General features: G+C 43.6%; 9 protein-coding genes, 1 non-coding gene and 1 pseudogene across 19 annotated transcripts in view; 4 read left to right on the top strand and 7 right to left on the bottom strand.

Moving 5' to 3' along the window:
* Nucleotides 1–22,021: 22,021 nt before the first annotated feature.
* DLG3 (discs large MAGUK scaffold protein 3) lies at nt 22,022–81,498 on the bottom strand. Of its 5 annotated transcripts, none has more exons than XM_034950562.3 (20): nt 80,774–81,369; nt 77,369–77,419; nt 76,849–76,973; nt 76,473–76,642; nt 76,027–76,163; nt 75,549–75,693; nt 74,310–74,469; nt 72,543–72,699; nt 72,020–72,122; nt 47,107–47,221; nt 34,089–34,265; nt 33,776–33,851; nt 32,897–32,996; nt 29,153–29,194; nt 27,804–27,854; nt 27,097–27,198; nt 26,325–26,497; nt 25,794–25,903; nt 25,385–25,476; nt 22,022–24,223 (listed from the first exon to the last, which is right to left on the bottom strand). In XM_034950562.3, exons 1-20 carry the CDS (start codon nt 81,128–81,130, stop codon nt 24,117–24,119), a joined length of 2,550 nt encoding a protein of 849 aa, XP_034806453.1. In that variant the 5' UTR covers nt 81,131–81,369; the 3' UTR covers nt 22,022–24,116. The 5 variants fall into 5 exon arrangements, with proteins under 5 accessions (XP_034806453.1, XP_008971814.2, XP_034806452.1 ...); XM_008973566.4 differs by lacking the exon at nt 32,897–32,996 and adding an exon at nt 30,923–30,968 and having other exon boundaries at nt 80,774–81,246; XM_034950561.3 differs by lacking the exons at nt 29,153–29,194; nt 32,897–32,996 and adding an exon at nt 30,923–30,968 and having other exon boundaries at nt 80,774–81,498.
* LOC112438658 (U4 spliceosomal RNA) lies at nt 75,310–75,453 on the bottom strand. The gene has a single exon (XR_003027042.1). It is a non-coding gene; the product is annotated as a U4 spliceosomal RNA (small nuclear RNA).
* Nucleotides 81,499–84,617: 3,119 nt separating the features above from the next.
* Nucleotides 84,618–98,931, top strand: LOC117977628 (uncharacterized). The gene is made up of 3 exons (XM_034949947.2): nt 84,618–91,703; nt 92,134–92,527; nt 98,477–98,931. The coding sequence occupies exons 1-3, from the start codon at nt 91,504–91,506 to the stop codon at nt 98,480–98,482; spliced, it is 600 nt and encodes a 199-aa protein (XP_034805838.2). The 5' UTR covers nt 84,618–91,503; the 3' UTR covers nt 98,483–98,931.
* On the bottom strand, nt 92,672–104,285 carry GDPD2 (glycerophosphodiester phosphodiesterase domain containing 2). 4 transcript variants are annotated; one of them, XM_055106913.2, is made up of 17 exons: nt 103,008–104,285; nt 101,301–101,414; nt 100,933–101,036; nt 100,532–100,625; nt 100,277–100,336; nt 99,919–100,017; nt 99,647–99,740; nt 99,377–99,522; nt 99,169–99,251; nt 98,925–99,075; nt 96,677–96,898; nt 96,328–96,476; nt 95,265–95,417; nt 93,928–94,075; nt 93,721–93,803; nt 93,442–93,470; nt 92,672–93,348 (listed from the first exon to the last, which is right to left on the bottom strand). In XM_055106913.2, exons 2-17 carry the CDS (start codon nt 101,403–101,405, stop codon nt 93,296–93,298), a joined length of 1,773 nt encoding a protein of 590 aa, XP_054962888.1. In that variant the 5' UTR covers nt 101,406–101,414; nt 103,008–104,285; the 3' UTR covers nt 92,672–93,295. The 4 variants fall into 4 exon arrangements, with proteins under 4 accessions (XP_054962888.1, XP_003820204.1, XP_054962889.1 ...); XM_003820156.4 differs by lacking the exon at nt 95,265–95,417 and having other exon boundaries at nt 103,008–104,280; XM_055106914.2 differs by lacking the exons at nt 100,933–101,036; nt 101,301–101,414 and having other exon boundaries at nt 103,008–104,284.
* Nucleotides 104,286–105,558: 1,273 nt separating this feature from the next.
* KIF4A (kinesin family member 4A) lies at nt 105,559–235,788 on the bottom strand. 2 transcript variants are annotated; one of them, XM_003820154.4, is made up of 31 exons: nt 235,652–235,788; nt 235,224–235,364; nt 234,997–235,111; nt 228,623–228,813; nt 226,607–226,696; nt 223,742–223,908; nt 223,410–223,504; nt 196,156–196,272; nt 195,345–195,520; nt 191,982–192,043; nt 183,741–183,873; nt 181,912–181,970; nt 181,691–181,796; nt 173,471–173,527; nt 172,320–172,505; nt 151,553–151,656; nt 150,459–150,603; nt 149,597–149,707; nt 139,093–139,176; nt 138,498–138,611; nt 129,996–130,151; nt 129,773–129,873; nt 123,563–123,692; nt 122,221–122,391; nt 121,434–121,541; nt 120,347–120,424; nt 119,898–119,993; nt 119,177–119,359; nt 108,391–108,507; nt 106,603–106,725; nt 105,559–106,324 (listed from the first exon to the last, which is right to left on the bottom strand). In XM_003820154.4, exons 2-31 carry the CDS (start codon nt 235,341–235,343, stop codon nt 106,121–106,123), a joined length of 3,699 nt encoding a protein of 1,232 aa, XP_003820202.1. In that variant the 5' UTR covers nt 235,344–235,364; nt 235,652–235,788; the 3' UTR covers nt 105,559–106,120. The 2 variants fall into 2 exon arrangements, with proteins under 2 accessions (XP_003820202.1, XP_054962196.1); XM_055106221.1 differs by lacking the exon at nt 235,652–235,788 and adding an exon at nt 235,467–235,637.
* On the top strand, nt 163,650–164,684 carry LOC100971136 (trafficking protein particle complex subunit 2-like protein; annotated as a pseudogene).
* Nucleotides 235,789–235,802: 14 nt separating the features above from the next.
* Nucleotides 235,803–239,211, top strand: PDZD11 (PDZ domain containing 11). 2 transcript variants are annotated; one of them, XM_014343479.4, is made up of 8 exons: nt 235,856–235,942; nt 236,212–236,283; nt 236,451–236,550; nt 237,293–237,376; nt 237,633–237,689; nt 237,976–238,074; nt 238,470–238,530; nt 238,690–239,211. In XM_014343479.4, exons 3-8 carry the CDS (start codon nt 236,464–236,466, stop codon nt 238,722–238,724), a joined length of 423 nt encoding a protein of 140 aa, XP_014198965.1. In that variant the 5' UTR covers nt 235,856–235,942; nt 236,212–236,283; nt 236,451–236,463; the 3' UTR covers nt 238,725–239,211. The 2 variants fall into 2 exon arrangements, with proteins under 2 accessions (XP_003820208.1, XP_014198965.1); XM_003820160.4 differs by lacking the exon at nt 236,212–236,283 and having other exon boundaries at nt 235,803–235,942.
* A 1,951-nt stretch (nt 239,212–241,162) lies between these two features.
* RAB41 (RAB41, member RAS oncogene family) lies at nt 241,163–243,723 on the bottom strand. Its single transcript, XM_063601812.1, is given in 8 exon segments — nt 241,163–241,218; nt 241,477–241,540; nt 241,767–241,860; nt 242,186–242,297; nt 242,437–242,542; nt 242,955–243,008; nt 243,219–243,277; nt 243,469–243,723. Coding segments are annotated over 8 exon segments (669 nt in total). The 5' UTR covers nt 243,593–243,723.
* Nucleotides 243,724–243,969: 246 nt separating this feature from the next.
* ARR3 (arrestin 3) lies at nt 243,970–257,446 on the bottom strand. Its single transcript, XM_003820164.5, has 17 exons — nt 257,408–257,446; nt 256,399–256,436; nt 256,100–256,130; nt 255,889–255,949; nt 255,648–255,692; nt 249,525–249,724; nt 249,314–249,373; nt 249,070–249,137; nt 248,277–248,412; nt 248,006–248,090; nt 247,668–247,740; nt 247,165–247,302; nt 245,527–245,610; nt 245,228–245,251; nt 244,992–245,044; nt 244,702–244,711; nt 243,970–244,134 (listed from the first exon to the last, which is right to left on the bottom strand). Exons 2-17 carry the CDS (start codon nt 256,404–256,406, stop codon nt 244,044–244,046), a joined length of 1,167 nt encoding a protein of 388 aa, XP_003820212.1. The 5' UTR covers nt 256,407–256,436; nt 257,408–257,446; the 3' UTR covers nt 243,970–244,043.
* An 8,145-nt stretch (nt 257,447–265,591) lies between these two features.
* On the top strand, nt 265,592–267,631 carry P2RY4 (pyrimidinergic receptor P2Y4). Its single transcript, XM_003820165.4, has one exon. The coding sequence runs from the start codon at nt 266,172–266,174 to the stop codon at nt 267,267–267,269; it is 1,098 nt and encodes a 365-aa protein (XP_003820213.1). The 5' UTR covers nt 265,592–266,171; the 3' UTR covers nt 267,270–267,631.
* Nucleotides 267,632–285,131: 17,500 nt separating this feature from the next.
* Nucleotides 285,132–288,358, bottom strand: part of AWAT1 (acyl-CoA wax alcohol acyltransferase 1) — a 6,296-nt gene continuing 3,069 nt past the window's right edge. Inside the window, exons 5-7 of the mRNA XM_003820166.5 lie at nt 287,571–287,742; nt 285,883–286,082; nt 285,132–285,681 (exon numbers count right to left, since the gene is read on the bottom strand). Coding sequence (XP_003820214.3) covers nt 285,527–285,681; nt 285,883–286,082; nt 287,571–287,742 — 527 coding nt within the window. The 3' untranslated portion in view covers nt 285,132–285,526. The remainder of the gene's footprint in view (nt 285,682–285,882; nt 286,083–287,570; nt 287,743–288,358) is intronic.

The raw sequence follows: 288,358 nt of genomic DNA, 5'->3' as shown, positions 1-288,358 counted from the left end.
TTCGCCATGTTGGCCAGGCTAGTCTCGAACTCCTGACCTCAGGAGATCCACCCACCTCGGCCTCCCAAAATGCTGGGATTATAAGCGTGAGCCACCGCACCTGGCTGATGATAGCTCCATTTTCAATCCAACACCAGTGGATTTATTCTAGCTTTCTCCCCTTTCCCTATTTGTAACTCTTTCAACATTAGAAGCCTGGCTGATTAACCTCCGATATTCACTTATTGGCTCATTCTCTCTGTATGATCCCAATCTCCTACTCATTTTGGTTGTCTCCCCAGCCCTAACCTCACCAACCTGACCAAGAGGCTGCCCCTTTGGCCCAAGCCCCAGTGAACACTCTGGCCAACTTATCAAGGGAGCCGCCAGTCTAGAGAGCAAGCAAGCTGAGTCTCTAGCTGAACCTGCCACCAGGCCCTGACCCTGACCCCCGCCGCGCCGAGGAGAAGGGAAAGAAACCACATGGCATCGAAGCAGGCCCTTCATGTTGTTGACTCACCAGGCTCACTGTTTGCTCTTCCCTGCCTTCACCTTAGTTTGCTCCTACTTATCTTTGAGAAGTCGGCTCATGTGTCAGTTCCTCGGAAAAGCTTTCCCTAACTAGGTCAGGTTCTCTTATTCTATGCTCTCAGCATTGTTTTATTCTTCACAGCTTAAAATAAATACATTTGTTTGTGGAATAATTTGATTAATGTCCATTTCCCTCAATAGTCTTTAAGCTCCATGAGAGAAGATGTTGTGTTTTCCTCACCATTGTATAATCCCAGGGTCTAGCACAGTGCCTGGCATGCTTTTTTTTTTTTGAGATAGGGTCCTGCTCTGTTGCCCAGGCTGGAGGGCAGTGGTGCAATCTCAGCTCACTGCAACCTCCGCCTCCTGGGCTCAAATGATCCTCCCATCTCAGTCTTCCAAGTAGCTGGGACTACAGAGGAGTGCCACCACACTCGGCTAATTTTTCTATTTTTTGTAGAGATGGGATTTCACCATGTTGCCCAGGCTGCTCTTGAACTCCTGAGCTCAAATGATCTGCCCGCCTCTGCCTCCCAGTGTGCTGGGATTACAGGTGTGAGCCACTGTACCTGGCCTGCCTGGTACTTCCAATAAATATTTGTTGAAAGAAGAATGAAAACTTCTAAGTCTTTTTTTCTACACATACGGCCATTAATTAATGTCTCTGCTTGTACTTCCAGGTTTTTGTGTTTGTTTTTGAAACAGCATTTTGCTCTGTCACCCAGGCCACAGTGCAGTGGCTCAATCATAGCTCACTGCAGCTTCAAACTCCCAGGCTCAAGCGATCCTCCTGCCTCAGCCTCCCGAGTAGTGGGGACCACAGGCATGCACCACCATGATTAGCTAATTTTTTTTATTATTATTTTTAGTAGAGACGAGGTCTCACTATGTTGTCCAGACTGGTCTCAAACTCCTGAGCTCAAGTGATCTTCCTGCTTCAGCTTCCCAAAATGTTAGGATTGCAGGCATGAGCCGCCATGTCCGGCCTACTTCCAGTTTTTAAAACATCTTAATTGGCTGGGTGTGGTGGCTCATGCCTGTAATTCCAGCTCTTTGGGAGGCCGAGGCAGGTGGATCCCCTGAGGTTGGAGTTTGAGACCAGCCTGACCAACATGGAGAAACCCCGTCTCTACTAAAAATACAAAAATTAGCCGGACGTGGTGGCGCATGCCTATAATCCCAGCTACTCGGGAGGCTGAGGCAGGAGAATCGCTTGAACCTGGGAGGTGGAGGTTGCAGTGAGCCGAGATCGTGCCATTGCACTCAAGTCTGGGCAACGAGCGAAACTCCATCTCAAAAAAACAAACAACAACAACAACAACAACAAAAAACCATCTAATTGATTGTATCACTATTAAATTGCTCTTGCCAGCTAATCTTTTTGGATGCGGAGACTGTCTTTAAGTATGTTACTTATCCCTCTCCGGTTGACATCATCTGCACATTTGATCAGCATGCCAGCTAGTGGCTTTAACCAAGTATATGATAAAACACTGAACAGGAGAGGGCTGAGACAGAGCTTGGTGAAGTGCTTTGCAGTCTTACTTCTGGGTTATTTCATTCACACAACAAATATTTCCTGAACACTTCCTGCTAATGGACTGGACACTTCATGGTACAAGAGATAAAGTGGTGAACAAAATAGAGGACCAAGTCTCTCCTTCAAAGAGCTTACATTCTAGTGGGGGCAATAGGTAATAAACTAGTATATAAATAGCTTAAACATTGATCCGTTAATAGCAGACTTTGGGATGATCATTTGCCTGCTCAATAATTGTACTATCTACACTTTTCCAGCCTTTTCACAAGAATGTCATGAGTGATTTTTGTCAATGCCTTGCTGGAACCCAGCTACAGTTTACCTATTTTCGAAGCTTTACCCATTTATGTTGATTTACTAAGCTCATTTCAGAAAAGAAAATGAGCTTACTCTGTCTTAAGCTATTCTTAGGTAAAGGGTTTATAAACTCTTTGTGATCACTAGCTCCCCTCTAAAGACTCTCGTGCAAACCATTCCTTCCAATAACGTATTCCAGAAACTTGCTTGGGATTAAGATGAAACCTTCTTGTCTAAAGCTTGTGAAATCTATCTTCTTCCAAAAAAAAAAAAAAGAGGGGGGCCGGGTGCAGTGGCTCACCCCTGTAATCCCAGCACTTTGGGAGGCCGAGGCGGGCAGATCACGAGGTCAGGAGATCAAGACCATCCTGGCTAATACGGTGAAACCCCGTCTCTACTAAAAATACAAAAAAATTAGCCGAGTGTGGTGGCGGGTGCCTGTAGTCCCAGCTACTCGGGAGGCTGAGGCAGGAGAATGGTGTGAACCCGGGAGGCGGAGCTTGCAGTGAGCCGAGATCGCGCCACTGCACTCCAGCCTGGGTGACAGAGCAAGACTTCATCTCAAAAAAAGAAAAGCATAATCCTTCTCTAGGCTTTGGGGCATCTCTCATTCCCCATGATTCCCCAAAGGTTACAAACACCAGTTTAGCGATCTCACTACAGGTTCTCTCAACATCCTGACATACAATTTGTCCAGGTCAAGAGACTTATTTAAAGCACCTTGGTGCTTTCTTACTTACCATGATCCCCAGTTGCCTCTTGCCAATGTCTACTTGACCCTTTCCAATCTAATGTTCAGAGTTTGGATGGCAGAGAAGACCAAAGCAAAGTAGGAATTACAGGGTCATATTTATCTTTGTTGTCTGGTAAGCATTGCACCATTTTATTTTTCATTTTATACCCTGTGGTACTATTGGAATTTTTTTTACATGTGCTTATATTACTTTTATAATTTAAAAAACTAATCATAACTAAAACATACTATGTGCCCCAAATGGACTTGAAGGCTTCCTTGATTTGTTTTTTGATGCAAACTAAGCTGTAAATGGCCTCTGTTTTTTTAACTCCTAGCATTAGCTCATTTTGGGCCAGGCCTTCCTGACATGACTCAGGCAGTTCCATCTTACCATCTTATATTCTTCCTTGGTCAGATGCTCTTCTTTCTACATTTTTAATGTCTCACCATCAAAGAACCCTCTGTCGGCCAGGCATGGTGGCTCATGCCTGTAATCCCAGCACTTGGGGAGGCCAAGGTGGGCAGATCACCTGAGGTCGGGAGTTCAAGACCAGCCTGACCAACATGGAGAAACCCTGTCTCTACTAAAAAAAAAAAAAAAATACAAAATTGGCCAGGCATGGTGGCACATGCCTGTAATCCCAGCTACTCAGGAGGCTGAAGCAGGAGAATTGCTTGAACCCAGGAGGCAAAGGTTGTGGTGGGCTGAGATTGCGCCATTGCACTCCAGCCTGGGCAACAGGAGCAAAACTCCATCTCAAAACAAAGAACTCTCTGTGTATTTGCATCATTTTCTTTAAATACCCCTCCTTTTACGTGTTCCTTAAAATAATTCACACATATATGGTCAGAATTTAGTTTTTAAGAGCCTTTCAACCCTTTTGGGAAGGCAGCCAGGTAGAAAGTGCAGGAAAACTAACAATTAATGCATACCCACTAAGAGCTAAGCACTTACACATGTGCTATCTCATTTAATTAGATAACAACCCTGTGAAGTAGGTGATTCCATTTCATTCCCTCCTTCTTTCACTCTCTCTCTTCCCTTTCTCCTTAGTGATTCCTGTGAGAAAGTGAAGCTCAGAGAGTTTAAGTAACTTAACCAAGGTAACACAGCTGGTAAATGGCATAGCCATGATTTAAAGTCACATCTGGCCAGGCACAATGGTTCATACCTATTATCCCAGCATTTTAGGAGGCTGAGGCAGGTGAATTGCTTGAGCCCAGGAGTTCAAGACCAGCCTGGGCAACATGGTGAAACCCAGTCTCTACAACAAAATACAAAACTTAGCCAGGTGTTGTGATGAGTGTCTGTAGTACCAGCTACTCAAAAGGCTGAGGTGGGAAGATCACTTGACCTTGGGAGGCAGAGGTTGCCTCCCAAGCTGAGATTATACCACTGCACTCCAGCCTGGGTGACAGAGTGAGACTCTGTCTCAAAAAAAAAATTTTTTTAAGTCATATGTATCAGACCTGTCCTCACTCTTTTCCCTCATGCTACCTTTCTTTTCTCTGAACTTTGAAGTCTGCCCTCTTAAATTCTTAGGCAAAATACCTTACTATGTCTAGCCTTATGCTCTCACAAACTGACATCATATGGTTCCACAAGTTTCCACTTCACCCATCAGTTCTTCATTAATTGGTCAGAATTCGGTAATAAACAGCAAACAGTCCCTCTTGTTGATTTCTTTACATTCTGAGGGGTAATATCGTCAGCAAGACAAGTAAAGAATTTCTAGGCCAGGCGAGGTGGCTCACACCTGTAATCCCAACACTTTGAGAGGCCAGGGAGGGCAGATCGCCTGAGGTCAGGAGTTCGAGATGAGCCTGGCCAACATAGTGAAACCCCATCTCTACTAAAAATACAAAAATTAGCCGGGCATGGTAGAGGGCGCCTGTAATATCAGCTATGGGAGGCTGAGGCAGGAGAATCGTGTGAACGTGGGATACGGAAGTTGCAATGAACTGAGATCATGCCACTGCACTCCAGCCTGTGAGACAGAGTGAGACTTTGTTTCAAAAAGAGAAAAAAAAAAGGCCCATTCCAAGATGGCCAAATAGGAACAGCTCTGGTCTACAGCTCCCAGCATGATCAACTCAGAAGACTGGTGATTTCTGCATTTCCAACTGAAGTACCTGGTTCATCTCATTGAGACTGGTTGGACAGTGGGTGCAGCCCACCGAGGGTGAGCTGCTGAAGCAGGGCGGGACATCACCTCACCCAGGAAGCACAAGGGGTCAGGGGATTTCCCTTTCCTAGCCAAGGGAAGCCGTGACAGACTGTACTGGAAAATCGGGACACTCCCAACCAAATACTGCACTTTTCCAATGGTCTTAGCAAACGGCACACCAGGAGATTATATCCCGTGCCTGGCTCAGCAGGTCCCATGCCCGCGGAGCTTTGCTCACTGCTAGCACAGCAGTCCGAGATCAAACTGCAAGGTGGCAGCCTGGCTGGGGGAGGGTCATCCACCATTGCAGAGGCTTCAGTAGGTAAACAAAGCGGCCAGGAAGCTTGAACTCGGTGGAGCCCACCACAGCTCAATGAGGCCTGCCTGCCTCTGTAGACTCCACCTCTGGGGGCAGGGCATAGCTGAACAAAAGGCAGAAGAAACTTCTGCAGACTTAAACTGTCTGACATCTCTGAAGAGAGCAGTGGTTCTCCAAGCACAGTGTTTGAGCTCTGAGAACAGACAGACTGCCTCCTCAAGTGGGTCCCTGAGCCCCATGTAGCCTAACTGGGAGACATCTCCCAGTGGGGGCCAATTGACACATCATACAGCAGAGTGCCCCTCTGAGACGAAGCTTCCAGAGGAAGAATCAGGCAGCAATATTTGCTGTTCTGCAATATTTGCTGTTCTGCAGCCTCCACGGCTGTTACCCAGGCAAACAGGGTCTGGAGTGGACCTCCAGCAAACTCCAACAGACCTGCAGCTGAGGGACCTGACTGGTAGAAGGAAAACTAACTAACAGAAAGAAATAGCATCAACATCAACAAAAAGGACATCCACACCAAAACCCCATCTGTAGGTCACCATCATCAAAGACCAAAGATAGATAAAACCACAAAGATGGGGAGAAACCAGAGCAGAAAAGCTGAAAATTCTAAAAACCAGAGAACCTCTTCTCCTCCAAAGGATCACAGCTCCTCACCAGCAACGGAACAAAGCTGGAGAGAGAATGACTTTGATGAGTTCACAGAACTAGGCTTCAGAAGGTCGGTAACAACAAACTTCTTCAAGCTAAAGGAGGATGTTCGAACCCATCGCAAGGAAGCTAAAAACCTTGAAACAAGATTAGACAAATGGCTAACTAGAATAAACAGTGTAGAGAAGACCTTAAATGACCTGATGGAGCTTAAAACCATGGCATGAGAACTACGTGACGCATGCACAAGCTTCAATAGCCAATTTGATCAAGTGGAAGAAAGGGTATCAGTGATTGAAGATCAAATTAATGAAATGCAGCAAGAAGAGAAGTTTAGAGAAAAAAGAGTAAAAAGAAACAGACAAATCCTCCAAGAAATATGGGACTATGTGAAAAAACCAAATCTACGTTTGATTGGTGTACCTGAAAGTGATGGGGAGAATGGAACCAAGATGGAAAACACTCTGCAGGATATTATCCAGGAAAACTTCCCAAACCTAATAAGGCAGGCCAGAATTCAAATTCAGGGGAAATTCCGAGAACACCACTAAGATACTCCTCTAGAAGAGCAACCCCAAGACATATAATTGTCAGATTCACCAAGGTTGAAATGAAGGAAACAATGTTAAGGGCAGCCAGAGAGAAAGGTCGGGTTACCCACAAAGGGAAGCCCATTGGACTAACAGCTGATCTCTCAGCAGAAACTCTACAAGCCAGAAGAGAGTGGGGGCCAATATTCAACATTCTTGAAGAAAAGAATTTTCAACCCAGAATTTCATATCCAGCCAAACTAAGCTTCATAAGTGAAAGAGAAATGAAATCCTTTACAGACAAACAAATGCTGAGAGATTTTGTCACCAGCAGGCCTCCCTTACAAGAGCTCCTGAAGGAAGCACTAAACATGGAAAGGAACAACCCATACCAGCCACTGCAAAAACATGCCAAATTGTAAAGACCATCGATGCTAGGAAGAAACTGCATCAATTAATGGGCAAAATAACCAGCTAATATCATAATGATGGGATCAAATTCACACATAACAATATTAACTTTAAATGTAAATGGGCTAAATGCCCCAATTAAAAGACACAGACTAGCAAATTGGATAAAGACTCGAGACCCATCAGTGTGCTGTATTCAGGAGACCCATCTCACACGCAGAGACACACATAGGCACAAAATAAAAGGATGGAGGAAGATCTACCAAGCAAATGGAAAACAAAAAAGAGCAGGGGTTATAATCCTAGTCTCTGATAAAACAGACTTTAAACCAACAAAGATCAAAAGAGACAAGGCCATTACATAATGGTAAAGGGATCAGTTCAACAAGAAGAGCTAACTATCTTAAATATATATGCACCCAATACAGGAGCACCCAGATTCATAAAGCAAGTCCTTAGAGATCTACAAAGAGACTTAGACTCCCACACAATAATAGTGGGAGAGTTTAACACCCCACTGTAAATATTAGACAGATCAATGAGACAGGTTAACAAGGATATCCAGGACTTGAACTCAGCTCTGCACCAAGCAGACCTAATAGACATCTACAGAACTCTCCACCCCAAATCAACAGAATATACATTCTTATCAGCACCACATCTCACTTATTCCAAAATTGACCACATAGTTGGAAGTAAAGCACTCCTCAGCAAATGTAAAAGAACAGAAATTATAACAAACTGTCTCTCAGACCACAGTGCAATCAAATTAGAACGCAGGATTAAGAAACTCACTCAAAACTACACAACTACATGGAAACTGAACAACCTGCTCCTGAATGACTACTGGGCACATAATGAAATGAAGGCAGAAATAAAGATGTTCCTTGAAACCAGTGAGAACAAAGACACAACATACCAGAATCTCTGGGACACATTTAAAGCAGTGTGTAGAGGCAAATTTGTAGCACTAATTGCCCACAAGAGAAAGCAGGAAAGATCTAAAATCGACACCCTAACATCATAATTAAAAGAACTAGAAAAGCAAGAGCAAACACATTCAAAAGCTAGCAGAAGGCAAGAAATAACTAAGATCAGAGCAAAACTGAAGGAGATAGAGACACAAAAACCCTTCAAAAAATCAATAAGTCCAGCAGCTGTGTTTTTTTTAAAGATCAACAAAATTGATAGACCACTACCAAGACTAATAAAGAAGAAAAGAGAGAAGAATCAAATAGATGCAATAAAAAATGATAAAGGGGATATCACCACCGATCCCACAGAAATACAAACTACCATCAGAGAATACTATAAACACCTCTATGCAAATAAACTAGAAAATCTAGAAGAAATGGACAAATTCCTGGACACATACACCTTCCCAAGACTACACCAGGAAGAAGTTGAATCTCTGAATAGACCAATAACAGGCTCTGAAATTGAGGCAATTATTAATAGCCTACCAACCAAAAATGTACAAGACCAGAAGGATTCACAGCCGAATTCTATGAGAGGTACAAAAAGGAGCTGGTGCCATTCTTTCTGAAACTATTCCAATCAATAGAAAAAGAGGGAATCCTCCCTAACTCATTTTATGAGTACAGCATCATCCTGATACCAAAGCCTGGCAGAGACACAACAAAAAAAGAGAATTTTAGACCAATATCCCTGATGAACATTGATGCAAAAATCCTCAATAAAATACTGGCAAACCAAATCCAGCAGCACATCAAAAAGCTTATCCACCAAGATCAAGTTGGCTTCAACCCTGGGATACAAGGCTGGTTCAACATACACAAATCAATAAATGTAATCCATCACATAAATGGAAGCAAAGGCAAAAACTACATGATTATCTCAATAGATACAGAAAAGGCCATTGACAAAATTCAACAGCCTTTCATGCTAAAAACTCTCAATAAACTAGGTATTGATGGAACGTATCTCAAAATAATAAGAGCTATTTATGACAAACCCATAGCCAATATCATACTGAACGGGCAAACACTGGAAGCATTCCCTTTGAAAACCTGCACCAGACAAAGATGCCCTCTCTCACCAGTCCTATTCAACATAGGGTTGGAAGTTCTGGCCAGGGCAATCAGGGAAGAGAAAGAAATAAAGGGTATTCAATTAGGAAAAGAGGAAGCCAAATTGTCCCTGTTTGCAGATGACGTGATTGTATATTTAGAAAACCCCATCATCTTAGCCCCAAATCTCCTTAAGCTGATAAGCAACTTCAGCAAAGTCTCAGGATACAAAATCAATGTGCAAAAATCACAAGCATTCCTATACACCAATAACAGACAAACAGAGAGCCAAATCGTGAGTGAACTCCCATTCACAATTACTACAAAGAGAATAAAATACCTAGGAATCCAACTTACAAGGGATGTGAAGGAACTCTTCAAGGAGAAGTACAAACCACTGCTCAATGAAATAAAAGAGGATACAAACAAATGGAAGAACATTCCATGCTCATGGGTAGGAAGAATCAATATCATGAAAATGGCCATACTGCCCAAGGTAATTTATAGATTCAATGCCATCCCCATCAAGCTACCAATGACTTTCTTCACAGAATTGGAAAAAACTACTTTAAAGTTCATATGGAACCAAAAAAGAGCCCGCATTGCTAAGACAATCCTAAGCAAAAAGAACAAAGCTTGAGGCATCAAGCTACCTGACTTCAAACTATACTACAAGGCTACGGTAACCAAAACAGCATGGTACTGGTACCAAAACAGAGTTATAGACCAATGGAATAGAACAGAGACCTCAGAAATAACACCACACATCTACAACCATCTGATCTTTCACAAACCTGACAAAAACAAGAAATGGGGAAAGGATTCTCTATTTAATAAATGGTGCTGGGAAAACTGGCTAGCCATATGTAGAAAGCTGAAACTGGATCCCTTCCTTACACCTTATATAAAATTAATTCAAGATGGATTAAAGACTTAAATGTTAGACCTAAAACCATAAAAACCCTAGAAGAAAACCTAGGCAATACCATTCAGGACATAGGCATGGGCAAAGACTTCATGACCAAAACACCAAAAACAATGGCAACAAAAGGCCAAAATTGACAAATGGGATCTAATTAAACTAAAGAGCTTCTGCACAGCAAAAGAAACTACCATCAGAGTGAAGAGGCAATCTACAAACTGGGAGAAAATTTTCGCAACCTACTCTTCTGACAAAGGGCTAATATCCAGAATCTACAATGAACTCAAACAAATTTATAAGAAAAAAACAAACAACTCCATCAACAAGTGGGCAAAGGATATGAACAAACACTTCTCAAAGGAAGACATTTATGCAGCCAACAGACACATGAAAAAATGCTCATCATCACTGGTCATCAAAGAAATGCAAATGAAAACCACAATGAGATACTATCTCACTCCAGTTAGAATGGCAATCATTAAAAGTCATGAAACAACAGGTGCTGGAGAGGATGTGGAGAAATAGGAACACTTTTACACTGCTGGTGGGACTGTAAACTAGTTCAACCATTGTGGAAGTCAGTGTGGCGATTCCTCAAGGATCTAGAACTAGAAATACCATTTGAACCAGCAATCCCATTACTGGGTATATACCCAAAGGATTATAAATCATGCTACTATAAAGATGCATGCACACATATGTTTACTGCAGCACTATTCACAATAGGAAAGACTTGGAACCAACCCAAATGTCCATCAATGATAGACTGGATTAAGAAAATGTGGCACATATACACCATGGAATACTATGCAGCCATAAAAAAGGATGAGTTCATGTCCTTTGTAGGGACATGGATGAAGCTAGAAACCATCATTCTCAGCAAACTATCGCAAGGACAGAAAACGAAACACCGCATGTTCTCACTCATAGGTGGGAACTGAACAATGAGAACACTCGGACACAGTGTGGGGAACATCACACACCGGGGCCTGTTGTGGGGTGGGGGGGGTGGAGGAGGGATAGCATTAGGAGAAATACCTAATGTAAATGACGAGTTAATGGGTGTAGCACACCAACATGGCACATGTATACATATGTAACAAACCTGCACATTGTGCACATGTACCCTAAAACTTAAAGTATAATTTTTAAAAAAAGAAGAATTTCTAAATGTCCTTCTTTGTGTGTGTATGTGTGTGTGTGTGTGTGTGTGTGACCGAGTTTCACTCTTGTTGCCCAGGCTGGAGTGCAATGGCACTATCTCAGCTCACTGCAACCTCTGCTTCCCAGGTTCAAGTGATTCTCCTGCCTCAGACTCCCGAGTAGCTGGGATTACAGGCGCGTCCCACCACGCCCAGCTAATATTTGTATTTTTAGTAGTGATGGGGTTTCACTGTGTTGGCCAAGCTAGTCTCGAACTCCTGACCTCAGGTGATCCAACTGCCTCAGCCTCCCAAAGTGCTGGGATTACAGGTGTGAGCCACCGTGCCTGGCCAAATGTCCTGCTTTTAAGCAAAGGAAACTTAACAGCAACTCTGAGCAAAGTCCCTCATTGCTGCTGTATCTTGCCCTGTGCCATTTTTGTGATGTGCATCAGGAGTATGTCACCCATTTCCTCCATTTTGCAGGGCAGTGGTATGTTACACTATATAACTCCCCTCTTTCTTTCTCCATTTTTTTTTTTTTTTAGATGGAGTCTCGACTCTGACACCAGGCTGGAGTGTAGTGGCATGATCTCAGCTCACTGCAACCTCCACTGGGTTCAAGCCATTCTCCTGCCTCAGCCTCCCAAGTAGCTGGGACTACAGGCACCCGCCACCACGCCTGGCTAATTTTTGTATTTTTAGTAGAGACGGGGTTTCACCATGTTGGCCAAGATGGTCTTGATCTCTTGACCTCGTGATCCGCCTGCCTCAGCCTCCCAAAGTGCTGGGATTACAGGCATGAGCCACCGCACCCGGCCCTTTCTCCTTTTAACTTCACCAAAACTCTGTAGAGGGCTATATCCCCACCTTTGTGGATTTCTATGCATATAGCACAACGTCATCTCCCATTCTAAAGGACGTCTTCTTAGGCTTCTTCAAATGCCAAATTCCAGTTGTAAGTTTCATTCCCCCAAATCTTAGTGATACCTCTTAGCTAGTATTTATCACCATGAGCAAGTTCACTCTATAATATTAAGTTGAACCATATGAGGTCACCATTTTTGTAGTCAAAAACAGTTGGATAATGGCAATTTCATATGGTTCAAACTAATGCATGTGCTGTGTATTTATACCAAGACAGCTGAAGCTGTAAGTTCTATTTATGACTCTTTTCCAAGATATATTCTTCTGTGCCTTAATGGGCACCTCCCCCAGTAGTGTTCTTGCTGTCATATCTGATATCATTCCAGAGCAATTGATTTTATAATATTATCAGGACACTTTTTTCCTTCCCCTTCCGTTTTCAATTTAAAGTTCTCTTTATCAGATCAACACGGCTCTCGGTAAACACGTTTTTCCCAGTTATCATAGAGAACTCTGTCCTTAGCCAAGAGCCCAGCAATCCAGTATTTTAAACCATGATCCAGACAAAACAAATCCTATTCTAAAATTCCATCTCTAGGGGATCACCCCACTGTGCCCATATCCCAGCTACTCCAGAGGCTGAGGTGGGAGGATTGCTTGAGGCCAGGAGTTTGAGGCTGCAGTGAACTATGATCCTGCCTGTGAATAGCCACTGCACTCCAGCTGGGGCAACATAGGACAATCCCATCTCAAAAATAAATAAATAAATAAATGTTTAAAATTCCATCTCAAAAGGCAGCCATTTCATTATATATATATTTCATTATTATATATATATTTCATTTCATTATTATATATAATATACATTACATATGTTATGTATTATATATATATCCTTTTTTTTTTTGAGATGGAGTTTCACTCTTGTTGCCCAGGCTGGAGTGCAATGGCACAATCTCTGCTCATTGCAACCTCCGCCTCCCAGGTTCAAGCAATTCTCCTGCATCAGCCTCCTGAGTAGCTGGGATTACAGGCACCCCCCACCACGCCTGGCTAATTCTGTATTTTTAGTAGAGACGGGGTTTCTCCATGTTGGCCAGGCTGGTCTTGAACTCCCGACCTCAGGTGATCCACCCATCTTGGCCTCCAAAAGTGCTGGGATTACAGGCGTGAGCCACCATGCCCAGCCTATATATTCTTTTTTATTGCAAAGTACCAATTTTCTTGTGTAAGAGGAAAACAAAACCACCTGGTCCCCCAAGTCCTTGAATTTTCTGCCCACAACTTTATAGTCCTTGAAGATGATTTCCATGTCCCCTTTGGTGTAGCCACTCATCCCTACAAGAGGGACAACTGCTAGAATAAGAGGTGGAGGAAAGTGGAGATGGGCAGCATTTATTTGACTTGATGGGTTTCCCACAGCTCTTTGTTAAATGGCAATGAAAATACATGATCAAAGGCAATAGTCATGTTATGTCTGCATATTTACAGCCCCCTCCATATCATCAATCAGGAAGTCACCAACTTCATTCATTCATTCATTCATTCATCTGTCCATTCATCCAGTGAATAACTGTGGTTTAGATCCTCAATGAGCTTATAGTCTGATAGGGGAAGGGGTTAGGCTTCCATTTATTGTATTAGAATGATTACAATATTAAAGATAGAGGGTGGGTGCTATGAAAGTGGGGGGAAAGTACTGAGATTCCAAAGGAGGGAATAAGGAAATGCTTTGCAGGCAGGGCACCCAGTCACTGCTCATGCCTGTAATCCCAGCACTTTGGGAGGCTGAGGCAGGAGGACCACTTGAGGCCAGGAGTTCAAGACCAGCCTGGCCATCATGGTGAAACCCCGTCGCTACTAAAAATACAAAAATTAGCCGGGTGTGGTGGTGTGCACCCGCAATCCCAGCTATTCGGGAGGCTGAGGCATCAGAATCGCTTGAACTCAGGAGGTGGAGTTTGCAGTGAGCCAAGATCGCGACACTGCACTCCAGCCACTCCATCTCTAAATAATAATAATAATAAGAAGAAAATGCTTTGTGGATAAGGTTGAACTGGGCTTTAAAGATGTATACGATTTGGACATAAGGAAGGAAAGGAGAGGTATTCCAGGCAAAAGGAAAAGCATGGCAAAGGTGCATAGCTTTGTGTGAGGGGCAGTGGGTTCAGTGTATTTGCAGCATGGAGTCCTTAAAGGGGAATAGTGGGAAGAGGTTAAAAAGGCAGGTTGGAAGCAGACTATGGAGGGTCTGGAATATCTACCTAAGGAGTTTAGACTTTTATTGTGTAAACCACTGAAGGAGTTTGAGCTTGGGAGTGGCAGGGTCAGAAATGGACCCCAGGAGTATTAACCTGGGCAACACTGGGTAAATTGGATTGGAGAAGGGAGAAGGTAGAGGAAGGAAGACTAACTTGGAGGCCACTATAATCTCCCTATGTTGCCCTTTTTTCTTTTCTTTTCTTTCTTCTTTTCTTTTCTTTTCTTTTTTTTTTTTTGAGATGGAGTCTCAGTCTGTCACCCAGGTTGGAGTGCAATGGTGCGGTCTCGGCTCACTGCAACCTCTGCCTCCCAGGTTCAGGTGATTCTCCTGCCTCAGCCTCCCGAGTAGCTGGGACTACAGGCATTTGCCACCACACCTGGCTAATTTTTGTATTTTTAGTAGAGATGGGGTTTCACTATGTTGGCCAATTTGGTCTCGAACTTCTGACCTTGTGATCCACCCGCCTTGGCCTCCCAAAGTGCTGGGATTACAGGCATAAGCCACTGTGCCCGGCCCTATGTCACCCTTTTATAAAGGTCCACAATTTTCATTAACAGCACTTATCAGTTTGTGTGATTATTTATTTAATATCAGACTAGCTCCAAGACAGTAAACTCTGTAAGGGCAGAGGCCATATCTGTTTTGCTCACTGTTGTATCCACAGGGTCTGACACATGGAGAGAATAATTGACAGTGCCAAATATAACAGAAAGGCTGAATTGTGTGTTGGTTGAATGAATGGAAATAATGAAGAATTGAATTGCGGCAACTGCAGTGAAACCCTGTCTCTACCAAAAGTACAAAAGTTAGCCCAGCATGGTAGGTATGAAGTCTGTGAAGGCATAAGATCTGGTGACTTGGGACTGGGCGCAGTGCTTCACACCTGTAATCCCAACACTTTGGGAGGCTGAGGCAGGTGGATCACCTGAGGTCAGGAGTTCGAGACCAGCCTGGCCAACATAGTGGCAGGCGCCTGTAATCCCAGCTACTCGGGAGGCTGAGGCGGGAGAATCGCTTGAACCCAGGAGGTGGAGGTTGCAGTGAACCAAGATCGTGCCACTGCACTCCAGCCTGGGTTATGGAGTGAGAAACTGTCTCAAAAAAAAAAAAAAAAAGATCTGGTGACTTGGAAGTCGTATTGACTTTTAGGCACAATTTCAGTGGGGTAGTGAGAGAGCAGAAGCTAGACAACAAAGAAGTACAAGGTGGAAAGTAGCAGCAGAACTAGGCAAGTCAGCAGAGTACAGGCACCCACACTGGAACCAAATTGTCTGGGTTCAAACCCTTGCTCTCCCACTTGGGAGTTATATGACCTTGGGCAAGTTATTAAATGTCTGCAGACCTCAGTTTCCTCATCTATAAGATGTCCACAACTACCCTCACAGACTTGTAAAGAGAAAGTGAGTAAATACACACAAAGCTCTTCGAGTAATACCTGACACAGAACAGGCGCTTTCTAATGTTTACTGTCATTATTCTGCTCTTGCTGTCTGGCAGGGTCACCTGCAACCACTAAATCTTGACATTTCTGTCTTCATTCTCTCATTCTCCAGATCTCTATTTACTGCCTCCTGGAAAGGCTTCCGGCCTATTATTATAGGGCAGCTCTAGTCATGCAGGGGTTTTCTCTCTCTCTTTTTTTTTTTTTTTTGTCTTCTACTCATATTCTTGACTCTGGTTTTTATTCCCCTTTACCTCCTCTATTGCTTCTTATTATTTCTTCTGTAGAATGACCCAATTCACCCCTTAGTGACGTGAACTCTAGTAGACCCTGAAGCATGTGTCTGTCATTTCCTCCTTTGACATTCCTCTACTTAACAGCAGGATCTGTTTACTTTTACCTCCTTATTTTTTTATCCTTTTTTTTGCATTTCTCCCAACCTCTCTGATAAGCCAGAAGAGAGTGGCAGTTTGCAAACCTAGTTTGCGAGCCTTTTTATTTCCTCAAGAAAAGATGAAAGTTGAAAAGCTTCCACTGATTCTAACAGCCACAAAGCCAGCAATTGCTCCAACTAAAAGACAAACCTGGTTACTCCACTCTGCAGCGCACAGGGGCAGTTTCCACACCTCCTAGTTATGTCTCCCACCTATGACTATGCTCCCATGTGCCCAGCCCCCACACCACCCTCCCACCCATCTCAAATGCCTCTCAGCAGGAGCCACTGGGGGCACCTCAACTCTACTTAGGAGGGGTTCCATCTTGTGGTACTTTTGGCACCTCCATTCCCATATTTCCCTAGCACCATTTCTTTGCCCGACTGAAAGAAGTGATTCTATCACAAAGTTGTCTATTTTGTCCTGCTGTCCTGGAATGAGACCCTTCTGCCCAGCTAGGAAAAAGCCATTTCCCCTGGTCCCAGTCCATGCATGTCCCAGGTGTTCTTTGCTTCTTCACAGCAGGCACCAAGCCTGTCCGTCTGTAGTGTCTGATTGTGTATAAACCGAATGTGCTCAAGCGCCATGTTCTTTGACAGCTCTGTTTAAGCCTTTTATGTCATCTGTGTCACCATTTGGTTTTTTTAACTGCAAATTCACAAAAAGTGTGAACTGGCTTTTTGTGAGGGATTCGGCATAGCACATGCCCTTTAGAATTCTACTACTTTATCGTGATCATTAAGTGTGGGAGCTGGGAGAGGCTTTGGAGATTCTTTGTCTAACTTCCTCATGTTTTAGAGTAAGATAGTGAGGCTCAGAAAGGGGAAGTTCATTCACAAATCATTTATCGAGTATCAGTCATGTTCAAGGCATGTGCTGTGAGGGATAGAAAGATACACTAGATACAACCCCAGCCTTCTAGAAGCTTTTTGACTGGTTGGAGAGTGTATTATTGACACATTGCTACCATGCAAGAACAGAGTGTGTTCAGTACCAACTGCTAGAGCAGTTCAAAAGGAGGGAAGGGGAAGCTCCTCTGCCATGATCAGTGACATGATCATGGAAGGTGACATTTGAGCTGGAGCTTGAAGGGTTTCATTAAATAAGAGATGGGGACTGAAAACACTCCAGACAGAGGTCTTGCTCATGGGTAAAAACTCAGAGTCTAGATTGGTTTGTAGAGAAGTATCAGGAGATAATGCTGGACAAGCAGATTAGGGCCAGTGGAGTGTGAAATACTTCCCTCCTGAACACCCACGTCCCCTCCCCTACCAGACTGGTCCTGCTTATCTCACAGGTTTCAACGTGAATTTCATCTCCTCAGAGAAGTTGTCCCTGGGCACCTTTTCTAAGTATTAGCCTCTATCATTGTATCCTATGTACTTCCTTCATGGCATTCACTCAAATGTGTACTTATGTATTTAGTCATTTCCTGCTTTGCTGTCCCCCGCCCCCAACTAGATGATGGGCCCCTTGAAAACAGGCTTTATTTGCCATTGTCTTTCCAGCACCACGCACAATGCTTATCAGCAGGTGCTCACCAAGAAGTAGCTCTTGTCACTACAAGGGTAGGGGCAGTGATAATGACAACAAAGGACTGGATTGAAAAGACATTGCAAATAATCCACACATTTTGGTAGGAGATCGGATGTGATGACCAGAGTGGGGAGATCAGGGCTTAAACCTGGGTGACTAGAGCAATGGCAGCACTTAGGGGTGGGGGAAGAGAGCAAAGGGATCAGAGCTGTAGGTGGGAGGAGCCCATGGAAGGGGTGGGGCAGGATGGGAGAGAAGTGAAGTCATCGGGGAGTGCAAGGCATTTTCCCGTCTAGGGTCTTGGAATTTCATGCTTGGAAGGTAATGGCTGGTCTTTGAGGGCTTCTAGATGCTTGATCAACTTGTGTTGCATAAACGAGTGATGGTAGTAAAGGAGAGCAGGGCGGGTAAAAGGTTCAGCCCTGGGTGAGAAGACAGTAGAGTGAAAAGAAGGGGAAGGAGCAATAAAGGATCAGAAATGGATGAAGAAGATGAAAAAGAGGAGTCATAATGATGGAGTGAAATCCCAGAGGAAGCGGCAGTGGCTTCAGAAAAGAAGCTCTCCATAAAACAAACCAAAATAATTCACACTCGCCACAGGTTTGGACCTGGTCAAATCACTTCCCTCCAAGCTTGAGCCAAAGACCAGTGCAGCTCTTTTCTTTTACCAAGCATCTACTATGTGCCAGATACTGTACTAAGTGCGGGGGGTATAAAGGTGAACAGGACATAGTCTCTGCTCTCAACGAGGAGTCTAGGAGAGGAAGACAGATGCAAAGAGATGGGGCAAGAAAATGTTCTAAGCAGAGCAAAGTGAGATGCAGCCTGGGCCTGGTGTGCTGAAGAGCACAGCTGCTACAGCCAGACAGCCTGTTTTGGGCTCATAGCTCTGCTACTTATCAGCTGTGTGCCTTGGTTTCCCCATCTGGAAAACAGGGATAATAAGAGTAACTGGGCCAGGCGTGGTGGCTCACACCTGTAATCCCAGCACTTTGGGAGGCCGAGGTGGGTGGATCACTTGAGCCCAGGAGTTCAAGACCAGCCTGGCCAACATGGCGAGACTCCATCTCTACTAAAAATACAAAAATTAGCTGGGCATGGTGGCACACACCTGTAATCCCAGCTACTTAGGAGGCTGAGTCAGAAGAATCGCTGGGACCCGGGAGGCGGATGTTGCAGCGAACTGAGATAGTGCCACTGTAGTCCAGACTGAGCAACAGAGACTCCATCTCAAAAAAAAAAAAAAAGAAAAGAAAAGAAAAAAAAGAGTAAAGAGTACCTGCCTTCTAGGGCTGTTTTGAGCAACAGGTGAATTAGTATGTGTACAGCACATAGTAAGCAGGAAATAAATATGAGCTGCTATAGTGATGACCAAAGTCCTTACAGGGTATAAGACAGCACTCAGGGTGGGAAGGTCAATTCTACCTACAGGGTGAAAGGGAAGAAGAGGTGGTGGTTCAGGAAAGTGAGCACTGAGAGGGGAATTCTTGAATTGAGTCTCGAGATATTAAGAGGAGGCCAGGTGCAGTGGCTCACGCCTGTAATGCCAGCACTTTGGGAGGGCGAGACAGTAGGGGGATTGCTTGCGCCCAGGAGTTGGAGACGAGCCTGGGCAACATGGTGAAACTCCGTTTCTACAGAAAATGCAAAAATTAGCTGGGCCTGGTGGCACACGCCTGGGGTCCCAGCTACTCGTGAGGCTGAGATGGGAGAATCACTTGAGCCTGGGAGGTAGAGAGGCTGCAGTGAGCTATGATCACACCACTGCACTCCAGCCTGGGTGACAGATGAGACCCTGTCTCTCTGTCTCTCTCCCCTACCCTCGGTCTCTCAGTCTTCCAGGTTAAGCAAGATGGGGCAGCAGCAAGGGCATTTATGGGCATACAGAAAAAGGATGAGCCAAGACCCAGGGCTGTGGTGCATTCAGGGAACTCAAATGCGTAGAACAGAAGGGGGCACAGCAGAAGAGACAGGAGAGAAAGCCTGGGGCCTGATGGTGGAAGGGCTATGCTAAGGAGCTGGGACTTCAACTTCTCCCTGTGGGTGGCAGGACCCATGGGAAGGGTAGGGCATGTGAGGCAGATGATTCTGTCAGCCTGGGCAGGACTGGCCATAGGCAGACAGGAAGGCCAGACAACAGAGTATCCTCTCATACATGCTCTTCACTGGGAGAACGCAAGTCTGAAGCCCATTCTCAAACCACCCGCTTTCCAGTTCTTCAAAGTGTTAGGTACGTGTGCTTAGACTACCAGTGGTGGTGGAGGGAAGGCCACACGGGTAGTTCAGTCGGTCTAACATGGAAGAAGCCAGTGGGCATCACATTGTGCACAATGGGAACAGCTCTGCAGATAAAATCTAGCTGGGGCTTGTTAAAGAAGCTTTGCTATTTTCTGGCAAAGCAATGAGGTATCGACACCCTGTTCACTGGGGAGGAACCGAGGTATGCAGGAGCCAATACTATTTCTTGGAAGTGACAGGGGAAGAACCTTTTGAGGAAACAAATCTGAGCTTCAGAATGTTATTTGCAATGATGATAAAATGTCCTAGAGGTGCCAAGGAAATGGCTGGAGATGGATAAAAGGACTAGTGGAATCAAGGCCATGAAATCTTAGGTGGGAACAGGGATGAAATACAAAACTCGGGAATGCTGAGACTGAATGAACACTTCCAAGGCCCAGGTTGAGGTTGTCGGGCATCCAGGATCGCTTTTGACTTCAGTGCTAATTCGTCAGCTTGCCTTGAGAAAATTACCAGCTCTCTCAACACTTTCTCACCTAATTGCAGTGGTTGGTATTAAGCAAGGATTATCCCTGAAGAAAGGGCTCCACTGGCCCTTAGTGCTGGCTTTTCTGCTTGAGCTGGCACCCCTTCTCAGTCCCACTTTTTTGCTTGGCCTTGGCCTGCTTAGGATACTTCCCCTCCCCTCTAGGCTCCTCCCAAACCTGCGGCTCAACTCCCACTTGCTTCTGCATCTTTCTTAGCTCCGCCCTTGAGCTACTCAACTTCCACACTTGCTGCAGGTAAGGATTTTGTTTTCATTAGCTGATTTCTAGAAGCACTTTCGACTTAAGACAAAGCTGGTCATTTGTGATTGAACAAATATTTTATTTATTCATGGGTAGACCATAAGGTTTGATAATACAGTTCTTCCTCTGTTAGAGATGAAGGAGTCAAGGCATGATCAGCTGCAATGTCAGCAACAAAACCAGGAGGAGATAGGGCTCTCTCCTCCTTCAGGACACGGCACAGCACAGCACGGCACAGTGTTAAGGGTGTGTCTCCCTTTGGGGTTTCCAAGTTGCTCTGTATCTTCTCGTGCTGGGGCTGAATGTTCTTCAGCTGTACCTCCACTAGGAGAACATCAGCTGTGAAGACAGAGCCTCAACAGTGTGACCACAGGACAGATCTTTGTTCTCTTTGTCCTCAGGAGATGAATTTTCTTAAGCTCTCATGGAGCTCTTTGGGGACTCCCTTTTGTTAGGCTGCCTTCAAGCAAATGAGAGAATGTGGGAAAGCAAGCAACCTGCACACCATAAAGCACCACAAGCAAGAGGACTCACCCTTCCTGTGGCTCAGCCCACACACATTTCAGGTGGCTCATTCATCCAGATGTTGCTCTTGACCTTATGAATTATGACAGCACTTCCTAAGACTCCTCCGCACAAGTTGCAATGGCACCTGCCACGTCAGAACTGCCAGAACTGCCAGAACTGCCTGCTCTAAGCATCCCTCCCCTCCTCAGAGGGCTATGGGGATGACTGCTGTCCTGCTCTGCAAATGGGCCCATCCCACCCTCATTTTCGGAAACACTGGTAGCTGGCAGGTCACTTTCTCTGGCCATTTTTCTCACCCAGTTCTCTGCTACTAAATCAGGCCCCTGCTTTCTCTAACACACACCTCTGCTACAGCAGGCCTCTCCCACCTTGTGTACCTCTTGGGAAAATGTCAGCATTTTGCCACCACAGATGTGGACTCCCATCTGGTTGGTGCTATTTGAAGCAGTGTCTGGGGCTGGGGTGGAAGACCAAGCACACAACTTTCACAAAGGGCCTGTCACCACCCCAGGGAGCTGTACCGATCCCCAGGACGGCCCAGCTCGGCTAGCTGATCATCACTAAGGAGAGAGCCCTCTGGCCCCCAAAAGTTTGGGATGTTCTTCCCACTGCTTTGCCCACGCCCTCCCTTCTCAACTACTTCAAGAAGGTCTCTGAGCCACAGTTCATTGCAACTATCGTTTATTAAAAAATATATGTCTCCTTGGAAGAAACACTGGTAAACCAACTAGTATCATGCTTACTTTGAATCTTTGTTTCTCTTCCCTGGGAGGGGGAGGGCTGAGCATGGTTGAGACTTTGCCACTTAGTTAACATCAGAGAATCAACCTCCCTGCTCACCCCTCCTCACCAGAGTCACAGTCGGCTGTCACTTTATCCCTTTTTGCCTTCAAGCCATTGTACTGCCCAGGGAAAGCCGCTGTCCTTTCCTTATCCTCATCCTGGGTCCCATGCTTTATACAGTTAGCCTCATTCTGCTGGTTGGACAACTGTTAACAGAGTTCCCGGATTCGGCTGGTAGTGCTTAAAGCATCCTCAACATTGCCTCGCTTGCACCAGCCCTAACCCAGCAGGCTAGGAAACAAGTGCCTCAATCCTAGGGCCAAGCACTTCTCTGTTCTCCCCTGCGTCGTCCCTCCAGTATGGAGGCGAGGGAGGCACGTTGGCTTCAAAGGAGCACAGTGGGGTGGGGGGGGGACCTGAACCACACCTGCTGCCTGCACTTGTGGCGGTGAAGATTCCCTTGACCACAGTCACTGCCATCAGACTCTGGGAAAAAGCAACAAGATTTCACAGCTCACCAGTAAGCGAATCTTAGCTCTATAGCTCAAATGTACAGCATAAAGTCTACTTTCCTCTTGAAGAAACCATAAGCTACCAGCTGTTGGGGAGGGGCTGGAGCAGAGCATATGAAGCAGCTGCAAAAAAAAAAAACCAAATCAAACTCATGACGCAGCTGGCCAAGCAAGCCAAGTGCTGTCCCGCCATCCCAGCACAGAACTGGAAGGCAAGTGACTCCCTGTCCCTGTTGGTGGAACCCAGGAAGGAACCTCAGCAGAGCCCTCCGTGTCCTCCTCTCAGCCCAGCCCCTGCTTTCCCTTCTGCTGACAGGACAACCAGGCCTGTGTCACCTACTCCATCACAAGGCCTGGCTCCTTCAGGACCTCATAAGCCTTTAGAACCTTGGCAAATTGGATTCTATGCATTCACTTAAATAGTAAAAGTAAAATTTGCAATAATGAAAAGGCTGACACAGTAGCACAACATGGTTTTGGTTTAACAGCAGCTTAAAAAGGAACAAAAAGGAAACCTCTCATGCAGACACATCAGGTGGCATAAAACAATAGGCAATTCCACGCGGAGCATCATTAGCCATTCTCTCTGTCCGCACACAGGACTCTGGCTGCACCTCAGGGGCAGCAGCTGCTTTCAGGTCAAGTCTCTCACCCTCTCACCCCAGGCAAAAGCCCTTCCTCTCCGGCCTCAGGCTGACCCCTCCTAGCTCTCAAGAGAATGACCAAATGCGAGTGCCCTTAGTGCAGCACTTGCTACCATCTTCAATCCCTTCCCAACCAGCTGGGATAGAAGATGCCATCTGATTGGAATATGAAAATTAAAGCATTTCTCTAATAACATAGTACCATTGATGAAGTCTCCATAGATTTTCTAACCCAAATGTGTGTGAATATATATATATTATATGAGAGTGTATAATATATATATATAATAATTTCTATATATTTTATATAAATTACATATATATATCTATATATAAATAAGATACTTTCTGTCGCCATTACGTTGCACCGTTCAGAGCTGCAAGACAGCAGTACAGATAGGGAGAAATGCCCAGGAGCATCTCATCATGTGGTGCATTTAGCTCACTTCACAAGCCGTGCAGCTGTCCAGAGTCTGTCTTTCCATCAGTCCTCCTCTTTTCTCTTCACTTCTGCTTGGTTTTTATGAAAACAATGGCTCTGATGGATTTTGCACCTGTGCTAGCGCTTGGGAAAGGTCCATGCAGGAATGGGCACAGTCACATGATGAATGAGATGGCATCATCCCAAAAAATAAACTGAAACAAACAAAAACTTAAAAAAAAAAGAACAGGACTAGAAAACTTAATTTTTTTTGACATATCTAAAAAAGGGGACAAGAACAGTAGCATTTGTTCTCCCCATGGGGACAGGAATGAAGAGGGAGGAGGGAAGAGGGACTTGATTTCTTCTGTTCACAAGAGAATGGTTGGAGGGGATTCTTCAGAGTTTTTCAGGGGATGGGACCCAAATGTAGTGCCCAGACTGGTCCTCAATGATTTGTTTGATTTTGTTATAAATCTCTTCCAGTGAGTCACCCTGTACAATGGCTAAAGTGAAGAGGAAAACAAAATTATTACTGTGGTCCATAGCACATCCCCCAAACCCAGCAATCCTGCCTCTCCCAACAATCCTACAAGTCCCCCCTCCACCCCCTCACCCCTCACATGAAGGACATGTTCCCAGGAGTATGGGTTTGGGCTTGGGTTCACTGGCTGGCTGCCTGTGTGTTCAGGGCCGTAAGGGCAACCAACGAGGTACCCCAAGTCCAGGGCTTGAAGTCAACTCACTGAGACAGTGAGACTAAGTAGTAATGACCAGAAAAATGTGTTTATTCAAAAGATGTTTATTGAGCACCCACTATGTGCCAGACCTTGCAGTTCATGTTGTTCTTGGGTGCCATAAGGCCAGCAGCTTGTTATTCTAAAGCAGCCTTACTAAAAGATTTGGAAAATCGCAGTTCTCCACAGAAAGAACTGAAAGCCACAATTTCTGGCAAGAGGCAGCGCTCCTGGGCCCATCACATCTGCTGTATGTCAGAGGTCAGCCCAGCAAACAAGGACATGGATGCTGATGGTAAAGGGAGCTCTGAAGACCCAAGGTGTGTGAGGACATTTATGAATTCTTTACACAGTTAACCTACTGTCACCACCAGCTAGAATGGATTCGGCACTGCCTTGCATATATTTATGTATATATATGTCACTGTACTTCAAAAGGTGAAGAACGTATTACATAGAAACCTTCCCAATGTTTCAGGAACTGACCTTACACACACACACACACACACAGACAGACAGACACCCCAACAGACAACTTGAACACCACACCGAGGAATCATCATCATCAACAAACGTTTATTCAGCACCTAAACATGCAAAGCAAAGTACTGGGGGAGGGGGAGTGGAGCTGAAACGGAGGGAGACAGAGTAATACAGGGAGCCTACAATCTAGTAAGGACAAGACAAAATGAACAAACCAACAATTCAAGGAAGCATTTGGTGAGTGGTTTATGCTATAAACTGGCTGAACTGCTATGGCTGGACACGGGGAACTTGGGTGCTTTGGAAAGGTTTGTGCTCAAAAACTTAAAAGCAACTGGAAACTCCGTGCAAGGTTTCTACATTCTGTCTACACCTCTTTGAGACACTTACAGAAACAGGTACCTGGCTAGTCCCCCAGAACCCCCCGCAGGGCAGCAGGAGTCTTACCCGTAAAGTACTCTCCAAATTCCTGCTCCAGTTTCATGGCTTTGTCATAGATCTTATTTGCTTGTTCATATGTCTGCCTTCGGTTCATTTCCCTGCCAAAGACAGAAGAAAAATAGTTCTGAACCAGATCTTATGTTCTGATTAACCATAAAGGATTATTCCAGGATCCCTAAAAATCTGCTAAGCTGCCCTCTCAGAGCAGCAGTGGCCCGTGGCTAACTCCTCAAACCTGCGTTCAAAAGTCCAACCATGAACATATGCACAAGCCCTCAAAACAGGAGCACCCAGTGACCAGAGCTGGGGTACAGAGTTTCTTTCAAGTTTCTGCCCAGCAAATCACTTTCTTCTCCATTTCCCTTCCAGACCCGATCTTAGCTTGGTGTGTCTGAGTTCTCAGTTAAACACTTACATAAGGGCTTCAATGGACTTGGGCTTGATGAAAATGGCAATGGGGTAAAGTTGTGCTTGCTGCAGTCTCTTGATAGCATTGCCGGAAACATCTAAGATGCAGTGCTTGCCCTGAAAAAGCAGAGATTGTATCAGCCCAGCCACTCCCTATTCACCAAGCCCCAAGCAGAAATCCAGTGACATTCTAAACATCCACCTTGGCCGGGGGTGGGGGTGAGGGGAGGGGTACGAGGGCCACCCAAAGTGGCCTAAGAAATTCGATCTCTGAAGTAGACAGGCCCTACTTTTTGCTCCTATTACCCAGAAAAGGCCATATCTGTCCAGGGTCCCCTATTCCCTGTTGGGTAATGCTCTGGGGTGAGTTGTATGAAGGAGACAGATAGCTTCGTCAAGGCGCTGGGAGTATGCAGAGGTGCTATGGCTTTGGTCAGCAGCACTGTTGGGCAGCTCCTGTGTTGGAAGGATAAGGATCCAAGTGGAACCTTGGCATAAGCATTGGCCTGCCCTTTGAGGCCATCTCCTGTACACTTACCCTCTCTGCAACTGCCCGCACTGACTGGATGCTGGTTCCATAGAGGTTATCATTAAATTGGCCCGCCTCGATGAACTTGTTGTCCTGAATATCTTTCTCCATTTGTTCTCGGGACACCACAAAGTGGTAGTCTTGTCCATCCACCTCATTATCACGTCGAGGCCGGGTAGTATCTGAAGGAAGAAAGGAAATGCTTTGTGGCCCAGGGGCAGTGATCCGCCCCAAACCAAAAAATACTGACTGGTCCATTCTCATCTGGGTGGGTCACTGGGCCACTCCATTTTTTTTTTCAAGTAAGTGGGAGAAAACAAGCAGTTGGGAAGCAGTTTGTCTGGCCTACTTCTCTTCCAATCTCCAGGTCTCACACAGGGGGCTATTTGCTTTAGCTTAAACTGGACTAGAAAGGTGGGGTTTCCTGAGCTAAAGCATGGCAGAGGGTGCCAAACTTGGTAGAGGAGACAGTGAACCTAACAAACTGTTAATGGAGTCACATCAACACCACTTTGGCTGGGCCTCCGTATTTGTCCAATCATTCTCAACCATCACCACTGAAACTTCCCCTCAAGAGTGAGCAGCCAAGCCTGATGGCTTAATCTCTCCAACCCCATCAGCTTTTGGGGAATATATTGCCACCTACTCTTTTCCAGGGTGTCAAATGTACCCTGTCCCCAAATAGCCCTAGAATCTGATCCCAGACCTTTTCCATAAAACATTAGAGCAACAATTCCCAGGGCACCAAGCCTCACTCCTCTGGGCCTTCCTGGACTCTTACGTGGCACACAGGATCCAAATTTATGTGGAAATTCGGAGATCAGGTCATCATTGACTCGGTCCTTCATTGGGCCCAGGATGATCACAGGCCTTGCATAGTGAACTAGAGAGGGAGAGCATCGAGACAGTGAACAGAGGCCCCCACCAGACAGCCTGTCCTACCCCTGAGTCTGGCTAGAACACAGAGGCTCTGGAGCAGAGACTCAGACAGGGTAAAGCATCCTCAGCCATTGTCTGGCTTTTAAACAGAAAGACATCAAAGAGCCTTTAATTTGAGAATATCTAAGTTCAAGGCAAGTCTGAAACCGGAAGCTGCTCCCCTTCTAACAGAGTCAGAAAAAATCTCTGCACTGACACCAGTAACTGAGCAAGGTTTTTGCAGAGCAGCCACTGAAGGGAAGAACCTGGACCTCTCTTTTAGCAGTGGCTACATCTACTGAAATAGACCTTCCTTGTAAATTTGCCCCCTCCTTTGGAAGATGTCCTGGCAGCAGGCAAAGGCACAGAGAGAAGTGCACACTGGATGCACCCCCTTCCCTATGACACTAGGAAGAAGCATAGAGAAGAAGGAGCCCATGGGCTGGATGTGCCATGAGTCAAGCCTTCCTCCTCCTCCAGGTCCCTCCCTCTGCTGCCACAGCCACCCACTGTATTGAGCCCCACGACCAGGAGACCAGCACGAAGACAAGGCTCTCAGAGGAGGCTTACTTTCTTGCCGTGTCACTGGCTCATATGACAAAATAGCATCCTCTTGTCCTTCTGCAACAAAAAAGAGAGATAGGTTAGCACCATATGATCTGCCTCCTTCTGTACAACACTCCCCGTACCCCTCCCCTGCCAGGACACAGCCTTATCAGGTGGTCCTTGCCACCACCTGTGATCCTTTCTGTTTTCTGCTGGTGAGAAAGCACATGAAACCCTTCACTGGCTCTGAGACAGGAGTCAGCAGTTCTCTTGTTCAGTGAAATATCACTGGGCAAAGGGCCAAGGCCCAGAAGCCATGAAGCCTCCACCCCAAACCACCCCAATTTGTGGGGAACTCTTCTTGTAGGTAACAAGTCAGCTGTGTGCAGTAGCCCCCTTGCTCTGGTAAGAATGACAGGGACACTTTGACTGGTTGAGATGCTTGCCCGAGTCCCCTTCATCAACATGCAGGGGAGTCAGGGCACACACCCAGGTCCCCAAGCAGCCTAACTTTGCCCTTTTAAAGGTCTACCAACCCACCTCCTGCATTGGAAGCAGCATCCAGAAAAGTGGCACATGGCTCTGCTAAGGTCCCCAGTGCCCTTTAAGAGCAATGCTGAACCTGCTGTCTCTTCCTGGTGGAGCCCCATGTCGAGCCTAGCAATGTTGAGGTTTTCCTAAAACAGTCGTCAAGCCACTCGGTGCTGGGTGCCTGGAGGTCCCAAAGTGGCTGATGGCAGTCCCAGGGAAAACAGTGATATTTGCATCAAGGCACACAATGCTTGCTAAAAGGTTTCTTCTGAGCCTAATACTCCTGGGCAGATTTTACAAGGCTTCTAGCCACCATAGCTCCTGAAAAACCAGTGCTCCCAAAGTTCATGAGGTTTGAATTACAGTTTCTCTGGTCTGGTCACAGGATCTCCCAAGGAGAACTTGGCAATTACCTCATCCTTTAACTGGCCCCAAAGGCAAAGAGGTCCTAATGACCTGGAAAGGCAGATTTAGGGCAGTGTCCTAGAGGAGCCATTTTTCTTTTGGTCTCTGAGCAAATCTATAAACCTGGCAGCACCTATGGCCCACAGTACCCATGGCAGGGATTTACTCTTTGGCAGTTTACCCTTCCCAGTGCCAGGGATGCTTTTAAGTCAGGTCCCGGCCAGCACTATAGGGCTTATACTCTCCTTTAATCCATGGGGTGAACCCCAACCCATAAGGAGAATGAACTGGCCACAGCATTTCTAGGATCTCAAAGTGTACATGGCTAAAAGAAGCACCAGCCTCTGAGCAGCAATGGCAGCTGTGCAACACTGGAATGAGGATGGCTGGGATACACGGTGGAGCTACACGACATGGAAGGAATGACACACACTTACTGGAACTGCTTTCGCTGTCACTGGTGTTGGATGTCACTCCCTCTGCAAGCCAACAAGAAAGAGACTCCAATTCAGAACACACCACTGAGAGGTCACATGCAGCACAAAACTCAAATGCTCCAGGAGCGAGACACTGAGCTGCCAACTGAGTCAGGCCACCAGAGGCCTGCCACATCCAGGCTACCAACTGGGAGGCACAGCTCCAATCCTGAGCCCCTGGCCCTCTCGTACTTGTCCCCAGAGCCCTCTTGGTCTGCCAAGTCCCTCCCTATGTACTACAAGCCATACTTCCTTCAGCAGCATCCTCTTCATCTGAATCAAATTGACCTGGATGGTTTCCAAATCGTATTTCAAAATGCATCTCCCAAGGCTAACAACAGGAAAGAAAAGACAGTGACAGGAGCAAAGAGAAGTCCAGGGACCAGTCTGCTCATGGGTGTCCCCCGCCCAACAGAGCCCCCGAAGTACAGAACCATGTGGCACTCCACAACTAAGAGGCCAAACGCTGGATGGGTTAAGCAGACACCAGGGAGCGCTGCTCTGACCATTCGGTGGGCTCCCCAGCCTTCCTGCCACCACTCCAAAGCAGGAGAGCCTGGCTTCAGTGGTGAGAGGGGAAGCATCTCCATCCACCACCAGACACATATGTCAAAACACAGACAACAAAACCAACAAAAACACCTTGAGGACAAGGCAGCCCTCCTGTCTCACACAGCTGGGATCTGCCCATCTCTTAGTGGTGAGGGAAAAGAAAGCTCAGGCGGAGGAGCAGCGCTTGTAGGAGGCACAAACAAAGCCCGCCCATCCAAGATGACACGTGAATGAAGATGAGACATGGACACAGCAAACTATGGAGAGAGATGCTGCTCATTTCAGCCAAGACCACACTGTTCCAGACCATGATATGCTGTGGCCCCCCCACCCAGAAAGGACTGGCTGAGTTGCCACACATGGCTAGTTCCTGAACAATCCCCATGGGCAACTCCTTTGCCTTTGGTCTGTATTATTTATTGAAGGAGAGTATATGCTGATAGAACCCATTTGGTGTCTGTGCACCCTTGCACGCAGCAGGATGGCCACTAAGGCCTCATCATCTAGGTCTTTTTCATTTTCCACTCCAGGATTCTTTTCCAGAAAGGAAAATGAGGTTGGAGTTTTCCTGAGATAAAGCACTAAGTATATATGGTCCATAAATGATGCTGAGGCCCCTAGCAGACCAGCTCAACCCCTTACAGGTGCTCTGTGGGAAGCCAAACAGTGGCTGTTTGCTGAGGCCCGGGATCTGCTGGGACATCCCAGATGCAGGTTGGGAAAAAGGGGTCACAGTACCCTTGCCCCTAGTTAGAGGACTGTTAACAGCTGCAATTCCTACACCCAATTCTTTAGCGTGGTATCACTGGGAGAAGAATCCAACCAGCAGGCACCCCTCCCTTCGACAATAGGCTAGAGATTAGCTGAGTGGTTACCTTGGAGAAACATTTCAAGCCTACTTCACTTCTAAGGTGGGACGCCATGCTTACGCCCTCCCACTTTGAGTAGCAAAAGGTAAACAAAGGCATGAATGATATGGACTTATTTGGGTACTAGGGATCCATAGCAAACATGTAACATATGGAGCCACACATGCACTTCTTCCTGCTGTGATGTCAGAGTGCTCACAAACACTGCCCTCCCCTCACCCTTCACCCTCACCCATGTCCCCAATAGCCCCACCCCCACTATCTCCATTCATGCCACAAGTACAGTGAACGGTGTGTAAGTTGGACTTACTCAGGTTCTTTGCTCCATAATAATCGTCACTTAACCCCGGGAAGTCCTGATTTCACAGACAGCAAGGGCGGAGAGAGGACGACGGGGAGAAGAGGGGGGAAGGGGAAGGGATGGGAGGGAATGGAAGAGAGGGAGAGATTTGGGGAGAAGAGAAAAAATAGAGAAAAAGACAAGGGGGGAGGAAGAATACAGAGGTAGGTGAGCACTAGTGACAGAATTATGAAACACCATGAAGACCTAGCACTATAGTGAGGCCAGGAACTTTGCCACAGAAAGAACATCCCAGGGCAGATAAGACATCAAGACTTCATGCTGCCCAATTCATTGCCAGAGGGCCTTGGAGTAGACTAGCTTTCTGAGGTGTCTACAGCTGTAGGCTAATGGGACAGGACAGGTGACACTCCAAGGCTTAGAGCACCTGCTTTGACTAAATTTTGGTTGTGGAGCCTAGGTCTCTGTTTGCCCCTGAAATCACCATTTCCCTCTGCAGTGCGTGAAAGAGCAAATGTCCGCGTGTGCCAGGTAGGCAGATAGAATTGCCATCACCTCAAGAAGCTTTTGCCCAATACTGATTCACTCTGTTCAAACCCTTCAGGAAAAGTTTTGCATGGTGTAGAGTGTGGCCTCCAAAGCTGCCCTGAGCTGGACAGATCTTGGGGGATGAGCTCAGCTTCTGGAGAAGCACTAGGCACTTTCAACTCTGTCATCCAGTAGATACCCCCTCGCCCACCAGGCAGGACCACTGAGCAATGAACACCTCCCCAGGCTGGGCTTGGCATGGAGGGACTCTGGGACCCATCTGATGAAACTATGGTGACATCACCTCAGGCCTCTGACTCAGACTGTCTCCTAACTGCTCATGAGCAGAGCCACCTCGTCTATGGCTTCTCATTGAACTACTCCAGGATGATGAGCCGTGGCTGCCATCTAGATGAGGGCACCCTTCTGTCCACCAGGTACCACCCCAGATAGCAATGACTTACACATACCATGACCGTGGACCAAGCTGGCCTGACAGAAGGACATTTCCTATCAGAACCAGTCTCCTGCCAGCCCCAATAGACCAAGACCCCAAGATCCCTCCATGTAAGACAGAGGAGTCACTGGTAAATGAGAGATGTTTACTGTTCATGATGAGACAAGTGAGAAGACATTTTTCAAGCCAGACCTGGTGTTTAAGGTTAAGGTTGGAGCAGTTAATTGCTGAGGCACATGGTAGAGCAAGAAGATTTATCAGGATTAAATTTCTTCTTCCGTTGAATTTAGCTCAGTGTGACTGCTCTTCCTACCGAACCAACTTTGTGTTTCTCAATAGATCTTTATTTGAACAATGTGGAGCAACACTCCTTCCATGTCAATTCATTTAAGCAGGAAGGATTCTCCTGGGAAAACTGGCTCTGTAGGCACTCTAGGATGACAGCGAGTCTGCTGAGAGTTGTGTGGATATCCTGTATGCTTATGCACGTGCATGGGATTCCAGAAGTAGCCCCAACTCCAGGGATCCTGGGAAGAAAAGGCTCTTCTCTTGACATACATGAGTGAAGTTAAGGGAAAGAAAACACAAGAGGAAGAAACCAGGAGAGCAACACTGAGTCCCTAGACCTTGTTCTCTTGAAAAACCATTTTCCTGACCCTGACAGTCTAGCTGAAAAACCGTTCCTCACCACCACAGCAGAGCTCTGTCTGGCACTTCCATTGCTAGTGCCAGGCACTTCCTGGAGGCTGACCCTGGGACCAGTCCCACCTCAGTGCCTCCAACATTCATTCTAACTGAGGAGCAGGACAAATAAAACCCAACATCTCCTTAGGCAGAGCAATTTCTGCCCTGACTCTGTAGATAAGCAGGTGCACACGCACACAGGCAGGCACGAGGCCACACGTGGCCCTGCCCAGGCTTCTCTCGAGGGAAGGGCAACTGAGGATGAGAGGATGGGGCTGCAGATGGCCTGCTCTCTGGACTCTGCTGCTACTTACGTTCCTGTATGCTGCTCTCCTGGGCCATGTTTTCTTTGCTCTTGTAAAATGGAAACTTTCGAGAGAGGCGGAAACTCTTTTTACGTTTCGTTTTGATCGACTGTGAAAGAACATGAAGATGGAGGGGAAGGACAGAAGAAAAAAAAAAACAGAACAATGGATTTTAAAGCATGCAAGAAAAACTAAAATGGAGACAACGGTGAGCTAAATAAAAGACCATCTCTCACAAATGGAGTCTATGAGATTAAATGAAAGTTGATGTAAGAGGAAAATTATGTTTACGAGAAAATGTTGTAGGGATGTTAGAAGTTTCTACCTAATCCAGACACTCATAACACTCACTGGTACTTCCTAAAGAACAAAGGCCACTGTAGCCTCCTGGACACATGCCCTAAGGTACCACTGATATACACATCTACTCCACGTCTCTCTTCCCTCTACTGCTCCGGAAGTTCTTTGGCCTGTGAAGCTCATAGAAAAAAAGGGGTGAATGGAGAACCCTCCTGCCTCAGGTGGTCTGAAGGGAGGTGGGAGCTCTGGAGCTGGGCTTCTTGGCCGGATGCTCTGACAGGATCTATAGCCAGGGAGACACCCACGAGTGGTTTCATTTTCCCCAAGCAAGTCAGCCTTCCAGACAGTCCAACTCTAACACATCTTCAAGAGCCGGTACCCAGGGGAAAGGAGCACAGACTGGCTGTGAACTTTAAGAGCTCCCTCTCTGCTTTCTGAAAAGCAGTCAATGTTCTGATAGGACAGAGCCAGCCCCCTGAAAAAGAGATTTTCTTTTGTGTTCCCCAGTTCTCCTACACATCAGACTAAACTCCAGGCTTCTCAACCCTCTTTACCTACTGGCTGATTTCCTTGGGGATCCCCACTTACCCTGTTAGACTCAATCATCCCCGTCCTGGCATGGAACTTCACAGTTTTCAATCGAGCTCTTTCTTTCTTTTCCACCCTGTTTTGGAATCAGAAAGAAGTCCTGTTACTGCCAGTAAATGGTCTCAGCAGTGGGTTGCAGCAGGCAGAGCAGCCATTTTTTTGGCTCACTGAGTAAAAACCATGTTGAGTACCGACTCTACCAAAAAGGAATCAAGGCACAAACGTTGCTCTCAAGCAACTTCTAATAGGAAAACAAGAAAGAAATACCAGCAAGAGGGCAGGAAAGGCCTTGCTCATGATCATGACGACTCACCTCTTCTTACTGGGGATCACACCGATCTGCTCACTTTCTCCGTGTGGGGTCACCAGCCTTGCCTGCCACCACTCATCATCAGAGGCATTAATGACATGCAGAATGTCACCATAAGAGAAGCTGAGCCCCTGGCTTGGCAGGCAGCTGTCCCGAGTCCGATCATAATCAAACAGGGCCCTGAAAGGCACAGTGAAAGATGAAGTGATCATCCAACCCTAAATGCCAAGACACTGGCACCTTGAAAAGATGGAAGGCCAACCCAAACAGTACAGACATAGCAGCCTCACAGTATACTAGAAGGATGTCTCCAGGAGACCACATCCTTCTTTCTGAGCCAAAGTGGTAAATATGCACCCGCTTTCAAAGAAACATCTCATTCTCCCAATAAGAAGCATAAGAGAAAATATTTTACAAACCCCATCTCCTCTTGGCTTCTGGATGCAAGATAAAAGTCCAAAGTAGAACTCGCTCAATAGCCCTCTCCCTCACCCACATCCTAGGAAACTAGCTCTAGCAGGGCGCTTTCTCAGTTCACAAACATATCTTCAAAAAGTAGCTAAAGAGAGGACAAAAAATGTTAACTACAATCCCAAACAATGACTGGTAAACACTCCTGAAGCACTAAAGAAAGGGCCCTATGTCCTCGGGCAGCCAAAGAAAAAGCACAGAATGGTAGGGTTGAAAAGACCAATGGGACCATAGAAGTCACCTAGTGCGGTCTCTTTCTCTTACATATGGGGAAACAGAGGTTCAGGGAGGAAAAAATAGTTTGACCTAGGTCATACATCTAACCAACCTGGGACAAAACCCAGGTCTTCTGACAAGACATGCTGTTGTGACATGCTATAAATGATGCAGAGTAAAGAAATAAAAGGGAAGGTGGGAGAAGGTGGGGAGGGAGCTATACAATCCAGGCTTATGGAAAAGGACACCAGCTTGGCTGCTGCTAGAAGTCCTAGGAAATGGTATTGGAAATAAAGGTCTGAAGCAAATTTTGGAAGCCCTTGAATAGACATGATCTAGTGGCCCCTGGAAATCTGAGAGGAGTGACACATCAAAAGAGCCTTAGGAGGTCGGGCGCAGAGGCTTACGCCTGTAATCCCAGCACTTTGGGAGGCTGAGGCGGGTGGATCACCTGAGGTCAGGAGTTCAAGAGCAGCCTGGCCAATATGGTGAAACCCCATCTCTACTAAAACTACAAAAATTAGCCGGGTGTGATGTCGCATGCCTGCAGTCCCAGCTACTCGGGAGGCTGAGGCAGGAGAATCACTTGAACCTGAGAGGTGGAGGTTGCAGTGAGCCAAGATTACGACACTGCACCCCAGCCTAAGCGACAGAGCAAGACTCTGTCTCAAAAAAAAAAGCCAAAAAAAAAGTTTCTACTTTTCACATCCAGTGGAACCTGTCTTCATATGGAGTCACCACAAATGGGTGATTTCAGTGAGAAGTTTGTATTTTTCTACCTGCAATCTAGGCTGTCTTCTTCATATTCTCTGTTAATAGAGGTGTTTTCACACCTTTGCACACACAGCCCAAAATCTAGTTCCAAGACTTTGACTTCTACCTGCAATACTGTGGCCTTTGGCTCAGTTGGAAGCTGCAAGTAAAACACACTATCTTACCATATGCAAGCCCAAATGAGATAGGATGTAGTAAAACCATGAAGAGTGAAATACCCACCTACTGCTTACAGCTCTTGAAACAGAGTTCTTAAAAATCAGCGTCAGATGATTTGAAAATGAAAATACCCAAACTCTAACAAAAAGCCCTTTTTTCCCCTCAATTTACACACTCAAAGCAGTAAGGAGAATGGCAGAGGCAGCAGACAAGGAGGTGCTGTCCGAGAGGTGCATTCCAGGCTATGTGTGACAGAATCAAAACTGAATGCATTCTCACTGCCTGAGTCCTGCATTTCCTAAAGCAAGGAAGACATTCTGTCAGCCACTCCTACTAAGAAGAGCATCATGAAGCAACCTCATTCTCAGTGACAATGAGAAACACTGGATGTCATTATGGGTTTCAAAGATTAGAACAAATATAGTAAGGAAAAGAACAGAACTTGAATTAGGCACAAATTAGTTTGGTGAGAGAAGGAAGGAAGATGTTAAAATGAATTTAGGAGGCCGGGCGCGGTGGCTCACGTCTGTAATCCTAACAATTTGGGAGGCTGAGGCAGGCAGATCACTTGAGGTCAGGAGTTCGAGACCAGCCTGGCCAACATGGCAAAACCCCGTCTCTGCTAAAAATACAAAAATTGGCCGGGCGTGGTGGCGGGCACCTGTAATTTCAGCTACTCGGGAGGCTGAGGCAGGAGAATTGCTTCAACCTGGGAGGCAGAGGTTGCAGTGAGCCGAGATTGCGCCACTGCACTCCAGCCTGGGTGACAGAGCGAGACTCTGTCTAAAAAATAAATAATAAATAAATAAAATAAAATGAATTAGGGGAGTTAGGATGAATTTGTAGAAGATTAGAGGGCAGAGTTTACTGGTTGTAAGTTTAAAACACAAGATACATTTTAGCACTTCCCAGAACCATGCTTGACCTTTGGCAACAGCAGTAACAAGCTGAAGTGTATAAAGTAGAGTTGACGTAAACATGTTTTCTAGATGCCGGGAATCCAATTGTTTGTAATTTTTTAAATATCTGAGCTTCACATAAAATTGATGTTAACAGTTTACTTCCGGCTGGGTGGGGTGGCTCACACCTGTAATCCCAGCACTTTGGGAGGCCGAGGCGGGCAGATCATTTGAGGTCAGGAGTTCGAGACCTGCCTGGCCAACATAGCAAAACCCCGTCTCTACTAAAAATATAAAAATTATCTGGGCGGGGTGGTGGGCGCCTGTAATCCCAGCCACTTGGGAGGCTGAGGCAGGAGAATCGCTTGAGCCCAGGCGGCAGAGGTTGCAATGAGCCAAGATTGTGCCATTGTACTCCAGCCTGGGTGACAGACTGAGACTCCATCTCGAAAACAAAACAAAACAAAATAAAACAACAAAAAAAAAATTAAAACACATACAGCACAAGCTAAGTAAAAACAATATAAACACAGATCAAAGTCAAAAAGATTTTGCCAGTAGTTAACTCTGCACATTGGGAATTGTACTATTCGGGCTTATGTTTTTAACCACAGCATGTGTTCCTTTCACAATTTTCAAAAAACATTAAGTCAATTAAAAAAAAAGTGGGGAAGCAGATATATCAAGCACTGGTTTGAGTCATTTACTTCAGATGAGGAACACGTTTGGTTCTAAGTTCCCTGGCAAACAAGGCAAAAAAGGAAGTTGTCTAAGTCTAATTTCCCAATAAAAAATGGTACCCAAGTCTATCTGGATTTTGTTTGATGAATTTATGAATACTGAATGGACAAGAAATATGAACAGGATGGACAATGCTTTTTTAAGCTATGGTTTTGTAAAAGACATAGAAATGTAGTATCTGAGGTTTGAGATTCTGAACTAGACTATTATTCACAGTTGAGAATGCAAAAAAATTGAACAAGAATTTCCTTTTCTATCAATCAGAACTGCAAATAGAAAAAGAATTTTGCAGACCGCTAAAGCCTCAGAGGTCATTTTGTCCAACTTTCTATCTGATAAAGGAAATCCCTTAGATACTCTCTAAGTTTCTTTCCAGCTCTAGTATTTAATGAGTCTGAGTCTTTCCTAGATCTTCTCTACCAGGCTAAACATTCCCAATTCCCTCAACAATCCCTTCCTTTGTCATAACTTTTATTTGTTTTCCAAACCCATGATGTGGATTTTCTCTAAATCTACTTTGCCTCTTTTTCCTGCTTAAATTTTGTTTGACTAAGCTAGAAAATTTCCTCAAAGACAATGAAAGCCAGGCCCAGATATGCACACAGCCTCATCTAGAACTGCACACTGGGTGACTCTCAGACCAGGGCTCTTCTATCTCAGAAAATTTCATAAGGCCTAAGTCACAGTCACATGTGCTTTTTTCAAAAAAAGCTAATTATCGGCCGGGTGCAGTGGCTCACATCTGTAATCCCAGCACTTTGGGAGGCTGAGGCGGGCGGATCACAAGGTCAGGAGATGGAGACCATCCTGGTCAACATGGTGAAACCCCATCTCTATTACAAATACAAAAATTAGCTGGGCGTGGTGGTGCATGCCTGTAGTCCCAGTTACTCGGGAGGCTGAGGCAGGAGAATTGCTTGAACCCAGGAGGCAGAGGTTGCAGTGAGCCGAGATCACACCACTGCACTCCAGCCTGGTGACAGAGCGAGACTCCATCTCAGAAAAAGAAAAAAAAGCTAATTCTTCACTCAGCTACATGGGGAAAAATACCATTCTTCCACTATTTAATAACTTAGTCTGGTTGGGTGCGGTGGTTCACACCTGTAATCTTAGCACTTTGGGAGGCTGAGGCGGGCGGATCACCTGAGGTTGGGAGTTCGAGACCAGCCTGATCAACATGGAGAAACCCTGTCTCTACTAAAAAATACAAATTAGCTGGGTATGGTGGTGCATGCCTGTAATCCCAGCTACTCGGGAGGCTGAGGCAGGAGAATCGCTTGAACCCAGGAGGCAGAGGTTGCGGTGAACCGAGGTTGCGCCATTGCACTCCAGCCTGGGCGACAAGAGCAAAACTCTGTCTCAAAGAAAAACTACTTAGTCTTCTTTACACGGAGTATGTGTTAGATACATGGGAGATACAAGAGCAAAGTTTATTGTCTTGTGGAGCTTACTAGGTGACAGAGGGTATAGTATACTAAGGATGTTGTAGCAAGAAGCCCAAAAGGAGGACAAACCAAGGCCTAGAAGGATTCACAGGGAGTACAGATCACATCTAGTTTGGGGAAGCTACAAGGAGATACTGCTTTTTGAATTGGTTCTCAATGAAGATTTAGGATTTCAAAAGGTAGAGCTGGGGAGAGGTCCTTCCAGCTAAAGAGAACAGTGTAAGCAAAGGTCTGGAGGCAAGAAGCACAGGGTTATTTTCAGGGATCAGCCGTGCATCGAAGTCTGGCTGGGCCTCAGAGAATGGCAGGTTGGGGCCTGACTGTGGACAGCCTGCACTGTCCAGCTAAGGAGTTTGACATTCATTTAGTAGGCTTTATGGGACCAACTTCATTACCTCAGCTTTCTTATCCCATTATCAGGCTAAACTTTCATGTGGAAATAAAACCAGTAAAAGAGAGTAGGCCAGCGTACTAAAGTCAAACAACTTCTCCCATGAGATATATTTCGTGTAACCAAAAAAGTATGTAAATTAGACCTTAATAATTTTTTAAAAAATATTGACTGCTTTCCTAAGATCTTTAAGAAGCAGCTAAACTGTGGCCATCTAGCAGTGACAGTCTGTCTTAGGAACACCCTGGAATCCTAATGAAGTGACAGGGACTGGCACCTCTCACAAATAAATGGCTCATGGTAGGTTTGATGAGAGGAAGAAGGAATACCTTTTTCCACAACACTGATATATCCTCCTCTTCCTCCTTTTATCCTTAGGGCAGGCACTAGAGAAAGTCAAGGCAGATACTCCCCTTTCAAATCAGGCTGAACCACTGTCCCAGGACGGAAGTCCTACACATGCAAGGCCCACATGACATAGCAACCAACCATTTCAACCTGACTCAAAATTAGAGTGAGCATGAAAAAAAAAAAAAAAAAAAAGCAAAAGGTATTTGTCTCTTAATACCTAAAGAAAGGCCGCAATTAACCAACTGCCACCCTGGTCTCACTATGTGTGTGCTTGTGTGTGTGCACATGCGCACATGCATGCATATCTGTGTGTGTTTCAGCTTATCTGACAAGATAATGTGTTGGGAGAGTAGAAGGAAGTCTCAAAAACTCATATTCCTTCTGTACTTAAGATAAAAATAATTTCATTGAGGCCTCCAAGTTAGGGACTGGTTACATCAGAGGGAAACACTGTGCCATGAGAGAATAAAATTCATGGAAATATATTACCATCCCCAGCCTGAAGTCACAGTGCTTGATGTACAAGAAAGATGATCTGCCCCTGAATATGTTACTTCTTAGTTATGGCCACATATCTCTATGAAGCCAGGGAGAGCCAGAGCCTGGGTATTCCTGCAACTTTTCAAACATCAACGCCGGGCCAGAAAAATATTACATTATTTAAGAGCAAGGGAAAGAGTGTAGCCCAGGGAAAATGTGACATGTAAAAACAAAGTGATGGTAGGCTACAAAACAGCTTTCCAGAGCTGTCATACCACCATGAAGAGCAGATGCAACTTCCAGGGGATGTGCAGGTTTGAGTTCTTGAGCTCATCTTCAGCACTCTAGCTCTCAAGGCTGCTGCTTGTCTCCCTAAGGAGAAAGTGTTTCCAAAGGTCTTGAAAGACAATGTTGTTTAAGAGGTGACCTTTAAAAATATCCTCGAAGGGATGCATGCACCCACCCACAGGGATAATGTACGTGCTCTAGAGGACTTTGTCCAGTCTTCCTTTCAGCTGGGTCCTCTCTGCTGGATGGAAAAGCAAGAATATAACCAGCTCAAAGTAAACAGATTATCAGGCAAAAGTCCTTGCAGTTGAGATCCTAAATTGTGAGATTTGGGTTGGAAAGATCCAGAGAAATTATAAGCACTTGGCACAGCCACCGTGATGTCTTAATGAACCGGAACGCAAAGCAAATGGTAACTAAGAAGGAAACTGGTCAAGCAGGTTTCTCGATGCAAAGCAAATGAGCATTTTAGCGCTATAGCCTCAAAGGCAAGGGGTTGCTTCTGCTAAAATAACCTAGTATTGTGCCCACCTCTCTACCTGTGGCTCGAGCCATCTGTCTATAGCCTGAGATGCTCCGTCAGTCCCCTCACCCAGCTCAGCAACTCCTCTGAGGCCCAGCCTAAGTCTCTCCCAGCTTTGTGATCCTGCCCACTCCAAATTTCATTCTTCTAAATCCATACTGTATTTGCTACCACATTTGGCAGCAACCTTTCTTTATATTTTCTACTTATTGCTATTTAATTCTTGCAAGGTTTTTTTAATGTTTCATATTACACCGCCAAAGTGGAAGCCCTTTGAAAACTGAGACCATGTCTTATGCTTCATGTGGGATTCTGAATCCTTGTGAATGGTGGGTGAGACCTAGCTACAGGGGATGGAGTGTCCACAGAAGACCCTCCCAGTTACTCCCTAGTTTCTAACCCTGAGAGTGTTCCCTCCCATAGTAACTGGGGCCTAAGATATCACTTTATTCCTTTGGCCAGAAAGTACTGGATAAAGGGCACACATTATTTGACAACTAAGCAGCCCATCCCTTGCCCAGTCTGTATAAAGCATGCACAGAAAGTTATAAAGCAACAGTCACTCATCAGCCCTTGACCTTAGTAAGAATTAAATTTCCAGCAGCCTCTGAAGAGCAGCCTAACAGCACAAACCCGAGCACTCAGACAGGCACAGTGTGGGACAACACAAAAGGAGTGATCGGGCCTCCCTGGTGTATCTTGAAGAAAGGTGCATGGAGAGCAGGTTAAGAGCACCTTCCTCCTTTGTCTCTGTCTCAAAGTGTCAGGCCTTATGGCAATTATGATGTTGGAGAGGCATTCAAGGACCAATTAGCCCGCAATGAGCGACTGTTTGGGGCTCACAGCACTTGCAGATGATAGGATGAGCTGAGGGATTATGAGTGCAAGCCCAGGACTAGTGTTTGGGAATAGGCAGTTCTAGAAATCACTGATGCAGGAAGCTCTGCCCCACCCTCTGGTAGCCCTGAACACTTACATACATTATTGTTGCTTTTTAAAATGCATATTATCCCCACCCCCAAATTCTGTCAGATAGTGAAGCCTGCCAATATTTCCCCATTGGCATCTTAATCCACTATTGAAACTCATTAACAAGCAAGACCAAGTCAGGCTCCACCAAGCACCACCCTGGGCAAAGCAGAGCAGTTGCACAATTAATGTCTGCTTGTTGACAGGAATGAGCATTCTCCAGCCTTCTTTAATGAACAAGCCAATATGTCTGACATTGTTTCTTGAATCAAGACTACAGATGCTCTAACATGATTTCCTTCCTAAGACGACTGAGATGGCAGATGGCCAGTCAGGAGGCCAGGACTCCCAAACTACCTGAATGCCGTCCTATGGCTGCAAAGAATGCAGCCAGGCTAGCCCGAATGGACTTTCAAAAGCTATTTCTACAACTGTACTCTTGAGCCTCTTGGCAACCTTTGGAGCACAAGGGTCTTTGCTTTACTCATTCAATAAATTAAATTAAATTAAATTAAATACAAGTATAGAACAAGGTCATCCCTGGAACTCTAACTTACTCAGTGTCTTTGTACTGCCTTCACATCAGAATGGTCTGAGTTAAACACCTACCCATCCCAACCCTAAGCAAGAAGTTCAAGAGAGGTTTATTTCTGTGGACTCTTCCAGTGGGCAAGGCAAATCCTCCAGCAGAGCAAAAGCCCTAGGCTGGGCAGACTGAGGTGCTGTGCTTATCCTGGTCATCTACTTAAGAGATAATTCTAGCATAGTGAAGTGTGAGGAAGGTCCTTCCAAATAAGTCACTGATGACTTTAAAATCAAATTTCATTCTCCAAATACTGCTCTCGTTCCTTCTTCCTCCTGCTCCCTGCTCTACAAACCCCACGTCCCCTGTGGTTAGTACAGCTGCAGCTCCCTAGGGTTTCACCTGTTAGAGCCTCTGTTGCAGCTCTAAGAGAGTGTTATTTACTTCAAAATAGCTTTGCAAACACATGTACACCAAAGGGAGATAGATACTCAGGGGAGGGGAAGGAAAGCAAAATAATTATGTCATAGGGAAAGCGACAGCAAAATAATCAGAGGTGACACCCAAACTGAAAAAGGGTTCCCTCACTTTAACCACCTGCCGCTTAAATCTTTTCTGGGTAGATGGCGAACTGCCAGAGGGCAGGGACCATACCCGCTGCTTCCTTGAATATACCCTGCAACTGTGCCCAAATTCTTAGCCTTGTGTTTTACTGCTTTCTACATAGTAGGAGCTAAAGTAAGTGTGATGTTTATTTTTTATAATTTTTTATAGAGACAAGGTCTTGCTCTGTTACCCAGGACGGAATACAGTGTCATGATCATAGCTTACTGAAGTCTCAACCTCCTGGGCTCAAGTGATCCTCCTGCCTTAGCCCCCTGAGTAGCTGGGACTACAGACACATGCCACCACACCTGGCTAATTAAAAACTTTTTACTTTTTAAGAGCGGGGCTCACTATGTTGTGCAGACTGGTCTCGAACTCCTGGGCTCAAGCAATCCTCCTATCTTGGCCTCCCAAAGTGCTGGGATTACTGGTGTGAGCTGCCACACCCAGCCTTGATTGCTTGTTAAAAACATATATTTTCCTGGGCAGGGCGCGGTGACTCATGCCTGTAATCCTAGCACTTTAGAAGGCTGAGGTGGGCGGATCACGAGGTCAGGAGATCAAGACCATCCTGGCTAACACGATGAAACCCTGTCTCTACTAAAAATACAAAACATCAGCCGGGTGTGGTGGCAGGCGCCTGTAGTCCCAGCTACTCGGGAGGCTGAGGCAGAATGGCGTGAACCCAGGAGGCGGAGCTTGTAGTGAGCCTAGATCGCGCCACTGCACTCCACTCCAGCCTGGGCAACAGAGCGAGACTCCGTCAAAAAAAAAAAAAAAAAAAAAACACCACACATGTATTTTCCCAAACCTGGTGAATCCAAAGCACTAGAAAAGGAGCCTGGGAATCTGTATTTTTACTAGCATTCCAGCTGATTCCTATGAGGAAGTTGGGGAAACACTGAAAGAACCACACTTTATAGTCAGAGCAACCAAGTTCAAGTTCCAGTTTTGGAACTTCTTAGCTATCTAACTGGAGTCTCAGTTTTCTCATCTGCAAAATGGGAATCATAATATCTACTCTGTAGGATTATTAAAGGGATATTAAAAGCCATTTAAAGAGAATAACAAAGGTCTTGATGAACAATGTGTTCCCTAAATGTTTGTTCCCCTTTATCTTGAAGACACTGAGGAACTAGTGAAAGCTTTTGAGCAGATCATGTTCAGATTATTGCTTCAGTTTCAACCCCCTCTGCAATACCCAGGCAAATGGTTGCCCAGCCTCTTCTGTAACACCTTGAGTGACTAAAGATCGAATTTACTATATCCGGAAGCAGTCCATTCCATTTTCAGACAGTTTTAATCATTAGCTCTTCCTTCCTTATGTTGAGCAGAGATCTGCCTTGGGTGACAGAACAAATCTAATCCCTTTTCCACATGATAGGGTGAGGCAATTAACTTAGATAAGGAAAGTACATGCCGCTTGTTTGAGGCGATGAGAGGGCAGTTTTATTTATGCACATGTCCAGCAAGTAGTAGATATGCAGGTCTGTAGTTCAGTAAAGAGATCAGGAATGTCATTTATACGGCAGGATTTGAAGCTGTGAAAATAAATGACATTGCCATTTAGGGGGGGCAGAGCTAATGAAAGGTATTAAGGAATGGTAAGCAGGGTAGAAAGAGAGCCTTTAAAGAAGAAAGCAGGTAATTCATGGAAACAAATGTGGTGAAGAGGTCAGAACAATGTCAGAGAACCAGTGAACCAGTCACTAAATTTGAAGACTAAGAAGTCACCCACTGATCCCTGACAGAGAGTCAGGTTTCTGCTCCCCTGGAGCTTTCCAGAGCTGCTCAGAGCCACACTACCACACTGAAAAGCAGATGCACGCTTCCTTTCGGGCTAGTGAAAGAGAAGTGATTTGAAGCAGCAGCAAGTACTCCAACATTTCCCAACCTGGATGTTGACATAGGTTTCTCAAATAAGGCTCCCATGCTCTATCTTTTGGGGAAACACTGCCTAGTACAGTCCTTCCTGGAGATTAATCACAGGAAAGAGCCCCATTTTCCTCTGTTTAAGCCTGCATTTGCCCAACTTACTAAACCACTGATTTTTCACACAATACTTACTAATATCTTGAGGAGCTAGTGTTTTCTGGCCAATAATTTGGCAAATGCAGTAAGCAAAGGGATACAAGACAATAGTTTAAGGGACTATTGGTATCAAGGGATATTTTCTTCTTTTTAAGAATGGAAGAAGCTTAAATATGTTTACATGCTGAAGAAAAGGAACCAAGTGTAGAGTGAAGGGCCAAAATCAGGAACAAAAGGGAAGAGAGCAAGCCAGGTTCTGATAAAGGGGTTAGCTTAGCAAAGGGCCTCAGCTCAATGCTTTAGCCATAAGACATTAAGTGCCCCTGATTAAATCTAGTGATCGCAAATGGTTACTATTTTCCTAACCACATCTACTTTCCTCAGAGGATACAGATAATTTATCTAGAGAAGGTTACGGGCAGATTATATAAACTGATTCACTAGACACAGTCATGGTCTCCACCCTCGCCCCAGAGTTAAGCTAAATGTATCCCTTTAATTCCCTTGCCTGAGCCAGGGAAGAGTGCTCCATATCGGGAGCCAATGCCCCACTCCCCCTGCCCAGGCAGAGAGAACTCTAACACAGGATAGGCGGAGAGGGGAAATCTAAAAATAAAGCTCTCCAAAGAAACTGTCTTGCCTAAAGAGCAGCTTCCCACGCACACTGGAGTGCCACATCTGCGGGGGCTGGAAGCACGAACGGAACAATCCTGACCAAGTCATATAACCGTTACCTATTTTGGGGGGTCGACAGTTCATTTCTGATTTCACCCATCAGCACCCCAGTATCCAGGCTGCAGACTGGGAGCAAGGGCTTTAGTGACAGAAAACAAAACTTTCTTTTCCAGGGAATTGGAAAAATGACCAGTGACTAGTCCTGCCTTCCTACCATTCTCCCTTCACAGCGGGAGGTAAGCATAGCACATGCTTTCAACACACAAGGGGTGGAGTTGAGGGTTCACATTAGAAAAGATTGTGAAGGGTTCTAGTGGGCTTCAGGCTCAGAGATGGGCTCCTTTAGCTCCACTCCCTGCGGTAGAGTCAGGGACCACCAACTGGGGAAAAAGAAAAGCAAGCACCATGAGAAAAACTGCAATTAGCGTTGACATCCCTTCACTATTGTCCTCTCACACCCCAAGGACAGAGCAGTTGTCACGTTGCCAAGCAACTAGCAAGTGCAACTTCCCAGCCAGGTATCAGAGGCCACTAGAAAAAGTTCAGCCCAAGAGTTTGATATGACCCCACACCTAAGCATTAAACACAATACTGTAGCAACTTCTGGCTCAGGAGAGTAATCCCCACCACCTTTCTCTAAGGGCTTTAACCTTGGAGGATACAACGTACTTGGCACCAGATTTTGGAGTTTTGCCAAGAAGCCAAAGCAGGAAGAAGGAAGCTATCCCTAATTCTATGAGGAGTCCACAGTATTCACTTGGCACTCCAACTCCCCAGGAGATTTGTACTTTGACCTGACAAAGTATTATGCTATGCCTCAAGGGTCAGAGAAGCTCAACCTTGGAAATATCTCCGAATAGCTTTCAGCAGCAATATACTCCATGCTACCTATCTGTTCCCTCCACCCCCTCCCTCTTCCTAGGGCACATACACTATACATCCCATGATTCATAGATACAGCAGACCAGTGCAGCGGGTGGTGAGGGGGGAATGGAATCACAATAAAACATCCAGAATGCAGCAACCTGTCAGTTCTTTGGTCTCTTAAAAGAGATCCTGTACCAGAACACTGCAATAGTTGCTATGCTCAGATACAAATCCTGATGTCTATTATGCATACATGGAAGGGGATGGGGGGGTGGCAAGTTTCCCCTCAAAGCACAGATTGCAAGCAAAGTACTTTGAACATCTGACTGATATTTGAATGCTGACTAGCAACAATCACCCAACAGTCTTTTACAATTAGAGCAAACTGAAATTTTCCCATACTGAGTCATTCATGAGCTAAAAGGAAGAAGCCAGCTCACAAAAGGGAGGAGACACTGACCATAAAATACACAACCTAAGCATACAGTGAGAAGCGTTATTTTAGAACTGGGAGTACATACTCCCTAGCCCACTAGTTAAATAAGAAGGGCTGGGTTGGCATGGAGCTCTCCTCGTCCAGCACAAGGGCTAGTGCTCTGAAGGGCAACTTACCTGACATACAAGGACCTCTTTTCACTTGTTCGGAGGGACCCAGACCCAGAGCTCATGCTGCTGTTCATCATTTGTTCTCGTAAGTCATGTATCTTCGATTCAAAGCGACTGTATTCTGTCACGGAAACAAGGGAAAAGATGGGAAAAGAATGAACTCAAGGAGCGCCTCTGAGCTTGCATGCCAGCAGCCAAAAAGCCAGAAGGCCCCTTGGCTTAAAAGCAGCCAGAGCCAGCCCACTCAGTCTTTGCTTTGATAAGCAAAGTCCCTCCTCCTAAGCACAGAAAGACAGACTTCCCTTCAACCCCAGACTAACAGAAGGAAAGAATGCACCTGAAAAGGGAGTAGCATTTGGGCAGGTCAAATGCACAAAGCTCTTATCTGCCTCAAAATATCACTGATCCTTTATAAAAATAACAACTGGAAAGAGGTTCCAGTGCAACCTTTATAAATCTTTAGAGCTGACACTAAGGCCCAAGGAGAGCAGATGGGAAAGGAGACTTTCCCAAAAAGCGGACTGCAGAGAACAGATGGCCCTGAGACGCAGAGCGGAGGGGCTGGAAAGGACCTGAGGTCAATTATATCATTGTTAGGCAAGAAGACAATTTTTTCAGGATGACTTTTTGGCTGGGGTGAAGGGGGGTGATATTGGAACCCAGTACAGAGGTAAAAACAAACAAACCTCACAACCGTAACAACCATATGAGGAGAATTAAAGCTCTCCTGAGTTATTTCCCTTTTAACCAATAGCCTCTTTGGCTTCAGTAGCATACATTAAAACATAAATTCTCCCAAACCGAGAAGTCGGCTGACACCTCTCACCTCCAAAATCATCCAGTCAGTGAGGTCATAAGTCCATCCCTAACCTTATAGCCCATTGAGACCATCACAACAGCTGGAAACAGCCTTATCACTCTGGAAATGTAATACAGGTTTATGCCGAATTTAAGAAAACCTGATATAAGAAAATTAACTCTAGCTGTACAATTATTATAAAAGGCTTTTTATAGGGCTGCTTTGCTGTGACATTCTCCTAGGACATTTAAAATACAATATTCACACTTACCAAACACACAATTACACATTTTCCAGGCCTATAATTGCCGCATAAAATGGGGTATATCTAAGGCCACAGGCTGTGGAAATGCTAGAAAACAGGCACACTTCACTATGACAAGCTGACTTTGCAGCGAGTCAAAATTTATACTAGGGGTTGAAGGTTGGGAAACTGCTTTAAAAAACAAACACACTTCCAGGGGAAAAAATTCCACAAAAGCAATTTCGTGCACCATAGAGGGCTGGCAAGAAGCATCCCCACCTAGTCCGTATGACTCTACAGGAGAAAACAAAACACCTGTTCCAGCACCTGACACTCCCCTTCCCTCTGCAAAGCAACCAGACTGACCTTCAACTGGGTGTAAGGGGAATTGCTAAAGCCTAAAGGGGAAGGAATGGAGTGAGGCAAATAACCTCCTCTCAACAAAGTTTCTTTTGTTCACTGTGATATCAGTTTAACCAACTGGTTAAATTTGTGTGCTCTTTCATTCATCACACGCCGGTGTTATGGTGATTTGTCCTCATTACCTACTCCTGTTCCTGAAATCCTGGAGGAAGCAGTTAAGTCACTGACTCACCCATTAAACGTTGCGGGGGGTGGGGTGGCGGAGGGTAGAGAGACAACAGCTGGACAATGTTCCTGTTCTGAGGGTTACACGGCAACCCATCAATATCAATGAGGTGCCCCAACCTAAGCCCTGGACTGTCCTAGAGCACAACAGCAGGCCAGTCTACCTCTGGAGACCGCCTGGGTGCTGGCCCCACCCCAGGGCTTGGCCCTCTACACTGGGTGGGGATTGTTTCTCATTTGTTCCTTTCTGGCCCTCCTCTGAGCTCACCGGCTATGGGCAGAACCGTGTGAGACAAAGATTTCTGACCAGGCAGCCCTTTCTTAGGGGAAGATAAGTCAGAGAGAGAAAGAACTATGCATTGAACTGTGAACAAAAAAAGTACACCCAAACTATCTTTAAGCCATGTTTTCCCCTTCTTGAAACTTGTTTATATATTCCCTTCTTTGGAATCGACTTGCCCGCTGAACTCCAACTTAGCAGCAGGTCATGGCAGTTGCTTAGTAACTACATTTCTTTAAAAATCCTTTAAAAAACAACCACCAAACCACCATTTCCTCAAAGCTCCTAATCCAAGGCTGATAATTCTGGGCCAGAGGGCCCACTTAAAATAGACTACAGAAAGAGAACAAAGCTATTGCTCTAAGGCATACGCTTTTTGTTTTTACATGTGCTGCTAAAATTTCAAGTTTATTAAATTGTGTTTTATTCACTTTTTTTTCCATTTGGATGATCCCCTTAGAGTTCCAGCTGCCCATCAGTCTCTGGCTTTTATTTGTAGATTTATCTAAAGTCTACTAGGCAGAGCAGCCTTTGAATAAATGATTGTTGGGTAAATGAGGAGCAAATTAGAAAACTGTGTCCAAGTTGACACTTCCATTCTTAAACTAATAAACTTAATGGTTTATTTAACTGATGGCTGCCAGCTTCACTGAGGGCTTAGAAAGGTAGTTAAGAAGCATTCACATTTACTTTTGTTCCCAAGGTTAATTGTTGGGAGCAATTGGGGTTTATTATTTTTAAACACCCTTTTGAGATGTTAACAACCCACAATAGGCGGCTGATTAACAACTTTTTACAACAAAGAAAAATCATTCTAACAAAAAACTGTTTAAAATAGACTTAGATACTACCTCATCTTAAATATTAGAGGTATCATTTTCCCAGGACAAAAGCTTCCCTTAAAAAGCATCTCAATTCTAAGACTTCAGGACTCGCCAAGCTCCCTCCTTCCCTCCGATTTGTCACTAACACAGCCATCGCAGCCAATGCTGGAGGACATCTCCTAGGCCAAAGTCACTGCCTAGGAAGCCCATCTGACCAGCCTCTAACCCAGAGGGCCCACTTCAAAGAAGCAACACTTAATAGTATACTAAAATCTCAAGTCTACTAAACTGCTTTGTTTTTTCCCATTCAGATGAACCCAACTGTTTGTGACCCACAAAGATATCCAGTCATCGCCCTCTTTCCTTTTTCCCAGTTGCTAATCACAGAGAAACAAGTGGGAGGGGGCACAATCAGAAGTCAGTACCGAAGAAGGGTTTTGCCCCAGTCACTGACAAGTTGGGGTGCCTCTAAAAGATCAGGATTTGGCACCCCATCCCAGATACACAGAATCAGAATCTACTGAGCAGGGGCCCAGGAATCTGCATTTTAACAAGCATCAGTGTGATTCTGATAAAGTTTGGAGCTGCTGGTCTTAACTTACAGAATTGGATCCTGCAGTGTCTCTGAAAAGAAAGGTGGGGCCAGAGAGTGGATAAGCTCTCAAAAATAAAACTTGGTAATACAATTGCAAATCCTTCAGGAAAGGAAAGCCCTAAAGATGCCACAGTCTTATGTGCCTGCAAAGAAAGCTGCTGAGTTTACACTTTTTAAAAATTCTGTATCACTTCTCCATCCCACTCCCCAGAAGATACCACTGTTGGTATTTTTAGTATGTGTCCTTCCAGACTTACTTCCATGCATATATGGCTTATATACATGTACTCACAATTCACACACAAGCTTTTTTCATTTTCTGATACATCATGAAAACTCATCCATGTTAGCCAGGCATGGTGACTCATCTGAGGTCAGGAGTTCAAGACCAGTGTGGCCAACATGGTGAAACCCCGTCTCTACAAAAATGCAAAAATCAGCCAGGTGTGGTGGCAACACGCCTGTAGTCCCAGCTACTAGTGAGGCTGAGGCAGGAGAATCGCTTGAACCTGGGAGGCGAGGGTTGCAGTGAGCCGAGATCGCGCCACTGCACTCCAGCCTGGGTGACAGAGCAAGACTCTGTCTCAAACAAACAAAGAAACAAAAAATCATCCATGTCAGTACACAGACTTCATTTTAATAGCTGCATAGGATTCCATACTATGGACAGACCATAATTTATTCAGTCATATTTCAATTGATACACATTTAAGTTGTTTACAATTCTTAATATTACAATCAATGCTGCATTGTGTATTTGTGGGTTTTTTTTTTGTTTTTTATATTTTATTTTTTGTAGAGATGGGGGGGTCTCACTATGTTGCCAGGCTGGTCTCGAACTTCTGACCTCAAGGAATCCACCTGCCTAATCCTCCCAAAGTGCTAGGATTACAGGCATGAGCCACCATGCCCAGCCTGCACTGTATATTTGTTTGAGCATTTCTGTTGCATAGATTCCTACAAGTGAAACTGCAGGGTCAAATTATATGCAAATTAAAATTTTTGATTAGCACTACCAAATTGAACCCCAACATTCTGAAACCTTTCTGACTAAGGATAAACTACTATTCCACTCTTCCAGCACTTTTTCTGTTTCTGAAGTGGAGGCAGAATTTACCTTTGAGGACAAATTGATCTTTTGTTTGGAGAAAAACAGTTTAATGAGCCTTTTGGTTATGCAAAAGTAAAGATTTTATTCTGGAATGGACACAGAGGAGCTAAAATGTTGTCTGCATTATAATAGAAAAGGTGTCCTCTTGGTGAGTGGAGTTGCTGGTTCTCCAGGTTAGGCCTTAGTCCACAGGTCTTTCTCTCCCTCTTTCCCTGGCCCTGTTTAACCATGAGTTAAGACGCTGTTCCACCTACATGACACTATATCTACCTCTATAAGTATCTACCTAATTTGACTACATTACATCTGCCCCCAACTTGAAAACCAAGCCTTTTTTTTCCTCATGCCAAACCCCCATTACTGTAAACGACACCCCCTTTTCCCTGCATACAACCAGTGTTTCCTCAAATTTTGCTGATGTTTCTTCCTAATTGCTTCCTCAATCTATTTCTTTATACTTTTAATTGTCATTGCCGTACTGTTGATTTCGTGTCTTAATTTTCCCTTGACTATTTTATTATCTCTTCTCTGGGCCACTGCTGTACCTCCCTAACTGGTCTTCTGCCCCAAGGCTTTACAAACTCAATCCAGATTAGATTCTTATTTGAAAAGCTTTCCTAAAGCTTGAATTTGTAGCCCCCCTGTCCAAGTATCTATAACGACTCAATGAGCACTAAAGAATTTTACTTTTACTATGTCAGCCAAACTTTCAAGGACTGCTACAACCATCCTCCCATCACAGCCAGCCTATCTATCCCACATCTGAATTACACAGGTCTTCTTTTGAGCTAGCCTGCCTGGACCCCTTGAATACAGCTTGTTCAGTTCTACCTGTTATTCCCTGCTCCTGAAACATTTCTCCCCTGCCTGACACTGAACAACCTTTACATCCTTCACCATCTTTCCTACCTCATTCCAAGAAGTTTTATTCATTCATTTATTTATTCAAATATTTTCTAAGTTTGGGCACAGTGACTCACACCTGTAATCCCAATGCTTTGGGAGGCTGAGGTAGAAGTATTGCTTGAAACCAGGAGTTCAAGACCAGCCTGGGCAATATAATGAGACCCCAATTCTACAAAAAATTCAAAAATTAACTGGGCATGGTGGTGCACACCTATAGTCCTAGCTACTCGAGAGGCTGAGGTAGAAGGATCACTTGAGGTCAGGAGTTTGAGGCTGCAGTGAGCTATGATCACACCTCTGGACTCCAGCCTAGGTGACAGAGTGAGATGCTGTCTCTAAAAATAAAAAATAAAAAAAAAAATTACTGAATGTCTACTGTGTATCAGGCATTGTGCTAGCTGCTGAGAATATAATGGTAATCAAAATGGTCCCTAGAAATTACAATTACAAAACAAACAATTATTTAATTACAATTGTGATAACTGTGATGAAGAAAATGCTAAGAGAGAGACTAATAGGGTGACTTAACCTACCTGTGGGAGGGGGGTGGAGTTCAACAAAGGTTTCCCTGAGGAAGTGACATTTAAGCTGAGTCCAGGGAAAGGACGCTGGTGAAGAAAGCATTCCAGACAGAAGGAACAGCATTATGTAAGGGTACAAAATGTATGGAACACAGGAAAGCAAGGGGATACTGGCAGGAGATCAGACTAAGAGGTAAGCAGGGGTCAGATCATACAAGGCCTTGTAAACTATGGTAAGGTTATTTGCTTTTTTTTTTTTTTTTTTTTTGAGACGGAGTTTCGCTCTTGTCACCCAGGCTGGAGTGCAATGGCATGATCTCAGCTCACTGCAACCTCCACCTCCTAGGTTCAAGCGATTCTCCTGCCTCAGCCTCCCGAGTAGCTGGGATTACAGGCGCCTGCCACCACTCCCAGCTAATATTTGTATTTTTAGTAGAGACAGGGTTTCACCATGTTGGCCAAGCTGGTCTTGAACTCTTGACTTCAGGTGATCTGCCCACCTCGGCCTCCCAAAGTGCTGGGATTACAGGTGTGAGCCACTGCGCCCGGACAGGTTATTTGCTTTTATCCTAAGATAAATTCTTTCTCAATGGAAAGAAGCCATTGAATGATTTTAAGGAAAGGAAGGACATGATCAGATATGTGTGTCACTTTGGCTACTGTGGAGAGAATAAGTGAAGTGTCTTATATCTACATTTAAGTTTCTTGACAGACGAAGCACATGCTTTCTATGTTTGTGTATTCTCCACAGCCCCTAGTATAAGAAGCCCCTGCTTTTACAGCATCCAAACCAGCTAGCCCTTCAGCCTCTGCTCAAACATGTCCAATACTGGGAAGCTCTCTAATTCTTTTTTTTTTTTCTTTTTCTTTTTTGAGACAGGAGTCTCGTTCTGTCACCCAGGCTGGAGTGCAGTGGTGCGATCTCGGCTCACTGCAAGCTCCGCCTCCCAGGTTCAAGGAATTCTTGTGCCTCAGCATCCGGAGTAGCTGGGATTACAGGTGTCCGCCACCACATCCAACTAATTTTTTTGTATTTTTAGTAGAGACGGGGTTTCACCATGTTGGCCAGGCTAGTCTCAAACTCCTGGCCTCAAGTGATCCACCCACCTCGGCCTCCCAAAGTGTTGGGATTATAGGCGTGAGCCACTGCACCCAGCCGAGAAAATTTTTTGGTTTAGTGCCATCCCTTCTGCCAGCTGGTCCTAATTTTCGTGTCTAAAACAGCATAAAACATGATGGGTTCTTTCCTTCAAAACAGTGTGAAGGAATAGTTTAAAGAAGGTCAAAGAGTTGGAAAAGACTGGAACAAGGCTACTGAATAAAATGGGAGTAGATGGCAGAGTGCAAACAGGGGAAGGGGAAGTAATGGTAGGTTGCAGGCCAGATTATAAGTGCTTGAGATAGCACTTTTCTTACTAGGCAATGGGAACTGCGTTTAAGTGTTTAAACAGGAAAGTAATACAATTAGAACTAGGTTTGAGGGAAAATTATTCTGGGAGTGTAAGACAGAATTGGAGGACAGAGAGAGAGAGGTAACAGAGACCGGGAAGCTGCTCTACTACTACAGACAATAATTATAAAGGCCTGACATAGTATAAGGGCAATGAAGACAGAAAGAAGAGACAGGAATCAAGAAATATGTTGGATCCTTCAAAAGTGGAGAAAGACAAAAAAGAAATATATTGGGGCTTGAAGGGAGAAAATTTGACATCTGATTGGATGTAGAGTGAGAAAGGATCAAAGGCAAAGAATCTGAGTTTTTTCCTTGGAGACATGGAAAAGGTGGGATAATATCAGCCATAATGAAGAATGATCTCAAGAATGTCCTCAAAAAGTTATGTCTTAGCCGAGATGGGCGGATCACGAGGTCAGGAGATCGAGATCATCCTGGCTAACACAGTGAAACCCCGTCTCTACTGAAAATACAAAAAATTAGCCGGGCGTGGTAGCGGGCGCCTGTAGTCCCAGCTTCTCAGGAGGCTGAGGCAGGAGAATGGTGTGAACCCAGGAGGCGGAGCTTGCAGTGAGCCGAGATCGCACCACTGCACTCCAGCCTGGGCAACAGAGGGAGACTCCGTCTCAAAAAAAAAAAAAAAAAGTTATGTCTTCTCCAGGCTAAATGTTGTTATTTCCTTAACCATTCTTCATCCAACATAGTTTCCTAACCCTCCACTACCTCACCCTTTTAAAATCTAGTGCTCAGAATTAGTGGTGATGTCATTTACTAAAATATAAGCTCCTTGATGTGGTTTTTGCTTCCTTCTCAAGGTTTAGTGTGGCGATCTGCACCCCTGTTGAGTCAACATTTATTGAATGTGCCAACTGGATATAGAGGTCTGACAGGACAAACCTGGACTCTGTGATTCTCAAATTTTGGCTCCTCAGGAACAAATGTAAAAAAAAAAGGAATACAAACTTTCTCCTTTCACCCACCCAAACATGCTAAAAACTGACCAACAAAACCACGAACCACTTCTGCAAAACACTAACATGTCAGAGGTTTCAAGATATAGTTAACAGCCCAATAAGGCATCAAAGGGGACTGAAACTACAAGTTCCCTATTGCGAACTGGACACACACCCAAGCTTCCAAGTCCGTCTCTCCTCTAAGCCTCTGCTTCCAAATCCATCTACCTCCCTAATGACAGGAAAATTGTCAAAAATTAAAGATGACATTTTTTATTAATTTGGAAAGCTGAGAGGTGCTCAGTTTCTCAACCTGTATTGTTTATTTGGTTCTATTTGATTATAGGCAGGAAAATATTGTAGAGACAGGAAACAAGTGGTAGCAACAGACGATATTTATTCTGCATATAGTATAGACTACCAATGACTTGAATGAAGATATAAAAGGGAAAAGCTACAAAATAACATCCTGCCTATCAAATTTAGAAATGACGCTGGGTGCAGTGGCTCACTCCTATAATTCCAGCAATTTGGGAGGCCGAGGTGGGTGGATCACTGGAGATGAGGAGTTTGAGACCAGCCTGGCCAACATGGTGAAACCCTGTCTCTACTAAAAATACAAAAATTAGCCAGGCGTGGTGGTGCACACCTATAATCTCTGCTACTCAGGAGGCTGAGGCACGAGAATCGCTTGAACCCAGGAGGCAGAGAGGTTGCAGTGAGCTGAGATCACACCACTGCACTCCAGCCTGGGCAACAGAGCAAGACTCCATCTCAAAAAAAAATTAGAAATGACGATGACACTGGGGAAGCAACTGGATGACAGACTTCAAACACACAGATTATGATAGGTAGAAAGAATCAGAAGATGCAAATAAAAATAAAGTGAAATAGAGAACTGTATCTTCTTGACCTTGAGTTCCCACACAAATATTGAGTAGGGAAGACATGGCTGAATAATGGCTCGTGTTTTAGTTGCCTATAACCTCAAAATAAATCAACTGCTGCCCAAAAAGTTCTTTCCATCTTATGGAAGTGCAGACATTCAAATCTCAAACTCATACAGCCCTCATTTGCCATTGCTGAGCTGCCCTGAGGCTCAAAGAAATAAGTCACCAATTGTGAAAAATAACAGAACTCTGGTGGAAGTGAAGTTACAGCCTCAGAAGAGAGTCACAGAATTTGAGGAGTATGAATTGTGGTTTAGGTTCCTATAGTTGCCTTTGGAGTACAAACCTTCACACTATGGTTCATATTTTAAAAAGAAATGGATGGGCTGGCGCGGTGGCTCACGCCTGTAATCCCAGCACTTTGGGAGGCTGAGCCAGGTGGATTGCTTGAGGTCAGGAGTTCGAGACCAGCCTGGCCAACATGGTGAAACCCCATCTCTACTAAAAAAAAATACAAAAAATTAGCCAGGCATAGTGGTGGGCTCCTGTAATGCCAGCTACTCAGGAGGCTGAGACATGAGAATCACTTGAACCTGGGAGGTGGAGGTTGCAGTGAGCCGAGACTGCACCACTGCACTCCATCCTGGGTGACAGAGTGAGACACCATCTTAAAAAAAAAAAAAGAAAGAAATGGATGGAGGTGAAAGTAAAATAAGCCCATCAAGAAGATACTTGTTAGTATGGAGTAAGTATATGAATTGCCAAATATCAGAACATTTCTAGGAATCACAAACTTGTCTTTATAAAATAGTTATGGGGCCAGATGCAGTGGCTCACACTTGTAATCATAACATTTTGGGAGGCCAAGGTGTGAGGATTGCTTGAGGCCAGGATTTTGAGGCCAACCTGCACAACATATTGAGACCCTGTCTTTGCAAAAAAAATAAGAGAATTAGTCAGGCGTGGTGGTGTACGCCTGTAGTCCCAACTACTCAGGAGGCTGAAGCAGGAGGATCGCTTGAGCCCAGGGGTTCAAGGCTACAGGGAGCTATGATCACACCACTGCACTCCAGCCTGGGTGTCAGAGTAAGACCTTGTCTGAAAATAATAATAATGAAGCCTATTACTTGGGTTAGTTTCTAATGATGGGTCCATTGTTTAGAGGTGTTGTCTAACACCTCTAAAACTAGATAATTTCTAAGATCCCTTCTAATTATGACATCATTATGATTTTATGACCAAATCAATGAGGTCCATACGGAATCAAAGTTAGAACTAGTCTGATTTAATTTTTAAATATAATTTAGAGAGGGAAATCTTCAAATCTGCAAATAATTCTAAACTCTTTGGGTAAAAACAATACCAAATCAATAAACATAAATTACCAAAAATATTTCTCAAGGCTATGTGAGAGGGCAGAAATATGGCAAATAGGCTTCAATGGGCAAATATTGCTTGAGGAAAAATAATTTCAGTTCTACTTTTAGAATAATGGTTTGGAACTATGACTAACCCAGAAAGCTGGGTGTCCTTATTCTGGTCCCTGCACTGTCACTGTGTATGCTTCCTCGGCCATACACACACATAGCCAGGGTTCTGGATACCATCCTGAAGGATACTGAGAAGAAAACAGAAAACAAAACATGCCGGATCAGCATGCCATAAAAATTTCCAGTTTATCCCTATTGACTGGATGTTTTTGTCCCCCAAAGAGCTTAGTGAGGATGCAAGAAGAGCTACTGAGTGAAAATGCTATACTAGGCCAGGTGCCGCGTGGCTCACTCCTGTAATCCCAGCACTTTGGGAGGCCAAAGCGGGCGGATCACCGGAGGTCAGGAGTTCGAGACCAGTCTGGCCAACATGGTGAAAACCCATCTCTACTAAAAATACAAAAATTAGTTGGGCATGGTGGCGGGCACCTGTAATCCCAGCTACTCAGGAGGCTGAAGCACAAGAATCGCTTGAACTCAGGAGGCAGAGGTTGCAGTGAGCCGAGATCGCGCCGCTGCACTCCAGCCTGGGCGACAGAGTGAGACTCCATCTCATAAACAAAAATGAAACAAACAAACAAAAAAAAATCTACCTGGTCTAAAATGACTGGAATGAAAAATGCCTTGATCTCACATCAAACTAAGAAAAAGTATTCACAGGATCTTGCCTTCTCACCTATTCCGGATCACCCGGCAGATCAGGGTAAAAGCCTCAATAGGGCCTTCTCTATATCTTAAAGCAATTTCATATAGCATATTCAAATGAAAGATTAACAGAGTCTTTGGCTCTTGCAACCCATAAGCCAAAGTATACATAAAGACCACCAAAACAAAATACCTCATCCAAAAAACATGAGAATAAAGACAGATTTGTACCTTTTCCCTGTTCTCCAGGTGGTGGGTACACTTGATAAGAAGAATCTTTTCCACTTAACAGAGATACTATAACACAGTAACTAAAACACACACATTTTATGATGAAGTTTGACAACTTGAGTTAATGTAACCAATTTCTATGTTTTACCAGGTCAATGGAGAGTCTCGATTCAAATGTTCTTCACAGTTGTCACACCCACAGGATCACAAACTCAACTGAATCTCCTTTAGGTCAAGTTTCTGTGGAAGAAACTCAGAAAATGGGACCTGGAGAAATACTCTTCTCATCTAAGTTGTCAAAACACCTATGGTCATTTTTCAGTAACTGATAATCCAAGAGTAAAATATTAAAGTCCAAATCGTGTGTGTGTGTGTGTATAAAAGAATTTTATTTATAATAAAGGTGGTACTTCAAAAATGCAGAGAAATGATGGATTATCTAACAAATGGTACTGAGGTAATTCATTAACATTTGGAAGAAATTAAGTTAGTACCCTACTTTACATCACAAATCAACTCCAGGCAAGTTAAGGTTTTAAACACAAAAACAGGCCAGGCACAGTGGCTCTTGGCTGTAATCCCAGTGCTTTGAGATGCCAAGGCAGGAAAATCACTTGAGGCCAGGAATTTGAGAGAGCAGCCTGGGCAACACAGTGAGACCCCATCTCTACAAAAAAACCACAAAAATTAGCCATGCTTGGTAGCATGCGCCTGTGGTCCTTAGCTACTTGGGAAGCTGAGGCAGGAGGATCACATGAGCCTAGGAGTTTAAGGTTGCAGTGATCTATGATCGTGCCACTGCACTCCAGCCTGGGTGACAAAGCCAGACCCTGTCTCTAAAAAAATAACAAATACAAAAACAAAAATATTAAATAACTAGAATAAAACTCGGATAGTATTTATTTGCCCTCGGGTAGGCAAGGCCCTTCTAAACCTCTGGGCACAGGCAAAATATACAAAACATTAATAGATTTGACCACATAAAAACATATTAAACATCTGTACATCAAGATAAAATTTAAAAAACAGGCTGGGCACAGTGCCTAACACCTGTAATCCCAGCACTTTGGGAGGCTGAAGTGGACAGATCACTTGAGGCCAGGAGTTCGAGGCCAGCCTGGCCAACATGGTGAAACCCCCTCTCTACTAAAAAATACAAAAATCAGCCGAGTGTGGTGGCGCACACCTGTAGTCCCAGCTACTCAGGAGGCTGAGGCAGGAGAATCGCTTGAACCTGGGAAGCGAAGGTTGCAGTGAGCTGAGATCGCACCACTGCACTCCAGCCTGGGCAACAGAGCAAGACTCAATCACAAAAAAAAAAAAAAAAGAAAGCAAACTATAAACTGGGAGTAGTCTTTGCAATATATATGACAAAGAATTAATATTCTAACCATATTAAGGCTTTTATATATCAATAAGAATTGATGAACCCACCCCAATAGGAAAATGGGGAAAGGGTATGAACAGGCAATCCACACACACACACACACACACACAAATGACCAAGAAACACTTGCACACAAATGTTCAACCCTATTATTAACAAAAGAAATACAAATTAAAATACAAATTAAAGAATAACATTTTTAACCTATCAAATTTGCAGAAATTGTCTTAAAAAATAATACTCCACATTAGTGAGGATCTTGAAATAGACATTCTTATACTGTCAGTGGAAATGGAAGCTAATTGGCCAAATACATCAAAAACCTTAAGCATGTTCATACCCTTTGATCCAATTAATTCCACCTTAAAAAAATCTATTCAGAACATAATCAGAGATTCACAAAAACCATATACAAGGGTATCAATCAGAATGTTTTGTGTAATATCAAAACATTGGAAATAATCTAAATGTTCACCAACAGGGGAATGGTTATACGAATTATGGCACACACATGATGAAATATTATTTAACTATTAAAAACCATTTTTTTCAAAAAATATATGGTGATCTAGGAAAATGTTCATGACATAAGTTAGTGGGAAGAACATAAAACTGCTTAAAGCCAATAATCTCCTTCTTAAAACAGATAGATACAAACATATTATATGATATATGTAATATAAATATATAAAAGTTTAGAGGGAAATACACAGAAATATACACATACAACAGTGGTTATCTCTGGATATAGTTTTACAGATGATTTGAATTTACTTTACTTTGTATTTTTCTGTATTTTCCAATTTTCCACAAATCTAAATGTAATATACTTTTAAATGCAGGAGAAAAATATAATTTGAAGAGAATGGGAAAGTAGACTGAACAGGATAGGCTCAAGGACAAAGCCAGGACACACATGCACTAGAAACTTCTCTCCACACTGCTCCTGGCTTCATTAATCATTTTCCTCTGGGACTATTCATTCAACCAGTTCCAGACAAGTCCAGTTAAACATATTATCACCATTATCACCCAGCCATCTTATCCAAAAGTAGACCAAAGAAGTTTTGTGAATGCCTTGCAGAAATCTAGATATAGTGCATCTACCGTATTTCCCTAATCTACAGCCCAGTAACCCTGTCCATCAAGAAAATTTGATCAGGCTGACAAGACTTTTTTGTCCTTGGTGAACCAATACCAGTTCCTAGTGCTCACCACTTCTTTTTCTGAATATTTACAAAACAACTCTTAATCTACCCTGGAATTTAACCCAAAATTTGCAAAATTCTCTCCTTTTTGAAAATCCAAAGGACGTCTACTTAGGCCCCTAATGTACATATTTATACAAAATATGTTAATTTTCTAGTCAAATTTTTTATCACTTAATTTCATCAAGTAGAAAAATCATAAAATCTCTAGGGCCTTTGCTTTTTTAGCACAGTGGTGCCATCTCAGCCCACTGCAACCTCCGCCTCCCAGATTCAAGAGATTCTCCTGCCTCAACCTCCTGAGTAGCTGAGATTACAGGGGTGTACCACCACGCCTGGCTAATTTTGTATTTTTAGTAGAGATGGGGTTTCACCATTTTGGCCAGGCTGGTCTCGAATTCCTGGGCTCAAGTGATTCACCCTTCTGGGCCTCCCAAAGTGCTGGAATTACAGGCATGAGCCACCACGCCCGGCCTGCTTTTTTAAAGATACCTAAATTCAGCAAAAAATAAACAAAAGTCCATTTCAAGAGGGGAAGACAAGACCCTCATAAGCAAGACTGTTACTAGCTCAAGACTCTGTGAGTCTTGGCCGGGGGTAGTGGCTCAAAGCCTGTAATCCCAGCACTGCTAGAGGCGGAGGCGAGGGAATCACTTGAGCTCAGGAGTTCAGGACCAGCCTGAGCAACATGGCAAAACCCAGTCTCTACAAAAAATACAAAAATTAGCAGAGTGTGGTAGCATGCACCTGTAGTCCCAGCTACTTGGCAGGCTGAGGTGGGAGGATCACTGGAGCTCAGGAAATTGAGGCTACAGTGAGCCATGATCACACCATTGCACTCCAGCCTGGGTGACAAAGTGAGACAAAAGAAAAGAGAAAGGAAAGAGAAAGGAAAGGAAAGGAAAGAGAAAGGAAAGGAAAGGAAAAAGAAAAAAGGAAGGAAGGAAATAAAAGTCTATGCTGGGTGCAGTACCTGTAACCTTAGCACTTTGGGAAGCTGAGGTGGAAGGACTCCTTGAGCCCAGGAGTTCAAGACCAGCCTGGGCAACATAGTAAGATCTTGTCTCTATACAAAAAAATAAAATTAAAATTAAAATTAAAAAAGGGGCTGAGTGCAGTGGCTCACTCCTGTAATCCCAGCACTTTGGGAGGCCAAGGTGGGTGGATCACTTGAGTCCAAGAGTTCAAGACCAGCCTGGGCAACATAGCAAGACCCCATCCCTAATTTAAACAATAAAAGAGTCCAGGTACAAATAGGAAATTGTAAATTGAATTCACAACTCATGACCACTTATCTGACACAGAATTTGAGGTACACACTAGTGACCATTTTGCACAGTCTCCTCATTTTATAGATCAAAAAATTGAGTCCCTAAGAGGAAGGTTGACTAGTCTAAGATCATTCAGCTACTCTAAGTCAGAACCCAGGGCCTTGGCTCCTCTGCCAAGATTTTATATATATATAGATTTCATACATATATACATTCTCACATAAAAGGAGCAAAACCGATATATTTTACAAAAAACAATTACCCTATTGTGCAATATAAGACTAAAGCTTTAAACAAAGGAACAGTGTCAATATAAGAGTCAAGATTTCAACAAGCAACATATTAAACCAAAAAGAAATCCTAAAAAGCTACAGTTAAGTAAGAAATAACTCATTCTCAGGCTTGGCACAGTGGCTCAAGCCTGTAATCCCAGCACTTTGGGAGGCCGAGGCGGGTGGATCACCTGAGGACAGGAGTTCGAGACCAGCCTGGCCAACATGATGAACCCTCATCTCTACTAGATATAAAAAATTTGCTGGGCATGGTGGCACATGCCTGTAATCCCAACTACTTGGAAGGCTGAGTCAGGACAATCACTTGAACCCAGGAGGCAGAGGTTGCAGTGAGCTGAGATTGCGCCACTGCACTCCAGACTGGGCAACAAGAGTGAAACTCCGTCTCAAAAAAATAAAATAAAATAAAATAAAAAGAAATAACTCATTCTCATTACTGTTATTCTAATCATTCTACCCTATCAGGAAAAACTGATGTTTTACAGACACCAAAGCTCCTAGGATTTTGCCTCAAACCATCTAACAAAGACGAGAAAGCACCTGACCAGCTAAATTCAGAGTGCTTTACTAAATCTAGCACCATGTCCTTGGGTTACATAGAATAAAGAAAAGCCCAAAACAAACACACACATATGAAGTTCAGCTCCAGGGGGCAAAATTGAAAAGAAAACTTAATCTTTTTTTCTTTTCTAAGTATATAGAACAGGGCTGGGCCTAAAAGGGTGTAGCTACTTTAAAAAAAAGCCAGACAGTTCCTCAAAAATGCTAAACACTAAGTTACCTATGACCTAGCAATTCTACTCCTAAGCATGTATCACCTAAGAGAACTGAAAACATGTTCATACAAAAACTTGTATATTAATGTTCATAGCAGCAGTATTCACAATAGTCAAAAGGTGGAAACAATCCAAATGTCCATCAACTCAAGAATGGATAGACAAAATGTGGCATAACCATAGGATGAAATATTGTTCAGCCATAAAAAGTAATCAAGTGGCCGGGTATGGTGGCTCGCGCCTGTAATCCTAGCACTTTGGGAGGCTGGGAGGCCGAGGTGGGTGGATCACCTGAGGTCAGGAGTTTGAGACCAGCCTGGCTAACATGGCGAAACCCCATTGCTACCAAAAATACAAAAAATAGCTGGGCATGGTGGTGCACATCTGTAGTCCCAGCTACTCAGGAGGCTGAGGCAGGAGAATCGCTTGAACCTGGGAGGCAGAAGTTGCAGTGAGCCGAGATCATGCCACTGCACTCCAGCCTGGGTAACAGAGTGAGGCTCTGTCTCAAAAAAAAAAAAAAAAAGAAAGAAAGAAAGAAAAAGGAATTAAGTACTGATACATGCTATAATACACATGAATCTTGAAAACATTACGCTAAGTGAAAAAAGCCAAACACAAAAGGCCACATACTGCATGATTTCATTTATATGAACTGGCCAGAAGAGGCAACTTTATGAAAACAGAAAGTAGACTGGTAGTTGCCTAGGGCTGGGGGGGCGGGGGGGGATGAGGAGTGATTGCTAATGGGGTCAGGGCTTCTTTTTGGGGTGATATGTTCTAAAATTGATTGTGATGATAGTTGCACAACTCTAAAAATTCTAAAAATTGTTGTACCCTTTAAATGAGTGCATTGTAGCATGTGAATTATATCTCAATCAGCAATTTTTTGTTAAAAAGGTAGGCCCCTGGCTGGGCATGGTGGCTCATGCCTATAATTCCAGCACTTTGGGAGGCCAAGGTGGGCGGATCACCTGAGGTCAGGAGTTCAAGACCAGCCTGGCCAACATGGTGAAACCTCGTCTCTACAAAAATACAAAAATTAGCCGGGCATGATGGTGGGTGACTGTAATCCCAGCTACTTGGGAGGAGAATCCCTTGAACCTGGGAGGCGGAGGTTGCAGTGAGCTGAGATTGTGCCATTGCACTCCAGCCTGGGTGACAGAGTGAGACTCTGTCTCAAAAAAAAAAAAAGGGGGGGGCCCTATCATTTTTATCAGATCAGCATTCCTAAGCTAAAATTATCTACGCCCAAAGCCTTAAACCCCCCCAAGCACACAAAGCAGTGAGAAGTAGTTATCTTCCTGGTTCTTTCTAGTTGCCTAATAACATAGTTGGCTTGCTCTGGTCTCAAGTCAATTTGGAAACAGAGAGAGAATCAAGAGAATCAAATCAGGGGACCAAGCAAAACAAAAGTGAATAGCAAACAATAAGCACATGAAAAATGTGCAACATTAGCCATGGGGGAAAATTCAAATCAAAACCGCAATTAGATACCACTTCACACCTACCAGGATGGCTAGAATCAAAAAGACTTACAATAATAAGTGTTGGGGATGATGTGGAGAAATTGGAACCCTTACATACTACTGGTGGGAATGTAAAATGTTGCAGCCTAAATGTGGAAAGCAGCCTGGCCATTCCACCAAAGGTCAGAGTTGTCATATGATCCAGCAGTTCCACTCACAGGTATGTATACTCAAGAGAAATATAAACACATCCATGCAAAAACTTGCACGCAGATGTTCACAGAGCATTATTCATAATAGCAAAAAAGTGAAAACAACCCAAATGTCCATCAACCGATAAATAATACGTGGTATATCCATATAATGATATATATTCAGCTATAAAAAGGAATGAAGTATTGATACATGTATGACACAGATGAACCTTGACAATATTATGCTAAGTGAGAGAAGCCAGTCACATATTATATGAATCTAGTTATATGCAATGTCCAGATTGGGCAAATCCATAGAGACAAAAAGTATAATAGATTAGTGGTTGCTTAGACATGAGGGGGATGGGGAGATGAAGGGTGACAGCTAAAGCGTACAGGGGTGATTAAAATTCTAAAATCAATTGTGGTGATGGTTGCACAACTCTGTGAACATTCTAAAAACCGCTTAAGTATACTCTTAAATGAATGAATCGTAAGGTCATAAAAAATGAATGACAAATACAACTCCATTTCACTTGAAGAATTAAAAAATGAATGCTTGCTTATTCCATTAATATCCTTAAGCCTGCACGCATTTACTATTAAGTCAGGCAAACCAACTCCCATCTTTTGGCTCCTCCTGGGGTTCCCCCAACAGTATCATTCCCTGGTAGTCTTCCTAAATCCACTTTCCTTCTGCCTGAGAAGGGATCTCCCTCAGGCTTCCCAGCAGGCCATCTACCCTCAAGTTACTTCTTCCTGTTTACGGTCATCAAGACTGAAAAGCTAAGATTTGGGAGTTTTTTTGTTTTTTTTTTTTTTGAGACAGAGTCTCAGCTCTGACACCAGGCTGGAGTGTAGTGGCACGATCTCAGCTCACTGCAACCTCCACCTCCCGCGTTCAAGCGATTCTCCTGCCTCAGCCTCCTGAGTAGCTGGGACTACAGGCGCATGCCACCACACCCAGCTAATTTTTGTATTTTTAGTAGAGATGGAATTTCACCAAGTTGGCCAGGATGGTCTCGATCTCTTGACCTCGTGATCCACCCACCTTGGCCTCCAAAAGTGTTGGGATTACAGGTGTGAGCCACCGCGCCCGGCCTGGGAGTTCATTTATACTGCATTTGTTGACAGCTTCTGGCACTCGAAGAGTCTCAGAGTGATATCTTCTGCTGTAGCCAGATGTCTCTGGGTAGGGAGATAGTTGTGGCCTAGTGACAAAAGCCCTGGACTCAAAGAAGTTCTCCAGAAATCTGTACTCAAACTTTTATTCTGTCCCTTACAGACTTGTGTGACCCTGAGCAAGTCACTCAACCACTCTGACCCTCACTTTCCTCATTTGTAAAATGGGGATAATGCCACCTAATCCACAGGGATATTCTGAAGATTAATGCTTATAAAAGTTACCTGAAACAGAGATAATAATTCAACAAACTATTTGCCAGGCTCCATACTAGACGCTGGGGACACAGAGATAAATGTAATACTAGCTGCCTTCAAATTGTTCACAGTGTACAAATGCTGCTGATAGGAAATCATTTTCTTTCTTCCTTACCTTGCCTTCTTTTAGGATGACAACGGGAATTTCAGAACTTTGACTCCCTGCCTTGGTATACTCTCACCTTTGTGCTTTCAATGCTGATAGGATAGCAGTTACATTTACATCCTTCATTCTCAAAAAGGGGGAGATAGAATGGTTACTTAAATGTTATGGGGAAAATATCCCTTTTATGCTTTCAAGTTATTATCACCACTGATTTCTAACTCTTCCAGGCCTTACCCAAAGGTGTTTCCATGGTAAAAGTATGCTTATTCAGCACCTTAAAATAACTTACAGAAATACTCTCATTCTCTCTCACTCCTTGTACCCCCAGCCTGCCTGGATTTACATTCCCGAAAAGACTGGTCATAAAGGATCATTTCCCAGTTAAGCTACCTTAATGACCAATTTCTGGCTCACCTCCTGTTTTTGAGATCAGTTTCTACTCTAAAAACAAAAGGGCTTTCAAGAAAAATACTAGATCAGTTTATAAACAGAGGCTGATATAAAGTCACTACGGGGAAAATGTAGGAGATCTCAAAATGTTCTAACACATAACCCATCCTTCCCTTGGTGGGACAATTCCACAAGTCACAGAAAAATATTTTTCATTTTAGAATAGATTTTAAGAGAGCCTTTGCCAAGAGCCAGTTGTTTAAATTTTCAATTGAATTTTAAGCAGTATTATACATGTCCAAGAACATCATGCTATTTTTAGCTAATAGGTAGGATTGCTGTGTCCATAACCGTTTAGAGCAATCAGGAGTGAAACCACTAAATATTATCTCTTACTGTGGTATCTTATCATTTAGCATTTCTATTTCTATTTTAATATTTTCCAAAGCCTCATCAGAAAAACACCTGTAAAGCACCCATGCTAGGCACAATACAAAGTTCAAATAGAAAGACACAGTTCCTATACTTCATTATGGGTTAAACCCACATTAAGCAAACCAGGTATTTGAAAGAATCTTGGCTGGGCATTATGGCTCACGCCTGTAATCCCAGTGCTTTGGGAGGTCGAGGTGGGAGGATCACTTGGGCCAGGAGTTCGAGGCCAGCCTGGGCAATATAGTGAGACCCTGTTTCTACAAATAAATTAACAAATAAAAAAAGAATCTCACAGTTAGAGCATTCTCAAGTTGCCACCAGCCTCTAAGTATCCAGAGGAGGAACATTAGGAAGCAATTGTCCTAAACCCATCATCTTTCTAATGTTTGCACACCTTTTATGTATTAAAAGAAGAGGGGTAAGGAAAATGTTCTAGGCCGGGAGCGGTGATCCCAGCACTTTGAGAGACCAAGGTGGGTGGACTGCTTGAGCTCAGGAGTTCAAGACCAGCCTAGGCAACATGGCAAACCCCCATCTCTACTAAAAATACAAAAATTAGGCTGGGCATGGTGGCTCACACCTGTAATCCCAGCACTTTGGGAGGCCAAGGCAGGAAGAATGCTTGAGCCCAGAAGTTCAAGACCAGCCTGGGCAACATGGTGAAACCCCATCTCTACAAAAAATACAAAAATTAGCCAGGTGTATTGGTGCACACCTATAGTCCCAGCTACTCAGGAGGCTGAGGTGGGAGGATGGCTTGAGCTTGAGGGGCAGAGGTTGCAGTGAGCCGAGATCGTGCTACTGCACTCCAGCCTGGGCAACAGAGCCTGACACTGTCTCACACACACACACAAAAAGTTTTAGGCCGGGCACAGTGGCTCACTCCTGTAATCCCAGCACTTTGGGAGGCCGAGGCGGGCGGATCACAAGGTCAGGAGATTGAGACAATCCTGGCTAACACGGTGAAACCCCGTCTCTACTAAAAATACAAAAAATTAGCCGGGCGTGGTGGCGAGCGCCTGTAGTCCCAGCTACTGGGGAGGCTGAGGCCGGAGAATCACTTGAACTTGGGAGGCAGAGCTTGCAGTGAGCCGAGATCGTGCCACTGCACTCCAGCCTGGGCGACAGAGCAAGACTCCGTCTCAAAAAAAAAAAAAAAAAGTTCTAAAACGTACTGTGGTGATGGAGGCACAACTGTACCTAAAGTCACTGAAATATATATCTAAATGAGGAAACTGTATGGTAAATGACTTACCTCTCAATAACACCATTTTAAAAAGGAGACAAATTGTCTTATTCTGATTGTTCTATTAGTCAAACCTATTTTTTAAATCTCTCATGCTAAAGGCTGCACTGGTTTGGCAAAGGTGCCTCAGAGGCCACCATGGAGATCACTCTAACCTTCCCCTCCACATCCATCTTTCTTTCCCTTACACTCTTCCTAGTCTCTCCTCTGTTAATTCCCCAGTCTCCTTCCTGTTGCTCCTCCACTTTTAACTAGGTGTTAGGTCCCTCAGGTGTTCACAAGCATGGTCTGTCCCAACTGGTAGACCTCAGGATTAAGCTGATTTGCTGACCCTCTGATGCTGACCTTCAGCAACTTTCCCTTCTTAGACAAGTTATATCTTGGCTCTCTTGTCATTGTTTCAGTATGCACAATGAAGAATTGGACCACTTGATCCTTTCCAGCTCTCACATTCACGTGAAGAAAAAAAAATTCAAGTAATGAACACTTACTTGGCCAATCACATGCAAAGTCTCTTGCCAACCAACATACATGTATTTGGATTATTAATTTTGTAAATACCCACCGTGATGTAATCCTCTGAAGAACCACACTTATTTATAAATTGATCAACATGGAGTCCTTATTTTTAAAAACTAGCACTTTACCAAAGAAAATTTAGAGCCCAACACAGAATGCTTGACAGTCCCTCTGGACCAGTCTCCAGGGATCTGTTTTCAAAAGGGGGAAAAAAAAAAAAGCTTTTGCATGTTGGGGACTTGCTGGATTTACCAAACCAAAGGAGGAAGTAAGATTGATTGGGGTGGCAGAGCCTTAACAACAGTGGTTCACCTAAATCCTAAGAGAAGAAAGGCCTTATTTGGCAAGTAGTAGAAAGAACTGGCATAAAACAGCACCTCAACCTACATTATAAACTCTCAGAAATATGCTCAGAGAGCAATAAACACTGCAGGAATCCCCTTACCCTGGACAACTTGCAGCTTTTTATGCAAGCCAGTTGCATTCCCCTAACAAGTCATAGAAATATGTAGTCACTAGTATCCAGCATACCCCCACCACACACAATTCACAGTATTGTTTCCATGTGCCCAACATCAGAGAGCAAAACCGAAAGAAACATCAATTTCTCCTACAACATACACACACAAATACGCAAGAAAAACCATTTCCTTTGCAGAACCTGTGTTGTCTAAGTTGTGGGCATGAAATGCACAAATATTAGTTGCTAATAAAAATCAGACGGTTAGCTCTGTACTGGAAAGCGAACAGCACACACATAAATCATAAAAAAACAATATCCCTAAGGTGCGTTCCTGATCAGTAAGCTGAAAACCAAACAAGGAGAGAAATGACTCAAAGTGTCCATTTGCATCCCTCTTTCTCATTACCTCAGACCAACAAGCTCTCTCTCCTGTGAGTTACCTCCCTGCACTTCTGTCCTCGATCAGAAGAGCCTCGTGGAAAAGGTCGCAGGCTCTCTCTTCTTTCCCTTCAGGATCTTGAGGCACTGAAGGAGCATGGGGGGAGGGGAACGGAAAGGACAAAGGTAGGCGCTTTCCATCCCTTTCGGCTTGGCGACGGGGCTCCCAGCCTCTCCCCCTCTCATCGCGGAAATAGAGCACCTGCCAGGGAGAGGTCGGTCCCTTCCACCTTAGTAACCGGCCCACAGGGCCTAGGTGTCCCAGGAGCCCAGGCGCTGCAGCCCTAGGGGACAAAGGGGAGGAGGAGGCGAAAGAAGTCGGGAATGGTACGAATCCCTTGCAAACAAAAGGGAGGGGGCAGAATACCAAGCCGGTCGCGGCTGTTCTCAGAGGTGGACAGGTTGGGTGGAGAAATGGGTGTCGGGGGAGGGGAAGATTTAGAAAATTCCTCTAGGGCAAGGGATTAGGGAGCTGCTTGGGGGCGCAGCAGCCAGCAGGAAGGGGGCTGAGACAGGACAGAGGCCCTGGGGCGAGAAGGGGGCACAGCTCGCTGTGGGGGAGAGGTGATGGCTAAGAGGTGAAGGCCAGACTGGGCCCAGTGTAGGGTGAGCGGGCGCTGAGCCCCGCGCGGCGCTCCGAGGGGCCCTGAGGAGGGTCTCAGAAGGAGCCTGGGGGCACGCAACGAAGGCATTCGGGGGAGAGGGCAGAATTGGGGCACGCAGTGTTGGAAAAGAGGCTGAGAACAGAGCCGTAGAGAGGTTAGGGGGGACTGCGAGGGGGCCTGACCCCCGTCCGCCCCACCTCACCTGGCGCCGGGTCGGAGTCCAGATCTAGTGCTGAGAAAGCGCCAGCTCCGGCCAGTCCCTCCGTCCCGCGCGGGAGACCACGGACACAAAGCGGGGCGCGCGGGAGGAGGGGAGGAGAGAGGAGGGGGAAGGAGGGAGGAGGAGGAGACGCCTGAGGCGCGCGATGGGGGGAAGGAGGGGCGCCTGCCGCCCTCCTCCTGGGTCAGGGGGCGGGGCATGCGGCTGGAGGCCGCCCTCAGCCGGCCAATGGCCACTCCACTGGCCCGCAGGCTAGGGCGCGCCTTCCCGCGGCTCACCTCTGCACCTGGGCCTCGGTTGGCCCCAGCCAATCAAACGCCTTTATTTGCATGACCAGCCCCGCCCATTCGCCCCAGCCAAGGACTGCTCACTGAGAATACAAAGAAGGCCCCCCGGAGGGGAGGGAGTCGACTCCAGTTGGCCTGTCCCAAGGGCATAGTATCACCTTTTCAGCGCGTTTATGGGTCTTTCACGGTCATCTTGATGAGGGGAGGGGAGTGGGGGTCACAGAGGTTTGGCCCAAGATCTCTTAAGAGGTCGGATCTCTTCTACCTGAGGTCCTTCTAACCAAGAGCTGCTCTCCTCTTCCAGGGCACACAGTTCCCAGTCTTCTCCTGTGGGCCCTCCGCCCCCTCCCCTTTTTCCAGTCGCCCTAATCTTTGGATGCTGCTTCCAGTAGGCTGCTGCCCACTACTGGCCTTCTCCTGAACTGCAGCCCACATCAGCAGGCTCTGAGCACAGCCTTAATTGATGCTTTCAAGCCGCCCAAACCAACCCCTACCCAGCAGGAAAAGGAGAGAGGAAGAGGTTACTGCTCTAGGTAGAAGGGACCTGGTCAAGTGGCTTTGTTACCTAGGATGGCAAAAAGCCAACACATAATATAAGTCTAACTCCCCCACATCATCTCTTCCCACCTTCCCTTCTCCTACCTTCAGGTCTGTACTGGGCTACAATGGTGACTGACTGGCCGGCCCGTTTCAGAGCAGCTGCAGCCTGCTCATGAGTTGCATTCCTCAGATTCACTCCATTCACCTGTCCAAAGAGAGAAGCTGTGAGCCACCCCAAAAGCAAGAAAGGGGGTCCTCTGCACTAGCAGTTAGGAGAGGGAGATGGGTACCCCACCCCTAAGCCTGTTTAGATGCCTTTCCCAATATTCCAACCTTGCCCCTAAAACAAGGCCTAAAGGATACGACATCTCTAGTGTAACAATTATCTTCATAAAGGTCAAATGCCAATCAGGGTTAAGATCCAATAGGCATTCATTTCCTCTTCAAAGATAAGTCTGGTCCCGGTCCCTGTCACTAAGGATGTCTATAAAAACAAGATAAGTTTTCTCCAGTCCTTAGCCCTCCCCTCATCTCAAGAAGCATTCCTCGGAGGAAGTAAGGTCTCTCGCTCTCCATTTTAGACTGGCACAGTTCCCATCCTCCCACCTCTCCTTTGTCTCCTCACCGATAAGATCCGGTCTCCCCTGCGCAGCTCCCCACTCAGGTCAGCTGGGCCTCCTGCCAGGATGAAGGAGACAAAAATGCCTTCTCCATCCTCTCCTCCTACGATGTTGAAGCCCAGGCCTGTGGAGCCTTTGTGCAGGATGATCTTGCGAGGCTCTCTGGTGGGAAAGGAGTGGAGGAGTCAGGACTAGGTAGATATGGACTGTTGTCCTTTGAGGGCCAGCCTGGAACAAGGTCCATACTTGCTGTAGGGAGTAAGGACGTGGTTCCCTATGTATGATACCCTGAGCCTCCCTTTGTCTCCTGAAACCTGCTTGGCTGCTGTTCTGTCAGGTGCCAAGTTTCAGTTCCTCTTCCCTCCCTTCTTCCCGAGGGCTTGCAGTCAGCTTCCCAGTGGACAGTCCCCTACTCTCTCGGGTGAACAAATCCCTACCCTGAACTCCAGAGACCAAATCTCAGGCCCACTCACTGGTCCTCTTCCTTCCCAGATTCTCCTATCCTACCAACCCGTGTGATGGACCCTGGACCACAAGAAGAGGAAGCAGTTAGGGGCAGTGGAGTCACCCTGGGGTTGACTGCACTCATCATCCACAGGATGTGCACACTTACTTCACAGACACTCTTCTGCAGTCTCAAAATCTCACCCATCAACTATGACCCCTCCTACCTGCTGCCCCAACAACATATTTAATCAGCAGCTAACACTATGTAGCCCCAGGGGGTTGCAGCGCCTGGGTTCTTAGGGGGATCCCAGGTCCCCAAAAGGAGTTTAGAATCCAAACTGAAGAGAGCAGACAAGCACATGAGAAATGCGAGTAAAACTAACCACATCTAAGGAAGCCCTCTGTAAAAGGTCACAGTGTCATCGGCCCAACTCCCAGGGCACGTTCCCGGCCCACCGCCTTCACTTGTTACAAGCATCTTTCCTCGGAGGAGCCCAAAGCCCCACGCAAGACTCTTCCTTTCTTGCTCCCAGTCTCAGGGGCGAGGCTCCCTCCCTGAGTCCCGGATGCTCTTGCTCCTAGCCCTCCACTCCTACCTGGCATCCCCTCCGGGCCGCAGGGAGCGGAGCGGCCAGGCCCACCTCTGCGAAGCCCTCCTCCAGGCCGAAGCGGAGGCGGAGCCCAAGCCCATGGCCAAGCCGGAGCCCGAGAACTTGCGGGCCCTCTCCATAGCTCCTCTCTCTCCCCCCTGGCCGCCTACCCTTCCGGCTCCACTGCTGCCTGCCCGCCAGCCTCTCGGGCCCCACCCTGCAAACCTGTCCCCCGGAACCCCAGCCGGCCCGACCAGTTCCAGGCCCCGCGCAGCCGCTGCCGCCGCCGCTGCCGCCAGCGGGGCGGGGCCGTTGCCGGCGAGGCCACCGGGCCGGTCAGAGTCCCGCCAGCCCCACCGGCTGAACTGCTTTCTTCTCTAATTTGAAATGGTTGCAGCACAGCGAGCTGCAACTATCTCAGGGCAGGACACTCCGCTGCCCTCACCTCCTCAGCCCCCTAAACGCTCCACCCCATCCTTTCTTTATCTGCACTTTTGGACCGGGGCCACTCACTCGGCACTCCCCCTGATGGTAGAGCTTGTCCCTGCAGCCACTTCTGTCCCTCTCTAGGTCCCCAAGGCCTGAGAGAGGGCCTCGGACCCCAAAGCCGGGAGTGATGAGGGCCTTATCCTCTTCTTTGCCATACTACAAGGAGCCTGTGGCCGGCCAGAAACGGATTCCTCCCCTCCCCAATTTCTGGGTAGATTGAATGGGATGTTGGGGGCGGGGTCTTACCTGGTGAAGTCCTCCTCAGCCAGCATGTGCCTGGGAATAGGAGAGTAGCGGGTGGGGGGAACCTGAGGAGGAGCAGGGTAGCTGACCTTGCTCTCCACAGCCCCGAGATAACCCAGGCTGGAATTATGGCTTATGTGGTTGTCAGCCAAGGCAGTAAAAGCTGGAATCAAGAAAGGGAGAGAAAAGTTCAGAGACTGGTCCAGGGAGGTACCCCAAACTCCTCAAGGACTTTCCCCCACACCCCACTTCAGATGCAAAAGAGACCAAGGGATGCTGATTCCTCAGGCCGCACCTCCCCACTCCATCCACCCGCCACCCAGGGTTCCTCCTCCGCAGTCCCTTTCTAAATCCTTGGCTCACTCCTGTGAGTCTTAGAAAGAGCTGAAGTCAAGGCAGTCTACAAAGAAAGGCATGACTAGAGGTGTGACTAATAATAATCCCTCACATCTCTATAGCCTAATACAGTTTTCCAAGGGCTTTCTCATCCATGATCTCATTTGATCCTTGCAGCAGTCCTATGAGGAAGGCAGCACATACATCATTAGCTCCCTTTTGCCAAAGAGGAAACAAAAAACAGGTGAAAGGGACTTGTCTAAGGGCACCCAGCTCTAAGGGACAGAGCTGGGGGCCGGGCGCGGTGGCTCAAGCCTGTAATCCCAGCACTTTGGGAGGCCGAGGTGGGTGGATCACGAGGTCAGGAGATCGAGACCATCCTTGCCAACATGGAGAAACCCCGTCTCTACTAAAAATACAAAAAATTAGCCAGGCATGGTGGCAGGCACCTGTAATCCCAGCTACTCGGGAGGCTGAGGCAGGAGAATTGCTTGAACCCAGGAGGTGGAGTTCGCAGTGAGCTGACATCGTGCCACTGCACTCCAGCCTGGCGACAGAGCAAGACTCCGTCTCAAACAAACAAAAAAACAAAGACAGAACTGGGATCTGGACTCAGTTCTGTGCACTATCCTCTGCGGCTTCTCTCTCTCCTCTTTTTAAAATTCACTCTCCATAGAAATTGTCAAAAATTGCCAATGCTGACTCTATGGCAAGTCTTCACGATGGGGTACTGAGCAAAGTTTTCAATTAGCAATAATGGCGCCTCAGATAAACCTTATTGGCTGCTACAGTGCCACCACTGAGCAAAGCTGCTTGCCCTCTCTTAACAAAGGGTATGAACTTCTTCCCCTCCAGAAACCAGGGGACAGAGCTTTAGACCAGGGACAGGGACTGATGAGTACGTACTGCTGGCGTAGTCAGGGGGAGCGTACATGTCGTTGAGGTGGAGGCTGCCTGGCTTGGCCACCTTCAAATACACCATATCAGATGTGTTCTTCAGTGAGGCCACAGCTTCCTCGTGCCTCACATCCTGCAGATTGGTGTTGTTCACCTAGAAGAGGAGAGGCCTCAGGCTGGGACTTGGAAGAAGGAGAGGCTTCTCCAGGGAACTCGAGGGATGCCTTTTCAGTGAAATTCAACAGCATGCTAACAGAGGCCCAAGTATAGTGCTGTGAGGAGCAGAGGCAGGAGGTAGGGGATAGGGCAAGACCCTGGCCACAGAAAGAATTAGGGCCTTTGTATCTGGGCAAACACAACACAGATGATAACTCTTGAAATTCCCCCATGATGCCTCATCCCTGAGTGAGGTTTAGGCGGAGTAAGGGGTACTGGAGCTCCTCCTCCCTACCCTACCATTTGGGCATCCCCATGAAGTCTGTCTCACCGCCAGCAGCCGGTCCCCAATCTGTAGGCGTCCATCCTTCTGAGCAGCACCCCCCTCAATGATCTTGGTGATGTAGATGCTGTTGTCTCCTGGGATGTGCTGGTTGCCAATACCCCCAGCAATGCTGAAACCCAGGCCTGAGCGGGAGCCAGCAGGAGGTGGGAGAGGGCCACAAGGAGAGGTTAAAGTGTTGTCGATCCCAAATCCAAACCCCCTCCCCCAGCCAACCCACTGGCCCCACAGGAGCTCCCCCCGGGGGATCCAAACGCTAAGCTGCCATCCTGAGATGAGTAAGGGTGAGGCCTGAGGTCAAAAAAGTAGGCTGTGAGTTGGAACAGGGGGAGTCAGGCAAGGAGTAAGGCCATTCCCTTCCAATTCCCTATGGGGCAAGATGGGATCTGGGGCCTAAGGCTCTGGCTGGAGCACAGGAACCTGGAGGGCCGCACCTTTGGGCCCTTTGAGCAGGTTGACCTCCATGATGGTCTCGGGTGGAGGCTGTCGCCTCCGCACCACCAATCGCACCACAGGGCCTGCCTCCTTCAGCGCCTCCACCGCCCGGCTGTGTACCACCTCCGACACGTCCACCTCATTCACCCGCAGCACACAGTCATTCACCCTGTGGGGGAAGCCCGAGAGGCATGACACTGTGCCCCCACCCCTCCACCCCCTCTCCTGCTTCCTCCCACTTCTCTGTCCTCCCCTCCTCTGCCCTCCCACCCCGCCCTCAGATCTAATGGAAGGGTCATCCTGCCAGGCAGGCTTTCCTCCCCTCATCTCGATCCTGTCCCTGCCACCCACAACCCTGCTTCCAGGCCATCTCACCCCAGCCTCCCATCCATGGCAGCTGCTCCACCAGGGATAATCTTGGTAATAAAGATGCCAGGGTCATCAGGGACATGGGGATTGTCGATGCCACCTGCGATACTGAAGCCCAGGCCAGAGTTGCCCTGCAGAAGTGGGTGGAAAGGCACAGTCTGTTCACTCTGAGGGCACAAAGGAGAGTTCTGGGTACCTCATCTCCCCTTATATCCCAGAGCTAGTTCTCCAGGCCTCAGAAGGGGCCATGGCAGGCTGGGCACATTTGTCAGACACCCAGCCTCTGCTGATCATTTTGGGAAACCCATCCCCTCCCCAATTCCCCAGGCCTCAGTGAGCAAGGTCAATTAATATTTGTTAGTGGGTTGATTGATTGATGCAGTGAAGCGGCCTCTGAGGGCCGCTGTTTCACCATCCTCTAAATGCAGGTCCCCCCATGGGTCTTGAAACCATGATTCAGGGGTCTCCCTTATCCTGGCTCCAACCCTCTCCTTCCCTTTCCACTTTTCCCCACTGGCAGACTCACCCTCTCAAGTACGATTTCCTCATATTTGAACATGCCATCACTGCCATTCACCTAGGGGGAGACACAGGCAGTTCCCTTAGTGCCCCCTGCCCTTCCAGCCATCTGCCCCTTAGTCAACCTGCCTCCTCCCCTACTCCCACAGAGTAGAAGAGCCCAAGTGCACCCCAGGTCACCTCTTGGCCACAGATGAGGACAGGCTGACCTGGAAGAGGCCGCTCCTCACTCACTCCGCCAACCCCTGCTTTGCTTCCAACCATATCAGCCCAAACCCAGCTGCTCATTTAGCCCAGATCAATTGTCTGAGACTGAGCCAGCCAGTGGTGCACTCACCGAGAGGCTGTGCTTCAGTGCCTCAGGGTTCACTAGGAGGGGTACAGGCCTGGCCTAAGGGGGATGGCAGAGATGGAGCATGGCAGGCAAACCATGCCACACCCAGTGTCCATAGGGGATACCCAGTGGCCTAGACAGATAACCCTTCCCCTTCTGAACCACAGTTCTCCCTGACTGGGGGATCATAGACTCCCACTGTGTCCGAACTGGAAGGACAGCAGACATCATCTTGTCCTATCCCCTTTATGTGACAGTAGGTGACACGGAGGCCCAGAGAAGACATGGGATGTGCCTAAGGGCACACTGGGAATTAGTGACAGAGCAATGGGATATCCAGGTGTTCTTTTGATTACAGTAAGCTCTTAAGGCCACTGATGTTTTGGTCACTCATCCCCGTACCCCAGCAGAGCTCATGGGAAAAAGGACAGTTGCCCCACTTTGGAGCACCTCGTGAGTCTTCACTCTATACCTCTTTCTTGGACTCCAGGAACCCAATTCCTCAAATAGGCAGAAGGAGTCAAAGTCCTAATCCATTTTCTACCAAAGGATTTTTGATTCTGAGCCCTTTGTGTTTCCCAGCAGAAAGGGCGAGGGTGGGATCTGGTCAGGAGTCAGAGACAAAGCCAAGGGTGGGACTGGAGCAGGGTAGACAAGATTCCCCATGAGGGAGAAGTTGGTGACCCACAGGTTGATTGGCAGCAGAGTCCGTGGTTTTCAATATGTAGTAGCCATGCAAGAAGAGGCAAGGGAAGGGGTCAGAAACACAGGGGTGATTTGGCCAACCCACAGAGATGGCCTCCCAGATAGGACATGTGTGTATCCATTTGTCAAGTGAAAATGTGATTCTGGACATACAAGCAGCACCTGCCTGCTGGCTCCCACTTTCACCTCCAAGAATGGAGAAGCCCTCTTGCCTGTCTCCCCAGGTACCCTGGCACCCCTCCCCCACCTTTCTCTGGCTATGTTGTCCCTTCCCTGACCTCTAGCCTCCTCCTCAGAAGCGGGGAGCTAGAAACCAGGGTGGGGGCTCCTCCACATGTCCTGCTGTGCTTCCCCCGTCCCACTTCCACCCCACACAGCTTTGGCTTCAAGAAGCAGAGAGGAGGAGAGGGAGAGAGGACTAGCTCATCATGCCTCCACCATTTCTGGGCTGGCTCTGCAGCTGTGGGAGTTGGTGGGAGGACTCCAGCTACAGCCTTACCCTGGTCTGTGACCCCAGGAAGAAGAACTGAAGGCTCCTTAGAGACCCGAAACCAACACAGCTGCCTTAAGTACCATGCAACAGACACATAAGCAAAGGGACACCCATGTGGCTCTTGTGTGCATTTGGTGTACCATGTGTGCCCACATGTGACAAGCCATGCCTCAAGCCCAGCCCGAGTGGTACCCAGAGGCTTTCCGTTCCCAGTGGTCCACGCTCTAGCCCCCACCCCTACTCAGGGACCTTGTTCTCAGGGCCAGGAGCCATCCAGGGATCAGCCCTGGCAAAGAAACCTTGGCCAACTGGCCCAGCCTGGGATTGCCACCTGTCTCCCAGGCGGGCAGGACAAGCATAAGAGGGTGTTTGCAAGAGAAAGGCCTCCAGGACAGAGAGGGGGCAAAGGAGAGAGAGGGACTCGCTGGAAAGGGCAAGAGGCCAAGGCAAGGGATGTGGGAAAGCAGTAAGTGTGGACAGACAGAAGGCCAGAACTGAGGGCTCTTCTCCCCAGGAAGTCCCCACCTTTGCCTCTGAGTGAGAGCACATCCTATCCCCAGAGGACAGAGGCAGCCAGAACGGTCACCAGCTTGGGGAAGTCATCACCTGCCGTCGACAGCAAAGCCTCCTCTTCCTCTCTCCCCACCCTAGGAGCTGCAGAGCCGGATAACCAGACAGGCCCTCCGCCTTGCGTGCCAGGGACCTGGCTCTGCCAGCCCAGCCTCCATTTTGCTGCTTCTCCCACAGATGCTCCTTCCATTTTCTAAGCTGGCAGTTTAGGCTGGGAGTGGAAGCCGGAGTTGTGCCCAGCACCCAGGGGCTCCCAAGCTGTGCCAAGTCAGGGCTGGGGGGCTAAGCCCTCTCACATCTGGAGGTACCCAAGGGGGACATGCCCCACTGGGGCCAGTCCCTGCACCAGGGCAGCTGCCCCTTGCCGGCTCCAGGCACCATGCCTGCTCTAGAGCGAGGAAGCTTGTTTCAGTTCCTTCAAATCTCCCCCCGCCCCCCGCCACCCCACCCCGGCACACACACTACAGAGCTGCTTGGACAAAAGAGTCCGTCCTTCTCAGCAGCCTCTCAGCCTTGCTTGGGACGTGTCTCTCGCCTCCTTCCTCTCCCCTCCCTTGCCTGTCAAGCGCCTCTCACCAGAGACAACACATACAAACACACACACACTCACACACACACACCAGGCACACGCGTGCACACTCTTGCAGCCACATGCTCACACACATATACATGTAGCCACACACACAAACACAGCCATCCCTGCAGCCTCCTCTACAGAGACCTCTCCACATTCAGAGTGACATCTCCACACATCCATGTGCACATTCACACACAAAGGGACTGGGACGGAGAGGGACTCATGGCATCGAGGGATGAAGCTCAGCGAGCCGGGCACATGGGCTCCTCCACACGGATTCACGGCAGCTCCATTGCCTTCCTCCACACACCCCAACATACATACACACACATATGTCCCCCCTACGCAGAGCACCATGCCCCCTCCTCCCCTCCGGTGGAGACACACCACACACAGCCCCCGCAGAACCTCCCGCCCCCTGCCAGACACAGAGACATTGCCAAACCCCCACACTGAGACAAACCCAATTCCCCCACACAGGAAAATGTGCCCCTCCGCCATGCCCTTACCCCCTGACACATGGCTCCTCCCAGTCTTCTAATGGAGACCCCCAAACAGACACACACAGGGAACCACACATTTCCCACCGCCTCTCTTTGCCCAGCTGCAATGCTAGGGCTCGGGGTCCACAGGCTTGGAGCCCCAGCGACCCCTACTGCATCCCAGGCCTCTAGGCCCCCACTCTCCAGCCCTTCTGGGTTGCCCCACCGCTCCCCCCTCCGCTGGTCCATACCTGCTCATACCAGTCCCGGTTGGTACAGGTGCACTCTGGCCACCAGCTGGGTCCGCTGCCGTTGAGTTTGGGGGTGCTCTTGCCCGGGACTGGCTTAGGAGGCACCGGCCCCACATCCCGGCCGGTGGGGATGAGCTTGGCCTTGGTGCGAGGGGTGGGGGTGGCCCCCGCCTGCGAGGGCAAGGTCTGCGAGCTGTAGCCCCCATAACCCGCGCTGGCGCCGTTGCCCCCACCTGGCCCGTAAGGGTCGGGGACTTGCCAGTCCCCGTAGCCCGGAGGCTCGAGGCGCCGCAGGGCGGCCAGGCGGGTCACCTCATAGCACTCAGGGCACTTACAGCAGTGCTGGTGCTTGTGCATGGCACTGCCCCCCGCGGCTCGGACCCCCCAGCCCACGCCGGATTCCACGCCGCCGCCACCGCCGCCACCGCCGCCGCCGCCGCCGCCGGGCTCCCGGGCACACTCACACTGCTCGGACCAAGAAGGGGGGGGCACCCGTGGGGGCGCCCGGGCTGAGCGGGGCCTGGGGCCGGGCGGGCGTCCCGGGGCCTCGGCCCCCACGCTGCCCCGCACCCACGGCTCCCCCTCCAGCACTGGCGGCTCCGTGTCGCCCGTCGTGGCTTCTGGGCCGAGGCCCAGCGGCAAAGAAGAAGCGGGAGCTCAAGCAGAGAATGGGTGCTGTGAGGACCGCTTCTGCTCTGGTCCCCAGGATGGATCTGAGTGGAGTCAAGAGCATCTCTCCCTGGCTCCCTTCTCAGTTGATTCCAGCCAATCAGCGCGCAGAGGCAGGCAGCGGCAGCGGCAGCGGCGGCGGCAGGAATGCTAAACAGCGGCTACTTAAAGGAACAGAGGCAGCGGCGCCCCCAGGCTCAGCCCCAGCTCCCCCAATCTCTAGGGAACTGTTGGCCCTAAGGGCGGGGGCAGAGGACGTGGGCCGCCAGAAAGCTCAGGCACCCGATCTTGTGCCCTTATATCGCCAGTTTTAGCCTGTCCTCTGCCCACTCCACCCCACCCCACTTCCAAGAGGGAGTTGCAGGGAGATGCTCAATGGGTCCCCAGGCTTGCTCTGAGCTGGGGCCACCAGAAGTAAAGACGAGGTAGCAGGATGGACAGAAAGGACGTTGGAGCAGGGTGAGGGAGGTGCTTTCTCTTACAGGGGACCAAAGAAGAAGGCAGCATATGAGGCCCGCTGTCCTGTCAATGCCTCCTACACAAGACTATTGTTCTCTCAGTCTCTAGGCCCTGAAATTACTGTGACCTCACACTTGACCTTCTACCATCACCAGTAAAGAACTCAACCCTAGAAAAGGGATTAACAGAAAGCTCTAAGTCCTTGTCCCTGGCCCACAAACCCCTATCTCCTCCACTCCACCCCTGCATGGTTATGATGGGGGAAGGAACTTCAGGATATCAAGATGAAAGTCCAGGACAGGTGAAAAGGTAAGAAGGGATTTGAAGAGAGAGAAACCCTTCTATGGGTCTGGAATAGAGCTTAGGAATACTTGTCCAAGGACATCTCCTTACCCTCTCCTGGCTCAGCTTGTCGGGGGAATGGAGGAAGGATGACATACAAGAAAGACTATCTTTTTTGCAGTTCTTGTTTTGTTTTTAGCTACCAATTATTGGGTCTTTACAAAGTCCTAATTGCATAACATGTAAACCCAAATCCTACCAAGCTGATGCTATTATTATCTTCATTTTACCAATGAGAAATTGAGGCTCAAAGATGTTAACACAGCTAGGTAACACAGCTGGAAGTGACAGAATCAGGATGCAAATCCTGATTATTTGACTCCAGAGTCCACGCTGTGAACCACTCTAGTACGACAGGTCTATTCTAAGTTCTCCTGCAGAATTTACATCTCAGTTCAATTCAGCAAATATTCATTGAGCACCTACTCTGTGCAAGACCTTGACCTAGGTATTAGGGATACAGAGGTTCTTTTTTTTTTTTTTTTTTTTTTTTGAGATGGAGTCTCATTCTGTCACCCAGGCTGGAGTGCAGTGGCGTGATCTCAGCTCACTGCAACCTCAGCTTCCCAGGTTCAAACGATTCTCCTGCCTCAGTCTCCCTAGTAGCTAGGACTACAGGCTCCTGCCACCACGCCCGGCTAATTTTTGTATTTTCTTAGTAGAGATGGGGTTTCATCACGTTGGCCAGGCTGGTCTCGAACTCCCGACGTCAAGTGATCCACCCACCTTGGCCTCCCAAAGTGCTGGGATTGCAGGTGTGATCCACTGTGCCCGGCCCTCAGAGATTCATTCTTAATTCAACAAATATGTGTGGAACACTTGCTGTGTGCCAGACACTGTTGTAGGATTTGGGGATATAGCAGGAAACAAAATAAAACAGAACAAACAGAACAAATCCCTGCCCTTGAGGAGCTTACCTCCTAGTGAGAGGACACAGACAAAAATAAACACAATAAATAAGTGAATTATGTAGTACAGTAGGTCCTCATTTAACATCATTGGTAGGTCCTTGGCAACTGGGACTAAGTGAAACAACGTATAACAAAACCAATTTTACCACAGGCTAATTAATATAAACAAGAGCTAAGTTCCTACAGCATATTTCTGGTCACAAAACATCACCCAGCTTCCAAATAAAGACCCAAAACCCTTCTGATATTGAACATTGAAATAAATATAAGCTATGCATACATATAGAAAGATTAATGAAAACAAGTAAATAATTACCTAACCTTTGGTGAACCAGTGAGTGACAGCAGTGGAAGTGGTGGTGGGTTGAATCAAGGAATAAATGTATGCAAAGTGAAAATTGTAAGGAGTACCTCCCTACCACCATGCAGTTCAAAAGCAAACAATCACGAATATGGTGAGCTCGATGAGCACTTTCTTACCTCATAGTTTATTGTGCATTTGTATGATTATCAACTACTTGACAAATTTTTATTTTACAATACTTTGTATCCATCCATCCATCCATCCATCCATCCATCCATCCATCCATTCATTCATTTTTCAATCTGCTTATTTCAGTTCAGGGTCAAGGGTGGCCACAGCCTATCACAGCAGCTCAGGGTACAGGGCAGGAACCAATCCTGGACAGGATGCCATTCCATCACAGGGTGCGCTCACATACACACCCACACTCACTCACACTGGGACAATTTAGACACGCCAATTCACCTAACGTGCACTGGGATGTGGGAGGAAGCGCAGTACCCTGGAATACCCGGAGAAAACCCACACATACATGGGGAGAGTGTGCAAACTCCACACAGACAGTGGCTCTGGCCAGGAATCGTTTTAGTTGTTTTTTTTTCCCCCTCATCAATGTTAAAACAAAATGATGTTGAAGAAAACAACATTATTCAGCATATACACCTGCTGTGTATATGGTGATAAGTGCCATGGAAAAAAATAAAAAGTAGAGCACAGTAAGATGGATTGGGAATGGTAGGGGAGGATACCAAGTTGTGATTTTTTTTTCAAGTTTTTTGCCCCCACAGTTTAATATGAAAGTTTTCAAACATACAGAAAAATTCAAAGAATTTTACAGTGAACACCCAATTACCCACTGCCTAGGATTCTCATTAACATTTTGCTATGCTTGCTTTATCATATATCTATCCTCCACATATCCTCTCCAACAGTTTTAAAAATGAAAATTTACAAACATACAAAAATATTGGAAGAATAGTACAATGGACACCACTGTATGTCTTCCTTATCAAGTCGACAATTTGACTTGTTTTGATTGTTATATTTGCTCTGTCTATGTATCTATGTATCTATCCATCTATCTATATTTTTTAAAGAGTAGGTCTTGCTCACTCACTCAGGTTAGAGTGCAGTGGCGTGATCATGGCTCACTGCAACCTCAAACTCCCGGGCTCAAGCAATCCTCCCACCTCAGCCTCACAAGTGGCTGGGACCACAGGTGTGTGCCACCATGCCCAGTTATTGCTCTATCTATCTATCTATCTATCTATCTATCTATCTATCTATCTATCTATCCCTTTTTCTGAACCATTTACATGTAAGTTTCATTACATGTAAATGGTTCCATTATTCATCTGTAAGTTTTGATAACTTCCTTTAGCCATTCTTTGTCTGCTGGCAACAAATTCTCTTAGCTTTCCTTTGTCTGAGAATGTCTTGATTTCCCCCTCATTCCTGAAGGATATTTTCACCAGATATAGCATGCTGGAGTGCAGTGGTGTGACCATAGTTCACTGCAGCCTTGAAACTCCTGGCCTCAAAGTGATCCTCCTGCCTCAGTCTCCCAAGCAGGCTCCTCAGTAGGTGGGACTATAGGCGCACACCACTCCTGGTTAATTTTTTTATTTTTAGTAGAGACGAGGTCTCATTATGTTGCCCAGGCTGGTCTCAAACTCCTGGCCTTGGGTTATCCTCCCATCTTGGCCTCCCAAAGTATTGGAATTACAGGTGTTAGCCACTGTACCTGGCCACATTTGAATTCCTTTTCCTATGTAGGTAAGGTGTTGTTTCTCTCTTGCTGCTTTCAAGTTTCCCATCTTCAGTTTTCAGAAGTTTGATTATGATGTGCCTTGGGGTGAATTTGAGTTTATCCTATTTGGGGTTTGTTCAACCTCTTGAACCTGTTCATTTATGTCTTTTGCCAAATTTTCAGCCATTATTTCTTGAGTAATTTTTTTTAGCCCCATGCTCTTTCTCTTCTTCCACATCTCCAATTATGTGAATGTTAAGTCCTTCGTTATAGTCCCAAGCATCCCTGAGGCTCTGTTCATTTTTTTTTTCTTTGAGACTGTGTTTCATTTTGTCACCCAAGCTAGAATGTAGTGGCACAATCACAGCTTACTGCAGCCCCGATCTCCCAAGCTCAGGTGATCCTCCCACCTCAGCCTCCTGAGTAGCCGGGACTACAGGTGTGCATCACCACATCCAGCTAATTTTTGTATTTTTAATAGAGACAGGGTTTCGCCATGTTGCCCAAGCTGGTCTTGAACTCCTGGGCTCAAGTGATCTGCCCACCTCAGCCTCCCAAAGTGCTGGGATTACAGGCGTGAGCCACTGTGCCCAGCTCTGTTCATTTATTTTTTAAGTCTATTATTTTCTCACTGTTGTTCAGATTGGGTAATTTCTAATGCTCTATCTTTATGTTCACTGATTCTTTCCTCTGTCCTCTCCATCCTCCTTTTGAGCTCATCTACTGAGTTTTCTAGTTTGGTTATTATAGTTTGTTCTAAAATTTTATTTGATTCTTCATTATATCTCTTATTTCTTTGCCAAGACTTGCTATTTTTTAAATTCATTTTAACCTTGTTTGTAATTGCTCATAGATTGCTCATAGAAGCATTTTTTTTAATGTTGGCCACTTTAGAATCTTTGTCAGGTAGTTGAAATCTTTCTCTTTCTCATTCAAATTGAGGGTCTCCTGGTTCTTGGTATAATGAGTGAATTTTTTTTTTTTTTTTTAAGACACAGGGTCGGCTGGGCGCAGTGGCTCACACCTGTAATCCCAGCACTTTGGGAGGCCGAGGCGGGTGGATCACAAGGTCAGGAGTTCGAGACTAGCCTAGTCAATATGGTGAAACCCTGTCTCTACTAAAAATACAAAAATTGCCTGGGCGTGGTGGCGGGTGCCTGTAGTCCCAGCTACTCAGCAGGCTGAGGCAGGAGAATCGCTTGAACCCGGGAGGCGGAGGTTGCGGTGAGCCAATATCGCGCCACTGACTCCAGCCTGGGCGACAGAGCAAGACTCCGTCTCAAAAAAAAAAAAAAAAAAAAAAAAGACACAGGGTCTCACTATGTTGCCCAAGCTGATCTTGAACTCCTGGGCTCAAGTGATTCTCCCAACTCAGCCTCCTGAATAACTGGGACTATAGGTGCTGGGCTTAGATATAGAGTGATTTTTATTGCATCCTGGGAATTTTTGGATATTATAGTATGAGACTCTGGATTTCATTTACATCTTTTGTTTCTGGTAGGCTTCTTCTGACACGATTTTCATCAGAGGAAAGGGCCACTGCCTGGTTACTGCCGGGTAGAGGTTCAAGTTCAATTTCCCTCCTTGGTCTTGGTTGGTATGTGTGGTGGAGGCTTCTCCTTTCTACTGTGCAGGGGTAAAAATTCCAGCTCCCTACTATGCCTCCACTGATGCCTCTCTAGCTGGAAGGGGCAGAAGTGCCTTTTTACTGTTCCCCAGGTGGGCTTCCACTAACACCACAGTCAGGAGGTGGAGAGATTTTGGGAGGGGAGGAGAGGGAGGCTAATGGCCTCATCAAATGATATGTTGTGGTCAAAGTCCTGACTCACCACCAGGCTTCTCTGACACTGACACCACCCAACAGGAAGGGGTTCTTGTTACCCCTCAGGGATGGAAGTTTAGGCTCTCTACTCAGCCTTCTCTGACACTACCCCAGAGAGTACGGGGGAGCCTGGCCAGAGTGAAAATCTGGGTTATCTACTTGGCCTTTGCTGGCTTGGGTGCAGCTGCAGTTTTTTTTTGTTTTTTTTTTTGTTTTTTTTTTTCCTGTGGTGTGTGGTTGCAGTGGTGGTTATTGTCTAAGAGTTTTCTGTCTGGCTAAACTCCATTTCCTGGTCTTATGGCTAGAGACAATAGGCCAGTTACTGGTGTTTGCATTTTTTTTTGTCTGTGCCCATTGGCATTTCCAGGCTGCTGGCTTCTCCAGTACCTGGTCTGGAATATTTGATACAATGAGAAAACCCAGGGAACTCATCACCTCGAGTTCAGGTCACTGGGGTTCCTAGTTAGTCTGCCCCCTTCCTCTTCTTTCATAGTCTTCTTATGTTTGTCTTATATATAATGTCCAGAGTTTTAGCTGTACTTAGTGTGAGGAATAGGGAGAAGTGTGTCTATTCTAACTGGGTCCATAACTGGAAGTCTTCCGTCTTTTTAAAAAAATTAACTACATCGAGTTTTTGAAGAGTGCCAGTCAATTGTTTTGGATTTGTCTTTTTCCTCATGGTGTCATTTATCTCGTTCCTTTATACAGTACTCTCCCTCTTATTCATGGTTTTAACTTGCCATAGTTTCAGTTACCCATGGTCAACTGCAGTCTGAAAATATTAAATGGAAAGTTCCGGAAATAAACAATTTATAAGTTTTAAATAGTATGCCGTTATGTAATGAAATCTTGTGCTGTCCTGCTCCATCCCGCCCGGGATGTGAATCATCCCTTTGTCCAGTGTATCCACACTGCATACACTACCCACCTATAAGTCACTTAGTAGCCATCTTGGTTATCACTTCAGAAAAATATAGTATATATAGGGTTTGGTACTATCTGCTGTTTCAGGCATCCACTGGGGGTCTTGGAACATATTCCCCATGGATAAAGGAGGACTATTGTACCCTGTATTTACTGTAAACTGGAAATTAAAATAGAGGGAATCTTAAATAGGTTGGTCAGGGTAGGCTTCACTGAGAACGTGGCATTTCAGCAAAGAATTGAGGGAGGTGAGGAAGTGAGCCATGCAGGGGGAAGCCAGTGCAAAGGTCCTGGTAAGGAGTGCAAAGGTCCTGGTAAGGAGTGCATCCGACTTGCTCAAGGAACAGCAAGGAGAATCAAGTGGCTTTAACAGAGTAAGGGAGGGGAGAATGCCAGGAGACGAGATCAGAGATTGAATAAGGGACTAGATTGTGTAGGACCTTGTAGACCACTGTAAAGATTTTGGCTTTCCTCTCAGAGAGATGGAGTGCCATTGGAGGGTTTCGTGCAGAGAACTGGCATGACGTGACTTGGGTTTAGCAGGATTGGTATAGCTTCTTTGCAGAGAATAGGCCACAGGGGCGAGGGTGGAAGCAGTGAGACTAGTCAGGCAGCTGCTGAAGTGATCCAGCTGAGAGGTGGCTGTGCCTTGGACCAGCGTGGTAGCACCAGAGATGATAAGTGGTTGGATTCTGGGTGTATTTTGAAGGGAGAGCTGACAGGATTTGCTGACAGATTGGATACAAGGTGTGGTTCCAAGAATTTTTTGCCAGGACAACTGGAAATGTGAAATTGCCATCAACTGAGATGAGGACAGTTTTAGGAGGGGTCATTTTTGGGGGAAAAGGTCAGCTGTTCAGAAACGAACATGTTGAGTTTGGGATGTTTGTTAGATGTCCAATTGGAGATGAACACAGGCCCTGCCACCAAGGTGCTCAAAGTGAAAGAAATGGAAATATGGAAGCAGATCATTACCACACCTGTGAAAAGTGGTATTTCAGGAGGGTGTACAGAAAAGCAAGTTATCAGTTCTGCTTGTTGCGGGGAAGGGGACTTAAGAAAAGTTTCACAAAGGAGATGATATTTTCAGTTTTGTCCCAAAGGGCGACTGGGCGTTCATTAGACAGAAAAAAGAAATGTATTGTTTTCTGTACTCCTAGACTTGGCACACAGTGATTGCTCAATCAGACCCAATCCAGTCACTATTTTTGTGAGTTTGGACATTACTTAACCTCTCTGAGACTTGGTATTGTAATCTGTGAAAAGGAAATAATCACAGTGTTCTTGTGAGGGTTAAATGTAGGACACTTAGCACACCACGTGGTACATAGTGGGTTAGTGTTAATTATGGTCATATGAATGAATGAATATCTTCCTTAATGACCAAATCTAGGCTAGGCTGGTAACCCAGGAGCCTAGTCTTTTATATGCTTAACAGTTTGTCAATAGAGATTGCTAGACTCCTTTCAACCTCTGAACTGCTCTGATTGAAAAATAAGCATTGATAAGCCTCGACTGAATGGAGAGGGTCAAACTACCCTCCTCAGGCCCCTTCCTTACCCCCTTTTTTGCCCTATCCCCTATAACAGGTTCCTTCCTCCCTTCCTCCCACCCTCTCTCTCTTCATTTTTTAATGATTGTGAGCAAAATCCCTTCAGACTCATAGTGGGCTTCTCCTCATTCCATAGGCTCCCTGCCGCTCAGACCGGACTGGGTTGACAAGGCTGGGAGGAGGTCAGCCACACTGAGACACTGTGACACTTAACTAGGGAACCTCCCTCCCAACTGCTAGGGCTCCAGCCTGAGACCCCAGGGAGACAGTCGCCCCCTACGGACCAAAAGCGCCCCACACCGCTGCAGGCAGCTCTGGTTGCTAGGCAACCAGGCGATGGAGGACTTCAGGAACGGATTTTCAAGCAGAGAGACCATTTCTCTCCCCTTCCACCGCCACTCCGGCTCCTTCAGCAAGTAGACGGGGTTGGGACCGCGCGGTCTGCTGCTGTCTGTCTGATAAGCTGGGCTCATTCTTGAAAATAGAGCTTCACTGAGTGACCTCCATATTGTGCGTGGTGAAACGATCACTCTTGCCCCAAATGTGGTTTCATCTGGGGGCTGGAGACTCGGGTCGATGAAGGTGGAAGTTTCTGATTTGCAAGGAGGGGAGGAGCATTGTTGTGGGTGTGCACCCTTAGTCAATGGGAATTCTAGCAAATTGAGCTTGCGTGGGAATAATTTTGATCAGTCCATCAAGATTTCCTCACGATTCCCAATGTATACATTAGGAAACTCTTACGTTAGCCCATTAAAATAAAAAGGTCAATGGGAATGACAATATATAAAGGATCATTCATACCTCATTGGGGACAAGTTTTCAGTGGCTTTCATGAATACGGTTTCTCTCCAGACAAGGGAGAGATCATGAGGTCTGTAAATCCCTGTGAGTTGGGACAGAGCTCAACAAAATGGAAAGAAATAAAAAGAATGGCGGGGTTGGGGGTGTGATAAGCACAGAATCTGGCAGCTTCTGAGCTCTGTGTCTGGTTTGGGGATCCCCAGCTCTGTGCCCCCTGTGTTAGGACCATGCTGAAGCACTCCATCCTTATGAAGGCTGTGGGGGACCAGAAATCCATAGCTTTTCCTTCTAGTAACCTAGCATTCTGGCCCAGGAGTGGGTCCAGGCAGGCCAAGGCCATGACCAAAACAATCTTTCCACTTGGGACGCATCTCTGCCTTCTCGGCTAGTACAACAGAAGCTTGATTGTGGCAGAGCCCCAAGCCACGGCGAGCTTAGGGGAGAGCTGTGCCCAGGAGTCTCCTCGTGGGGTTTCCCTCAAGAGTTCCAAGGTAGAGATACCAGGGTGAGGTAACTAGCATCCAGACAGCATCTGGCCCAGCCACTGCTCAGTCCACATCTCCACAGGGCATAGTGGCAGGGGACGCTTCTTGCTCTCTGTGTTTCCAAACTGAACTGGGTCGGGGCTGTGCTCCTGCTCTATTAATAGCCCCCTAGCCCAGCCTGCTAGCCCCAAACCCGGATGCCAGGAGCTGTGAGTCAGCAGCTAAAAATAACGAAGAGCAACTACATCCGAACCCCAATGAGCAGCTCCCCCGGGTCCTCCGCCCTTAAGTTTTTGTCAGTGTCAGTCTCCAGCCCAGGGCCCAGGGCCTATAGGTTAAACCGCTTTAGCTGTCCAGTTCTCCTGGGAAGAGAGTGAGGATTTCCGGTGGCAGGCTCAAGGCTGCGTACCCAAGGCTAGGGGCTAGGAGAAAGGGGTTAGAGGCTGGCGCTGGGTTGGGGGGCCAGACGCTGGGGTTAGAGGGCCGCAGCTGAGAGTGTGAGAGCTGAGAGGTTGGGGCTGCAGGGATGGAGTTGCTGGAGGTCTTCAGGGTGAGGTTGGGAGGTGAGGGGAGGAAGAGACTGGGCGATTGGGAAGGGACAGAAAAGTAGGGATGGGGGAGGAGGTACGTGCTGAGAGGTGACAGCCCGGCAGTACCAGGCAGACTGGGGGCCCTAGAGCTAAGGCTGGTAGCCAGCCTGAAAGAGAGGGGATGGATCGGGAACCAGGAAAAGTAAGGAAATGCTGCTCGAAAAGGCAGAGTGTAGGAGAGACCTGCCCGGTACACAGCGGCGTGGACTCCCAGGAAGACCAGGACCAGGACCGGATTGCGGCGTTCGCTCTCCGCGCGCCTCCAGCCTCCCCGTGCGTCGCATGCTGGCACCCCCGCCCACCGCGCCAGCTGCAGGTCAGGTACGTGGGCGCGGCCGGCCGCCGGAGCCGGAGTGTGCAGGGATGCGCACGGAGAGGGCGGGGCGGCCAGAAAGGAAAGGGGTGGGCCCGGGAGAAGGGGGCGGGAACACGGATTCAAACTCGCCTGCGTCCAGCCAGATACCGGAAATGGCCGGGGACTCACTGGGAATTGTAGTTCCCGCGGCTGCCCGGCAACCGAGGGTGGGGGGCGGGTCTTGTCCCGAGGATGCTAGTGCTGCCCCAGGTCCCAGTCTGGCGAGAGAGGAGGAACCGAGAACCCGACCTCCCTACCTGGCCGACTCCTTAGTTCTACTTCCCTCCGTGTGGAGATACGAACTAGGTCGAATGTGGGTGTGGCGGAAGACTGTGGGGTCACCACAGAGCCCCTCTTGTCCCCATTTTTGGCTTAGCCCCTCCCTTCTTCTACTAGACTCTTCATCCTCGGTCAGCTCCGCAGTGGCCACCTTAGCTGCGGAGCCCAGGGACTCCCGAGCCGCAAACACATTGGGGAACTTGCTCCTCCAAGGGAAGGCTGGGCCGGAAATTGGACCCTGCGCGCAGCCCAGAGGAGCGAAAACTTGTGGAAATCGGACCTTGCCCTCGGAGTCCTGAGTCAAGGACACGAGTCCCCAAGCGGCACGGAAAACAGGTGGCATTCAGCAAATACGTCACGGCGACGACGGATGCGGCCCTCCTCTTGGGGCGGCCACAAGGTGGAGCTACAGTGCAACCCTGCACCGCGCGCCCGGCCTCCGGACGCCCCCGAGGTGGCTGCTCTCCTGCGGGCCTCCCGCGAGCCTCCCGCGAGTCCTTCATTGCCACAGGTGATTCTCCTCCCACCTCCAACCCACCTCCTCCCATCTACCCATGATGGCCCCTCAAGGTCGTGTCCCATCCAACCGTAGATGGAAGGTGCCTCCTTTCCCCAGCCCCTGGGCCGAAAAGATTAGGCTGTGACCAAATGGAGATTACATTCGTTGAGTAACAGATTAAGACAAGATACAGGAACCAACCTGCCTTGAAGAAAAGGCTGCGCACAGCAAAAAGCCACCTGTAAGCACAGCATTACACGGCTAGACGGGCTCTTCAGCTCCTAGCCTCTAGGCAGGAAAACAGCTAAGCTGCAAGGGTCGAGGAAGACAGTACATCGTGGAGTGGCGATGGTGTCTCTATCATCTTACAGTTCTCCGGAAAAGACCATTTCGTTATCTCCTTCAGTCCCTCTTCCAAGCTATCCCACCCCGACACACCCTGTGCCTTCTATGCAAGAACACGTGCACACAAGTCTGAGACATTATCCGAGCAATCTCCCTTTTACTTCCTCTGTTCTAGTTTCATTTGGGGAGAAACTTCTCATTACTCACTGTCTTCCCAAACATCTCAGGTCAAAACCCCAAAGGGAGCAGATTCCATAGCAGCTTAGGGAATGCCCATCACCTGGGCAGAGGGCCCTCATGGTTCAAAACCTCCTGTTGGCAAAGCTCCCCCCACTTGCAACCCACCACCCCTGAAGCATTCCACTTAAGCCGCTCTCCAACCCTTGCTGTTTGGGCAATGTAGACTGGCTTGGGTGGGGAAGCAGGGCAGGGCATTCACTCCATCATGAAATTGTTGATCCTTGTCAGCAGCACTGCTGTTTCTAAGCCTGGGGAGGAGGGGGAGGGTGGGTCATCTAGGGAGTTAAGCAAGGGGAAAGCTACAGGAGGAGAAACATGAGGTGAGGGGAGAAAGTTCTTACCAGTTTTCCCTCTCTTCTTAACAAATCTCCTGTGGGGAGAAAAGCTTCCCATTATGAGTTCAGCTAGCTTCAAGCAGGCCCTTCCAGCCCCCACACCTGCTCCCCCCAACTGCCTTTCCTACATTCAAGCCAATTTGATAGTATAAGGAAGGGCCTAAGAATCTCAAAGGAGCTAAACAGACCCCAAGCCTTGGGCAGCATATGTGAGTCTGAAGCAGCCTCATCACCAGGGCCCTGGAGAAAGTAAGGACCCAGAAAGCTGAGGCACAAAGCACTCACCTTTGGAGGAGGAAGGTCCACAAAAGCAGCATGGTGGAAACACAATTGGTAATGACCCATATGATTAGGTAGGTTTGAGGGGTCTGTGAAAATAGGAAAAGGCCCCAAGGGTAGAATGTCAGGGGAAATAAGTAAGGAAGAGAGGGACAGGGTTAAGGAAAACCAGGGATGGGAGAAGAGGAGAGGTGACAGTCCCAGAGCCCTTACAATAAGCCAGATAGGGTAACGCATCTGCTGCAGCAGCTGGCAGTCGTTGGTGGTGACCGAATCCACCCCTGCACACCAAAGCAGAGAGAAGAGCCAGGGCTTGTTCACTACAAATAGGTTCACCGAGACATTATCCTTATGCAATGCCCTGTGAAGGTGGGAAAGAAAATAGGGAATGTCCAGAATCATGGTGCACAGGACATGGGAGGCAGCCCCCTGCCTGTGCTTGAATCTACAGTGCCACTGCCAAGGAGGTATCAGCTCTGCCTTTCCATAGCAGCCCCTGACCAACAATGATTTTCCTTTCATAGCTGAACTCTGTCTTCTGGTGGATTCCACCCATGGGTCCTAGCTTTGCTATCTGGGGCCACACAATGTGTCTCTCCCCTGGGTCCTGAGCAGAGGCCCTGTCTCCCTGAGCCTTCTCTTCTCTAGGCCCCACAGCCCCAGCTCCTTCAGCCATTACTCTTATTATTTCCTTCCCTGTACAAGCCTCTCTAATATGATATATTCCAATTTATCAATGTTCCTTTGAAAATATGGGGCCCGTCTCTGAAAATAATATCCCAGATGGGCTTGGACCAGCCTTTTTTTTTTGAGACAGGATCTTGCTCTGGAGTGCAGTGGCAGTCTTGGCTCACTGCAGCTTGACCTCCTAGGCTCAGCCTCCAGTGTAGCTGGGACTATAAGTGGGCACCACCATGTTCAGCTGGTTTTTATTTTATTTTATTTTATTTTATTTTATAGAGACGGGGTTTTGCTATGTTGCCCAGGCTAGTCTTGAACTCCTAGGCTCAAGTGATCCTCCTGCCTTGGCCTCCCAAAGTGCTGGGATTACAGGTGGGAGCCACCATGCCCAGCCAGCTTGGGTCACCTTTGAATAGAGCAAAACTATCTCCTCCTGTCCTCTGGGCACTATGCCTGTATTCAGGTAGCCCAGAGTCAGGTTAGCCTTCGGCAATGTTACATCCCACTGATGACTCACTATGTATACTGTTCAATGAAAGCCCTGGTCTTTTTCACACATGTTCCTGTTGATGCCAGTGTCTCCTCTCTGGTCTTTGTGCAACTGAAATTCTTTTGGGCCCCAAATAGAGGTCTTTCCATCTATCCCTGGTGCATTTCATCTTGCTAGATTTGGCCTATCTTTTTACAGCACCTAGACCTTTCAGGGCCTCGATTCCATCATCAGTGTATTCAATACCAATTCACATCTTTTGGAAACATGATCAGCAGTTGATTAGCAGCTGATATTGACCAGGACAAGACTAAGGTGAGAACCAAACCCTATGTCATGTCTTCCTCTTTGGTGATAACTCGGGGAAATAAATACTTACATAGCTAGGTGAGATAGCTCATGCTTATAACCGGGAGGCTGAGGGGGGCAGTGGCTCAGGCCTGTAATCCCAGCACTTTGGGAGGCCGAGGCAGGAAGATTGCTTGAGGCCAGTAGTTTGAGACCAGCCTGGGCAGGTAGTAGGAACCTGTCTCTAAAAAAAAGAAAAAAAAAATAGCCTTGCATAGTGGTGTGTGCCTATAGTCCTAGCTACTCAGGATCACTTGAGCCCAGGAGTTCAAAGCTGCAGTGAGCTCTGATCAGGCCACTGCACTACAGGCTTGGTGACAGAGTGAGACTCTATCTCTAAAAAAATTTTTTTTAATTAAAATTCAAATTAAAAAAAGAAATATGTATGATAACTGGGCTATCATTCAGTTCACATTTTTCTATCTGAACACAAGGACCTTATAAGAGGCTTTAGCAACCAGATGCTTTGAAGTCTGTCATGGTTCAGCTGGGTCAGCTTCTGGGGCTCAGCTCACATCTGGGACTCTCCCTGATTCACGCTCTCTTACCCTGATGTCTGTTGTGGAATAAAATCCTTCCCGTGGCCTACAAGGTCCTACCCAATTTGGCCCCTGCCTGCTTCTCTAGCTTCCCCTTCCCCTTGCTCATTAGACTGCTGTTCCTGTTCTGCAGCTCATAGTTAGCTCCTTGTGACCATTCAGGTCTCAGCTTAGATATCACCTCTTTAACCAGCCTTCCTAATGTGGGTGCACCCACCTCCCTGCCCCAGCCCATCACTCCCAAACCTAACCACTCTTCTACATCTCTCTGTTTTGTCTTCATAACACTTTTTCACTTTTCAATATGCATGTATTTTGTTAAGTGGTTTATTCTGTTTTCTTCAGTAGTACATGTATTCCACAAAAGCAGGAACCTTGTCTGTCTTATCTGTGTTGTTTCCCCAAAGCCTGCAATACTACCTGATACATGGCAAGTGTTCTGTAAATACTTTTTGTGTGAGTGAATGAATCAAGAGGCTTTGCTCTCCCTGAACTGGTTCTTCCCTGCCATTAAGCCTCATGTGATCCCCTTGGTTCCTTTCCTCTAGCACTCACTTGATATCCAATAGTGGCAGATCTTGATAGGGGAGGTTAAGAAACTGGGGCCTCTCCGTTCTGTTGCCTCCCTGACGTCCATATATCTGGCGCATTCCAGGTGCCCGTCGTTGGACATTAGCCCTATCTTCATCTGGTAGCCAAAAGACCTGTGGTTCAGGAAGGATGGGTGTGAAGCTGGGGAAGACCTAGGGATTCCAAGGGCAGGGACAGGGGCAAAGAGTTTTGACCACAGAATGGGGTATGTGAGCTGGGGCAGGGCCCTGGGGGTAGGGGCAGCCTCAAAATCATCCTCATCATCATGGCCTAGGGAAGGCAGGGTGGGGAGAGGGGGTCCTGGCAACATCACCATGGCTTGGGGCACCCTTGCATTCAGCACAGTCTCCAATGTCTGGATCACAAAAGTGTCATAGTATGTGTGGTTCTGTGGGGGTCGGCGCAAGTCGAACATGATGGAAAGGTTGAGGGCTGCAGCTTCCTCCAATAGCTCTTCTAATGCTGGTACCGTCTGACTCTCAGCCTCTTTCTGATCAGGGCCTGCCAGCGGTTTGGCCCCCCAGAAGGGTCGCCTCTATAAGAAAGAACAATTACTTCAAGACCAGAAGAGGCTTCCAGGCCTTGCCCCCATCCTCACTATCTTCACTCATATCTTCCACTTGGTGTCCAGCTTCTTTCCACCTCTGAGCCAGGGCCTTTTTCCAAACTGTGGCCTTCTTCCAGACCGTCTACCATCTTACTCTGTGACCTCAACCTCCTACCCTTCCAGTTTCCTAACTTTCTCTCTCCCACTACACCTTCTCTTTGGTCTCGAGGAGACCTCTGCATTCTTGACCCTTTGGTTTCTTCCCAGTTCATCAGCCCCTTTCTAGCCGCACCTACATCCCTTACCCATGGTCCATCCACAGCTTGAACTACTTTTCCATAGCACTCTCAGCTCCCTTTCTGTCCCACTTGCCCTACAACTCCCAGACTCTGATTCAATTCTACAATTGTCTGCCTCCTCCACCCCTAGAACTGGGGACTGAGCGCTGCCATGGGCAGAGTACACAATGTGGGCTGTTGGCACTGCAGTCCTTATTTTTCGCTCTCAGCGCTGCTTAACAATCCTTTTACTTGCTCTTGATTTGCTCCCTCTCCCATTCCCCCTAGTGTTATTCCAAGCCTCTGCTACTCTCCTCTCCTTATTCTCAATGAATGACCTCACTTCCTAATTGCTGACATGGATAAAGCTAGCTATCTAACACTTATTAAGTACTTACTATGTGCCAGGCAGCGTTCTAAGTACTTTATGTGCATTGACTGATTTAATCCTCCCAATAACCCTACAAGGTAGGTACTGTTATTATTCCCATTGTACAAATGAGAAAATTGAGGCACAGAGAGACTAAGAAATCCTGCCTCGGGTCACACAGCCAGTAAGTGGTATAGCCAGGGTTTAAACCCAGACATCCTTTGCTGTTAATCACTCTGATCTGATATGATGTAAAGAGTTAAATGGAAAAGAAGCAAATTGCAAAAGAGTCTGTGTAATGATTCTGTCTGTGCAAAATAGAGAGAGAGAGAGAGTTTGTGTATGCAGATGCACCTTGACTTATGATGGAGTTGTGTCTTGATAAACCCATTTTAAATTGAAAAGATTGAAAATCAAAAATGCATTTAATATACCTAACCTACTGAATATCCTAGCTTAACCTAGCCTGCCTTAAGTGTGCTCAGAACTTACATTAGCCTACAGTTAGGCAAAAATCATCTAACACAAAGCCTATTTTATAATGAAGTATTGAATATCTCATGTGATGTATTGAATATTGTACTGAAAATGAAAAACAATTGTTGTATGGGTACTCTTAAGTATAGTTTCTACTGAATGTATATCAATCTCAAATCATCATAAAGTAAAAAAATCCTTAAGTGGAACCTCATAAGTCGGGGACTGTGTGAGTGTGTGTGTGTGTGTGTGTGTGTGTGTATCCAACTGTTAACAGTGAATATTTCAGAGGGATTGGATTATGGGAGACTTTGATTTCTATGTTATTTCTTATTTCTCTGATGTTTTACTTTTTACAATGAACATGTATTACTTTTACAATCAGGGGAAGAGGAACTGAAAAAATTCAATATCCTTTTAAATATTTTGTACCACTTACAGGATTGAAGTTGACACTTCTGGGCCAGGCATTCGGAGCTCTTCAAGGCCAAGCCTCTGCTCCCTACCACTCCCATGAATTGTCTCTCTCAGTTACATTCAGCCACATTTTATTCCTGGAAACACCCTTTTTCAGACTTCTGGGCTTTACGTGTCCTCTTCCCTCTGAAGGAGTTCCTGTTCCCTGCTTTGTGCATCTTAGAAGAAGACTTTCATCCTCTCCTGTATGAATCCACTCCTGATTCTCTTCCAGGCAGGAAAATGTTTTTATTGCTCTGGGTTTCCTGAATCGTCTGCTGCCTAGGCTCTCTACTAGGTGGAAGTGACTTGAGAGCACAGACTATGTTCTTATTGCCTAGCACAGGACTGAGCAAATGCTTATCAACAGAATGAACTCTGCCCTTCTGAGTGTCCCTGCAGGTGGCTGCCTCTTTGGAGAGGCTGTCCTCACCTCTAGGAACCAGGATCCAGCATTGAGTCTCTTCAGTTCAGTCCAGGAGAAGTCACTGCTGTGGGCTGTTATTCGGGTTGGGAATACAGAGGCTACATTCGTGGTCCTGCTGAGGTGCTCATCATGCATGAGGAAGGGGACCCCGTCGGAGCTGAGGGCACAAGGGGTGTCAGAGGGCCAAGCTCTGGGGCTAGTCATCATGTCCTTCAGCCCCCCAGATCCCCTAAGCCCCAGCTTCCCTCACCTGACCATCACATCAGTCTCAAACACAGTAGCTCCGCATTCAGCTGTCTTCCGCAAGGACATCAGGGTGTTCTCGGGAGCCAGCTGGGAAAGGGAATAGGTGATGAGGTAGCAGGGAAGGGTGGGAGACTGGGAACCCACAGGCCTGGTCGCTATAGTGCAGACGAGCAGACCCTCCCCACCCTCCCAGCATTCTGTCCAACACTCACCATGGGGGCCCCTCGGTGTCCCACCAGCCCAGGCTTGGGTGGTAAATCTCTGGGTTCCATGATGCAGGGTGAGGAGATGCATAGGGGGGCCAAGTAGATGACCAGGACAACTCCAAAAAATAGGAGCAGTAGCAGAATCTTGGGACCTGTGGGGAGTGGGGGACAGGCTTTCAAGAATGGGCAAGGGGAGAGCTCTGGGGATGGAAGGCAGAGTGCAGGTGGCAGAGCATGAGCGGCCAGCAAGGGTGAGTGGGGCAGCAGTGTTGGCACCTCTTCGGTGGATACGGTAGAAGGTATCAGCCACAGGCCAGGCCAGGAGGGCAATTCCAGCGGCTGCTCCAATATGAAGGAATGGGGCTGTGGCCTGTGGACAAGAGCTGGTGAGGTGGGCTCTTCTCCAGTGCCCCTCCCCGCTTTCCTCTTAGGGCCTGACTGCTGGAGTTCAGAGCTACCTGCAGTCTTGGGGGAACGGGAGTGAGATATGTTCTAGGGTTGGCTGCAAGCCAAGGCTCCCGTCTAGACACTGGAGGTTGGCCACTCACCTGCAGTGACACACGCAAGCTATGCCACTCCTGCTGCCATTGGATGTCCAGTCCCACAAGGCCAGCGGCCACAAGCAGCATAATGAGGAGCAGCAGCACCTGGGGGGCCAGGGATGAATGAGGCCTCTTGGTCAATTTGGGCTCATGGTTGGTGAGCTGCTCCTTCACTCTATAGAGATGGGACCCGACCCTTCCCTTCCCCTGACACATCTGCTTTCCTCCTTTCACTCAACACTTACTGGGCTTCAGGTCCTGGGCTTGACCCCCCGGGGGTATAAAAGTGAGGTCCTCAGCAAATAGCCAGCCAAGTGCTGAGCCCAGTGGCCCCCTCTCCCATGCACTCCCATCCCTACTGTACCTTGTGGAGGCTGTGCAGATGCAGGGGCTGTCTACAAAGCCGCAGGAGCAGGGCCAGGACCTAGAGGAAGAGAGCGGTGGGACTTATGGGGTGCCAAGAGGGGAGCAAGGTTACTGAGGTGGGCTTCCCAGGCTGGTATTTCCCTCCTACCCAAGAATTAGCCCCCTCCCTCAGTGGCCAGGATGAGAATAGGGAGCTAAAACTAAGCAGGAAGGAAGGCTGAGGTGGGGTTAGGCCAGCGGCCTCCAGACCCACCAATAGCAAGGATGCATATGTGACCAGTAGAGAGATGACCAGCAGGAATGCCAGGGACCAGTCCATCCAGTGTCCCCAGCGGCGGAAGAGGAATCTGTGGGAGGGGAGAGGGAAGTGTCCAAGTGGGGGAAGGGGTGTCAATAGTGGCCTGAGGGGAGGTGGGGTGGGTGGATCCAGGAAGACTAGAAGGGAGTGAGGAGAAAGCCCCTCACGTGGCCAGGGGCTCCAAGGATTGAGGAGATTTTGTGGAGGGATTTTCTAAGGAGATTGGGTAGCAGCAGAGCTGGGTTTGAGCAGCTGGGCAGGGCTGGGGGATGACTGACAGTGGGGCACCCCGGGGTCCCAGGGTGGGGAGCAGGTTGACATGTATGCTGGGGAAGCAGGGGGAATCCATGACACACTCATTGAAGTTGTGCAGGTCATTGAGAAGGACGAGCCCGATGTACAGCCAGCTCAGGGAAAGGAGGAAGGTGAGGAAGAGCAGGCCAAACCAGATACAGTCGCACTGCAAAGGGGCAGGAGAGAAACTCACAACCAATACCTACTTCAAACTCAGAGTCCCCAACGGGTGGCAGCTAAAGGGAGCTGCCTGCCCCGTGTTGGGCTGCTCTGCTCGGGGGGCAGCTCTTTCCATATTTGAGGGAGATTTTCTTCCTGGGAGAGAGAGCCCCTTCCCCCAAGCTGTCTATGAGCACAATTGGCCTCCTTATCCCCTCCAGTGAGCCTCTGCCTTCTGACTTCCAGCCTCCCCCGTCCATCCCTACTCCACCTTGCTGGTTTGCATCCTCTCTCTGGGGCATTTCCTCCAGTGGCAGCTATACAGGCAGTGGAGGCAGCGGGCCCAGACGGAGCAGCAGCCGGGGGACTCGGCCATGGTGAAGGCCTGGGGGAAGGGACACTCGACCATCAGGGACCCTGGCAGAGGGCAGATCCCAGTCTCCCTCCTAGTGTATCTGAGGAGCCAGGGGGAGGGGCAGAGGCCTGGGCCGCTGCTCAGCAACGGAGGTCACGGGGCAGGCCCAGAGTGCCAGAGTGGATGAGGCGAGCAGCCCCAGCTGCAAGCCTGGCAATGGGAGACAGTCTCCAGAGCCTTCGTTTCCCTTTAATCTTGTTACCTGGAGAGTCAGTGGGACACCCAAGAGGTCCAGCCTCTTTTCGGGCAGGATTCATATCCACTCTCTCCAGCTCCTCCCCATTTAACAGCACACACCTCTGGGGATGGAGTGCTTGCCCTGGGGGTAAGAACTCAAGAGAAACTGCCCAGGGTGGGACAAACTCAGTTCAGCAAGTTAAAGCAGGTTTGGCCAAGCTGGAGGCAACCCCATGTTGAATTGCTTTCCAGCCCAGGAAGCAGGAGTAACCTGAAGCAAAGGTTCCAGTTCTGACCTGGGGCTAAGGAAGGCCCAGCTAGTTGGCCAGTTGCTATGGATATAGAGATTATTCAGATCACAAATCCCTGAAAGATTCTCTGTGTCCACCTCTCAGGGGACAAAGGGCACTGCCAAAAAGAGAAAGACTTGAGGTGAACGTGTTGCCTGGGTCACTCCCAGTCTTCTAAAGGAATCTTTGGATTTTCAACATACAGAGCCTCCCCTCAAGTCCTGCCCTTTCCTGCCCAGTCATCCCCCAACCCCAACCAGAAGCCCAGACTCGCCTTTAGGAGCCCCACCCTCTAAGTTAGCTTTGGTGAAAGTACAACAAACGCAGGGCAAAGGTGTGTATGCGGGGTGTGGTTGTCTTGGGGCAGGGGACCCCTGTACCTTATGCTTCTGGGTTTGGCTGACTGAGCTGATCCCCAGACTTGGCTGGGTACGTGACTGATTCTACGCGAGACGGTATGTGATTTGTGTCAGCATTTGCACGCGACAGCACAACTGGCTGTCGGTACAATATGATTTTAGGTGACTTTGAGTATGTAAAGGAGCCCCTGGATACACCCAAAGTGTGTGAGCATGTGTGCGTGCGGGCTGAGGGACAGGACCTCTTCTCCTCAGAGCTCTCCCGAGGCTATGGAGTCTTAGAGGGGTGCACAGTGGGTGGGTCTGGTAAGCAGGAAGGTGTGGCTGCTTCTGAACTGCCCTCTTTATGCTGCCTTGGGAAAGGAGGGTTAGGGTAGGGGTGAGGAGCTGGAGCTGGGGGAAGGAAACCCCTCCCCTCTACGAGACCCTTCCCGGTAAAAAGCCAACCCAAAGGGAAGCCCTTGCCTCTGCCCATCTTGGAGCTGGTTTGATAGCCTGCTCTAAGCTCTTGCCTCCCCTGGGGTCCTACCCCTGCACCCCAGACACTGCCTTCCAGAGTCCCCTCCCTTCAAGAGCTGTCTGTAGGATGGGATCAGGGTCTGAGCAGCCTGAAAACCCCAAGTAGGGGAGCTGACAGGGGTGCCATTCAATCCCCCGGCCCAATCCCAGTGGGATGGAGCTGGTCTCTGCTCCACAGCTCCCACCTGTAGCCCCCCAGCCTTCCCGAACCCTCACACCTTTGCTCAGCGGCAGCTCCGCTCCGCTCTCCTCTCTGCACTGCTTCCCAGCTCCTCTCCGAGTGGTCTGCCTCCTCCCTTTTTCAGTCCTCGGTTCAGCCCTATGAGTCAAACAGGTGGCACTGTTGCCACCTACAGGAGGCTGTGTGGGTCCTCTCCCAAGGCCTGCAGCTGCTCTGTGGCCTGGGCACAGCCCGGGTGGGAAGATGGGAGGGAGGAAGCGGGAGGGAGAGCAAATCTGCTTCTTTACTCGCTGGCGGTCAGGGGGCTTGGGGTGAGGAATTCCTTTGTGCAGGCTTTCCCATCCCTCTGTCCCTCCTCCTGTTCCCCTCCCAGTCACTGCCGGGGCTTTGTCCTGGCTCAGGGAGGCGAGGGCTGAGGGCACAGGCTGGCGGGAAGCTGGTGGGGGGGGGGGAGGTGACCACACAACTTTGCAACTTGGCAGTGAGGAGAAGAGGCCCAGCCAGCCCACTGGAAAGGCATGTGTGTGTGTGTGTGTGTGTGTAAGCCTAACATCAAGTCTCAAGCTCCCTGGGAATACAGCCTTGATTCATTAGGCTCCCTCCCCTATTGAGCTCCTACTTCTAATTCAGCAAGGTGCATGTATAAGAAGCTGCAGCCTGGCGCGGTGTCTTACACCTGTAACCCCAGCACTTTGGGAGGCCGAGGCGGGTGGATCACCTGAGGTCAGGAGTTCAAGACCAGCCTGGCCAACATGGTGAAACCCCGTCTCTACAAAAAATACAAAAATTAGCCAGGCATGATGGTGTGCACCTACCAAAGACTAGGTAGTTGCATGGGACATCTCACAAGGCCAGGTTTAAAGCAAAGACAAGCCTTGGTCATTTGTCCCAGCTACTTGGGAGGCTGATGTGGGAGGATTGCTTGAGCCCAGGATGTCGAGGCTGCAGTGAGTTGAGATTGTGCTACTGTGCTCCAGCCTGGGCAACAGAAGCTGCAAGCTACTTCCTGAACTCTGGATAGCAAGTTGCCGTTTCTGGACCAGAGGTCCCCGTGGGCCTTGTGGATCCTGGGTGACACTAGCAGTTCTCCCACCTTCCCTCATCACTCCAGACAGGAGATGCTCATTCAGGACTTGTGTCATTTCTGCTGCCTTGTCCCTAAGGCATATGAGTCTCTTTCCAAGAATCTTTTGAGGAGTGTAGAGTATATTGGGGTCACAGGCTTTTGGAAGATGAACACATAGAAAAGATGCTGTTACTATAGCATCAGCATCAGCAGGGAAGGGCTGGCTAGCACACTATAGTTTGCTTAGTGCTAAAGCACAGGGGTCTGGGTGGGATGGGGGCCAGGGGCTGGCTTGGTTGACCTCTCCCTCTACATTACGCCTGATGCGGTGACTCGAGGTCTGGGGGCTATTAGTGCAGTGTTGGTGGGAAAGGATGTTTTCTCTGGGGATAAGCCTGCTTACCCCTCCCCCAACACACACTGGATTTCAAACAGTGAGAAGGAAGACTGGCTCTCTTATGCCAAGAGCTGGCCCCCCTCCCACTCAGGCTTCCCATTGTATCCAGAGGCTCTAGCTGGCAATGGCAGAGGCTCCCTTGCTCCCTCGGCATTAAAATGCAAAGAGAAGCAGGGCTGCTTGCTGGCAGGAGGCCAGGGAGGACCAGCAGGTCACCTAGTCCATGGCAGGCTTCATTCTAGGCAGATTGTTGCTCAATTTCTTTTGCTTGGGCTCTGGTGGATTCTAGAGGAGTCTTGGCTTTTGAGTGTTTGGGGATGGTTTGGGAGCTTTTTTGGGGAGAAGGGTTTTGGGATTCAGAATGCATGGATATGAAGCGCAGGGCTTGTGAGCACCTACCTCAGAAGGCTACAAGGCCAGTCAGCAGCTTGAGTATGGCATTCCAGGGCTGGCCCCCTTTTAGCTTTAAGCAGAGATAGAGAACACTGATAGACTGTAAGGCGTAAGCATCTTTCAAAGGAGAATGCAAGGAGCCAGTGCTGTTCTGTCCTGGGACTGGACAGCAGTGTGGTGCAACGCCCCTCCTACACTAAGAAATCAGGCTGCAGGGCATTAGAAGTGGCTGCTGCTGGCACTCTAGAGAGTTGGCTAGAGTGAAGCTTGGATGGTAGCTCTGCATTCAGGTCCTAGCTCTATTGCTCACTAGCTTTGTGACTTTGGGTAAGTTACTTAACTTCTTTATACCCCAGTTTCCTCATCTGCAAAATAAGGACATCTATCTATGTTGACCTTTTTGTGTGTGTATGAAGAACAAATAAAACTGTGGCAAGAACATGGAGATGGTTAGTAAATGCGGTTTCTTCCTCCCAAATCTGGAAGCCAGGCAGGTTCTACAGTGGAGGTCAGGCCACTGGCCTTGCTAACGCGATTCTGATTTCCTAGGGTAGCACAGCAACATAAAGACACATCACACTCCACAATACCCTCTGGGAAAGAGGGCAGCTACAATAAGGCAGGGAGGCTCAGGTGCTTGTAATGAATCCCCTTAATAGCTTCCTCAGGGGCTGAGGAACACAGGTTGAAATTTTATTTCTCCCTCTAGCACAGAAGGATCTTCACAAACAGTAGACGGGCTAAGGTTTATTTACTTACTTAACATTTAAAAATAATTCATTTGCTTCAACAACATGGCAGACAATCAAGAGTACTATTGAAACATAATTCAGAGAGGGTCAGGACAGGAAAGATCACAACCTCATTCCTGAGGTGGAATGAAAGATCTAAGCCAGGCCTCCATCCTAGGCCAGGCTCCTCCGTTAAGCAGAGACAACCAAAAGATAAGAAAGCCTTGGCCTCATCCCCATCAGGAGATAGCCTGAACTGCTCACAAATAAGAAACAACTTGACCAGACTGAGGACTGGTTCCTGATGAGTCAATAGGAAAGTCAGTTGGTTCTCTCTTCAGTAGGTGACTTAGCACCCTTCTGGAGAACATAAGAGTAGTAGTCTGGACCTGGAGGCTAAGGCCCACATCCAACAAAGGTTACCTTCTTTTCAGTAACGCTTTGTTCCTTTTTTCAACAGCAAGAAACCTGAAATCCAGAGAAGTCATTTAAAAAACCCCTTCTGGCTGCAACCTGAAAGCATCTCCCAAGCCAGACTGGGGGTAGAGATGATGACTCCAACTTCAGTGGGCCTCTTCTTCGATAGGGGAGCAGCCAGAGAAGAAGCTGGTGTTGCTGGCCAGAGCCCGTTTCTTTTTCTTCCCTGGAGCCTTATTTTCTTGGTATTCTGTTGCTACATGTTTCAACTCTGGGAGGTCAAAAGGGGAGGGAGCTGGGGGAGTCTTCTTTGACAGCACCTGCTCCACATCGCACATCTCTTTCAGGATCTAGGAGGGACAGAGACAGGTATGAATAGACTTTAGAAAGGGGCAGAAGCTCAGCCCAGCCGAGCTGCTATAGATGCTCGACATACTCCCAGTAGTATGAAGTGTTCTTTAAGATCATTCTATGGAAAAAACCAGACTAGAGTCTATGCCCGATCCCTAGTTCCCAGCAAGCTGATTACACCTTTACTCCACCTGCCTCTCTCCTACTGGTCTATCATAGATAATGCAGAGAAGGACGCTAATCCAGTTTTCCAATGCCTGCCTTTTAGCCCACTTACCTTGCTATTGGGGGTGGCACAGACGGGATTAAAGAAGCTCAATCCTGGGGTCACCTCGGTAGGATCCTCCAGTTTGAAGGAGCCTTCGGAATCCTGGGTCCGTTCAACAGTGCCCAAGCTATCCTGAAAATCAAGCAGACAGGCATATTATAAATTTGGCTGCCAGGTTTACAAAATCAGTCTGCTCCCATTCAACCAAAGAGGTAACAGCTCTAAGTGCCTGATTAGTCAGCTGAAGCAAGTCTTAGGGAGGCCCTGCTTGGGGAGGTCATAGTGTTTGACACGCTCTGTCCCTGAAGGAATGGAGCAATGCCTGTAGGTGGCCTCTGAAGGCAAAGACTAGGTAGTTGCATGGGACATCTCACAAGGCCAGGTTTAAAGCAAAGACAAGCCTTGGTCATTTGTTTGACTAAACTCCCCCTCTCTACAATTTGCAATATCTCTTTTAGCATCCATACTGGGTGTTCCTTTCAGTTAAGGAAACTGAGTCCGAGAGAGAGACAGATAGAGATGGGAGGAGGGAGGAAGGGGCCATGCCCCTCTGCCTGGAGGCCCTTTCATGGAGCTACTACATGACTCTTGAACGCAAACTGAAAAACCACAGGAATAGAGGATCCTTAAGGTCTCTGCTACTTCTACAGTTCTTAGCCTGACTTCTAGCTTGCCTATCTATGTTAGAAGTCTTTTTTTTTTTTTTTTTTTTTTGAGATGGAGTCTCGCTCTGTCGCTGAGGCTGGAGTACAGTGGCACGATCTCAGCTCACTGCAAGCTCCGCCTCCCGGGTTCACGCCATTCTCCTGCCTCAGCCTCCTGAGTAGCTGGGACTATAGGCACCCACTACCACGCCTGGCTAATTTTTTTGTATTTTTAGTAGAGACGGGGTTTCACTGTGTTAGCCGGGATGGTCTTGATCTCCTGACCTCGTGATCTGCCCGCCTCGGCCTCCCAAAGTGCTAGGATTACAGGCGTGAGCCACCGTGCCCGGCCAGAGGTCTTTTTAATAGAAGATGCAGGTTGAAACTCTTCACATGTGGATGTTCAAGAAATGCATGATGAATCATCATTAGATTGTGCTTGCTAGAATTACTGTATATCACATATAGAGCTGTAGTAATGCATTTTTGCTATTGCACAGGTAGGTGTAAGGCAGGTATAGGGATCTGACCTGCTTGGTGCTGCTCTTCCCAGGGAACATTTGGTTTTCCTGAGTTTGCTATTCCTGGGAGCAATATTAAGAGGACATTTAGGTTAACTTGCTTTACAACAGTGACTATTAGAAAGGCCTGGTTCCTGTGGGTCTTTTTCTAGAGCCATGGAATAGCTAGCTGGTTGCCATGGAGAGAGTCTAGGTAACGAATGTCTCGAGATGTCAAAAGGATTAACTTCCTGGAAGCTGCTACCTCAGTACGTGGCTCTTACAGTTCCAGTTAAACCTCTGGACTAATTTGATCCTGCATGTCTATATGCCTGTGAATGCCTGCTTTCTTGTCTTTGTCATCTCAAAAACAGTACAGAAACTTTACAGCCAAGCCTGGGGTGGAGAGCTCTATACCTGGGAATCTCCTGGGAAGTGCTGTGGTTTCTGAAAGGGGTATGTGAACAGGCAAGCAGCAAGGAAAAAGGATTGAGAAGTGAACTGTCTGTCTCTTTTTCTGGGTGCAGAGGGAAGGAGAAGCGTTGGAAGAGCTATGCAGGAGACTCCAGGTTTCAGGATGGAAGGCAGAAAAAGAGGGTGGAAACTAGTGGAAGGTCTGAAGGGAAGGGGAGAGGAAACAGCACTGATCCTACCTTGCCTTGCTGGCGGTTCCGACACTTTGTGGGGTCACAGCAACAGTCCACACCACAGTCTGACTTTTGCTTCCTGCACCCACACTGCTTGTTTCCACACCAGCCCTTGCAGGAACACTGCAAAACAGGTTTGCAGAAAGACACATTACTGAAAGGGTTAGAAGACTAGTTTAAAATGACTTCCCTTCATTTGCAAGCTTTTCTAGAAAAAAAATGGAAAGTACTATTATCTACCAAGCTTCAATCTCCTTAGTCCTCTCTTCTTTGGTGAAACAATAATCACCAAGAACCGTCATAGGTTTAAAGAGAACAAGTCTTGCCAGACAAATCCATTTTCTTTTCTTTTCTTTTTTTCTTTGAGATGGAGTCTTATTATGTCACCCAGGCTGGAGTGCAGTGGCACGATCTCCGCTCACTGCAACCTCCGCCTCCCAGGTTCAAGTGATTCTCCTGCCTCAGCCTCCTGAGTAGCTGGGATTACAGGTGCCTGCCACCATGCCCGGCTACTTTTTGTATTTTCAGTAGAGACAGGGTTTCACCATGCTGGCCAGGCTGGTCTTGAACTCCCGACCTCAGGCGATCCACCTGCCTCGGCCTATCAAAGTGCTGGGATTACAGGTGTGAGCCACCGTGCCTGGCCACCTGGCTAATTTTTGTATTTTTAGTAGAGACGGGGGTTTCACCATGTTGCCCAGTCTGGTCTCGAACTCCTGACCTCAGGTGATCAGCCCGCCTTGGCCTCCCAAAGTGCTGGGATTACAGGCGTGAGCCACCGCGCCTGGCTGAAAAATCCATTTTCTTTTGGACAGAATACTTGAAGGACAGATCAGAGGGATAGCATAATAATGCATGGCAACTGACAAAGACTCTTATGACAACTTTATGGGTAAAGTGAAGCACTGTGAGCTGGATGGTAGTATAGTTAAGTACATTTAAAAACTAAGTGTAGTTGCTCAGTATTTTTAGAATTACCAAGCTGTACTTTCATCCAGCTCACATTTCTGCATTTTGTCCAGTGTTAGCCTGGGCTTTGTCCTTCACACATTTTGATAAATCACTGATGATATGAAATAAAATCATTTACATTTGATAGCACTTTACAGTTTTCAGAGTACTTTCATGTACATAAATACAAAATCTCATTTGAATCTCATAACTAGTCTACAAGGTAGGCATATTTATCAGCTCTAACAATGACAGAAAGCTGGAAGGATTAGTAATATGTAAGATAAAAGAATCACAATTCAAAAATATTTTGACAGGCTGGACTTAAGGGGTGAAAGTAGAAAGAAAGTAAGTTTGTAAGTTTGGTATTTAGGTTCCCCTCAACTCAGCCATATAAATACAACATGGGGAGTGATCTAGCTTAAAAGTAGACCGTGCGGTGGCTCATGCCAGTAATCCCAGCACCTTGGGAGGTCAAGGCGGGTGGATCGCTTGAGCTCAGGAGTTTGAGACTAGCCTGGGTAACATGCTGAAACCCTGTCTCCACCAAAAATACAAAAAATTAGCTGGACGTGGTGTCAACCTCAGGATGCTGAGGTGGGAGGATCACTTGAGCCTGGGAGGTGGAAGCTGCAGTGAGCTGAGATCGCGCCACTGCACTCCAGCCTGGGTGACAGAGTGAGACCTTGTCTCAAAAAAAAAAAAAAAAAAAAAAAAAAAAGACTGTGCAGAAAAGGGCCTAGGGATTTGAGGTGTAAGCAAGCTCTGTGAGTCAACAGCTTGAAATGGCTGTCCCAAAGCAAATGCAGTCAGGTAGAAATTTGGAGTTCAGAAAAGATGGGGAGTAATTATTTCATTGTACCCTGGCTCAATTGGATCCCATTTGAAATAATGCATCCTGGCTGGGCGCAGTGGCTCACGCCTGTAATCCCAACACTTTGGGAGGCCGAGGCGGGCAGATCATCTGAGGTCAGAAGTTCAAGACCAGCCTGACCAACATGGTGAAACCCCGTCTCCACTAAAAATACAAAATTAGCCAGGCATCATAGCGCATGCCTGTAATCCCAGCTACTCAGGAGGCTGAGGCAGGAGAATCGCTTGAACCCAGGAGGCTGAGGTTGCAGTGAGCCAAGATCATGCCATTGCACTCCAGCCTGGGCGACAGAGTGAAACTCCGTCTCAAAAAAAAAAAAAAAAAAAAGAAATAATGCATCCTATTTTAGGGCACCATAATTTTGTTCATGTGTACAAAAGCATAGACAATAGCAATAAAAAACCTCACTCATGCCCCCACTAACCCCCCTTAATAGTAAAATGCAGATATAACCAAGGTCTCCTATGCACTCCTTCCTGATCCTATTTGCCTCCCCCTTTCCAGGGATAAACAGTCTCCTGAATTAGGTGTTTATCATTCCTATGTATGTCTCTTACCACATTAGTTTTTTTTTTTTTTTTTTTTTTTGGAGACAGGGTCTTGCTCTGTCACCCAGGCTGGAGTGCAGTGGCACAATCATAGCTCACTGCAGCCTCAACCTCTTTGACTTAGTGATCCTCCTGCCTCAGCCTCCAGAGTATCTGAGACCACAAGCACATGCCACCATGCCTGGCTAATTTTTTGTTTTTGTAGAGACAGGGTCTCGCCATGTTGCCCAGGCTGGTCTTGAACTCCTGGCCTCAAGCAATCCTCTTGCCTCAGCCTCCCAAAGTGCTGAGATTACAGGCGTGAGCAACAGCACCTAGCCACACATAAGAGTTTTTGTAAAAAAAACAAAAACAAGAAATCGTCTTACACGTTTCTAAACTTTGTATAAATGACATATGTTGATACATATAGCTTCAATTCCATTCATTTTCACTCTATGAAGTTGCCACAATTTACCCATTCTCCTGATAGTGCCATTTTCCATTCTTATAAACAAGGCTGCAGTAGTGATAGCTAACATTAATGTGTGCCAGGCACTGCTATAAGGGCTTTCCATTTATTAAACCAGTTTAATCAATAAGCATGTTTTCTTGTATACACATTCAGGAAGTCAGTGTGTATGTTTTATAAAGAGGATGTTAAACAAAAAAGAGGTGAGTGATCAGAATTATAGGAAGCAATGCTATAAGAAAAATCGTAGAAGAAAGTGGGATAGCTTGGCTTTGAAAAGACAGAGGTGGCTGAGCTCACAGGATGAAGGAACAGAGTGAGAAGAGACCTCAGCGACCACCTAAAGACTGGTTTGATGTATGAAGCCCCTCTTAACATCCCTGGTCTAATTATCTGAAGCTCTATTTATCCTGAGGTGATAATAGTTTCTATATAACTTCTAATCATAGGACCCAATTCTGCCATCTAAAATGACATGGAATCAGTTTAACCCCACTTTTATAGAATAACTGTTCAAACCCTGAACGTAATTTTTACTCCCCAGTCCCCTTCTGTCCAAATCCTCTCAAAGTTAAATGTACCTAGTTCCCTCAATGATTCGCCACATGACATGGTTCTCATGTATCCTCACCACCTTGACTATACACCAATTTGTCAAAGTTCTTCAATTGTGAGATCTAGAAATGAGCACAACTTTCTAAATGTGGTGTGGCCACTGTGAGGTGGACTGTGATAAACACCTCCCTTGTTATGGACCCAGTAGTCCTGTTCATGAGGCCTAAAATCAGTTGCTTTATTTTTCCTGTCACATCTTTGTGGATTCATACTGAGCTTATAGTCAAATTCAAGCCTTTAAGTTTTTTTCATATGAGAACCATCACCTTTGCTCTGTAGTTGCTCTGTAGAAACCACAATAACATTTTTTTTCTGATTAGCAGAATAATATATATCACTTTACAAAATTTGAAAATCAAAAAACTTGACTTTAATAGTTGTATATATTTCCTCATGGGGATAATGTCGATTTATTTAACCAGTCCCCTAATGTTAAATATTAAGATTGTTTTGAAAGAAATTGTTCACTATTATAAATCATGTTGCAGTAGATATCCTTGTATAGAAATATAATCTAAACTGTACCACGACTGACAAGGCCCTCCATGATCTGGCCCTTGACTACCCATCCCCTGACTGTAGCTTATGCTTGATACATTCTAGTCACACTGGCCTTTTTAGCTGTTCCTGCCCTGAGGTCTTACATTTTCTGTTCCCTTTTCCTGAAATGTTCTTCTGATGCTTTTCCTGACTTGCTCTTCACTGTTTAGGCCTCAGCTTAGATATTTCCTTCTCAGAGAGAGCTCCACAAGCACTCTTCTTTAAAAAAAAATTGTTTTTAGTGAGATGGGGTCTCGCTACGTTGCCCAGCCTGGTCTTTAACTCCTGACCTCAAGCAGTCCTCCCACCTCAGCCTCCCAAAGTGTTGGGATTACAGGCATGAGCCACCGTGCCCGGCCTACCCAAGCACTCTTTTTTTTTTTTTTTTTGAGATGGAGTCTTGCTCTGTCTCCCAGGCTGGAGTGCAGTGGCAAGATCTCAGCTCACTGCAACCTCTGCCTGCCAGGTTTAAGCAATTCTTGTGCCTCAGCCTCCTGAGTGGTTGGGATTACAGGCGTGCGCCATCACGCCCGGCTAATTTTTATATTTTTAGTAGAGATGGGGTTTTGCTGTGTTGGCCAGGCTGGTTTTGAACTCCTGACATCAAGTGATCCGCCCACCTCGGCCTCCCAAAGTGCTGGGATTACAGGCGTGAGCCACTGCGCCTGGCCCCAAGCACTCATCTAAAGTGCTCTTTTCCCATCCCACATTCTCTATGACTTCACTATATTTTCTTTTCTTTTTCACTCATCACTATCTAAAATTATTTTATTTTTCTGGTTACTATGTGTCTCTCCCCACAAGAATACCAGTTTCATGAGGGTAAAGAATCTCACCTGCCTTGTTTCATGTCTTCTCAGCATCTAGAAACAGTGCCTGGCACATAGGTGCTCAGAAAAAAATTTGTCAAACGAATAAATACATTTACATACCAATGTCTACTTCCTTAGTATAAATTCGTATGTGTAAAATTACTGGGTCAAAGGATAGAAACATTTTAAAGGCTACTGATACGTATTTTCAAGTTGCCTTCCTGAAAGGTATACCAATTTATATTCCTAATAGCAATACAGAAATGCCCTTCTTTTTTTTTTTTTTAAGACAGGGTCTCACTCTGTCACCCAGGCTGGAGTGCAGTGGCATGATCAGAGCTCACTGCAGCCTCAACCTCCAGGGCTCAAGTGATCCTGTGGCCTCAGCCCCCACTGAGTTAGCTGGGACTACAGGTGTGTGTCACCATGCCAGGCTAATCTTTTGTATTTCTAGTAGAGACAGGGTTTCACCACGTTGCCCAGGCTGGTCTCAAACTACTAGGCTCAAGTAATCTGCCCACTTCAGCCTCCCAAAGTGTCGGGATTACAGGTGTGAGCCATGGCGCCCAGCCAGAAGTGCCCTTCTTAGTCACCCTTGCCAACGCTAGACATTATCATAATAAAAAATCTTTGCTGCTTTAAGACAGGATGAAAGATGGAGTTCTATGACATGTCCTGGTGATACTTCACCAGGATGACAGTGATCCATTGATTGCTACAGCCTGGGTATGGTCCTTTGGCCATTTACAAATTCATCTAAATGCTTCAAAAATGCTGTTACCTCATCCATGTTTCTCTATTTTATCCTAGGGATAATATCATGAAAGCAGTATCTGAAGGGCTGTCATAAAGAATGATTAGGCTCTTACACAGCCAAGACCTACTGGGATGATGTATAGGACAGCACATTTCAGCTAAACAAGAAGTAACTTTCTAACAATTAGTGGAATCCAATGGGTTGTCCTATAAGACTGTGAGCTTCCCCCTACTAGAAGTCTTCAAGCAAGAAGAGGTTAGATAAACACCTGGTAGTGGTATTATAGCACAGTCATGACATACATGACAGATGTAGTTGCGTGAATGCCAGGTACATGAGCTGTAACTTCATCCTATTCTCTCTCACACCAAGAAGCAGATTAGAATGTCAAAGACAGAATGTGTCCCTATCACAGGCATAACTACAAATGTATTTAATACATGTATACAGGGTGGTGTGTGTGTGTGTGTGTGTATCACAACTGCTGGCAACCCACCAGCATGTCCCAGCACCGTAGTTGAGAAGTAATAGGGGGACTCTTTTTTTTTTTTCTTTTTCTTTTGTAGAGATGGGATCTTGCTATGTTGCCAAGGCTGGTCTTGAACTCCTGGCGTCAAGCAATCCTCCCACCTCAGCCTCTCAAAGTGCTGGGATGATAGGCATGAGCAACCACACCCGGCCAAGGGATTCTTTGTAGAGAGTGGAAAGCAGAGTCTGGGTTTCCCCTAAGCCAGTTGTTCTCAACTCTGGCTGCACATAAGAAATCTCTGGGGAGCTTCTCAAAAAGTCCATGTCCTACCTCAGACTAATTACATCAGAATATCTGGGGGTGGAGTCCCAGGCTCCATGTTTAAAAGCTCCCTTGGGGGTTCCAATGTGTGGCTAGACTTGAGAACTACTGCTTTAGAGTCCATAATTCCTCTAGCACCAAGCTCAGTGTTACACTGTACCTCATACTTCAGAAGGATGAGATCTGGTCCAAAAAAAAAAATACCAGGATTGGTAAGTGATGCTGTGGCAAAAACAAAAAACAAAGAATACCAGACTAGGAATTAGGAGACTCAGGCTCTAGTCCTATATTTAATGCTTGGCATGACCTTGGACAAGTCACTTCATCCAAGTTAATCTCCATTCTTTTTTTTTTTAAATTTTTAAATTTAGAGATGGGGTCTTGCTCGGTCACTGAGGCTGGAGTGCAGTGGCACAATCATAGTTCACTGCAGCCTTGAACTCTGGGCTCAAGTGATCCTCCCACCTTGGCTTCCCAAAGTATTGGGATTACAGGTATGAGCCACCGTGCCCAGGCTATTCCTTCATCAGTAAGGTAGAGGCAAGAATACCTGCTTCCTCTTTTCTGCCAAATGTGACAAATGAGAATATTTGTAAAATGCTTACAGTGCTTTAACAACAATATCTGCATGATACTGTATCCTTCACAAGGTGCTTTTGCATATATTCCTCCTAACTTTTCAGATACCATATAACACCATATAAAAGCATTGTTATTAAAACCCATTTACACAACTTTGACTGTTACTTTGACTCAGGATATTAGTCCTAGAAGGAACCTTATACATAATCTGTTCTAGACCAGGGGGTCCACAACCCCTAGGCTGGGGACCAGTACTGGTCAGTGGCCTGTTAGGAACTGAGCCACACAGCAGGAGGTGAGCTGCAGGTGAGCAAGCATTACAGCCTGGGTTCTGCCTCCTGTCAGATCAGTGGCAGCATTAGAATCTCATAGGAGTAAGAATCCTGTTGTGAACTGCACATGTTGCGCACTCCTTATGAGATTCTAACTAATGCCTGATATCTGAGATGGAACAGTTTCATCCCCAAACCACCCCCACAACCAGTCCGTGGAAAAACTGTCTTCCACGAAACCGGTCCCTGGTACCAAAAAGATTGGGGACCGCTGTTCTAGACCCTGCATTGCATAGGTAAGGAATCTGAGGCCCAGGGAGACTGACTTGCTCAAGGTTACTCAATGAACCCGTGGCAAACTCAAGACCCATGTCTATCTGGCTTCTAGGTTACTACTTTTTCTATGATAGCACATGACTTACCCCCCAGCATCTCCTTAGTACATATAGGAAATGTGGCTGAGTGAGGAAGCCATTAACTCTGGACAAGTCATCATTTTGGTGCCTGCTTCAGTCTCCTTTTCAGTAATCTAGTGATAGTCCCAGCCAGCTTCAGCTGGGTTGAAGCAGTAATAATAAAGGTCCTCTGTGAAGCATCAAGGTCTACAGGTAATATGTCTGCAAGCAGTCTGATCAAAGAGCAGTCATAGTATCCATGTACTTTCAGACTGCCAAAAGGTAACTTTAGAGAAACCAGATTTTATGCTAACTTGTTCCCTTTAAAGCCCAGTTATATTCACTTTCCAAATTATAAAATCAGGGGAAAAGCCTAGAAAACAGTAATTCCTCATTGTTTTAGACGTAGGATTTATCACTAATAGTAAATATTATTTACTGCAATATTTGCTATACTTCTATGTTGCCCTTTTAAGCTTAGGGCAACAGTGCTCTAATAAATATATGAAGCTTTCCTTGAGGACAAGTATACCTGTATTCGCCTCATATTTGGAAATTCCTTTCCAGAGCTTTAGGCCCTCTACCATTTTTTTTCTTTTTCTTTTTTTTTTTTTTTTGAGACAGTCTTGCTCTGTATCCCAGGCTGGAGTACAGTGGTGTGATCTCAGCTTACTGCCATCTCCACCTCCTGGGTTCAAGCGATTCTCCTGCCTCAGCCTCCCAAGTAGCTGGGATTACAGGCATGCGTCACCATGCCTGGCTGATTTTTGTATTTTTAGTAGAGATGGGGTTTCGCCATGTTGGCCAGGCTGGTCTCAAACTCCTGACCTCAGGTGATCCGCCTGCCTTGGCCTCCCGAAGTGCTGGGATTACAGGTATGAGCCACGCCTGGCCTCTACCATTTTTCTGTGTGTACTTCTCAACTCTGCCTCCTATTACTTAGCTGACCTTTTAATCTACATTCAGCTCATGCTCTCTACTTCAACTATAGTAAAACGTCCATAAATGTTTGTTGAGTAAATGAATGAAAGAGACACGCTCTGCCCCATTTTCTCTAAGTGTCCCAACTCTCTGTTCCACTACCATCTTCAAGTCTTAGGAATATGCTATTCATTGTGCCAGAAATGTATCCCAGTTGCTCCCAAGACTGTATTTCCCTTTCTGTCTTACAACGCAGCAATAGTCACCTCTTTCATGGCATTTTCTTAAATTACACCTCCTTGGTTTGGCTTTATAGTCACTCTTAAAAACTTGCACGGTGGCTCATGCTTGTAATCCCAGCACTTTGGGAGGTCGAGGTGGGCAGATCACCTGAGGTCAGGAGTTCGAGACCAGCCTGACCAACATGGAGAAACCCCATCTCTACTAAAAATACAAAATTAGCTGGGCATGGTGGCGGGCACCTGTAATCCCAGCTACTCAGGAGGCTGAGGCTGGAGAATCGCTTGAACCTGGGAGGAGGAGGTTGTGGTGAGCCAAGATCATGCCATTGCACTCCAGCCTGGGCAACAAGAGTGAAACTCTGTCTCAAAAGAAAAAACACAAGAAACAAACCAAAAACTCCCCGGTCCATCTCCCTGAGACGAATATGCTGAGGTTCTATGGTAGGCTTCTATTCCTTTACCTTGTTTTCCCATTAGATTATAAACTCTCTGAAGCTAAGGATGAGCTCTTAGTTTCACTATGAGCACATGATATGTTGCATTCTTGATGATTCTGACTGACCAAATGACTTACCACCATGGCTGTCTATATCTTATGACTTGCTTCATCCTGGTGGTGTGGGTTTATAAGGCTTAGTTCCCCAGGTGATGAGCTATAGGCTAATCAAATCAAATAATGTAGGAAGCCAGCTAAGATAACTTGTGAACTGTTCTCTTTAAGTGGAATGTGGCTGCAGGGCACAGTTGGGGGTAGTGGTGCTGAACTGTAATGCCTGGGAAGTTAATGTTTCAACATAAAACATCTAGGTTTGAGTAGGACTATCATTGTATAAGAAAATAAAGCATGCCTAAGTCGGATTGCTCCTAAGTAGCCTTAACTTAGTGTGTTTGATCTTAATTATTAGCTTTTTCTGTAATTCTTTTTGTTCCTTAGCCTAGAGAGTAAAATTACTCTGTTAGGCAAAGATAAAGTACCCACTCAACTTCTGGTCTATGGTTTTTACTGACATAACCATGATGTGGGGGAAACAAACTGGACTTGGAGTCAGAATATTTGGTTTCAAGTCCTGACTATCACTTAGTTTTACGACCTTGGGCAAGGTCATTTCCCTCCTGTGGGTCGGGGGTCCATCTGGAAAACGCAAATAGTAAATATCTCACTGGATTTTTTTTTTTTTTGAGATGGAATCTCACTCTTGTTGCCCAGGCTGGAGTGCAATGGCATGATCTCGGCTCACTGCAACCTCCACCCTCCCAGGTTCAAGCGATTCTCCTGTCTCAGCCTCCTGAGTAGCTGGGACTACAGGCATGCGCCATCAGGCCCAGCTAATTTTGTATTTTTAGTAGAGACGAGGTTTCTTCCTGTTAGTCAGGCTGGTCTCGAACTCCCGACCTCAGGTGATCTGCCCGCCTTGGCCTCCCAAAGTGCAGGGATTACAGGCGTGAGCCACTGCGCCTGGCCCTTCACTGGATTTTTTGTGGTGATTAAAAGTGGTAATATATATGAGAATGGTTTATAAACTGTAAAGTGCTATAAAAACATGAAGAATTGTTATGATCATTTTGGGATCAGCTTCAATGAAATGGTATGGAACATTACCTATTCAAATTGATAAGAACCTGAAAACAAGAAGAGAGCCAACTTGTGCACTCAAGCAGCCCTCTATACTAGCCCCAGGTTCTACACAAAGATGGCCCAACAAGCCCCCCTTTAGTGGAGTCAGTGCCTCTAAATGATAGCTAAAGGGTATGGGGCCAACACATTCCTAGATTCAGAAAACTATCCCAGTGGCAGTGAATGAATACTAAGAATTAGAACCCCTGACAAAGTTGAAGAGCTAGGCCGGGCACGGTGGTGGCACACGCCTGTGATCCCAGGTACTCAGGAGGCTGAGACACGAGAATTACTTGAACTTGGGAGGCAGAGGTTGCAGTGAGCCGAGAATACACCACTGTACTCCAGCCTGGGCGACAGAGTGAGACTCTGTCTCCAAAAACAACAACAACAAAACAAAAAAAAAAGTTGAAGAGCTGGCTCCTACCCCTTGGATGTTCTTCCTGGACACCTTAACTAATTTTGTTGGCTTCCATTCCTCGTCATCCCCCTCATCATCATCACCATCACCATCCTCATGCTCATTCACAGAATGCTCTGAACAATATTTTAGATCCTCGATGTCCATGCTTTGCTCCAGGAACTTTTCTTTAACACGAGAAGGTTTTGGCTAAGAAAAAAGGTTTGGAGTAGTTTAGTTATTTAATAAAAATTAAAAACTATATATGCATCATATCTTCCCAGTAGCTGTTGCCAGCTATATTCTCAGAGCAAAGATTTCAGACTCTCTCAAATCCACCCCACTTGGCTTTACCAATCAGAAGAAATTCTGCTTTAGCCTTTGGCTTTGCAGAGTCTTTGAAGGCAGTGAAATTGCAGGCTGACCAATCTGAGGGAGGAAAGGGAAACTCATGATATGATGAGATAAGTATCTTTGGATGGACAGCTGAACATTATTGCTCTTTTCTCCTGTCCCTCCTCCTCAGTTGTGTTAGGTAATGCCTGTCCAAGGCCCAAAGTCAGCCTTCTGAGGAGTAAGAATGCCTACTTTCCTTAGGATTGAACTGTAGTTTTATCTGGGACTCCAAAGAAAAGTGAGATGCTAGAATTTGGGAATTTTAACTGTCAACCTCTTATAAAGGGCAATTTTAGCACACTCACCCCAAACCTAAGCTGTGCAAAGGTATCACAGGCACTGATCATTTTACCTTAGGTGGGACATATTCAAAAGAAGAGTCTGGAGATAGAAGGGTATCCTTAGGAAGATGTTTCTGTCTGCTGGCTACCTGGAGGAGGGTCAGTTTCTATTTGAAAAGAAGAGACAAAGTATATAATGCAGGGCAGCTTCTGGGAGTGTTCATGGCTAAAACAGATACCAGACCTAGGCTAGCTTAATGTTAAACCATAGTAAAGTGATGCAGGATTATAGTAGAGTACGTTGACTCCCACTTTCCAATATCAACAATATTAGATTCAGAAAATGGCAAATTTAAAAACTTATGTTTATTCCACTTTGAAATGCATATGTCACATGGAAACTAAATGTAGACCTCATGAAATAAAGCCAAGTCACCACAATGGGGGTTGGTCCCAAGAGCTGGCCTCAGTAGCAACGGGGTCTCTTAGGGCTTATCAAGTGGGTGGGAAACTGTATTACCTGCTTGATGATTTCATTCTCTCGGAGAAGCTGCTGATTTTGCTCACATACTTCTCGCATTTTCTCAAGTTCTTCATCCTATTTCCAGATAGTGCAGTGATATATGGGGTTATTTTGGGCACTACATGTGGGTTACCAAACAACTCACATAGATGAAAACATACTGCTGCCAAGTTGCTGGCAGCAGATGGTTTTTGCACAGCAGGCATTGGCACCCAGAAAAATGTCTGATTCCCAGTTCCTAGGTGCCCTGAATGCCACTTCCATTCCAATGCTCCCCAGCAGCTCTGACTACATTCATAGGAACCATGGACTCTGCCCGACAAGCCTTCCTTATTCTTTTCCATTCCTTAGCTTCATATCCCTTATTCACATTCGGATGCTGATTAAGAAACCCGCAGAAACTTAGCTCTATTTTCTTGAAGTCTATAGATGCTTCTCTTTACCCTTCTCAACACAGACTAGGCAGTTTACTTGCTACTTTAGTAAGCCTGACCGAACTACCTGGCACTTAAGACACCCAGATTCATGCATACAACCTTAACTAGTTTGCTTATGTCTTAGATGGAAGGTGCCAAGGAAACCCTACAGACTGGTGGTTCAGGAAAAAGATTCTAAGTTAGACTAAAATAGTGCTACAACATGCTACTAAAGGGTGTGGTGTTCCTAGCCTCTGGAAGAAATTCAGACCCCAGGCATTTTACAAATATGTCAGGTCTCAGCACAGAAGAACAAGCTCTTCATACCATTTGAATGGCCCTAGGATTCTAAGTAACTACTGGATGATTTCACTTCCTCAACTCTTTAGAGCTCAGGGTTGAGGCCAAGAACCACAAGGCCTCAGAGTCTGATATGGAGTATGTGCTGCCATTTTGGTACCCAAAATGAGGTTATTCCTATATATGGCTACACTCTAAGCACCCCTAACCTGATCAAATAGGGCCTAAAAGCAGTAGAGGCTACCATTATAAATACTTTTTCCAGTAGTTAATTACTCTCTGCTGCAAGTACAAGGGTCTAAATGAGACAAGATTCTCAGTCAGTACTGTGAAACTCATCTCTGGAGACCTCTCCCTCGTGATCATACCTGACACTTCAGTGTGCTCAGCAGCTGCTGTTCCTTTTCACTGACTGATTCCTCTAACTGCTTCTCTGCCATTTGGCTTTGCTGCAGCTGGCTGAGAAGGTACAGCACCTAGAGAAAGACACGACCCAATGGGTGGTAACAAAGGTACCAAGGGGAAAAAGAAATTTTGACTTAGTTCAAGCAGTGATCCAGGTGACTGCTCTCTTGTGATTTAGAAGTAAACTGTTCTCATTTGCTGTCATGGCATGAAGTAGTAAGTACAGCATGGATGTTTCTCAGCATAGTTTTTTTTTTCTTTCTGTTGCCCAGGCTGGAGTGCAATGGCACGATCATGGCTCACAGCAACCTCTGCCTCACGGGTTCAAGCGATTCTCCCACTTCAGCCTTATGAGTGGCTGGGATCACAGGTGCACACCATCACACTCAGCTAATTTCCTGTAATTTTTTGTAGAGATGGGGTTTCACTCTCCTGGACTCAAGCAATCTGCCTGCCTTGGCCTCCCAAAGTGCTGGGATTACAGGCACGAGCCACCACGCTGGGCCTGTTTCTCAGCATGTTAATATTGTTAATATTCATATTTAAGTTGGAAACCCAGAGCCATTGTCACTGGTATGTATAAAGTTAGACAAATCACGTCTCTGCTTCAGGTTTCTTCTTATTTGCAAAATTTAGAAAAGGCCACGTGGACTTTTGAAAGAAATTTCATATCCCCACTTTTTTTTTAAAACTAACAATACAAGGCAATGATAGTTTCACAGTATAGCTTCTTGACTTGCTAGAGTTTACCTTCTCTTGGTGCTGTTGCTCCATTCTGACCAGCTCAGCTTGTAACTCTGTCTCTATCTCGGCAAAATGATTTCGTTCCTCAAACAGCATCTTCTGCATGTCAGCACAGCTGGCCTTGCTCTGTTTCAGGCTGCTTTCAAGTTTGCTGACCTGTATTTTGGAGGAGACCAGCTGGAAGGAATAAAAGAAGATCAGTTTATTTGAAGAATGACCACCTTTCTTTCCCCCTTTCAACAGGCAGGATAATGTCAGCTTTCTTGAAAGGGTCTGAGAAAAATTCCTCCATGTTCAAGTCTATTCTTATTTTTTCATGTCATATGGATTCCAACATTGAATAGTAAATATACTATTGTTCTATTCCCAGGCCAAGAGTCCACATTTCTGCTGAGACATGTATCTTGGGGCTAGAAGCCACTGCTAAGGCCATTTTATTTCTTGCTCTGCCTCAAGGCAAGAATAAACCTAACCCGAATAGTATCTGACAATTACAAATTCTGATATTTAAGAAGTTCTTCCTTAATTTTTAAGCAAAATCCACAGGACACACCCTTATGGCCAATTATGTCCCATTTCAGAATGTCTATATTCACATGTTAGAACTTGTAGACTGAGACTGCAGATCTGGCTCTTCAGGCTACATATCCTACACTGGCCTAGTTTTACATTCACTACTAGCCCAGATGGTGAACATCATAAGTACCAGTGTTCACAAGACTGATCAAGATTTCCTTAGTAGAACAAATCTGCTAAGCTAACACAAAAATGTATAAAGGGTAGCATTGTTTAAACTTGTGGGTTTGGAGTTTGTATGCTTGTCTTGAGTGAAAATGCTTCAATCACCAGAGGCAATCAATTTTCATTCCTCTTGTGACAACGTAAGGTGACATATCATTTTAAGGTCAGCAAAGATGGCTTTTCCCTAAAATGAATCTTTATATGTCAAAAGATGCTTAGGTTTTCCCTTTTCTAGACTGGATCTTAAATTTTTGAATATACATCTCATAGGGGTTTTAAAAAGTAGTACAGTATAACAGTTGATGTTTAGCCAGTGACCCACTATGGCATTCTGGTCTTTCCTAATAACAACAGCTAACATGCATTCAGCACTTGCTATAGGCCAGTCACAACGGGCATCATCAATTTGTGAGTCATATTATATTTTTGTAAGTGACTGGCCTGTACTTGCTTACACCAACCTTTATCTACTAAACTCTCTAATGTTAGTGTTATTAGGGTTTCTACCATGAAAAGTGGCAATAACACTTTGACAATATTTCAAGGCTAACATCCCATTTCAACCTACACAGCCAGCCTCCTAACTGCTGGTTAGAGTGATGTTTACCTCTCCAATCAAATATTTCAGGGCACACTTGGCTTCCAGAATGGTGGCAATATTCTCCCAGCGTTGTTTTGGTCTGTCTTCACTTTCTGCATCCAGCAGCTTCTGCTGTAGGTCAGCAATCTGAGCACTCCTTCAGGGAAAGAAACAGTAAGCCTTATTGCAAGTAGCCTGAACATCAAGAAGGGGGAAGAGCTCTGAGGAGAAACTCCAAATAATTTTATGGATGGAGCTATCAGTTAAATATCATTTAAATAATGTTTGAGTCATCTGGTTAGGATTTTACATAGTATCGCAAATCTTGTAACAAAGGGACTCTAAGAGACTATTTAAATGGTTTTATTCCATTAAATACTGGTTGAAATAAATGGGTCATAAAGTGGGACTTGGAAAGACTTATCACAGTAAGGCTTTTGTTGTAGTGGATTAAGTATAATATGTTACTTTGTCTTGAGGCCATATAAGCTCAGACTGTGACATGATGGTCCACCCATGCAAGGATAAGATTCAGGTTGGAGACTTGAAGGAAAAAGCTCAAAAGAACAGGTAGATATGCTCTTTACTACAATCAAGTACCAAAATGATACCCATGGCTGGCATTGTGAGAGGTTATCTTGATGTGCCTGCCACAAGACAGAGAAGTTTCTAAGAAGACTAGATATTCTGACCCTGGTTATAGCTTCCGGGTACTTTCTGATCAAGTATGTCCTAGACCAAAGTCTACACAGTATTTCAGTTTCATTAATAGCTTTCTTCTCAAATTTCTTCTGTGTCTAGTGAGAAAGAGTATACCAGCATGTGCTTCATATGCAGTGATAAGTTTGGTACTATAAGGAAGATGGGTATGAAAATAATCTAAGACTGTAGTTCTCAAATTTTGGGGTTTCAGGACCCCTTTACACCCTTAAAAATTATTGAAGACATCTAGGACATTCTGTTCACATGTGTTATACCTATAGAGATTTATAGTATTAGAAAGTACAACTGAAAAAAATTTTAGCCGGGTGCAGTGGCTCACACCTGTAATCCCAGCACTTTGGGAGGCCGAGGTGGGTGGATCACCTGAGGTCAGGAGTTCGAGACCAGCCTGGCCAACCTGGTGAAACCCCGGCTCTACTAAAAATACAAAAATTAGCCAGGCGTGGTGGTGGGTGCCTGTAATCCCAGCTACTTGGGAGGCTGAGGCAGGAAAATCACTTGAACCCGGGAGGTGGAGGTTGCAGTGAGCCGAGATCGTGCCATTGCACTCCAGCCTGGGAGACAGAGCAACACTCCATCTCAAAAAAAAAAAAATTAATTCACTTAAAAATCATAAACCTAGGCTGGGCGAGGTAGTTCACGCCTGCAATCCCAGCACTTTGGGAGGCCGAGGCGGGCAAATTATGAGGTCAGGAGATCGAGACCATCCTGGCCAACATGGTGAAACCCTGTCTCTACTAAAAATACAAAAATTAGTTGGGGGTGGTGGCGTGTGCCTGTAATTCCAGCTACTCGGGAGGCTGAGACAGGAGAATTGCTTGAACCAGCAAGTCGGAGGTTGCATCGAGCTGAGATTGTGTCACTGCACTCCAGCCTGGCGACAGAGCAAGACTCCATCTCAAAAAAAAAAAAAAAAATCATAAACCTATTGGCGGGGTGCGGTGGCTCACTCCCGTAATCCCAGCACTTTGGGAGGCTGAGGCAGGTGGATCACCTGAGGTCAGGAGCGAGACCAGCCTGGCCAACATGGTGAAACCCCGTATCTACTAAAAATACAAAAAATTAGCTGGGCCTGGTGGCAGGTGCCTGTAATCCCAGCTACTTGGGAGGCTGAGGCAGGAGAATTGCTTGAACCCAAGAGGTGGAGGTTGCAGTGAGCCGAGATCACGTCATTGCACTCCAGCTTGGGTGACAGAGTGAGACTCTGTCAAAAAAACAAAAACAAAAACAAAAACATAAACCTATTATACATTACATATTTTCTGAAAAGTAGCATTTTCTGAGATAATAAATAGTAAGAAAAGGAATTATTTTACACTTTTGCAAATCTCTGTAATGTCTGGCTTAGTTGAAGACAGCTGGATTCTTATGTCTCCCTCTGTATGCAATCTTTTGTGACATGTTGTTCTAGTTGATGTAAATGAAGACAATCTGGCCTCACATGAATATGCAGATGGGAAAAGGAGTATTTTAATAGCCTTTTCAGATAACTGCAAATAGTCTTCTTTGAGACTACACTAAAACTCAACAAGCGGTACCTCCTTAAGAGTTAGTTGCAATGTTGAATCTGAAACTTATTAATAAACTTTGTTGTTGTTGTTGTTGTTTTTATTTTATTATTATTATACTTTAAGTTTTAGGGTATATGTGCACAATGTGCAGGTTACATATGTATACATGTGCCATGCTGGTGTGCTGCACCCATTAACTCGTCATTTAGCATTAAGTATATCTCCTAATGCTATCCCTCCCCCCTCCCCCCACCCCACAACAGTCCCCAGAGTGTGATGTTCCTCTTCCTCTGTCCATGTGTTCTCATTGTTCAGTTCCCACCTATGAGTGAGAACATGCGGTGTTTGGTTTTTTGTCCTTGCGATAGTTTACTGAGAATGATGATTTCCATAAACTTTTTTGTATTCTCTCATATTAAAATTCATCAGTCTATCTTGCAATCTGAATGGCTCATTTACGAATACATCATTCTATAAAGTGCCATTTGGACAATATTACTCCAGAGTCATGCAGATCTTCCAAATGTTAACAGATTTCATTCTATAAAATATATATTTTTAAAATCACACTTGTTAATATCACTACTGGTCTTATCAGAAAAGTTATGAAAAACTGTCAAGTTCACAGTGGCAGATACAAGTTTTCCAAATCCAAATTTTGCTTGAAAGCTCACATTTTGTCTTAGGTAACAAACACTGTCAGCTGTTTTCCTTAAAGCAACAGGCTCGCTCCATTCTTTTTGAGAAAATGTCTGCCAAGTAACCAAGTCTTAATAACCACAGTTTGTCTGTCAGTTGTTCATTTAAGTAAAAATGATGTCCCATGAAAAAAGAGGCCTATTGAGCTCACACCTCAAACAATCGCAGTGCTTTTCTTGAGACGACCATCATACTCAGCATGCAGTAGAAGTGCTTTCTGTGTTCTTCCTGTTTCGTCACACAGGATGTAACACAGACATGAACTCCAGGGTCCAGATTTAGTAAAATCAACAACTTTTACTGCTTTCGCAACACCACTCTTAATTAAGACTGGCTTGTTTTTTTAAAACCTGAGAGTATATAGTGGTGAAGCATACAATGACTACTAGTTCAGGTTGGTGCCACTGCTTTCATTCAGCCTAGGGTGTCAGCACTTTAGCCCACTATGGCTTTTGCATTTTCAGTGCAAATTCCAATGTAGCAAAAAAGGCAAATAATGCCTTAATATTATTATGAAAATAGTTTTGATCACTGGCTCATGAGCTCCCCAGTAATCTGCGGCCCACACTTTGAAAACCCTGGTCTAATGTAGAGTCCTTTCCTTCAACAAGCTTACAGTCTGTCTTTAGAATGACAAAATTAATAAACATAAAACAATAAACATAAAGATAACATGTCAGCAGTATGTCATAATTGAGTATCATAAGTTCTGAAAGAGTTTAGAGAACAAGGAAGATTAGTGAGGGATTAAAAAGTCAGGGAAGGCTTCTGGAAAAGGTGGGGCACAACACTTCAGAGTTGTCACCTATCATTGGCCCTTTCCTGTCTTCTCTGACAATTCGTGTCCCTTATCTATTCCAAAATGTAGTTTAAGTCTCATTAGTTCTAAAAAAATTCTCCTAACTAAACTCACCTCTAATTCCTTCTACTTGGCACCAGCCCTACATTTACATAATCATTTACTTACGCATATGGTATGTAGGTAAATTTTTAACAACCAGCACTTAAAAAGCCAGCCCTTGGCTGGGCACAATGGCTCACGCCTGTAATCCTGGAACTTTGGAAGGCCAAGGCAGGCCGATCGCTTGAGGCCAGGAGTTCGAGACCACCCTGGCCAACATGGTGAAACCCTGTCTCTACTAAAAATACAAAAATTAGCCAGGCATGGTGCCATGTGCCTGTAATTCCAGCTACTTGGGAGGCTGAGACATGAGAATCACTTGAACCCGGGAGGCAGAGGCTGCAGTGAGCCAAGATCGTGCCATTGTACTCCAGCCTGGGCAAGAGTGAGACTTTGTCTCAAAACAAACAAACATAAAACAAAAACAAACAAACAAACAAAAACCCCAGCCCTGATTTGTAACTTTTGTCAGTTTCTGTGGTGTAAAAATTCTCACCATAATCAATTGTAAACTAACAACGGTTTACAACATTCTTGAAATTTTAGCAAATGATTCCAGGACACCAGTGTGAGTAATGATACTATTTCCACCTGAGAGCAAGGGCAATGTCATCTATTTTTTCTGTATATCCCAACCGCATCCAGTGTAGCACAAAGCAGGAACGCAAAGGTTAAGTGATTTATAGATGTATCCCAAGATAAAGTTAGTATGTATTGCTAAAACCAGATTAAATGATCCCAAGGTTCTATTATCCTAAAACACGATAAAATCTCTGTCAAGGTTCTGTTCCCTCTAGATTTCATAAACTGCTTAAAATAATCATGATTAGAAGAGCCTGTGTAGCATAATTTCTGGTCTAGAGCTAGGAGATGAGGGACAGAAGAACATTCATAGACCACTTCTTTTTCTTTTTACTTTTTAGAGCCAATACGAGTGACCACGGCACAGGGAACACAGTCTCAAGAGGTCCTGAGAAAGTGCGGCCTTCACCGAGCACTTCTATTCCTTCTTTTTCTTTTCTTTCTTTTCTCTTTCTTTTTCCTTCCTTTCCTTTCCTTTCTTTCTGTCTGTCTGCCTTTCATTTTTGAGACAGAATCTCACTCTGTCGCCCAGGAGTGCAGTGGCACGATCTCGGCTCACTGCAAGCTCCGCCTCCTGGGTTCAAGTGATTCTCCTGCCTCAGCCTCCCGAGTAGCTGGGACTACAGGCGCGTGCCACCACGCCTGGCTAATTTTTTGTATTTTTAGTAGAGATGGGGTTTCACTGTGTTAGCCAGGATGGTCTCGATCTCCTGACCTCGTGATCTGCCTGCCTTGGCCTCCCAAAGTGCTGGGATTACAGGCGAGAGCCACCGTGCCTGGCCATTTTTTAACTTTTTTGAGATGGAGTCTTGCTCTATCGCCCAGGCTGGAGTGTAATGGCGCAATCTCGGCTCACTGCAACTTCTGCCTCCCGGGTTCAAGTGATTCTTCTGCCTCAGCCTCCCGAGTAGCTGGGATTACAGGTGCCCGCCACCATGCCCACCTAATTTCTTTTGTATTTTTAGTAGAGAAAGGGTTTCACCATGTTGGCCAGGCTGGTCTTGAACTCCTGGCCTCAGGCGATCCACCCACCTCAGCCTCCCAAAATGCTGGGATTACAGGCATGAGCCACTGCGCCTGGCCCATTGAGCACTTCTAATATGCTAAGTACTGTTATGCACTTTACTAATTTCATTTAATGCTCATGACAACTTTACTTACCATGTTAGAGCTATTTTCTTGATGATCTCTAAAGTTCACCTTCTGTGTTGTTGCTCTTCTATTATCATTTCTTTGGTTCCTCTAAAATTCTGTTATTGGTTCTACATCTTAGAGACACTACTGCATCAAAAATTATGGTGCCTGACTCTCTAGTTATCAGTTAAAAAAATAAAGAGAAAAAATTGTGCTGTATTGTAAAAAGCATGGGCTTTGGAATTAGAGTGTGTTTTGAATCCCAGCTCTGTTGTTTGTTAGCCAGTTAATTACCTTTGGCAAATTTCTTAAGATTGCTGAATTTCCTTTTAAAAATTAACCAATTAACCAGTTATTTATTAAAAAGCCAGTCAAATTTAGCAGCGAGGGGGTTGTATACCAACTTCAGTGACACTAATGTTAATAAGTTCTGATAACCCACTTCCATATGACCAAGTTAATTTTAGATCTCTAACATGAGAAGAATGATACTTACCTCATAAGGCATCAAAGGGATTGAATAAGAAAATGTATCTAAGATACCTAGTACAGTGTCTGGTTTAAAAAAAATTGTTATTTTCTCGTGTTTTTCCACCATCACAAGGCTTTTGAATCACTAGATTAATAGGTTCAATTTTTGATTCCAGGCATAAATTTTTATAATGGCTTAGAGATAGTCCCTGTTACCTGAATTCCATTTCAGTCTCTAGGCTTTCAATCTGCTTTGTAATAGAATCTTCTGACTCCGAAACTTGACCACGCACTTCAGTAAGGGAGAATGTACGCCTCTGTAAATAATAGTGAGAACAAGGGTGAAATACTAAAAGGAAAGTAATCCTCCAAAGCTATGAGGATTTCTGGGGAATGTAGAGTCTGATTATTGGCAACATTTTTTCATAAGCGTACTTACCCGGAGTTTAGGAGGTGGATTCTCCCCAGATTCCTTTTTTTCTTTGAGTTGAGCCACATCTTGAGCCAGGATCTTTCTATCTTCAAGGAGGTCATTCAGATGGCGTTTGGCTTCCTCAGTACTGACCATAACCTCAATTTCGTTTCCAAGCCAATTCTGGAAGAGAAATCAGTGATGTCTGTGTTAGGGATGAGGAATCACTAGCTCATGGGCTAGATTCAGCTCCAGACTTAACTTCATTTGGACCAGAGCCCAAGTAACTACAAGTGTGATATCCATTCATACCTACACTTACCAAAAATGTCAGTACCTCTCGAAGAGCCTTTAACAGCAACATGCCAAAAGGTCACAAGAAAGAGGCTTTCTCCAGAAAATCTTTCTCCAGATTCCTAGTATTTCTATGTGCCCTGTTCTTTATTTTCTTCATTTTTTTCCTTTGCCCTTAACATAATAAAAAATTGAATATTTTATGATCTATTCTATTTAATAAATAAATATCCATTTTTAATTTTTAAAGTAGATGAACGGGATTTTTAAAAAAGGAAACAAAATTCAGTAAATTCACTTTTTATTTATTTATTTAGACAGGGTGTCGCTCTGTCGCCCAGGCTGGAGTGCAGTGGCGTGATCTCAGCTCACTGCAACCTCCGCCTCCCAGGTTCAAGCAATTCTTGTGCCTCAGCCACCCAAGTAGCTGGGATTACAAGCACGTGCCACCACGCCTGGCTAATTTTTGTATTTTTAGTACAGATGGGGTTTCACCATGTTGGCCGGGCTGGTCTTGAACTGCTGGCCTCAAGTGATCCACCCACCTTGGCCTCCCAAAGTGCTGGGATTACAGGTGTGAGCCACCATGCCCAGCCAAAATTCACTTTTTGAAACAGTAACTATCCCTGAGAATATTTCTGCTTTTAATGAAGGTATACCATGCTAATAGTAATCAAAAGAAAGCCAGAGTGATTATATTAGAATCAGATGAAGTAGAATTCCTATCAAAAAATAAAACTAGGGATAAAAAGGATTCATGATAAAGGAGCCGATTGTTCAATAGAATATAATCCTTAATGTTTACGTCCCTAATAACAAAGCACCAAAATACATGAAACAAAATCATGTACAAGTAAACAAGGATAATATAAATCATAAAAATGTTCAACTGATCCAAAAAAGGAAAAAGCAGGGAAAAAGAAAATGAAGAACAGATGACACAATAGAAAACAAATAGCAAGATGATAGCTCAAACCTACCTGTATCAATAATCACATTAAATGTAAATGGTCTAAACACCCCAATTAAGTTGTAGAGATTTTCAGACTGGATTAAAAAAGCTAGACATGGCTGGGCACAGTGGCTCACACCTGTAGTCCCAGCACTTTGGGAGGATCACTTCAGGCCCATAGTTCAAGACCAGCCTGAGCAATATAGTGAGACCCTGTCTCTACAAAAAGTAGAAAAATTAGCCAGGTATGGTGGTATATGAATGTAGTCTCAGCTAGTCGGGAGACTGAGATGGGAGAATCACTTGAGTCCAGGTATTCGAGGTTACAGTGAACTATGGTCACGCCACTGCACTCCAGCCTGGGTAACAGAGTGAGATCCTGTCTATGGAAAAAAAAAAAAAAAAAAAAGCTAGACCCAAATATATGCTGCCTATAAGAACCACACCTTGGCTGGGTGTGGTAGCTCACACCTGTAATCCCAGCACTTTGGGAGGCTGAGGCAGGTGGATCACTTGACCCCAGGAGTTTGAGACCAGCCTGAGCAACATGTTGAAACCCCATCTCTACAAAAAACACAAAAATTAGCCAGGCGTAGTGGCATGTGCCTGTAATCTGAGCTACTTGGGAGGATGAAGTAGTAGAATCATTTGAGCCCAAGAGGTTAAGGCTACAGTGAGCTGTGACTGTGCTACTGCACTTCAGCCTGGGCAACAGAGCAAGATCTTGTCAAAAAAAAAAAAAAAAGAAAGAAAGAAAGAAAGAGAAAAGAAAAGAAAAGAAACACACCTTAAAAATGAAGGCACAAATACGTTAACATTAAATACACCATGACAAAAAAAACAACAACATACTAACATTAATAAAAAGAAAGTTGGAGGGGCTACAGTAATATCATACAAAGTAGATATTAGAACAAAGAACAAAGAATATTACCAAGAATAAAGAAGTCCATTTCATAATAATACAGGGATCAATTAATCCTAAATGTAGAACTCTAAGGAAAAAATCCATAATTATAGTTGGTGATTTCAATACCTATTTCTCAATAATTGATAGGACGAGTATGCAGAAAATCAGCAAGGACACAATAGATGTTAACAGCACAATCAATCAAATTGACATGATTGACATTTATAGATACTCCATCCAACAACAGCAGAATACCCATTCTTCTCAAGTACACATAGAACATTTACTAAGATTGATCATACTCTGGGCCATAAAATAAGTCTCAATAAGTTCAAAAGGATTCAAGTCATATGAAGTATGTTCTCTGACCATATTAGAATTAAATTGGAAATCAATAACAAAAAGACATTTGGAAAAATCCCCAAACATTTGGAAACTACATAACACTTCTAAATAACCCATTGGTCAAAGAAAAAAAATCAATAAGAAAATTAGAATGTATTTTGAATTGAATGAAAGTGAAAATATAACATTATGAAAATTTGTGGGATGTTGTTAAAGGAATACTTAAGGGGAAACTTATAGCACTGAATGCCTATATTAGAAAAGAAAGAAATCAATGACCTTAGCTTCTTCCTTAAGTAAAAAAAGAAGACCAAAATAAATCCAAAGTATGCAGAAGTAAAAAAAAAAAATAAGATCCAGGAGGCGGAGCTTGCAGTGAGCCAAGATCACGCCACTGCACTCCAGCCTGGGTGACAGAGCGAGACTCCGTCTCAAAATAATAATAATAATAATTATTATTATTATTATTATAAGATCAGAGTGGAAATTAATGAATTGGGAGTTGTTTTGAATTTTTTTATTGTGGTAAAATATATATAACATAAAAATTACCATTTTACCTATTATAAGAATGAGTTGGTTCTTTGATAAACCTCTAGCTGGACTGATTGAGAAAAAGGAGAAAACATACAAACAGGAATGAGATAGATGACATCATTACAGATTTTTTAAATTTTAATTTAAAAATAATAGAGATGTGTTCTTGCTATGTTGCCCAGGCTGGTCTCGAATTCCTGGGCTCAAGTGATCCTCCCATCTCAGCTTCTCTAAGTGCCAATATTACAGGCATAAACAATCGCACCTGGCTGAGATTTTACAGATATTAGAACGATAAGGGAGTATGATGAACAACTTTATGCCAATACATTTGACAACTTAGATGAAACAGACAAGTTCTCTGAAACACACAAACTACCAAAGCTTACTCAAGGAGAAACATATAACTTTGAACAATCCTATATCTATTTTTAAAACTTTATTTAACATCCCTCTCCCCAAAAAGCAAAACTAAGCAAGAAACATAAATCTCTCCAGCCACAGATGGCTTTCCTGATGAATTCTATCAAATTTTTAAGAAAGAAACAATATTAATTCTGCACAAAATCTTCCAGACATTTGAAGAGAAACGACTACACTTCCCAGCTCATTCTGAGGCCAGTATTACCTTGATATCAAAACCAGACCAAGGTATTACAAAAAACTACACACCAATATCCCTCATGAACACAGATACAAAAATTTAAACAAGTTTTTTTATGTATTACTGAATTTAATAATACATAAAAAGGATGATATATCACAATTAAATGGAGTTTATCCAAGAAATGCAAGGTTGGAATGGAATATTACACAGCCATAAAAAAAGAACAAAATCACATCCTTTGTAGTAACATGAATACAACTGGAGGCTATTATCCTAAGAGAATTAATGCAGGAACAGAAAATCAAATACCACACGTTCTCACTTCTAAGTGGGAGCTAAACATTGAGTACACATGGACAGAAAGAAGGGAACAATAGGCACCAGGGCCTACTTGAGGGTGGAGGGTGGGAGGAGGGTGAGGACTGAGAAACTACCTATTGGGTATCATGCTGATTATCTGTGTGACAAAATTATCTGTATACGAAACCCCTGCAACATGCCATTTACCCATGTAAAAACAAACCTGCACATGTAATCCTTGAACCTAGTAAAAGTTGGAAAGAAAAAAAAAAGAAATGCAAGGTTGGTTCCATATTTGAACATCAATCAAAATAATTCACCAAATCAACTAACTAGAGACAAAAAGTATTTCAAAAAAATTAACTACAGTTAATATACTTAATGGTGAAAGACTGAATGCTTTCCCCCTAAGATCAGGAAGAACAGAAGGATGTCTATTCTCACCACTCCTATTCATCATCATCCTGAAGGTTCTCACCAATGCAATAGGGCAAGTAGGAGAAATGATAGACATACAGATTAGAAAGGAAGAAATAAAATTGTATTTACAGACAGCATGATAGTCTACATAGAAAATCCTAAAAACCTATAAAAGAGCTAGTAGAATAATAAAGGCATGAGATAAAAGTTAATATACAAAAATAAATTGTATTTCTATATATCAGCAATAAACAACTAACTGGATAAACAATTTGGCAGTTTCTTACAAATTAAGCATATACTTATCATATGACCCAGTAGTCCCACTCTTAGGTATTTACCCAAGTGAAATAATTAGTTTACATAGAAACGTGTATGTGTTTTTAACAGCAGCTTTATTCGTAATTGCCAAAACCTAAGGAAAAGAAAAACCTAAGATATCCTTCAACAGGTGAATGGATAAACAAACTGTGGTATATCCATACAATGAAATACTACTCAACAACAACAACAAAAACACGCAAACTACAGATACACAAACAACACAAATTAATCTCGAATTATGCTAAGTGAAGGAAGTCATATTGTATGTTTCTATTTCTATGACACTGATGGAAAGGGAAAACAATAATGACAGAGTACAGATCAGTGTTTGTCAAGGGCCAGGGTTGTGGGAGGAATTGGCTGTAAGAGATATAGGGGAGTTTCTGGGGATAAGAGAACTATTCTGTATCTTGATTGTTGTAGTGGTCACACAACTGTACATGTTGTCAAAACACATAGAACTATACAACAAAAGGGTTTATTTTATTGTATGTCAGTTATGCCTTGACAGAATAAATTAGGGAAAAATCAGTGCCATTTGCCATATAACAGAATAAAAACTGACCAATCAACCAACAGTCAGATCATCTCAACAGAAACAGAAAAAAAAGCTCCTGAAAAAACCCAACATCAATTCGTAATAAAAACTTCGCAAGCTAAAAAAAGGAACTTCTTCAACCTGATAAAAGACATATACCAAAAAATCTATAGCTATTATCATACTTTATGGTGAAAAACGGAATGCTTTCTGCCCAAGACTGGGAACAAAGCAAGGTTGTAGCCTCTCACCTAGTCTATTCAATATTGTACTGGAGGTTCTAGCAAGTGCAATAAGGCAAGACAAAGGTTAAAAAAATAAAAAAGCACAGAACAGAAAAGAAGAAATAAAATTGTCCATATTTGCAGATGACATGATTTTCTAGGTAGAAAATCTTAAGAACTCTACAAAAAAGCTTTGAGAACCAACAAGAATATCTAAACAATTGGAAATGGAAATAAAAATGCCATTTTCAATATCATAAAAATATGAAATACTCAGGGATATGTTTGACAAAAGATGTACAACGCTTGTACACTAAAAACTAAAATGTTGCTGAGAGAAATTAAAAACCTAAATAAAGAGATATACTGCATTCGTGTATCTAAATATTCTTAACATGTTGATTCTCCTTGAATTGATTTATAAATTCTATGCAATCTTAATCCAACTCCCAGCAAGCTGTTTTGTAGAAATTAACAAGATAATTCTAAAATGTATATGGAAATGCAAAGGACCCAGTTTTCCCAAAACAATTTTGACAAAGAACAACAACTTTGGAGGACTTACACTGCCTGATTTCAGGATTTCTTAAAAAGCAACTGCATTCAAGACTTTTTGGTATTGGCATAAAAATAGACATATAGATCAATGAAACAATCTGAAATAGACGTATGGATATTTGATTTTGACAAAGGTGTCCAGTCAAAATGAATCAAAGACCTAAATGTAAAGCTTAAAAATATGTAACTTCTAGAAGAAAACTTAGGGGGAAATCTTAGCGACCATGGGTTTGACAAATATATATATTTTTTTGAGACGAAGCCTCGCTCTATCACCCAGGTGGAGTGCAGTGGAACGATCTCGGCTCACTGCAACCTCTGCCTTCCCGGTTCAAGCGATTCTTCCACCTCAGCCTCCCGAGTAGCTGGGACTACAGGCGCACGCCACCGTGCACAACTAATTTTTTGTATTTTTAGTAGAGACGGGGTTTTGCCATGTTGGCCAGGATGGTCTTGAACTCCTGACCTCAGGTAATCCACCCGCCTTGGCCTCCCAAAGTGCTGGGATTACAGGCATGAGCCACTGAGCCTGGCCAGACAAATATTTCTGTTTTAAAATTTTTTGAGACAGGATCTTGCTGTGTCACCCAGGCTGCAGTGCAGTGGTGCGATCATGGCTTGCTGTAGCCTTGACCTCCCAGTCTCAAGTGATCTTCCCACCTCAGTCTCCCCGGTAGTTGGGACTACAGGCATGCACCACCATGTCTGGTTAATTTTTTTAAAATTTTGTTTTGTAGAGACAGGATCTCACTTTGCTCCCCAGGCTGGTCTTGAACTCCTGGCCTCAAGCAATCCTCCTGCCTCAGCCTCCCAAAGTGCTGGGATTATAGGCATGAGCCACTACACCCAGCCAAGATTTCTTAAGCAAGATATGAAAACTGTTTAAGTATAAAGAAAAAAATATCAATAAATTGGATGGCATTAACATAATAAATGTTTGCTCTTCAAAAGACACTGTTACAAATTGAAAAGGGCAAGCCACAGCCAGGGAGAAAATATTTGTAAAACACAGAAGTCCTCTGTTAAATATATCTAGAATATATAAAGAATTTTAATTCAATAATAAGAAAAAGATAAACAACCCAATTTAAAAATGGGGACAGATTTGAACACATATTTCACAAAAGAAAACATACATATGGCAAATAAGCACATGAAAGGATGTCCAACATCATTAGTCATTACAGAAAAGAAAATTAGAACCACAATGAGGTTCCACTACCCACCCACACAGAATAGCTAAAATTCAAAAGACTGACCATACTAATTATTGGCAAGAATGTGTAGCAACTAGAACCCTTATACATTGCTAGTAGGAATGTAAAATGGTACAACTGCTTTGGAAAACAGTTTGGCAACCACTTAGAAGTTAAAACATACACCAACCATACAAGAAAGCCATTTTACTCCTAGCTATCTACTCAAAAGAAATTAAAAAAAATCCACACAGGCTTGTGCACAAATGTTCAGTGCAATATTTGTAAGAGCCAAAAACTGGAAACCACTCAAGTATCCATCAACAGATGGATATAAAAACAAATTATGGTATAGCCATACAATGAATGGGATGCCACTCAGCAATAAAAAGGAAAGAAGTTGTATATGATATATGCAACCACATGGATGAATCTCAAAATAATTGTGAATAAAAGCCAGAAAAAAAATACATAATGTATGATTCCAGATGAAAACAAATCCACAGTGACAGAAAGCAGATTAATGGTTGCCTGGAACCACTGTGGGGATATAAAGAAATATATATGAAATGGGGAGTAGACGGGCAGACCAGGGAGGAGAAGAAGGGATTACAGAGGGATAAGAAGAAGGGATTACAGAGGGATACAAAGAAAGTTTAGGCAATGAAGCACACTGTCATTATCTTGATTATGGTGATGATTTCATGGGTGTATACACGTGTCCAAACTCATCAAATTGTATACTTTTTTTTCTTTTTGAGACAGAGTTTCACTGTCACCCAGTTTGGAGTGCAATGGTGCGATCTTGGCTTACTGCAACGTCCGCCTCCCAGGTTCAAACGATTCTCCTCCCTCAGCCTCCCAAGTAGCTGGGATTACAGGCACCTGTCACCACAACCAGCTAATTTTTGTATTTTTAGTAGAGATGAGGTTTCACCATGTTGGTCAGGCTGGTCTCAAACTCCTGACCGCAGGTGATCTGCCCACCTCGGCCTCCCAATGTGCTGGGATTATAGGTGTGAGCCACCATGCCCGGCCAAATTGTGAACTTTAAATATGTACAATTTATAATATGTCAATTCTACTTCAATGAAGCTGTTTAAAAAAGTAACTGAACCTCAATAGGGGCAAAGATAGAAAGAGTTCTATACTCCTGGTCTTTAACAACAGTTCAAAGACATTGCTATCTTTAGGAAATAAGGCTTTCAAGTAGAACTTTAGATTTTGCAGTGTTTACTTCTAAAAAAAGGAAAAAAAAGACTATTTCTCCTTTTTTCCTGTTCCCAGTGTCCACAAGAGAAATGGCAGTTCAAGTTGTTCATACCTTCACTCGAGCTGCAGTGCCTTCCATTCCACGGCTCTGAGTCTCTTTCCGCTTATCTGCAACCTCCCGTTGTTTCTGGAGAGCATCCTTGAGACGCTTGTTGGCAGCTGCTGCCTAAATAAAATTGGCACATAGTAATGTTGAATGAATGGTAAAAAAAAAAATCCAATTTCTAGCACATTAGTAAAGATAAAAATTCTATGGGTTTGAGTTCCTATAGGAACCAGGTTTATAAACTTCCATGGACATAACACTGGTGAACAGCTACTGCTTTGGTGCCTAGGGGAGGAACACACTTCAAGGAAGTTCTGCAGACTAAAAGTGTCTAGAAATGTCACATATCAATATCACTTTGTTTTTTCAGGAAAGGCTCAGGTCCAGTTAGGAAAAAATCCTTATTTGAACAGTACCATTTTTCATCAAGTTTTTATCTGCTCACAGTGGCATATAAACAGTGATCAAGATTTAGGAATTGCTTGTGAAGATTGGCATCCCTGGTTTCTCAGGACGCTTGCTAGTTTAAAGGATATTACTTTGCAAGCATTTAAGCCTGAAGATGACAATACACTTGACCTAGCAGATTGAATTTTCTTACCTCCTCCGTTTTACGTCTGAGCACATTGGATTGTTTCTGGAAGTTTCTTTCAAGTTTCAGCAGCTCATATTGCCTCTTACGGTCCTGACAAGAAAAAAGTCAGATATTAACTGCTGTTCAGCTAGCTAAAATAAAACCTTATACTATAAGGTGTCTCTCAAGACATCCTTGATTTGTAAGGTTAACTACAATACAGTGAGCTGCCTTCATCTTCTCATATGAGTCAAAAACTCGTAGTTCTAGAAACCATGTTTGTGTGTAGAGGGGAAGTGGTTTTTCCCTTTGGCTTATTGCTCTGTGGCCAAATTCTTGAGTCTCAGTCATAAATCAACTACTAGAAATAATATCCTAGAATGTGAGGCCTGGAAGGAAGCTTAAAGATCATCTAATGAACAGTCCTTTCCACATAGGTAGTTATTGACAGAGGTGGGATTCAGGTCTCCAGAAAAATAGACCAGTATTCTTTTCCCATCAACCCTACCTGTCCATTCATTACAAAACCCAGGTGGCTGGCAAAAAAGAGAAAGTCTATCACATAGCCAACCACCTATAAAATTAAAGTAAACTGCAGCTAAAAAAAAAAAAGAGGTTTCTCATTTTTGAAAAAAACAAGGTTAACCTGGGTACACACGGACATAAAGATGGAAACAATAGACATTGGGGGCTCTAAAAGGAGGGAGGGATGGAGAAAGGGGGGCAAGAGCTGAAAAACTTCCTATTGGGTACTATGTTCACTATCTGGGTGATGGGATCAGTAGAAGCCCAAAGCTCAGCATCATACAATATACCCTTGTAACAAACCTGCTCCTGTACCCCCTGAATCTAAAATAAAAATAAAAACAGGTTATTACTGAATGCGCTCTTTCTTCCCAGAGATTAAAGATAAAGAATACCAAGAAATACTATGGGGTATCACCTGCTTCAGCTGAGCACACAATATTTAACTGCTTTGATTTCTTGGCCATTTCCCTCTTCTAATAATCCATTAAGCTCCTTCTGGCTTCACTTGTTCCTATCCAATCTGGATAGAATGGTCAGCCATTTTTGTCATGTCTTTGCCGGCATACTAGAACAATTCATTTCATTCAACAATATAATATTTACTGTGCCATCAACTACACACTAGGCACTGGGCTAGGTGTCTAGGATACAGAGATAAATATGACATGGTTACTACTCCTACAGAGATTACCAGAGAATACAAACAACATGCAATACAATTATAATAAAATATGATGTGTGTTGAAATGAAAAGTCAAGGTAATTAAAGAAACACAGCCAGAGGACTAAGCTAGTCCAGTGGAAAGAGAAAAGTCAACAGTCTTCTTAGTACCAGACTTTTTGAAAGAGAGGTCTATGTTTAGTGCTTCCAATTGTCATTACTGGTCACTCCATAATCCCCTTGTAAGTAGTTCCTACCAATTGTCCTGGAATTTCCTACTTCTTAAATTCAGTGGTGTTTTTACAGTCACTATCTTCTTTGGCTTCTCTCCCAGCATCGTTAGCACTACCAATAACTTCCCCATACCATCCTAATTATTTTTCTACCTTACAAATTTCATTGTCTTCTTTTCATTTTCTTATACATGAAATAGATTCTCAGTTGGGCATGGTAGCTCATGCCTGTAATCCCAGCATTTTGAGAGGCTGGGGTGGGTGGATCATCTGAGGTCAGGAGTTCAAGACCAGCCTGGCCAACATGGCGAAACTCTGTCTCTACTAAAAATACAAAAAAAAATTGCCAGGCATGGTGGCATGCACCTGTAGTCCCAGCTACTCAGGAGGCTTGAACCCAGGAGGCAGATGTTGCAGTGAGCCAAGATGGTGCCATTGTACTCCAGCCTGGATGACAGGGTGAGACCAAAAAAAAAAAAAAAAGAAAAGAAAGAGATTCTCTTCTTAGCCTTCTTTTTCTATATATTCTCTGTCTCCATTATCTCATTACTCCCAAAGTTTCATTTTTCACCTCTATGCAGACAAATCTTTTTTTGAGACGAAGTCTCCCTCTGTCGCCCAGACTGTAGTGCAGTGGCTCGATCTCTGCTCACTGCAACCTCCACCTCCCGGGTTCAAGCAATTCTCCTGCCTCAGCCTCCTGAGTAGCTGGGATTACAGGCATGTGCCACCATGCCTGGCTAATTTTTTTGTATTTTTAGTAGAGATGGGGTTTCAGCATGTTGGTCAGGCTGGTCTCGAACTCCTGACCTCGTGATCCACCCACCTTGGCCTCCCAAAGACAACTCTTAATTGCAAAGTCCAGCCCAACTTCTCCCTTGAACTCTAGGCCAACATCCAATATTTTCTAGGTCTCTCCATCCCAAAGATTATTCTCCTAAAACCAACATTGTCTCTTCAAACTAGCTGTTTCCTCTGACTTTACAGTCACTGAAAAGCCCGCGGTACTTTTTGTTGCCCTACTTCCTTCATTTTTTGAAAGGTAGATTTTGCATTAATTATGATTAAAATCATTCACTAAACATTATTGAGTGCCCACTACTTGCCAGCCACTGTTCTAGCCATTGGAAATGCAGAAGTGAGCAAAACAAAGATCCTTGTCAATGTGGAATATATATTCCTGTAGAATGTAAAGTTGTCATCACTTTATAGAGATGTCTCCTTTCTTCTTTTGTTTTTCTTAACAGTTTTATTGAGATATAATTCACATACCATACAATTCACTCATTTAAAGTACATGATTCAATGGCTTTTGGCACATTCACACAGTTGATGTAAACATCACCACACTTAATTTTAGAACATTTTCATTACCAGAAAAAGAAATATACTGTTTAGTGATCACCCTACAACCCCATCACCCCACCCCAAAGCCCTAGAGAACCACTAATCTACTTTTTGTCTCTACAGATTTTAATGTCCTACTCTGGATATTTCATATAAATGGAATCCTATCATACATGGTCTTTTGTGATTGGCTTCTTTCACTAAGCAAAATGCTTTCAAGCCTCATCCATGTTGTAGCATGTATCAGTACTTCATTCCTTTGTATGGCTGAATAATACTCCACTGTATGGATAGACCACATTTTATTTACCCATTCATCAGTTGATGGACATGTTGGGTTTTTCCACTTTTTGGCTATTATGACTACTGCTGCATGAACATCTGGGTACAAGGTTTTGCATATATGACATGTTTTCGTATCTCCTGGGTAGACAAAACTAAGAGTGGAATTGCTGGATCATATGGTACCTCTACGTTTTTATTTAGCCTTTTGATAAACTGCTAAACTGTTTGCCAAAGCAGCTATACCATTTTCCCATCCTACTGAAGATGTATGAGGCTTTCAGTGTCTCCACGTTCTTGCTAAGACTTATTATTATCTGTCTTTTTGTTTATAGCCATCCTAGTAGATGTGAAATTGCATCTCATTGTGGTTTTGATTTGTATTTCTCTGATGGCAAATGACATTGAGCACCTTTTCATGTACGTATTGCTTTGCCCATTTTAAAACTGGGTTATATTTTTATTGTTGATTGGTAAGAGTTCTTTTTTTTTTTTTTTGAGATGGAGTCTCACTCTATTGCCCAGGCTGGAGTGCAATGGCACAATCTCGGCTCACCACAACCTCCACCTCCCGGATTCAAGCGATTCTTCTACCTCAGCCTCCCCAGTAGCTGGTATTACAGGCATGTGCCACCACACCCGGCCACTTTTTTTGCATTTTTAGTGGAGACGGGGTTTCTCCGTGTTGGTCAGGCTGGTCTCAAACTCCCGACCTCAGGTGATCCACCCGCCTTGGCCTCCCAAAGTGCTGGGATTACAGGTGTGAGCCACCGTGCCCAGACAGTAAGAGTTCTTTATCTATCTTGGATATAAGACTCTTATCAGCTATATGATTTGCAAATATTTTCCTCCCAATCTATGGACTGGCTATTAACTTTCTTTTTTTTTTTTTTGTTAGAGATGGGGTCTTGCTATGTTGCCCAGGGTGGGGTCAATTTCCTGGGCTCAAGCAATCCTCCCACCTTGGCCTCCCAAAGTGTTGAGATTACAGGCATGAGCCACCATGCCTGATCATATTCACTTTCTTGATGGTATTGTTTACAATGCAAAAGCTTTTAATTTTGTCTAATTTAACTCTTTTTTGGTTAGCTGTTTGTACTTTAGGTGTCACATCTAAGAAATCATTGTCTAATCCAAAGTCACAAAGATTAACACCTATGTTTTCTTCTAAGAGATTTATAGTTTTAGCTCGTACGTTTAGGTTTTTGATCTGCTTTAATTTTTGTATATGGTATGAGAGCAAGTTTCTTTTTCAGACAGAGTCTCACTCCGTTGCCCAGGCTGGAGTGCAGGGGCGTGATCTCAGCTCATTGCAACCTCTGCCTCCCAGGTTCAAGTGATTCTCCTGCCTCAGCTTCCAGAGTAGCTGGGATTACAGGCATGTACGACCATGCCCAGCTAATTTTTTTGTAATTTTAGTAGAGACGGGGTTTCACCATGTTGGCCAGGTGGTCTTGAACTCCTGACCTCAAGTGATCCACCCGCCTCGGCATCCCACAGTGCTGGGACTACAGGCGTGAGCCACTGTGCCTGGCCACAAGTTTCAACTTCATTATTTTGCATATGACTACCCGGTTGTTCTAGGACTATTTGTTGAAAAGACAAAATTGTTTTCCTCATTGAATTTTCTTGGCATTACTGTTGAAAATCAACTGGCCATAAGTGTGTAAGTTTATTTCTGGATTCTCAATCTTATTCCATTGACCTATATGTCTATCTTTACACAGTACCACACAGTCTTGATTAGTGTAGCTTTGTAGAAAGTTTTTAAATCAGTAAATGTGACATTTACAAATTTGTTCTTCTCCTTGATTGCTTTGAATATTCTAGGTCCCTTGCATTTCCATATATATTTTAGAATCAGCTTGTGAGTTTCTGTGAAGAAACCAGATGGAATTTCACTGGGATTGTGTTGCATCTGTAAGGCAATCTGAAGGGTATTCCATCTTTAGAATATCAAGTCTTCCTGCCCATGAACATGGGATATCCTTCCATTTATTTAAGTCTTCCTTAATTAAATTCAATGATGTTCAGTAGTTTTCAAGTATACAAGTCTTACACTTCTTTTGATAAATTTATTCCTAAGTATTTTATTTGTATTGATCCTATTATTAATGGAATTGTTTTCTTTCTTTTTTTCTCTTGAGACAGAGTCTTGCACTGTTGCCTGGGCTGGAGTGGTGCAGTGGCATGATCTTGACTCACTGCAACCTCCACCTCCCGGGTTCAAGTGATTCTCCTGCCTCAGCCTCCTAAGTAGCTGCGATTACAGGTGCCTGTCACCACACCCAGCTAATTTTTTGTATTTTTAGTAGAGACGGAGTTTCACTATGTTGGCCAGGCTGGTCTTGAGCTCCTTACCTTGTGATCTGCCCACCTCGGCCTCCCAAAGTGCTGGGATTACAGGCGTGAGCCACCACACCCAGCCGTGGGATTGTTTTATTAATCTCATTGTCAAATTGTTAATTGCTAGTATATAAATATACTACCGATTTTCTTTTCTTTTCCTTTTGTTTTTTTTTTTTGTTTGTTTTTGAGACAGAGTCTTGCTCTGTAGCCCAGGCTGAAGTGCAGTGGCCTGATCTCAGCTCACTGAAACCTCTGCCTCCTGGGTTCAAATGATTCTCGTGCCTCAGCCTCTCAAGTAGTTGGGACTACAGGCATGTGCTACCATGCCTGGCTAATGTTTGTATTTTTAGTAGAGACGGGGTTTCACCGTGTTGGCCAGGCTGGTCTCGAACTCCTGGCCTCAAGTGATATGCCTGCCTTGGCCTCCCGAAGTGCTAGGATTACAGGCTTGAGCCACTGTGCCAGATCACAACTTATTTTCTTATATTGATCTTATATTCTGCAACCTTGCTGAACTCATATATTAATTCTAATAGACTTTTAGTGGATTCTCTAGGATTTTCTATATACAAGATCATGTCATCTATAAACAGAGATAGTCTTGCTTCACCTTTTCCAGTTTAGATGCCATTTATATATTTTTCTTCCCTAAACTTCCTGGTTAGAACCTCCAGGACAATGTTGAATAGATATGGCAAGAGTGGACATCCTTGTCTTGTTCTTGATCTTAGGGGAAAAGTATGCTCTTTTTCACCATTAAGTATGATGTTAGCTGTGGGTTTTTCATACACGCCCTTTATTACGCTGAGGAAGTTCTCTTCTATTCCTAGTTTCTTGAGTGTTTTTATCATGAGTGTTAGATTTTTGTCAAATGCTTTTTCTGTGTCTATTGAGATGATCATGTGGTTCTTGTCCTTTTTCCTACTGATACAGTATATAACATAAATTGATTTCCATATATTAAACAAACTTTGCATTTTTCAGATGGACCTCACTTGGTCATAAGTGTATCATCCTTTTTTTTTTTTTGAGACAGTGTCTCACTCTGTTGCCCAGGCTGGAGTGCAGTGGCACGGTCTTGGCTCACTGCAGCCTCTTCCTCTTGGGTTCAAGCAATTCTCGTGCCTCAGCCTCCCGAGTAGCTGGGATTACAGGCACATGCCACCATGCTCAGCTAATTTTTTTTTGTATTTTCAGTAGAGACAGGGTTTCGCCATGTTGGCCAGGCTGGTCTCAAAACTTCTGACCTCAAGTGATCTGCCCATCTCGGCTTTCCAAAGTGCTGAGATTACAGGTGTGAGTCACCACGCCCAGCCTATCATCCTTTTTAAATGTTGATGGATTTAGTTTGCTAGAATTTTGTCGAGGATTTTCATGCCTATATTAAGATATATTGGTCTGTAGTATTCTTTTCTTGTGATGTCTTTGGTTTTGGTATCAGGGAACACAAACCTCATGGAATGAGTTGGGAAGTGTTTCCACTGCTTCTAGTTTTCAGAAGAGTTTCTGAGAAATGGGTATTTCTGTCTTTTTTTTTTTTTTTTTCTGAGACAGAATCTCACTCTATCGCCCAGGCTGGAGTGCAGCGGTGTGATCTTGGCTCACCGCAACCTTTGCCACCTGGGTTCAAGCAATTCTTGTGTCTCAGCCTCCCAAGTAGCTGGGATTACAAGTGTGTGTCACCACACCCAAATAATTTTTGTACTTTTAGTAGAGACAGGGTTTCACCATGTTGGCCAGGCTGGTCTCGAATTCCTGACCTCAGGTGATCTGCCTGCCTCGGCCTCCAAAAGTGCTGGGATTACAGGCATGAGCCACAGCACCTGGCCAAGAAATGGGTATTTTTTCTTAAAATGTTTGATAGAACTCACCAGTGAAGCCATCTGTGCCTGGACTTTTCTTTGTGGGAAGTTTTTAAACTGCTAATTTAACTTCTTGTCATGGGTCTATACAGATTTTCTATTTCTTCTTCAGTCAGTTTTGGTAGTTTTTGTCTTTCCAGGCATTTGTCTACTTAATCTAGGCTATCTAATTTGTTGGCATACAGTTGTTAATAGTAATTCCTTATAATCCTTTCCTTCCAGCAAGACTAGTAGTGATATTCCCTCTTTCATTCCTAACTTTAGTAATTTAAATTTTCTTTCTTTTTTTTCTTTTTTCTTTTCTTTTCTTTTTTTTTTTGAGATGGAGTCTCGCTCTGTTGCCCAGGCTGGAGTGCAGTGGTGCGATCTCTGCTCACTGCAAGCTCCGCCTTCCGGGTTCACACCATTCTCCTCCCTCAGCCTCCTGAGTAGCTGGGACTACAGGCGCCCACCACTACACCTGGCTAATTTTTTTTTTGTTTGTATTTTTAGTAGAGATGGGGTTTCACCGTGTTAGCCAGGATGGTCTCGATCTCCTGACCTTGTGATCTGCCTGCCTCGGCCTCCCAAAGTGCTGGGATTACAGGTGTGAGCCACCGCGCCTGGCCTCTTTTTTTTCTTATTAAGGCTATCTGAAGGTTTGTCAGTATTTGTTGATTGTTTCAAAAAACCAACTTTTGGTTTCAATGATTTTCCCTGTTTTTTTCTATTTCATATTTCATTAATTTCTACTTTAATCCTTTTTTTTTTGAGACAGTTTCGCTTTTGTTGCCCAGGCTGGAGTGCAATGGTGCGATCTCGGCTCACTGCAACCTCCACCTCCTGGGTTCAAGCGATTCTCCTGCCTCAGCCTCCCAAGTAGCTGGGACTACAGGCATGCACCACCATGCCCAGCTAATTTTGTATTTTTGGTAGAGAGAGGGTTTCTCCATGTTACTCAGGCTGGTCTCGAACTCCCGACCTCAAGTGATCTGCTCACCTTGGCCTCCCAAAATGCTGGGATTTCAGGCTTGAGCCACCGCGCCCAGCCTATTTCTACTCTAATCTTTTAATGTTTCCTTTCATCTACTAGCTTTGGGTTTAGTTTGCTCTCTTTTTTTCAGTGTTTTAAAGTAGAAGGCTAGGTTATTGGTTTAAGATCTTTCTTCAATTAAAAAAAACTGAGATGCAGTCTCACAATTTTGCCCAGGCTGGTCTTGAACTCCTGGTGTCAAGTGATCCTTCCACCTCAGCCTCCCAAGTAGCTGGGGCTACAGGAGCCTTTCTGCATTTTTTAATATAGGCATTTACAACTATAAAATTCCCTCCAAACACTGTTTTAGCTGTATCCCATAAGTTTTGGTATGTTGTATCTTTGTTTTTATTAATCTCAAAGTATTTTTTAATTTCCCTATGACTTCCTTTTAGACCCATTATTTATTTAGGATTATGTTAATTTCTTCATATTTGTGAATTTCCAAAATTTATTTTTGTTACTGATTTTTAATTTCATTCCATTGTGGTTAGAGAACAGATTTTGTATTATTTTCAATACTTTTTCTTTGAGACGGAGTCTTGCTCTGTTGCACAGGCTGGAGTGCAGTGGCACGATCTCAGCTCACTGCAACCTCCATCTCCCAAGTTCAAGCGATTCTCCTGCCTCAGCCTCCTGAATACTGGAGATCACAGATGTGCCACCATGCCCGGCTAATTTTTGTATTTTTAATAGACACGGGGTTTCATCATGTTGGCCAGACTGGTCTTGAACTCCTGACATCAGGTGATCTGCCCACCTTGGCCTCCCAAAGTGTTGGGATTACAGGAGTGAGCCACCATGCATGGCCTGTTTCAATACTTTTAAATTTATTGAGGCATAAAAGGTCTAGCATATGGTTTATCCTGGAGAATGTTTCATGTGCACCTAGGAAGACTGTATATCCTGCTGTTGTTGGTTGGCGTAGTCTATAGATTCTGTTAGGTATAGTGTGTAATCTAGCATATTACATAAACTTATAGACCAATATCTCTTATGAATGTAGATATGAAAATGCTAGGTATTATATTGTTGAAGTCTTCAATATCCTTGCTGATCTTGTGCCTATTGTTCTATCCATTATTAAAGTAGGGGCTGGGTTCAGTGGCTCATGCCTGTAATACCAGCACTTTAGGAGGCCGAGGTGAGAGGACTGCTTGAGCCCAGGAGTTCGAGACCAGTCTGGGCAACATAGTGAGATTCCATCTCTACAAAAAATAAAAAATTTGCCAGGTGTGATGGTGTACAGCTGTAGTTCTAGCTACTCAGGAGGCTGAGGTGGGAGAATTGCTTGAGACCAGGAGTTTGAGGCTACAGTGAGCTATGATTGCACCACTGTACTCCAGCCTGGGCAACAGAAAAAGACCCCATATCTAAAAAAGAAAGAAAATAAAGAGGTGGATTGAAGTCTCCAAATATTTATTACTGTTGATTTGTCTATTTCTCTCTCCATTTCTGTCAGTGTTTGCTTCATATATTCTGGGGGCTCTGTTGTCAGATGTATATTCAGGCCCTTATAATTCTTCTGGATTATACAATATCTTCTTGTGTTCTGGCCTCTGTTTCTCAATATTACAGTTTGCTCTATACATTATTCCCAGATATATCTTTCTAAAGCAGTATTTTGTTGATATCACTTTCTAAAAACCCTTAAAAATCTTTATGCTACTAACAAAATGAGTTCAAACTTCTTGGATCTTTAATAATCCAGCTTCGACTTGCCTTTCCAATGGAATGGTCCACTACTATACTTCACCCCAGTTGGACCACTTGCCATTCCTTGAATGTGTCTACAAAGTTGTCATCTCTATTTCTTTGATCTATCTATCTGGAATGCTTGTACTTATCTCTATCATAACCCTTCCTATTATTCAGGGCCTATTCAACCATCATCTTTTCACTCCAACTGCAAATTTGCTTTCTTTTCTCTTAGTTACTTTGTTATTTTATTCTTATAGCCCAAATCTCTTTCTTCCTTGTATTTGAGAAATCCATGCTTATATCTTACCATCTCCTTTAGGTAAGACATTCTTCAAGGGCAGAGCTTATATACTACTAATTTTTCTATTTCTAATAGTGCCTAGTAGATAGTACCTTGCACATAATAGACATAGTAGACATTTAATACAAAGTTGTTAAATTCATGAGAATGTCACACTTTTGGAGACACGAGGTGTTTGAAGAGAAGCATTAAAATTGTTAGTCAGCTCAGAGAAGGGTTTATTACCTAGGCCTTCAAGAAGTTTTAGTTACTTACTCGTTCTTTTAACTGTATTACTTCTTTGTCTTTTTTCTGCTTCCACTGTCTAAACTTCTCAGCATCTTCTTTCATTTGACGCATTAACTGTACCCGCTGGTTTTTCATCATCTATAAAAACAAAAACCAGCAAAAGTATTAGTCATCTGCACTTTATTCTAGGCTGGTGCGGATGGATAGACTTACCATTAAGAAGAGAGAAAAGCCAGAACTAGGCTGGGAAAGCAGTCCCCAACAGATTCCCTGATTAGGCTTACAATACCCCTTGCTATGCTTGCACAGGGTTTCCAAGTACAGACTATACAAGTGAACACTGAGAAGAAATTAAATAAAAATGTACCTACAAGCTAAATCCAGCCCTAAATTCACTGTATACAAATGAAATTTCAAGGAAACATCTACTAAGCCTCCAGGACAAATCCACCTAGTACCCATTGTATTCTAAATGTTTCAGTACAAGTAGCCTGTAACCACCACTTTGTTGGTGCCACAAGTTGAACATTCAGTAACTGAGAATTTTCTCTAGGTGTCTGTCATCTTGTTACTACTTTACGAAATTATGCTGCATGATCATGGAAGGTGATCAGGATATAACCCACTAAGTATGGAGATGTCTTTGTTCTTTGGTTTCAGAGACTCTAACATTAAATTTTGAATGTCAAAGCAACGTTTTATTAAGCAGATCCTAGATGACCACTAGCACAATGTTCTGCAAAAGGGACATTTGTGGAGATTCACACACTTGAAATGATTGCTCTGCCTGCTATTTTCTCACCTGAAAACACCTCTAGTATATTTCTAAATGGAATACCTATGTTTGTAAATTCCAATGGGGGTAAATGCAAGGATGAGAATTTATTACCCGTATCTCCTGGTTCAGTTTGGAGACAGTACGCTCTGTGGATTCCTTTAGTTTCAGAAGTTTGGACTGCTCATTCAGTTTCTTCTTCAGATCAGCAATTTGACCCTCCAGCTCCTGGAGACGTTTGCGGCGGCGCTCACTCAACCTAAACACAGATGCTGTAGAAGTGAGGACTACCAGCAGCAAAGCCTGACTTCAAAAGACATAATACTAGACTCCCAGAGTTACAACACTGACATATATAAAATAGGTGACTAGTCACATAGCCATCTTAAAAAAAGAATACCACCCAAACAACCAAACCTGTCTCAATAATAGGAGCTTAATACAAAGAGTAAGACAACTTTTAGTACACAGCAATGCAACTGCCTCAATATACACCGCCCCTTTTGCATCAAAATGGTTCTTTGAAGGCATTTCACTTCACTTTAGCTATGAAGAATAATTCTGATGATTATTATACAAGTCTGAGATAGAAAGTAAACATTCAGCATAACTTTTACAAACATGAGCTTTAGACTCAACTGAGAGATAAAACGGAGTCACTGAGTAAAAAGAAGGTAGGATAGCCCATATGGCAGAGGTCTGAAGGAGAGTAGGATGTTATGGTTATCTGCTTTGGTTTTATTCTTAACTGGTAAGAGATGGCTAGATTGATTTTTTAAATCACTAGCCTGGACATTAATTCCATTCACAAGCTAATTTACCATTAGTGCAGGGACAAAGAAACTGCTGTTATCTAGTAAGTGTGATAATCTTTCAAAAGCCAGCTCAAATGCTAACTTTTTACAAAGCCTTCCTTGATCATGGTAGCCTGAATTGATATTTCTCGTCTCTGAACTCTTAACACAATTACTGCCTAAGAAATTTATTTGGCTACTAATCATGTGCTGTGTTATGACATTCTTTTACTGTCAACTTGAGACGCTATTTAAAATTGCAATTATTTAATCATTTTTTGTGTTTAGGTTTCCTCTTCATAATTAGGTTTAAATTTTTAGGGGCAGTAAATGGGACTTCTACTTCTCTATTTCTTGCAAAGCTCCTCACACATAGTAGGGACTTGAAATAACATTTATTAACTTTATTCTTACTTGGCTTGGTTGGCATCCTTCTTTGCTGTCTGAAGTTCAAGAACCAATTCTTCCTTTTCCTTTTGCAGATTGATGACTTCTAATTCTAGCTCTTTTATGTTATCCTAGAAAGGTTATAGGTCAAAGAGAAAGAAGACATTATATGGCACAGGAAGAAAAATCACTTCAGCATTCCATGTCTCAAGGAACTATGCATTAATTTTTACCACTTCAATTGCACGCTGAAAACATTTATTCTTGATTTGATGGAGATTAAAATTATGTAGTAGGAAATGTTTGGAATCTGAGGGTCTGGGTTTTAATCTTGACCGCCACGCTTACTATATAAGTATCTTTAAGGAAAGTCACTTCATCTTTTAGTTTTGGTTTCTGTTCAGAAAAGAGTTTGTGTGTGTGTGTGTGTGTGTGTGTGTGTGTGTATATATATATATATATGTTGCCCAGGTTGGTCTTGAACTCCTGGGCTCAAGTGATCCTCCTGCCTCTGCCTCCCAAAGTGCTAGGGTTACAGGTGTGTGCCACCACATCTGGCTCTTCATTTGCTTATTTTCTTTCTTTTTTTCTTTTCTTTTCCCTCCCTCCTTCCTTCCCTTCTTCCTTCTTCCTTTCCTTTCCCTCCCTCCCCATTCTCCCCCTCCTTCTCTGTCTGTCTCTTTCTTTCTTTTGAGACAGAGTCTCACTCTTACCTAGGCTGGAGTACAGAGGCATGATCATGGTTCACTGCAGCCTTTATCTCCCAGGATCAAGTGATCCTCCCACCTTAGCCTCCTGAGTAGCAAGGACTACAGGAGTCTGCCACCAACTTGGCTAATTTTTGTATTTTTTTGTAGTGATGGGGTTTCGCCATGTTGCCCAGGCTGGTCTTAAACTCCTGGGCTCAAGCGATCCTCCCACCTTGGCCTCCTTAAAGTGCTAGGATTATAGGCGTGAGCCATGGCACCCAGCCCCATAAATCTTAACTGTGAGTATGACTATATGCTGAGTCCTGTGAGTCCTCCTAGTGAATCATTTGATCTAGGGGAGCTCTTGGGGACTCCCAAAGGTTTCCCTATCTATGTCAATAATTAATAATAACACCTACCTCACAGGGTTGTTGGGAAGATCAAATAAGATAAAAAGGTAGACATTTTGTAAACTGTAAAGAGCTGCACAAATATTCTTATATTCAGAACTTTCAAACTTATCTACTCAATAACAACTGCAGTTCTGCATGCATTTAGAAAACGAAGTCTAGCCCTCTCCCTCTCCCTCTCCCTCTCCCTCTGTCTCCCTCTCCCCACGGTCTCCCTCTCCCTCTCTTTCCACGGTCTCCCTCTGATGCCGAGCCGAAGCTGGACTGTACTGCTGCCATCTCGGCTCACTGCAACCTCCCTGCCTGATTCTCCTGCCTCAGCCTGCCGAGTGCCTGCGATTGCAGGTGCGCGCCACCATGCCTGATTGGTTTTTGTATTTTTTTTGGTGGAGACGGGGTTTCGCTGTGTTGGCAGGGCTGGTCTCCAGCTCCTAACCACGAGTGATCCGCCAGCCTCGGCCTCCCGAGGTGCCGTGATTGCAGACGGAGTCTGGTTCACTCAGTGCTCAATGGTGCCCAGGCTGGAGTGCAGTGGTGTGATCTCGGCTCGCTACAACCTCCACCTCCCAGCCACCTGCCTTGGCCTCCCAAAGTGCTGAGAGTGCAGCCTCTGCCCGGCCGCCACCCTGTCTGGGAAGTGAGGAGCGTCTCTGCCTGGCCGCCCATCGTCTGGGACGTGAGGAGCCCCTCTGTCTGGCTGCCCAGTCTGGAAAGTGAGGAGCGTCTCTGCCCGGCCGCCATCCCATCTAGGAAGTGAGGAGCGCCTCTTCCAGGCCGCCATCCCATCTAGGAAGTGAGGAGCGTCTCTGCCCGGCCGCCCATCGTCTGAGATGTGGGGAGCGCCTCTGCCCCACCACCCCGTCTGGGATGTGAGGAGCGCCTCTACCTGGCCGCGACCCCGTCTGGGAGGTGAGGAGCGTCTCTGCCCGGCCGCCCCGTCTGAGAAGTGAGGAGCCCCTCCGCCTGGCAACCGCCCCATCTGAGAAGTGAGGAGCCCCTCCGCCCGGCAACCGCCCCATCTGAGAAGTGAGGAGCCCCTCCGCCCAGCAGCTGCCCCGTCTGAGAAGTGAGGAGCCCCTCTGCCTGGCAGCCACCCCATCTGGGAAGTGAGGAGCGTCTCCGCCCAGCAGCCACCCCGTCCGGGAGGGAGGTGGGGGTCAGCCCCCACCAGGCCAGCCGCCCCGTCCGGGAGGTGAGGGGCGCCTCTGCCCAGCCGCCCCTACTGGGAAGTGAGGAGCCCCTCTGCCCAGCCAGCCGCCCCGTCCGGGAGGGAGGTGGGGGGGTCAGCCCCCCGCCTGGCCAGCCGCCCCATCCAGGAGGGAGGTGGGGGGGTCAGCCCCCTGCCCGGCCAGCCGCCCCGTCCGGGAGGGAGGCGGGGGGGTCAGCCCCCCACACAGCCAGCCGCCCCGTCCGGGAGGTGAGGGGCGCCTCTGCCCAGCCGGCCCTACTGGGAAGTGAGGAGCCCCTCTGCCCGGCCAGCCGCCCCGTCCGGGAGGGAGGTGGGAGGGTCAGCCCCCCGCCCGGCCAGCCGCCCCGTCCGGGAGGGAGGTGCGGGGGTCAGCCCCCTGCCCGGCCAGCCGCCCTGTCCGGGAGGGAGGTGGGGGGGTCAGCCCCCCACCCGGCCAGCCGCCCCATCCGGGAGGTGAGGGGCGCCTCTGCCCGGCCGCCCCTACTGGGAAGTGAGGAGCCCCTCTGCCCGGCCAGCCGCCCCATCCAGGAGGGAGGTGGGGGGGTCAGCCCCCCGCCCGGCCAGCCGCCCCGTCTGGGAGGGAGGTGGGGGGCTCAGCCCCCCGCCCGGCCAGCCGCCCCGTCCGGGAGGTGAGGGGCGCCTCTGCTCGGCCAGCTGCCCCGTCCGGGAGGGAGGTAGGGGGGTCAGCCCCCCGCCCAGCCAGCCGCCCCACCCGGGAGGTGAGGGGCGCCTCTGCCCGGCCGCCCCTACTGGGAAGTGAGGAGCCCCTCTGCCCGGCCACCACCCCGTCTGGGAGGTGTACCCAACAGCTCATTGAGAACGGGCCATGATGACAATGGCGGTTTTGTGGAATAGAGAGGGGGGAAAGGTGGGGAAAAGATTGAGAAATCGGATGGTTGCCGTGTCTGTGTAGAAAGAGGTAGACATGGGAGACTTTTCATTTTGTTCTGTACTAAGAAAAATTCTTATCCTGTTGATCTGTGACCCTACCCCCAACCCTGTGCTCTCTGAAACATGTGCTGTGTCCACTCAGGGTTAAATGGAAAAAAAAAAAAAAAAAAGAAAACGAAGTCTAGAAACTGAAGTTTGACAGTGGAAAACCCAAATTCCATCCTATTCTCATAACCAAAAAAGATTGGAGAAAACTGACTGGATGAGTAGTTGGCAGCCAAGAAGATTATATGCACGCCCTAGACCAGTATTAGACTGACACAAAGAAGCAGAGGCAGATTAGGTGGGGCTATATCAGAGAAGCTTTCTAAATAGCCTAGAGCTGTTTTCCAAGCAATGTACTCAGTCACTTCAGTATAACCAATGAAAATCAATCTTTATAGTTACCTTGCTTTTTTTTTTTTTTTTTTTTTTGAGACAGAGTCTTGCTCTGTCACATAGGCTGGAGTGCAGTGGTGTGATCTCGGCTTACTGCAACCTCTGTCTCCCAGGTTCAAAAGATTCTTGTGCCCCAGTCTCCCAAGTAGCTGAGATTACAGGCACCTGCCACCACACTTGGCTAATTTTTGTATTTTTAGTAGAGACAGGGTTTCACCATGTTGGCAGGCTGGTCTCGAACTCCTGAGCTTAAGTGATCCACCTCCCTTGGCCTCCCAAAGTATTGGGATTATAGGCATGAGCCACCACGCCCAAACTACCCTGCATATTTAAAACCACTAATAACATGGGTGTGTATGTATGTATGTGTATATTCATATATTCTTTATTTGATATATTCTACATTTATTCTATATTCTATACATATAGAATATATATGATATATTCTATATTACATATATTCTATATATAGTATATCATATATTCTATATTACATATATTCTATATTTATCTATACTTATAGAAAAATATATTCTATATTTTTACTTATAGAAGTAACATATAAATATATTTATATAAAAAAATAGATAATACTTGTAAAGGTCAAGTCTCCTTGACTGCCTCAACCCTGCCAAAATTCCAGTCCCCCTCCAGAAGTAAGCACTGTTATCAGCTTGATGCATACCTTCCATTTTTTGTAGACATTTACATAGTCAAATATTACATATCTAGACATTTACAGTCATATGTCACTTAATAACAGGAATACATTCTGAGAAACGCATTGTTAAGCAATTTCATCATTGTGTGAACATGATAGTGTGCACTTATACAAATCTATATAGTATAGCCTACTATACACCCAGGCTATATGGTATAGCCTATTGCTCCTAGGCTATAAAACTGTATATCATGTGACTGTACATCATGTGACTGTACTGAATACTGTGGGCGATTATAACATAATGGTATTTTGTATCTAAACATAATGGTACAGTAAAAATACAGTATTATAATCTTATGGGACTATCGTTGTATCCATGGTCTGTCATTGACTGAAATGTCATTATTTGGTGCATGATTATATATTAAACAAATGTATTATATATGACATATCACATAATATCCATTACTAGAATATATAATTGATGTAAGTATATAGTATATACACACACACACGTGTGTGTTTATACCAAATAAAATGTGTTAAACATAGAATTTTATATATATATATGTTATTCTGTAACTTGCCATTTTTAACTTAATTAGTCATGGAGATTTATTTATATCAGCATATACAGATCTGCCTCATTTTTTTTCCATAATGAAATATTCTGCTACATGATTTCTGTGCACATGTGCAAGGTTTTACTAGGGTAGAGAGAAGTGGGAATTACAGAGTCATGAGGATATACATTTTCATTTTTTATAGATACTGCCAAATTGTCATCCAAAGGGGCTATTCCACTCTTACCAGCTATGTATGAGAGTACTTTGCTTGCACCCTTGTCAACATTTGATATTGCTACACCTAAAAACTGTTACCAATCTGATAGATGAAAAATAGTTTCTAGGGGGTGGAGCCAAGATGGCTGAATAGGAACAGCTCCAGTCTACAGCTCCCAGTGTGAGCAATGCAGAAGACAAATGATTTCTGCATTTCCAACTGAGGTACCAGGTTCGTCTCACTGGGGATTGTAAGAGAGTGGGTGCAGGACAGTGCGTGCAGCGCACCAAGCGTGAGCCGAAGCAGGGCGAGGCGTCGCCTCACCCGGGAAGTGGAAGGGGTCACAGATTTCCCCTTCCTAGCCAAGGAAAGGGGTGACAGATGGCACCTGGAAAATCGGGTCACTCCGACCCTAATACTGCGCTTTTCCAAAGGTCTTAGCAAATGGCACACCAGAAGATTGTATCCCACACCTGGCTCAGAGGGTCCTACACCCATGGAGCTTCGCTTATTGCTAGCACAGCAGTCTGAGATCAAACTGCAAGGCACCAATGAGGCTGTGGGAGGGGCGCCCACCATTGCCTAGGCTTGAGTAGGTAAACAAGGAGGCTGGGAAGCTCGAACTGGGTGGAGCCCACCACAGCTCAAGGACACCTGCCTGCCTCTGTAGACTCCACCTCTGGGGGCAGGGCATAGCCAAACAAAAGGCAGCAGAAACCCCTGCAGACTTAAATGTCCCTGTCTGACAACTTTGAAGAGACTAGTGGTTCTCCCAGCACACAGCTGAAGATCTGAGAACGAAAAGACTGCCTCCTCAAGTGGGTCCCTGACCCCTGAGTAGCCTAACTGGGAGGCACGCCCCAGGAGGGGCAGACTGACACCTCACACGGCCGGGTACTCCTCTGAGACAAAATTTCCAGAGGAATGATCAGGCAGCGACATTTGGTGTCCACCAATATCCCCTGTTCTGCAGCCTCCACTGCTGATACCCAGGCAAACAGGGTCTGGAGTGGACCTCCAGCAAACTCCAACATACCTGCAGCTAAGGGTCTTGACTGTTACAAGGAAAACTAACAAACAGAAAAGACATCCACACCAAAACCCCATCTGTAGGTCACCATCATCAAAGACCAAATGTAGATAAAAACCACAAAGGTGGGGAAAAAACAGAGCAGAAAAACTGAAAATTCTAACAATCAGAGCACCTCTCCTCCTCCAAAGGAACGCAGCTCCTCACCAGCAACGGAACAAAGCTGGACGGAGAATGACTTTGACAAGATGAGAGAAGGCTTCAGATGATCAAACTACTCCGAGCTAAAGGAGGAAGTTCGAACCCATGACAAAGAAGTTAAAAACCTTGAAAAAAGATTAGACAAATGGCTAACTAGAATAACCAATGCAGAGAAGTCCTTCAAGGACCTGATGGAGCTGAAAACCACAGCACGAGAACTACGTGACGAATGCACAAGCCTCAGTAGCCGATGTGATCAACTTGAAGAAAAGGTATGAGTGATGGAAGATCAAATGAATGAAATGAAGCGAGAAGATAAGTATAGAGAAAAAAGAATAAAAAGAAATGAACAAAGCCTCCAAGAAATATGGGACTATGTGAAAAGACCAAATCTATGTCTGATTGGTGTACCTGAAAGTGACAGGGAGAATGGAACCAAGTTGGAAAACACTCTGCAGGATATTATCCAGGAGAACTTCCCCAATCTAGCAAGGCAGGACAGCATTCAGATTCAGGAAATATAGAGAACGCCACAAAGATACTCCTCGAGAAGAGCAACTCCAAGACAAATAATTGTCAGATTCACCAAAGTTGAAATGAAGGAAAAAATGTTAAGGGCAGCCAGACAGAAAGGTCGGGTTACCCACAAAGGGAAGCCCATCAGACTAACAGCTGATCTCTTGGCAGAAATTCTACAAGCCAGAAGAGAGTGGGGGCCAATATTCAACATTCTTAAAGAAAAGAATTTTCAACCCAGAATTTCATATCCAGTCAAACTAAGCTTCATAAGTGAAGGAGAAATAAAATCCTTCGCAGACAAGCAAATGCTGAGAGATTTTGTCACCACCAGGCCTGCCCTAAAAGAGCTCCTGAAGGAAGCACTAAACATGGAAAGGAACAACTGGGACCAGCCACTGCAAAAACATGCCAAATTGTAAAGACCATCGAGGCTAGGAAGAAACTGCATCAACTAATGAGCAAAATAACCAGCTAACATCATAATGACAGGATCAAATTCACACATAACAATATTAACCTTAAATGTTAACGGGCTAAATGCTCCAATTAAAAGACACAGACTGGCAAATTGGATAAAGAGTCAAGACCCATCAGTGTGCTGTACTCAGGAAACCCATCTCACGTGCAGAGACACACATAGGCTCAAAATAAAGGGATGGAGGAAGATTTACCAAGCAAACGGAAAACAAAAAAAGGCAGGGGTTGCAATCCTAGTCTTGGATAAAACAGACTTTAAACCAAAAAAGATGAAAAGAGACAAGGAAGGCCATTACATAATGGTAAAGGGATCAATTCAACAAGAAGAGCTAACTATCCTAAATATATATGCACTCAATACAGGAGCACCCAGATTCATAAAGTAAGTCCTTAGAGACCTACAAAGAGACTTAGACTCCCACACAATAATAATGGGAGACTTTAACACCTCACTGTCAACATTAGACAGATCAATGAGACAGAACGTTAACAAGGATATCCAGGAATTGAACTCAGCTCTGCACCAAGCGGACCTAATAGACATCTACAGAACTCTCCACCCCAAATCAACAGAATATACATTCTTTTCAGCACCACACCACACCTATTCCAAAACTGACCACATAGTTGGAAGTAAAGCACTCCTCAGCAAATGTAAAAGAACAGAAATTATAACAAACTGTCTCTCAGACCACAGTGCAATCAAATTAGAACTCAGGATTAAGAAACTCAAAACCGATCAACTACATGGAAACTGAACAACCTGCTCCTGAATGACTACTGGGTACATAATGAAATGAAGGCAGAAATAAAGATGTTCTTTGAAACCAATGAGAACAAAGACACAACATACCAGAATTTCTGGGACACATTCAAAGCAGTGTGTAGAGGGAAATTTATAGCACTAAATGCCCACAAGAGAAAGCAGGAAAGATCTAAAATTGGCACCCCAACATCAAAATTAAAAGAACTAGAGAAGCAAGAGCAAACACATTCAAAAGCTAGCAGAAGGCAAGAAATAACTAAGATCAGAGCAGAAATGAAGGAAATAGAGACACAAAAAACCCTTCAAAAAAATCAATGAATCCAGGAGCTGGTTTTTTGAAAAGATCAACAAAATTCATAGACCGCTGGCAAGACTAATAAAGAAGAAAAGAGAGAAGAATCAAATAGACTGGATGCAATAAAAAATGATAAAGGAGATATCACCGCCGATCCCAGAGAAATACAAACTACCATCAGAGAATACTATAAACACCTCTACGCAAATAAACTAGAAAATCTAGAAGAAATGGATAAATTCCTCGACACATACACCCTCCCAAGACTAAACCAGGAAGAAGTTGAATCTCTGAATAGACCAGTAACAGGATCTGAAATTGTGGCAATAATTAATAGCTTACCAACCAAAAAGAGTCCAGGACCAGATGGATTCACAGCCGAATTCTACCAGAGGTAGAAGGAGGAGCTGGTACCACTGCTTCTGAAACTATTCCAATCAACAGAAAAAGAGGGAATCCTCCCTATCTCATTTTATGAGGCCAGCATCATCCTGATACCCAAGCCTGACAGAGACACAAGAAAAAAAGAGAATTTTAGACCAATATCCTTGATGAACATTGATGCAAAAATCCTCAATAAAATACTGGCAAACCGAATCCAGCAGCACATCAAAAAGCTTATCTGCCATGATCAAGTGGGCATCATCCCTGGATGCAAGGCTGGTACAACATACGAAAATCAATAAATGTAATCCAGCATATAAACAGAACCAATGACAAAAACCACATGATTATCTCAGTAGATGCAGAAAAGGCCTTTGACAAAATTCAATAACCCTTCATGCTAAAAACTCTCATTAAATTAGGTATTGATGGGACGTATCTCAAAATAATAAGAACTATCTATGACAAACCCACAGCCAATATCATACTGAATGGGCAAAAACTGGAAGCATTCCCTTTGAAAACTGGCACAAGACAGGGATGCCCTCTCTCACCACTCCTATTCAACATAGTGTTGGAAGTTCTGGCCAGGGCAATCAGGCAGGAGAAGGAAATAAAGAGTATTCAATTAGGAAAAGAGAAAGTCAAATTGTCCCTGTTTGCAGATGACATGATTGTATATCTAGAAAACTCCATCATCTCAGCACATAATCTCCTTAAGCTGATAAGCAACTTCAGCAAAGTCTCAGGATATAAAATCAATGTGCAAAAATCACAAGCATTCTTATACACCAATAACAGACAAACAGAGAGCCAAATCATGAGTGAACTCCCATTCACAATGGATTCAAAGAGAATAAAATACCTAGGAATCCAACTTACAAGGGATGTGAAGGACCTCTTCAAGGAGAACTACAAACCACTGCTCAACGAAATAAAAGAGGATACAAACAAACGGAAGAACATTCCATGCTCATGGGTAGGAAGAATCAATATTGTGAAAATGGCCATACTGCCCAAGGTAATTTATAGATTCAATGCCATCCCCATCAAGCTACCAATGACTTTCTTCACAGAATTGGAAAAAACTACTTTAAAGTTCATATGGAAACAAAAAAAGAGCCTGCATTGCCAAGTCAATCCTCAGCCAAAAGAACAAAGTTGGAGGTATCATGCTACCTGATTTCAAACTATACTACAAGGCTACAGCAACCAAAACAGCATGGTACTGGTACCAAAACAGAGATATAGACCAATGGAACAGAACAGAGCCCTCAGAAATAATGCCACATATCTACAACTATCTGATCTTTGACAAACCTGACAAAAACAAGCAATGGGGAAAGGATTCCCTATTTAATAAATGGTGCTGGGAAAACTGGCTAGCCATATGTAGAAAGCTGAAACTGGATCCCTTTCTTACACCTTATACAAAAATTAATTCAAGATGGATTAAAGACTTACATGTTAGACCTAAAACCATAAAAACCCTAGAAGAAAACCTAGGCAATACCATTCAGGACATAGGCATGGGCAAAGACTTCATGTCTAAAACACCAAAAGCAATGGCAACAAAAGCCAAAATTGACAGATGGGATCTAATTAAACTAAGGAGCTTCTGCACAGCAAAAGAAATTACCGTCAGAGTGAACAGGCAACCTACAGAATGGCAGAAAATTTTCGCAACCTACTCATCTGACAAAAGGCTAATATCCAGAATCTACAATGAACTCAAACAAATTTACAAGAAAAAAACAAACAACCCCATCAACAAGTGGTCAAAGGATATGAACAGACATTTCTCAAAAGAAGACATTTATGCAGCCACAAGACACATGAGAAAATGCTCATCATCACTGGCCATCAGAGAAATGCAAATCAAAACCACAATGAGATACCATCTCACACCAGTTAGAATGGTGATCATTAAAGTCAGGAAACAATAGGTACTGGAGAGGATGTGGAGAAATAGGAACACTTTTACACTGTTGGTGGGACTGGAAACTAGTTCAACCATTGTGGAAGTCAGTGTGGCGATTCCTCAGGGATCTAGAACTAGAAATACCATTTGACCCAGCCATCCCATTACTGGGTATATACCCAAAGGATTATAAATTATGTTGCTATAAAGACACATGAACACGTATGTCTATTGCAGCACTGTTCACAATAGCAAAGACTTGGAACCAACCCAAATGTCCAACAATGATAGACTGGATTAAGAAAATGTGGCACATATACACCATGGACTATGTAGCCATAAAAAATGATGAGTTCATGTCCTTTGTAGGGACATGGATGTAGCTGGAAACCATCATTCTCAGCAAACTATCGCAAGGACAAAAAACCAAACACTGCATATTCTCATAGGTGGGAATTGAACAATGAGAACACATGGACACAGGAAGGGGAACATCACACACCGGGGCCTGTTGTGGGGTCAGGGGACGGGGGAGGGATAGCATTAGGAGATATACCTAATGTTAAATGACGAGTTAATGGGTGCAGCACACCAACATGGCACATGTATACATATGTAACAAACCTGCACGTTGTGCACCTGTACCCTAAAACTTAAAGTATAATTAAAAAAAAAAAAGAAAACTAGTTTCTATTCATTATATACACCACATTTAGTCCCTAATTGTCTTACCAACTCCACAAGGGGGAATTATTCAAAAATTTGAGTCCTGGTTTACTACAACTCATGGTAATCTTCATTAATCAGAACCTATCCCTCCCCCTATTTTTCTTTGGCAATTCTTTACAGGTGATAGGAAAAATACCATGCTACTCAGGAGGCTGAGGTGGGAGGATCCCTTGAACCCAGGAAGTCAAGGCTGTAGTGAGCTATGATCATGCCACTGCACTCCAGCCTGGGCGAGAGAGTGAGACTTTGTCTCTAGATAAATAAATAATTGAATTAAAAACTGCTTTTATTTCTTAGAGAAAAAAAAAGATGGTGATTCACATGTGATTAAAACATATTGATTATATTAAGAATTTATTTCAGGCCTTGTGCAGTGGCTCATGCCTGTAATGCCAGCACTTTGGGAGGCCGAGGTGGGCAGATAACCTAAGGTCAGGAGTTCAAGACCAGCCTGACCAACATGGTGAAACCCTGTCTCTACTAAAAATACAAAAATTAGCCAGGCATGGTGGCACAGGCCTGTAATCCCAGCTACTCAGGAGGCTGAGGCAGGAGAATCGCTTGAACTCAAGAGGTGGAGGTTGCAGTTCGCAGAGATTGCGCCACTACACTCCAGCCTGGGTGACAGAGCAAGACTCTGTCTCAAAAAAAATTTATTTCTTCTTAAGTTAATCAAGCATGTTTGATACCATGGGGAAAAGGACTAGATGCCATGGGGAAAAAGACTAGATCTCTTACTATAGCTATAGCTCCTTACTGGCACCCCTTTGTAGAGTTAGGAATACAATGGGCGGGGCACCCAGCACTGGTCCTCCCAAGATGGTGATATGCATCCCGGTGATCACCAAGGAGAATTACCCTCTCTACATCCGCAGCACCCCCACGGAGAAAGAGCTGAGTTTCCAGTACATGGTGCACACATCTCTGGATGTGGTGGATGAGAAGATCTCCTCAATGGGGAAGGCCCTGGTCAACCAGAGAGAGGTCTATCTGGACCTGCTCTACCCCACAGAGGACTACAAGGTCTTGCCTCATAAGTCACTAGAGACTCTCGACCAGTCCCTTTGGACAAATCACTTGAGACCATGGAGTTCAAAGACGTTCCAAGAGCAGTAATGTAGCTTGTCCACGGTGACATTTACCAGTAGCCACTATTTTACAAAACATGGCCTCTACAGAGGAGGTCCGCCTTATTCATGAAGTCTCTGGTTTTGCAGTTAACTTTCTGGACCAGGCATTGATTCACAAAGAGGGTGAGGCATCCCAGGTGCACACAGAGACTCAGAGTCTGAATGGCTCAGCTTCCAGAGCCAGAATTGGGTAAGGCTTAGCTGCCTGCCCTTTGCTTCTCCAGTAAACACCAGTCATCCCAGTGAAGTATCTAGGCATGCACCCAGTATGGTCACTGCAGGACCAGCCCAGCCTGGGCACTTCCTGTGATTCAAGGTTGCCAGGCTTCTCCAAACTGAGGGCACACAGAGGGCCTTCAGCTGGCAGGTTCTTCACCTGCTGTCCCAGCAGTCCTTGTCTTACAAGTGCATTCCCTAACCAGCTATGCAGACAGGGCTACACTACCATCTCCAAGGTGAAGTTTGTCATGGTGGTGAATTCCTCCAACACAGCTCTTCGAGACAATGAAATTCACAGGATGTTCTGGAAGCTGCACAACTCCTACATAGATGTGATGTGCAACCCCTTCTGTAACCCGGGGACAATATCCAGTCCAGGGACTTTGATAACATGGTGATGTATATAATGATACAGGTCTGCTGAGTGAGAGCTCTGCCACCAGACATTGCAGACAGAAGCTTCAGCATGTGACTGTTGTGGGGATGTCTGCCTCTTCCTGAATGTGATGCCCATGGCATTTGGGGCAAGGCCCCATGCATGCTGCACCTCAAATAAAGCTCTTGTGAGATGAGATTTGGCTTTTTCCTTTTGTGTTAGCAGAGGATTTAACTAAGGAGAATTCAGCTACAGTCCTTTAGTGGTGTGGGCAGAGGTTAGTGACCAGACACAGCAGGAAGTCTGCCCCCAATAGGCTCGAAGCGGGGCAGGCAGGGGTGCCTGGAGCTGAGAGCTCTGGAGCCCACGGGACCTGTGACCACGTGGGCTGCCTCTGCTGCACCCTCTGCCCTTGCTGTGGCTGCCCATTGGCTGAACGGGTGGGCTGGTCCATAGGGGTTAGCCTCCTGAGCCCACATCCAGCCTAGGATCTAGGGGCAAATGGGGAGCCCTTCCAACGTGCACATTCCCATGGGGGAGGGCCCTCCTCTTTCTGGACTCGGCCTCCATTCTTTGCATGTGGTCCAACATCTGGACACAGCCCAGGCCTTAGAAGGAGCCCTCGTGAAATTTGGAAAGCCTCAGGTCAGCCTGCTTCTGAAACCCTACAGTGGCAGACTCAAGGCGCCCTTTCCTGCCTGTTGGTGCAGAGTAGGTTAGGATCCGGCTGCTGCTCTCCAGATCCCTGGGCAGGCTGCTCCGGGAGCACATGGCTAGGACGAGCCAGTTGGATCTGCCCTTTCTGCCCAGAAGCCCTGCAGCCAAAGTTCAGATAATGACCAGGCCTGAGGTGTCAACCAGGACTGAGGTGATGGTTCAGGCGGCCCAGGCCTGCCTCCCCAATGTCGCTTGTTGACGTGGCTGAGTGACGACTACCCAGGGCAGTGGCAGAGGCCACAAGGACCACCCACGTGGCTGAGCCCTCAGCACATTCCTCGCTCCATGTGTAGTCAGTACCAGCAGGGTTGAGCAACCAAGGCTCGGCCTGCTGAGGAGCCCCCTTCTCTCCCCAGCCCATCCTCCCACCCCCCAGCACTTGTCTAGGACTAGAGAGTTTCTCAAGGACCTTCCATGATCCCAGAATCCCCTGGGAGCAGGTAAGACTGTTAACGTGGGTTAGTCAGGGGCAGGGCACAGGGAGGTGAACTTTTTCTCTACCCATCTTTGGATTTTCATGTCTTCCAATAAGTGCAGTGTTAATTTTATAAATTACAGAAGAAAAATAAATCAACTAGGAGTGTGTGTGTGAAAACCGCGTGCCCCAGGCCTCCCCTGCCCCAGGGTGAATTGGAAGCCCTGGAGTGGGCTGAGGCATGCCAGGCAGCTGATTCGGGTGCACGTGGGCCACAAGCCACCCTCACAGGGTTAAATATTTAACAAGAGCCTCGTATTTGTTAAGACAAGGCAGGACCCCAGCCCAAGCACCTCTCCCCTGCAGCCAGGCATGAAACCTTTGGCTTTTAGTGGGAATCACCCCTGCCTAAGTCCTGGCTGTGGCGGGGACTGCAAATTGTTAACCCAGCATCTATTCTCCTTCCTCCCTACTAACAGAATCCCAGTGCTTCTGCCCAATTCTGACAAGCGGGCAGGCAAAAGCCATGTCCTACCCTCCCTCACAACCCAGGGTGGGCAGTTGTAGCATGCAAGTGGATGATGTCGGGAGAGACTTGCAGGAAAGACCCTGTAAAGGGAGCTCAGCTGACATGTGCAGTACCCTTCACCTTTGCCTTCTTCCTGCCTGGAATGTGGATGTGATGGCTGGTGCTCAGACAGCTGTCTTGAGAGCATGAGGAAAAGATTCACACCCTAAGGCCAAGGAAGCAGAAAGCAGGAAGGATCCTGGGCCTCTGCTGCTGTACGTGCCCCAGACTACTTATGTTCAGCTTTTTTTTTTTTTTTTAAATGTGAGAAAATAAATATACCCCTCTCCGGTTAAAGAAAGAAAGAAAGAAAGAGAGAGAGAGAGAAAGAAAGAAAATAAATAAATAAATAAATAAATAAATAAATACAGTGGGGGAACACATATCCCCATGTTTCTAGGCAAGAGTACAAGAAAGGAGGAATCACTTCTCAGCCTTACCAGTAATCCTTTGTTTATCCTGGAAAAGCCAAAATACATTTGACCTTAAAGAGGCTGCATTGTATGTCCTATTAACATGGACAATTGAGCTACATATTTAACTTACTCCCTCCTGAAATCCCATGAAAATGAACAAAAAAGGAGGTATAAATCAACGAGAATGAAAAGAGACAAGGAAAGCATTTGAGAGATATCAACAAACTTTTGGAAGAAGAAAACAGCTGGATAAGCAGTAACTGACGTCCAGAGTGGAAAAAGCTAAAATATAACTCCTACAGGACAAACATCAAGAAGAAGCATGCCAATATGTACCACAGAGCCACAGAGTAGAGCAGAGGCTTCCTTTCTGGAGAGGCCGAACCTAACAGGTTGGACACAGCTAATAGCAGGGATGCAGTACCATACTGCTGACAGGGATTAAATAAAAGTCTGTCTATGATTGGAGAGACTTCAACTCCCTTATTTTGTCTGGGTTACTAGAATGATGGCATACCACCACTAGGCCCATACAACTCTAGGCAAAAGAATAAAAGATTTCTTTATTGGAAATTGACTAGCCTAAGAGAAATCCATGCACATACAACTTGCTATCGGCTTTTAGTGCCTCCCTCTTAAATATGAATGGATAGCCATGGCTCACTAGAATTTGTAGGAAAGTATCTTACCTGAAAGACAGACCAAAACAAACACAGTAGAGAAAGGAAATCTGGAGGAAACAAAGGCAAGGCAGGGAGAAGAAGAAAACCTTGATAAAATTTAATTCCTATTCTTAGAGATGGGCTATGCATCCACACAAAAAGAATAAAAGGCTATAAGAAGGAACAATTACAGGATCAAAAGGAGACCTTGGAAATTAATAGCCAAATGAAATAATTCACTAAGAATGAAGGGAAATCTCTCAGAGTGGAATAAAAAGACAAAGAAATAGAAAATAGGAAGAAAGAGATCAGAAAAGCAGAAACTAAATCTAAGAGGTCCAATATCTGACTAAGAGAAGTGCAAGAAAGAGAAAACAGAGAAAATGTAGAGACAGCATTATCAAAGAAATGATAGGAAAAAAACCGCCCAGAAAGGAGTACAAATTTCTAGATTGAAAGGACCAGTCGAGCACCAAGCACAATAAACGAGAAAAGAAGGCTGGGTGTGGTGGTACATACCTGTAATCCCAGCACTTTAGGACTGGGAGGCTGGGAGGATCACTACAGACCAGGAATTTGAGACCAGCCTCAGCAACATAGTGAGACCCCATCTCTACAAAAAATAAAAAATTAGCCAGGCATGGTGGCACATGCCTGTAGTCCCAGCAACTTGGGATGCTGAGGCAGGAGGACCACCTGAGCCCAGGAAGTTGAGGCTGCAGTGAGCTGTGATGGCACCACTGCACTCCAGCCTGGGTAACAGAGCAAGACCCTGTCTCTATAAAAACAACAATAACAACAACAACAACAAAAAAACAACAGGAAACCATACCAAGGTCCATCATTGTGAAATTAAGTAACACCTGGGGACAATGAAAAGATCCTGAAAGTTTCCAAAGTAAAAAAAAATAGGTCTATAACAAATAATCCAAAATTATAATAGACTTCTCAACAGCAATACTGGAAATAGAAGACAATGGAGCAAGGCCTTCAAAATAATGAAGAAAACATTTCTATAGAACTGTAAACCCAGCCAAACTAACAAGTAAAAGAATTTTTAAGAAGCAATTTTCAGACATGCAAAGCTTTAATGTATTTCCCTTTCATGTATACATTCTCAGAAAGCTATTGGGGTTTTACTCCACCAAAGCAAAGGGGTATACTAAAGAGGAGGAAGACATGAAATCCATGTCAACACAGAGATGAGAAAGAAGTGAAGCAAATCCCCAGGATGATGGTCCCAAACTGGTGAGTGGGCAACAGCCCTAGAGAAAGCAAATCAGGACAGAAGATTCCAGAACGGTTGTTTTCAGGAAAGAAACGGATTGATAAATTATCAATGAAGAGTTTTATAGTTTTTTTTTTTGTTGTTGTTGTTGTTGTTGTTGTTGTTGTTTTTGAGATGGAGTCTTGCTCTGTCGCCCAGGCTGGAGTGCAGTGGCGTGATCTCGGCTCACTGCAAGCTCCGCCTCCTGGGTTCACGCCATTCTCCTGCCTCAGCCTCCCCAGTAGCTGGGACTACAGGCGCCCACCACCATGCTCGGCTAATTTTTTGTATTTTTAGTAGAGACGGGGTTTCACCGTGTTAGCCAGGATGGTCTCTATCTCCTGACCTCGTGATCCCCCCGCCTCGGCCTCCCAAAGTGCTGGGATGAGTTTTACAGTTTTGTCAAGAAGTTTGGAGATAAAATTATTGACAGGTATATCGAAAACTAAGTAAATGGAAAAAATGAGATTATTATCTCTAGCAAAGACAAAGAGCTATACAAGGAAATGCAATCATACTATATGGCTCAACTTTAAACATATTTATGTAATCAGAAAAATTTAAACACTAAATACTCATTTAAACAAAAAGGGTGATATAACCATTTTGAAAGAAGAAGGTGAGGCAGTGTGCACAGGTGGTGGGATAAGAGAGCTACGTTCTTGTCTTCCATCGTGGGAGGTCAATAGATATTTATCTAAAAAATGTAACATAATTATACTGCCAATTCTTATCTAGAAATATGGAGGTAAATGTCAGAATAGGAATAGAGGACTGCTTTGACTTTTCTAAGTATTATAGTATTTGACTTTAAAAAATGATATATATGCATTTGTTTGACATAGATAAAAATTAAGTTTTTTGTTTGTTTGTTTTTTTGAGACAGGGTCTCACTCTGTCACCCAGGCTAGAGTGCAGTGGTGCAATCTGGACTCACTGCAACCTCCACCTCCCGGGTTCAAGCGATTCTCCCGCCTCGGCCTCCCAAGTAGCTGGGATTAAAGGCATGCAGCTAATTTTTGTATTTTTAGTAGAGACAGGGTTTCACCATGTTGACCAGGCTGGTCTCGAACTTCTGGCCTCAAGTGATCCACCTGCCTTGGCCTCCCAAAGTGCTAGGATTACAGGTGTGAGCACCATGCCCAGCCAAAGTTTTTTTTGTTGGGATGGTCTCACTCTGTCACTCAGGCTGGATTGCAGTGGTGTGATCTCAGCTCACTGCAGCCTCCACCTCCCTGTGCTCAGATGATCCTCCCACCTCAGCCTCCCAAGTAGCTGGGACCACAGGCTCACACCACCAGGCCCGGCTAATTTTTGTATTTTTTGTGGAGCCAGGGTTTCGCCATGTTGCCCAGGCTGGTCTCAAACTCCTGGGCTCAAGTGACCTGCCCACTGCAGCCTCCCAAAGTGCTGGCATTACAAAAAACTAAGTTTTTAAAAGTTCAAAAAGACCATGATAACAAAAGGGAAAAAAATCTCTATTGGCAACTCAGTTATTATTTTGGAAGCAACCTCTAACCTAGGGGGAAAAAGTGGTGAAAATTAATTAGCAGAAACACTTTTTTTGTCTTTACTGTGAAAACGTATGAGAGCTGGCAATTTAAAAAAAGCATGAGTACTTGTTGTAGGGTCCTGCAGCCCCATCCGTTCTCTACTGGGCCCTGGTATCCTGCTCCTCTCCCAGTTCTGCCGCTGAACTCTGTGCCTTAGTTTACTTCTCTGCACCGGGGGCTCACCCCAAGACCATTCCCAGCAGCTTCCCAGGTGATGTTGGTACCCCTAAGGCTGGGCTTTGCCAGCTGTGGTCCAGCTCCTTAGTACTGCCCAGGGGACACCAGGTTGCTGAGGATGTGACTGTGGGCACCATTCTAGGCCAGTGGTTCTCGTATTGCATTCCAGCAGCAGGAATATCACCTGGGAACTTGATAGACGTGCAAATTATTGGCCCCGCCCAAGACCCACTGAATTAGAGCTTATGGAATGGGGACCTGCAAGCTGGGGTTTTAAGGAGCCTTCCGGATGATTCTGAGATGCATGAGAATCTGCCAACTACTGATCTAGGCCAGCCATTAGTGTAGCCTGGGGAGGGACTGGGGCTGTCTAGACCAAGAACAGGTAGAAAACACTAGCCTCATCTGGACTTCTGAGATTGGGAACCACCACCAACAAAAACCAACCCTATAGTCTCTCCTCTTGGAAGAGGAAGATAAATTGGAGGGCCTGGAGAAAGCATACATTTTTTTCTTTCCCTGCTCCTGGCTTGGTTCCAGCTCTGCTCACCTCTCTCACTTGTCTTGGTTTTACAAAAGGCTGTCTAGATGATGCCAGCCAGGCAGGGGTGGAAGTCCTGGGGAGGCAGGAGGCAGAAGACCCTGACTGTTTATGCCTTGGGAACCTCACCATAGACCAGATGGCCCCTCTTCAAATGGAAAGAATCCTAACTCCACAAGGAAAGAATCTTAAACCCCCAGTTCCTCCTCCTCCCAACCCCAGGAAGACCTTGTAGACAGTGCCAAAAAACAGCTCCAACCCCCAGCAGCTGGGAAGAAAGCCAGAAGCTGTCCTTCCTCCTCATCCTGGCCCCACTTCCCAGCCCCCGCCAATACTGTGAACCCTCTTCCCATTCAGCCTGGTTTCCTGGTGAAGGTCCTGTAGTCGTGGGCCCTGGGGGATCCCCTGGAAAAGGCCCTCAGGAGGGAAGGGACCAAGGGCATCCTTGGGCCAACTGTCCACCTCTCTTGTCCACTGTTCTCTCCTCCCCACTTCTGTCTTCAAAAGGCTACTTCCCAGGATAGATCGGGTGCTAGGACAACTGCAGTCCAATCCAAAAGCTCTCCCTGCCCCTGTGTCTTATTTCAGATGTGAGAACAACTGTACAGTGTAAACTAATAAAGTGTTTTTAATGGTTGTAGATTGGAAATAAAGTATGTCATATGAACAGTTTCCATGGGGGAATAAGAAAGCATGGATACTAGAGCTGTTCCTCAATATAAGCACATAATACCTTGGGAGTAGTAGGATATAGCTGGACGGGAAAACAACCCATTCTTCCCCCTACCACCCATCCTAATATCCCTTTGTCTGTAATTACAAACAGTGAGAAACACTGGTCTGCAAGGGAAAATAAGTCTGGAGCAAGGGCCATTTCTTGTGGGTAACCTGAAAGCCAAGGATTTGCCTTTAAGTAAAGACCTGACTATTAATTGGCAAAGGCCACTTAGAACTATCATCAGAAAAAAGTTTAGCCATTTGTCAAGTCATGTGACATCCACTAGTGTCTTCATAATTCATACTATAACCCAGACTATTTACCAAAAGATGTGTTTTTTCTCAGAATCCAAGCATAGTTATTAGAATATAATTTCTCTATAAGCAGGGACCACATTTATTATAATGTTATCAAACTATTTATTAAATACCTGTGGCATAAGGTAAGGCATTAGATAGATTAAATGGAACAAAATTACACGCTCCCTGTCCTGAATGTATCCTCTTTTTAAACCAACAGTACAACTCCCATTATACTATATACGTTTTGTTGTCTTTTCATCATCAAAAATTGTATGCTTGTTGTTTTCTTCCCATTCAGTTTAAGAGACTGTAGACATGAACAAATACTGCCCTAGGAAATAGTTTACCTGGTATTGGTACTGAATGGGCTGCAGTTGGCTGTCATTCTGAGTCATCTTCCTAGCCAGGGCCTCTTTCAGTGCAAGCGCTTTATTCAACTCAACCAGCTCCTTAGACATCTGCGCTTGACGGAGAGCATGCTGAGTGGTAAAAGCGTCAGAAGACCTGCTCGTCTCTGGACTGGTTTCTACTTGCTGGAAAAAAATCAGGATAATGATTTATAAGAGAAACAAGCAAATGGAGTTCCTTAGGCACTATTTCATCAAGTCTCACAGGCACTTCTCCATTAACAATATCTCTGTTCCTTTACAACAGTGGCTCTGCATACATTTGTTTTAAGTATCTGAAATAAATAGCTAGCCTAGTTCCCTGCTCTCTCAAGCACCTTATTTCTTATATACTTTAATGGACTCTTTTAGTATCAACTAACTTTCTTTGCTCTTTCCTTTATTGATCTGGATGGCATTTCTTACTTTTACCTCATTCCAAGGGGTTCTTACAGGAGAGAAGGTCCTGGAAATTGAGAAAAGGGTTCATTTGTTCTCACACAGCTGACCTCTAGTACCTGATCTAGTATTTTCCTTCTTTCAGAATGTGAAAACTACTGACATAGATTCATTTTAGGGAGAAAAGCCTGTCTCAAGCAATCCATCATCCAGCCTTCCATTTTGTCTTTATAACCTTTAGTCAACATCTAACACATTTTATCTATCCTTGTGATCTGAACACCTAAATTATTTTCCTTGGTTCTTTTAGCCCCTAATATCTCATCCATAGAAAAAATTCTCTTCTGTTTCTCCTCTAATGCTTTTTTGACTTTGCCATAATTTCCTCATTTTTTCCTCTCCTCATTTTTAACTTGCTGGACGGTTGATGCAGAATACTAGCCTCTAACAAGAAATCAGTCAGCTGGGTTGCAAATATGGAACATTACATTCTTGAGAAGTCCTGCCCCCCATTACCAGTTATACTATTAGTGGTAGAGCCTATCCAAGGTAGGGATTTTATGAAGCTGAGATTTACACTAAAGATTTCTGGATTTAACAGGCATTCTATGGAGGATGGTAACAATCACAGGTTCTCTTTTTCAGTTGAGTGATAAATTATAGGAAACGGCAGTTAGAGCTCCTGGTTCTACACAAAGGGGCCAATTACTTACGGCTTCTTGCTCCACCGCAGTATCAATGGCTGCAGCCATGCAAGCAACAGTTTCATCCTGCAGTAACAAATGTTTTGGTTTAGGGAAAGAGTCTGAAGTAAAGCTTACTGGTGGATTTTATATTGGTTATTTAATTTTTTTTAAGTGTATACAGAGACTGTTTAAGATATTGGACCCATTTTATAGTTACAGAAACCCCAATAGTCACGTTTCCATTTCCCATCTCTCAAGAGTCTTTCTTCTTCATAAAGGACAATTGTGTAGTTCTTATAAAAAATAAGGTCATGTGGCAACTGACATATTTCTTGCACTTCTCCTGCCCTGCCAGAGACATTTGGGCCAGAGTGAAACATTTAGCCATTCCAACAGGCCAAAGTTTAACCCATTTTATGGACTCTACCCTTTCTTTTTATGCATCTACCGCTTAGTATACCTCTATTAATGTACAAGCCTAGCCAGTTCTTATGGGGACATACCATTCTACGAACAGACATATCAAATAACGGCAATGCATCAGAAAAGTAAATAGAATGGTTATTTTTTATTTTTATAGTCAGTCAAGGTAGCAGGATCTTCCTCTCTAAAGAAATAAATGCCTAGCCAGGCACGGTGGCTTATGCTTGTAATCCCAGCGCTTTGGGAGGCCAAGGCAGGCAGGTCACGAGGTCAGGAGTTCGAGATCAGCCTGGCCAACATGATGAAACCCCGTCTCTACTAAAAATACAAAAAAAATTAGCCGGGCGTGGTGGCGAGCACCTGTAATCACAGCTACTCTGGAGGCTGAGGCAGGAGAATTGCTTAAACCTGGGGGGCGGAGGTTGCAGTGAGCCAAGATTGTGCCACTGCACTCCAGCCTGGGAGACAGAGCAAGACTCCATCTTGAAGAAAAAACAAAAATCAAAAAACATAAACAAAAACAAAAACAAAAAACAGAAAGAAATAAATGCCTTAGATGGGTACTCCCAGAAAAATGTGCTCTTGAAGTCAGATAAAGGTACTGCAGCCTCTGTCCCTCATGTAAATAAGAACTGATCATAAAGATATGGAATCAATCTAAGTGTGTATGTGGTGTGTGTATACCATACCACATTTTCTTTATCCGATCATCCATTGATACACCATGGACTACTACTGGAATAGTAGTAGTCACACCATGGAATACTACTCAACCATAAGAAGAATGGAATCATGTCTCTTGCAGCAATTTGAATGAAACTAGAGGCCATTATCTTAAGTGAAATAACTCAGAAAGTCAAATACTGCATGTCCTTACTTATAAGTGGGAACTAAATAATGTGTACACATGGGCATAGTGGAATAACAGACATTGGAGACTTGGAAGAGTGAAAGGGTTGGGGGATGGTGAGGGATGAGAAATTACTTATTGGGTACGAAGTACAGTATTCAGGTGACGGCTACAGTAAAAATCCAGTCTTCGGTACTACCCAATATATCTATGTAACAAAACTGCACTTGTACCCCCTAAATCTAAAAATAGAAAAAAAGAAAAAAGGGAAAAAAAGAACAGATGATATGGTGCTACTCCAGGTAACTAGGAGGAAAAGGGTAAGCACTAATTCTTTGGCAAATTATTTTTTGGGGCATTCAAACAAATGCCACCTAGAAGGGAAAACTAAAACTACTTAATAGGACTAATTTGTTTATAGGCTATCATATTAGCAAGCTCTGTTCTCACCACTGGAATTTAGGCTTTATTTGGTATTGTAAGATATGGATTACCACTTCTGTGTAAGTGATTCTTCAAAGCCCTGGGAAAAAAGAATTATTTCCAGGAAGTCATGTACTTAAGGAGGTCATAGGTGAAAAAGCTATTAGCTCAACAGCTAAGAATTTAGGGTTAGTACATGGAGTCTCTATATCACCCTTATGAAACATTACATAGTTGTTGAAACTTAACTTTTAGTACCTTTAATGTGAGAAGTGAAGAGACCCCTCTCCCCTCGCTCTTTTTTGAGACAGAGTCTCGCTCTTTCACTCAGGCTGGAATGTGGTGCTGCCATCTCAGCTCACTGCAACCTCCACCTCCCGGGCTCAAATGATCCTCCCACCTCAGCCTCCTGACTAGCTGGGGCTACAAGTGTGCACCACCACACCCAGCTCCCTCTCCCTCTCCCCCTCTCTCCCTTTCCCTCTCCCTCTCCCTCTCCCATCTCCCTCTGTTGCCGAGGCTGGACTGTACTGCCCTGATCTCAGCTCGCTGCAACCTCCCTGCCTCCGGCTCCCGTGATTCTCCTGCCTCGGCCTGCCGAGTGCCTGGGATTGCAGGCACGCGCCACCACGCCTGACTGGTTTTTGTATTTTTGGTGGAGACGGGGTTTCGCCGTGTTGACCAGGCTGGTCTCCAGCTCTTGACCTCGAGTGATCTGCCCGCCTCGGCCTCCCGAGGTGCTGGGATTGCAGACGGAGTCTCGCTCACTCAATGCTCAATGTTGCCCAGGCTGGAGTGTAGTGGCGTGATCTCGGCTCGCTACAACCTCCACCTCCCAGCCGCCTGCCTTGGCCTCCGAAAGTGCTAAGATTACAGCCTCTGCCCGGCCGCCACCCCATCTAGGAAGTGAGGAGCGTCTCCACCTGGCCGCCCATTGTCTGGGATGTGAGGAGCCCCTCTGCCTGGCCGCCCCGTCTGGGAAGTGAGGAGCGCCTCTGCCCGGCCACCCTGTCTGGGAAGTGAGGAGCGCCTCTGCCCGGCCGCCACCCCATCTAGGAAGTGAGGAGCGTCTCCGCCTGGCCGCCCATTGTCTGGGATGTGAGGAGCCCCTCTGCCCGGCTGCCCCGTCTGGGAAGAGAGGAGCGCCTCTGCCCGGCCGCCCCGTCTGGGAAGTGAGGAGCGCCTCTGGCCGGCCGCCACCCCGTCTGGGAGGTGAGGAGCGTCTCTGCCCGGCCGCCACCCCGTCTAGGAAGTGAGGAGCGCCTCTGCCCGGCCGCCACCCCGTCTGGGAAGTGAGGAGCGCCTCTGCCTGGCCACCACCCCATCTGGGATGTGAGGAGCATCTCTGCCCGGCCGCCCCGTCTGGGAACTGAGGAGCGCCTCTGCCCGGCCGCCCCATCTGAGTAGTGAGGAGCGCCTCTGCCCGGCAGCCGCCCCGTCTGGGAAGAGAGGAGCGTCTCTGCCCGGCCACCCCGTCAGGGAAGTGGGGAGCGCCTCTGCCCGGCCGCCCCATCTGGGAAGTAAGGAGCACCTCTGCCCGGCCACCCTGTCTGGGAGGTGAGGAGCGCCTCTACCCAGCCGCCCATTGTCTGGGATGTGAGGAGTGCCTCTGCCCGGCCGCCACCCCGTCTAGGAAGTGAGGAGCGCCTCTGCCCAGCCGCCCCCTCTGGGAAGTGAGGAGCGCCTCTGCCCGGCCGCCCATCGTCTGGGATGTGAGGAGTGCCTCTGCCTGGCCGCCCCGTCTGGGAGGTGAGGAGCGCCTCTGCCCGGCCGCCCCGTCTGGGAGGTGAGGAGCGTCTCTGCCCGGCTGCCCCGTCTGGGAGGTGAGGAGTGCCTCTGCCCGGCCGCCCCGTCTGGGAGGTGAGGAGCGCCTCTGCCTGGCTGCCCCGTCTGGGAAGTGAGGAGCGCCTCTGCCCGGCCGCCCCGTCTGGGAGGTGTACCCAACAGCTCCGAAGAGACAGCGACCATTGAGAACGGGCCATGATGACAATGGCAGTTTTGTCGAAAAGAAGAGGGGGAAATGTGGGGAAAAGAAAGAGAGATCAGATTGTTACTGTGTCTGTGTAGAAAGAAGTAGACATAGGAGACTCCATTTTGTTCTGTACTAAGAAAAATTCTTCTGCCTTGGGATGCTGTTAATCTATAACCTTACCCCCAACCCCGTGCTCTCTGAAACATGTGCTGTGTCAACTCAGGGTTAAATGGATTAAGGGCGGTGCAAGATGTGCTTTGTTAAACAGATGCTTGAAGGCAGCATGCTCGTTAAGAGTCATCATCACTCCCCAATCTCAAGTACCCAGGGACACAAACACTGCAGAAGGCTGCAGGGACCTCTGCCTAGGAAAACCAGAGACCTTTGTTCACGTGTTTATCTGCCGACCTTCTCTCCACTATTATCCTATGACCCTGCCACATCCCCCTCTCCGAGAAACACCCAAGAATGATCAATAAATACTAAAAAAAACAAAAAAACAAAAAAACAAAAAACTTTTTTGTAGACAGGGTCTCACTATGTCATGAAGGATGGTCTCATTTTATTTTATTTTTTTGTAGAGACAAGGTCTCACTGTGTTGCCTAGGCTGATCTCAAGCTCTTGGGCTCCAGGGTTCCACCTGCCTCGGTCTCTCAAAGAGTTTGGATTACAGGCATAAACCACTGCGCCTGGCCTGAAGAGATCCTTAATAAGTGCTATTTATGAAGCATTTCCCTTATTCTGCTCAGAAACTCCCAACCAGTGAGGCTCAAAGAGAATTTAAAGGAAGCTTCAGTATTCCCACATCCTTTCTCATGATGATTTGTAGTACTGGTGATTCTCCAAGTGCAGGACATACTAAATTATTCTTAAAAAGGATTAAAAAAAATCTATAATGGTTACCCTTGCCTCCCTCCCATGTTTCAATTTTCAGTATAAGGACTAATCAGAGGCCTGTCCTAGATTATTAGGGCCTAAAACACTGGCCTTTGGAGACTTTCTCTAGTACCTTCCAGAGTTAGGATCAAAAGTAGATGGGTTAATCCTTGAAGAAGATATGTTGTTACTCTGGGTTTATCTTTGGCTTTTGGCCCAGTGAAATTTTACAATACTAAGGTTTAAGCTTAGGGCTATGGTGACATGTTCTGCATGAACATGGCAGAATTCTGCCTCTATAATCCTAAATGTAAATATATGACAATAAGATTTATTTCAGTCTCACAGCCCTCTTTCCCCCGATTCTAAGACTGTAACCAAGAACCTCTTAAAAATAAAACGTGATTTCATAAAGGTGATGGTTAGGGGAACAAGGCCAGGGTACACTGTGCTACATTAACCAGCAATATCCTCCAAGATGAAGTTTGTGTTTGTAGGTGGTACCGTTACTGGGCATGCAAAATGCTTTTTATGGAACTGGTCTTGGAGGTGAGGATATAAACAAAAAAGATCATTTGATTTTGTAGGAACTGAAAGGACTGCTTGAATTTCCTCACAGGTAACTGCACAAGGAGGTTTGCTTGAATTATATTTTAAAGGAAGAAATGGTACAGTTTAGCGCTTAAAGCCCCAGGAAGAATATCTAGGAACAATGGTTGCCTTTATAATGGAAAAGGGGGTGTTCACTAGTCACTTAAAATAAAAATAGTTTTAATCCAGAATGAAGGGCACAAGCACTTACTTTTGAAACATTTTGCTTTCACTGTAGTGAGTCTTAATAAAAGCCATGGGATACATTGTTGTGTATTTCCAAAAAAATATATAGCTGGGAGGGTCTCCGAACAATAGATGTGGAGAACTCTGATTCAGGAGTCCAGCAGGACTCCTGGATAAAAGGGCTTACTCTGCCTAACTGTGACAGTGGATGGAAGCCAGGAACTTTATCAGTTTGTGGCAATCTTTAGCACCCTCCTACTGTGTGTGCCAAGTACATTTAAGTGGCAGACACAGCGACTCTACGGAGTTCCTCTGAGCCAGCCACCACTAGCAACTCCCTCTACAGGCACACCAGGCACCAGTCATATTGCCAGATTCTCACTGAGGATGCTTTATTTTATTAATTTGGTTCCACGGGTTTCCTTCATCTTTCCTATGTGACTTGAAGCCCCAGAAATGAGGTGGTATTAATCCTCTAAGATTGGTGTGATGGCCATGAACAATGGTGGGTACCCTGGGTCACTATTTCTGAGCTTGTAAGTTTTGGCTCCAGTGGGCTTCTGCAGCCTAGATTATCTTAATTCTGAGGCAGCTCACACAAGGTTTTCATGTATCAGATGTTTCAGTTGCATTTGAGTGGCATTATAATTGTGAAATTTAACCTTGTGATAGCCGTTGTCTAACAAGTACTCTATACTTCAGCCACATTGAAGTTCTTGCCATTTTTTAAACTTTCATACCTCTTTGCTTTTATATATATCTTTTCCTCTATATATAGTCTAGTCCCTTTTTAAAAAACCTTATTTATTTTATATAAAAGCTCTTAAATTTTTCCTGGTGGAGCAGGGCTAACTCATAAGCAGTGTGCCCAGAGTTGGCCTGTCCCTTCCCTTTTGTCTGCATGGCAAACTCCTGTTCATTTTTAGGACCCAGTTTCTTCTATGATGCCTTCCTGAATTTTCTGGACTAACAGTTAATCATCCTTTGTTTTATGATCCCACTGCACTTTGCTTACATTGCTGATATAAAAGAAAGCACACATGAGAGAGGATTCCCAATTTTCCTTGCCTTCAACCCTCGCCTCCTTTCCCCGTTACCCCTATTTTGCCACCTCTCCCACCTGTGAACCTTGACCAACTGAGAAACTACAAGGCTTGTAAGAACAACTCTCAAAATATAATAACAGTTATCCGGATAGGATTGCATCAGTATATTCCTGAGGAAGAGGTATAAAAAAATGAAACAATCTCCAACCAAAAGTTTCACATCAATTAACATTAAAAACTGTTACCTGAGCTAAACCACACGGACATACAACCCTTTCTTCTCTTTACTCTATAAAGCTCCAATCTTGCTTTACTTGGGAAGTTACCTGGAGTTCAAGTGTACCCTGAGTGCATCAGCTAAATAATGCTTCTTCTTCTTCTTCTTCTTCTTTTTTTTGAGATGAAGTCTCGCTCTGTCATCCAGGCTGGAGTGCAGTGGCACAATCTCGGCTCACTGCAACCTCCACCTCCTGGGTTCAAGCAGTTCTCCTACCTCAGCCTCCCAAGTACCTGGGACTACAGGTGCACGCCACTACACCTGGCTAATTTTTGTATTTTCAGTAGAAACGGGGTTTCACCATTTTGGCCAGGCTAGTTTTGAACTCCAGACCTCAGGTGATCTGCCCACCTTGGCCTCCCAAAGTGCTGGGATTACAGGCATGAGCTACTGCGCCCAGATGAATAATGCTTTTAACCCCTATTTGAATCACTTAAATTCTTTCCTTTTGATAGTAATACAGCATTTAGTAAGATTACATAGCTAGGAAGTGGCAGAACTGGCTTCAAACCAGGGTCTGTGTGGCTCTAGAGCCCAGGCTCTCAATTACTGTACCCTGTTTGTTGGATAAATGAGCTGTCATCTTGGACTGCTCATGATAGCTTTACAGTACTCCTTATTCTAAAACACTGCCTAATAGTCTTTGGGGAGTTTACTCATTTAATTTCTTAGAGCTGGCCATCATAACGAGTCCTGACAATATTGTATGGCATTTTTAAAATATTCTCTTCAAGAATAAATCTATGTGTGGATAATTTTGTGACACACTATTGACAACTCTAGAAAACATTGGGCAAGACCAGGGACTACAGTCTCATGGTTCTGGTAAAATTAAAATCTCTGCCCAAGAGCTAGGAATTACCACCAGGCATCTGCATACACATTACTGTTTCAGAATAATAAACAACAGAGTGTAGACAGAACAAAACCAACCATTACCACTTAACATAGTATGTTATAGTACGATTTCAATTTTTTTTTTAAAAGCATATATGCCTAAGGACTAAGAGATGGAACACCAAAACAAAAATAGATTTTTAGGGATAGTGGGATTGTGAAAATTTTTCTTCTGGGAAAAACAACAAATAACCATCCCCACCCCCAAAACACACCTGCCACTACTATAATGGTTCTAAAAATAAACAAAAATGGGAACTTATGGTAGAACAATCATTCAAACTTACTTATTATTGGTTATAAAAGAGGCTTATGGTATTCCCTGGTTGCCTTAAGCTATCTGTCAGAATTTAGCTTACTTAAAATTGGGGTATGGTACAAGTCCTCTTTTTAAGTTAGCCTACACTGTGAGGACAGCAAATCAATGACTGCTGCTCTTGCTACCTAGGCAATTTTGCACTGCTATGTTGTTGCTTCTGTTATTTGATTAGAATACTGAAATACTGATGTGCATTGTATATGTAACCTATGAGTGTTTTAACAAACTGAATATTCAGATCATATCAAATGATCCACGACCTCTGTCCTCAAGCGGCTCACAATCTAGTTGTTTCAGCAAAAGGCACAGAGCTAGAAAGGCTTGTATGTGTCAAGAGAAACAAATGAAAGTGATATGCCTATTTACACTGCCCCTACTTGGCTTACCGATAACTGGGTAATCAATTGCTGCAGGTTACAAATTATCTCTACATTTTCTTTCAATTCCTGGTCTTCCAAAGTCTCCACTAGCTTTTGAAGATCCAGTTTGCAGCTGAAAATTCAAACAAAAAGAACCCAAGGGTTATTCATATGACAAAGGCCAGAGGCTCCACGATTATATACTAAGATGCTATAGGTTGCTAACAAATATCTGGTGGGCAACTTACGCCGCATGCTGCCTGAGCTCTTCTAGCTTGGCGTTCATTTTTTCATTCGCTTGCTCTGTCTGCAACAAAGACCCAGGAGATCATCAGTGGCGGTGCCTGACAGCCTCACATAATTATGCTCTCCTACTCCTATGAATTAAAAGCTAGGTAGAGAGGCTGTCTCCTTTGCTGTAACAGAGGATTTAGTGGGCTTTGGTTATTTAGTGAAAAATGTGTTTTTTAAAAGAGTCATGGAAATTAGCCCTTCAGTCAACATGAGCTACTAAAAATAGCATCCGAGCAGCTAGGTTTTATGCTTGCCATGAAACTCAGACTATGGGGTGGAGTGTGAAGCCTTAATTCCATAGAGAACTTTGCAACTGAGGGGAAAAAGCAATATTTCCTGGCATGTTAGTCCTTGCTGTTTGCAAAACAAACAAACAAAAAAAACAAACAAAAAAAGACAAAAAACAAACAAACAAAAAACCCCACTTACTTTAAACTGCCTCCTACACTACGCTGTTCCCTAGCCCCAGCATAAGGGCATTTAAAACATAAAAGGGCCTCACACTAAATTTGAGCTGAGATTTTTTTTTTAAGTTATACTATTTGATATGGTAGGCTAGTTTTAGCAAAAGACAGCAAGAAAAAGGGTACGGCACAAGAATGATGGTAGAGAAAGAAGAAACAGCAGAAGGCAGCTTACGTTTTGGGAAGGGTGATTGATATTTTCAGTTTTATTTCAATCACAGTATCTGTAACATGCTGGATACTATAACAGATCTGGAAAGAATCGTTTATATAGGACAAAAATGTTGTGCTTGTTATGAAGTTCTGACAGGATATCAAATAATAAGCCTATCAGGCAGACACTGTAACAACCTTATAAAGGTCGGATGAGTATGTGGATAGAATAAGAAGTAGTTTCTGTTACATCAGCCTCATTCACATACATGTGAAACACAGCTTCTAGAGTTACTTCAAAGCATAAATACAGCACTGGAGACAGAAAACTGTATATAAAAATCCCCTATATCCCATTTTCACCCTCCGTTAGTAATGGACAATACAATGGACGTAGGATTTAGCCCACTTGAAAGAAATCTTTAAGCAGCTTATCTTTCCTTGACTAGAGAGCACACTGATGCACGAAGGTGTATACATTACAGAGGTTCAATTATATTTTGGTGGAAAGTTATTTTTGCTTCTGGCAACAGTCGTGCTATCAAAGATTGAGTTGTATTTAGACTAGTAGAAAAACCTTAGTGATAGAGTCAGCATGCACTGATCCAGGAGGTTACTGACAGACAAGCAGGTAGTAGGAGTCAGAACTCGTGTAATCAGTTATATAGTGATCCACTATTTGGAAATCAATCACATGGAAAATGAATTAAAATTAATTTCCCAGCTGTTGTATCTCACCATGGCAGCTGTTAGTATGGGATATGAAATGTGACAACATTAGGGGAAGAGAGATGGAAAATAACTAAAATCTTGGAGAAGGAATGGTTACTTGGTATTATGGATAAAGATTAGGCAGGATTTAAGGTGACAGAGGTACTTGGTTCTTTACTTTCTGGTATTTTTAAATGAATCTATTTTAAAATGGGATTTATGTAGATTCTTTGTGGTAGATACATAGGTGTTCACTGTACAATTCTTTTAACTTTTCTGTATGTTTGATTATAAGCCCACATATTTACCCCAGAGGGGCTCCCTGGAGGATATGGTAATACAAATACATTTCTTTCAATATAACCTGTCTCTCATAATGAGATGCATGTTAAATATTCTGGAAACTAAAGCTAGTAAATGTTCAGATTGCTAGTAGTTTATTCTTGGGGGCTTACCAAAATGATCCTCTCCAACATCTGGGCTGTCTGACCAGCTGCCTCGCTCAGACCACGACTTAATTTTTCATTCTCCTCTACCAGGGACTGATTCTTCTCCATCAGGGATTGTAGATTCTCTGATGGTTCCACACTAAAACAAAGTAAATAACATATTAGAAAAATATCTGATTGATAATATCTTTATCAAAGGTGGATAAAAATATATCCCATAGGCCTTTTGGATAGGTAGGGGGATTAGGTCAAAATTATACCACAAAAGTCTGGGAAAAGTGTGTCCAACCCAATCTATCCTCCTAGTCAGGTAGAATATTGGATGTACAATAAACACATCTCTGAAGTACTTCAGTGGTTTGGAGAAAGGTAATAATTCAGAGCCAGATATGGTTGCAACAGGAATGACTAACCTCTATCTTGGCTCTTGGCTAGGATCTTTTCTGTTTGTGTCCTGTAGGTATGAAGTTATAGCTAACTGGAGCTAAAATACATGTTCTGTCCCTTTTCTTCCCACCCTCAATCCCTAATTAAAGATTAGGGAAGTAGAGAAGGGAGAGGATGGGGGAGGTAGAAGTGACACTGCTCAGGGTCAAAATTCAACCTAATCAACATAAATATATTTCCCATTTATTGTAAAGTTTAGGGAAACAGCATTTGAGAAGTCAAAAAGTTGAAATGATGACCAGCGGCCACTCAGAAAACATTTCACAATTCTTTATAAATAAGTGCTCCCTTCTAAATGCTTGCTTTGCTTGGAACTTATGACCCGTAGCCTCTTGTTCATTTGTCTATTAATTTTAAATTACTTAGAGTGAGTCATGACAACAATGGTGTCCATTTCAAATACGAGGAAAAGGGAGGGTCAGAAATAGCTTGAAGGAATACATATAGGTAAGAAACTTTGGGATGTATACATATCACTTGATATCAGTTCCAGACTAGTAAAGCAGACCAATACGAAGTAGGGCTGTTTTTTGTTTTAATCCACTGGGATGAAATGTTCAAAAGACTGGAAAACAGGACTGGTTAAAAAAAGATCAGAAGAAATATGAAGATTTGATCTGAAGAAGACTGAGGGGAAAAATGAATAGTTGTCAAGGCTATGAAAAACAGAAAAATAAAGGACAGGGAACAGCTGTTCTCAATCTCAATAAAGGATAGAAAAGGACTTCAGGAATAGAGTAGATGCCCTCTCACCCATCTTAAGACCTCCATCAATTTTTATAGAAGATCTTAGAAGGCACTTTATTAAAAGTTAATAGGAAGGCCACACAATAAGGTCTCATATTACACTGTTGAGCATTTACTAAGACTCTTATGAAGGAATGTTCAATTAAAATGCAGATTATAAAAAAAACTATTAGTAAATTTAAGTGTTATTTCGTTATTTCTTTATTAAACTGAAAACTTCCATGTGTCATTCATGTAAGCTGACAAGCTTCAAAGTAATGATACTTTTAACTCGATAGTTTTTTATTTCCCTAAAAAATTTCCAGGATTTCTCTAAATGGGAAAATCATATTTAAGTTTAACTGTTGATTTTTCCAAGGAAAATTTAGCACATAGAAGTAGGTTCTTCATTGTAATTTGAGGCAAATGCTTGAATATTTAAATACCACTATAATTAATAATAGTTAACTCTTCTATAGCATTATGGGCTAGGCTCTATTCTAAATACTTTACATACATTAAATTTTTTAAGTTCTCCCAGTAGCCCCTATGAGGTAAGTTCTACTGTTATCCTCATTTTATAACTAGGGAAACTGAGGCACAAAGAAGTTAAATAACCTATAGCCACACAGCTAGTAGGTAATGTGAAGCTGAAATTTGAGCTCAGCAGTCTAGTTTCAGAGTCCATGCTCTTAACTACCATGCTGACTACAGAGATAGGTACTATATGAATGCAGAGAATCCTGGATATAAAAGCTCTCACAGTAATAAGGAAAAAAAAGAGTTCCTGGCAAGATTATAGATATATTATAGGACCACGTGATATAGGACAGCCACGTAATGGGTAAAATCTTTAAAAGTAAAGCAAAAACAGGACTAGGGCCAGGCAAAAATCAGACTGAAAAAGAAAATATAACAGAAAACCAATGTTTTCACATGCTATTTAATTGCCAAGGCTAGGAATTCAAGTAAACTGAGCATGTGCAAATTGACCGACACTCACAGAAAATAAATACAAAAGCTTCAATGACATGTTAAAAAACAAAAGAACATAATCTAAGGACAAAAAGTGAAAACATTCATATATGTAAAATGTACTTTTTGTTAACAAGCCTTATAAAATGTCTCTAAAAATATAAATATACATTCTTGTGAAAAGGAGCATCTTTATTTCTCTGTAAAATATTGAACAATTAAGTTTAATTGTTTGATTCATCAACTGTTTCTTAGAATCTATTACTTTTGCAGCTGAAACTATTTCCTTTAGCACATTCTAGACAATCAGAAGTCTGGAACTTTTTGTGCTAAACTGAAAGGAAAGGAAGATGGGTCAATTGCTTCTAAATGAGTATAGTGAGAATAAAATGTAATCAGGAAACCCAGACTAAATTATCTAAAGGGGGAAAATTAGGAAGAAAGAGGTAGTCATCTCTGGGTGGTGAAATTATAGCAACTTTAAGTTTTATTCTCTATCCTTCTCTAAATGTTCTACTAGAAGCAATTAGTCACTTTTATAATCAGAAAAAAATGAATAATTGAAAACAAAAATATTGAAAGTATGCTCACATCATACATAAGAATAAATACCAAATGCCAAAATGAAATGTAAAACATAAAACGACATTATTACTAGAAGAAAACATGGGTGAATTCCTCTTTTTCTTTCTTTTTTTTTTTTTTTGAGATGGAGTCTCGCTCTGTCACCCAGGCTGGAGTGCAGTGGCGTGGTCTTGGCTCACTGCAAGCTCTGCCTCCCAGGTTCATGCCATTCTCCTGCCTCAGCCTCCCAAGTAGCTGGGACTACAGATGCCCGCCACCACACCCAGCTAATTTTTTCTATTTTTAGTAGAGACGAGGTTTCACCGTGTTAGGCAGGATTGTCTTGATCTCCTGACCTTGTGATCCGCCCACCTCGGCCTCCCAAAGTGCTGGGGTTACAGGCATGAGCCACCGCGCCCGGCTGAATTCCTCTTTTAACCCTGGTGTGGAGAAAGGCTTTCTAACTATGAATCCAGAAGCATGGAGAGAATGTAAATGATATAGCCACTTTGGAAAACAGTTTGGCAGTTTCGTAAAAAGTTAAACATATGACCCACCAATTCTATACCCAGGCATTTACCCCATGAAAACCCATGTCCATATAAAAACTTGCAAGTGAATGTTTGCAGCAGCAGTATTTATGAAAGCCAAAAAGTGGAAACAACCCAAACCTCCATCAACTGGTAAATGGATGGACAAATACGGCCTATCTAGACAATGGAGTACTATTACGCAAGAAAAGGGAAGTGCTAACACGTGCTATAACATGGATGAACCACAAAACATAAGTGAAAGAAGCCAGACAAAAAAAGACTACATCCTCTATGATTCCATGTATACGAAATGTCTATAATAGGCAAATCTATAAAGGCAGAAAAGAGATTAGTGGTTGCCTTGGTCTGGGAGTGGGAATGAGAGTGATGGCAAATGGGCATGAGGAAACTTTTTGGGGTGATGGACATGTTCTAAACCTGAATTGTGGTGATAGTTGTACAACTCTGTAAATTTACTAAAAATCATTGAATGGTACACATAAAATGACTGAATTTTATGGTACGTAAATTTTAGCTCAATAAAGCTGCTGAAAAAATCCAGAGGCAATAAAAAAATTAATAAGCTTTACTACATAAAAATCATAACATTTTGTATGACAAAAAAATCATAAAAGTAAAAGACAACTGATAAATTCAGAGAAATTATCTGTAACACACACCACAGACAAAGGGCTAATATCACGAATATATAAAGAATTGTCAAAAATAAGGGCCAAACTTAGGGTTGCTGTTATAAAAGAAATACATTGGTGAGGGTGTGGAAAAACTGGAACTTTTGTGCATGGCTGGTGGAGATGTAAAATGGTACCGCCACTATGGAAAACAGTATGGTGGTTTGATTTAAAAATTAAAAACAGAACTACCATATGATCTAGCTATTTACTTCTAGGTATATACCCAAATGAATTGAAAGCAGGGATATGATCAGACATTTGTACATCCATAGTTTTTTTGTTGTTGTTGCTTGTTTTGTGTGTGTTTTTTGTTTGTTTGTTTGTTTTGAGACAGGGTCTCACTCTGTTGCCTAGACTAGAGTGCGTGGTATGATCATAGCTCACTGTAGCCTCAACCTCCCTGGGCTCAGGTGATCCTCCCAACTCAGCCTCCCAAGTAGCTGGGACTACAGGTGCACACCATCATACCTAGCTAATTTTGTATTTTTTGTAGAGACAGGGTTTCGCCATGTTGCCCAGGCTAGTCTTAAACTCCTGGGCTCAAGCGATCTGCCCACCTTCGCTTCCCAAAGTGCTAGGATTACAGGCATGAGCCACCACGCCTGGCCCATGTTTTTTTGTTTGTTTGTTTTTAAAGAGACGGAATATTACTATGTTGCACAGGCTGAAGCGCAGTGGCTATTCACAGGTGCTATTTTAGCACACTACAGCCTTGAACTCCTAGGTTCAAGCAATCCTCCTGCCTCATCCTACTGAGTTGCTGGGACTTCGGCATGCACCACCACACCTAGCTGTACACCCATGCTTATAGCAGCATCATTCACAATAGCCAAAAGACAGAAGCAGTCCAAGTGTCCATCAATGGATGAATGGATACACAAAATACAATGAAATATTATTCAATCTTAAAATCAAAGGAAATTGTGACACATGCTACAACATGGATGAACCTTGAAGACATTATGCTAAATGAAACAAGTTAGTCACGAAAAGACAAATACTGTATGATTCCATTCATACGAGGTACCTAGAGTAGTCAAATTCATACTGAAAGCAGAATAGTGGTTGCCAGGGACTGAGGAGAGAGGAAATGAGGAGTTATTGTTTAGTGGGTATAGAGTTTCAGTTCTGCAAGATGAAAAAAATTTTGGAGGTGGATGGTGGTGATGGCTGCACAACATTGTGAATGAATTTGAAGCCATTGAATTGTACACTTAAAATAATTAAAATGGTAAATTTTATGTTATGTATATTTTACCACAATTTATTTTTAAAAAGAGGCCAAAGGACCAAAAAACCCAATAGAAAAATGAGAAAAGACATGGACAATTCACCAGCAAAAGGGATAAAAGTGGCCCTTAAACATATGAAAAAATGCTCAAATTCACCCATAATACAAGAAATACAAAGTAAAACAACACTGAGATAGCATTTCTCACCTATCAGACTGCCAAAAATGGAAAAAGTATGACAATACATTCCATTAGTGAGGCTGTGGGGAAACAGGCTTTCTCATACACTGCTGGTAGGAATGCAAACTGGTACATGTCTTCTGGAGGCAAATATGGCAATACCTTATAAAGGCAGAAATGTACTTACCTTTTGTCCCAGCAATCCCACTTCTAGAAATTTACCCTTAAGATAAACCTCTGACAATACAAAAATATATACACACAGGTTATTCACTGCAGCATGTTTTTAATTGCAAAACATTGGAAACAACTTAAATGTGCATACATAGGAAGGGGGGTGAATTGATATGTATGGCACATGTCCACAATAAAAGTACTATGCACCTGCAAAAAAGAATGCGGAAGACTTCTCTGAACTGGTAAGAAATGATTTCCAGGAAATACTGAACAAAGCAAAGCTACAAAGAGTATACAATCATTACGTACAGTACCCAACCATTCATATGAGAAAAAAAGGTGATATAATAAAATACACAGGTATCTGTTCATTTGTACAAAAGAAATACAAGAAGGCTAAACCAGAAACTAAAGAGATGGGTTAAATACAGGGGTAGCGAGAATAATGGTAGAAAAGAGGTAGAAATAAGGGTGGGAAGTAGGAATGGGAACAGAGTTGCAGGGATGGAGAGGGAATGACATTTACCTCACTGAGTATATCCTTTTTCCTTTTTGAAAAAAATTGTGGTACATGTATGCATTAAGTAGTTTCTCACCACCCACTCCCCTCAAACTTCCTACGCTTCCTAGTTGCCAATGTCAATTGTTCCACACTCTAGGTCCATGTGAACACATTATTTGGCTCCCACTTGTAAGTGAGAACATCCAGTATTTAACTTTCTAAGTTGTTACAATGTACATTATTCAGGTGATGGATACACTAAAAGCCCAGACTTCACCACTACACAACACATCCATATAATAAAATTGCACTTATATCCCATAAATTTATACAAATACAAATTGGAAAATCATGGGAAACATATAAACATAAAACTTACCATCTTAATCACCTTTAAGTGTGTTGTTCACTAGTGTTAAGTATATTCACATTGCTTGCTGTGAAACAGATCTCCAGAATGTTTTCATCTTGCAAAACTAAAATTCTATACCCATTAAACAACTTCCCTTTCCCACCTATCCCCCAGTCCCCGGCAACCACCATTCTACTTTGTTTCTATGAATTTGACTACGTTAGAGACCTCACATAAGTGGAATCATACAGTATTTGTCTTTTTGTGACTGGCTTAGTTCACTTAGCATATCTTCAATGTCCACCCATGTTGTAGCAAGTGACAGGATTACCTTCCTTTTTAAGGCTGAATGATATTCTGTTGCATGTATATACCACATTTTGTTTATCAGGTCATACGTTGATAGACATTTGGGTTATTCTACCTCTTAACTATAGTGAATAGTGCCACTATGAACATGGTCGTGAAGACATCTCTTTGAGACCTTGCTTTAATTATTTTGGATATATAAACAGAAGTGGGATTGCTGGATCATATGGTAAGTCTAGTTTTAATTTTTTTAGGAACCTCCACGCTGTTTTCCACAGTAGTTACAGCATTTTACAATCTCACCAACAGTGTACAAGGGTTCCAATTTCTCTATATCTTCACATCCTTGCCAACACCTTTTATTTTCAGTTATTTATCTATTTATTTATTTAACAGTAGCCATCCTAATGGGCATGAGGTGATATCTCATTGGGGTTTTAATTTGCATTTCTCTGCTCTGAGTATATCTTTTTGTGTAACTCTGACTCTTAGATCCATTATGTTTCACATACCTAAAATATAAACAAACAAAAGTAATTAAGATTTAGGGGGAGAGTGCCTAAAAGGGAATACAAACAGTAACTGTGGGAAACATTATCTTGCTTAGATACTCTATGCCTAAAGATAAAAAGAACTGTACATAAATGCTGTAATCTATTTCATAGAAAGTGTTTCCCACAGGGATATAGGCTAACAATTCTGAAACTACTTTGTGTGTATAGTAGAACTGAACAAGTAAATAAATAGATTGCAGATGAGAGCTGGGTTTCTTACTGTTGGAGAAAGAAGTTACAAATAAGGAAAGGGGGAAAGCCAAAATGAACCCTGTCACATTGGAATGGTATCAGAGGTGTCAGTATAAACTCATGGTTTGTAATATATATGCAGATAGATATATACAAAAATATAGATGAAAGTGTACGTGTACGTTACTACACAGGTAGATATTTCTGAGCTCTACCTGCTCAGAGTGCTTAGAAGCAGTAAAACTCTGGTAACAATAAACACAGCTGGCGCTAGTACCCAAATCTTGGTTTCTAAACACAATTTTCCATCGACAAAAAAAGAAAGGAACTAGGGTTCCTTGGAGACATGGTTGATTCCAGAACTGGGGTAGGGAAAATACAAGATGAGTTTGGAACCTCTTGTAGAAATGATCAAAAACTTGAGAAGAGCCAACCTGAAGGAGCTCCTAATGGACAAAGCAGGAACAATTTGAGCAATAAAACAAATAATAGTACTGGATGTTAACCCATAGAATAAAATAAATACCCATGAATCTATACAAATATAACTAAATGTCAAATAAACAAATGGAGAAGAAGAGACAGCTCTTCCTCACAATAGAATTCCAATTAATAAATTTCTGAGGCCAGAACCCATGCTCTTTCTGTTACATTAGGCTGCTTCAAACATAACTAAGTCCTAAATAGTCAGCAAAATTGGTAAGATCCTTACCGTGACACCAAGTGCTAGCAGAAACCAGGGAAAAACTCTTATTAGGAAAAGTAGCCTCTACTAGAATACACAATTCAAATTAATCTATGACTCTTACGTTATAGATCCAGGCAGGGTACCTCCATGGGCCTGTAGCAACAAGACTTGTAGCTGTTGTACCTGGGAGAAGCAAAGAAAAATAATCAGCTAGTCACCAACCAAATGCTACTTAACCCTTGGCAGTAAAATTACCACAATTAGCAATAAAGTAATTTTACTAAATGTCTATGAAATCTAAGGCAGATAGCATACCTTAGATACTACCAAAGGCATCATACATAGTTGATGATCCAATGATAACAGGAAAATCAGCATTACATGAACAACTATTAAGTAGAAGATGAGTTGTCCATTTTATCTACATCTTAATGAGTTTTTACTGAGCACCTATTTTTCTTTTTTCTTTTCTTTTCTTTTTTTTTTTTTTGGAGACAGAGTCTTGCTCTGTCGCCCAGGGTGGAGTGCAGTGGCACTTCTGCCTCCCAGGTTCAAGTGATTCTCCTGCCTCAGCCTCCCAAGTAGCTGGGACTACAGGCGCCCGCCACCACACCCAGCTAATTTTTGTATTTTTTGTAGAGACAGGGTTTCACCATGTTGGCCAGCCTGGTCTTGAATTGCTGACCTCAATTGATCCACCTACCTCGTCCTCCCAAAGTGCGGGGCTTACACATGTAAGCCACTGCTCCTGGCCTTGAGTACCTATTTTTGAAAATCAGTCTCAGCACTGGGCTAGACAATGTACGGACATATAAAAATAAAATATGACCCCTACTCTCAAGTTTACAATCTAGTTAAGAAATATAAGCCTGAAGTCTAAAATAGTAGGAAATAATACAAGACAGAATAAGCAAATTAACAAAAACCTAAATAGTCAAAGGGAGGCTTCATGGAGATGGATCTTAAACCAGAGCGCAAGTATAAGCATCCTCTCCCATTCCCTCCTATGACACAAGGGGAGCTGTTCTGCCTCCCAAGACTGGTCTCCTTGCATGTGCTTTGGATTCCCACTCTTCTTGCCATCTTATGAATCTTACACTGTTATCCCTTCTCTCTTCTATATTTTCAATTCCTCCCTTTCTATAAGATCCTTCCTATTAAGATTAAAATATGTTCAAGTCTCTCCCATCTTAAAAACAAATGCATCCTCCCCAACCCCACTTCCTATCTCTCTTGCCCTATTTTTCTCTTTTTTCACAAAGTTTGAGAGAATAATACACCAATTGCCTCCATTTCCTTTCGCTCGCCACTCGGTTGCTCCTCAAGTTACTCCAATATGACTGCCTACATCGTTCCAATGAAATAACTTGCCCAAGTTACAAATGAGCTGCATGTCACCAAATCCAGTGAGCATTTTCCAGTCTTCATTTTACTTGACTGACTGACTGGTAGCATTTGGCTTACAAGACACATTTTCCTGCTTTTCCTTCTATTCTTCTAACTGATCTTCTAAGTCTCTTTCTTGGTTCATCTTTGTTCCACTTGTCCTTTAAATGGTAAAGTCCCCCAAAGCTCAGTAGGAGTTTTCTTACTTACATTCTCCTTATATTCTCTTCTGAATGTCTCATCTCTGCCTCTGGTTTCTATTACCTGAAACTGGTGACTTCCAAATTTACCTCAAGCACAGATCTTTCTGAACTTTATACTTTTATATTCAACTATCTACCTGATATTTCCACTTAGTTGTCTGGTATCCTCAAACCTGGTCCTTTTCCAGTGTAACCCAGGTCAGTGAATATCCAGTTCCACATGCCAGAAATCTGGGTGTCATTCCTTTATCTAATTCATTGGTTACTTCTTTCTATCACCACTGCCAGCACTCTAAGTCCAAGCCATCATTCTCTCTCGCTTAGACTACTGCAGTACCTTCTTAAATGGTCTCCATGAATCTACTCTTGCTCTACTATAATCCATTTCTATACAGCAGCCAGGCCATTGTTTAAAAATGTAAATTATCAAGTTACTACCTGGCTTAAAATCCTTTTTAATATTGTCCATGAGTCCTGGATCAGTCCTCTGCTTTCCCTCTAGCCTCATCCTGGAATACAGGCACATCTCAGTTTATTGTGCTTCACTTTACTGCACCTCACAGACACTGTGGTTTTTTTTTTTTTTACAAATTGAAGATCTGTGGCAACCCTGCATTAACCAAGGCTATTGGCACCATTTTTCCAACATCATATGCTCATTTCATGTCTCTGTGTCAACATTTTTTTTAGCAATAAAGTATTTTTAAATTAAGGTATGTACATTGTTTTAAGACATAATGGTATTGCACATTTAATAGACTACAGTATAGTGTAAATATAACTTTCTATGCACTGGAAAACAAAAAAAATTGTGTGACTCACTTTATTGCGATATTTGCTTTACTGTGGTGGTCTGGAACCAAGCCTGCAACATCCCTAAGGTAAGCCTGTACTCTTTCCTTGCTTTCTACACTCTAGCCACACTGGCATTCTTTGAGTTCTTCAAATGCACTATACTTCTGTCCTATCTCAGACCCTTCCAACACTTGCTATAAGCCAAGTACTGTTCCAAGTGCTTTACATGTATTAACTCATTTAACCCTCACAAAAACCCTAAGAAGAAGGTATTATTATTATTTCTACTGTACAGATAGGGATACCAAGGCACAGAGAACTTGCCCAAGGTACATAGCCAGTGAGTTATAGAGCTAAGATTTGAACATGGGTGGGCTAATTGCAGTGTCAGTGCTCCTGGCCACTATACAGCTGTTCCTATGTATATGCAGGGGATTGGTTCCAGGACCCTGTGCGTATACACAAATGTAGATGCATAGTCCAGTCCTGCGGTCAGCCCTGCAGAATCCACATGTATAAAAAGTCTACACATGGGTTTCTCATCCTGCAAATACTGTATTTTTGATCTGTGTTTTGTTGGACCAAACTCCTATTGTTCGAGAATCAACTGTACTTTGCTACCTATGTTTCTTCTCTCTAGAACTCTCTTTGTTTTGCACAGTGATTTATTTTCCTTCTTCTAGTCATGCCCACTTCTAATCTATTTTCTCTATACCTGCTAGAGTGATCTCCCCAAAACACACATTTTATCATATCACCCTCCTACTTAAAACTCTTCAATGGCTCTTCATAGCTTTCAGGTTGAATTCCAAATTCTTTAACAAGTCATATAAGGAACTTCAGAATTTAGCCCCTGTCTACACCTCTCATCTCATCTCTCACTGCTCACTTCTTCTTTATCAGTGAACTTTCCAATGCTACCCCCAATCTTAAATGGACAGCAAACACGTTAATAGAAGTTATTTTAAGAGGTCCCCGAACAAAAATAATGCCTAACCAACATCTCTAAACTTCTGATAGAGAAGAAACTGAAAACAGAAGCTCTATCATTCCACTCACATACTTGTAATTTTTCCCATCAAACTTTAAGTCCCTTATACCTGTTGCTTTAGATGATTAAGTTCAGCTGTCTGGGGATCAATATTAACAATAGGTTTGTTCTTGATTTTTCTTGCTCTGTCAGCATAGCGAAGGGTATTTAATGTTTCCTCTAGATTGGAGTCAGCAGGACTCACACAGGCTATCATAAGAGTATGGCTATTACCTCCTAGAGAATCTGAAAAAGAACAATAAAGAATAACGAAAGGAAATGAAATCAAACAAGTAGGATATAAGCAAAGCCGTCCATTCGGGTTGGTGACTTAAAATTCAGAGCTATAAGAAAAAGTTCTTAGTGTTTTTTATATTGAAATAATAGGAAATGTATAGATATCTAAGATTTCTGATGTAATATACATTTAAATCCTATTGCATGTGTCCCCTTTCTCAAAAGGGATTGTGATTTCAGCAGTTAATCAGGTTAAAACAACTGGGGCCTGGCCTAAGTAAGTTAGGAGCCACTAGTGGAATTAAACATTCTTAGGATGCCCCCTCTAGGTGGATTTTAACTCTCCAGGGAATTCTGCTTAGCCGCACTAATAATTAAAGAAACAGTAACCAAATTCACTTTCAGGTGTAAAGTACAAAGTACAGTTGGTGCACTACAGATTTCTTGGCTCTCAATGTCATATATGAAGATATTTTTCCATTATCTTAGAAACCTGCTTGCCAACAGCACTCTCTCGTATTTATCAATTAGACAACTGTGTATGTCATAGTCCAAATAGCTGGCTTTTTACCTATCTCATCTTTGCTGTCTCAGCACTATCATTTTGAGTTACTCTCTTATTTTTGGAGGCACTTTGGGCTTACCTTGAAGCAGTCGAGTCAACTTGGAATCTCTGTAGGGCACAAAGCCACCCTTTTTGTCATCTCCAAGAGCACTGATTACATTTCCCAAGCATAGGAGGCCTCGGTTAATATTAATACCTAATAGCAGGAAATGAAATTTAAATTGCTTGGTAATGCATCCAACATATACCTATGTTTCTTCTGAGAAAGAGAAAAGAAATAAAGACCCCATAAAAATATTGAGTCATCAATCTTGAGAAAACTTCTTAATCTTGTTCACTTTTTGGAGTGCCTCTTTAAGTAAAGGACAAAGGTCCAAATGTTGGATATGTATGATTGAGTCCACTGGCACTTCTTGCCCTTTCCCATGGAAACAAAGCAGATAGATAAATAACTATCACCATGACAACCATCTGTATAGTTATTTACTTTTTATATCCATTATGATAATCTTTAAATTAATGCTGTGAAATTGGATGAACAGGTTTTTTTTTTTTTACCATATCATCATCATTATTTTTATTATCATTCTCATTTTACAGATAAAGAAAGAAGCTCAGAGGTTAAATGACCTGCCTAAGGTCAAACAGCTAGTAAATGGTAGGCCTGAGATTCTATCTCAAGATTTTAGTCAAGTCCTATGCTCTTTTCATTATACCATAGTGAAATACCTTTCCTACTGTAGCTTTAAAAAAGATAAAGATTATTTTCCACTTTGGTTAATTCTGAGGTTTACTTCTTAAACACTGTAATAACCTCTGAAGTTCTGCTGAAGCAATTAACTTCCCATTATTAGGCTTACTGTGGAAAAGCTATATAGTATAATGGTTAAGTGCATAGTTGGTGTTAAAATAGACAGCTTACAATCCTGGCTCTGTCACTGACTAGTTATATGATCTTGGGTTAAGTTCCTTTATAAAATGAGGCAAATCTACCTACCTTATTGGGTTGTGGTAGGGAATTAATTAAGATACTATATATGAAGCAAAGTTAAATGATAAATAAATCATGCTATAGTTTAAATGTTTGCGTCTCCTCCAAAATTCACGTTTGAAACTTAGCCCCCAATGCAATAGTATTAGGAGGTGGGACGTTTAGGAGATCATTAGGCCATGAAATGTCTACCTTCATGGATGGGATTGGTGCCTGATAAGAGGACTGGAGAGAATTAGCTAGTTGCTTTTGCCCTTCTGCCCCTTCTGCCATGTGGGGACACACCGTTTATCCCTTTTCCCCATCTGCCATGTGAGGCTGCCAGGATGTCTGTCCTCACCAGTCATTGATTCTACTGGCACCATGACCCTGGACTTCTCAGTCTCCAGAACTGTAAGAAATAAATTTATATTGTTTCTAAATTACCCAGTCTAAAGTATTTTGTTATAGCAGCACAAATGGTATCATTATTGTTAGCTCTACTCTACCTTTTATATAGCCATCTTTTGAACATGAAACAATTATATTTATGAGATCCTGAACTCGAAATTCCTGACTGCATCCTACTATCCTTCCATTTCTTTGGATCCTGTTCTTCACCCTTTTTTTGGACTACCAATTTACTGACACTTTCTAATACTGTCAGTAGATCAGCCTCTTCTGGACCTTCAACTCTTACTCTGAACTCTATGGTTGAAAATTTCAATTACGTTTTCCTAAGAACTCACTGGACATATGATCTTCTACCATTCTCACCATGTCAATTCTCAACCATAGGTTAAACCAACTGTGTGCGTGTATGTTTATTTGTAGGCTACAATACTGAAGAAACAGCATAACCAAACAGATGAGATCCACTATAAACATGCTACCTAACCTTAGCTGAACCCTTGGTCAATTGATCATCTTTTCTTCCTCATTCCTACTTTACTAACCTTCTAATCTAACTAATCTAATTCACCATGGCAGCTATTATACAGACTCATCATTTTTAAGAATATAAACCTATCTTCACTTTCTATTGGTAGATGATTTCACCAAATACTTTATAGAGATGAAAGTTATCCACAAGGGCTCCCCAACCTCCCCTCTCCTCACCTCACATTCATTCTTTTGCTATTACTTATTCCTTCATCCTTCCTCTTGTTTCAGAGGAAATAGCTGCCTTTGTTTTCAAGGTCCTGCCTTCTGCCTCTGTTTCTATTCCCTCCATTTCCTCTGGGACCCTGATCCTTTATCTTCTCCCTCTCTCTTAGATCTTCCACTTATTTTTTTCCTTCACTATTTCCTTCTTTTCAGCCTACACCCACGCTCAAATCTCCCTAATCTAAAACAAAAATAATTTTCTCAATTATCCCTTTGTTTTCCTCTTATTACCAACTGGAATGGGTACTGCTTATCCTCTCTAGGATATGAAGGAAAGCCTGCTGAGATTTATCAAACCTGCCTGCTAATACCTGTACTAAATCCTATGTTAGTCCATTCCTGTCTTTTCCTTCTCTTTTTAGCCAAACAAAACATTGTGCTATTTTATTGGCCCATATCTCAACTAGATGTAAAGGAGAGACTGCTGAGGTTTTTCAAAGCTGCTGAGCAAAACTTCCATCTATAGTTTCATATAGGAGCAAAACAAAATTCCAGACAAACCCTGAGAAGAATCTATGGCAATGATCCAAGCAAGAACCATAGACTTAAGGATAAAGTGGGCGTTTTTTTTTCTTCTTCTTCAAATTAGAGTTGGGGCTCAAGAATAGAAAGGAGATAAGAGACATGAATGTTTCTCTTGAAATAAATCACCACAAAACAGGATTTGATTTCCTGTTAAGACATTAAAATGATAAATGATTCCCAAAGATGGAATATATATCACAAAGATGGGGAAGAACATATTTGCAGAGACTTAAAAGTTCTGATTAAGGACAGCTATGAAGAAAAATGAAGTAGTTTTCTCCGTAAGAATGAGAACAGATCAAGTAAGGAGAGTCAAAAATGCTACTCAATACCTTTGGGTGTTTGTTCACTATGGCAACAAATAAATAATAAAGGAGAGATTTTAACTTTAAAAGAGAAATATAACTTCACAGCTATCATGGAGGCACATTACAATGGGTTTTACAGCTGGAATATAAAAGCATATTTGTAAGAAAAAAGAAAAATGAGGTAGGAGAGAAATGTAGATCTATATGCAGTGGTTCTCAACTGGGGGCAATTCTGCTTCATAGGGGACATTTGGCAATATCTGGAGACATTCTGGTTGTCACAACTTAGGAGTGGGGTATGTGTGCCACTGGCGTTCATCGGGTAAAGGCCAAAGATGTTGTAAAACATCCTACAATGCATAGGACAGCCTCCTTCCCCGTAAACAATTATTTGATCCAAAATATTAACGGTGCCACAGCTGGGAAACCCTTCTCTACGTGTGAAGAAAATATGTATGGGCCTAAAGCAGGTAGCATGGCTGAGTAAATTAGGGTGAAAAACAGAAGTATGGTATGATAGATGGTCTGCCTGGTCAAAGAGAAAGGGAATGATTGTTACTGAAATGGATCACAAAACATATAGAGGCAACCAGCGATAGGGGATAGAGTAGGAAAGGCACTTCATTAGGAGAGAGAGAATCTTAGTTAAAATTCTGCCTCTGCCATTCACCAATGTGTATAATATTGAACTAGCCACTGAAACTTTCTTTTATCCATAAAACAGGGAAAATACCGATCTTACCTAATGGGACTGGGATAAAAATCAAATGTGATTTGTAAAGGGCTGTCTATATTTAAGTTATTATTAATGGAGTAGAAAAACTTGGATAATCTACAAGGACACAGAGCCATAAGAATGACATAATGGACTTTGGGGACTCAGGCCAGGGGGAGGTTAGATGGGGGTGAGGGAAAAAATACTACATATTGGGTACAGTATACACTCCTCAGGTGACGGGCACACTACAATCTCAGAAATCACCACTAAAGAACTTATCTATGTAACCAAAAACCACCTATACCCTGAAACTATTGAAATTAAAAAAAAGAATAATAATGGCCAGGCATGGTGGCTCATGCCTGTAATCCCAGCACTTTGGGGGGCCGAAGCGGGTGGATTGCTTGAGCCCAGGAGTTCTAGACCAGTGTGGGCAACATGGCAAAATCCTACCTCTACCTAAAATACAAAAATTAGCTGGGCGTGGTGGTGTGCACCTGTAGTCCCAGCTACTCAGGAAGCTGGGGTGGGAGAATCACTTGAGCCTGGGAGGTCAAGGCTGCAGTGAGCCAAGATTGTGCCACTGCACTCCAGCTTGGGGGACAGAGTGAGATTTTGTCTTAAGAAAAAAACAAAGAAATTGTGATCATAAACATACCTATAATATTCTTATGGCTTTAATATTGACTTAATGTTATACATTTGAACTTATAAATTTACATGAATTTAAAATGTTTTTAAATCTATTTCAGATGTTAGAATTTGTTGTAAGGTTTTATTTTTTAAAAAGCTCCTATGCTTTTAAAAGAAGGCAGATTAAAATCTGTTGTAGACAACGGGAAACAAATAAAAGGTTTTAAAGAGGATGGAAACATGACCAACTTCGGATTTTATAAGTATTACTTTGTCCAGGAGTTCACGACCAGCCTGGGCAACACTGCAAAACCCTGTCTCTACAGAAAATACAAAAATTTGCTGGGGACAGTGGCATACACTCGCAGTTCCAGTTACTCGGGAGGCTGAGGTGCGAGGATGGCTTCAGCCCAAGAGGTTGAGGCTGCAGTGAGCCGTGATCACACCACTGCACTCCAGCCTAGGCGACAGAGTGAGACCCTGTCTCAAGAAAAATAAATATAAGTATTACTTTGTTAGTCATTTGGAAGGTGGACTTGGGAGTAAAAAATTAGTGTTTAAAAAACCCTTTACCATTCTTTTTTTTTTTCAAATGATTTTATTTACTAGAATGCATAATTTTTAAAATGTGCAAATAAAAAGTTTAAAACCTTGAAAAAAAGAAAGAAACCATTTAGAAGGTTATTTTAATGGCTCAGATGACAGATCTCTGAGAACTGCAGCAGTGGAAAAGGAATGAAGGATGTAGAAGTCAGAAGTACTTAAGACATAAACATGACATGACTAAGCTAACTTCTGGATGTGAAACGTGAGAGAAGAGAATGTATAAAGTTGCATACTAATATTCCAGGAATAAAGTACATATTTATTCTTCTAGCCAGACAACAGTTATAGAATACCTATTGTGTTAAGGCACAGTGCGGGGCACAGGTAGCAGGAAAATAAGAAATGGTCTCTGCTTTTAAGGAACTCAAAGTCTAATGGGGGAAACAGATAATTAAATAATTACAAGAAAAGAAAGAACACTATGACAAAGAGGTAACTTTATCTTGATGAGGCTTTGGGTTACAGGCTTTTGGGTAAATGCATTTGTCAAAACCCAGCTAATACACACTTAAAATTTGTGCTTTTCATTGTACATCTTATATTAAGAATATAAATATTGGTCGGGTATGGTGGCTCATGCCTGTAATCCCAGGACTCTGGGAGGCCGAGGCAGATCACCTGAGGTCAGGAGTTCAAAACCAGCCTGGTCAACATGGTGAGACCCTGTCTCTACTAAAAATACAAAAATTAGCCAGGCGTGATGGTGCACATCTGAAGTCCCAGCTACTTGGGAGGCAGGAGAATCGCCTGAACCCGGTAGGTGGAGGTTGCAGTGAGTCAAGATTGCGCCACTGCACTCCAGCCTGGGCGACAAAGCAAGACTCGGTCTCAAAAAAATAAAATAAATAAATGCCAGTTAATGATATGCAAGCTGAAGTAGTTAGGAGGAAGTATATTAATTTGTGCAATTTACTTAAAAATGTGTTTTTAAAATGGATATAGACTGACAAATGGATAGATGGACAGATTTGTGATAAAGCAAATATAGTAAAATGTTAATTTTACTATAGGTATAGGGGTATTGTAAAATCTTTCAACTTGAAGTAACTTTGAAAATTTTTATCAATAAATGTTAGAGAAAACCCACTATGTGAGCATGAATTTATGGAAAGATCTTGACTAAGAGCAGAGGTTTCATAGGTGGGTAACATATGAATTGTGAATTGAAATATTAGTAGGAGTTGCCAGGCAGACCAAAAGGGAGAAAGAACTCAGGCATTCAGTGAGGACCTATGGCATGTCAGGTGCTATGCTGGGGCCTAGGGATTCAAAGAGGAATATGACCCAGTTCTTGCCTTTGATTGGCTTGCTGTCTACTGGGGGAGTCAGGTAGTTAAGGAAATGACTGTAATACACGGTTGGGGCAGTGTTAGTGTAGAAGACAGGTAAGCACTAGATGAGGGGTACCTAATCCGCTTTGGGGGAAGTGAGATGGTCAAACAAAGTTTCTTTAAGGGGATGAAGTTGGGACTGAGCGCAAATTTGAATGAGCCACATGAAGATAGAGGGAAGGCAATTTCGCAGAGAGAACAGAATGCAGAAAGACACATAGATGAGAGAGTACGAGGCACACTCAGTATGGCTAAGCAGATTGCAAGGAAAGAGTGGGGAGAGGAAAAGCTAGCCAGGGAGGGATGGCTAGAGCAAAAAGGCCTTAAGGAGGCAGCATGGTGCAAACTGAGGAGCTCTGGAAGAGCTCTTAGCAGCGAGATACAGTTTAGGAAGAATACTCTGGCTGCTGATTGGTTAATGGCTTGAAAGGGTACCTAACTGAAGACAGGGAGACCAGTTCTTGCTATAATCAAAAAAATTATGAGGGCCTGACATAAGATAGTGGTAGTAGGGTTAGAGAAAAGAGAGTGAAGTAAAAGATGAAAAGTTAGGACTGACAGGTCTCAGTGACTAATGAGATTGGGGAAAGGAGCCAGATTTAAAAAAAAAAAAAAAGAGTATAGAACAATGTCCTGGTTTCTGTCTTGGGTGACTGGGTGGATATTGATATTATTCACTGCAGGTGATGGAGGGACCCATTTAAAGCAACAGGGAGCCAGTCACGGTGGCTCACGCCTGTAATCCCAGCACTTTGGGAGGCCGAGGTGGGTGGATCACTAGGTCAGGAGATCGAGATCATCCTGGCTAACATGGTGAAACCCCATCTCTACTAAAAATACAAAAAATTAGCCGGGCGTGGTGGTGGGCGCCTGTAGTCCCAGGTACTCAGGAGGCTGAGGCAGGAGAATGGTGTGAACCCGGGAGGCAGAGCTTGCAATGAGCCGAGATTGCGCCACTGCACTTCAGCCTGGGTGACAGAGTGAGACTCTGTCTCAAAAAATAAATAAATAAATAAAATAAAATAAATTTAAAAAAACTGCAACAGGGAGGAATGAGGGGCTCAGTTTTGGACATGTGGAATGGGAGATACATGTGGGACATCCATAAGACTCCCCACAGTCAACTATATTTACATACTTAAATATGACTTATGAGATAGGGGCTCGAGATAGAGGTTTAGGATTGGCAGCATACAGGTAGGAATTATAAGCATCTAAGTGGGTGAAACCACTTTGGTGGGGAGGGTGACAGGGTGATGGGCATGAACAGTGGGAAGAGAAAGAAAATATCCCAGGACAAAGCCTGGGTTATGTTTCAGATAGGGGTGAGTGGAAGAGGAGAAGCCTGTGAAAGAGTGTTCAGAAAAGTGAGAGGAAAATCAGGAGAGGGTAGCATCACAGAGTCAAGAGGAATGAGATTGTCCAGAAGAAGGGGCAGGATGTCAGACCTGCAGAATTACCAAGTCAGTGGAGGACTGAAAAGAGCCTAATGGATTCAGTTGTTCAGGTCATGGGTTGACTTCAAAAGGGATAGTTTCAATGGGAGGAGGATGGAGGGGTGACAAAAACGCAGAATGAAAGGAAAAGGGAGGAGAGCAGTAGTAAGAGGAGGATGAAATATTTTGTTTATTTTAAGTTGGGGAAAAATTAGTATGCTTCTATGCTGAGGGCAGAAAGTCAGTTGAGAGGCAGAAGTTAAAACAGGAGGAGCAGGAGTACTTGACAGAACCATGTTTCTGAGGCAGTGGGGAGAAAATCCAGCAGAAAACACACAGGAGTAATGGCACAGAGATCTGAAACAACAGAACTGTTTGGAAAAACAATGAGTAGACTGCTATGGCTGGAACCTTGTAGTTTGTGGGAAAATGGTGGGAGATGAAGCTAGAAATACAGAGGCACCAGAAAATGACAATGTAGTCCTGTGGTACTAGAGAAATCTCAGAGGAGAAAAAATACATTAGAAGATAACATGATTAAAAAAGGCAATGTCGAAAACCCCAACACTTAAGTTGAGCCTTAAAACGTGGCTATGTTGTAGATGGTTTGATTGTGTGTTGGGGGGCACACACTACATTCTGGGAGAAGAGGAGATGGCTGTGATGAAAGTGTGCAAAGACCAGAATTAGCTGGGCATGTTGTGGGGACCTGACAGCTGGCATGGAGTGTGGGTAGGGAAGCTGTGAAAGATGGTCGAGGAGGTAGGCTTGGGACCAGGGTATAAAGGGTCTGGAAGATTTGGCTATGTTTTTTAGACTTCATCTTGTAAGCAGCTACTTCAAAGTTCTATTCACGTGAGATGCCATGTAAAAGGTGGTATTTTTAAAGCTACATATGTAATTCATTTATTTATGTATTTTTATTGATACACAATATTTGTACATATTTATGGATACAGGTGATATTTTGTTACATGCATAGAAATTGTAATGATCAAGTCAGGGTATTTAGGGCATCCATCACCTTGAGCACTTATAATTTCTATGTGTTGGGAACATTTCAATTCCTCCCTTCTAGTTATTTTGAAATGTACAGTACAATGCTGTTCACTCATCACCCTACTCTGCTATCAAACATTAGAACTTATTCCATCTAACTGTATGTTTATACCCATTAATCAACCTCTCTCTTCTTCCCCTCGGCCTCCACCCCCACACCCTTCTTGGCCTCTGGTAACTATCATTCTACTCTCTATGTCCATTATACCCTTGTTTTTAGCTCCCACATATGAATGAGAATATGCAATATTTGTCTTTTTGTGCCTGGCTTATTTTACTTAACATAATGGCCTCCATATCCATCTATGTTGCTGCAAATGACAGGATTTCATTCTTTTTTATGGCCCAATAGTATTCCACTGTGTATATATGCCCCATTTTCTTTATCCATTCATCTGTTGAACACTTAGGTTGATTCCAAATTTTTGCTATTGTGAATAATGCTGCAATAAACATAGCGGTACATGTATCCCTTTGATCAAAGGGTATTTTAAGATTAACCTAGCTATGGTATTTAGAATAGAATGCCTTCTAGGAGTCAAAAAGTTAGAAGGCTACAGTTCAGATGTGCAGGTGAGGGCATGGACTTTGTAGAGGTGGCAGGAACAGACTGGAAGTGGGTGCATCTCTACCATGGTGCTAAGGAAGAACTAACAGCAGGTAATGGGTACTCATTCCTAAATGGGGAGATCATGCTGGGTGCAATTAGATTAATGGATCAGCAAGAAGAAAAAGCAAAAGTGATTGAAAAGTAACAGTTTGAGCTAGGAAAAGAACTAGGACAGTGAGGCTTTACAAGCCAAATTAAGAGTTTCAAAAAGAGTATTTTCAAGTGTTAATGCCACAGAGAGGTTGGGTAAGATGGGCACTGAAAAAAAATTAGTTCTGGTAATTAAGATATCCCTGGATATCTCTTACATAGTGGTTTTGGCAAGGTGGGTAAAGACAGACTGCTGAGAGAGTGAATGAGGTTGCAGGATACAAAATCAATATTAAAGAACACATTTTATTTTCCACACACAAAAAACAAAGTTAGAAAATATAATTTTTAAAGATTCTATTTATGTTGGTTACATGGGTTTGTTCAGTTAGTGAAAATGCAGCAAGCTATACATTTATGGTAGGTCTACTTTTCTATTTCCACATTATACTTCAATAAAAAGTTTTAAAAATATCACTTGCAATACTGTCAAAATACAAGTTACCTAAGAATAGAACAAAAGATGTATAAGACTTCTACAGGGAAAAACACTCAGATTTAATTTTGATTTAATAGAATACTCAGAAACAGACTAAGGGATATTTGGGCACTTAATATATGAAAGAAATGGCACTGCTTATCAGTAGGGAAAGAACGGACTTTTTAATAAGCAGTACTAGGACAAATGGGTATTTATATGGAAAAACAAAACTGGACCCTGCATCATATCATGTATAAAAAAAACAGTTCTAGGTGGATTAAAGGCTTAAGTGTGAAAGGCAAAACTGTAAAGCCTTTATTAGATAATATAGAAAAAATATCGTTAAGATCTTGAGGTACTAAAGGATTTCTTTCTTTCTTTCTTTTTTTTGAGACGGAGTCCCGCTCTGTTGCCCAGGCTGGAATGCAGTGGTGCAATCCCGGCTCAATGCAACCTCTGCCTCCCGGGTTCAAGTGATTCTCCTGCCTCAGCCTCCCGAGTAGCTGGGACTACAGGCGCCCGCCACCACGCCAGACTAATTTTTGTATTTTTAGTAGAGACGGGGTTTCACCGTGTTAGCCAGGAGGGTCTCCATCTCCTGACCTCGTGATCCGCCTGCCTCGCCCTCCCAAAGTGCTGGGATTACAGGCGTGAGCCACCACACCCGGCCTAAAGGATTTCTTAAGACACAAAATTAAAAAGAAAGTAAAAACACAAGCCAGAAAGGAGGGAGAAGATATGTGCAAAACACACAGGGTGGGGAGATTTGCAATAAATATAACTGACCAATAACTAGAATCTATAGTATATTAAGAATTACTTTTAATCAGTAGGAAAAAGACATTTAATAGAAAAATGAGCAAGACGTGAACAGGCATTTAACTGAAAATACACATGGTCGATAAACATATGAAAAGGTGATCAACCCCATTAGTAATTGAGGAAATGAAACTTAAAACCATAACAAAGTATCACTCCACATCTACTATATTGGCAAAAATTTAAAATTCTCACAAAACAGTGGATATAGAGCAATTAGGACTCTCATACATTGAAACAAACTTTGAAAGATAGTTTGGTATATACGTACTCTATAACCCAGTGATACTACTTCTAGGTACATATCCTAGAAAATTCTTATACATATGCATTGGGATACACAAACAAGAAGGTTCATATGGGCGTTGTTGACAATAGCCAAAAACTGGAAAAAAATGGAATATCCATCAAAAGTAGAAAGAATAGTGGTACAGACAAATGATAGATTACTATACAAAAATGAAAAGAAATGAACTACAGCTGTATGTAATGTAGTAGATGAATCTCTCAAATATCATTTTAAATGGAAGAATGAAGGCACAACAGATTATAAACAGTATAATTCCACTTACATAAAGCTTAAAAGTAGACAAAACTATATTATGCTATTTAGAGATATATACACAGGTGGCATTGCTATCAAGAAAGCAAGGGGAGGCCGGGCATGGTGGTGTATGCCGGTAATCCCTGCACTTTGGGAGGCCGAGGCAGGCAGATCACCTGAGGTCAGGAGTTCAAGACCAGCCTGGTCAACATGGTGAAACCCCATCTCTACTAAAAATAGAAAAATTAGCTGGGTGTGGTGGCACATGCCTGTAAACCCAGCTACTTGGGAGGCTGAGGCAGGAGAATCACTTGAACTCAGGAGGCAGAGGTTGCAGTGACCCAACATCACGCCACTGCACTCCAGCCTGGGCAATGGAGTGAGACTCCATCTCAAAAAAAAAAAGAAAGAAAGAAAGAAAAGAAAAGAAAGCAAGCAAGGGGGGCCAGGTGTGGTGGCTCATGCCTGTAATTCCAACACTTTGGGAGGCTAAGGCAGGAGGACTGCTTGAGCCCAGGAATTAAAGACCAGCCTGGGCAACATAGGGAGATCCCAACTCTAGAAAAAATTAAAAATTAGCTGGGAATTGTGGCATGTGCCTGTGGTCCCAGCTACTCAGGAGGCTAAGGAGGGAGGACTGCTTGAGCCCAGGAATTAAAGACCAGCCTGGGCAACATAGGGAGAACCCAACTCTAGAAAAAATTAAAAATTAGCTGGGAATTGTGGCATGTGCCTGTGGTCCCAGCTACTCAGGAGGCTAAGGAGGGAGGATTGCTTGAGTCCAGGAGGTTGAGGCTGTAGTGAGCTGTGATTGTGCCACTGCACTCAGCCTGGGCAACAGAGCGAGACCCTGTCTCAAAAAAAAAAAAAAAAAAAAAAGGCAAGGGAATTGACATCACAAAAGTCAGAAGAATGGATACCTGGAGAGAGAAGGAAGGGGATCATGATCTCGGAGGGGTATGCATGGGTGCTGGAAGTGTTTTGTTTTCAACCTGAGTGGTAGTTATATAGATGCTTACTTTATAATCATTTATTAAACTAGATACATAACATAACTTATGCAATGTTCTGTATGTATGCTATGTCTCACTAAAGAAGTGAAACTAAGAGTTAATCACATGTATTGCTAAGCAGTGTAAGCTTTTTTAAGAAGCTTGAGTCTAAAGGGAAGGAGATAGGACAGTAGTTACAGGAGGATTCAGGATTAAAGGAATTTAGGTACGTATATTCACCAAAATACCTGTACAAGAATATTCATAGCATTATTCAAAGCAACTCCAAACTGGAAATTACCCAAATGCCCATCCAACAGTAAAGAGGATAAATTGTGGTACATTCATCAGTGGAATACTATATAGTAATGAAAAATAAACAAACTACAACTACATGCAATACTATGGATGATCCTCACAAGCATAATGTTGAGTTAGGGTTATCAGATTTGGTAAAAGAAAAAAAATATAGAACATCCAGTTAAATCTGAATTTCAGATAGATGATGAATCATTTCTAATATAGGTATATTCCATACAAAATGATGTCATTTATCTGAAATTCAAATTTATCTAGGCATCTTGTATTTTCTCTGGAGATCTTACATTGAGTGAAAGAAGTCAGACATGAAGGAATCCATACTACAAAACTAATCTAGGACTAAAAGTCTGGACAGTGGTTACTCTTTGGGGAAGACAGTGACAAGAAGAGAGCACAAGTGGCACTTCTGGGATGCTTAGAATATTGTTTCTTCACCTGGGTGCTATTTACATGTATGTATTTCATATTGTGAACATTCATTGAACTGTATAATGATGACTTGATATCATTATATTACATAATATGTATGTAATACACATATATGTATATGCAATATACATATATGCATAATATGTATATGTAATATATATTTATGTGTAATATGTATATTATACTTCAATTGAATAATCTACCTATTATCCATCTGTAATCTATTTATAATCTATCTGGCAGTGGCCTAAATATGTTTTATATTCAAAATCACAACAAAAAGTAGGGATAAACTTAACAGAAAATGTACAGCACTCACACTGACTAAAGAGAAATACTTCGAATAGGTAATTTAATCAGGAATATAAATGGCCTATAAATATAAAAGTATGTTCAACTTCACTAATAACTACAGAAATGAAAGTGACATACCATTTTTCACTTATCGAATTGGTAATAATACTTAGTAGAGAATTTAGGAAAATGAATAATCTCATCATTCCTTCATGGGAGTTTGGTAGCATCTATTTTTAAAATGTACATGAATTTTGGGAAGATAGTAAGTTGAAAATATTCCAAATCGCCTCTATTCCCAAACCTGATTCATTGACTGTTCTTAAGCCAAGTAGGTGCTGGGGCCAGCCAAAAAAGTAGGTTGCAGGATGGGTCTGAGACCTGAGAGTAAGCGGTGATGTAGAATTTTTCATCTCTGGAACAGAGAAAAGCCCTGGGCTAAGAGTGTGGTGTAGCAGAGCCAAAGTGCAAGGATGGAAACATGGTCTGTGGCAAAGGCTTGGCCCATACCACTCTGAACTCCTAGGGGGAAAGTCAATACTGCTTATGTGAGTGTGCCAGGTTTCCCCATCTGAAAATGCTAAGAAAACAATGAGATGGGTTGGGTCTTCTCTACCTTGAGACTAAGAAAGCACAAGGAAACAAGAGTACAGAGAGGCCTCCTCCTGATGCCTCCTCATGGGTTTGACAAGCTGACTGGCAATACGCCTGCTAGCTCATGGGCAGAAACCACTGTGCTTTTCCCACTCACTGGGCTGCTATGACTTCAGATACTCCAGCATTAGACTTTAGTCCCAGAGAGCAGACCAAGGAAAATAACAATACACCTAAAGGGACCCAGAAGCCAAAAAGAACATGCAGAACACTTAGAACAGGACTTTAATGAATAGAGTTGCTGAATGAAACAGACAATTTGCATTTAAAAAAGACTTTAGAACTAAAAGAATTAAATACCATTTACCAACACCAATAGCAATTATCATTCCAAATAATAAAACATTAAAACCATTCTGATTTAAATCAGAAACTAGATTCCCCTGAGGAAAGCAACTTTACTAGTCCAGGGTATATCTGCTGACATTTTTCTCATTGCTAAGAAACATAAGAGAATTAAATAAAGGAATAAATATTGGCAGAGGTAACTTTCTTCTTACTGATACAATTTGATACCAAGAAAACTCAAGCCTCTAGTTAACAAAACCTGTTAGAACAGAGCTATATTATCAAGATGAATTGATCTCAAGAACATAATGTTGAGGGAAAAAATCAGTTTCAGAAGACACATATACCATGAAACCCCTTACATTAAGTTTAGAAACATGCAAAATGTCACCACATATCATTAAAGGATATAAGAATAAAGAAATTAATGGAAAGGATAAACACCACATTTAGAATGGTGGCTAAATTCACCCCTTAGTTTGATACAACCTGTCCTAATTCCTTACCACTCGACCGACACTGCTCTGACAAAGATCACCCAAAACCTCAACGGACAAATCTATTTACCTCTTCTCAGTAATCACACTGAAGCATATGACACAGGTGACAGTCCTTTTTGTTTATAAAAACCCTTGGTTATCTAGATACTATGATCCTCCAGTGTCTCTTCAGCTTCTCTTATTGACTCATTTACCCTTGGCCCTTAAATATGAGTGCCCCTCGCTCATATTTAGTATTTACTAATATTATTTAATATTTACTAGTGGCTCTTTGATTGTCCAGTCTTTCTCTGCACAACTCTCCTACCCATGGATTCCAAATATTTATCTCTAGCCCAGATGTTGCTTCTAAGCTCTTGTCCTGACTTTCTCATTTCTTCCTGGATTTTTCTAATATGTACTCCAAATCTGACATGTCCAAAATCTTTCCATCTGCTGTCTGCTTCCTATATACCTATCTCCTGTTTTCTCACTAGCTTCCCTTCAACTCTTGGCATCTGCCACTTGATGTAGGACTCAACTATGATTCTGTCATAAACTTCTTTGCCTCACGAGTCAAATCTGACACTTGGGTACATCTCCTTTCCCCCAATCCACAGTAATGCAACATGTAACAATATTCTGCCGGGCCATATCCACCTTCTGAAAATATTCCAGAGGGTTTAGCAACTTTCTTAGTTCTTGATAAGTAGAAAATGATTCCCTCTAACAGTGGAGGACTTGCCTTTGACAATGGCAGTTTGGTAGCCAAAGAAAAGTTAATTCCACTGGTATAAGCCATATCCCTAAAAGTTTCTTCCACCCTCGAAATCTACCTCAAATGTTGACAAGCACCTTAGCAAGCTCATAGGGATCTTAGTTCAGCTGAGATTGTATATAAATATCAGTAGAGCCCCTATATTCCTCATTAGCCACACTCAGAGCAAGTAAAAACACAGATGATGGAATTGGTAATTATGAAGAGACTACTATTTACTAAGAATTGCATTAAATGTTTTACGAATATGAGTTCACTTAATTCCCACAACTCTATTGGAGAATATATTCAAATCCTATTTTACAAATGAGGAAATTGAAGCTCTGAAGCTAAGATGGGCAACCCAGAATGTGTATGTAAAACCCTCTAACGCAATTGAGTAAAATTCCTTTAGAGCCCCTAAAAGTCTTTGAATAGGCTGCCAAGTGGGAAAGCCACCAACTTCCTGTGAATCCATCACTGGTGGATCAGAAACCACAAAATCCTTGAGAGACTGAAAGCAGATGAATCAGACCAACATAAGAAAAAATATGCAGGAGAGAACTGATATAAAAAGTTGGCAGCAACTGCAGGAGTACTACAGACTTGAAGGTAGTGGATTCGGAAAACAGAAGGAAGCCCTGGGACAATGGTCAAGGTATCTGGTTGTGGTACAGGAGCAGGAGTAGGACCATAGACTAATAGTCAGTGATATGACAGAAATAAGTCCAAACACACACACGAATATAGAGGGTAAAACTACCTGTTAAAAGAGAACATCATCCCTAAGCAGTTTAATAAAAGAAAAAAAAAATTAAAAAGAGAGACCATCAGATTGGGTATAAATCAATGGATAAATTAATTAATGAAGTCAAGCTACAAAGTTTCTGTAAGATAGGGATGGAAAACATACCAGGTAAGGGCTAACAAAGAGAAAGTAGGTGAAGAAATACTAATTAGACAAAATAGATATAATCCTCTAAGAAGACGTATGTCATGACATTTTATGCAGTTGGCAACATAGCTCCAAAGTATAAACAAAGAAATACAAGGAGAAATGGACAAATTCTTGGTCATACTGTGAGAAAATAACATATTAAGTAAAAAAAAAGAACATGAGGATCTGAATAATACAAGTAACAAGCTCATCTAATAGGTATATATAGAACTATACACCCAAGAGAAAATACACTTTTTAAAAATATAAACAGAATATTAATAAAGACCAAATAAGTATAGGCCAAATTTCAAAAAACACAAATCACATACATTTGTTGAACATAATGCAATACATTAGAAATTGACAATAAAAGGAAAGACAGAAGCACCTTCTAAATAACTTTTAGGTTTGAGAGAAAATGAAAGAGTAAATATCCTATTTAGACATGAACACTAAGAGTACTATTTCTCAAAATTATAAGATTAGATTGAAGTGGTACTTAGAGGAGATGTATAGCTTTAAATATATCTTTTTAGATAAGAACAACTGAAAATAAATGAGACATAGTTATGTATGTGCAAATAAAAGAAAAAAATTGATCTTGAATGTGATTAAGCCTCTAGATCGAATTACCAATTTATAGGAAATAGAGAATAAAAGTGAAACATGTGAAACTATATAGGCATGCAATTGGCAAAATTCACACTATGGGAAATTCTACAAGACAACTTGATTTCTTCAATAAACAAATTCCAGGGACTTGAGGGGTAAAGAGAGATGGAGGAGGTACCTAGAGATTAAAGGACATTTAGGCCTTGGCTGGGTGCAGTGGCTCATGCCTGTAATCCCAGCACTTTGGGAGGTTGAGGTGGGCGAATCACCTGAGATCAGGAGTTCAAGATCAGCCTGGCCAACATGGTGAAACCCCATCTCTACTAAAAATGCAAAAATTAGCTGGACGTGGTGGCGTGTGCCTGTAATCCCAGCTACTTGGGAGGCTGAGGCAGGAAAATCACTTGAATCTGGGAGGCGGAGGCTGCAGTTAGCCAAGATCATGCCACTGCACTCCAGCCTGGGCAACAGAGTGACACTCCGTCTTTAAAAAAAAAAAAAAGACATTTAAAAGTCCTATTGAGCAATAACAATGTGTGGACCTTGTTTGTATCCTGATCCAAATAAATAAAATCTATAAGACAATTAAAAATTTGAACACTGACTAGATATGTAATTTTAAGGCATTAGTATTATTGTTAATTTAATTTTTAGGTGTATATATATATATTTTTTTTCTTTTTTTTTTTTTTAGAGATGGTCCCACTCTATGGCCTAGGCTGGAGTGCAGTGGCTCAATCACAGCTCACCACAGTCTCAAACTCCTGGGCTCCAGCCATCCTCCTGCCTCAGCTAGGACTACAGGTATATGCCACCACACCTGGCTATTTTATTTTTTATTTTTGTAGAGATGGTGGGGTCTCGCTATGTTGCTCAGGCTGCTGTCAAATTCCTGGTCTCAAGCAATCTTCCTGCTTTGACCTCCCAAAGTGCTGAAATTACAGGCATGAGTCACTGAACCTGACCTAGGTGATTATATTTTAAGAGTTCTTAATTTCTACAGATACAAACTGAAAAAAATAAAACAATATGTCCATGATTTGTTTCAAATAATATCAGAGGGAGAAAGTGGGTATTATATAGACAAAACAAGACTGATCATAAATTAGTCATTGCTGAAACTTCATGACAGGTATATTGGGGGAGGCATTCATTATACCATCCTGACCTCTTCTGTATATGCTTGAAAAGCTTTTTTAAAAAGGAGAAGAAAAGAAGTAAACTCAGCTTTCAACTCAAGAAGCAATAAAAAGAACATAAAACAAAATAAAACAACTTAGGAAGAACTCAGTAATAGAGTAATAGTAAAAATTGGAAAAAGGTAGAGTTAATCTGTCAAATGTGATAGAAAAAACAGAGAAGATATATAAACAATTGAAATGAAAGTGAGACATGACTACAGATAAAGAGGAGATTAAAACTATAAAGTAAATCTATTTGCAATATTATATTAATAAATTTGGCAATCAGACAAAATGAATAATTTTCTTTCTTTTTCTTCTTCTTCTTCTTTTTTTTTTTTAGGACAGGGTCTCACTCTGTCACCCAGGCTGGAGTGCTGTGGTGCGATCTTGGCTCACTACAGCCTTGGTCTTCAGGGCTCAATCGATCCTCCACCTCAGTGCCCCGAGTAGCCAGGACTACAGGCATGTGCCACCATGCCTGGCTAATTTTTTATTTTTTGTAGAGACAGGGATCTTACTATATTGCTCAGGCTGGTCTCCAACTCCTGGGCTCAAGCGATCCTCCTACCTAGGCCTCCCAAAATGCTGAGATTATAGGTGTGAGCCTCTGTGCCTGGCCGAAATGAACAATCTTCTAAGAAAATATAAATGACCAGAATTGGCTCAAGATATAGAAAATCAAATCTTCAAGAAACCTTCAGAGATAATTTCCATGTTATATCAACTGTACCAGAGCATACAAAAAAACGTAAAAAACTGGAACTCTCATACACTGCTGGGGTGTAAAATGATACAAACCATGTTAGAGAACTGTTAGGCACTTTCTCATAAAGTTAAACATACGCTTGCCCTCTTCTATTCCTAGGTATTTATCCAAGTGAAATGGAAACATATGTTCACAAAAAGACCTGTATACAAATGTTCAGGGTAGCTTTATTCATAATAGCTAAAAATTTGAGATAACCTAAATTCTCAACAATACGAGAATAGAAAAACAAATAGTGGTATAATCATAGAATTGAATACTACTCAGCAATACAAAGGAAAATCACTAATCAAAGCAAGAACATGAACAAATCTCAAAAAACACTATGTTGAGCAAAAGAATCCAGGCACATACACACACACACACACACACACACACACACACACACACACAACCATTTTGAGATCCCACTGTAATGAAGTCTAAGAACATGCAAAATTAATCTATGGTGACAGAAGTCAGAAAGTGGTTGCTGGAAGTGGAATGGGGGAAGGATGGATTGACTGGAAAGGGGCACAAGGGAAGTTTCTGGAAAGATGGAATTGTTTTATATGATATTTTTGGTGGTAGATATATGAATGTATATAACTAGCAAAACTCAACAAACTAAGCATTTAAGGTATGTGCATTTTACTGTATATAAATTTTTTTTGTTTGCTTTTGAGAAAGAGTCTCACTCTGTCACCCAGCCTGGAGTGCAGTGGCGTGATCTTGGCTCACTGCAACCTCCACCTTGCAGGTTCAAGCAAATCTCGTGCCTCAGCCACCAGAGTAGCTGGGACTACAGGCGTGCGCCACCACGCTCGGCTAATTTTTGGAATGTTAGTAGACACAGGGTTTGCCATGTTGGCCAGACTGGTCTCAAACTCCTGGCCTCAAGTGATCTGCCCTTCTCGACCTCCCCAAGTGTTGGGATTACAGGCATGAGTCACTGTGCCAGGCCAATTGTATATAAATTTTACTTCAAGAAATAACATATTGAAAAATATAACTACATGAGGTGATTGATATGCTAATTAGCTTGACTGTGGTAATCATTTCACAATTTATGCATATATCAAAGTATTGCACTGTCTACTTTAAACATTTACAATTTTTTTTCTCTATTATACCTCAATAAGGCTGAAAAAGAAAAAAAGCTATTGCTCCTTAAGTAGCCAATTTTACATATTCAAAAATAGAAAAAATATGTAAGAAGAAATACACACACAAGGCACAAATGAAAAAGATCAATAAAGTTAAAAAATGAGACTGAGGAAAACATATGCAATATATGTAACTAAGGCTTAATATCCAGAATATATAAACAACTCCTATAAATCAATAAGAAAAATACAACATGAAAGAAGAAAAAATAAGCAAATGGTATGAACAGGCAATTCATAGAAATGGAAAGAGAAATAGCCAATAACATGCAATATTCAAGACAGGCAAGACTAAAAAGGTCAATAATATCCAATATTGTCAGTAGTATAGAGAAACATCATCATATTTTGTAGGTAGAGTGGATAAAGAGGCAGACATTTTGGTGTGCAATATTTAATAGTATTTACTCAAACATGTATACCCTTCAATCTAGCAATTCCTCTTTCAGGTACATAACAGAGAATACTCTCACATGTTTATCATGTACAAGGCTATCTAGTGAGGCATCAATTTCCAATAGCCAGAAATTGGAAAACTGAAATGTCAACCAAAATAGGAATAAACAAGGTAGACTGTATACCGTGGAATCCTATGTAACAGTTTTTTAAATGAAGTAGACTTATATACATGGGATACAAAAAAGATCTCAGGCCTGGCGTGGTGGCTCACGCCTGTAATCCTAGCACTTTGGGAGGTCGAGGCAGGCAGATTGCTTGAGCTCAGGAGTTCGAGACCAGCCTGGGCAACAAGGTGAAACCCCATCTCTACTAAAATACAAAAAATTAGTCATGCATGGCAGCATGTGCCTGTAGTCCCACCTACTTAGGAGGCTGAGGCAGGAGAATTGCTTGAACCCAGGAGGCGGAGGTTGCAGTGAGCCGAGATCGTGCCACTGTACTCCAGCCTGGGTGACAGAGCAAGACTCCATCTCTTAAAACAAAACAAAACAAAAAATCTAAGTTGTATCACGAAGAGATAAAAGCAAGTTGAAAAACAATATGTGTAGCATGATGACATTTATCTTTAAAAACACAGCAACACCAATAAAAAATATATGTGTACGTGAAAAAAATCTTGAATGATACCCACCAGTCAGATGAAAGTGTTCACCTCTGGATTAGGACTGGGTGGTAAATCAAGGTAGATTTTATCTTCATCTGTATTGTTTGTATTTTTATATGAGAATCTATTCATGTATTACTTGTATAGTTAAAAGGAAATAAATAAATTAGGCAATGCCAAAATATTTAAAGGTATATAAAAACTATATTACTATATGCACACATACACATATGCACAGAAAAACATCTGGTAAAGATAAACACCAAACTTAATAATCATGGTTAAACAAAAGCCTAGCCAAGAGCTTAAAAGGTCTGGGAAATGAGGTATCCACAGGAGGGAGTGGGGATTAAAAAGTTCAGATATATTTCTGAAGGTCTAGAAAGTTGTCTGAATGTATAGGGCTGTCTACATGCTCAGGAAAGACCTAAAAAGCCATAAATTTTGCATCTCTGGCTGACTTTGAGACTCTGTTCAAGCAGCGAAGGCTAAGGCAGAGTTGTAAAAGTGCCTGAGTGTTGAAGGCATATGCCCAAACACAGACACAAAACTCTTGGCAAATGGTGGAAGATTTATAGGTTCAAGGCATTTAAGTAACTGAGACCAGTCATCAAGTAACCACTAAATTAACAGAGAAGACACTTCTGTGATGGCAAACTACAGGGAATCCAGTTTACAGAATCAGTCCAGGAAAGTCACTAAACAAACAAAAACAAGTGAGATTTATCCTAGGAATACAAGGTTGGTTTAACATTCAAAAATCAATTAATGCAGTATACCATATCAATAGACTAAAGAACAAAAATAATGTGATCATGTGATCACATCAATAGATGACAAAAAAGCATTTGACAAATACCCATTCATGATAAAAACACTTAACAAACTAGGTGTACAAGGGAACTTCCTCAACCTGGTAGGGCACCTATGAAGAACAAAGACTGAATGCTTTTCCCTTAAGATCAGGAACAAAATAACAACATTCATTCTCACCACTTTTATTCACCATTATACTGGCGCTTCTAGTCAGGACAAGCAGGCAAGAAAAAGAAGTAAAGGCATCCAGACTAGAAAGAAAGAAGTAAAAGTATCTCTATTCACAGGTGACATGATCTTGTACACAGAAATCCTAAAGCATCTATTTAAAAAGCTATTAGAACTAATAAGTTCTGCAAGTTTGCAGATACAAGATCTACAAAACTCAATAAACAAATTGAAAATGAAATTAAGAAAACAATTGCATTTACAATAGCATTGGAAAGGATAAAATACTTAGGAATAAATTTAACAAAAGAAGTGTAAAACTTATACTCTGAAAATTAAAAAAAAAATTATCAAAAAATATTAAAAAAGAATTAAATAAAAAGAAAGATACTCCAAGCACAGTCGCTCATGCGTATAAACCAGCACTTTGGGAGGTAAAGGCAGGAAGATCGCTTGAGGCCAGGCATTCAAGACCAGCCTGGGCAAGAAAGTGAGACCCGTCTCTACAAAAAAAAATTAAAAATCAACCAAGAGTGGTGGTACATGCCTATAGTCCCAGCTACTTGGGAGGCTGAGGTAGGAAGATTGCTTGAGCCTGGGAGGTTTAGGCTGCAGCCATTGCTTTCCAACCTGGGAAACAGAGCAAGATCCTGTCTCTAAAAAAAAAAAAAAAAAAAGAGGCCGGGCACGGTGGCTCATGCCTGTAATCCCAGCACTTTGGAAGGCCAAGGCGGGTGGATCACTTGAGGTTAGGAGTTTGAGACCAGCCTGGCCAACATGGTGAAGTCCCGTCTCTACTAAAAATACAAAAATCAGCCAGGCGTGCTGGCATGTGCCTGTAGTCTCAGCTACTTACTTGGGAGGCTAAGGCAGGAGAATAGCTTGAACCTGGGAAGCAGAGGTTGCAGTGAGCCGAGATCACACCACTGCACTCCAGCCTGGGCAACAGAGTGAGATTGTCTCAAAAAATAAAATAAAGTACAGATAAAAATAAAAAATTTGAAAAAATTTGAAAAAGAAAAAGAAAGACATCTGATGTTCATACACTGAAAGACTTAATATTGTTAAGATGGCAATACTTCCCAAGTGGATCTACAGATTCAGCGAAATCTCTATAAAATCCCAGCTGGCTTTTTTGCAGAAATTGACAAGTTGAACCTAATGTTCATATGGAAATGAAAGGGGCCCAGAATAGCCAATACAATCTTGAACAAGAATGAAGTTGGAGGACTCACACTTCCCAATTTCAAAACTTACCACAAAGCTACAGTAATGAAGACATAAGGCGTAAGGCATATAGATCAAAGGAATAGAGACCAGTTGCTTCTTGACAAGTATGCCAAGACAATTCAATGGGGGAAAGGATAGTCTTTTCAACAAACGATGCTGGGATAACTCATATACAGATGTAAAAGAAACTGGACCACCCTTCACATCATATGCAAAAATTAACTTAAAATGGGTCAAAGCCTAAATGTGATATGAAAGGACATTCTTCCAAAAGATATATAACATGAAATGATGTTCAACATCATTAGCCATCAGTGAAATATAAATAAAAACCACAATGAGATACCACTTCGTACCCACTAGGATAGCTATAATTAAAAAGGCATAATAACAAGCAAATCTGATGGCACCCAGGAGTTTGAAAAATAAATAAGTAACAAGTGAAAGTGTGGAGATACTGGAACCCTTATATATTGCTGGTGAGAACATAAAATGATGTCGTTGCTTTGAAAAACAGTGTGATGGTAGTTCTTCAAAAGGTTAAACATGGAGTGACCATATGATCCAGCAATTCCACTCATAGGTATACACTCAAGAGAAATGAAAACTTGTCTACAGAAAAACATACACAAATGTTCATAGCAGCATTATTCATAATAACCCAAAATGAAAACAACCCAAATGTCCATCAAGGGATGAATGGATAAATAAAAACATGGTATTTCCATACAATGGAAGATTGTTTGGCAATAAAACAGAATTAAGTACTGATACATGCTACAATATAGATGAACTTTGACATTATGCTATGTGAAAGAAGCCAGTCACAAAAGACCACATATTGTATAATTCCATTTATATGAAATGCCCAGAATAGGCAAATCTGCAGAGACAGAGGATTGGTTATTGCCTAGGATGAGAGGTGAGGAACATATATTGAGGGGAAATAAGGAGTGAATGCTAATGGGTATGGATTTCTTTTTGAGGTGATGAAAATATTCTAAAATTTATTGCAGTGATGGTTATACAACTCCTTGTGAATATACTAAAAATCAGTGAAATGTATACTTTAAAAGGGTGAGTGTTATGGTATGTTAATTATATAATTATATCTTTTATTCTTTTAAAAAAAAAGTTAAACAGAGTTACCATATGACCTAGCAATTCCATTCCTAGGTATATACCCAAGATAAATGAAAACCTTTGTCCACGTGAAAATTTACACACAGAAGTTCATAACAGAGAAAATTGGATATGACTGATGAATGAACAACCAAAATGTGGCATATCCATACAATGGAATATTGTTCAGCAATAGAAAGAAATGAGGCCGGGTATGGTGGCTCACACCTGTAATCCCAGCACTTTGGGAGGCTGAGGTGGGTGGATCACTTGAGGTCAGGAGTTCAAGACCAGCCTGGCCAACATGGTGAATGAAACCCCATCTCTACTAAAAAATACAAAAATTAGCCAGGCATGGTGGCACATGCTTGTAACCCCAGCTATGGGAGGCTGAGGCAGTAGAACTGCCTGAACCTGGAAGGTGGAGGTTGCAGTGAGCCAAGATCATGCCACTGCACTCCAGCCTGGGCAACAGAGTGAGACTCTCTCGCTCCCAAACAAAAAAAAAAAAAAAAAAAAAGGAATGAAGTACTGATATATGATGCAACATGGATGAACCTTGAAAATCTTAGGCTAAGCCAGTCACAAAAGACAATATATTGTATGATTACATTTATATGAAATGTAAACTAGTTCAACCATTGTGGAAGTCAGTGTGGCAATTCCTCAGGGATCTAGAACTAGAAATACCATTTGACCCAGCCATCCCATTACTGGGTATATACCCAAAGGACTATAAATCATGCTGCTATAAAGACACATGCACACATATGTTTATTGCAGCATTATTCACAATAGCAAAGACTTGGAACCAACCCAAATGTCCAACAATGATAGACTGGATTAAGAAAATGTGGCACATATACACCATGGAATACTATGCAGCCATAAAAAATGATGAGTTCATGTCCTTTGTAGGGACATGGATGAAATTGGAAATCATCATTCTCAGCAAACTATCGCAAGGACAAAAAACCAAACACCACATGTTCTCACTCATAGGTGGGAATTGCACAATGAGAACACATGGACACAGGAAGGGGAACATCACACTCTGCGGACTGTTGTGGGGTGGGGGGAGTGGGGAGGGATAGCATTAGGAGATATACCTAATGCTAAATAACGAGTTAATGGGTGCAGCACACCAACATGGCACATGTATACATATGTAACTAACCTGCACATTGTGCACATGTACCCTAAAACTTAAAGTATAATAATAATAATACTAATAAAATAAAATAAAAAAATAAAAAAAAAAAGAAATGTAAGTTAAGTGGTTGCCTAGGGCCAGGGAAAGGGGTGGGAATGGGGAGTGACTGCTAATGAATATGGGGCTTCTCCTTGGGATGATAAAATGTTCTAAAATTAGATTATGATGATGATTGTACAACTCTGTGAATATACTAAAATCCACTGATATGTACAGTTTAAATAGGTAATGTTATAGTACGTAAATTATATCTCAATAAAGCTGTTAAATAAAACAACATGGAACTGAACACCTAAAAGAAGATAAAGAAAGCATTACAGCCTTTAAAAATAGTCTTAGGAAAGCTAAATCTCAAGTGCAAACATAGAACAAAAAGGGTACTTTGAATGACACTCAGAACAAAAAGCTGAATGAGGAAGAAACAGGTCTGCACTCAGTGCCAACAGTATAATAATGATAAATGACAGAAATAAAATTCCTCAATTAATATTTTTCCTTCTGCCTTCTCAGTTCCCAAGAGAGAAATGAAGCCCAATATGAGTAAAGAGGTAGTAAGTGTAAACCCAACTGCTTTAATAAGAGTTCAAATATCTTGGACCAGATGAATTATAGCTAAGGGAACATAGAGTAATTTCAAACGAGACTGCTGAAGCTATGTCAACGATCTTTGACGAATCACAGAGAAAGACATTCTAGAAGACTGGGCAGATGCAATTTCAATTTTCAAAACAGGGATAAAAGTTAATTCCATAAATTACCAAACAGTGGGTTTGATATAAGTCTAGAGTGGATTATTAGAGGGACAGCATGCAAGAACCTAGAAAACAGAAGAATAAGCACTAGAAGCCAACCTTGAATTCACCAAGAAAAAGCACTTTAGGCTAAAATCTCTTATTTCTTTTTTGTATTGTTACTAAGCTGGTAGCTATGAGAAATACAGTAGATATGGTGTATCTGGATTTAGCAAGGCATCTGATGAACTATTTTATGATATCCTTAAGAACAAAATTGAGATATAGAGCTGGATGTTAATTTTTGTTAGAGAGATTAATAATCACTTCAAGATCATTACCAAGGCATGCAGATTACCAGGTCACTATAATGTTAGAAGAAAGTTTCTAATAGCCTACATCACAGGGTTCTTCTAGCCTTAGGAATTTCATCACTTTTCAAATTCAACAACTTGAATGAAGGCATGGAAATTGTGCTGAGGTTTATATGTGACAACATCTGGAAGGGATGGTGAATACTTAAAATGACAGAATCAGGATACTGATTTTAATTATAAATAGTTGGGGTAAAACAAAACAAAACAAAACTAAAACTAAAACTTGCCTGGACCAGATGAAATCAAACCAAGGGCCAGATCCAAATCTCATACCTGAATTAGAGAATGAGAGCAAGGGAAAGAAACAATTTTTCGCTATTTCTGAACTCAGCCTCAAATCTGAATCGTAGCTACTGTTAGAATGTGATCTCAAATCCCAGTCGAAAACACCAACAATACCAACAAGAGTACTAGAAGTTTTTAATCTACAACTGTGACCTTAATTACTCTCTTACCCTCTTTTAGACGATCCCCTTCAGCCTTGGTTTTCTTCTGTCTTTCTGATCCAGCGAGGTCTACAAGATGCAGCTTGGAGCGAAAGCTGCTATTCCTGTGATAATGAAAGGAAGACACAGTGAGAATGGTACACAAGCTTGAGAGTAGCTGAATATCAAAGCTGACCTGTCAGCTCTCATTTTCTTTCAAGTCAGTCAAAATGGCTCCATTAGTCACTCGTGCTCACAATACTGATGTCTGATGATTTGTCAAATCAATTGAAGAAGCGGCCTAATGTTTAACCTTAATAGAACTAATACTAAAAATCTTGACTCTTTAAATTGTAACTTACTTGTCACTTTTCTTTCTTTGCTCTAAGGAGATTGTAAAGATGGCATGAGATCGGGACGACTGGGAGTTCATAGCCGTGGAGGCCACAGTCCTAGAGTTGTTGCCCTGCTCCAAACAGGAAACAGTATCCAAGGCAACCAAAACAGTCTTCTCAGTGAGTCCCACAATCTAATTGCAAGAAAGAGAAAATTCCCTTATGATTTATACTTCAAATGCTTGGTCAGAAATATAGGGATTGGTGGTTTAAAAAAATGCCTTGATAGTCTAGTAGAACCTCAAATAGAACAGTCATGGTGATAAGAACTGCTTTAACTGGCAACTCTGTGAAGATAGCTGGAAACTAAGGTCTCCAATCTTCCTTAGGAACTTCAGAAACAAGCGTGCCAGCCAATACTGGAGCTAGAAAAGATCTCAAGATTTTAGGGTAGCAATGGCTACGTGCCTTCCAAGAAACCCCAAGTGAAGTTAATTCTGGTCCCAAGGAGAGCAAGTACAACACAAACAGCGATGGCATTTCTCTTTGTTACTTTCACCCCTATCTGACCCCATGCTCCTCTCTGTACCTCTGATTCATTTTAAACCTCATTTTCACTAGAGGAAATAGCATGGTACAGTTTCCACTGGATTAGGAAGCCAGGAAAACAGGACCCCAGGCTTAGTACTATATTTACCTTGGAGAACTTATACAAGTTGAATCTCTTGGAGCCTCTGAGGTGATTGGACTAGATGCTTATGAAGTCTTTTCTAGCTCCAATATGCTATAATTTTATTACTTCATAGCTCCCAAACTTACTTCTGTGGCCCTAATTTCTAGTCTTTTATTTCTAATGATCTACCTTACCACTTACACTTTGAAATCAGTCAATTATAAACCAAATTCATCTTCCTCCCACAAACACTAATTCTCTCTACTATAATACTTCTCCATTTCTATTAATCTTGTCTCATATTCTCAAAAACTCACATCACCTTCAACTTCTCCCACTCCTCCATATCCCATCTATCACCAACTACTAGTCATTCTCCTTTTGAATCCATCACTTCCTTTTCCTTTACACATCTACTTGCCTAGTTCAGGCCCATATTACTTCACACCTAAAAAATAAGCAACAGTTTCCCCAACTGGTCTTCCTCATCCTAGTCTTTCTCCTTTTCAATACATTTCTGTTTGGTTTTCCTAAAATGTCACCAACCTACTAAGCCCTGTGCTAGATAACGAAGATACAAAGAGATTTCAAAGTACTCCCCTGACCTCCAGGTTAGGGTGAATTCCTTATAAGAATGAATTCACATACCACTTGTAACAGAGTTGGAGAGATACACACATAAGATAAAAACTTGGTAAAAGTAGCCACAGTAATCCCTCACTCAGAAGTTTTACATAGTTTATATATGGTTCACAGGGATAGAAACTAAGCTCTTTAGCCCGGCTTCATAATCTGGTCCTAACATATCTCCTGTTACTTCCCAGCCCAAATCCTCTAATCCAGACAGACTTGTGTAGTCTTATTACCCTCAGGTGTATATTTTCTGCTTTCCTGCTAAAGCTATTCCTTACCATAAGAATATCCTTATTTTCTCTACTTACTTAAAGCCTATCCATCCCATCTGAAGAGTGTTTACAAACTCTTCCTTACCAATTTGTGTCAGGAACTCATACTTCTCTGTATTGCAAATCTCACCTCAAACAACTCTTAGGACTTAATTCCTGCCTTAACATGGGGTATATAAAAGATCTTGAAACAGGGTCAAGTGCTGGCTGAGTACAATAGCATGTATTTTGTCCAGGTTTCTTATCCTCACTATCCAAATCATCTTTGCATATTCCAAGCTTATCAGGGCTGATCCTTTAAACTTTGCATTAGTAGCTGGCTAACAACTTAATGACCCAGAAAAAAAAATCAGGAGCACAGGCACCTGTCCCTCACTGGTACCCCAAATCTTCAACTTTCTGTTTTTCTTTGTGCAAGAGAAGAAGGGAAGGAGAACAGGAGTAAGATATTATTCCAAGTTTTCCCAGAGTACTACCTAGCCTCATCTACCTCCAGCCTCTGATTTTCCCACTCCTGAATACTCAAGCTCTGCCTGTTTTCAACACTGGCTTCTGGATTTGGCTCACTCCCACATAGGAAACTCTCAATTTTGCCTCACATTTTCTGTTCAGTTCTAGCTCCTCATCTTGCATCTATACCATCTGACAGAAGATTCTCAAATAAGCTATCTCTTCTTCCTATGATACTTACATGTTTTAAAAATTATATATAGTTTAACTTTTCAATTTTAAAAATATCATCCCAAAGCCCAGCAAAATGTCTATTACAGTGCTGTCCAACAGAATTTTCTATTGGATATAGATATGTTCAATCATATCCATGCATTAGTAGCTGGCTAACAATGACCCAGAAGAAAATACATGGATATGTTCTGTATCTATCTGTGCTCTCAAACATGGTTACCACTAGCCATATGTAGCTATCGAGCACTTCATATGTGGCTAGTGTGCCTGAGGAAATGAATTTTTAAAATTTTATTCAATTTTAATTCATTTAAGTTTAAATAGCCACTTGTGGCTAGTAGCTAACATACTGGACTGCTCAGCCTTAGAACTCTGTAAATAATATTTAATTGATATTGGCATTCCTCTAGGTAACAGGAAGGTGATAAAACTGAACATGAGTCTTTCCTTGCTTCCCCACAAGAGCTCCCACCTAGAAATTTTAGATTAACAAAGGAACTTAGGACCACAGAAAACCTGACTGAGATGATAGTAGTCATTTAAAACCACAGTGGCAGATAAAAGGGATGTGAACTTTAGTACTATAATTGCCAAAATTTTTTAATAACATCAAATGAGAGACAAACACACCTTTATGCCTTCCTTAGGATCCTCTCGTATATTTATTTGAGCTTTCTCACGAGATGGGCATAGAAGATCCAAAATTTCTTCATTGTAAATCTGATATTGTTGAAAATAAAGTGGCAAAAACAAGATGTTAACAGTGGTAATCTCTGGGTGGTGAGATCATAGGTAATTTTTAAAATTATTTGTGACTTTCTATATTTAAACATTTGTTCATAATGAACATGTATTACCTGTAGAATTAAGAAAAGGACCATAACCCTATAGGTAATCACTTGATGTTTTATAAGAATGAATTCACATATCACTTGTAGCAAAATTGAGATTGCTCTCTTAAGACAGTCTCTTAGGAACAGCAGACACATGAAAAGTTACATGGCCACGCAAATTCAGTTCTTTGATGGCATCATAATAGCATTACATTCACCCATTTTGTTAAAATGTGAATAACAGGTACATAGATGGGGGTGGATGGAAAAGGAAGAAGTGGCAGCTAATATTTCAATATGAAACAGAATTTTAAGTACTTAGAACAGTGTTTAGCACATCTAAGCACTACATGTGTTTGCTATTACTGCTATTGCTATTAGTTAACATACCAGGATCTGGAGTTATTTTGATATTCAATTATGTTGGCCACAACTAGGTTAATCAAGAGACTCAAGAAGGCTAATCTAGCTGAGCACAGTCACTCACGCCTATAATCCCAGCACTTTGGGAAGCCAAAATGGGAGGATCACTTGAGCCCAGGGGTCTGTCACCAGCCTGGGCAACATAGTGAGACCCTGTCTCTACAAAAATTTTAAAATTAGCCAGGCGAAGTGGCACACGCTTGTAGTCCCAGCTGCTTGGAAGGCTGAGGTGGGGTGGGAGGATCGCTTGAGCAGGAGCTGGAGGCTGCAGTGAGCTATGATTTTGCCACTGCACTCCAGCCTGTGAGAGAGTGGGACTCTTTCTCAAAAGAAATAAATAAATAGAATTAAAAATTGCCTTTAAGGTCTCACTCTGGGGCTCAAGCAATCCTTCCACCCTACCTCAGCCTCCTGAGCAGCTGGGACTGCGGGCATGCACCACCTCACCTGGCTAATCTTTAAAGTTTTTGTAGAGACAAGGTCTCACTATGTTGCCCAGGCTGGTCTCGGACCCCTGGGTTGAAGTGATCCTCCCGCCCTGGCCTCCCAAAGTGCTGGGATTACAGGCGTGAACCACCGGGCCTGGCCAAGAAGGCTAATCTTAATGATGTAATCCCCTGTCTTCCAGTTCTACATCTCTTTACCTGTTAGCATGTTGAGATTGAACTTCAGGATTAAGTGTTCACATGCTTAAATTATATAAGTTTAATTATTACCCCCTAAAGGATAAGACATCACTGCTATGGAATCAAGTAGCTAGCTTCCCAGAAGCCATCAGTTCCCTAAAGATGTGTTTTTGATGTTATGAAGTTAGATATAATTGGCCAGTCTACAACTATACTAATATACACTAGAACACAAACTCCCATAAGGGCTAGAATTTTTGTTTTGTTCACTGATATATACCAAGTACCTCATATACCCAAGTGCCTAGAATTGGGCCTGGCACATGGTAGGTTCTCAGTAAATATCTGTTTAATAAACACACTCTATCACCGCTTATACAGCTCAATATTTCAGCTGGTTTTTATAACATTCTTCATGAGGCAACAGCATTATCATTTAAGTCTCAAACAGTAAAGGGAAATCAAACACTCTTCTGCAGACTATACAGGTAATCAGTAACAGAGGCCAAAGTGGAATTAAAGAATTCCTATCACCTTTTATATGGCAATGTCAATTCCTCCAACAATCAAATTAAACAGACTATTCTAACACCAAGGAAAGAACTGGGTGGGAGCCGGATCCAACTGAGTCAGTAAGTTTTCTCTATCAATTAATTAAAATGCAACTTACTAATTTGAGTCATGTCAGGAAAAACCTGATTTGGATTTATTTCTCGACCCAAAGACAATTTCGAATTCAGAATAATTAAACATAAATTGCTTACCTCTAAGTAAGACACTTTCAGAGTAAATTCAAAGTCACTCTTTTTATCAATTTCTTTGAAGAGCAGTTGTATTACCCTAGGAATAACCCCAACTGTTGGTTCATTCTCTTGCTCTGCAGTATATGCACCTCCCATCGAATAGGTTTTTCCAGAGCCAGTCTGCCCATAGGCCAGGACCGTTGCATTATATCCTGACAAAATAGACGTCACATGCATAGTGGTGTTTAAATATTTTCATCTAATCAATATACTCCATTTCCTTCAGCAATTATTTGTAATAAAACTGAGATTGCTCTCTTAATACAGTCTCTTAAGAATGGCAGACACAAAGAAAAGTTCTGTGGGTACCATGACCTTGCACTACTCAAAATAAGCAAAAAACAAACAAAAACAAAACAAAACTCAACCCTAAAATGTGTCCCCCTAGTGATAGCCCTTAGAAGCTAAGAAATCAAACACTTAAAAGATATGACTGACTAAATGAAGGTGGCCAAGCCACTGTCAAAAGCCATTGGAGCTTGAAAATTCTGTCTTCCTACCTTAAGCAATTTTAAATTACAGAAATTAAAGAAAAAGAAAGGATTCTGGCATGTATTTTCTTGATTAACAGTATCTGAAAAGGAAACAACATTGCTTTTTACAGTCAATGAAAGCATCTACTTCATATCTGAACTCTCAGAATGCATTTGGACCATATTATCAGGCTGCTTACAGAAATATCATCATTTAAGCATAATTCAATGTGATATATGCCTTTGCTTTTATTGAGAATTGATAAAGAATCATCCATTAATGAGCCAGGTTCCGTGACTCATGCCTGTAATCCCAGCACTTTGGGAAGCCGAGGCAGGCAGATTGCTTTAGCTCAGGAGTTTAACATTAGACTGGGCAACATGGTGAAACCCCGTCTCTACTAAAAATACAAAAATTAGCAGGGCATGGTGGCAGGTGCCTATAATCCCAGCTACTTTGGAGGCTGAGGCAGGAGAATCACCTGAGCCTGCGAGGCAGAGGTTACAGTGAGCCTTGATCAAGCCACTGCACTCCAGCCTAGGTGACAGAGCAGACCCTGTCTCAAAAAAAAAAAAAAAAAAAAGAATCATTTATTCAAAGATGTTCACAATATAGTTAACTGAAAAAAGCAGCTTAAAAATAATTGTTAAATATGAGTGTATGGATAGGAAAAGATCAAAAGTATATAAATTATTAATTATTTTGATGTTTATCTCTGAGAAATAGGATGGTAAATTTTTTTTTTTTTTTTGAGATGGAGTCTTGCTCTGCCGCCCAGGCTGGAGTGCAGTGGCGCGATCTCGGCTAACTACAACCTCCACCTCCCGGGTTCAAGCGATTCTCCTGCCTCAGTCTCCCGAGTAGCTGGGATTACAGACACGTGCCACCACGCCCAGCTAATTTTTTGAATTTTTAGTAGAGACGGGGTTTCACCGTGTTAGCCAGGATGGTCTTGATCTCCTGACCTTGTGATCCGCCCATCTTGGCCTCCCAAAGTGCTGGTATTACAGGCGTGAGCCACCACACCAAGCCATAGGATGGTAAATTTTTTGTGTTTTCTTTTCCCCCGTTTGTATTTTTTAAATTATTAAATAGAAGGCACTATTGAACAGAGGCTGTGTTTTTCGTTATCACTTATGTTATCAGTACTGTTTGCAGAAAGACCCATAAAATATGTTTCTGTTTGAGTTTATTGGCCAGGCGCGGTGGCTCACGCCTGCAATCGAGCACTTTGGGAGGCCGAGGCGGGCAGATCACTTGAGGTCAGAGTTTGAAACCAGCCTGGCCAACATGGCAAAACCTTATCTGTACTAAAAACACAAAAATTAGCTGGGTGTGATGGTGGGCGCCTGTGGTCCCAGCTACTCGGGAGGCTGAGGCAGGAGAATTGCTTGAACCCAGGAGGCGGAGGTTACAGTGAACCGAGATCGCGCCACTGCACTTCAGCCTGGGCCACCGAGGGAGATTCGGTTTAAAAAAAAAGTATATTTCTGTTTGGGCTTAGTTCTGGTAAAAATGTTTATTTTGTAGATTAGTTTTTATATTTTCTCTTGTCAGATAATCCAGATTACTAGTTACTCAGCACTCCCCCTCCCCAGTTTTTTGAGACAAGGTCTCACTCTGTCACCCAGGCTGCAGCACAGTGTGTGCTATCACGGCTTCGCCTCCCAGGCCCAAGCGATCCTCCCACCTGAGCCTCCAGGGTAGCTAGGACTACAGGCACGCACCACTATGCCCAGCTAATTTTTTTGTATTTTTTGGTAGAGATGAGTTTCGCCATATTGGCCAGGCTGGTTTCGAACTCCTGACCTCAAATGATCTGCCCACCTCAGCCTCCCAAAGTGCTGAGATTACAGGCTTGAGCGACCATGCCCAGCGGGCATTTTCGTTTTATCCCGTAAATTCAAAGTTTGGATTGAAGCTAGAGGAAGATAAACAACTGTAGCAAGATTTTATAAAGAAACAATTAGACAATAGACAGGTTATTCTTACTTTAACTTCAATTGTTACAGTCGTGTGCCATATAATAGCATTTCAATCATGTGGAATGTATACACGATGGTGAAAAATTCCTGTTGCTTATTGACTTAGCCATTATAATATTGCAGTGCAACATGTTACATGTTTGTGTTGATGCTGGGGTAAAGAAACCTACTTCACTGCTAGTCATATAAAAGTACAGCACATCCAACTGTGTACAGTATGTAACGCTTCATAATAATAAATGATTGTTACTAGTTTATGTGTTTAGTATACTATACCATACTTTTTATCATTTTTAAGAGTATACTCCTTCTACTTATGATAAATAAAGTTAACTGTAAAACAGCCTCAGGCAGGTCCTTCAGGAGGTATTCCAGAAGAAAGTATTGTTGTCATAGGAGATGACAGCTCTATGGATGTTATTGTCCCTGAAGACTTTCCAGTAGGACAAGACGTGGAGGTGGAAGACAGTGATATTGAAGATCCTGGCCCTGGGTGGGCCTGGGCTAATGTGTATGTTTGTGTCTTAGTTTTTAACAAAAAGTTTAAAAAGTAAAAAAAAATATTTTTTTAAAAAGAAAAAAGCTTACAGAATAAAGATGCAGAGTGAAAATGTTTATTCCGCTGTGCAATGTATTTGTGTTTTAAGCTAAGTATTATTACAAAAAAGTCAAAAAGATTTAAAAAATTAAAGTTTATAAAGTAAAAAACGTATAATAAGCGAAGGTTAATTTATGATTGAAGAAAGACACAATGTTTAATAAATTTAGTGTAAGCTAAGTATCCAGTGTTTATAAAGTCTACAGTAGTATACAATAATGTTTTAGGCCCTTACATTCACTCACCACTCATCACTGACTCACTCAGAGCAACTTCCAGTCCTGCAAGCTCCATTCACGGTAATTGCCCTATACGGGTGTATCAGTTTTTACCTTTCATATTGTATTTTTACCTCACCTTTTCTATACTTAGATCACAAATATTTTCCATGATGTTACAACCGCCTACAGTATTCAGTACAGTAACATGTTTTGCAGGTTTGTAGCCTAGGAGCAGTAGGCTCAGGTGTATAGGAGGCTATACTATCTAGGTTTGTATACATGCACTCCACGATGTTCATACAATGACAAAACCGCCTAATAATGCACTTCTCAGAAGGTATCCCTGTCGTTAACTGATGCATAATTATAACTTGCTACTTAATCGTACAGTAGTAGCTTCTAAAACTATAAGCATGGCACCTAAAAGGAACTACAAATGCAAATTTACTTCAAGGTGAAAAAAATAATGACCTTAGGGAAGTCTGTTCCTTATTAGTGTGGCAGACATGTTGTCAAGGAACACAAAGCAAGCTTTCTCTGTTAAATGATCATCATATTTATGTCAAAGCTGTTATCTGCTATTTACCAAGATAATTTTGCAGTCTGAAGGAAAAAACCCTTTAAACTTTGAAACAACGTTTTAATCTAAATGAAAACTTTGAAGTTTTGAAAAAACTTGTTGGTCTAAATGAAGGATCATAAGAAGATGCTAAATTGAGATTTTCACTGTAATAGATCGCTGGTATCAGCTGGCATGACTATGGGGCAAGAGAATAACATTCCATAATTTTCTGCAATACCACAGATATGTGCAGATAGCAATAACTTGGGAAATGAGGTTTTAGTAGTTTTTACAAAATACTTAGGGCTCTGTGGTACCAGGAGTTCAGAGTACAAGAGGGTGCTGTTGAGCTGACTATAAAAAATATTGGCTTTGTTTCTGCAACCAAGGGTAATGTTAAGCAAACACATGTATATTGGAATCACTTTCTACTTTATGTTGCCTTTAAAGAACATAATTTAATTCTATCAGTTTCCCAAGTTAAGAATATAAAAGTAGAACTGTGGTGCTCTTACTAAGCTGTGGAGGTATAGCCTGAGGAATCTGACCAGATAGTGAAGGGTCTGAAAAGCATATTGTTTCAGGAATGGCTAAAGGAAAGGCGGGGATAATTGAAGAGAATTAGGTAGAAACACTTAACGGTTTTCCAAATACTGTATGTAAAAAGGAAAAAGATTATAGTGGAGAAGCCCAGCAGATTAACACCTTAATCAAATGATCAAAATGAACATCAGTAGTAATAGAATAAATCAAAATCATGTGCTGCCCAATAGGCTTCAGTGAGAAGAAAACAGCACCACTTCTGTGATATTCCTGCTAAAACATACACAACCTGAATCTAATCATAAGTAAATGCCAGACAAAACAATATTGAGAAAAGGTTTACAAAATAACTGGCCTGTAATCTTCAAAGTGTCAAACTCATGAAAGTCAAAAAAAGACTAAAGAACTGTTTTAGAATGGAGACTAAAGAGACAGCAAAACTAAATAAAACGTGATTTTGAACTAGATCTTTTTGCCATAAAATATTTACTGGGACAATTGGTGAAACTTGAATGGGGTTTCAGGAATAGATGGTAGTAATGTAGCAGTGCAAATTTTATTGTTTTGATGGTTGTATTGTGGTAACTTACAAGAAAGTCCTTTTTTGTAGGAAATATACACTAAAGTATGGGGGGTTATCAGGCCAATGATTCATCTCAAATGGTTCAGGGAAAAAATGTTTTTTATGCTGTTCTTGCAACATTCTATACGTTTGAAATTATTGCATTAATATCTTAAAATTTTGAAACAAAAATTTCAGTGTTCCTTGAGCCATATCATTAAACAAAAAAACGTGAAAAATTATGTGAATAGCTGTTGCCTAGAAGAAGGCTTCTAAAGGAATGAACTAACATCACTGGGTAGAAATTACCAGGAAGCAAATTTCATCTCATTATAAAGATCTTTATAACATAATTAGACTTGTCCAAAACCCAAATCTCAACTGGACTACCTGTGAGTCAGTGAGTTCCCTGTCAAAAAAATTTTAGACACTGGCAGTTCACCTAACAGATATTGTTAGAACGCATTTTTCTTTGGATGAAAAACAAACTAGATGATATACAAATGTCTCTTTCAACTTTAAGGCACTAGCATGCCGTGATTCTACTTCTTTTAAATGAACCTCTGTTTTGAATCTTGAATAACCACTGTATTAGAATAATAATTAGACATCTCTCAGGCACTGCTCCCTTCTTTAGAACCCTGCTATGGTCCTCAACAGCATTAAAGACTTAGCTTCCCCAATAAAGATTATTAACTGGTGATAGTATTCAGAGGCTTTAGGCACTCCCCTTCTCCACCTAAAAGAAGTATACTCGTTATTCAAGACCCATCTCAAAGTTTTCCCAATCTGTGAAATTCACCCCAAATTCCCCAAGCAGAGTTAGAGCCATCCTTTTGTTTTTCATACCACTTTGTATGAGAGCAGAGTTACTACTTCCATAGGACTGACTCTGTTGTATATTTTTAACTTGAAAACTTTTTCTTCTAAAAGATAGGTACAAAAAATTTAAAAATTTTTATATATTCAAAATTATTTATGTAGTCATCTATCTCCATTCCTATCCCTGGACTTTGAACTCCTTCAGGGCCTCGAAGCTATATTATTTATCACCTGAATCCCTCAACAAGCTTTGCAGTGCCTGAGCCTCAAGTAGGTTGGCACACTTATCACCATCAGCAACCACCACAGAGTTTATAATCTAATGAAGTTCCAGGATAAACAAACATATACAAGTCAAAGATGAACAGAACCACATAAAGCAAATACAGAATAAAACTAGCTTCAAGGGTACAGAGACGTTGACAAATGTTATTAGGCTAAGGGCTTCTTGAAGGCAGGAATCATGATTCATCGATTCCTGTATTTGCAGTGCCCAAGCACAGTGCTTGGCACATAGTATATGCTCAAGGAATATATATGTTATGTTCGAGGAATCAAATCGCCTTACCTTTAAATACACCTTTTATGAGTGGCGCTACTGCTGTATTGAAGACTTCTTCCTGTTCAGTAGAGGGATCAAATACAAAATCGTAGGTGAAGGATTTATCTGTACCAACCACCACCTAGAGAAGGCACGGGACAAGGCGTAAGGTTAAAAATGAAAGGCAAGACCACACCCCTCGTTACCATTTGGCCCCAGCTGTTCAGACACAGGCTCTGGACTCTGCTACGCACCTGAGGCTCTCCGGGCACGAAGGAAAGGCACATCTGGCAGCCCTCGCTAATCTCTTTGGGGACCAGAGGGCGACAACGCAGCGCCACTCTTACAGGAATTCCCTTCACCTCTTCCTTCATGATCCTATCTCAGCACCGTCTCTGCGAGGGGGAAAAAGAAGGCTCGCTGATGAATGTTAGTAGGTCAGCAGGGGTGGGAGGGCGTCCTCCCCGGTTCCGACCCTCCTCAGCGGGAACACTGACTTGGGAGATTCACGCTCCATGACTTGGCCAGGGCTGGACAGCCCGTCAGCCCTGCACTCTAAAGAGAGGGCACGGGCTTCTGAAAGGCAAAGAAAAAACTCCAACGGGGACGGCGACAAAGAACCAAAGCCCTAGGGTACTGGGTAAAAACAGGTTCTGAGCTAAGGTGTGCCCCCGTAACTCACCAAACTAAATGTCCCTTCCCCGTTCTCCCTGGGCCTCCCGCCGCCCTGTCCCAGCCGGAGCTTTAACCGCCAAGTTTCAAATCCGTCCCGGAGACGCCAACCAATTGCAGTGCGGACTGCCCGAGGGCGGAGCGCGCACGTCGGCGCGCGCAGGCCGGCGCGGTGGGAAGGGGAGGGTCAGCTCGTTGCACCCTGGCCCGGCCTCTTTTCGACCCTGCGGAGCATCCGCTTCCGGTTCCCAGACTGAATTGTCGGTGAGCGGAGTCTGAGGTCGCTGTGGACTGCCCACTGGTGAGGTGGTGCGGCGTTTATGCGGCTGAGAGTGCGGGTCTCAGGCAGAATGTGGGGCGGGGACGTGGGAGGTGGCTGGTCAGGTGAAGAAGGAAGGGTCGATCTAAGGACCCTACCATTACTAATCACATCTAGGAAATGTGGGGCGGTGCCTTGCCCCGAGTCCCTGCGGATAGTTAACACTCCCTTGGGCTTCGAAAGTAGATCTTTTTAGACTCGACCCTGATTTCCTCTTCTCCAGGTTTGAGACGGTAACATCTGTTTTGCAGGATTGTGAAAAATGAGGTCCTCTTTCTAGAGTACCTGACAGGTTGCTTGGCATCCAGAAGATGTTTAGCTAAGTTAAGAGTTTTCTTCTGTCTTCCTTCTCTCCTCCAACCTTAACACCTAGATATGGGCTGGGCCTGTAGACTGACTGCCTTGGAATGGGTTGGAGCTGCTGTCTGAAACTTGCTGGGCTGCTCTCCCTTTTGCACCACTTTTTGTCTGTTCTGATTCACTCTTCCAGGGCCTTGCCCGAGATGGACAGCCGGATTCCTTATGATGACTACCCAGTGGTTTTCTTGCCTGCCTATGAGAATCCTCCAGCATGGATTCCTCCTCATGAGGTGGGAACCATCTGTATTCCAGAGTAGGAGGTTTTTTTCCCCGTGGGCATGAGATGATGCATGAAAGGTAGGATAGCAGGGTTAGAAGGCAAAACGGAGAGTGAATCTTAGCACTGGTAGCCAGAGGACCCAGAAGCTGGATTCTGAGCAACAGGACCCATTGGGAACTTCTTTATGGAAGCCTCCTGCTAGGGTCTGTTCACACCGGTTAATTCTGGAAATTTGGAGCCTTCATTTCCATACTGTTAAGAGGTTCAGCACGGTGGCTCATGCCCGTAATCCCAGCACTTTGGGAGGCCGAAACAGGCGGATCACCTGAGGTTGGGAGTTCGAGACCAGCCTGACCAACATGGAGAAACCCCGTCTCTACTAAAAATACAAAATTAGCCGGGCGTGGTGGCACATGCCTGTAATCCCAGCTACTAGGGAGGCTGAGGCGGGAGAATTGCTTGAACCTGGGAGGCAGAGGTTGCAGTGAGCCGAGATTGAGCCATTGCACTCCAGCCTGGGCAACAAGAGCAAAACTCCATCTCAAAAAAAAAAAAAAAAAGGTGAAGAAATGGGGAGCTACTGGGCTGCCCCAGTGCTATCCATCTACTCATTTAGTCTGTGTTATCTGTTCTACTTAAATTAAGTCTATGACCTTTCCTTTTCCTGACTTCAGGGTAATTCATTAGTGTTCCAGATGAAGGTAGGTGTGAAGTAAGACTGGTAAAATTTCTGGGGTTGCTGTGTCTTGCAGAGGGTACACCACCCGGACTACAACAATGAGTTGACCCAGTTTCTGCCCCGAACCATCACACTGAAGAAGCCTCCTGGAGCTCAGGTGAACTTATGAAACCTTATTTCAGGCTAGATTCGTCCATACCACAAATTGGCAGTGTTGGGGGGATGGATTGGAAAGCAGGTGCAGATGTGAGGAAACTTTCCTTCTTGTGGACAGAAAAGCTGAGATAACACTTCTGCAACTTCTGACTTTCCTCTCAGGGACACACAAGCTGAGCTATTTTACGATGATGCTACTAGTTGTTCTTGTGTTTGTGGTCTCCATTGAGCCCCCATTCTGTGCTCTTGTCTTACAGTTGGGATTTAACATCCGAGGAGGAAAGGCCTCCCAGCTAGGCATCTTCATCTCCAAGGTATTTATGCCCAGTAGGCAATATGGATCGTTACTTCCCTTTGTTAAATTAACAGATTGCAGAACCCTAATGTCCCAAGGGCTGAGAGGATGACTCTGGATTCATAGAAGGGGTATAATGGAGACACCCCCTTTCCCACTTAAAACTTTTCATTTGGCAGGCCATCTGTCTGCATACATTGTCACAGAAAAACAATAGCACCATACATTTGAATAGCACCGAATTTCACTGACAGTCTTCTGAAATTATCGCATCCCAATCACATGTATTCTCTCTTTACCAACAGGTGATTCCTGACTCTGATGCACACAGAGCAGGACTGCAGGAAGGGGACCAAGTTCTAGCTGTGAATGATGTGGATTTCCAAGATATTGAGCACAGCAAGGTGAGCACAGTACTTGGGCTGTGGTGCTGCAAGAAGCCATCTCAAATAGGACAGATTGGACAGGAGTAGCCTAATCTGTAACTTAATAAGAAAGCATTTTGCTGGGCACTGTGGTACACGCCTGTAATCCCAGCTACTTAGGAGGCTGAGGCGGGAGGATCACTTGAGCTCAGGAATTTAAGACCAGCCCAGGCAACGCAGCAAGACCCTGTCTCAAAACAAACAAACAAACAAACAAAAAGAGAGAGAGAAAGTAAGCACCTCTCCTGGGAAAGTACAGGAGGGAAGCAGCTATTAGTGACACACAGGTTGGAGTGGCAAATCCCTTTCCCCCTATTATGATTCTGTCTTGGGTCATATCTCTTCATTTGTACAAGCTGCTGTGTTCCTTCCAGGCTGTTGAGATCCTGAAGACAGCTCGTGAAATCAGCATGCGTGTGCGCTTCTTTCCCTACAGTAAGTGCCACTTTCTTTTTTCACTTTCCTGACAGGGCCCTAAGTAAGAACTCTTTAAATACTGATGACTAGAGGCCCTACAAGTTGGGGATAGGGAATCAGGAGCTCAAGCGTGAAGATAACCTGCTCTGTTCCTCCTTTTCTTCTTCTTTCCTTCAGATTATCATCGCCAAAAAGAGAGGACTGTGCACTAGAAAGTTGCAGCCCACAGCCCTTCATGTGGACTCTGTCATGACATGCTAACTAGACTTCAGGGGAGCCACTTCTATTTTCAGCCCCTCCCTGGAATAGTGAGTTGGGAGGATGGGGAGACAGCTAACCAACTGCATTACCCAAACCATATTGCACTTTTAGTTCCCTAGTTTTCTAGGTGAGCTTCATTCCCTGAAAGGAGGATGATGATATCTAGGCATAACCTAGCCTGTGAGGAACCTAGTTAGGAAAGACAACTGACATTTATTGAATATCATGCACTAGTCCCTTACATATGTCATATTTTAATTATAGAAATCAGTAGCAAAAAGAATCTTGGGGATTTTCCATCTGACTTCCCTGGCCATCTTATCCCATCCTTGCACTACCAGAGGATTCATACACTTTTGAGACTCCAGTGAGACGCTGCTTTCACCCCTTCCTCCTCCTAGCCTCTCTCCCAAAAAGTAAAACACAATGCTGAAGAAATATTGGTGTGACTTTTGAATGTTACCGATTGGATGTAAAATGCTATCGAGGGAAGAAAAAGCACTTCCAAAGAGAGGAGCCACTGGAAGGAACAGAGCAATACTATACCTTCCTCGCAACTACCTATGATGTCTGACCAGAACATTAGCGAGGCCAAGGAACTTTAACCACAGTATAACTAAGAAATGGCATAGAGTGAGGGGCACTGAAAGAAACTGCCCGTTCCCCTAGGAGCTTTGAACATTTCTCTGCAGGGGACAGTAGTAATATAATTCTCTCTTCTCCTTTCCCACATTCTTTGATCTGGAACATAAACTAAGGAAGGGGCTTAGATGCATTTCTTTTCTGAGGCAGCAGTAAGAAATTGGTTCACAGTTTCCAACTTGTAAGTTGAGTAGTGCTAACTGCTGACTTCTCCCTTTTCTTCACCCCAGCCCCAAATAACATTCTGCCATGTTCCTAGATCTTTAGTTACCAATCCACCATTACAAGATTCCTAGTCATGCCTATGCCATCGCCACTGGCATGTTTAAAATACCCATTTGGAATTGAAAGTTTTCTAGTGTGAGGCTGGGCGCGGTGGCTCATGCCTGTAATCTCACCACTTTGGGAGGCCAAGGCAGATGGATAGCTTGAGGCCAGGAGTTCGAGAGCAGCCTGGCCAACAAGGTGCAACCCCATCTCTACTAAAAATACAAAAATGAGACAGGTGTGGTGGGACACTACCTGTAGTCCCAGCTACTCGGGAGGCTGAGGCAGGAGGATCATTTGAACCCTGGAGGTGGAGGTTGCAGTAAGCCAAGATGGCGCCGCTGCACTCCAGGCTGGGTGACAGAGTGAGACTGTCTCAAAGAAAAAAAAAAGTTTTCTAGTGTGGTGTGGGGTGATGTACCCCTATGATGAAGTCCCAAAATTTGCCTTGAAAGAATCCTGGGGAGCTTAAATATATATTTATAGGCCCTTCTACTGGACAATGATTCTGTTAGTCTGAGGTGGAATCTGGAAATCTGGATTTTTAAAGAAGCAAAGGAAATAAGTAAATAAGTCTTCAAATGTAGGAAACATTGTTCTAAATAGTAGTACTATACTGTATGAGGAAGGTCTGGTTCTTCCTATATATCCCACCCTAGCTCTACTGGCATACCTCTTCTAGAGCCTCACTGCTATTGTTAGGTGGCAACATCCCTTGAGAGCAGAGCTGGAGGTAGAATTAATGTAGCTGTCCCTATGCTTCCTGGGAAATCCTGTTCTATCCTCCTATTTGCTGACCCCATGCCCCGCACTGGCCACGAAAGAAAGAAAATAGTAGCTTGGTTACTTCCATAAAGGCATGTTGGGTGACTTGGCTGAATGTTGAGGTCCAAGACTCTTCCTGTGGTTAACAGGTCTGAAAACATTGTATCTAAGAAGTATGAAAAACATGGTAAAAAGTCCCAGCCAGGTGCCATGGGCCTAAGAGGCAAAAACCCTCCTGCCTTAAATTGGTTCTTGTTTGAAATACTTGGATTGGTTCTATGTTAGGGCACCAACATGAGATAATTGCATTGTGGAAATATAGGTATAGTGTGGAGAAAGCACAAGCAATAACAGCCTTAGGTTAAAGAACCATTTATTGAGGGTGTAGGTAAACAACAACAAACAGTGGAGAATGAATTGTATTGGCCTTTGAAGTATGTCAGCTGCTGTAGAACTGTATTCTCTACAGATGTCTTTTAGCTGTCGGAGAAGGTAAGGTAGAATTCCCAGGTGCTGCAAGAAGCTTCCACCCAGTAGCTGTGAGATGTGGTCAGGAAAAAATGATAGCACTTTCAGGGGTTCTGTTTTTACCCCAAGCCTAGGAATTGGAAGAGAGTAAGTGGCCATGTATCATAAAACGAGGTGGGGAGGAGAACTGGTATGGCAAGCCCAAATGTAAGAAATCCATCAAATGAGGCAGAGAAAGCCTAAGCTGTCAACAATAGCTTCTGTTGCCTGACTCCTCGAAGGATTCCAGTTCGATTTCAACCGCTGAAGTGTGTGTCAAGGAAGCTAATACAGTGAGGTGACTGGAGTCAAATCTTAACACCCAAGGTCAGCTTCTAGGAGATGTAGAAGAGGAATTCTGATCTTACAATCCCTCTCACCTAAAGGCAAACGAAAGAACTACTTTGGGCTAAAGGTAGTCCCATTTTCCCCTTAAGTACCACTCAGGCATCAACTCAGCAAGGAAACTTACCTTCTCTACTTGTATACTCCCTACCCCAGCAAAGCTAGGAAAAAGGATACTCCCCTCTTTTGGTGGAGGTGAAGTCCTTGTGGAAAGAAGGGCAGAAGCCACACGCCGGAACAGCTGTGTGTGTGTGTGAATGGGGACCAAAAAAAAAAAAAAAGGGGGGGGGGGAGAAAGGTCAGGTTCAGAGGCTAGGATAATTCAGGGCCTTTGAGATACATGATGGGGAGATGAACCTTGACCCCCATCCCACAAAAGATAAGCCAAGCTTATCCAAAAGAGTAAACAGTAGTAGTAGCTACAGACAGAGCACAATTAAAGTATCATAGAAAGAAACAAGTATTACCTTTTTCACGTTGTAACCGGTTTTGGCACTGGTCTCAATAAACATCACATTGAGGTTTCTGGATTTTTCTTCACCCTGTTCTGCAGTGACTTGTCTGGACGAATCAGAAATGATGAAAAGGGCCAGAGTTATTGGATATGGATAGATTCTTCTGAGGTGTAATGATGCTTACCTAGGGCCAGGAACCCTAGAAGCCTTAAACCCATGACCCTTCTGACTACAGGGTGGGGACTCTCTCCTATACCCCCAACATATCCTTGTGCCCTGATGGGACGCCCCCCTGTCCTTCCCATCCTGCAGTGCTGGTAGGGGGCAGAGGGGACTAAGGTAACTCCTCCCCAAGTAAATAGAGGACAGTTGACCCTCCCCATAGAGACTGAATTTTAGGTATGCCAGAAGAAGTTGTAGTTATACTTTACCTTTTGTTATCCAAATCAATCTTATTACCCAACAACATGATGACAACATCGTCACCTCTTTCTGCTCACACGTGTTCTACCCACTTATCTGTCTCCTTAAAAGAATTGATGTCTGCAAGAGAATATGTTCCAGAGCGTTGAAACATTTAGGAGAGATTTGGAGAGAACACTTCCTCTCTGCTAATTTTATCAATCTCCCTATCAATCCCTTTATAATCCCCTTTTCAAATAAAACATTGCATAACACCCACTTGTAATGTCATAGACAACCACTGCAATAGTTGAATCACGAATGTAGCTAGGAATTAGGCTGTGAAAGCGCTCCTGGCCAGCTGTGTCCCATAGCTGCAGCTGAACCTGCATAAAAATGTTTAGGAAGAAGATGGGGGAAAGGTAGACAAGAAACTAGCCTTTTAAAAAAGCTCAAACCTAATAAAGGCAGAATACAAAAGGTCAGGTAGACTGGATCCCTGAGAAGTGGCTGCTATAGCCTCAGACCAAATGGCCTATAGTCCTAGGACAGGTCCAACCAATTTCAATATACTGTTTTGATTCAGGAAGACCCTAGAGCACAGCAGATTTAAGGATTCAAGGTCTCTTGGACTTTATGTTACAGTTGGAGATTAGATGAAGGCAGACAGAACAAGAAACATCATAGGGCTTGGTAATTTGAAGAGGCTTCAGTTTTTTTTGATGGTGCTACCCAACTGTGATGAATAGGCCTAAGGGGTTGAAGTGTAGGGTTAGTGGTATGAGAGTTAACACTCACTATTTGGTCCTCCAAGTACATGGTCTTAGACAAGAAGTCAATTCCAACAGTTGCCTGCAAAAGAAAATCAGATACACTCCAGCATTCCCTCTATTCCCAATATGAGGCAGTCTTAGAACCCAAAGTGGAGAATGACCCTTCAAGAAGTTGTCCTGGCTCCACTTCCCAATGCTTACAATACATAACTTTGAGGAGGAGAATCTCCAGGTGAGTCCGCCAAGAAGAGCGGCAAAAATGTACCATATGACTCGGTGGTGGGCTTACCTGGCAGGCGCAGCCGAAGCTGTTGTACATGAAGCGGCTGATGATGGATGTCTTCCCTACTGTGAGGGAGATAAGCAGGCCAATCGTCGCCCTCAGTGCCCTTTCTCCCCTCAAAGTTTCTATGAGCCCTCCCTCCTCCTCCCACTCCAATCTTTCCCAACGAGGAGGAACTCGGTTCCCCAGAGAATGCCCCACCCCATTTCATACCAATTACACCTCCATGTCCCCAAAGCCCAACCCAGACCCACACCGCTCTGCTCTCCCAGGAATAAGAGTTTAGATTTGCACAGAGACTGGTATTCCGATCTTTCGGCAGCCTCCAGACCAAAGCCTCCGGCCTCCATCCAGGCCTCGTCGTGACCAAAGGCAGACATCGCTTCAGGCAGGTTGCAGCCAAAATGGCTTCCAACGCTCAGCCTGAGCCGCCGGACTTCACGCCATGCTCTACTGACGTCGGCTGACGGCCATTGGCTTCACACCCAGGCCTGGGCATGGCCACGCCCCCTCGGCCCCCTCCTGGCAGCTTGCACTGCGCCTGGTGTTCAGCGCAATCCTATGACCACTCGAGTGGGGTCATGGGGTGGAGAGAGGGATGGCCACTGACCGTGTCAGAGGGAAGTTGGGGTCAGCGTATGGGGAAAAGCACGGGCTAAGTGTAGTGTAATCACAGCAAAGGGGTGGAGGTGGGGAAGATTGTTCTCAGTAGTTCCGTGACCCTCCAGGAAAAGGAAATAGGCAAGAGATCGCTAGGCACATCTGAACAAACTGATTTATTAGAGTGTTACAGTGGGGGCTCCCACACAGACGGGCACCAGAGCGAGGTGCTCAGCTCCCCTCATCTCCCTCAGCCTCCACAGCCTTCTGGCTTTCCTCCTCGCCTTTCCGCGTAAACTCCTCGATGACTATGTCCTCAGAGCTTGCAGAAGCAGCAGAAGAGAATGGAAGGTTAGGAACCCCTTTCTGGGTGTCCTCCGTGTCCACTCTTTTTTCCTGATCCCAGAAAAGTGATCCCCTCCCTGCTTCCCAGGTAGGCTCCTCGGCCCCCTCTTGGTGTCCCCACTTTTCCATCAGCCACTCTGGCTTGTTTCCTTTCATTCCCGCCCAAATTTCCCAGCACAAAAGTCCCCCAGGAGCACTGAAAGGGACATAAGGATGAGGGATGGGAAGGAGGGAAGGTATCAAAGAATGAAAGACGAAAGAAGTAAGGGCGAGCGGGTGGGGGAAAAGGAAAAAGAAAAATGGGAAGGGGATGAGGGGGAAGGATGATTCCAACAAGAGCAGAAGGTGGAGGGCGGGGGGATGCAGAAAGGGAAAGGAGGGCATATGAAAAGCACCGAACTGTGACACGAAGCTAAGCCATATGTTTCCACTGCACATGTATTGAAAGCACCCCAAGGAAGCATTTTCACATTTCTATCGTCATAACATGGAGGGTGGCAATGGGAAGAGGGGAATGGGGCTTCCCAATCTTGTATTCCATTACCTAGCGGCCTCTGTAGCAAGCATGGAGACGGAGGGAAAAAATGGAGCTGAAGCTGATTAGAGGCTCTTCGGTTCCCTGAAGAAGTATCTTTACTTTCCCCACCCCCAACTTCCCAATCCTTTGCTCCAGCACACACGACACACACACTTCCCCTGAAAACCTAGACACCCAGCCTACCTATTGCTATTCCATCCCCAGGCAAACTGCTAGTCTCCAATTCATGAGATCAGAATGGTTTGGACCCCAGCCCTCAGGACAGCCGTCCCTGTGAGTTCCACCTGGTCACTCACCATGAGATGGCTTCGGATGGATCAGGACCAAGGGTAGCTCCACACCAACATCGCTGCAAGGATCCCAAGGTGGAGTTACGTCTCCTCTCTCTACAAGCCCAATCCCTGAACCTCCCTCCCTTAGTTTTCCAGTCTTTGGATGCCCTCAGACCCTCCAGAATCAATCATTATTTTGCTCTCCTTATCCCCTTGTCCTCCTCTTCTTGCCCAAGTCCCCCCACCCCACAGTCTCTCACCTGGCTGTCAGGTCTCCTAGGATGCTGTGGGTAGAATGACACCCAAAATTAGCAGCGGGAAATAGAGAAGGGGCAACCTAGCTTCACAAGGGGATGAGGGATCATAAGACCTAATGAGCCAGCCACAGAATGGGTTTCTGGAAGGGAAAGTGACTTGCTCACTGAGCTCACAGGTTTGGGAACCTGGGAGAAAGGGTGGGGAATGGTTTGATTGGGTCAATCTAACTGGGAGAAAAACAGAGGCGAAAAGCCCTTGACTCTTCAGCCCCTGCCCAGACAGACCCAGAACCCTCACTTACCCACCACAGGACACCATCAGGTTGACTCTGATTTTGTAGGACACCAGGATCCCCAGCAGCTCTTTGTCCATTCCCGGTCTAATACTGGAGGTTGTAGTATTCGTTTTAGGGTGTTTGGGGCATGAAGAGTAATTCATTCTGTCCCCAGTTTCTTCTCATGCATTCCTATCACCACACCCTATTATGTTTAGTCTTATCCCAGAATATCTCCCAGGCTCTAACCTTTCCTACCCGTTGAGACCACATTTCTCTTCCTGACATTCACTTTTACCATGTCACTCTCTGCTCAAGAGCCTACCTTTTGAATATAACAACTACTCTGCCTGACTTTCAAGACCCCTAACAACCTTGCCCTATCTAGCCTCTCTAACCTTTTCTCCCCTAACTCCTGGGATACAACCTAAGCAGACCCATCTTCTCTCCGTGATCAGAACATGCCATGTGGATTCCCACCTTCTAGCCTTTGCCCATGCTGTGTCCCTAGTCTACAATGCTCCTTTTTTTCCTCTGTTGGTATCCAGATCCTTCACATTCTTCAAGATCTAGCCCATTCTACCTCCTCCAGGAAGCCCTCACCAGCTCTCCTGGCTTCTTTTAACTTTGTTGCGATTTACTCTGAACCACGTGTACTAACATTTAACTGTTGGGTTGTATTTGCATCTCTCTTTGTTCCTCATCTAGGCCATAAATTGACTGAAGGCAGAGACTGTCTTAAACTTCTTTATATTCTCCACATTGCTTAGCATAGGAAAGAGCATGTAATAGGGGTTCAGTAAAAAACCCACTGATTGAAAAATAAGACAGCGAAAGCTGCATGAGCTTGAGAAAATCTCTTCATTGCTCTGGGCTGCTGATCTCTTACATATAAAATAATGCAGTTTGGATGATTTCTAAGGGTATTTCTAGCAATAACAGTCTATAGCTACTTGATTGATAAGACGTATGGAGAGATGGAGGGATTACACTTGACAGATGGTGGCAGGTGGTTTTTGGTGGAAGACACATCTAACACTAGGGCCTCCGAAGGCACAGGACCAAGTGAATGACTTCCTAGAATTCTATTAATTCCTGTTGCATCATTTTCCTTTTTTGTCCTCCTTTTCCTCCATTTCTCATCTCCTAGTCTTCTACTCCATCTTTATTTTTTCTAGAGAGTAGCTTCTGTAGAGATCACAGTATTCAGAGCCAGATGACATGTGATATAATCCTGTCTACATCTACCACTTATCAGCTATGCCACTTTAAGTGAGTTCCTTCTTCTCTCTGAGCCTCAGGGTCCTTAAGTGTAAAAGGGAATAAGAACACCTGTCCAGGCTACTTTAGTGGGATTCTCACAAAGATAGCATAGTACATATGTCGGACCTTTGTGAACTGTGAAATCTTATACAACATAAGGATTGTTTTCCTCTCCATGTTTTCCTTTTTTTTCTGCCGCTGACCTAAGCCTGCCGTTGGTCCCACAGGCATTATTGAGCTTGCTGCAGGCCTTTAGGCCTGGAGGAGTCTCTGAACACTGCCCTAGAGACACTTTAAAAAACAGGTAGGCTTTACTGAACATGAAACCTCAGAGCTGTAAATGTAGCATGTGGAATGGTTGAGGGGTAGGAAATGGAGGCTGAGAGTTATATTTGAGCTTACATTGTGCTAGAGGCCAGGTTGGTATCTTCATGCTTAAGTTTGCCATCCAGTGCCAGGCCCCGTTTCTGGCAGCTGGCAGCCAGGATTGGGGTTACTGCAAAGCTCTGGGAGAAGCTGGAATTAGCAGCTACAGTCTCCCTACAAAAGAAGAACAAGAGAAGAATTTAGGCTGGGCTTGCTGACTAAGCATACTTTTACTCCCAAGAGTATCTTGTACAAGATTATACAAGAACCTACTGGAGTATCCAAGAGAGGTAACATGTTTAACTGAAGACTGGGAGAAATTAGTTCTGGTGGGAAATCCTTATGCCCCTGCCCTCGCTCAGCATCGTGATGGGACTCCTGGGGGTAAGTTGCATCCCCTCCATCTAGTTCTCCTGGGAATCCCTCCCTGGAATCTTCCACCACTCTTCTCCCCACCTCCACCCCCTCAACTGCCTCCTCGACCTCTTCCCACCACCCCACCCCTTGGCTCTCTGGTCCTAGCCCCAGCACCAGCTCACGTGAATTCCTGAATGAACACAGTCTTGGTGTACTTGTCTAGTGAATACAGGACAACATCTGTGATCTGGTCAACTGAACAAGCCAGGAAAAGCACATGATTATAATCAGTCAGTCATCCTTGAGACCCCAGCTCAGTGTCCTTAGATGTGACCTTATACATAGGCACACTATACATGATGCAGTGAGACATGCTCATTGACAAAACAAGATATGCATTTTGACAAGCCCATGTTAGAGGGAAAGCCTAGATGAATGCAGACAGGTAAGTGAGATAGAATTTTGGGAAAAGACCTGTGGCTTTGGGACCAGGTGCACAGGGATGGGAAAAGAAACTCACCTGAAATCTTGATTTTTTTGATGACCTTGTTGGTGCAGTTGTTGATAGAAACATTGACAGAGATGGGTTCTCCGTGGTAGTGAACCTAAAGCAGGAGCGGGGACCCGTGTCAAGGCTGGAGGACGAATACGCAGATGGAGACCTAGAACCCCTGCTTCCTTAGCGCTATTGCCACCCTGGCTCCCATCTCTGCCTGCCCAAGTAGGAAATCAGTGAAGAAAGGGCATCAGAGGGGTTCTGGGGTGGGAGGCAAAAAGTGGGGGTCACAAACCTCCCTGTCCATCCAGGCCTGGAGTTGTAGGGGCTGAGCTGACAGAAGGAAGCGGCGGATGGTCTGGGCTGAGGGGCCAGGGCCTGCCTCCGGTGGTGCAAATTGTACTTTCCGGACAACCAGCCGCACATAGTCTCTGAGCAGAGACCAAGAGATTAGCCAGAGCGTCCTCCTTTCAGACCCACAGACCTCTCCCATGCCACCCCCATAGTCCAATTGTTGCTTAAGAATGGGAGCAGGGGAAGGCCTCCCTCAGAGAACTCCTCTAGTCCCTTAATGTAAGTATGTAGACCAAAGGTTATTAAACTATGGCCCACTGGCCAAATCTGGCCTGATGCCTGTTTTCCTATGGCCCACAAGCTGAGAATGGTTATATTACATTTGTAAATGGTTGAAATAAATCAAAGAACAATGCTATTTTGTGACATGTGGACCTTACATGAAATTCAAATTTCAGTGTCCATAAGTAAAGTTCTATTGGACACACAGCCACACTCATTCATTTCTATACTATCTGTGGCTGCGATTGCACTACAACGGCAGAGTTGAGTAGTTGCAACGGAGACTATAGGGCTCAAAAAGCCAAATATTTCTTTTTTTGGCCCATTACAGAAAAGTTTGCTGACCCCTGCCCTAGATCAAAGAAGGTAAGTCAGAGGGGACTCAGAACCGGGTGTCACTGGTGGCGATGATGCTGTGGAGGTTAGAAGTGGGGCTATTTCTGTCATGAGAGCAGGATCTGTTTCCTGGCAGAGGCTGGAGGCAGGGATTTTTGGGGACAACCAAAGAATACCTCTTGGAGACTGTCTCCTCTGGGTTTTCAGCACAGAAACTCTTCACTTCAAAGTCAATCCCACAGGGCTGTAAAGGGACAAGGGCAAAGAGAGCTCATTTCCAGTGCTGTCCTCCCTTCCTCATGGGCCTATAAGAAAATGCCTGACCTCTTTCCTTAGCTGTCCATTTCTCCAGTCTTGACTGTCCCACTGTTCCTCTTCCCTGGCACTACCTATCCCTCTTTCTTAGAACCCAGTCCTCACCTTTCCTGCATCTTCAGGACCTGGCTGCAGTGTCACAGAACAGGGCAGGTTGGTCACCATCTAGGGGACAAAAAGGAGATCAGAAAAGAAGTAGAAAAGAATACAAACAAATACAAAAGAAATGGGGAACCCTCTCCCTTGTTGTCCTTCTTGAGCTTCCTCTCTTAATCTTCCCTGGAGACCTTGCCTGCCCAGGGCTTGGGGTCAGTACCTGCAGGGTAAAGGGGTAGGCATTGTCCCCTAGCTTGTGCAGTAGTCGCTCCTGTAGGACTGTGAGGGGCCCCTGAGGGCTGCTGGATTCAGCTGGGACCACTTGCAGGGTCTGCACATACAGATCTTTTCGGAACGTCAGACCAATCACTTCCAAGTCATCACGGCCATAGCGAAAGGCACATGTCAACATGACAAACACTGCAGGCATAGGAGGAAGAGAGTGGTCTGTCAGGCCTGAGTGGGAAGGGGAATCTTAACTGGGTCAAGAAGACACAGAGAGGTGATGTAATATGATCGAAGGCTGGCTGGGCGCGGTGGCTCACGCCTGTAATCCCAGCACTTTGGGAGGCCGGGGTGGGTGGATCACGAGGTCAGGAGATAGAAACCACCCTAGCTAACACAGTGAAACCCCGTCTCTACTAAAAAAAATACAAAGTATTAGCCTGGCTTGGTGGTAGTGGGCGCCTGTAGTCCCAGCTACTTGGGAGGCTGAGGCAGGAGAATGGCGTGAACCCAGGAGGCGGAGCTTGCAGTGAGCCGAGATCGTGTCACTGCCCTCCAGCCTGGGCAACAGAGCAAGACTCTGTCTCAAAAAAAAAAAAAAAAAAAAAAAGATTGAAGGCTATGGGCACAAATGAAAAGATTCTTAATACATTTGACTGCAGTAAAATTTATGTTAAAAGTCTTTATAAAGTCTTCTTTATATTCAAAGTCTTTATAAACAAAGAAAAAAATGGAAAGCCTGGGAGAAAATCTTTGCAACACATATAACACACTGAAGTTTAGAGTCCAAAATATATAAGGACTCCCACACATCCACAATAATACCAGTATAAAACTGTGCAAAGAATGTGAATAGGCCCTTGCAGAAGTGTGCAAAGTATGTGAAGGAATGGCCAATAACATATGAAAACATGTTTAGTCTCATGAGTAATCAGATAAATGCAAATTAAAACCACAATGAGATAAGATTTCACACCCGTGAGATTGTCAAAAAATTTTAAATCTGACAACACTACGTGTTGATGAAGATGTGGAGCAAAAGGAGTTCTTACATACTGCTGGTGGGAGTATTAATGCAACCAATTTGGAAGACTATTTGGGATTATCCAGTAAAATTAAATCTGCTCGTAGAGTATGACCTAATAAGTTGACTTTAAAGGAGCTTTTGTTCAGGAGAGATACATATGATAATGGCCATCGCATCAACGTTTGTCAGAACATAAAACTGGAGATAATCTAAAAATCTATCAACAGGAGAATGGATAAAAAATTTGTGGTATATTCACATAATGGAATACTAAACCAAGGCTAAAATAAATGAGCTAGAACTTCAAAGAATGCCCTATGGTTTGTATGTGGCCTCTCCATAACTCAGGAGTTGAAACTTGATGGTCATTGTGATGGTATTAAGATGGCCATTAAGAGGTGATTAGATCATGGGGCTTCTTTGTTCATGAATTCCTTTATGAATGGGATTAAGACCCTTATAAAGGAGACCTTTTGCCCTTCCACCTTCCACCATGTGAGGACACAATGTTTCTCCCCTCCGGAGGATGCAGCAATAAGGCACCATCTTGGAAGCAGAGAGCAGCCGTCATCAGACAACAGAACCTGCTAGAGCCTTGATCTTGGACTTCCCAGCTTTCAGAATTGTGAGAAAATAAATATCTGTTCTTTATAAATTACCTAGTCTCAGGTATTTTGCTGTAGCAGCACAAACAGACTAAGACCTGTGCCAACAAGGTTAAATCTCAAAAGCTATTGAACAAGGCTGGGCGTGGTAGCTCATGCCTGTAATCCCAGCTCTTTGGGAGGCCTAGGTGGGCAGATCGCTTGAGGACAGGAGTTCGAGACCAGCCTGGCCAACATGGTGATAACCCATCTCTACTAAAATACAAAAATTAGCTGGGCATGGTGGCATACACCTGTAATTCCAGCTACTCAGGAGGCTGAGGCAGGAGAATCGCTTGAACTCGGGAGGCGGAGGTTGCAGTGAGCTGAGATTGCACCACTGCCCTCCAGTGGGGGTGACAGAGTGAGTCTCTGTCTCAGAAAAAAAAAAAAAAAAAGCTACTGAACAAAAAATCTAGCTGCAGAATGATAGGTACAGTATGTTACTGGTTATATAAAGTTTAAAAGCATGTAGGACAATATCAAAGTTGATCATAGACACATAAATATGGAGTAAAAGTATGGAGCCATCAAGAGAATAATAAACACCAAATTCAGGGTAGTCGTTATCTGGGGAGGGAGGAGAGAAAGAGGAGAGGGTTAAGTAGAGAGGGACGGAGGCAAACTGGATCAGGGAAGGACACACAGGAGGCTTTAGTTTGTTTCTGTAATTCTTTTTAAAGCTTGGTGATGAGTACAGGGTATTCATTATATAATTCTGTATGCCTTGATAAATATTTTATCATGAAAAAGAGAAACAATAATATTTAGGGTCAGAATACCTGGACTTGAATAGGACTTGCACAAATCCCTTGATTTCTCTGGGTCTCAGTTATTACACCTGTTAATAATAGGACTGCTCTAGTAACCCTACATATGCCATTTAGACCTCAAAACAACCCTCTGAAGTATTATTATCTCCACTTTAGAGGCAAAGAAAGTGAGCTCAGAGCTATTAAGCAATGGTTCAGGATTTCAACCCAGGCCTGTCTGACTCCAAAGCTCAGGCTCATAGGTGCTCAACTTAACTCATAGGACGGTTGTGAGGAGCTGATGTATTCAAAATCCCTTTGGAGGCCGGGCACAGTGGCTCACGCCTGTAATCCCAGCACTTTGGGAGGCCCAGGTGGGTGGATAGGCTGAGGTCAGGAGTTCGAGTCCAGCCTGGCCCACATGGTGAAACCCTGTCTTTACTAAAAACACAAAAATTAACCGGGCGTGGTGGTGGGCACCTGTAATCCTAGCTACTCAGGAGGCTGAGGCAGGAGAATCGCTTGAACCCAGGAGGTGGAGGTTGCTGTGAGCTGACATCGCACCACTGCACTCCAGCCTGGGCGACAGAGCAAGTCTCCATCTCAAAAAAAAAAAAAAGGAATCCTTTCGGAAACTTCAAAATAATTATAGATGTGGATGATGATGATGATGATGATGATATTGACAGAAATGGAAGAGTTATAATTGAACTCATACTTTGTAACAGGTATCTAAGATTTGAAAGAAATCAAGTGAGAGGCAGATAGAAATCATCTGAAATGCGCTAATGGAATGTAGAATGGAGTAGAGAGGGATACCTGTCCAAGTACAGGGTGACAGAGGTTGAGGCAAGGAAAGATGTAGAATGGGAATGGATAACCTTATTTCTATCAGGGGCTCTGACCCAAAGAAAAAAAAAAAAAACTACCAACAGCAGCACTTGAGTAGAAAGCAACTTATTTTAGTATTTTTAAGAACTCAAAACATCAAACACCAGATTATTTGCTTTTAAAATTGAGAATGAGAAAAATGAACCTATATTCAAAAGATATAGCAAAGCCTGAAAGTATTGATAATATCAGTGTTTATAAGGACTGGGGCAATATGAGAAGCCTCATGCACTGCAGGAGTGAGATTTAATTGGTATAAGCATTTTAGAGGGCAATTTGACAATAGGTATAGAAACCTTTAAAAATGTGTGAATGCCTTTTGGCCATTAATTCGTCTTCTAGGCACTTAGAAAGAAATAATTGAACAAGTATGAAAAGGATGTGCATTACAGGGCGTTGTGGTATCCCCATATGATATAGTACTAGGCAACTTAAAATGTTATAGATTTGTGTATATTGACATAGGTTTAAAAAATGTAAAATATTATTTTTAGTATAGCATTTTTAGTGAAAATATAGATATGTTTGCACAGAAAATATGAATAAATAAGATCAAAAGATTAGTGATTAAAGATGGTAAGGTTACACAGTCTCTCCTTCATCTATGTTTTCTAATTTTTCTACAATGGAGACAAACCTAATAATTTTCAAAGACACAGCAAATAGATTCACCTTGGTTCTCAATTATGGCCAATTATAGTGCGAGAAAGGAGAGAGAAAGAAAGGAAAATAAGGCACAAAGGAAAGGAAAAAGACAGAAAGTAAAAAGGAGAGGAACAGAGGTGGCTGGTAGGAGGCAGGGTGAGAGAAGAAATGAAAAAGATGAGGAATGAGACAGAAAAAAAGGTCAGGATGGGCGAGGCAGAAGGGGATCTAGTAGCACCTGAGGTAAGGACGTTAATCAGATGACTTGTTCTTGGAATCGCTTTCTGTTCCTGTGTTGGGAAGGCAGCAGACTAAGACATCAACTGCATCACGCAACTCCTACCCCCAACTGAAGCTCTAATTGGCTCTCTAGCAGTTTAGAATCGTCCTTTTTTTTTGCATGCTAGGAAATAGCTTGTTTTTATTTTCTTTTAAAGTCAGTATCTATTCTAAAGTTATTAATGTATAGTTGTGTTTATTCTACAAAATATATGTTAATTGTCTGAACATCAGAAAATACAAACAAAAAGACAAATCAAAGCTCCACCATAATATATCATGTTCCACAGATAACTACCGTTAATACCTGTTATGTGTGCTTCTCAACTTTGTCTGTTGCTATAATTGAACACAAGGCCATCTTAGGTATTTTTTACTTTTCTCTCATTGCCTTTTTGAAGTTAAACTTTGTATTTTGAGATCATTGTAGAGTCACATGCAGTTGTAAGAAATAATACAGAGAGAGATTCCAGATAGATTTTTGTTAAACAACAATTCGTTCACACCACCACATATACTGCCCTATCACTGGCCTTTATCACTCCACAGTATAGGGTAAGCATATTTTACATCCACAAATGTACCTTGATAGAAAAACACATTAGAAAATATGATGCAAACAAGACAATCTTCACAGAGGTAACAAACCATATTGAAAAACTAAGAATAAACAAGAAATATGCACAACTTAAATGAAAAGTAATATAAAACTCTACTAAGGGGACATAAAAGAAGATTAGAATAAAAGGAAAAATGCATCTCTTCCTGGAACAACATATATTTTTAACTAAAGATTTCTTTCCATAGCTTGTGAAGATTTTGTAGAAATGTGAAAAAATGATTTAGGTTTTAGAAATATAGAATTCTTGGGAACCTTAAATAAGTTGGTTAATTTATGAGTCTATCCCAAAGTTCCTCTGATACTTAAAACCGATTTGATTGCTTATTTACACTGCTTAATCTGAGAGATTTAGGCTACTTTATTCTCCAATATCTAACAGTTACATCTGAACTAGTATTCATCAACCCATTCAGAGCCTTTTTCAAATCAAACCCAATTTTCAGTCTAGTTGGATCACAGTGGGGTTAATCCATAGTGAGAATTAAAAGGAAAAAAAGCAGCAAAAAAAAAAAAAAAATCAGCATAATCTTGATCTGTAATACTGCTGCCAGAGTAATGTTTCTTAGTGTTACTTCCTATGGTTGTTGTTTGTTTCTTTGTTTGGGATTTTTTTTTCTTGAATAAAAGGTCAGCCAGTTTCTCTACACAAAAAGAGGAGATGGAAAGACGTATACCAGAGGTTACAAAATGGCAGCCTGAAAGTCACATCTAGCCAACAGAAAAAAAAAAAAAGTTTATAATCTATCCAGGCTTCTAAAGTCTTTTAGTGAGTTGCTGACATTTGAAAATCAGGAAATTTGCCTTAAAATATGGATTTCTGACTTACTGGATCATTCTATAGGCAGTCTAAGATCCAGATCAATAGCCAAGCAGGGGCACCACCAGTAATAATAGAGAAAATCTGAAATTCTGAAAGAAGCTATTTTAATTTCAGCACAAGTGTAAGTTTTGTATAATTTTGAAAAATAAAATTTAATTTATGCTTTAGATATTTACTTTGAATATTATTTGGGTAAGGGGGCACCATAATCTTTTCACACTTTGGGCCTCTAAAAGTCTTATTTTGAGCTTCATTTACAGCTCCTCATTAACAATTAGAAAATTTGGCCACACTGGGCTGGAATTCCCAGTTGTCAGCCTCCACCAGAGAAGGCATTTGCAGTTCCTGCCACTTTCTGGTTTTGTTGTACTCTGGTGCAATCCACTCATCGGGTTACCTGTCTGAAACATACAAAGACCAACAAGGATTTCCACTTACATTTTCGACCTTTTAAGTACTCAGGATCAACCAGGACGACACCATCTGTGGAGAGAAGGACAGACAGCACTTTGGTCAGGAAAAACTCTCAGACTATGAAACAGAGGATGATCCCTGAAATGGTTCTTCCTATTCTTCCCTTTAATTTGCCTCCTTTTCTGCACGGTCTTTCCTGGACTTTCTTTTACTCCCTAGTTTCCATTCCTCTTTCCCCAGGCTTCCCTTTTTTGGACTCACTGACCAATGGGTTCCACCGTGTCCACATGGTCCACGAAGTCCCGTTTCCCCAGGTAGATGGAGAGCTGTTGTGGAACAACTTCCCATGTTATTCTCACAATCATTTTTGAATGGATTCCCCTGAAGCCCCCAACCCAGACCCCTGAGACCTTGAAGGATGTACCCACCTATCCCTTTTGCCCTCTCATTTGCCCAGCTGGGCCAGGTTCTCTCACCTTCCCATTGGAGCTGGTCTTCTTAAACACCCTATGAGGAGAAAACCAGAAAGAGGATGGAGAGGGGGATTGGAAGTGCAGGGAAGAGGAAATAAGGGAATTAGGGAGAAAAAGAAATATTCTTAGGATTAGGAGAAGAGGCTCCAGGAGCATAGGATGGGGCAAAGGTAGGGATAATTGGGGTAGAATCCAAGGACACAAGTTAGGGAGAAATTGGAAATCCCCCTACCCCAAAGGGAAATACTTGGATTGGGGTAGGGAGCAATTCACAGGTTCAGAGGATTAGAAGGAATTCTTACTTGGACATGTTGGCTATATAGTTGATGTTGAGCCTTTTCTGGGAAAAGGGAAAGAAGAAAGGCTCAATCATTTCATTTCTATTCTTCTCACCCCACTCCAGCATACCATCCATATACACCTAGTGTGATGTAACCTTTCCTCCTTAGACAGACACCTCACCCACATCAAGTACCTCCTATTCTCCCTTCTGCCAAGGGTACTTCTTCAGCCATATTCTTGCCCTTCTTGGGCAAGAGGGGAAAAAAACCTTCCTATTTTGTACAAATCATTGACTAACCATACTATGTATTCTCCAGAAAGGGCCAAACTTCCTAGAATGGCTGGGGAACTCTTGAGAACCCTGAGAGAGAAGGAACTTCTCTGGAAAGAGGCTGGACAGAGGCTTCCATCCAGAAAAGTGTGAGAAAAATGTGTTTCTTGGTCTGTATGAGGCTAGACATCCCCTGGCACACACTAGGTGCCAAGACATGTTTGTTGGATACATGAATGAATGAATGAATGGACAAATCAATGGATTCTGTCTCCTTCTGCTCCTGCAATGGATCCTGAACCTGAGTTCACCTCATGATGCCCTTGACTCTCAACAAAGAAGGGAGAAAAGTGTGAGAGAGAAGGGGTTGGTGCCTTCATGCTCTCAGTTTTTGGTGACAGAAGTCTCTATGGAGGTTGAAAGTCCTCCTTGAACCAACTCATCCCTCTCATTGCCTTTCCTAGATTTTCCCATCCTTATCCCCATCCAGGTCCCCAGGGGCTAGGCCTTTGGATGGGAATCCTTAGAGAGAGGGAGATGTCTCTCTAGTGCTTTCCTTTGATGCTTACTGAGCCTGGCCCAGGGGGTGAGCTTAGGGGAGCTTCCAGAGGTCTTTGGAGGGTCTCTAGGCCTGAATGTCTATAGGCTATGTCAGGAAGGGTGTCCCTCAACTGCTGCCTGATATATTAAGAGGGATGCTAAGAGCAAGGGATATAGGGCTTAGTATGGGCTAGAAGTAGAGGGCTTTGGAATATTACCTGGGGAGAGAGATGAAGTTCACATCAGTCTCCAGCTCTGGTTTCTATGCCTGCCTCCCCAGCCTCTTATACCCACAGTCCTCTGAGTGTTTTGATTGGTGGGGGTCATCGGAAAAGAATAGGGTTCTTGGGGGGGGGCATAAAACACTGCTATAAATAGTTCAGGTGCCAAGAGTTTGGAAAGCAGATTAGTGCCTAAAAGATTAGTGGCTAAAAGATTAGCAGGCTATTGCTGCTGGGACAGAGTGGGGGTAGGAGGTTGATTCTGATGATGTTAAAGGCAAGGGAGTTTGAGAAGGGTAACTTCAGGATTTTGGCCTTGTGAGGCCTTGAACCTGAGAACTGGGATCAAAGTGGAGTTGGAGGTCTTAAAGGTGAAGCATGGTGGGGGATTGAAATGGGAGGGCTCAAAGTATAGGCCTTTGTGTTTTTGAAAGGAATACCTCGTGTCCCACTCCAATCTCTATATCAGCGGCTCCAGGCCACACAAAAGCCAAGGATATGGGAAAGAGTACCTCGTCCCCAGCCCCCCACCACTTTGGGACATTGGACTTTTGAAGCTGATGTTTAGAAACCCTGATTATCCCAGCTTATGTGCACAGCAGGAGTCAATCTCCTGTAGGTAGTGGGGGCAGGAGTGGTGGAGGGGGATCTGAGTGCATTGAGCTGTGTATGCACATGTCTGTGAGCCTTGAACTTCTCTTCTCGTTGGAGAGGAAGGTAATATAAGATTCCCAGCCCAGGGACAGGTTCTTCTGGCAGGACATGCATGTGGAGGGAATAGGCGGTTGACATCTGTGTCACCCCTACCTAGGGTAAACCTCCTCACCCCAGCTCTTGACTCTGTCCAATCCCTGAAACTAACTAAGTCCATGCTCTAAGCAGCTTCTCTTGCCTCGTATGACCGCTCATGGAATTAGAGATATTTCTGTCTCTTCAGCTGCCAGGACCCCCACAACAGCAACAACAAAGTAATCTTCCTTTCTTGACTGTCCTTCCCACAGGGCCTAGGCTCAGGCTTCACGGGCATAGAAAATGTAGAGACAGAATCTACAAGCTCTGGGGTTTCAGGACTCTGACCTCCTTCACCTCCCCTTACAGCAGTCTGGACATTAGTAGTTATCTATAGACACAGCCCTCAACCCCAACCCCCACAATGGGGTGTCCATTCCTCAGAGGATGGCTATGGCTATGGCTCAGAGTGCTGGGCAGGGCCTTCCCTAACTCCTGCCCCTCACTGAGGGCCCTGGACATCTGTCCCATATTCTCTTTGCACAGTTCACAGTGTCAGCCCCTGCCATTCCTAGCCAATATGCACCTCAGGGCCTGGTTGTTTAGTTACTATAACTCTCTCCTTCTCAGGGGCTTTCAGATAGTGCAAGAAGCCCAGATTCTGCAGGTACCACAGTGGGATAGGAACTGATGCTGGACATACAGGAAAGATTTGTATACATGCCAAGGTTGGTGTCTGCGAGGAAGGCGAAAAGTCAGAATGAATCTACTTTTCATGCCAGACATGGCAATATTCAATGGCAGGAAAGGAAGGCCCCTCTTCTTGTATGCTTATTTTCATCATTCAGGAAACCTTTCCCAGATCTCTAGAATGACTAGTGGTCAGCCTGTTTTTGTCTTTAGACCCACACTCGAGGCTCCTACCTCCCTTTTAGGTACTCAATCCCGCTTATCTTCTCTTTCTACTCAGATCCATGGGCCTCTTGGTAGGAAAAGAGTAGATCTGCTAGGTCTTTAATTCATTATTATGATGGAATGTAAATCATTGCTCTTTTCCAGAAGTTTGTGCGTTTCTTGACTGAGGTAAAATTCACAAATCTTAACTGCAGCTCAATGAATTTTTACCTACTGTAGCAAGCTGAATTATGCCCCCAAAGATGTCAGGTCTTAATCCTGGGAACCGATGAACATTACCTTATATGAAAAAGAGACTTTGCAGATGTGAATAAATTAAGGATCTTGAAATAGGGAGATCATTCTGGATTATCCAGGTGGGCCCTAATGTAATCACCAGTCTCTTTATGAGAGAGGGGCAGAGAGAGTTTTGACTCTGAGATAGGAGGCAATATGAGGCCTGAAGCAAGATGTTAGGCTGCTGGCTTTGAAGACGGAGGAAGGGGCCATGAGCCAAGGAATGCAAGGAATACAGCTCTAGAAGCTGGAAAAGACAAAGAAATCGATTCTCCCCTAAAGTCTCTCATGGCTGCAAGATGGCTGTTCCTGCTCAGGCATGGCCCTGCTGAAACCTTGATTTTGGTCCATTGAAACTGATTTTGGACTTCTGACCTCCAGAACTGTAAGAGAAGAACTGTGCATTGTTTTAAGTCACCAAGTCTGTGGTAATTTATTACAGCATCCATAGGAAACTAATACACCTGCGTAAACGTGCAGATAACGACCACCCAGGTTAAGATATAGAACATTTCCATCCCCCCAGAAAATTTCTTTGTGCCTCTTTCCAGTTAGTAGCTTCCCAAAGAGAACTGTCACCAGTTTTGCTTTGACCTGGAATACTTGCATTTTACAAGGATGCAACAGTAAGTAGGCAAAGGAATGCATAGCTAATGGAGTTTCTGGCCCCTATAATACATGGGTGGAAGAAATATTTTTAGGTCCTTACCCACCCTCATTCTGTACACCCGAATAATATCCCCAACCAGACCTTCCAGTTAGAAAATGATGATCAGATGTCTGCATGAGGAAGGAGTGGGTTATTCAGTAAAAGGTTGTAGCAGACAGAATTGCTTACCAACTCAATAGTCATCTCCCTCTTCCTCCTTGTGGAAAGAATCCCCATTTTTAAGGTAATTCATCCTCCTCCGCATGAGTCTGTGCTCCTCTATGCCAGTCATGGTCGTTTTATCCCCCTTGCCAGTGATCAGCCTAGTTATAGGCATGGTGAAATTCAGGCCACTGTGATGTGAGAGGAGGTATGCTGGAGAGATTCTGGGAAAGTTTTCTTGAATGATAAAAATAAGCATACAGGAAAAGGCCTTCCTCTTTTACCATTGAATATTGCCATGTCTGGAAACAATGCCTGACCGGCAATAGCCACCTTGTGACCATGAAAGTTGCTAAATAACATGCTGAGGTTTGCAAATCAGAAAGATGGAAAGAATCAGGATTTTTTAATGACATTGTTGAACTGCTGAATTAATCAGCTCCAAAGCCACCCACTACTGAACTTATATGCAAGATAATATATTTCCTTTTTTAAAAACAGTCATCTAAGTTGGGATTTTCTGTTATTGCAACTGAAAACATAGCAAAAGATTCAAGTGGGATGTGGATGAGGCATTAGCTCAGTGGCGGAGGACGGAACGGAGATAGATGGATTAAATCGCAGAAACAGATTTCCTGTGCTGTCCTAGGTGCTGAACAAACTAGTCCTGGTCTCCACTCTAAGGTTGTTAACAGCCTTGCTGGAGATAAAGTTGGACATGTAGAAAGACAAAAAGGGCACACTACAGAGAATACATATGGACAAAGTTAACTTGTGTACAACTATGAGAAGCCAGTCACTTCCCAATGATTTTATTAGTAAGTTTAGACATCCAGGGCTTCAGATCACTACTCCTTTCCATTGAGATTGAGTGACTTTTGTGTTCCACTTACTCTCAGCAGGTAATTCCATTTGTTCACTTCATAAAGAAAATTCAGCCAATTGGAGTGGACCTCACACCTTCCAAATACACCTATACTTTAATTCTCAATAACGACAATGAGGGCACTCTGCTGGGTTCCTTACATGCATTGCTTCATTGTCTTCTCACAACAAGCTAGGTGCTAGCATCCTCATTCTACATATGAGGAAATGGAGGTTCAGAAAGACTTATCCATAGTCATAGCCGGCAGGCGATGGAGCCAGAGTTCAACCCTAGGTCTGTCTGACTCCAAGCCTGCATTTTTTCCACTATATCACTTACCTTCCCTCCCTCATTTTCTTCCCTCTCCCTCCCTTCCTACCTTTATTCCTCCTTTCCCCCCTCCCTCCCTCCTTCCCTCCTTCTCTCCCTTCCTTCCTTCCTTTCCTCCTAACTCAGAGAAAGAGATTAGAAATCATGCCTCTTCCCCCTTTCCTTCTTAAAGCCCCAAGGAAACAGCAAACCTTGCAAAGAAACTGCCATCAAGACAATTACGAATATTAGATGTGAAGGGCCAGCAGGGAGAGGACTGGAACAAACTGGAGGAGTAGGGCAATGGAAGGGTGTCAGCAATAATGGTATTTGTACGTCTTATTTATCTCTGTCAGGGAAAAAATAGTAAACTTTTCCTGCATACTAAATTCCAGACATCAATGAGATACCCAAGTGTGTGTGTCCTATAGCAAACAACATATATAGGGCTTAGATTATAGATGTGGGAACCATTCAATTCAACAAATTATAATTAAGTCATTCATTCACTCAACAACTATTATTGAACACGTACTATGTGGAAGGTACTTGTTTTCTTAACTCTGAATTGGAAGGCATTTTTTGGGGGACAGCAGAGAATATAATTTGAAAGGAAATATCTAGAACATATGTTATAATAACTTTACCTGGAAGGCTATGGGAAAGACAGAGGTAAAATGAGGTACATGTTCTCAAGGAGCTCTGGTTCTGGTATGGGGGTGGGAGGATCAGGAGGAGATGGCCAAAAACACAAATGAGTATAATTCTAGGCTGCCTGTGGTATGTGCCATCTCTGTAGAAATGAAATGTGATAAGAGTGTGAGAGAAGGAGAGATGCATTTTGATTAGAGAGAGATCTGTATGCTGGAGTCTCTTGGCCATTACAATTTTTGATAACCTCTGAGTCATAGTTGAAATCATGAGAGTGGATGTTCCAAGAGAGAAGGGGAAGAGAGGGTGGGGGTAGGGGGAGAGAGATGGTGGAGAGGGAGAGAGAGGAGAGGAGAGGAGAGGAGAGGAGAGGAGAGAGGGGAGGAGAGGATCTTTGGGGGAAGGCTCACATGTGGGGGAAGTAGGGGAAAAAAGAGCCAGGGAAGGGGCCAGAAGGAACATCCAGAGGAAGAGGAGAACCGGAGTAAAGCAAAGTCACAGGAACCAAAGTAAAGAAGAGTTTCACAGAAGAGAGTGAGGCTGATCTGCTGCATTCCGTTCCTCTTGGCCCTGGGTGAGGACAGTAAAAGCCAGGCAGGTGTGCCGGTTGGGGAGGGTTGGGAGAGGTCTTTTCCTGAAATAGCCACTGGGCGGCAGTGGTGGCAGCAGCAGCAGCTGCAGCTGTGTCGGGACATGCAGAAACGTAGCAGAGCTAAGTCAGGAGAAATGTAGCAGAGGTAAACCAGCCTGAAGCAGTAGGAGCAGGAAGCTGGCTCAGGCTGGGGCTTCTCTAGTGTAGTGCTTCTCCTTGGGTGTACACCAAACTTCAAAACACGCTTGTCCACCTCTGCAGAGGCCAGGTTCATTCCTGGGAGCAAAGCAGTAACAAAAAACACCTTCTAAACTTGCAGCATTTTATGGTTCACAAAGTGCTCCACACCTGTTAACCAATTCAATATTCAGGAAACCCTAAAAGATTGGTATTATTATTATTCCCATTTCACTGGTGAAGAATGGAAGTTACAAAGAGGCGCCCAGGCTCACATAACTAATAAGTGGAAGAGCAAGGATTTAAACACCAGCCCGTCTGGCTTCAAAAACTTGGGCCTCTTATGTAATGTCACAGTAGTCAGCTGTCCAGGACTCAGGTTATGACTGTGTCCTCCACTGCTACCTTTTATTCCACCCCTTACTCTGCCACAGGGCAAGGATCTTCAGTTTCCCCATCCGGGTTTCTGGGCTTTCCGAGAGATCTAGATTCTAGATTCTAGAAGTCCGCCTCCTCCTCTCACTCCCAGGATCCAGCTGGGTGACATTCTCAGGACCTGAGGATCAAGTAAGTTCAGAGTCCCCATTGCTTCTCAGCTCCATGCAGAGTGGATTCTGCTCCAGCCTGCTCACCCCTCCCCAAAGGCACTGCTTACCTCATCCTCAGAGTCCTCCAGACCGGGTTTGCCTCTAGTGCCTAACATATACTTACGGAGGCTTAGTTGGCTTCAGGAGCCCCAGATCCTGAGCTGCTGGCAATTCCCTACACCAGGCTCTCAAACATCTAGGCTTGCTCTCTGCACCTTCTCCACTATATTCAGACCAAGTCTCTGGGAGTGATCAAGAGAGACGAGGGGTACTGTATAGAAAGGGGTAGAGTCTGTATGGGAAATGTATTGGCTGGTATCCTTAAGGAGGCATGAACTGTCTCCTGGCCATCCCCTCTTACATGTATAATAGGCATCTCAAAATTTACAGGCTGAAAAGTGAACTCCCAATCTTTCCCCTAAACCCACTCCTGTCTCTGTCAACAGTAACTGTATTCTTCCAGTTGCTCAGGCCGGACATTTTGGAGTAATTTTTGACTCTTCTTTCTCTTATACCCCACATCAGTAAATCTTGCTGTCCCTACTTAAAAAAGTCTATCCAGAATTTGACCACTTCTCATCATCTCCACCACTGTGATCCAAGCTACCATCATCTCTATCAGCAATAGCCTCTTGACTGGTCTTCCCCCTGTACCTCCAGCCCTGCAGTCTATTCTCAATATAGAGCTGGCCAGTGAGCCTTCTAAAATGTAAGTTAGATGACACCTCTCTTCTCTAAACCCTAAGTGCCTTCCCATTCACCAGAGTCCTTTACAATGGCCTCCAAGGACCTTCATGATCTGGTCCCTGCCAAACTCTCTGACCTCATTTTTTACTTTTCCCCTTCTCACAACACCTGGCCTTTATTCAAAAGTCACCCTTAATATTTATTTATTTATTTATAGACAGGGTCTTGCTTTGTCATTCAGGCTGGAGTGCAGAGGTCTGACCATAGTTCACTGCAACCTCAAACTGCTGGGCTCAAGTGATCCTCCTATCTCGGACTCCCAAAGCACTGGGATTACAGGTGTGAGCCACTGTGCCTGGTTTCATTCCTAATATTTAAAACAACAACCCTCTCTATTATCCTTTTCCTTCCCTCTTTATTACCCTTTTCCTTCCCTCTTTAATTTTTCTCCATAATGATGATCACAATCTACATATTTTACTTATTAATTTTATTATCCCCCAGTAGTATGTAAGCACCATTAGGGTGGGAGTTTTTCTCTATTTTGTCCACTCCTAAGGAACTACCAGTAACTAGAACTGGACCAGGCAAAAGTAGGCTCTCAGTAAATATTCGTGGTTTTAAAAAAATTATTTATATTTGAGACAGGGTCTCACTTTGTCACCCAGATTGGAGTGCAGTGGCGCGATCACAGCTCACTGCAGCCTCAACGTCCCAGGTTCAAGCACTCCTCCTGCCTCAGCCCCCCATGTAGCTGGGACATCAGGTGCATGCCACCACGCCTGACTAATTTTTTGTATTTTTTGTAGAGACAGGGTTTTGCCACGTTGTCCAGGCTTGTCTTGAACTCCTGAGCTCAAGAGATCTGCCTGCCTCTGTCTGCCATAAATATTTGTTGATTCTTTCCTGGATCATAGCCAGTGGCTTAGAGAGGCAACTTAAGCATAGCAATTAAGTTATGGATGCTAGAGCCTGATCCAAAGGCAGGCCTGTCTTGGTTCAAATCTTGACTCTACCACTAACTAGCAAGACACCTAAACTTTCTGTGCCTTCATTTTTTCATCAGCAAAGCAGAGACAATAATAGTATCTAGCTCATAGAGAGCCTATGGGGTCATTAATAAGTATAAAGCACTTAGAAAAATGCCTGTCACATAGTAAGTGCTATATAAGCATTCTTTGTAATTATATGCATATGAGATTTATATTAAATATCAGTAGTTTAGATTTTCTAAAATCTTTCAATGTGTTGTCTTGCACTTGCCCATGTGAAAATTCGTTTCCCATGTTTCTGCTCACTTACACAGACTTGTATGATCCCCCTGTAATCTATCTCCAGGGGCCTGGCTCTTCATCAGTAAACTTGGATGTTTCCTCCAGTTCTCCCTCCTGCAGTCATTTCAAAGCTGTTAAATAGTAATCTCGCTGGGCCCCAGTTTCCCAATCTGTACAATGAGTGGGTTGGACTAGGTCATCGTAAAGGGCCTTTCTAACTCTTTTAATCTCCCAGGTGGGAGGAGGGACAGGCCCCACCTCCAACTCCACCTCCTTGGATATGCCCTCTGGCTGCCAAGGGGAAGGGTGACAGAGTCAGCTGAGCTCAGCTTCAAGGGGACCAGGTAGGAGACGTGCCAACGTTCTTGGGCAAGGGTGGCAATGGGGCTCCTGGGCTGTAGGCAGGCAGTGGGGAAGGTGTCATAGGTAAATGTCATCTGGAGACACTGTGACCAGGGCACTAGGAGAGGCGAAGGCACTGTGGGGAGAGACACTCCTCTTCCAGGGATATAGCTGTGATGACGAGTCAGAAGACACTTTGGGTCTGGGTATCTTCCCACTTTGGATAGTGCTGGGAGGCCTCCACCCTCTTCAGCCAGCCAGGCTCTTAGGGACAGAGTGAGCTGCAGAGTGAGTACAACCCAAACACACGGGCTGCCTGCCTGAGCCCCAGCACTGCCTGCTGCCCACCACTTCCCAAGCTGGACCAAGGGAGCTTGGGTAGGGGCCAGGCTAGCCTGAGTGCACCCAGATGCGCTTCTGTCAGCTCTCCCTAGTGCTTCAACCACTGCTCTCCCTGCTCTACTTTTTTTGCTCCAGCTCAGGGATGGCGGTGGGCAGGGAAATCCTGCCACCCTCACTTCTCCCCTTTCCATCTCCAGGGGGGCCATGGCCAGTACAGAGTCCTCCCTGTTGAGATCCCTAGGCCTCAGCCCAGGTCCTGGCAGCAGTGAGGTGGAGCTGGACTGTTGGTTTGATGAGGATTTCAAGTTCATCCTGCTGCCTGTGAGCTATGCAGTTGTCTTTGTGCTGGGCTTGGGCCTTAACGCCCCAACCCTATGGCTCTTCATCTTCCGCCTCCGACCCTGGGATGCAACGGCCACCTACATGTTCCACCTGGCATTGTCAGACACCTTGTATGTGCTGTCGCTGCCCACCCTCATCTACTATTATGCAGCCCACAACCACTGGCCCTTTGGCACTGAGATCTGCAAGTTCGTCCGCTTTCTTTTCTATTGGAACCTCTACTGCAGCGTCCTTTTCCTCACCTGCATCAGTGTGCACCGCTACCTGGGCATCTGCCACCCACTTCGGGCACTACGCTGGGGCCGCCCTCGCCTCGCAGGCCTTCTCTGCCTGGCAGTTTGGTTGGTCGTAGCCGGCTGCCTCGTGCCCAACCTGTTCTTTGTCACAACCAGCACCAAAGGGACCACCGTCCTGTGCCATGACACCACTCGGCCTGAAGAGTTTGACCACTATGTGCACTTCAGCTCGGCGGTCATGGGGCTGCTCTTTGGCGTGCCCTGCCTGGTCACTCTTGTTTGCTATGGACTCATGGCTCGTCGCCTGTATCAGCCCTTGCCAGGCGCTGCACAGTCGTCTTCTCGCCTCCGCTCTCTCCGCACCATAGCTGTGGTGCTGACTGTCTTTGCTGTCTGCTTCGTGCCTTTCCACATCACCCGCACCATTTACTACCTGGCCAGGCTGTTGGAAGCTGACTGCCGAGTACTGAACATTGTCAACGTGGTCTATAAAGTGACTCGGCCCCTGGCCAGTGCCAACAGCTGCCTGGATCCTGTGCTCTACTTGCTCACTGGGGACAAATATCGACGTCAGCTCCGTCAGCTCTGTGGTGGTGGCAAGCCCCAGCCCCGCACGGCTGCCTCTTCCCTGGCACTAGTGTCCCTGCCTGAGGATAGCAGCTGCAGGTGGGCGGCCACCCCCCAGGACAGTAGCTGCTCTACTCCTAGGGCAGATAGATTGTAACACGGGAAGCCGGGAAGTGAGAGAAAAGGGGATGAGTGCAGGGCAGAGGTGAGGGAACCCAATAGTGATACCTGGTAAGGTGCTTCTTCCTCTTTTCCAGGCTCTGGAGAGAAGCCCTCACCCTGAGGGTTGCAGGGAGGCAGGGATATCATGGGTGACCTCATCTCTCATAACCCCTTCAGTTGCCGACTCTTTTTTAGCCAATGCCAATCTTCTACTCCTTTCTCGTTGCTTCTGTTCCTTCCTGGGACCATTGGTCCTACAATCTTCCTGAAAATCTTCCCCAGTCCTCTTTCCCTGTCCCATTTTCCCCACAGCCTCCTATAGCATGTGTTTCTCTACCCAGACCAGAGCATTCAGCTGAAGGGGTGGATCAGGCAGAGTCATCTCAGGATTGGCCTGACGTATCTGATGGTGATAACCAGAATCAGGAAGTGGAGGCAACTTCCATATCACAGATGCCGAGGATGTGCCATATGTAGCACCCACACTGACTTCCTGGTTCTCTCTCAAAGACAGCATAGTCTTGCTTACCAAGATGCTGGAATAGGGTGTGATCCCAGGGAGCCTGCATGCCAGGGTCCCCGCATGTAGCTGGGGGCCTGACACTGTTGAACTGGTGTGCAGCATGAATTAAAGTCCTGTGATAGGGTGGGGACCTTAGCTGATAACAGCCTTTGGGACAGGAATGGGACTGGACCTTCTTTATGATGTTTGCTGAGAACATGTATATGACAGCTCTCCTGTACTTAACAAAAGGACAAGTGGATGGCTCAGACTGAGGGGGTGGAGCTCTCACGTCTATGGCTGTAAGTTCTAGCATTGAGGAGTAGAGCAGATTTGTGCAGAGGAAGGTGGTGACAAGAATTGACGCCCAGAGCTAGTGTTTCACTGATCTCTCCCCTTTCTCTAGGTCCTGCCCCAAATAAATGATAAATCTGTCACCAGCTCTTTCAGATCAGGCTTCAGGACTTTGAGGCCAGGGTGGAGCACTAGGACTGGGAAGGTTCTTTTTAAAGTTTCCCACCCATTCATTTCTTCTCTCTTCCAGTGCCATCTTAGCACTTACAGGCTTATTGGATCAAGTTGCAGAGGGGAGGGGGGTGCATTGGAAATTGAGAAGCTAACCCCTAAGCCTTGGGAAGTAAGAATTTCTTGGCAGGCATTCTTGAGAAGGGTGGGCTCACACTTACAGGCCTTCTCCCTCTGAAATCACCTTCCAGCCTGTTGGTCTCCTGAGTCAGACCCCAGCCTTGCCTTTCTTTTTTTTCCCACCTTTGCTAACCTGTCTCTGATCTCTTACTTATCTAATGATACTAACTCTTATTGGCTTCTAAGGGTCTCTCTCTGTAGAGTAGGGCTGGGGCTGGACTGAAGGAAAAAAAAATGACTTCAGTTCCCCTGAATTTCCCTTTTTGTTTTTTGAAAGGCTCCCACTTTCTCCCTAGATATCCAGGACCTTCTTGCTACGCAGGACTCCTGCCATTAGGAGTAAATGAACCGGCTTTTTTCTCCTCTTCTTACTAGTTCTCCCAGTCTCACAGCCACTGTTGCATACACTGTTCCTCATCTGCACTCCCTTCCTTTTATTCCTATGACCATGGCCTCTTTGCCCATCACCTCCCCTAACCTGCTGTCCCCACCCAGTAAAGCTGCTCTTTCCATCCCAACTGACTCAGCCTCCTCCATTTCCTCAGTCTATTTAACTCCCATATGCTTAATCGAGATGAACTTTCTGGTCTGTTACTTTAGGGCTGTCTTCCCTTGCACTTTAGCTTTAAACACCTTGACTTTCACCTTAGGCCAATCTCCTTTCTTCTAGGACTGGAGGAAATTGCAGATGAAGCCAGAGGACAAGGCTGGCTTGATCCACTAAGACTTCACATCCTGGAACTTTGCCTAAGCTCTCATTCCTCTTAGCCTGGTGTGTTCCTAGTGAACATTCCACAGCAGCTGTTTCCTGTCTTTTTCACCTCCACAAGTCCCCAAATTCATCTCCTTCTTGTGATCTCTTAAGAGAGTTACCTTGCCTCCTGCAAAACTGAGAAGCTCTAACACTTCAACTTCCAGTTATCATTCACGATAACTACTCTATATTTGCCCTGTCTTTCTCCCTTTCTTCCCTGAAGTTCCAGAATAAGAGGTGGTCCCCTTTCTTATTCCTTTGTTTACCTCTCTTCATTATTTCAAGTCTCTTCCATCACCCATTTTATCGCATCTTAAAAACAAACAACAACAACAAAAAAACCAAAGCATTATCACTGACACCTTAACCCTGCTGCCGTTTGTCTTTTCTTTTTTCTTTTTTTTTTTTTTTTTGAGACGGAGTTGCTCTGTCACCCAGGCTGTAGTGCAGTGGCACAATTCTCGGCTCACTGCAACCTTCACTTCCTGGGTTCAAGTGATTCTCCTGCCTCAGCCTCCCAAGTAGCTGGGATTACAGGCACACATCACCACGCCTGGCTAATTTTTGTATGTTTAGTAGAGACAGGGTTGCATCATGTTGGCCAGGCTGGTCTCGAACTTCTGACCTCAAGTGATCCGCCCACCTCAGCCTCCCAAAGTGCTGGGATTACAGGCATGAGCTACCACGCCTGGCCTAGAAACCTTTTATTGTAAATATTCTCCCTGGTTGCTATAGTCTTTCATATCTATTATTTCAGTTGCCTCATAAAATTACACCTGTCAGTAGATTACATTTTATTTGACTATTCCCCTATTATTGAATATTTAGATATATTTCAATTTTTCTGTGCTTTGAACATCTTAATGTGTATGGCTTTTTTTCTTCTTTGTAATTCTGTCTCTAGGACAAATTCCCAGGAGTGGGATTACCAGACCAAAGAGCATGAATGTTTTTATGGATCGTGACTGCCAAAAGGACTGCAAAAATTTTCAACATCACAATGACGTATGAGTTGTTCCAGTTCCCTTGCAGCGCTAGCGTTGGACTTTAGAAGAAATCTCTTTAGATGATTAAACATTATTTTCATATTTTTTCATTTCTTTGATTACTCATGTGATTGAACTCTTTCCCATATGTTTACTCTTTGCATCTTTCTTCAGTTGGCACCCTAGTGGTATTCTTGTATATCTAAATGTATTCTTTACTTAATATACATGCTATCCCTTTGTCATTATTTGATGTAAATATTTATCTTATTTATTGTGATACTTTTAATTTTAGTTCCTTATTTTATCCTCTTGCTTTAGAATTTCTCTCCTCATGCTTTTATCTCTCTGATTACTTTCTATCTCCTTTGCTGACTTCTCTTTTGCTCCTTAAGTAAACAGCATTCCTGAGATCGGTCACAGAGTCATAGCATTTGGGGATTATTTAATGCCCTTTGTTCATCCGACTATTGATTTTGCCATGGAGAAAACATACATGCAGGTGACTCATAGTCCTTGAGAGTACCTCAGAGATCATATAGGGTCTGTGCACCCCCTCACTTTACGGTGAAGGAAACAGGCCCAGAGAGGTGGCTTGCCCGTGACTCAGTAAGTTAGTGGCAGAGAAGAGGCAAAGTCCCAGGTCTCCTGACTCCCAGGGCTCCATTATATACCATTACACCAAGCCAACTCAATTCTAGGCCTTCCCTTCTCCCAACCTCCACCTCTACATCTTCAATTGCCTACTAGACAGTTTCACTTGGACCTTCCATTGTTACTTCCACCCCAAGATGTCAAAAGCAAAACTCCCTGAACCAGTTTTTCTACCTGTCTTGCTAATTTCTGTTCATGGCGTCTTCTTTCTTCAAGTCAGCTAGGCTTGAAAACTCTTAGGCAAGTTCAACTCTTGTCTCTCCCTATTTCACAGGTTCTGACATTTCTTTCTTCATCTTGCCAATTACAATTGGCCTTCCTTTTAGTCTCAGCACCACCATTTTAATACTGGCTTTTGTCACCTTATCCCTGACTGTCATAGGCTCCTAACTAGTCTTCCTTATCTCCAGTCTCTTCCCATCGAAAGGCATCCTCTACAATGCATATTGCCAGATTAGTCTACCCACACACTGCTTTCAGAGTTTCACTGTCTTACTCAAAATTTTTTCATGGTTCACTATTGTCCACAAGACAAGTCAAAATCCTTTTGTCAGAAATTCAAGAGGGTCTTTTGAATCTTATTTTCCATTATTCCCCAGTAAAAGTCTGCCTTCTCTAGCTAAATTGGTCTTTTCATTCTCTTTCCAAACAAGACTTGGATTTTCTCACCTCCGTCTTTATTCTTCCTGTCCCCCACACTGGAATGCCCTCCCTTTCTTCTTGGGCTGCCCTTTTTCTATTCAGTTTCCAAGGCCAGGCTTAAGTCCTACTTCCTGTTTGAGGCCTTCTCTGCTGACTCTTACCCACAGTGACCTTCCAGGTCATTCCTAGAGTAATTATTGTCTCTATCAGTCATTGGGCACTTTTATTGTCTTTTAACATTACTTCTACTGTTATCTTGAATTGTTATTTAACTATTCATGTATGTTTGTCTTGAGTTCCCACCTATAAACCCCTTGAGTTACTGCGATAGAAAGGAAAGAGCATAGAACAGAAAATCAGAAGACCCAAGTCTGAGCTCTGGTTCAGAAAATGGGGCTCAGGTGTGTCATCTTGGATGAGTCACTCAGACTCTCTGAACCACAATTTCATCATCTGTAAAAAGAAGATAATTATCTCAGCTTTAAGTACCTCTTCAGATTCTGGTGAAGCTTTAAGTACCTCTTCAGATTCTGGTGCTTAATAAATATTTTCTGAATGATTATACATTAGTAATTCAGTTTTTTGTTTCTTCTTCTGGGTATATTTCCACTTTGAGAGGCCACAGGAACCCCAAGGAATTAAAGGCCTAGGGGACTTTAGGAACAATGGTGGTGGGAGGCCATTGGAAAGATGTTTTGAGGGGAAGTAGACATAACCAGCATCTTTCACATTCCACTCTGTGGGCTACTCACTACTTGGCCTGCCTGTAAGGCTAACCTGGATGTAGGGAGGAGGGGAAGGTGACACATTCTGAGCTTTCACTTTGCTTACGTTTTCTATTCCTTCATCCAACAATCCCCAGCTGGTTAAGTGAAATGCTTTACTCAGGACTCTGCTCTCCTTCATTGATGTGATGAAAGCCAGCTTTTGGTAAAGGAAGTGATAAGGAGTAGTAGAGAGAACAAACAATTTTCATCAGATAACTGGACTTGACTTTGAATCCTTGATCTGATACTCACTAGCTGCATGATCTCGACAAGTTACTTGATCTCTCTGAACTTCAATTTCCTCGTTGATAAATTGGGATAAGAATACCCATTTGACAAAGCTGTTGCAAAGAGTCAATGGAGTAATGGATGACGAAACATCACTTACAATTCCTGTGGGCGGGAACTTCCTTTCAATGGTTTTCAACTTTAGCATAGCTGGACGTGGAATAAGAGCTCCCATTCAAGTACTAATCAGGCCCGACCCTGCTTAGCTTCGGAAATCAGATGAGATCGGGCACGTTCATGGTGGTATGGCCATAGATCATGGAACCAGAACTCAATATTTGAATCTGCTGCTTAGATGTGATAGTTAAGATCATGACAAAGAATGAACCTTCGAGTGTGAGAAGCAGAGGGCTAAGAACTGATCACCGAGGGATGGCCATAGTGATGGATTGGGAGGAAACAGTTTGGGACTCTGGCATTGCATCGAGGGAGAAGAGAGTTTCAGAAACAGGGATTTAGGATAGTTATTTAAAAAACAAAAAAACTTTGAATAAAAAAAGAGAACGATTAAGAAAGCAATCAACAGTGTCAAATGCTTAAGAGAATTCAAGGAGGATGTGATTCTCAGAAACACTCAATAAAAAATACTTGATTCTCTGCCAAACTGGGTTTATGCATACAATAGATAATAGCCAGTGGCATTGACTAAAGAGGCCAATTTTAAATAGCTTTTGTAATCAAGAACTTTTTACATGCATTTGTTGGTGACCACACCTCTTTCCAAAGTTTCCTGTTGACCACACCTCTTTCCAAAGTTTTCAGAATAACCCATTTAATGGGTTACTTGCCATAACTACAGAGCTGATATTTCCTATATGAGATGAGATGTGGCTTGTCATCAAAAGGAAGAGCAGAAATATCTGAGTGGAACCAAAGAGTGAGTATGTCTATGAGGGTACCTTGGTATAGGTTTGATTACTAGAGCTTATGTATTTGGGTCACAAGATGGGAAGAAAAATTATCCCTTCTTGGGTCAAAGTATAAATTATTAAAATGTAAGAACTCTTCCAGAGAGAGAGGAAGATGAAATCTTTCTTGAAGCAGATTGGTTATTATTGTTTATTTTGTACCACAGTTTAGGGTCCTAGTCCTGTTTTTGGATCTACTGATGGAAAGAAGGAAGTAAATGTACTGGGGCCAGGCGCGGTGACTCACGCCTGTAATCCCAGCACTTTGGGAGGCTGAGGCAAGTGGATCACCTGAGGTCAGGAGTTTGAGACCAGCCTGGCCAACATGGTGAAACCTTTTCTCTACTAAAAATACAAAAATTAGCCGGGAATGGTGGTACATGCCTGTAATCCCAGCTACTCGGGAGGCTGAGGCAGGAGAACCGCTTGAACCTGGGAAGTGGAGGTTGCAGTGAGCCAAGATCATGTCACTGCACTCCAGCCTAGGTGACAGAGCAAGACTCCAACTCAAAAAAATGAAAAAACAAATGTACTGGGAAAACTTAAGAGAAGAATCAACTGATACCCTCTCAGGGATCACCAGGCCGATGGCACCTGCCCAATTTGTGTTACTTCTCACTGATGTTTAACTTACTGCTCTTTGTAAATCTCATTCCCTTCACTAAATCAATAGCCCTCTATCTGCAGTGTGAATAAAACATTTTTTTTACCCACTCTAAATATTGCTAGATCCCTTTCCAGAGGGTAGCTGCTGTTCTGGTTCTTTGAGGATTTAAGCTGGTTTGATTTTTTTTAAACGTTTTTGTCTTTATTTCTCTAATGAAATTTTCTCAAATACATTTTCCAGGTGCTACTAAGTTTTGAAGGGGCTGGGTTTAATATTGTTAAGCAGGTTTCTTTACTACAGGATTTATCTGGAGCCCTTAACATCATAATATCCACTGTGAATTTCTAAGAGGAGGGGGTTCTATGTACAATACCTACCAGACTTATGGACCAAGGAGCCATTTTTTTCCTGCAAGGCACAGCTCAAGGACCTCCTATGCCAAGATACATTTTAGGAGGCACCGTTCTAGTAAGGGAAACCTACTATCTGGAAACCACCTAGTCAGAGGGTAGGAGTTAGCTTATGTCTCCTGCACTCCTAGATTTCTTCTCTCCACCATGGGCAGATACAGACCAAAAAAGTTCTTTTCTTTTTTCGTATGTAGAAATGTAAAAAATGCTTTTCTACATTTTCCAGGAAATCGCACAGCTTTTCAAATTTGATGGAAAAGTTTTCCCCTCTCCTAATAATAAGTAAAATACTTTCCCTGGAAACCTTTCCCTTTTGAGGTAGTCCATCAATTAGGAATGCATTTGACTGTGTGTAACAGAAACCCATGGTGAGGGCTCAACAAGGTATGTGTTTCTTGTGTGTGTTTGTTTGTTTTATCAAAAAAATCCCCATGTCGGCAATACAGGGTAGGTACAGATGCTCAAGAAAATGCTTACAGCTTCCTGCTTTACCATCTCTTTAATGTATGTTTTTAATCTTTGTGGTTATAAAATGGCTGCTCAATTTCCAAGCACATTGTCTGTGTTCTACATGGGAGGAAAGGAGTAAAGGTATATAGCAAGGGGCTAAAGAATCCCGTAAACTAGGCCCTTTTTCTTTATCAGGAAAACAATAGCCTTTCCAGAAACACCACCCAGTAGACTTCTGCTTACACCTCACTAGTTAGAGCTAGGTCATGTGGCCACCCCCAGCTATGTGTATGGGAAGCTGAGTATATTGCTGCCCCAAATGGACAGGGAGTTTTCTGAGTAAAGAAGACAGGGATAATAATAGGTATTGGGTAGGATACTAGCAGGGTCTGTTACATACTGCTTGTTTTTTTTCTTCTGACTTAAAATCTGATTTTCCCATGATAACCTTCTGTAATACAACTAAACTCCTTTCTGAGAAAGTTCTGTAACAAAAGTAAGATTAACAGTATGCAATCTTTTATCACATCTTTTACAAACTTAGCTTCTCGGAAAACCAAGAACCTAATAAATCTTGAATTCAACAATTGAAATTCCTCCAAATTGTCTTGTACTCATTGTGTACATAGTATTGTAGCCTGACATTGTCACTTCCATTTCACATGCAAAGTTTTATACAGTCTGCATGTGAGAATGCTTAATGTATAGTAAATCAGCATTAATAACCATCAACTGAATTTGAGCAGTCATCCAATAGATCGAGTTCTTAGGTACGTAGGCGTCTGACTTATTTCTCTGTCTTCCCCAGTGCCTAGAACATAATAGGTGGTCAATAAATATTGCTGAATGAAGTGAGTGAATGAGTGAATATCTGAGGTGTCCAGGAAGACCTGTCAGGGCCCTACGTTATCAAGGAAGATCTAGCCCCAAGTAGGAAAGGACCAGCCTGTCAGGTGAGAAGACAGCAGAAAAACTGAACTGCCAACAGTTGATTCAAAAGCAATTCTTTAAATATTGGTTAATTTTGGTGCACCAGAGATGGTTTTGGAAAACTTCTATGCATTTTAAAATATCTTTGTTTTTCAAAATTTGGGTTTTTATTTTTAATTTATTAAGGCATTGCCAAAACATCAGGTCTGGCACAACTGTCTAAAAATGAATTAGGAATAAAGTTCCAAAAATGTAGGAGCAATAATCCCACATCTGAAAAGCTATGGATTTTTATTAAATTTTTAAAACTTGGCCAGGCATGATGGCTCACGCCTGTAATCCCAGCATTTTGGGAGGATGAGGCAGGCAGAGGTCAAGAGATCGAGACCATCCTGGCCAACATGGTGAAACCCCGTCTCTACTAAGAATATAAAAATTAGCTGGGCATGGTGGCACGTGCCTGTAGTCCTTCGGGAGGCTGAGGGAGGAGAATTGCTTGAACCCGAGAGGCGGAGGTTGCAGTGAGCCGAGATCGTGCCACTACACTCCAGCCTGGCAACGAAGTGAGACTCCAACTCAAAAAAAAAAAACAAAAAAAAAAAATTAAAACTTGCCTTACATTATTACAAACACAATGCATTATCACTACACAAGGATCCTAAAATACAGACAAGCAAGAACTCTGTGGGGCAGGCAAAGATTTATTAGAACCCAGAAAACAATAACCGTATGAAATAATTTGATAAATTAGGCTTTATCAAAAATTTGTAAAAATTGCTAGAAACAAATCTCCAATGAGGATTTTTTTTTTTTTTTTTTTTTTTGAGATGGAGTCTTGCTCTGTCACCCAGGCTGGAGTGCAATGGCGCGATGTCAGCTCAAGACAACCTCTGCCTCCCGGGTTCAAGCAATTCTCCTGCCTCAGCCTCCCAAGTAACTGGGATTACATGCACCTGCCACTACACCCAGCTAATTTTTGTATTTTTAGTAGAACACGGGGTTTCACCATGTTGGCCAGGCTGATCTCAAACTCCTGAAATCAGGTGATCCGCCTGGCTTGGCCTCCCAAAGTGCTGGGATTACAGGTTTGAGCCACTGCGCCGACCAGAAAAATTTCAAATAATTCATGCAGCTGCTTCATCCTCAAGGATAGGGAGCATAATTCCCCACTCCTTAAGGGTGAACTATTGAGACTTCTCACAGAGTGGAAAAGGGGAAAAAGAGTAACTTTACAGTGGAGAAACTTGACAAATACTACCTCAGCCAGGTGATCAAGGTCAACAACTGTAATAAGTCTTGTTGATACTATGTGTCTTAGTTATAAGGTAATGAAAAATGGTACTTTACCTCTGTGGTCTTCTTCCCTGAAACCCATAACTTCAGTCTCATCATGATAAAAAACATCAGACAAATTTCAATAGCAGGACATCCTACAATGTACTTGACCAGCATGCCTCAAAAGCATCAAGGTCATTAAAAACAAGGAAAATCTGAAAAACCATCAAAGCTAAGGGGAGCCAAACATATAATACCTTAATGTAATAGGGTATGCTGGATGGGATCCTGGAACAGTAAAAGGACATTAGGTAAAAACTAAGGAAATATGAATAAAGTGTAGTTAATAATAACATATCAATGTTGGTTCATTAATTGTAACAACTATACCATACTAGTGTGAGATGTTAACAATAGGGAAACTGCACTATCTCAATTTTCAGTAAATCTAACACTATTCCAAACAATAAAGTCTATGAAAGCACAAACAAAACTTTGCTCATCAAAAGAGACCATTACCGGCTGGGCGCGGTGGCTCATGCCTGTAATCCCAGCACTTTGGGAGGCCGAGGCAGGTGGATCACCTGAGGGCAGGAGTTCGAGACCAGTCTGGCCAACATGGCAAAACCCCGTCTCTACTAAAAATACAAAACTTAGCTGTGTGTGGTGGTGGGATCCTGTAGTCCCAGCTATTCAGGAGGCTGAGGCAGGATTGCTTGAACCCAGGGGTGGAGGTTGCAGTGAGCCAAGATCGTGCCACCGCACTTCCAGCCTGAGCAACAGAGTGAGACTCCATCTCCAAAAAAAAAAAGAGAGAGAGAGACCATTATCACATAAATTTATCACATAAATAGACAAACCACTGACTGGGAGAAAATATTTGCAAAACATCTATCTGATAAAGTGATAAAGTACTGGTATCTAAGATGTATAAAGAATTCCTGCTAACACTCAATAATGAGAACACAAAGAGCCCCACAAAATAGGCAAAAGATATAAACAGATACTTCAAAAAAGAAGATATATTTATTAGTGGCCAAGCATGGTGAAAAAAATGATCAACATTATTAGTCATCAAAGAACTGAACATTAAAACCACCATGGGATACTATTACACACTCTGCAGAACAGCTAAAACTAAAAGAATTGATAATGCCAATTGTTGGTGAGAGTGTGAAACATCCAAAAAATTTCCTACATTGTTGATGGGAGTGTAAAATGGTACAAACACTTTTGGAAAGAGTCTGTTAGTTTCTTATATAAGTAAACATATACCTATCCTATGACGCAGGAATTATATTTCCAGGTATTTACCCAAGACAAATATATGGCCATATAAAGATGTTTATAGTAGCTTTTCTTTCTTTCTTTTTTTTTTTTTTTTGAGACAGTGTCTCACTCTGTCACCCAGGCTGGAGCACAGTGGCATGATCATGGCATACTGCAGCCTCAACCTCCCGGGCTCAGTTGATCCTCCCACCTCAGCCTCTCGAGTAGCTAGGACAATTGGGGCTTGCCACCACACCTTGCTAATTTTTCTTCTGTAGAGATGAGGTCTCGTTTTGTCGCCCAGACTGGTCTTGAACTTTTGAACTCAAGCAGTCCTCCCACCTTGGCTTCCGAAAGTGCTGGGATTACAGGCATGAGCCACTGCGACCAGTGTCTTAAATAAAGTCCACCATAAAGAAGATTAGAGAGTCACTATTCATACCTTGGTGTATATCCCTCCAGATCTTTTCTTATGCACAAATACAAGGGGCATTGTAAACTTATTTTGGCTAAATGCTGAATGGCCAAGTTTTTTCCTTCTAATTTTTATTTTAAGTTCAGGGGTACATGCGCAGGTTGTTACATAGGTAAATTATGTGTCACTGGGGTTCGGTGTACAGATTATTTCATCAGCAGGTAGTAAGCATAGTACCTGATAGGTAGTTTTTTGATCCTCACCCTCCTCCTCCCACCCTCCACTCTCAAGTAGGCCCTGGTGTCTGTTGTTCCCTTCTTTGTGTCCATGTGTACTTAATGTTTAGCTCCCACTTATAAGTAAGAACACGCAGTAGTTGGTGTTCTGTTCCTATGTTGATTCGCTTAGGATAATGGCTTCCAGCTCCATGCATGTTGCTGCAGAGGATATGATTTTATTCTTTTTAATGGCTGCATATACTCAATGGTGTATATGTACCACATTTTCTTTATCCAATCCACCATTGAAGGGCATCTAGGTCAATTCCATGTCTTTTCTATTGTGAGTAGTGCTGTGATGAATATACACATGCATTTGTCTTTTTGGTAGAATAATTTCTATTCCTGTGAGTATATACCCAGTAATGGGATTGCTGAGTAAAATGGTAGTTCTGTTTTAAGTCCTTTGAGAAATCTCCAAACTGTTTTCCACAGTGGCTGAACTAATTTCCATTCCCACAGTGTATAAGTGTTCCCTTTTCTCTGCAACCTTGCCAGCATCTGTTATTTTTTGACTTTTTGATACTAGCCTGTATGGCCAAGTTTTAAAGTCAATATTCAACTGAAGCTCAGGATGAAGTTGAATATCACTATCTATTTTAGCATGAATCTCTGGTATATAAGAATAAATCTGAAACTTTATTAAAAATAAATATTATTACAACTTAAAATTTTTGGTAGCAATTTTTAAGAAATTTGACCTTACAGCGAAGGAACCATAATGTGTCAGCATTGTGAGCAGCATGATTGTTCTTGTGCTCACTGTTTTGTACATTTTCCATGTTAAATAAATGTTTACTTTCAGATGAAGTCAATGGAAGAGCACAATTCATGGCCCAAATGGAATTAGTTAATTAAAAATTAAATATAGTTCCTAGAAGTTATTTCTAGTGTTGTTAAGACTAGTACATCAAACAATTCTATAAAGATTAGAATTGAGATATAATTTAATTTTTTTTAGGCAAGGTCTCGCTCTGTCTCTCAGGCTGGAGTGCCGAGGCATGATCACAGCTCACTGCAGCCTCAAACGCAAGCAATCCTCCCACCTCAGCCTCCCAAGTAGCTGGGACCACAGGCGTGCACCACTATGTCGGGCTAATTTTTGTAGAGATAAGGTCTCATTATGTTGCCCTGGCTGGTCTCAAACTCCTGGGCTCAAGCAATCCTCCCATCTCAGCCTCTCAAAGTGTTGGGATTACAGGTGTGAGCCATTGCACCTGGCTGGAATATTACCTATGGTATGAAAGTGATCTTCTTATGTCCCCCTTGTACAACATGGAGTATGTTATGTACTGAGTATTTGTGTTCTCCATCCCATAATTCATATGTTAATATCCTAACCCCCAAGTATGGCAGTATTTGGAGATGAGGCCTTTAAGGAAGTAATTGAGGTTAAATTAGGTCATAAAGATGGAGCTCTGATCTGATAGGATTAGTGTCCTTACAGAAAGAGACACCAGAGAGCTCCCTCTCACTCTCTCTCACCAAGTGCATTCACCGAGGAAAGACCATATGAAGACCTAAAAGCAAGAAGGGTGGCCATCTATGAGCCAGGAAAAGCGCCCTTACCAGGAACCAAACTTGCTGGCACCTTAATCTTGGACTTTCCAGCCTCCAGAACTGTGAGAAAATAAATTTTAGTTGTGTAAGCCGTCCAGTCTGTGGTATTTTATCATAGCAGCCCAAGCCAAGTAATACAGAGTACTTTGGCCAAATTCGGTGACTCTGCCTAGGATTTATTACACCCACACACACCCCTGGGTTTTATCTTATATATGTTCTAATTAATTGGTTAACTCTCCTGTAACTTTTAAAACTTTTCGTGTAGGAATATAATTAATTTCTTTTCTTATTAGTAAAAACATTTAAAAGCGATTAGGTTTTCTTTCAGTACCAATCTGGCAGAAACCCACACATTTTTAAAATAAATTATTTATTTTGGATTAATTTTACACTTACAGAAAAACTGCAAAGATGATGCACAGAGTTCCCAAATACCTCTCATTCAATTTCCCCTAATGTTAACATCTTATATAACCATGGCACATTTTTCATAACTGAGACATTGACATTGGTACATTACTATTAATTAAACTCCAGACTTTATTCAAATTTCACCAGTTTTTCCACTGATACTGTTTTTTTCTGTTCCCAGATGCAATTCAGGATAGCACATTGCATTTAATCATCACGTCTCCTTAGTCTCCTTTGGTCTGTGAACAATATGTCTTTCCTTGTTTTCATGACTTTAATGACTTTGAAGTCCTAGTCAGGTATTTAGTGAAATATTCCTCAATTTGGGCTTCTTTGATATTTTTGTCATAATTAGACTAGGTTCTTGGGACTGGAGAATAGCACAGAAGTGAAATACCCTTCTTCTCACAAGATATCAACATGATTTATCACTTGTGATGTTGTAACCGCCCAAGGGGCTCACCTTGCCCGCTGCCTAGACAGAGCGAATTCATCAAGACAGGGGAATTGCAATAGAGAAAGAGTAATTCACACAGAGCCAGCTGTGCAGGAGGCCAGAGTTTTATTATTACTCAAATCAGTCTCCCCAAGCATTCAGGGAGCAGAGTTTCATTTGTTTTGTTTTTGTTTTTGTTTTGAGATGGAGTCTCACTCTGTCACCCAGGCTGGAGTGCAGTGGCGCTATCTCAGCTCACTGCAACCTCTGCCTCCCGGGTTCAAGTGATACTCCTGCCTCAGTCTCCGGAGTAGCTGGGATTACAGGCGCCTGCCACCACGCCTAGCTAATTTTTGTATTTTTAGTAGAGACGGGGTTTCACCATATTTGCTAGGCTGGTCTTGAACTCCTGACCTCATGATCCACCCGCCTCAGCCTCCCAAAGTGTTGGGATTACAGGCATGAGCCACCGCACCCGACCGGGGAGCAGAGTTTTTAAGGATAACTTGGTGGGTGGAGGGAAGCCAATGAGCCAGGAATGCTGATTGGTCAGAGATGAAATCATAGGGAGTCGAAGCTGTCCTCTTGCACTGAGTCAGTTCCTGTGTGGGAGCCACAGGATCAGATGAGCCAGTATATTGATCTGGGTGGTGCCAGCTGATCCATCAAGTGCAGGTTCTGCAAAATATCTCAAGCACTGATCTTAGGAGCAGTTTAGAGAGGGTCAGAATCTTGTAGCCTCCAGCTGCATGACTCCTAAACCATAATTTCTAATCTTGTGGCTAATGTTAGTCCTACAAAGGCAATCTAGTCCCCACGCAAGAAGGAGGTCTGCCTTGGGAAAGGACTGTTACCATCTTTGTTTAAACTATAAACTAAGTTTCTCCCAAAGTTAGTTCAGCCTACACCCAGGAATGAACAAGGACAGCTTGGAGGTTAGAAGCAAGATGGAGTCGGTTAAGTTAGATCTCTTTCACTGTCTCAGTCATAATTTTGCAAAGGTGGTTTCAATGTTAACCTTGATTGCTGGGTTAAGGTAGTGTTTGCCTGGTTTCTCTGCTGTAAGGTACTATTAGGTTGGGGCAAAAGTGATTGCAGTTTTGCCATTAAAAGTAATGCTTTTCACTTCCCACACTCCGTTCTTTGGAATTGAATTGCTAAATCTAGCCCACACTTGAGGGTGGGGAGGGGATTAAGTTCTACCTCCTGAGGGGAAGTATCTACATACATTATTTGTAATTCTTCTGTAAAGAAGATTTGTCCCTTTGCCACTATTTATTTGTTTACTCATTCATTTATATCAATATGGAATCATGTATACATAATTTATACTTCAGATTATAATTCAACACTATGTTACTTATGTTATTTGTCTTATTGCTCAAATTGTTTCAGCTTTGGCCATTGAGAGCTTTTTCAGGTTGCTCCTGTGTCCCCTTGACACACCATTATTCTTTTGTTTTCTGAGCACTTCTTTGCTTTCTGACACTTGAAGATGCTCCAGGATGATCTTCTATTTGCATACATTTTTATGTGTGATATTTACATTTCATTTGTTCCTTCCAACATATTCTATTATTGTCTCTAAATTTATTTTCTGAGCCAGTTGTCAGGAGAATATTTTTTATTCCAATTCAGCTGTGGACTCTAATTCTATCTTAATTATTTATTTCTAAGTTTGCTGTGTTGTATCCTGTGATTATAGTAGGTAGAATTTCTGCCTTTTACATCTTAGTTAAAAGTATTTTTATTTTCAAATACATAAATAATGGTTGTGAATGATTCATGTACACTTGTAAAGAAAATGTAATTCCCTGACTTGCTCACTAAGTCCTTACCATTTGAAAGCCTAGTCTACGTTATTTATTGTATTATTCAGCTCTGTACTTTTCAGCCTTATCGCAAATCAATCCCTATCAAAAGGCTATGGAAGAATGAAGGAAGGAGTAACTCATTCGGTCTGGTGAAGGCTTCACTGGGAAGGTGAGATTTGATGTAGGCTTAAGAGATGAGCACGATCTCAGCTCACTGCAACCTCTGCCTCCCAGGTTCAAGTGATTATCCTGCCTCAGCCTACTGAGTAGCTGGGACTACAGGCATGTGCCACCACACCCGGATAATTTTTGTAATTTTAATAGAGATGGGGTTTCACCATTTTGGCTAGGCTGGTCTCGAACTCCTGATCTTAGGTGATCCACTCGCCTCGGCCTCCCAGAATGCTGGGATTATAGGCATGAGCCACCACACCCCCACAGAATTATTTTTTTCTGTGCAATATTCATTAACATCTAAGGAACATTATTGGTACCCAGAGTGGAGGTATTGTAGGAACAGTAAAGGATTTAAGCAGGGGAATGAAAAGTCAGATATAAGTTTTAGCAAGATTGCCCTGGAAATAGCATGATGGATGGGTTTATTAAAGAGGACTTTTCTAGAGGGAGTGGATATAGTCTTGGAATGTTGAGGGCCTTGACTAGATTGTGACTGTAGAAGGGGAGAAGGGGACAGGTTGGATTAATATGAAGGTGGCAAAATTGATACAACTTGGTGATAAGTTATGAAGTTGGGAGAAGGAAGATGACTCAACTGGTATTGGGTATGTTGAGGTTGAGGTGCTTGTTGGAGATTAGTAAATTGGATATATCGCACTGTTTGCTTATGAGGAAAATATGGGTTAGAAATAGATGTCTCAGACCTAAAACAGTAGAATGTGAGAGAACAGGATGGGACCCAATATTTAAAGGTTAAGCAAAGGAAAGAAAAAGCTAGTAGTCTCAATGGTCTTTTAACTTTTGGTCATTTGCTGTGTTTTTAAGTGTCTCTTATTGGCTGCCTCGTGAAGGAAGAGATATCTGTGTTTTTGTTTACTCTTTTAAGATTCTCAGAATACAACTTTAAGAAAAACTTTTATTTATTTATTTAATGTAATTTTTTTTTTTTTGAGATAGAGTCTCACTCTGTCTCCCAGGCTGGAGTGTAGTGGTGCCCTCTTGGCTCACTGCAACCTCCACCTCTTGGGTTTAAGCAATTCTACTGCCTCAGCCTCCCGAGTAGCTGAGACTACAGGCGTGTGCCACCACGCCTGGCTGATTTTTGTATTTTTAGTAGAGACGGGGTCGGGCTGGTCTTTAACTCGTGATCTCAGGCAATCCACCTGCCTTGGCCTCCCAAAGTGTTGGGATTACAGGCGTGAGCCACCGCGCCCGGCAAGAAAAACTTTTAAACAGAATTTAGTAAGGCTTTAAAACATAGATATCAAGTGTATTCCCCACAGTAGGCTATGAGGATGGTTGCAAGTGCCCTGGGACTATGAAGTCAGAGGATCATTATGACAAGGTGACTTATGGGAAATGCCCATGCCAACTAAAAAATGATCCTGAGTACCTTTTATCTATCCTAAAGGCATGCTTGTCAGTGGTGTGGGCATAAGATAAGCCTTTATATCTGGGGATGGCAGATGACCACACAAAAACTTGTACATACATGAGTATTTATAGCAGTACTATTCATAATAGCTAAAAAGTGGAAATGACCCAAATGTCCATCAAGTGGTGAATGGATAAACAAATGTGGTATACCTATACACACTGGAGTGTTGTCCAGCCATAAGGAGGAATGAACACTAACACGTGCTACAGCATGGATAGACCTTGGAAATATTATGCTAAGAAGCCAGCCACAAAAGACCACATATTGTATTATTCCATTTATATAAAATGTTCAGAATTGGCAAATCCACAGAGACAGAAAGTAGATAGTTGCCCAGGGGCTGGGGGAATATGCAGTGACTGCTAATGTGTCCCAGAGGACTCAAATGATGACCAGGCATCAGGCCCCAGCATGAGGGGCACTAGGATGCCCTCCTTTGAGGAATGACTGTGTGCAGCTCTTCAGAAAGAACTCCTGTAAGGACCCTGTGGCAAGAAGGCAAAGAAGGAATTCCTCATGGCCTCCCCTACCACATATAACCTCCCTCATCTGCTGCCTGTCTTTGGTTTGTGGCAGATGAGTCTCTTCTTCAAGGCAGGCACTCCTGTGCTCCTGGGCATGCAGTACCTTCATTCACAGGAAAAACAGCTTTTGGGTCTCTGAGCAGCCATAGTGGGTCTTATGCTGGTCGAACAGTTTGTGCAGAGCATCCATATAAAGTGCATGGTATTTGTCCACCATCTCCTGGCTTGGCTTTTCCATTTGGGGCAGTGGCAGAGGCTCCCCAACTGCCAAGAGAGATCGGAAAAGAGAAGAGGAAAGTGTTAGAACCTCATCTTCCTTTAACCTCCCTCTCCTACCTTGGGCCTGACTCTCGCATCCCAGATCAGCTCCCACCTTCCCCTCTGCTGCCCTCTTCTTTGGTGGGGCCAGGCTGAGGTTGAGGTTGAGAAACCTGAGGTGGCACTGGGGCTGAGAGTGGCACTCACCCACAGTGACAATAGGCCTGGAGTATGGCAGGAGCCCAGTGGAGCCTTGACAGAAGCTTTGTCCATAGAAGACACAACAGTAGAAACCAAAGATACGGCGGAAGCAGCTCTGGAACTTGTACATCCTGCTATCCTTATGGAACAGCACCTGATCATACACCTCAGTTTCCCCAAAAGTGAAGGTGGGGACCAGATGAGCCCTGTAGGAAAACTCCAATTTATTTTCTAAACACAAGCTAGGATGAGACCCACCCTGGAAGAACATTTGTTTGCTTGCCAGGCCCTCATCTATTTTGATGAAATCCTGGTGACATAAAGCATTTTTTCTTGCACTAAACAGGGTTTCCCTATTTAATGTCTCTTGTCATGAAATTTTCAAGGCCAGTGAGATTGCTCTCTCTGGGCCAGGATTACAAGGGCAAGATATAGCCAGGGGGCGGGGAGCGTCAGGGAAGCAAGAGAAGTTGAGCAGAGATCCCCAGAAAGACCCATATCATGAAAAGTTTCCAGGAGGTGTCAAGGAGGGGAATATCCGACTCTTTCTATTAGAAAGCACAGAGAAGATGACAGTAATTTTGCACAGATGCCCATACTTTATGTGATATGCCCCTCACCCAAGGGGGCAATGCATAAGGTATTCTGTCCTTGGGTTATGGGATTAGAGCAGAGAAAAGTTGTTTCCCTTCCACAGACCATGAGATTCCACCCTGAACAGTGCCCTGGGTAGACAGTCAGGCTCAAATTCTGTGAGGGAGAGAAAAGTAAATCTGTCTTATACAAATCTTGGTGACTTGCTAATAACAATCTCTCAGCACTTTGACATATGTTACCTTACTGGTTCCTCACAGCAAAGGCCGTGGAGGGCACAGTGGGGGATGCAGAAGTACAGGTTCAGAAAGGGATGGCCACTCAGGCAGTGAGTGAGTGGCAGGATCTGGACTAGAACTCAGGACTCCCAGCTCAGAGCTCTCTTCCCTACATGATTCTTCCAACTGGTGAACAGGCCCTTCAGGCAAGGTCCTTGGAAGAAATACTGCCCTCTTCTCTAGGTCTGCAATACGACAATTGTCCCTGTGTCCAGAGAGCTGGTCTGCTGACCCAATGGGGCACTCTACAGCTCCAGCTCTGGACCCCTAAATCACAAATACTAACATTTATTGATCTCTTACAGTGTGCCAGGGACATGGTAAGTGTTTTGTGGGGATAAATTCATTTAAAGCCCACAATCACCCTATGGAGTAGGTACAGTTCTTAGCCACATCATTAAGATGAAAAACACCAAGGCTCAGAATAGTTAAGGAACCTGTCCCAGAGTACACAGTCATGGAGCCAGGATTTTAAATCAGGCTCCTGACTCCCAATCCTGCACACACACTCATTATACTGTACTGCCCCATGCACTTACCATTAGCAGACAGATGTAGATACCAGCATTGATAGAGATAATGTGGGCATCATCTATATGCCAGAGCAGCCTTAGCCCAATCCCCTTGATATTGAACCTGGGTTTATGGTTTGGCCTCTTAGAAACTAGTTGAGCTAGCTCAGAAGGACTGGATGACCCATTTTTCTTACTTGGTAGTATGTTCCTTGAGGGCAAAATTCACATCTGATTCATCCTGGCCTCACCGGCAGGGTCATGCTGCTCAGAGAACACCATGCACTGCCCCTCTGTGGGGAACACCTACCCATGCTGGAGGGCTGTGCGCACGAACCCCTTGCGCTTCTGGAGGATGAGGGTGGTGGTGTTGGGCACACTTTGCAGGGCCTCACCCACACCTCCCACTACAATGCCCACGAGGTTGCCAGTGCCATGGCTCAGCAGATAGTCGATGGCTGGCTGGCTCACAGAGCACACACCTAAAGAGAATCAAGGAGCAAAATGATCAGGAGAGGAGAAAATTGCTAAGAGGGAACACTCTTCTCTGCTCTTCACTGGCTTGTTCTCATAGTTCCAAGGAGGAGAGGAGCAATGAGATGGGACTAAAGAGTGTGGAGAAGAAAAGGCTGTTGACAAACAGAATAGCTCACGATGAGGCAATATCTTCACTTTGCAGGAGGCACTGAGCCAAAACTGGTAGGAAGGTTTTCAGTGGGATAACCAGAAGGACTTTCTGAATCCCATGTATAATGGTACCTTTTTTTTTTTTTCATTAAGAGCAACAGCTATTATTTATTGAGGATATACTCTGTGGCAGGCATTGTGTCGAATTCTTTTTTTTTTTTTTTTTTTTTTTTTGGAGACAGAGTTTCTCTCTGTCACCCAGGCTGGAGTTCAATGCTGTGATCTCGGCTCACTGCAACCTGCACCTCCTGGGTTCAAACGATTCTCCTGCCGCAGCCTCCTGAGTAGGTGGGATTACAGGTGCCCACCACCATGCCCAGCTAATTTTCGTATTTTAAGTAGAGATGGGGTTTTCCCATGTTGGCTAGGCTGGTCTCGAACTCCTGACCTCAGGTGATCCACCCACCTCAG

Source organism: Pan paniscus, chromosome X (genome assembly GCF_029289425.2).
Source record: "Pan paniscus chromosome X, NHGRI_mPanPan1-v2.0_pri, whole genome shotgun sequence".
NCBI lineage: Eukaryota > Metazoa > Chordata > Mammalia > Primates > Hominidae > Pan > Pan paniscus.
Note: the sequence above shows the minus strand (reverse complement) of the source record. Positions and strands in the feature narration are given on the sequence as shown.

Bases quoted from the DNA above. Each gene is read 5' to 3' on its own strand.
- GDPD2 (XM_055106913.2), bottom strand. From the start codon at position 101,405: ATGGCCGAGTCCCCCGGCTGCTGCTCCGTCTGGGCCCGCTGCCTCCAC. The intron at 100,018-100,276 runs GTACAGTAGGGA...CTGGCCCCCCAG, and splicing joins ATCTGCACAGCCTCCACAAG to GTGCTGCTGCTCCTCATTAT. The intron at 96,899-98,924 runs GTGAGGACAGCC...TCTTTCTTATAG, and splicing joins CTGGATCCTGGTTCCTAGAG to AGGCGACCCTTCTGGGGGGC.
- DLG3 (XM_034950562.3), bottom strand. From the start codon at position 81,130: ATGCACAAGCACCAGCACTGCTGTAAGTGCCCTGAGTGCTATGAGGTG. The intron at 33,852-34,088 runs GTGAGTCGTCAT...ATTCCAAAACAG, and splicing joins GTGATCCCCAGTAAGAAGAG to GGTGGAAAAGAAAGAAAGAG. The intron at 26,498-27,096 runs GTAAGAGTCCAG...TTCTTCCTTCAG, and splicing joins ATTTGGATCCTGTGTGCCAC to ATACTACCCGGCCTCGACGT.
- ARR3 (XM_003820164.5), bottom strand. The intron at 245,611-247,164 runs GTAAGCTCAAAT...TACAACCTCCAG, and splicing joins AACCTGGCCTCTAGCACAAT to TATTAGACCGGGAATGGACA. The intron at 245,045-245,227 runs GTGAGAGACTGT...GGATCCTTGCAG, and splicing joins CTAGGAGACCTGACAGCCAG to CGATGTTGGTGTGGAGCTAC.
- KIF4A (XM_003820154.4), bottom strand. From the start codon at position 235,343: ATGAAGGAAGAGGTGAAGGGAATTCCTGTAAGAGTGGCGCTGCGTTGT. The intron at 129,874-129,995 runs GTAAGTACGCTT...TATTATTTACAG, and splicing joins ATCCACCTCCTAAACTCCGG to AGGCGTACATTCTCCCTTAC. The intron at 106,726-108,390 runs GTAGGATCAGTG...CTTGATTTTCAG, and splicing joins GGAACCGCCAGCAAGGCAAG to GATAGCTTGGGCACTGTTGA.
- P2RY4 (XM_003820165.4), top strand. From the start codon at position 266,172: ATGGCCAGTACAGAGTCCTCCCTGTTGAGATCCCTAGGCCTCAGCCCA.
- LOC117977628 (XM_034949947.2), top strand. From the start codon at position 91,504: ATGGATCGGGAACCAGGAAAAGTAAGGAAATGCTGCTCGAAAAGGCAG. The intron at 91,704-92,133 runs GTACGTGGGCGC...TTCTTCTACTAG, and splicing joins CCGCGCCAGCTGCAGGTCAG to ACTCTTCATCCTCGGTCAGC.
- PDZD11 (XM_003820160.4), top strand. From the start codon at position 236,464: ATGGACAGCCGGATTCCTTATGATGACTACCCAGTGGTTTTCTTGCCT. The intron at 236,551-237,292 runs GTGGGAACCATC...TGTGTCTTGCAG, and splicing joins CATGGATTCCTCCTCATGAG to AGGGTACACCACCCGGACTA. The intron at 237,377-237,632 runs GTGAACTTATGA...CTTGTCTTACAG, and splicing joins AGAAGCCTCCTGGAGCTCAG to TTGGGATTTAACATCCGAGG.